The 288,358-nt window shown below is 43.2% G+C and overlaps 3 protein-coding genes across 20 annotated transcripts in view; 2 read left to right on the plus strand and 1 right to left on the minus strand.

Moving 5' to 3' along the window:
* Positions 1-70,280, plus strand: part of ADAMTSL3 (ADAMTS like 3) — a 379,251-nt gene extending 308,971 nt beyond the window's left edge. For 4 of the 12 annotated variants that reach the window (XM_045163808.1, XM_045163813.1, XM_025271731.3 and 1 more), the window contains 8 exons: positions 3,543-3,670; positions 6,268-6,396; positions 24,424-24,606; positions 35,626-35,809; positions 38,240-38,444; positions 47,766-47,866; positions 67,062-67,276; positions 68,271-70,280. In XM_045163808.1, the coding sequence (XP_045019743.1) occupies positions 3,543-3,670; positions 6,268-6,396; positions 24,424-24,606; positions 35,626-35,809; positions 38,240-38,444; positions 47,766-47,866; positions 67,062-67,276; positions 68,271-68,377 (1,252 nt within the window). In that variant the 3' untranslated portion in view covers positions 68,378-70,280. Of the gene's footprint in view, positions 1-3,542; positions 3,671-6,267; positions 6,397-24,423; positions 24,607-26,782; positions 27,102-35,625; positions 35,810-38,239; positions 38,445-47,765; positions 47,867-67,061; positions 67,294-68,270 lie in introns of those variants that run through there. The other 8 variants (XM_045163816.1, XM_045163810.1, XM_045163811.1 and 5 more) reach the window with 8 other exon arrangements.
* A 39,611-nt stretch (positions 70,281-109,891) lies between these two features.
* On the minus strand, positions 109,892-127,075 carry SAXO2 (stabilizer of axonemal microtubules 2). Of its 4 annotated transcripts, XM_044933172.1 has the most exons (6): positions 126,937-127,011; positions 126,166-126,232; positions 125,464-125,599; positions 124,290-124,469; positions 117,951-118,153; positions 109,892-110,890 (listed from the first exon to the last, which is right to left on the minus strand). In XM_044933172.1, exons 3-6 carry the CDS (start codon positions 125,523-125,525, stop codon positions 109,947-109,949), a joined length of 1,389 nt encoding a protein of 462 aa, XP_044789107.1. In that variant the 5' UTR covers positions 125,526-125,599; positions 126,166-126,232; positions 126,937-127,011; the 3' UTR covers positions 109,892-109,946. The 4 variants fall into 4 exon arrangements, with proteins under 4 accessions (XP_044789107.1, XP_044789104.1, XP_044789108.1 ...); XM_044933169.1 differs by lacking the exon at positions 126,166-126,232 and having other exon boundaries at positions 126,937-127,075; XM_044933173.1 differs by lacking the exon at positions 125,464-125,599 and having other exon boundaries at positions 126,937-127,074.
* EFL1 (elongation factor like GTPase 1) lies at positions 127,059-240,401 on the plus strand. Of its 4 annotated transcripts, none has more exons than XM_025271517.3 (20): positions 127,059-127,183; positions 128,009-128,118; positions 129,910-129,977; positions 131,559-131,643; positions 136,583-136,716; positions 138,584-138,721; positions 140,312-140,526; positions 147,458-147,581; positions 150,065-150,141; positions 150,862-150,998; positions 152,476-152,598; positions 156,107-156,206; positions 161,817-161,968; positions 162,219-162,385; positions 165,560-165,698; positions 211,485-211,616; positions 213,710-213,857; positions 220,424-221,409; positions 233,359-233,543; positions 240,077-240,401. In XM_025271517.3, exons 2-20 carry the CDS (start codon positions 128,028-128,030, stop codon positions 240,263-240,265), a joined length of 3,390 nt encoding a protein of 1,129 aa, XP_025127302.3. In that variant the 5' UTR covers positions 127,059-127,183; positions 128,009-128,027; the 3' UTR covers positions 240,266-240,401. The 4 variants fall into 4 exon arrangements, with proteins under 4 accessions (XP_025127302.3, XP_025127305.3, XP_025127303.3 ...); XM_025271520.3 differs by having other exon boundaries at positions 127,125-127,240; XM_025271518.3 differs by lacking the exon at positions 127,059-127,183 and adding an exon at positions 127,412-127,880.
* The last annotated feature ends 47,957 nt before the right edge of the window (positions 240,402-288,358 follow it).

The following is a 288,358-nucleotide window of genomic DNA, read 5'->3' on the forward strand; positions in this document are numbered from 1 at the left end:
ATGCAGAAATGGAATGATGTTTGCAAGCGCCCCACTCCAATAGGAGGCAACAGTGTAGGCGTGGAGTGCATTTAGACACCAGCTGAGTAAGAGATCACAGCTAGGAAGCAAAGGCTGTGGGTGGATTCCCTAGGGGTGACGTCTGTGAAGAGATCAACTTCATTATCACTTCAAGTAAAGAATAAGATTTTGTGGTGGAGGTCAAGATCAGATTCCTTAAAGAACTCTACCTTTTGATTCTCCAGCCCAGGGACTAGTCCAGCCTGGATCCTGGGTGACATCACCTGTCAGAAAGGTTCATGTGTGCTCAGCTATTTCTCAGTGACTTTTTGCTGTACTGTAAAACTGAGGCCCTAAAACAAAAGAATCCTTTGAGAATTGCTAAATCATACAAACATACATATGAAATAATTTAAGAAAAGATTTTCGTGTATAAACATTTGTCACGTAGAGTTGTCAGTTTTACTTTTTTTCTTAATCAACTGTTCCTTAACAGGGATTTGACAGTGAGAGTCTGGCCCTGGTCATAGCTACCTCTGTCTTATTCCTGTTTTTGTTCTGGGCAATTCAGCTGTTTTGGTTTCTTCCCACCTTTGTATACTTCATTTGTGGGTTGCATGGGAACTTGCATTCTCTAGTACATTCATTCTCTACCATTATTCTGTTCTACTCTAGTCATTCATACACTGAGTCATTAAATGTTTTTGAAAACTTGCTATATAAAAGGTACTGTGCTAGGCATTGAAAATGCACAGCTGTGAATAAGATCTGGTCCCTGCTTTTGAAAAGATCACAATCTCATGAGAATAAAAAGATATTTCATCAAATAAATATATGAACCAAACCAGAAGGAGCCCAGAGGGGGAAGAAGATAAATCTAGGAGTATTGGGGAAAGCTTTACAAGGGAAATTACATTTGCTCCAGGACTCAGTGGGTAAGTCAGAGTTGCCAGAAGTGGGGAAGGGCATTCCAAATAGAGTGAACAACATATGCAAAAGCTCAGGGTGATGAAAGACCATGGAATGTTCTGGAAACTGTTAGAGGTTCTTTATGGCTACAGCAGAGGGTAAGCAAGCAATGTAAAGTGACAGGAAATGAAGTGGCCCAGTTCAGTTCATGAAGAAACATAGAGTATTTAGCAGTTGATCAAAACAGTCAGTCATGCTTAAAATCTTGCATGTTAGACTTCAGCATTAGGCAAACCAAGAACTTCCAGATGTCCAAGCTGGGTTTAGAAAAGGAAGAGGAACTAGAGATAAAACTGCCAAGATTCGCTGGATTATAGAGAAAACAAGGGAATTTCAGAAAAATATCTATCTCTGTATCATTGACTATGATAAAGCCTTTGACTGTGTAGATCATGACAAACTGTGGAAAGCTCTTAGAGAAATGAGAACACCAGACCATCTTCCCTGTCTCCTGAGAAACCTGTGTGAGGGTCAAGAAGCAACAGTTAAAACCCTGTATGGAACTGATTGGTTCAAGATCAAGAAAGGGGTACGACAGCGATGTCTGCTGTCACCCTGTTTGTTTAACCTATACACCGATCACATCATGAGAAATGCTGGGCTGGATGAGTTACAAGCTGGAAGGTGGGAGAAACATCAACAATCCCAGATATGAGGATGATACCACTCTAATGGCAGAAAGTGAAGAGGAACTAAAGAGCCTCTTGATGAGGGTGAAGGAGCAGAATGAAAGAGCCAGCTTTAGACTAGATAGTAAAAAAACTAAGATCATGGCTTCTGGCCCCATTACTGCATGGCAAATAGAAAGGAAAAGGTGGAAGTAGTGGCAGATTTCCTCTTCTCGGGCTCCAAAATCACTGCGGACAGTGACTGCAGTGAAATCAGAAGACGATTGCTTTTTGGCAGGAAAGTGATGACAAAACTAGACAGTGTGCTGAAAAGCAAAGACATTATTACTCTGCTGACAAAGGTCTGTATAGTCAAGGCTTTGGTCTTCCCTGTGGTCATGTACGGTTGTGAAAGCTGGACTGTAAAGAAGGCAGAAGTAAAGAAAGCAGAACACCAAAGAATTGATGCCTTTGAACTATGGTGCTGGAGAAGACTTCTGAAAGTCCCTTGAATAGCAAAGAGATCAATCAGCCAATCTTAAGGGATAACAACCTGAATATTCACTGGAAAGACTGATGCTGGAAAAGATGGAGGGCAGAAAGAGAAGAGGGCATTAGAGGATGAGATGGCTGGACGGGATCACCGATGCAATGAACATGAACTTGGGCAATCTCTGGGAGATGGTGAGGGACAGGGAGGCCTGGCGTGCTGCAGTCCGTGGGGTTGTGAAGAGTTGGACACGACTGGGCACTGAACAGTAACAACAACAGAACAGTCCATATTGCTAAGACCTGTAAAGTGGGAAGAAGGCAGGTAAAAAAATAGTATATGGACTGCTGATCCAGATAATCTATTAGCAACTTCAAATCAATAAGAAAAAATTAAAGTGAAACAAGTATTCTTTCCCATCCCTTCAATCAGTATGTCACCTGTGAGGATACTCTTGACCAGCTCTGATTTTCTAAGTGGTATTTACATGCAGGTGTTTGTGAATATAAATAATTGGGAAACCATAAGGGGTTCACACAGTGTAGCCCTGATTCTTAACAGCATGCTCAAAACCCAATATAATGCAGCAGTAGCTTTGTTACTTCCACTGAACTTTTCATACCATGAGAAAATAACCATTGCCAGGGAGCAGTAACTAAAGGTCCACTCACTTCCAGCGTGAAAATCTGAACTGAAAAATTCACATCTGTAGTCTGTTAGAAAGGCTCAGGGCAGAAAATGAGGGCTTAACCTCCAGCAAACTAACACTTACTAGTTTGTCTTTTTTTAAATGTGGTAAATTAAGCATTGAGTCCATCCAGAAGAGTCTGTTCTCATGTAGAGTGAGATAGGAAGTCTGGATCTCTGAGCATAGTCCAGCTCTACCATCTCAATGAGTTTCAACCAAGAAGAGTGACTTGTCCACACTCTAGTCTATATGTTGCTGTTTAGTCACTAAGTTGTGTTTGACTCTTTGCAACCCCATAGACTGTAGCCTGCCACGTTCCTCTGTCTATGGGGTTTCCCAGGCAAGAATACTGGAGTGGGTTGCCATTCCCTCCTTCAGCTCCAGTCTACATAGTGGTCTGCTTATAAGCAGGAAGCTCGACAAGATTATCTTCTGGATCCTTGCCAGCCTAAAGTCAATGATGCACGATACTGGATGCTTGGGCTGGTGCACTGGGACAACCCAGGGGGATGGTGTGGGGAGGGAGGAGGGAGGAGGGTTCAGGATGGGGAACACATGTATACCTGTGGCGGATTTATTTTGATATTTGGGAAAACTAATACAATTATGTAAAATATAAAAATAAAATAAAATTTAAAAAATAAATAAATAAATAAAAATCCTCCCTTAAAAAAAAAATAAATAAAAGAAAAAAAAAAGTCAATGTCTTCATTCTCTGTGGGTCGCTGTGGTTCTCAAGTAGTTCAGTGTGCCACATGAACACATCCTCTTTCTAACTGTTCTACAGAGTCATTTTGGATGGAATGGGGAAAATGCAGATACGGAAACCTACAAAGAAAGACCAAGGAATATATGGATGTGCTGTAGCTAATCATCTCGGTTCAGATGTGGAGAGTTCTTCTGTGTTGTATGCAGGTAATGCCCATTATGCAGCCTGGAGTGCCTGGGTGTGGTCTGGTTTTTTAACATTAAACTCTGGAGCAGCAGTTTCCATGCTTCGCACAGCAGAATCACCGGGGAAGGGGATGTTAAAACAGAGATCTCCAGACCCCGTCCCCAGGGGTTCTGACACAGCAGGCTTGGCGTGGAGTCTGAGTATGTGCACTTTTTTTGGCCTTGAGGCAAGAGGAATCTTAGTTCCCCAATCTGGGATCAAACCCATGACCCCTGCACTGGAAGCGAGAAGTCTTAACCACTGGAAGACCGGGGAAGCCCCAGAATGTGCCTTTTTGACATGTTCCCCGGTTATGCCGACACTGCTGGCCTAAGGACCACGCTTTGAAAACAGCTGCTCTAGAGTTCACTTTCTAAGAACTGGAAATTAACAAGATGGGGTTTAATTGGTGGTGTTAATAGTGCTGACTTTTCGTTTTTAAAATGCCACCATCCAACAAAAGAGATAATTATCTTTTAAAGGTTGATGTATACCTCCCAATGGCACTCCTCTGCTCAATCCTTAAAAACACTTTCAGGAAATCGTCATTGTAAATTAGTGTAAATTGTCCCAGGAGGTAGACAAACTCATTTTAATATTAAAGTGTGCTTTTTGATGAAGGAACATTTTTAGCTGGCAAAGTTGTAAGCAATGCTTCCTTGTGGCAGGCTCATGTTCTGGGATCAAAAATCAAATAAGAAAGTTACCCTCCAACTCTCTGCTCTGTGTTTCTGGTATCTGTGGCTCAAATAATTAAGATAATATGAGGAGAAAGACAATTATCTGGGATTGGAACCCAGCATTTAGACAGCCAAGCATTGATGTAGGCAGTCCATCACATCTATAACCTGAGGAGGTGGGACCAATTGATTTTCAACGCTCCTTGGATCTGCATGGCTTGGTGCCCCATCCCTCTCCTGGCTGCATTCCCAAGGTAGGGCCTTCACACCTTGATTTCCGGCACCTTGATCCTCCTGGATGATTCTCCTCTGCGAGCATCTGCTCCTTTCCAGAAAACCTCAGTTTTGAGGTTCTGGATTGTTGGGAGGAACAGAAGGCTCTCTTGCAGCTCACAAGTTTCCTCGTAAGTCCATCCCAGGATAGCCCAGATTCGTGGGAGAGCTGGTACAAGGTCCATAAGGGCCAGAGGACACAAGACAACGATAGTCCTTTCTCAGCCCAAGAGCCCCTGTATTTTTAACTCCCAGCCTACCGTTTCAGTGCCCCAGGCGCTCCAGGAACAAATGGAACATTTGGTCACCTGAACATGATCATTCCCAAATTGTCTTCTGCAGAAGACATGGTTACCAAACAGCTAAATGTTGTTAGTCTTTCACTTGCTATGCATTAGTGATAAAAAAAAAAAAAAAAAAAGTAAAGAAGTATGTGAGAACTTCCCTGGTGGCCCATCGGTTAAGAATCTGCCTTCCCATGCAGAGGATGTGGGTTGAATCCCTGGTTGGGGAACCAAGATCTCACATGCTTCTGGAAACTAAGCCCACGCACTGCAACCACTGAGCCTGTGTGCCACAATCAGAGAAGCCTGTGTGCTGCAGTGCAGACCCAGCACAGCCCCCTCAACCAAAAGACATATGACATGGCCTCTCCCTCCAAGCGCTTACATGCTAAGGTGGAAGAGGGAAACCAGCCACGGCAGTAGCTCTATGGTAGAGGAATGTGGCCTTCCCTGACCCCCACATGCTCCCGAGAGGCCCCTGGGTAACCAGCGCATTTCTGTACCTCATCACCCATTACCCTGTAATTGGTAGACCCCTACATACTCTTGAGAGACCCATGGGCAACTAGCACCTTTCTCTACCTCATCACCCATTACCCTGTAATGGTAGTGGTGTCTCCCACCAGTCTCTGAATTGATTGAGGGCAGGAATGTTTGTGTTCCAACTTGGTATTTCCATTGTCCAGCCCAGGCACAGAGTATATTTCCTGAATGACTTCATAAATGAATCTGGTAAAAGTACATGGTTCTTAAAATCCAGGAAAGTAAAAGTCTGTGAATGAGTTACTGATTCTTTATGACCTTGTTTTTATTATTTTTTTTCCATGCAAGTTTGGTGCAGGTTTCATTCACATTTTCCTACCAGAAAGAGAGTCAGATGGTCCCAGGACCTGGTGTGTTTTGGTCCTGCCTTTACTCATCCAAGGATGCATCATAGAGATGTCACTCCTGCCCTGCCATGCCTTTCTCCGAATGAATTTCTGACTTCCTTCTTTTTCAAATTATCAAAGAGGATTTTATCCTCTAATTTATCACCTAATTTTATCCTTTAATTTATCCCCAGTTTTGGTTATAAAGCCAAAATATCCTCACAGTCTGTACATGGTGGTTGCAGTGCCTCTTTGTAGATATCTCTTTGTAGATATCTCAGCTGTGCATCCGTCCATTGAGCACCTCCAGCCTGCGAGTGTGCAAGTCCCCGTGGGGCACCACGGGGGATGCGGACCGAGCCAGGAGTCTGCACCTGCTCTCCAGGAGCTTGGCAGAGCTTACCAAATGCAGTGCAGTCACTCAGAGCAAAAGCCTGAATCTAACAGAGTTTCCTGCTCCCTTTGAATTAAGAGGCCCCTGTCATCTTGTCTGTTGGAAGAAACATCACCAGACCAGAGCGTGGCCATCTCTCCATCGTGATTGGCGGTTTCATGGAGGCACCCCTGCAAGCAAATGTGACCATACAGTGTCCTGTAAAAGGTGAGTGTGGCCATTTATAGTGGAAGGGCACAGGCCAGCCCAGGGTGGCCAGGAGGCACCAGCTAGCATTTTGGTAGCTCAGACAGTCCTGTGGGCTTAAAAATCTGATTTTTTAGTACCCTGACAGAAGATCTGTCTCACAAGAGCGAACGTACACCAGCTCATAAGGCTCGTGTGTAAGATAGAGTACAGTTTACTCATTCTCAGTGAGGGCTAGGAGGATATGAACACGAGTTCCCTGTAGCCGGCATGTTCATACCGGCCAGACCACAGCTCTCCGTCCCTGTGGCACGTCTGCACAAAAGGCCAACTTCTAGCAGGTGATTGCCTAGAGAGTACAGAGTCAGAGCGAGGAGCTGTGTGGGAAATCATTAGCTGTGTCCTCCAGCTTGACCAAGGCTGTGCTGGAGAAGGCCAAGTCAGCAAGGGGGACTGTCGGGGTCCTCTGGCCTAGTCTGTCTCTCCTGGACTGTCCTTGGCTGAGCGTCACCATTCTATGCCTCGGTGGCTCTTTCTGCTCTGTTTGCAACAGCCGATAAACCTTCGTTCTAACTGATTCATCTTGTCTTTAAGAGAAACTACATTTTCATCCGATTTCATCTTAATCTAGGGCCATTCTATCTCTTTAAACCACAGATTCTTAAGACTTAACCTGAGCCTGTGCATCCCCAAACTGAGATCAATATCATAAACTCCTCAAAATGAAGATCTGCTGTTTTAAGGTGACCTTGCATATGCCTATTATCGACTGTGCATTGATTAAATTCTCTGTGCTAAGTCGCTTCAGTCGTGTCCGACTCCGTGCAACCCCATAGATGGCAGCCCACCAGGCTCCCCTGTCCCTGGGATTCTCCAGGCAAGAACACTGGAGTGGGTTGCCATTTCCTTCTCCAGTGCATGAAAGTGAAAAGTGAAAGTAAAGTTGTTCAGTCGTGTCGGACTCCTACCGACCCCATGGACTGCAGGCTACCAGGCTCCTCCGCCCACGGGATTTTCCAGGCAAGAGTACTGGAGTGGGGTGCCATCGCCTTCTCTGAAATTCTCTGTAGAGAACTATATTTGCCTGGTTTCCACATTCTTTTAGGATACCTGTAGTTGCAGCCACTTAAGATGAATCTCGCCAAGGCCAGAGAGCCCAGGGTAACCTGAGGAGCCCTTACTGCTGGTCTGGGTACCACAGAAAAGGTGCATGTGATGGCAGGATTCTAGAGCACAGCCTTGCAGCTCTGAGGCTCTGCCTCCCTGTGATGGTCACTTACCTGTCATGTTTCTGGAACTGCACCTCCGGCTTCACCAACAGTGGAAATTTGCTCACCCCCAAGGTATTAATTTTCACCTTTGTAAGTCCCTGCAGTGTTTGAAGTCCCTACCCGGACTTTTGAAAAATCCCTCCAGCTTCCAAACTGACTCCACCCACAAATATGTGAGTTTTCTGGCAAAACACACCCACCATTATAGAAGGGCCAGCATTCTCTGGCTGCAGCAAGGAGAAAAGCAGAATGGAACTGTGCAGTTTGCCAAGCCACAAATGTCTAGAATTTCTATGGCCCTACACCTGCAGAGGATTCTGCAAAATAAATCTGACTTCTATTAAGAGAAACCTCAACTTTTAACATTATTTCTAAACTTCTTATTTCCCCATAATAGTTCACAATTAGGCTTGGGGGTGGGGAGGGGGCAGGGGTTGGTGGGGGATGAACCTTTGGAAGGAGTGGGATGTGTTATTTGCAGTCACAGGTCAGGGACTGGATTCAGCGGAAACTCTTCAGGAGGGAAGCCTGCAGCTAACACCATTAAACTTGTCGTGGTTTACTCTCAGGCCAGGCCCAGCAGTGTGTGGGCCGACTCTGACCACTCCAGACTTCTGCAGCCTCTTGGACCCTGTACAGTTCACACTCCCTCAGGCCTCTTCTGCCTCCCCCCTCTCACCTCCCCCTCCCCCGCCCCCGCCCCACTTTCAGCTCTTCCTAGGAATGGGCCCATTTGGTCTCTCTTTACCTGGCAGCCACCCCTACAGACTAGACCCCAGGAACTCATCAGGAGTCCTTTCCTTTTCAAAATAAACACCTCATTTTGAGTTGTGTGCCATTTTAAATAAGCCTGAAGTGAACTTACTGTGTTTTCTTATGGACAGAAGCCATAACTAACGTAGTTGTTCATGGAGATTCATATTTTTAGATATAGATGGTGACCCTAGTGTATGACGACAGGTGAGTCACCTTCTGTCCTACTCGCCTCTCTAAAATGGGAAATAGACTGTATTGGTGGAAAAAGGGACCTTGGCTATTATCTAATTCAGTCTCTGATTTGATAGATGAGGGATCATAACATTGACAAACTTGAATACTGCTTTCTGAAATTACATTTTCTTTCATGTTGCAAATTGTGATTATTCCTGTCAATCTGTGGTATGTATACATTTTTATTTTTCAGTTGCCCTTAAAATGTTTATACTAATTAGAGTCAGTTTATCTATTCATAAGGAGAAGGCAATGGCACCCCACTCCAGTACTCTTGCCTGGAGAATCCCATGGATGGAGGAGCCTGGAAGGCTGCAGTCCATGGGGTCGCTGAGGGTCGGACACAACTGAGCGACTTCACTTTCACTTTTCATTTTCATGAATTGGAGAAGGAAATGGCAACCCACTCCAGTGTTATTGCCTGGAGAATCCCAGGGACGGGGGAGCCTGGTGGGCTGCCGTCTATGGGGTCACACAGAGTCGGACATGACTGAAGTGACTTAGCAGTAGCAGCATCTATTCATAACTTTTAGACAGACTTATTGGTTCTTTCTTATAGCTTATGTTTTATTTAACCCATGTGGTATAGATATCAATAGTGATTCTCCCTAGTCACACTTGCATGATTTTCTAATAAATGATAGTAAATAATAGGACCTGAGAATCTGTATTTCTAAGGTTAAAAGCTGTAAGTTGCAAGTGTTATTTGTCTTATTTTTATTTTTTAAATTGATTTTTTATTGGGGGTAGTTGCTTTACAATGTTATGTTAGTTTCTACTGACAGCAAAGTGAATCAGTATACATATGTATATTTTCCCCTCTTTTTTTGAATTTCCTTCCCATTTAGGTCACCACAGAGCACTAAGTGGGATTCCCTGAGCTATATAGTAGGTTTTCATTAGTTAGCTATGTCATATAGAGTGAAATAAGTCAGAAAGAGAAAAACAAGTGTTATATATTATTGCATATAAGTGGAATCTAGAAAAAATGGTATAGATTATCTTATTTGCAAAACAGAAATAGAGGCACAGACATAGAGAACAAATGTATGGACACAAAGTGGGGAAGGGGAGGTGGGATGAATTGGGAGATTGTGATTGTTTTATTCTTTAAAAAAAGAAAAAGTTTCCTGTAAAAATGAGGGAAGTGGGAGTTTAAACTACACCCTCTCTGCCACCTTCTGGTAAGAAAGGGAAGCTCATCTGAGGACAATGCCCAGTAAATATCAATAGCTACATATTTTTTCATCTGTTAATGCTTAGTAAGAACATCATTTATCCTGTAATTTTCTGTGATGTCTGTGTTGGATTCCTTGTTATTCTTATCCCTTAAACTCATTAGCAGTGCGGCTGATCTGAGCCTCTGCTCTAAACTATTCTTGTGTGTTGGGCTCCTCTTCAGTCTCTAAGAAACTCTATTGGTCCACAGATTTGGAATGGGGTTAAGCTAGGAAGATGCTTTGGAAAACAGTTTGGCAGTTTCCACAAAAGTTAAGCATATGACCCAACACTTCCACTCCTAAGTATCTACCCAAGACAAATGAAAACACATGTTCACACAAAAACTCATACCCAAATGCTCATAGCAACTTTCTTTTTAATAGTCAAACAGTCAAAGCAACTTAAGTATCCATCAACTAATGAATAGGTAAACAAAATGTAATATATCCATACAATGAGATTTTATTTGGTCATAAAAAGGAATGAAATATTGACACGTGGTAAGACATGGATGAATCTTTAAAAATCAGGGTTAAGTGAAAGAAGCCAGACATGAAAGATCACGTATTATATGATTACATTTCCATGAAGTGTCTAGAGTGGGCAAGTCCATAGAGACAGATTGGAGGCTGCCAGTGGCCAAAAGGAGAGGAAAATGCAGGAGTGTGGAGAGTAATGACTAATAGGCACGGGTGTCTCTTTGGGGGTGGTGAAAATGTTCTGAAATGATGTAGGACTGGTGGTTTCACAACTTTATGAATATACTAAGAAAACACTGAATTGTAGACTTTGAGAGGGTGAATTTTATAGTGTTTCAATTATATCTTATTAAAATCATAATCATAATACAATATAATAGCATGTTAAGTTTTAAAACCCATGGCACAATCATATGTTTTATTTGTGAGCATATGAGAATATGGCAAAAATATACAAACTTTCATGGAAAGGACATGTATGTACCAATGTTAGGATTGTTGGTACTGCTAGAAGAGAAAAGAAGGAAAAAAGTTTGGGAACAGAACTTTAGCTGTAATGCTTTGTTGTTTAAAGAAAAACTAGCAAAATATGGCAAACTGCCTTCTGAAAAATATAAACTTTAGCGTGGTATAGATTTAAGCCCTACATCCTTGTTGTTTTTCAGCTCCCTACTGATAGGAGGGGTTGTGGGAGATAAGTGGGTTCAGTTCAGTTCAGCCGCTCAGTCGTGTCCGACCCTTTGTGACCCCATGAACCGCAGCCCGCCAGGCCTCCCTGTCCATCACCAACTCCTGGAGTCCACCCAGACCCTTGTCCATTGAGTCGATGATGCCATCCAACCATCTCATCCTCTGTCATCCCCTTCTCCTCCTTCCCTCAACCTTTCCCAGCATCAGGATCTTTTCAAATGATAAGTGGGTAGAAGGTACAAAATTGAGTGCACACAGCATGTGTACAGCAGATGGTAGAGGCAGCGTTCTAACCAGGTAGCATCGGGGCGGGGTACTCCATGAGTTGAGCAGAGAGAAGGAAAGCCTTTCATATATAAGAGATGGAGATCCATTTCAGAAGAAATAGATTATATAGTTTTAAAGGTACTCTCTTAATTGGGGTTTTTTTTAGAGTTAGAATGCTGTGAAATATACCTAGAGTTTTGTTGATATGTAACTGAATTATTAGCTTTCTTTACTGGCTTTAATAATGCCAGGGGAGGATTTTGAGAACAGTTTTTGCTGTGCAGCGAGATGATATGCTTGAATTCCTGAGCACAGCCTCATCTCTCTGACAATTATTTTCCCCCATCAAGTGTTGGTTTATACTGTATGGTGTGGAACTCAATGGCGGTGATTTAACATCTTTAGGTCACAAATCCCTTGGCTGCCCCCCTGCTCCCCACCCCGCAACAAACACACAAAAGACTCTCTTTCCAGAAAAATACACTTACCCACAACATTTTGCATATAACTTTCAGAATACATAGCCCTTAACCTAACCCTAACTTGAGTCCCTAACATGTGTCAGCTTGAACAGGGTGTGAGATGGATATCATGGCTATCTTTGTATTGCTAATGAGTAAACATGCTCAGATGCGTGAGCTGAGATTTAGTCCCAAGTCTGTGTGACTCTTGAGGAACTGGAGGGAAGACAAGGCTCTGGGCTTGAGGCAGCAGAATGGAGATCCAGGTGGTCTAACCAGAGAGGAGAGTGTCAAGGCTGAGGTCTGACGCGGGCCTGAGGAGGCGCTGCAGCTTGGGGACAAGGTGTCAGTGCCTCAGGCATGGGCAAAACCAGAGTCCAACCTCACTGGAAGACCGTCTGGTGTGGGAGGGCTAGGTTCCAGGCAGAGTCCACCAAGAGGCTGGCCTTCAGGGTGCCAGCCAGCACCAGGCCAGAGGTCTGACCAGGTCTGCCCCACCCCGTCCCCAGGAGGACGGAGGTCCCCCCTTGTCTGCAGTAGGAGGAAAGGAACATGGCAAGCCAGTCTGGTAATGACTCCCCACTGCCTCACCTAAGGCTGATACACTTGGGTTATTGGTCTATTGGATGAAAAAGCTCACTTTAAACCAATTATCTATTCTTTGACGATCTGCTAAAGCTCTATCCTGAATGCTCCTTGAAACATGATTTTCTTCTCATCTTTGATCTATCTCAGTTCCCCATTTGGAGGAAACATGAGTCTCTATATGATCAAGAAGTAGAAAGAAATGCTGGAGGACTGCTTGGTGGTCCAGTGGCTAAGACCCTGTGCTCCCAATGCAGGGAGGCCAGGTTCAAGCACTGGTCAGGGAACCAGATCTCACAGGCCACAACTAAGAGTTCCCATGTGACTAAAGATCCCGTGTGCTACAGCAGAGACCCAGTGCAGCCAAATAAATTAAAAAAAAGAAATGCTGGAATACGGTATTAAGAGCTAGATGTGCAGAATGAAAAACAGAAAGGGCTGTTCAAGCACCTGGCAAATTTCATCCTTACTGCAAAAGAGCTGTGTGCTTGGGCTTCTGTATCTGCAGAGTCCTGCCATCTCTTAAAATCCCATGGACGGAGGAGCCTGGTAGGCTGCAGTCCATGGGGTTGCGAAGAGTCAGACACGACTGAGCGACTTCATTTTCACTTTTCACTTTCATGCATTGGAGAAGGAAATGGCAACCCACTCCAGTATTCTTGCGGGGAGAATCCCAGGGACGGGGGAGCCCCGTGGGCTGCCGTCTATGGGGTCACACAGAGTCGGACACGACTGAAGCGACTTAGCAGCAGCAGCAGCAGCCATCTCTTAAAGCATTCAGACTGCAGCTCTTGTGGACCAGTCCTGTCATCAGCAATGCTGCTTTCATCCCCAGATATCTACACCTGCTCTTGTCTTCAGTCCCACCAATATGTGTCTGTCCTGAAAACTTCAGACATCCAGCCCCATGGTAACCTTCAGCCCTTTACATGGTGAAAACAGCCGACCCACAGGCCTTTGAGCTTGTCATTTCACATTGTACCTGTTTATTCTCTTCCCTGCAAATAACTACCTACCTCTCTTCTATGTACCATCAGCAGACCAGTGGATAAACCAACTTTCTCCCCCAACATAACAGTCTAACTAAAAGACTGCCACATTTTTTCAGTTTTGTGAATTGGACTTTCTTCAGTTCAGTTCAGTCACTCAGTCATGTCCAACTCTTTGCGACCCCATGAATCACAGCACACCAGGCCTCCCTGTCCATCACCAACTCCCGGAGTTCACTCAGACTCACGTCCATCGAGTTGGTGATGCCATCCAGCCATCTCATCCTCTGTCGTCCCCTTCTCCTCCTGCCCCCAGTTCCTCCCAGCATCAGACTCTTTTCCAATGAGTCAACTCTTCACATGAGGTGGCCAAAGTACTGGAGTTTCAGCTTTAGCATCATTCCTTCCAGAGAAATCCCAGGGCTGATCTCCTTCAGAATGGACTGGTTGGATCTCAATTTAGGAGCCCCTTTAATTTTTGTTATTTTTAATTCTTTTATTTCCCCTAGTTCTGTATTTGATAATTCAACACCCATGTGCTTATTTTCATGACTGGCAAGTAATATACAAAAGTCATTTTATTATCATGAATAATGCCAGTTTGAGGCTTCCCTGATGGTTCAGACAATAAAAAATCTTCGTGCAATGCAGGGGACCTGGGTTTGATCCCTGGGTCTGGAAGATCCCCTGGAGGAGGCAATGGCTACCCACTCCAGTATTCTTTCCTGGAGAATCCCATGGACAGAGGAGCCTGATGGGCTACAGTCCGTGGGGTCACAAAAAAAGTCAGATGTGACTGAGCAACTGACACATACAGTGTCAGTTCAGGCCTGGACGTCACCTCCCACCCCATCCCCCTCTGCTCTGAGAGAGTTTGATTCAATTTCTCTGCCATATGGCCTGAGAATGGGGTTTTTTAAGGCTCCCAAGACGATTCTGATATGCAGCCAAGGTTAAGAACCAGTGCTTTAGCCAGTAAGTGGGGCCAAAGAGTCTTCTGGAACTTACCTCAAATGTTCTCAAAATGAGAGCCTCTCCCCCAGGGAACAGTGGGGAACAAGGAGTGAACTGGAGGCTGGGGTTAAAGGGCAGGGTGGGATCCATGCTCTGGGCTTGTTCTGGAGGTGGAATCAGGCATGTCAACACGTTCACAGTTCCGCCAAGGAGAACTCAGCTTCAGGGTCAGAGAGGGTCATGAAGAGCAGCCTTAAGACAGAGCTTTAAGAATTAGTAGAAATTTTCCAAGTGATAAGAGGGAGGGAAGACACACAGAAAATCTTAGCATTACACACAGTTACACAAGAACAGTGAGGTTCTCCAGGCTGGAGAAGGAGCTGCTGTGAGCAGCAGTACCTGCATGTTGAAGGGCTTTTGTCTTTTCTCCTCCAAGAAGAGTCAAAGCTATGGAGCTGGGGAAACTGAATCTTACTCCCCATCACTCCTAAGGAGAAGGGAACCACTTCACAGAGGAAGTGGAGCAGCTCAGAGATACAAGAGAAAAGTTGATGCCTTGAGGGAGGAGGAAAGGGAACCTTGGGGAGTCAACCGAGCCTTGAGGTTTCACCCCGGGAGCTCCATTGACACCACCCACATGAGGTTCTGTGGGATTTGGTGGGGGCAGGAGGAAGATCAACTTGTAGGTCATGGAGCATGACTGCCAAACAAGCCGTACAATTAATGTAGGGACATAATCAAAGCTTTTTGTTTATGTCCCTTTTAAGGGACATATCAAAGCTACTTGTTCATTTACGTCCCAGTGTTATACTGATGGATTACCAAAATTGGAGTATACCAGGAAGGACCTCCAATGTCCCAAGATTGTCCCTGTTTGAGCTGTTGAGGGATTCCCTGTGTCAGGGTCAGTGGTTTTCACCACTGGTTAACTCCAGTGTGTTACCACTATGCTTGATTTGCACCAGCTTTGACTTTGACTCTTATTCTTCAGGGAACACTGGAGAGTTTTTGGTTTTGAGATAATAGTATAACTCTCACAGGCCCTTTCCAGACTATAAATGGGACCCTGGCAGACACTGTCCAGCAGTGAACTGAGATATGTCTGTCATGAACTATGAGATATGACATAGTACTCACAAGATGGGACTGTCGGAACTAAAGAGAACTGCTTGGTCCCATGCAGAGTGGGCATTCAGGGCTGTTGAGAGGTCAAGGATGAGCACACTAGGAAGAGGGCTTGCTGGCACCCTTCCTCTGTGGCAGAAAAAGCTCATATGTAATGTTTACTTATTTGGCTGCATTGGCTTTCAGTTGCAGCACCCGGGATCTTTCCTTGCGGCGCCTGGATTGTCTGGTTGTGGCACCCGGGCTTCAGAGCAAGTGGGCTCAGTAGTTGTGGTGCTCAGACTTTGTTGCCTCGAGGCTTGTGGGATCTTAGTTCCCCATCCATGGACCAAACCCAAGTCCCCTGCATTGCAAGGTGGATTCTTAACCACTGGACCACCAGGGAAGTCCCAAGAATCACCTTTTCAAAACCTTTGAGGATATGACAGAAAGCAGCACAATGTTGTAAAGCAATTATCTTCCAAAAATTTTTTTAAAAAAGAAAAAAAGCATCAAACTGGGGTGAAAAAATAAACACAATTTAAAAAAGAAACCTTTGAGGAAGGACTCTTGATGATGAAACTGGAGGTTGATCTGATGACCCAGGTTGTCTCTAAGGTCCTCAGATCAAATTACTTGGGAACCTGATTACACCAGTCTGTTGACATCATTTCACTAGCAAAGAGGAAGTACTTCCTCTATTTGAGATAATTCTTTGAATAGTAAAAGCCATAGCCTTGTATGTGGAGGAAGTTCTGGATATGGCTTCCCAGGTGGCTCAGTGGTAAAGAATCCACCTGCCAATGCAGGAGACACAGGAGACACAGGTTTGATCCCTGGGTCAGAAAGATCCCCTGGAGGAGGGTATGGCAACCCACTCCAGTATTCCTGCCTGGAGAATCCCATGGACAGAGGAGCCTGGTGGGCTGCAGCCTATGGGGTCACAAAGAGTCGGACATGATGGAGTGCACGCACACACTCTGGATATGGCATCATCGATGGATGGTCCTTTATAACCAAAAACCATAGTTTTACTGTATTTACTGCCAAAAGAACAAAAGGGTCTACAACTAACTCAGAAGAAGAAAATGCTTTGCAGAATGTCCTACACTGTGGAGACCCTGCAGTGAAGAAGGGTGTCTACCCTTTGTGCTAGTAGCTTTGAGATATTCTCTTTGACAGTGAAACTGTGGACTCTTGTTTATTTGTCTTCTTTATTAGTAATGACTCCCTTTGTGCCTTGCCTACACTGTATTCGATTCACCTCTAATCTTATAAACCAGCAGCATGATTTCTAGACATCCCCTGGAGGTGAGTAATGGTAGCCTAAACTTTCAATTTTCATATGTGGTAAAAAAAATACAGAATATTTTCTGAGTGTTGAGTAGCTGGAGGAAACAAACCAGTGAACAAAACATACAAGTATAATGTATGTGATCCATTGACAGAAAAATCTAGCATTTTAGAGCAGTCTGAAGAGGCCAAAGGATTTTATAGTGTAGAATATTTCATGGGCCTTTCAAGGATGAAGGAAATGTGTTTTTAAACAGTGACTATTTTAAAGGCACCCCAGAGGTGCAGACGTTTTACAACACGTGTTTCATAGCCCCTCCAGATCTGAACTTTTTTCTCCCATAACATTTGCCTTCCAAAAATGATTTCAGCATTGTGGAAAGAGAACATTGAATATTTCAGAGCTGTAAGTCTTGAGGGAAATAGCTTGTCTTTGAGGTTAGATAAATAAGTTTAAACTATTTCTGATATTTTATAGCTTTTTCAACAGAGCAAACATTTGTAGGTTTGAAAAACCATAAAGAATTCTGCCCAAGTTTCTCCCAGCCTCTGCAGTTCCTGGAAAACATCCCCATGTGTGGTGGTGATGTTCTAGGTATTGAGATGCTCCTTCCCTCAGTGCTAGAAACCTTTGTCTCCCCTTCGACATCTACAAACTTGCCAACTCTGGCTTTATTTTCTGAAATCCCTTATCTGTAGAACATCACAATCTGTGTAAACTCAGTGTCCTATACCCCTTGCCATGCTGAGTTTTAGGTTTAAAGTGGAATTATCTCTACGTGTAGACACGGGGAGAGAGGAAGCAGAGGGTTAATGGAGAGAGTAGCATGGAAACATATACAGTACCATTTGTAAAACAGAGAGCCAGTGGGAATTTGCTGTGTGACTCAGGGAACTCAAACCAGGGCTCTGTGACAACCTAGAGGGGAGGGATGGAGGTTCAAAAGGGAGGAGACATAGGTATACGTATGGCTGATTCATGTTGATGTATGGCAGAAACCAAGATAATGTTGTAAAGTGATTATCCTTCAATTAACAACAAATAAAATGGAATTATCTATGATCCCTATAATTTGCAAGGTTTGGAGATTCCAAAGCCTTCTGGAACTGACTTCCGATCATTCTTGGGGAGCTTGCACTGCCCTGAACCCTCTGCTTCTCACTCACTCTGACACAGACCTGTTGTGGTCTCTCTTTTGCCCTCCGTCAGCCAAGAATGCACAACTCACTTCCTTGACAAGTTTCTGTTCATAGTAAGACATCCATGAATACCAAGCATTTGGCAAATATTTCAAGAAAAGCCAAAGATTCAGGGGTCATGGCAAAGGCAAGTTACCTCTCAGCCCCGCTCCTCCCTGTTCTTGCTCACCCACAGCCTTCCTGTCCTCACCCCTAACCTCCTGGGATTGCCGTGGGAACTTGAAGTTCTCTCCCTCTTACACAGCCCCTGCCTACACACGCATGCAGCTAAACCTTCCAAGGTGTTGTAAAGGAAAAGCATCACCCTCTTTAGAAGACAGCCAGAGTTATATACTCAGAGAAGAACAATTTCTTTTTTTTTTCTTAGAGTGTAGTTGCTTTACAATGTTGTGTTAGTTTCTGCTGTAGACCAAAATGAATCAGCCGAATATGCACATATATCCCCTCCCTCTTGGACTGCCCTTCTTACATCTAAAGGGAGTCTCTTGTAGACAGCTTGTGGATGGCTCTTCATTTTTCATCCATTCAACCACTCCGTGTCTCTGTGTTGGCTTCTGTACAGTAGCTGAAGCAACCACATGTCCCAGTTTTGAAGGAGCAGCCTCATGCAGACGAATTTGTCATTCAGCTCAGCTCCCAATTGTCTGTCTAACATTTGTGCTTGTCAAACAGCCTACAGTATTAAAAAAAAAAAAAAAAAAAAAAAAAAACACTTTTAATTTTGTATTGGAGTATAGCCAATTAACAATGTTGTGATAGTTTTGGATTAACAGTGAAGGGACTTAGCCGTGCATATACGTGTGTCTTTTCTCCCCCAAACTCCCCTCCCCTCCTCAGCCTGCTGTATCTTTAACACCTTTTCATAACTAAGAACGTGCCAAGACCTGTCTGTGTCCTACAGGGAGATTCTCATCACCTAGATTCAGGCAGACTGGAAGCGAGACCCTCAGGATCAGGTTTTCGCTACATACCCAGACATACACAGTCCTGTGGGACTGGAAATGTGGTCTCTGATGGCCACCAGGGTCAGAAGATTTGGAGGTGTCCCCTGAGTGGCAGCTGCAGAAGTTAGGGCTCCAAATGAGCATGTCAGCTGCTTTTCTGAGTGATGCTGGTGAGATGGAGTGAGGCGGAGGGCAAGTGCCAAGAGGCCACTACAGCTGACAGCCTACCTTCCCTAAAAGCAGCTACACAGCCACTAAATGTGAGCCAGGCCTGAAGCCAGCCCTCGGACCAAAGCTCCAGGACAAGCAAAGAGACGTCCTCAGAAAGGCTGGGGGTGTGTTTCAGTGCACTGCCTGGGCAGTGCTCGGGAGGTGGTAGCCTACCAAGAACCATCTCTGTGATTGGCACAGTCCCATGGGACCCAGGAATGCAATCCCTCACCCCCTACACCTCCCTATCCTCCCACTGCTTCATCCCACCCCTGTCCCTGCTCCCCTGCCCCCTGGCCACCAGAGCCACCAGATCAAGGTGCATCCCCTGGGTGGCAGCTACAAAAACCACGGTACAAGATACAAATGAAGACAAAAACAGACTCACGGACTAAGAGAACCTTTGGTTACCAAAGGGGTATGGTGGAGGGGGATAGACTGGGAGTTGGGGATCAACATATATACAGTGCTATGTTTAAGATAGATAACCAACAAGGACCTCCTGTACAGCACAGGGAACTCTGCTCAGTATTCTGTAACAACCTAAATGGGAAAAGAATTTGAAAAAGAATAGATACATGTATATGTATAACTGAATCACTTTGCTGTACACCGGAAACTAACACAACATTGTTAATCAACTGTACTCCAGTATAATATATATATATATATATATATACATACATACATACATACATATACACACACACACACACACCAGGGTACCAACAGTAACGTCTTCCCTGGTGGCTCAGTCGGTAAAGAGTCTGCCTGCAATATGGGAGACCCAGGTTCAATCCCTGGATCAGGAAGATCCCCTAGAGAAGAAAATGGCAACCCACTCCAGTATTCTTGCCTGGAGAATTCCGTGGACAGAAGAACCTGGTGAGCTACAGTCCATGGGGTCACAAAGAGTCGGACATGACTGAGTGACATATACTTTCACCCACAGTAAAGCTTGCTTCAAGGGAGCACCAGCACCACAGAGCATGGCAGAGGGTAAGCTTGAAGACAGCTCCCAGCCTTAGTAGTCTTTGGAAGGGATCACTGTCAGTCCCCAGATGCAGGTTTTGTCAGAAACCTGTCCCATAGACATAGTCAGGATGCTTAGCTAATAGGCTTCCTTCAAGGAAAAAGGGGCACCTGGGTCTCTGGCCTCTCGCTGTGCCCTGGGGGAGTTTAAGAACTGTTTCTCCACTCTTCAGAATCCTGTGGGACCCACAAATATAAGCCCCATTAGCCACCAGAGCCACGTGATGTGGAGGTGTCCCCTGACCACGGTCACAGAAATCAGGGTGCCAGATACAAGTATAAGCTCTCTTCCAGGTGACTCCATTTATTACAGGTTCCCCTGTCCTCCAGAGTCAGGTGATCCAGAGGTGTCCTCTAGATGGCACCCACAAAGTCAGGGCCAACTTGAGTATAAGCTTTCTCCTGGGAGATTCTGGAGCTCCGGAGCACGGCAAAGGGAGAGTATGACGGTGTCACCCGCCGGGCCTTGTCCCTGGAGTGTTCCAGCAGGCTCCTGCAAGTGTGTGTTAAATTAGATGCCTGCTCCTCAGGCCTCAACATGTTTACAGCAACTTATCATATTATCTATTCCTGCCTTCAAAATAGATTCATCTATACCATTTTTCTAGATTCCACATATATATGTTAATATATGATATTTGATATTTATTTTTCTTTTTCTGACTTACTTTACTCTGTATGACAGACTCTAGATTCATCCACTACACATGACCCAATTTCATTCCTTTTTATGACTGACATATAAACATGGGGTAGGGAGAATGGAAAAGTGGGATAAACTGGGAGATTAGGATTGACATACATACACTACCATGCGTAAAATAGACAGCTAGTGGGAAATTGCTGTATAACACAGGGAGCTCAGCTCAGTGCTCCATGATGACCTAGAGGAATGGGATGAGGGGTGGGATGGGGGTGCGGGTTGGGAGGGAGGGGATGTATGTATACATGAAGCTGATTCACTTTGCTATACAGCAGAAACTAACACAACATTGTAAAGCAGTGTACCCCAATTAAAAAATAATAATAAAATTCAGTTATTTTAAAAGAAAAAGTTTATCAAATTCTCTATGCAGGTCTGCTCTTCCTCTTGTTTTCCCTGTTTCAGTTAATGGTACCACCCGCTATCTGCATGTCCTCCTTAAATCCTTTTTCTCCTTCACTCCCCTGTATCAAATCAGTCACCAAGTCCTATTGGTTTTTCTTCTTGAGCATTTACCAAGTTGATCTATTCTCTCTAGTCCCCCTACTCCCACCCTTTTGTGTCTCACCTCAGTTGGTTCCGTGACCACCTAACTGGTCCTGCTGACCCTTGCCTGACTCTTCCCCATTTGCATCACATCCAGGGCAATGTTTCTAAAGCACCAATCTGATATTTTACCACTGCTTCAAATAATTAAGCCATTTTCTATTTCCTTTAGGATAAATTCCACCAAACTCCTTACTATGGATAATATTAATAAATTTTCATTTTATAGGCACCTGCTTACCTATTTAGTCATCTCTCCTTACTCCCACTCCATGTACTTTAAACTTCAGCCATAAAAAAACTCAATTTATGATTCTCCCAATGCATTATATTTTCCTTCATGTCTATGCCTTTTTGTACACCATTCCCTCTATGTAAAACAATTTTCCCCCAATTCCCACCCCCTTGTCCTCATGTATTAGCTTAGCTATTCCTGCATGTTAAAATCTTAGCCCTCTCTCCAGTCTGCATTAAATACAGTTTTTATGTGCCAGTGGCATCCAGTGTTTATCAGAAGCCCTTATGTCATGTTATTGCAATCATCTGTTCCCCCACAAAGCCCCCTTCTAAAATTAAGTCTCATGAGGAAGCCTAGTGCACATCATGTCCTTAGTTCCAGCGTAGAGTCTCACACAGAGCAGGATTTTGTAAACATTTTTGAGTGAATGAAATAATGGTAATGATTTATTTCATTTCAAAGTATAAGATATATAGTCAAAGCTGTACTCAAAAGAAAATAGGTTTAAATATTTTAAGTTTTTTAAAAGCCAATTCTCTGGTGGCTCAGTCAGTAAAGGATCCACCTGCAATGCAGGAGACCTGGGTTCCATTCCTGGGTTGGGAAGATCCCCTGGAGAAGGGAATGGCAACCCACTCTAGTATTCTTGCCTGGAGAATTCCATAGACAGAGGAGCCTGGTGGGCTACAGACCATGGGGTCGCAAAGAATCAGACAGACACAACTTAGTGACTAACACTTTCCCTTTTTCACAAATACTAACTCCAAGTTTTAGAAATTTCCATGTGAGTTAGAGTTACAAGGAAATTTCTTTGATTTGACAACTATCAGAAAACAAAAGCAAACCACCTGCTTAAGGATAAAACAGTAATGTTCCCTTTAGAGTTGGAAGCGAGAGAAATGTGCCTGCTCTAACTTATTATTAAGCATTGTTCTAGAGACTTTAGTTAATACAATGCAATAGTTAATAGAAAAATACATAGGGCTTCCCTGGTGGCTTAGATGGTAAAGAATCTGCCTGCAACGCAGGAGACATGGGTTCGATCCCTGGGTCTAGAAGATCCCCTGGAGAAGGGAATGGCTACCCACTCCAGTATTCTTGCCTAGAGAATTCTGTGGACAGAGGAGCGTGGCAGGCTACAGTCTATGAGGTTGCAAAGAATCAGACATGACTGAGCGAGTAACACTTTCACTTTCATAGATATAAATATAGGAAAAAATGATAAAATTGTCATTACATAGAGGTGATATGATTGTTTACTATTAAAAAAGAAGAAAATTACTTGAAAAGTATTCAAAATAATACACTTTAGTAAGATGATTAGATACCAGATAAATATGCCAGTGTTTATTGCTTTCCTAATTGTGAACAATAGACAACTATAAAATATATTTTAAAAGAGCCTGCTTACTATGAAAGTAAAAAATATAAGATGCCTAATAATCTATCAAGAAATATACAGGACGTACCTGCACTCTGGTTAAGAAGTAAGTTCTGGAGGAAAGTGCATGGGTGTGAATTTCAGATCCAGGGTGTGCTAGCTGGTGTCCTTAGGGAATTTTAACCTCTCCTTGTGTTTATATTTGAAAAGAAACAACAACAAAAGATAAGTACACCTGTGATTAGCACTTCTCTGGAAATTTAGGTTCTGGGCTGGTTTTGCCTTGACCAGCTTCCTTAGCTGTAAGACAAAGCTAACAATGGCTGCTTCCCCAGAGTTGGAAAAAGACTGTGAGAATCTAAGGGTTCATGAAGCATGTGTTTTGCCTTTTGTGAGATGCATAGCAGATTTCATAATTAGAGCAGTGACATCTCTTTTTTGTCAAAAAGCCTTGCGGTGTCTGCCAGTCTCTCTAGGCAGAGCACTGCAGGAAGATGAGACATCCTCAAAACCAATAACCTTGCTGGATCTCAGACATCATCCAAGGTCACTCCAGCTCTTAAGAATCAAATGAGGGACTTCCCAGGTGGTCCAGTGGTTAGGACTCTGTGCTTCCAATGCAGGGGGCCTGGGCTCAATCCCTGGTCAGAGAACTAAGATCCCACATGCCTCACAGTGTGACCAAAAAATAAATAAATAAATAAAAAGACACCAATTTAGAAAAATGCAAATGGACTTATTTTTTAAAAAGGTACCTAATGCGATTCCTCTGAGCTTCACACCCCACAGCCCAGCAAACTGCTGAGACTTCGAGACTTCTCAAGATGTGAGGGAAGAAATTCTTTCAATCCCTCATCTTCCTCTCTGTGTCCCGAGATGTCACGTACAGTCTGTTCACCCCACACTGATCCAAATGTAAAACGCAACCCTTCTTTGTGTTCCCTGATATTATCCTCTTTCACAAAAGTGGGGATGAGCAAAATCTATTTCCTAAAGGTTTTGTATTCTTCCTGAAGGAGGAATGTCACATTGCATGTGCATAGTGGGCCACTTAACGATCCATATTTGATATTTTTGTTTCCGAAAGCCTTCTTTGCGACAACCCACTGCTAGGAATTTCTGTTTCTCTGCCTCCACATTGATCTGGCTTCATCAGCTCCTCTTTTCCAACCAGTCTTGTATTACCTTTACTCAACTTCAGACTACTCTTCCTTTCCAATGCAGAGCAAGCCCACCCTCTTTGGCTCCTATTCTTTGACTCATAGATGTAAACTACCCCCATCTTCAGCTGACCAAAGCCCTTTGCTTCAGCAGCATCCCTCACCTGCCATAGAGGAGTGGTAGAAATAGAAAGAGCCATTTTTCCTATTACATGTGATGAAACCCATTTGCTGGCTTGTGGTCAGAATGCTAAATAGTATTTGTCATATGATTCTGTGGCTCTGTTCTTAAAGGAATTTGCCTTTGTCATATCTGTTTTTATTCCAAAGGTGTCCCTCAGCCTAATGTAACTTGGGTGAAGAAAGGAGGATCTCTGAGTGACAATATTTCCTTGCTTTTCAATGGATCCCTGTTGTTGCAGAACCTTTCCCTTGAAAATGAAGGAACCTATGTCTGCACAGCCACCAATGCTCTTGGAAAGGCAATGGCAACATCCGTCCTCCACTTGCTGGGTAAGCACCAAGTCCTTGTTGTCTTCAAGTGCTTCCTATAATATGTGCGAAGGAGGACCCGGTTTTGTGGATTCTGGAGTCAAGGAGTAAACAAGTGGACGTTATATGGTTTTAACTATTGCTGTCACTGTCCACTTACAGACAGGCGCTAAATCTAATACTCTGTCTTACCTGTTCTTCTCTCAGAAGGCTGTGACTGCCTTGCTGCTGCTTCTCTGCCTAAGAACCTACAATGAGATATAAACTTTCTGCCCAGAATCAAGATCCTTCATACACTGCCTCTATGTGCGTGCTTGTGTGCCAAGTTGCTTCAGTCCTGTCTGACTCTTTGTGACCCCGTGGACTGTAGCCCACCAGGCTCCTCTGACTGTAGGATTCTCCAGGCAAGCATACTGAAATAGGTTGTCATGTCCTCCTCCAGGGGGATCTTCCCAACCCAGGGATCAAACCCACATCTCGTTCATCCCCTGCACTGGCAGGCAGGTGCTTTACCGGTAGCACCACCTGGGAAGAACATTCTGGCTCTACATCTCCTTAATTTATAACCCTAGCCTCTGTTCTAAGCTAGCACTAAACTCTGTTCTAGGCAACACACTCTCCTGCACTGTGATCCAACACCACACACGCACACCATGCAGCTTACTCGGGAAATCTGGCTTCCATTCATACTGCTCTCCCAGGAAGAAGTGGCCTTCACTGCCTTAGTCATGTTGCCCCAGTACCTCCCATTGATAGCTTACGGTGAAGAGTGCCGGATTCATGATCTCCCAAGGAGAGAATTTTGCTTCGGGACCAAAGACACAGTTTCAGTCACTCAGAACTTAATATGGCCAAAGTTTTATTACAGTGAAAAAGGGACAGAGAAGGCTTCTGACATAGACATCAGAAGGGGGCGGAGAGTGCCCCCACTCACCAGTTCAGGTGTGGCTTTATATACTTTTTCAATTGGTTACTAGCAATAGATTAAAAGAATATCTCAAGGTTTTAAAGGTCTTTCTAGACCCACTCCCACAACATATATCTTAAAATAACAGGAATAGTCAGAAGGTTTTTCTTAAGAAGGAGAAACATGTCCTCAAGCAAGATACATTGTTGTTATATAATCGTTAGTTCAGTTTAGTCACTCAGTCGCTCTGACTCTTTGCAACCCCATGAACCGCAGCATGCCAGGCCTCCCTGTCCATCACCAACTCCCGGAGTCCACCCAAACCCATATCCATCAAGTTGATGATGCCATCCAACCATCTCATCCTCTGTCGTTCCCTTCTCCTCCTGCCTTCAATCATTCCCAGCATCAGGGTCTTTTCCAATGAGTCAGCTCTTCACATCAGGTGGCCAAAGTATTGGAGTTTCAGCTTCAACATCAGTCCTTCCAATAAACACCCAGGACTGATCTCCTTTAGGATGGACTGGTTGGATCTCCTTGCAGTCCAAGGGAGTCTCAAGAGTCTTCTCCAACACCACAGTTCAAAAGCATCAATTCTTTGGCGCTCAATTTCTTTATAGTCCGACTCTCACATCCATACATGGAAAAACCATAGCCTTGACTAGACGGACCTTTGTTGGCAAAGTAATGTTAGCTCTGGGCTTAAAGAAAGTTAGTCTTAGGGGAAAAAGATTGTTGCTGTAGCAACTCAGAGCTTAAAAAGTTTTAAGTGACTAAGACAAGGAACATAGAAAAAAAGTTTGTCCCTTTCTCTTCTTGAGGGTCCTGGTCTTCTTATTGACCTACCTAAGAATTAGCTCTTTCACCATCCTTTAAGCCACCTGAATTCTCATCTCCTATGTGAATCCTTCTCTGATTGTTTTGGACCTCTCCTTTCTCACCGCTTGGTCCCTGACTGAGTCCTGACACACATTAGTCTCCAGTTGTTTCCTCCACTAAATTGTGGGTTCCTTCATGCTAGAGACCATGTCTAATGTTTCTTTTGTGCCCTAAGAATATAATATAGTATGAGGCACCCAGCAGGTGCTCAATAATTACTAATCAGTGGAGTCAGTATTATAGTTTGGGAAAGGTCATTGCAGTGAGCCCCTGGAACAGGATGGCATTTGGATGCTTCTGCTGCTGTCTTTAGGGATAATATCTGGAGCTCAGCAAACTCTTGACACCAGAATGAGCTTCAAGTTGCGATGGTTTGAAGACTCAATAAATAATGCTCCTCTTTCCCCCCAGAGTTTGGAAGCGATTGAGAGTTAATCACAGAAGTCAGCTAGACCAACATGAGATATCATTCATTACTCCCCCTTTGTATCTCCAGCACCTCAGACAGGTGTAAGTATTAAATAAGTGTTTCATAAATGGAAAATAGTGGATCAATGGCAGAACTGGTATGAGATTATAGAATCCACTGCTGAACTAAGGGGATGATGGAAAGAGCTTTCTCCATGGCTTTTCTTGTTGGCAGTTAGAGGAACCCAGAGACATAAATGGGTTTCCCTGATGGTTCAGCAGTAAAAAATCCACCTGCATTCGGGAGACCCAGGTTCAATCCGTGGATCGGAAAGATCCCCTGGAGGAGGAAATGGCAACCCGCTCCAGTGTTGTTGCCTGGGAATCCCGTGGACAGAGCAGTCTGGCGGGCTACCGTCCATAAGGTTGCAAAGAGTTGGACACAGCCGAGCACACATGCAGGCACAGAGACACAAATAGATGGGGAGTCGAAATAGTCACGCGTGAAGCACTTTCGTGTTCATTACCTCTTTTGATGTTTACAATAGCACAGTGTTGGGGGCAGTAATCTTTTATCCAGTTATATAAATGAGGAAACCTGAGACTCATAAAAATGTGTGCTAGAGCCCAAATATATAGTTGTCTCTTTCAGTGTTCCTCATATCACCCTCCTGGACTCTCAATGCTGGCCAGAAAGACCCTGGTATGCCTCTTGTTGTTGTTCAGTCTCTTAAGTCATGTCTGACTCATGTGACCCCATGGACTGCAGCATGCTAGGTCCAAAGACCTCTGTGGTCCTCTAGGATCTTAATATGGAAGATTTTCAACAGATAGGGTAGGCTTAGCCTGTCTAATGCTAGTGCCTTCCCTCAGGTCCCTGAGAAGTCAGTCCCAGCCTTAGCCCTTTCTTCCCCCCTCCACTCAGGGGTCTGCATGGTGTCTCAGTTCTGCCCCACACATCTCTTCTCTTCACACGTCTCTGCAGTCAGGCAGCGCTTGACGCTAGTCACGTGACTGAGGAATCAAGAATGACGTCACACAATATACAGCATTCCCCCACCGTCATCTGCTCTTACACTTACGCTGCACAACCATCCTAAAAGCGTGCACCTGTCACCATGTGATGTCCCCTATAAAGCATCACCCCTTATCCTGTTCCCAGAGCTGTATGGAGGGGAGGAGCCTGTCAGCCCCAGCTGCTTCCTCCAGTCCTTTCTGGAATTCCAGTGAATGTATTTTTTCATACCTTGTTAGTTAGGCTGTAAACCCTGAATACATGTAGAGATGCTATGTGTTAGTGTAGCTAAGAACCTGTTAAACTTGTCCCGTCCATATGCAAGCTTAAAAAAAAAAAATCCACCCCTGAGGAAGCCCAGGGAGCTCATATCCCAAATGTGCATCTTTATTTGTGGTAACACAGGTATTGGTTTTCGAGTTGCAAAATGATTGCTAACTTGGTAAATGTTTATAGAGGCAATATTTGCTAAGGATTGTTGAATCAATTCTTTCATTGGTCTTCTTTCACAAGTATGTTTTCCCACACATATTAACTTTGTTATGTATCAGTGCTTAGTCACAAGAACCTAATTGAAGTATATCTTGCAAAACTCTTTAAGAGGCCAAGAGATAGGGGCAGAGTTAAGAAAATCAAAATGTTTATGAGAATGAGGTTTAACTCTGTGCCTGAGGACTTGCAAAGCATGAAGATAATGGGACCCTTTATTCTCAAAATAGTGACATATTACCTACAGCAACAGATTCGTTCTAAAGGAGATCGGTCCTGGATGTTCTTTGGAAGGAATGATGCTAAAGCTGAAACTCCAGTACTTTGGCCACCTCATGCGAAGAGTTGACTCATTGGAATAGACTCTGATGCTGGGAGGGATTGGGGGCAGGAAGAGCAGGGGACAACAGAGGATGAGATGGCTGGATGCCATCAGTGACTCGATGGACATGAGTCTAAGTGAACTCCGGGAGTTGATGATGGACAGGGAGGCCTGGTGTGCTGCGATTCATGGGGTCGCAAAGAGTCAGACACGACTGAGCAACTGAACTGAACAGATTCTTTATTGAGAATAAAGATCATTGGTACTTAGGATAAAAAAGAAAATCAGAAATGCCTGAATCACAGGGAACCCGTACTGCTTATCTCAGCTCCTTGTAGCTTAAAATGAGTGAATTGCAGAAGGACATACAGAAGTTTCTGTCTGACCTCATGTTTTATTTTGTCTACTCTATAGGAACAGTAAAGGCTACATCATTTCAATCTTTTAAATCTTTAGCTAGTGTCTTTCATTTTCAGGTTATGTCATGTAGACTGTAACTCTGCAAATAGAGATTCTAGAGATGTGGATGCAGGGAGAGCATAGAAGGAGAAGATCATGTTGAGTTGCCATTCAACAAGCCAGCTCATGTTATTTATGAGATCATTAGGGGTATTTACATGATACTGTTTTCTCTTCTTTTAGACACAATGCTACCATCCTTATAAGCACCTTCGTCCATTCATTCAACATTCATCTTAGTCTCTTTGCACTACCATAACAACGCAGCACAGACCAGCATGGAGGGGGTGGCTTATAAACAACAGGCATTTATTTCTTGCCGTTCTGGAGGCAGGGACATCCAAGATCAAGGTAGGGCCAGATCCAATGTCTGATGAGGGCCATCTTCCTGGTTCACAGACGGTCATCTTTTTGCTGTGTCCTCTTATGGCCAAAGGGATAAAGGGGCTCCCTGGGGCTTCTTTCATTAGGGCACTAATCTCATTCATGAGGGCTCCGCCTATGGGACCTAATTACTTCCCAATGCTCCCATCTCCTGGATGTTAGGATGTGATACATAAATTTTAGAGAGATGCAAACATTCAGACACAAACATAGCCATGTTCAACAAATATTTGCCCAGTGCTTGCTTGCTTTTGCCAGAGCTGGGAATACGTAGATGACCTAGCCCTTGAGAAGCCCATAGTCTAGAGAAGGAGATGCTCATGTGAACAGATATTTGAAGCAGAGTGACAAACGCTGTAATGGTTGTTTGTTGTTCAGCCGCTAAGTCATGTCTGACACTTTGCGACCCCGTGGACTGCAGCATGCCACACTTCCCTGTCCTTCACTATCTCCTGGAGTTTGCTCAAATTCATGTCCATTGAGTCGGTGATGCTATCTAACCATCTCATCCCTCATCCTCTGCCACCTCCTTTGCCTTTTGCCTTCAATCTTTCCCAGCATCAGGCTCTTATCCAGTGAGTCAGCTCCAAAGGACACAGTAGCTCTGAGGAGGGGTCCCTAATGCTCTCTGGAGAAGCCAACCAGGTTTTCACATAAGTCAGGATGTTGCTCTGGGAGGAGGAAGAAGAATGTTCCAGGCAGAGAAATCAGGATGTGCAAAGGCAGAGAGAAGCTCCATGTGGAATGGAACATGAAAATCAAATGAATGCCTTCAAATCAGTTAATTAGAAGATTGGATACTCATGAGGCTGAAATTGCTGGTAATGGTGACATCTTTGGAATATTTAAAACTTTGATTTATTGAAACTACCTACATTGTTCTACCACCTCCTGCACACACACACATGCACCACACACACACACACCACATACACACACACACACGTGTACATTGTGGGATATGCCAAGCCTTCAGTGGCTAGCATTTCAAAGAAATTCATTGGTCACCTTAACAAATACTGGCTGAGCAGCTGAGTATATAATGTGTCTAGTCTCAAGGATTTGGCATTCCAGTCAGAGAGATGGATAATAAACCAGTAAACAAATAAGTGTACAGGATATTTCTCTGTGGAAAGTGCTATGAAGAAAAGGAAATAGGGTGGTGAGCCCAGTGGTGATTGTGCATCACTACTTTAGCCTTCTGAGGAGGTGATACATGAGTCCAGACCTAAAGGATAGGGTGGAGCCATCCATCCCAAGAGGTGAGGAAAGAGCATTTCTGGCAGCAGGAACAGTAAGTGCGAGGACTCTAAAGTGAGCACAGGCTGTGTGTGGTCAAGGAACAGAAAGAAGATTCGTGTGGTGAGGGTTCGGTGGGGTAGAAGGAGAAGGTGTGTGAGATGAAGCTGGAGAGCTTCTGAGGACCAAATCGTTCAAGCCTTTGAAGGTCAAGGTAAAGACTGGAGTTTTATTCCCAAAATATGAGAAGCCACTGAGGAGTTCTATATGGGAGGAAATAATGATCTACTTTTTTCATTCATTTGTGTCAAAAATCATTCATCATAAAATGAAAAAAAAATCAAATTGAACCTCATCAAAAATGTGCTAATCAAAGGCACTATTAAGAATATGAACACATAAGCCTTAGACTGGGAGAAAGATTGGCTGTCCTGTGTCTGATTAAGAACTTATGTCCAGAATATGTGAGGAACTATTACAGTTTAACAGTAAACTCTCCCCTCCCTGAGAAAAACAATGGCAAAAGACCTGAAGTTCACAAAAAAATGACTGACAGATGGAATCAGGAAAATGAAAATTGAAAGCACGATGAGATGCAGCATCACACCTACCAGAAGAGTGAAAACCAACTGATGACGTAAACTTTTTGGCATCAAAAGAAATTCCCAATGCACTGCAGACAGATGGATAAAATGGGACAACCACCTTGGAAAGCTATGTGGCAGTTTCTAATAAACTTAAGCACATACCGACCCTTGACCCAACAATTCCATTCACAGGTATTTACCCAAGAAAAATGAAAACATGTTCACAAAAAAAGAAAAACATACAAGCATGTTCTTTGCAGTCTTTACTTCATAATGACCATTAATAGAAGAATAGATAAACTATGGTATATTCATACAATGGAGTAGTATTCAGCAAAAAAAAAAGAATGAGTTACTGATATATACAACAATATGGGTGAATCTAAAAACATTATGTTACGCAAAAGAAGCCAGACAGAAGAGTACATATTGTATGAAGTCCAAGAACAGATACTACTGATGTATGTTGAAAGAAATAAAGTAGTTGCCTGGGAGGAGGGGCAGTGCAGTTCAGTTCATTGCTCAGTTGTGTCCAACTCTTTGTGACCCCATGGACCGCACCATGCCAGGCTTACATGTCCATCACTAACTCCCAGAGTTTACTCAAACTCATGTCCATCGAGTCAGTGATGCCATCAAACCATCTCATCCTCAGTTGTCCTCTTCTCCTCCCACCATCAATCATTCCCAGCATCAGGGTCTTTTCCAGTGAATCAGTTCTTCGCATCAGGGAGCCAAAGTATTGGAGTTTCAGCTTCAACATCAGTCCTTCCAATGAACACCCAGGACTGATCTCCTTTAGGATGGACTGGTTGGATCTCCTTGCAGTCCAAGGGACTCTCAAGAGTCTTCTCCAAAACCACAGTTTAAAAGCATCAATTCTTTAGCACTCAGCTTTCTTGTCCAATTTTCACGTCCGTACATGACTACTGGAAAAACCATAGTGTTGACTTAGACGGACCTTTGTTGGCAAAGTAATGTCTCTCCTTTTGAATATGCTGTCTAGGTTGGTCATAGCTTTTCTTCCAAGGAGAAAGCATCTTTTAATTTCATGACTACAGTCACCATCTGCAGTGATTTTGAAGCGCCCCAAAATAAAGTCTCTCACTGTTTCCATTGTTTCACCATCTATTTGCCATGAAGTGATGGGACTGGATGCCATGATCTTAGTTTTCTAAATGTTGAGTTTTAAGCCAACTTTTTCACTCTCCTCTTTCACTTTCATCAAGAGGCTCTTTAGTTGTTCTTCGTTTTCTGCCATAAGGGTGGTGTCATCTGCATATCTGAGGTTATTGATATTTCTCCCAACAATCTTAATTCCAGCTTGTGCTTCATCCAGCCCAGCATTTCGCATGATGTGCTCTGCATATAAGTTAAATAAGCAGGGTGACGTTATACAGCCTTGATGTACTCCTTTCCCAATTTGGAACCAGTCTGTTGTTCCATGTCCAGTTCTGTTGCTTCTTGACCTGCATACAGATTTCTCAGGAGGCAGGTAAGGTCGTCTGGTATACCCATGTCTTGAGGAATTTTCCACAGTTTATTGTGATCCACACAGCCAAAGGCTTTGGTGTAGTCAATAGGCAGAAGTAGATGGTTTTCTGGAACACTGTTGATTTTTTGATGGTCCAGTTGATGTTGGCAATTTGATCTCTGCTTCCTCTGCCTTTTCTAAATCCAGCTTAAACATCTGGAAGTTCATGGTTCACGTACTGTTGAAGCATGGCTTGGAGAATTTTGAGCCTTACTTTGCTAGCAAGTGAGATGAGTACAATTGTGCAGTAGTTGGAACAATCTTTGGGATTGCCTTTCTTTGGAATTGGAATGAAAACTGACCTTTTCCAGTCCTGTGGCCATTGCTGAGTTTTCCAAATTTCCTTGCATATTGAGTGCAGCACTTTCACAGCATCATTTTTTAGGATTTGAAATAACTCAACTGGAATTCCATCACCTCCACTAGCTTTGTTCATAGTGATGCTTCCTAAGGCCCACTTGACTTCACATTCCAGGATGTCTGGCTCTAGGTGAGTGATCACATCATTATGGTAATCTGGGTCATGATGATCTTTTTTGTACAGTTCTTCTGTGTATTCTTGCCACCTCTTCTTAATATCTTCTGCTTCTGTTAGGCCCATACCATTTCTGTCCTTTAATATGCCCATCTTTGCATGAAATGTTCCCTTGGTATCTCTTAATTTTCTTGAAGAGATCTCTAGTCTTTTCCACTCTATTATTTTCCTCTATTTCTTTGCATTGGTCACTGAAGAAGGCTTTCTTCTCTCTCCTTGCTATTCTTTAGAACTCTGCACTCAGATGCATATATCTTCCCTTTTCTCCTTTGCCTTTAGCTTCTCTTCTTTTCTCAGCTATTTGTAAGGCCTCCTCAGACAACCATTTTGCATTTTTGCATTTCTTTTTCTTGGGGATGGTCTTGCTCACTGCCTCTTGTACAATGTCACAGACCTCAGTCCATAGTTCTTTAGGCACTCTGTCTATCAGATCTAATCCCTTGAATCTATTTGTCATTTCCACTGTATAATCATAAGGGATTTGATTTAGGTCATACCATTCAGGTATGGTCTTCCATTCAGAAAGTAAATGTTTTCCCTGCCTTCTTCAATTTAAGTCTGAATTTGTCAATAATAAGTTCAAGATCTGAGCCACAGTCAGCTCCCATTCTTGTTTTTGCTGGCTGTATAGAGCTTCTCTATCTTTGGCTGCAAAGAATGTAATCACTCTGATTTCGGTATTGACCATCTGGTAATGTCCATGTGTAGAGTCTTCTCTTGTGTTGTTGGAAGACTGTGTTTGCTATGACCAATGTGTTCTCTTGGCAAAACTCCATTAGCCTTTAACCTGCTTCATAGATGAGAGGACGCTTTGTGAGTGATTAAATGTATATACCTTGCTCTGGATCATGGTTACCTAAGTACATACAATTGTAAAAACTCATAGAACTGCATGTTTGACATATGAGCATTTTTTCTTATATGAATTATACCTCAATAAAAAGAGGTGTACTTTTTTAAAGAAATGCACATATGTCTTGCCTTGAACTGTCTTGCCTTTATGAAATATGACATAGAGTTAGGTATGGCATCAGACATACTGGGTTCCAGTCCAGCTACAGGACCTTGGAAAAGTCACATAGCTTCTTTCCATTTCTACCTCTGCAAGTAAAAATAATCTAAATCAAAAGATGGTTGTAAGAATTAAATGGAAAAGTGATGTTAAAGTGTTTAACTCAGTACCTATCACCTGGAAACTTCTCAATAAACTTAGCTATTTCTAAAAATGTTTTAAATAAGCTGTAGGGTGCCTAAAAATGTGTACTGTTCTGCTTTGCAAATGATATACAAGTTAGGACAAAATTCCAAAATCAAAAGGAAACACTGGAAAACAGTTAAGCTAAAGGCATAGGTGTACTCAGTGGAGCACCCTGTGGACACAGCTGGTAGCTATTACTTACTTGTGATTATTACAAGAAAATCTGGTACTTTCTGTTATCATACACAAATCTGTTATCGTCATGTCCTACTTCATGTTTTTATCCAGTGTCAAAAGGGAAAGGAAAGGCTGCTTGGAACGAGGACTGAAAGGAAAACAAACCATGATTATTGGAAGTGGTCAGCTTCAGCTTTTTTAAAGGAAACTCCCATTTTTCACCTTTCCAGAGGGCTCTATGGCAAATTATTTATTCAGCTTCAGGTCTCATCTGAAGTTTAGATTAAGAATTAGTAGAGAAGTAAGAATGGAATTGAAATGTATCTTGAACCTGTCTGCTTAATCCCTGCTCCCTGCTAAATCATCTTTCAATTCTCTCAGTCTGATCCACTTTTGAGAAAGAGAATCCATTAGGGCATCCCCCAGAGAGATCCTCCTCTCTTGTCCTCTTGGCTCTGCTTGGAGAGTCTTGAGAAGCCGGCCCACTGCACAGTTTCTCCTCCTTCTCTGGGACTTTTCTGGCAGATCTAGCTGACCTGAGACAACCCCTTTCCCAGGCTGTATGTCTTGCTTGAACTGTCAAGGGGCCTTTGTGAAATGTGAGGTAGTATTTTGAAAGAGTTAGATTTGGCATCAGACACACCGGGTTCCAGTCCAGCTGCAGGACCAAGGGCTCCATCCTGGCTGGAATAACCCCCCGCAGTTATGACAACAAGCTAGTCAAGGGAAAATGAGATTTAAAGGACCCCTTTACCCCACCTGATGGCAGATTCTCTGTGTGCTGCTCAGAGAGCCCAACGGGCAGCTAATCAGAAAGCAGCTCATAGTTGTCTTTGGCCAGGTCGTCTCCAGCCCATCATCCCTTCTCCTCCAGTGGCCATCTGTGACATTCCTTTTCTTTCTGCAGAGACTTTCTGGGAGCTTGGCAACTGGACTCATTGTTCTGCCACATGCGGCCACTTGGGAGCCCAGGTTCAGAGACCCCAGTGCCTGATGGCCAACGGGCAGGAAGTGAGCGAGGCCTTCTGTGACCAGCTCCGCAAGCCACGAGCTGCGTTCCAGCCCTGTAACATCCGGGACTGCCCCCCAAGGTGTGTGCAGTCACTCTTCTCTCCTTGCTACCAGTGTTTGACTTGTTTGAAAACGCATAGTAATTGGGACTGAATAACTCACCCACTAAGATTTGTTTTATGTGGACTATACTAGGTGCTCAGCTAAGTAGTCTATGTGGATCACTTCACAGTCACCTATCAAGTCAATATCGTTCATTTTCTTTTCTAAAAATGTATTTTATTTTTTTGTTATGCTACACCACATAACCAACCAGGGATTGAACCCGAGTCCCCTGCACCAGAAGTTCAGAGTCTTAGCCGCTGGACCTCCAGGGATATCTCCAGTGTTGTTTATTCTCTATTATATAGTTGGAAAAACTCCCCTAGGCCACACAGTTATGAGGGCCAAATTCAAATTGGGTTAGTCTTCAGAGCTTCTGTGTTAATTGCCACTCTCACCTGCTCCCTGCAGTCACAATGTACCTTAAGAGCACAGGGAAGCTGACTTCATGGGTTCACCTCAGAGATATGGCAGTAGGCCAGATCACAAGAGAGACGTGAAAAGCACCATTCCTTAGACTCTACCCTCATGGGTGGTATTGTTATTCAGTTGCCTGTCGTATCTGACTCTTTTTGACCCCATAGACTGCAGCACGCCAGGCCTCCCTGCCCCTCACCATCTCTCGGAGTTTGCCCAAGTTCATGTTCATTGCATTGGTGATGCCGTCTAGCCATCTCATCCTCTGATGCCCTCTTCTCCTTCTGCCCTACATCTTTCCCAGCATCAGGGACTTTTCCAATGAGTCATCTGTTCTCTTCAGGTGACCAAAATGTTGGAGCTTCAGCTTCAGCATTAGTCCCTCCAGCGAATATTCAGGTTGATCTCCCTTAAGAGTGATTGGTTTGATATCCTCGCTGTCCAAAGGACTTTCAGGAGTCTTCTCCAGCACCACAGTTCAAAGGCATCATCACTTCTTTGGTGTTCTGCCTTCTTTGTGGTCCAGCTCTCACAGCTGTACATGCCCACTGGGAAGACCACAGTCTTGACTATATGGACCTTTGTTGGCAGAGTAATAATGTCTCTGCTTTTCAACATACTGTCTAGGTTTCTCATCACTTTCCTGGCAAGAAGCAATCGTCTTCTGATTTCATGGCTACAGTCACCATCCACAATGATTTTGGAGCCCAAGAAGAAGAAATCTGTCACTACTTCCACCGTTTCCCCTTCTATTTGCCATGCAGTAATGCAGCTGGATGACATGATCTTAGGGGGTTTTTTTGCTATGTAGTCTTAAGCTGGCTCTTTCACTCTGCTCCTTCACCCTCATCAAGAAGCTCTTTCGTTCCTCTTCACTTTCTGCCATTAGAGTGGTATCATCTGCATCCCCAGGGGTAAGGCCATTAATAACCTTTCGATATCATAGATGACACAAGTCAATAGTTTTAAAAGTATCCAAAATCAAACTCATAATCTCCACCAAATCTGATCTGCCCCTAGTTCGTGTTCCAGATCACAATGACTACATCCAAAGCTACCCACCCCGCTTTCCTCTCACTTCCATCCATTCCTGTCAGTTTCCCACTGTTCCCAATGTCTTTGTCATTCCTCACAAGGGCCACGTCAGGAGCCTGCTGAGTTTTGTCTCCTCTCTAGAGTGCCTTGTCCACTCTGTAAGCAGAAACATCTTTTATTTATTTTTTATTGGAGTATTGTTGCTTTATGATGTGTTTCTACCGTACAGCAAAGTTGATCAGTCACATGTATACATACATCCCCTCTTTTTTGGATTTCCTTCCCATTTAGGTCACCACAGAACGCTAAGTAGAGTTCCCTGTGTGATACAGTAGGTTTTCATTAGTTATCTGTTTTATACAGAGTAGTGTATATATGTCAATCCCAGTCTCCCAGTTCATCTTCCCAGATGGCGCTAGTGGTAAAGAATCTGCCTGCCAATGCAGGAGCTGCAGGAAACAGGTTCAATCCCTGGGTTGGGAAGATCCTCTGGGGGAGGAGACAGCAACCTCTCCAGTATTCTTGCTTGAAAATCCCATGGACAGAGGAGCCTGGTGCTACAGCCCATGGGGTCGCAAGAATCAGACAAGTCTGAGTGACCAAACAGGTGCTACCTCCTTTTTTCTTCCCTTTGGTTTCCATGAGTTGAAAATCACGTTTCCAAAATTTCCACCTAATTTTGCCCTAGCTCTGCTCTCTGAGGCCACACAGCTGATGGCTCTTACATCCCTGAGGACTACTTTATCCTGCCCCGATGCTATTGTCTCTACCTGGTGATTCTGTTGCTTCTTAGTGAAAGGATATCTGAGAGTACGGCTGGGAGTTATTGTGCTGCTGCCCACTCCCAGAGACATGTGTCAGCCCTGAAACAGTCATACTGCTAGGATGGGCTTTCTCTTTGGAAGACAGTCCCCATAGGGTCTGACCTACTAAGCTCCTGTAGTTTTTGTTCTTAGGTGGCTCACAGGCGCATGGTCAGAGTGCTCTGTGTCTTGTGGTGAAGGATTCCGCAGTCGGCAAGTGACATGTAAGCGCACAAGAGCCAACGGAACGGTGCAGGCATTGCCACCGAGAGTGTGCATCCCCAGAGACAGGCCTCTGGGGAGAAGACCCTGTTCCAGTCACCCCTGTGTTCAAGGGCTCGTTGAACAAGGGAACCAGGTAATGCTGACAAATCTAGTGTTTAAAAATCATCCAGTCCCTGTGGTCAAACCCACACATCCAAAAAGGGGCTTCCCCTGGCAGTCCAGTGTTAGGACTTTGCCTTCCAATGCAAGGGATGTGGGTTCCATCCCTGGTCGGGGAACTAAGATCCCACATGCCATGAGGCCAAAACATAAAACAAGCAATACTGTAACAAAACCCCACCCATCAGGGCCCTTCCCCACAGGGGAGAGGAGAGCACAGACTCCTGCAGGACATTCAGGAAACTCATCTGCACAGGGAGCTGACCACACCACACACCAGCTGGTTCTATTCTATCCTAGACCTCCCGGTCAATATTAACACAGGCTGCAGAGATCAAAAGTTCCCCTCAGCCCTTCAGAAAATGTTCAGTATTGTCAGTGCGGGAGAATAATACACTCTTTCTGCATTTCTGCTCTGCAGTGCAGCAGTTGTTGCTCTTGAGAATGATTGTGCTAATTCTTAGGTCGTTAACTCCAAGTCCTACATGACTACACACTTCTCTAACTGGAGAGGATGCAAAACAGAGGGAGATACATCTTTCTGGAGAAATAAAGTTAATTAAAACTATGAAGAACCAAGGAGTTGGCAAAAACTATCCCCTCCACCACTAACATGGAAGGGGAGAGTGTGGGGGAAGGGGGACATGCCCCGGGGGACAGTCCAGTCTGTGAAGTTTCACGCAGTGGCGGAGGAAGGGCAGCTGGGTCAGGGTGGCGCCTCTTCTGGTCCCCCAGGCCATTCCAGGCCATCCTCTAAGCTGGCCAGGGCTCCTGATGGCCATGGAGGTGCTGGATTTGAATCCCAAAGTCCATTTGACTGGGTCTCAGGGAGCCCGGAAGGGCTGCTTTTGTCTTGGTCAGTCATCCATGGGTTGTTCTGGGCCTACTTTACTTGTGGGGGTATTGCTGGGCAGTCCACAACAGCAATGTTATATTATAAACCTCCATATTCTCCCAGCCACGCCCCTCTTTTTCTTGCTGAGGCCAGAGGGAGTGGCTGTGGAGTGGGACTGCCCAGCTTGGTAGGAGTGTCCTGTGGTGTTGGCCACACTCAGGGGGTAGTGGGTTCCCTCTGGGGCTTTGCTGCTAATGTCACAGGTACCATGGGTGTCTTGGGTGCCACTGGTGTCTCGGGTGCCGCTGGTGTTGCAGGTGCCACTGGTGTCTCGGGTACGACAGGTGCTGCTGGTGTCCCAGGTGCCACTCTTGTCCCAGGTGCTGCTGGTGTCCCAGGTGCCACTCTTGTCCTGGGTGCTGTTGGTGTCTTGGGTGCTGCTTTTGTCCTGAGTGCCGCTGGTGTCCTGGGTGCCGCTGGTGTCTCGGGTGTCACAGGTGCCACTGATGTCATGGGTGCCACTGGTGTCTTGGGTGCCGCTCTTGTGATGGGTGCCGCTCTTGCCGTGGGTGTCATGAGTGCCGCTGGTGTCTCGGGTGCCGCTGGTGTCTCGGGTGCCGCTGGTGTCACGGGTGTCGCTGGTGTCACGGGTGCCGCTGGTGTCACGGGTACTGCTGGTGTCTCAGGTGTCACTCTTGTCACGGGTATCACTGATATCTGGGATGCTGCTGGTGTCTCGGGTGTCACAGGTGCCACTGATGTCTCGGGTGCTGCTCTTGCCATGGGTGCTGCTCTTGCCGTGGGTGTCACGGGTGCCGCTGGTGTCTCGGGTGCCGCTGGTGTCTCGGGTGCCGCTGGTGTCACGGGTGTCGCTGGTGTCTCGGGTGCCGCTGGTGTCACGGGTGCCGCTGGTGTCTCGGGTGCCGCTGGTGTCACGGGTGTCGCTGGTGTCTCGGGTGTCGCTGGTGTCACGGGTGCCGCTGGTGTCTCGGGTGCCGCTGGTGTCACGGGTGTCGCTGGTGTCTCGGGTGCCGCTGGTGTCACGGGTGCCGCTGGTGTCTCGGGTGTCGCTGGTGTCACGGGTGCCGCTGGTGTCTCGGGTGCCGCTGGTGTCACGGGTGTCGCTGGTGTCTCGGGTGCCGCTGGTGTCACGGGTGCCGCTGGTGTCTCGGGTGCCGCTGGTGTCACGGGTGTCGCTGGTGTCACGGGTGCCGCTGGTGTCACGGGTGCCGCTGGTGTCACGGGTGTCGCTGGTGTCACGGGTGCCGCTGGTGTCACGGGTGTCGCTGGTGTCACGGGTGCCGCTGGTGTCACGGGTGTCGCTGGTGTCACGGGTGCCGCTGGTGTCTCGGGTGCCGCTGGTGTCTCGGGTGTCGCTGGTGTCTCGGGTGCCGCTGGTGTCTCGGGTGTCTCGGGTGTCACTGATATCTGGGATGCTGCTGGTGTCTCGGGTGTCACGGGTGCCACTGATGTCTCGGGTGCTGCTCTTGCCGTGGGTGCTGCTCTTGCCGTGGGTGTCACGGGTGCTGCTGGTGTCTCGGGTATCATGGCTGCCACTGGTGTCACAGGTACCACTGGTGTCTCGGATTCTGCTGATGTCTCAAATATTGCTGGTGTGTTGGGTGCCACCTGTGCTGCAGATATTGCTGGTGCTCCGGGTGTCAGGCGTGCGGTGGGTGTGGTGGGTGTCGGGGGTGCCATGGATGAAGGGAGTGGCTCCATGGTCACACCAGGAAGATGGGGTAGGTGGGGGAGTGGTAGGGTCAGTGATCTCATCTGAATCGTGGGTTGTCTCTGGTATCCAAATGGTCTCCCTCACGAATAGCCAGGCTGGTATGATGGTAGAAATCTGAGGGCTTTGAGGCTAGGTTTTTGGATGGTGAAGTCCTTCATGGCAAGGGAGGACTTCACAAGGATGGACTGGGGCCCCACCCTGGGTGTATTCAAGCTCAGGCTTTCTGAGCTCTGGCTTTCTAAGGAGCCCAGAAGCTTCTGCACTGTCACCTCCGAGTCCTCTTCACAGAGTGGCTGGAGTGGCTCCTTATCCACTTGACCCATGGATGATGCCAAAGACGGGTAAAGTAGCTCTGGTTGTCGGGTCGAGGGTCAGCATGCTTGCTATTAATGTTCTTATTTTATTGGCGAAGGCAATGGCAACCTACTCCAGTACTCTTGCCTGGAAAATCTCATGGACAGAGGAGCCTGGTAGGCTGCAGTCCATGGGGTCACGAACAGTCAGACACGACTGAGCAACTTCACTTTCACGCATTGGAGAAGGAAATGGCAACCCACTCCAGTGTTCTTGCCTGGAGAATCCCAGGGATGGAAGAGCCTGGTGGGCTGCCATCTATGGGGTCGCACAGTTGGACTTCACTGAAGCGACTTAGCAGCAGCAGCAGCAGCAGGAGGCTAGAAGTTCAAAATCAAGGTGTTCTTAGGGTTGGTTTTAGTTACTGGCTTGTAGACAACCACCTTCTGACACTATTGTTCTTGTGTCCCTAAGTCATGTCTGACTCTTTTGCAACCCCATGGACAGGACTGTAGCCAGGCAGGCTCCTCTGTCTCTGTCCTCACATAACCTCTTCTCTCAGCACACATGGAAAAGAGAGTTCTGAGTGTCTCTTCTACTTCTTACAAGGCCACTTCCTATCAGACTAAGGCCCCACCGTTTGGCCTCATTTAACCTCTAACCTCCTTAGGACCCTATCTCTAAATATGGTCACATTGGTGGTTAGGACCTCACTGTATAAATTTTGAGGGATACAGTTTGGTCCATAACATTCTGCATTTTCCCCCAAATTTAGGTCCTTCTCATGTGCACAATACACTCACCCCATCTCAACATCCCGAGAATTCTTTTTTAAAAATTAATTTATTTTTTAATTGAAGGATTATTGCTCTCAGAATTTTGTTATTTTCTGTCAAACCTCAACATGAATCAGCCATAGGTATACATATGTCCCCTCCATCTTAAACCTCTGTCCCATCTCCCTCTCCATCCCAACCCTCTAGATTGATACAGAGCCCCTGTTTGCGTTCCCAGAGACATACACTAAATTCCCATTGGCCATCTATTTTACATACGGTAATATAAGTTTCCATGTTACTCTCTCCATACATCTCAGCCTCTCCTCCCCTTTCACCATGTCCATAAGTCTGTTCTCTATGTTTGTTTCTCCATTGCTGTGCTGCAAATAAATTCTTCAGTACCATTTTCCTAGATTCTGTATATATGCTTAAGAATATGATATTTATCTTTCTCTTTCTGACTTACTTCATTCTGTATAATAGGCTCTAGGTTTATCCACCTCATTAGGGCGGATGCAAATGTGTTCCTTTTAGGGCTGAGTAGCTATATTTTTCCAGTAGTCATGTATGGATGTGAGATTTGGACTGTGAAGAAAGCTGAGCGCTGAAGAATTGATGCTTTTGACTGTGGTGTTGGAGAAGACTCTTGAGAGTCCCTTGGACTGCAAGGAGATCCAACCAGTTCATACTAAAGGAGATCAGTCCTGGGTGTTCTTTGGAAGGAATGATGCTAAAGCTGAAACTCCAGTACCTTGGCCACCTCATGTGAAGAGTTGACTCATTGGAAAAGACTCTGATGCTGGGAAGGATTGGGGGAAGGAGGAGAACAGAGGGGACAGAGGGACAGAGGGAACAGAGGGACAACAGAGGATGAGATGGCAGGATGGCATCACCGACTCAATGGACGTGAGTTTGAGTGAACTCCGGGAGTTGGTGATGGACAGGGAGGCCTGGCGTGCTGCGATTCATGGGGTCCCAAAGAGTCGGACACGACTGAGCAACTGAACTGAACTGAACTGAATATTCCATTGTGTATATGTACCACAACTTCTTTAGCCATTCTACTGTTGATGGACATCTAGGTTGCTTCCGTGTTCTAGCTATTGTAAATAGCACTGCAGTGAACATTGGGGAACATGTGTCTTTTTCAGTTTTGGTTTCCTCAGGGTATATGCCTAGAAGTGGGATTGCTGGGTCATATGGTGGTTTTATTCCTAGTTTGTAAGGAACTTCCATACCATCTTCCATAGTGGCCGTATCAATTTACATTCCCACCAACAGTGCAAGAGGATTCCCTTTTCTCCATACCCTCTTCAGCATTTGTTGTTTGCATACTTTTTGATAATGGCCATTCTGACCAGTGTGAGGTGATAGTCTCACCAGTTTTGATTTGCATTTCTCTAATAATAATCAATATTGAGCCTCTTTTCACATGTTTGTTAGCCATCTGTATGTCTTCTTTAGAGAAATGTCTTGTGTAGGTCTTTTGCCCCACTTTTTGATTTGGTTGTTTTTCTGGTAGTGAGTTGTACGAGCTGCTTGTATATTTTGGAAATTAATCGTCTGTCAGTTGTTTCATCTGCTATTATTTTCTCCCATTCTGAGGGTTGTCTTTTTACCTTGCTTATAGTTTCCTTTGCTGTGCAAAACCTTTTAAGTTTAATCAGATCCCACTTGTTTATTTTTGTTTTTATTTCCATTACTCTAGGAGGTGGGTCATAAAGGTTGTTGCTTTGATTTATGTCATCGAGTGTTCTGCCTATGCTTTCCTCTAAGAGTTTTATAGTTTCTGACCTTACATTTAGGTCTTGAATCCATTTTGAGTTTATCTTTGTATATGGTGTTAGGAAATGTTCTAATTTGGTTCTTTTACATCAACATCCTCAGAATTCTTAAACCATTCAAACAATTCCAAGTTCAAAACCTCAGTAAAATATCACTTCGTCAGGCACGGATGAGAAGTGACACATAAAATTAATCCTTGCCTAACCCATAAAGAAAAATACAATATATTGTTGAAACACATACCAGAAAATTTGGATAAGTAAAGGTACTCTGAGTGCTATAAAGGAGCCCATTCCCTTAAATGAACCAGAACACCTACTTCCAATTCAAATTACTGTAGAATTCTTTTCTTGGAACCTCATACGATTTTGACATTCATATGGGAGAGTGAGTGAGGACAAGAGATTTTTAGAAAAACAAATCTATAGGAGGATAGAGACTTTCCTAACCTGATGTCGGAGTGTCCTGCAAGACTGCTCTAAGTAAAACAGTGCCGCATCAGTGCAGAACACACTGAAGTTGTGCAGTGTGAGAAAAGTGCAGAAGCAGACCCATTCAAAATGAGTTTAACCCAAAAGCAGTTAGTCATAGAGGGAAGAAGAGTTTTTAAAAAATTAACACCACAAAACTACAGAAAGTGTTTTTAAGGACATTAAAGAATGTGTTCATTGCTTTGTTGTGTCCGACACTTTGTGACCCCATAGACTGTAGCCCGCTAGGCTCCTATACCCATGGCATCCTCCAAGCATGAATACTGGAGTGGGTAGCTATTCTCTTCAGGGAATCTTCCTGACCTGAGCATCGAACCCAGGTCTTCTGCATTGTAGGTAGATTCTTTACCGTCTGAGCTACCAGGGAAGCCTAAGGACTGTTAAAGAAGACCTAAATAAATGAAAAGGCATTGTATATTTATGGATCAAAAAACATAATATTATTCACGTGACAGTAAATTGATCTACAGATTCAACATAATCTCCATCAAAATCCCAGCTTCTTTGCAGAAATTGGCAAGCTGATCCTAAAATTTATATGGAAATATAAATGACCCAAGATAGCCAAAGCAATCTAGAGAAAGAACAAAGTTAGAGGGCTCAGACATGTCAATTTCAAAACTTATTACAAGACAATAATAAGACACTGCAGTACTAACATGGGCTTCCTTGGTGGCTCAGCACTAAAGGACCCACCTGCTAATGCAGGAGACACAGGTTTGATCCCTGCATCAAATAGTCACTCCAGTGTTCTTGCCTGGGAAATCTCATGGACAGAGGCGTCTGGCAGGCTGCAGTCCACACTGTCCATGGGATCGCAGAGTTGGATGTGACTTACTGACTGGACAGTAACATGGTGCTAACCTAGCATAGACACATAGATTGATGAAATTGAATTGAAAGTCTAGAGACAAATCCATATATCTATGTCAGGTGATTTTCTACAAGAGTGACAATACCAATTCAATGAGGGAAGAACAATTGCTTCCTCATTGGTGAAGGACAACTGAATATGCAAATGCAAAAGAATGAACTTGGACTTCTAGCATATAAGGTATTCAGATCAGATCAGATCAGATCAGTCCTTCAGTCGTGTCCGACTCTTTGCGACCCCATGAATCGCAGCACGCCAGGCCTCCCTGTCCATCACCAACTCCCGGAGTTCACTCAGACTCACGTCCATTGAGTCAGTGATGCCATCCAGCCATCTCATCCTCTGTCGTCCCCTTCTCCTCCTGCCCCCAATCCCTCCCAGCATCAGAGTCTTTTCAAATGAGTCAACTCTTCACATGAGGTGGCCAAAGTACTGGAGTTTCAGCTTTAGCATCATTCCTTCCAAAGAAATCCCAGGGCTGATCTCCTTCAGAATGGACTGGTTGGATCTCCTTGCAGTCCAAGGGACTCTCAGGAGTCTTCTCCAAAACCACAGTTCAAAAGCATCAATTCTTCAGCACGCAGCCTTCTTCACAGTCCAACTCTCACATCCATACATGACCACAGGAAAAACCATAGCTTTGACTAGACGAACTTTTGTTGGCAAAGTAATGTCTCTGCTTTTGAATATGCTATCTAGGTTATTCATAACTTTCCTTCTAAGGAGTAAGTGTCTTTTAATTTCATGGCTGCAGTCACCATCTGTAGTGATTTTGGAGCCCAAAGAAATAAAGTCTGACACTGTTTCCACTGTTTCCCCATCTATTTCCCATGAAGTGGTGTTACAAAGCATTAACTCAAAATTTATCAGAGACCTAAATTTAAGAGCTAGAGCAATAGAGCCCTTGAAAGTAACTCTGTAGCCATACATCTTCATCCTTGGATTAGGAGATAGTTTCTTAGATATGACATGAAAAACAACAAAAATAGATGAATGGGACTACATGAAAACTTAAAGTTTTGTTGCTACAAGGGATGTGACCAAGAAAGTGGACAGCCCACAGAATGGGAAAAAATATTTAAAAAGCATATACATGGAAAGGAACTTGTTTCTAGGCCTGTTTGTAAGTCCAACAAAGTTAGCCTAGGTACCCAACAAACACAATTGGCTATAGAGTTTTGCACTGTAATAGGTTTATGATACTTTTCACACAAATAATGCGTAAAAAGCAAACACAAAATAAAACATTCTTCATCTTACATTACAGGACCTTGAAAAACTACAGTAGTACAGTTACGATAGCTGACATCCAGGGGCACACTTGCATCTTTGAAAGTTCTCAACTTGAAGGTTCATATGTAGGGGACTTACTGCAAACTGTATACACTGAACAGTGACTTCTAGGCTATGTGAATTGTACCTCAATAATGTGGTTGGGAAATTATAAAACACAATTGTGTAAGAGAGAAAGTGGTCAACTAATTAAAGAGGAATAAATAAAATGAGAGCCCAAACCCACCACATACAACAGAATAAATTCTGCCTGGATTAAAATGCTTTAGTGTAGTCATTAAACTGGAATAGAACTACCAGGATGGGAAAGACCTTTTCAAGCATAAAAGAAATGACAAGAAAAAATTGATATGTGTTATTAGTACAGAAAAGCTTAAGAGCTGAATGTTAATATTTTTCCTGTAATTCAGCTCATCCCTACACACAAGCCTCCATTTTTGCTCTAAGCAGGAAAACCCAAACTTGGCTGTAGCTTATGCTTTTACGCACAGTGATTTCTGAACCTTAACCTGCTCAATTAGGGATTGGCCCTGTGCTTTTCACTCCTTCTCCCCAGGGGTGGTCTCAGTTTCTGAGGAGGAAAAGAGGATGAAAGGAAAGTTAGGAAGCTGTCTGGCTCTGAAGGAGGGCAATCTGATCCTTACAGCTGGGCTTCCCTCCTCCCTACCTTCTCTGAATATTCGCTGGAAGGACCGATGCTGAAGCTGAAGCTCCAATACATTGGCCACTAATGGAAAGAACTGATTCATTGGAAAAGACACTGATACTGGAAAACACTGAGGGCAGGAGGAGAAGAAGGGGGCAACAGAGGATGAGATGGTTGGATGGCATCACCAACTCAATGGACAAGAGTTTGAGCAAACTCTGGGACATGGTGAAGTACAGGGAAGTCTGGCCTGCTGCAGTTCATGGGGTCACAAAGAATCGGAAACAATTCAGCAACTGAACAGCAACTTTCCTTCAGCCAGCTCACCCCTGTAGCTGGTCTCTGGCAATGCCGCCACAGCACGCATGAGCTCACAAGGTTGTTTTAATTTTTTAATATCAGTCTTTATTTATTTTTGCCATGCTTCACCGCATGCGGGATCTTAGTTCCCCACCCAGGGATTGAACCCGAGCCCCCTGCATTGGGAGCACAGAGTCTTAATCAGTAAACCGACAGGGAAGTTTACACAAGATTGTTTATACTGCATTGTGCTTTCGTTTCAGTGTCCTGGACGTTGCCTGGGTCGCATTGTGAGGATGCAGCAGCATCACATAATTTGTCAGCACCCCAACAGTTCTGAGTCTGGCTGTGATGACGCAAAGAGGTACTGGCCCCACCCTAGGGCAGCACACAACCTCTCCCACCTCAGATAAGCACTATGATGTCTGGGAATGGCTCATCCCTCCCGTACACCACCTCTCATAATGCACAGTTCATACTCAATTATGATTTTTTATGGCACCATCCTCAGTGGTATATGTTATGCTGTTGCTGTCCCATCACTGAGGCGTGTCTGACTCTTTGCAACTCCATGGACTGCAGCATGCAGTCTGTAGGGAAACCCTGTCCTTCAGCATCTCCCAGAGTTTGCTCAAATTCATGTCCATTGAGTCGGTGATTGTTTCTAACCATCTCATCACCTTGATTTCCTTTAGGATTGATTGGTTTGATCTCCTTGTTATCCAAGGGACTCGAAAGAGTCTTCTCTTGAAAGTATCGCAATTAGAAAGCATCAGTTCTTTGGTGCTCAGCCTGCTTTATGGTCCAGTTCTCACATCTGTACATGACTACTGGAAAAACCATAGCTTTGACTGTACAGACTTTTGTTGGCAAGGTGATGTTTCCACTTCTTAATATGCTGTCTAGGTTTGTCATAGCTTTTCTTCAAAGGAGCAAGCATCTTTTAATTTCATGGCTGCAGTCATCATCCACAGTGGTCTGGAAGCCTGGGAAAAGAAAATCTGTCACTGCTTCCACTTTTTCCCCTTCTTTTGGCATGAAGAGACTGGACGCCATGATCTTATTAGGCTTTTGAATGTTGAGTTTCAAGCCAGCTTTTTCACTCTGCTCTCTCATCCTTATCAGGAGGCTCTTCAGTCTCTCTTCACTTTCTGCCATTAGAGTGGAGTGGTATCATCTGCATATCTGAGGTTGTTGATATGTCTCCCAGCAATGTTGATTCCCATTTGTACTTCATCCGGCCCGGCATTTTGGATGATGGACTCTATGTAAAAGTTAAAGAAGCAGGGTGACAATATACATCCTTGACATCCTCCTTTCCCAATTTGGAACCAGTCCGTTGTTCCATGTCCTGTTCTGTTACTGCTTGACTTGCATACAGGCTTCTCAGGAGACAGGTAAGGTGGTCTGGTATTCCCTTCTCTTTTTGGAATTTCCCACAGGTTGTTGTGATCCACATGATCCACACAATCAAAGGCTTTAGCATAGTCGATGAAGCAAAGAAGTAGAAGTGTTAGTCACTCGGTCATGTGCAACTCTTTGCAACCCCATGGCCTGTAGCTTGCCAGGCTCCTCTGCCTGTGGGGTTTTCCAGGCAAGAATACTGGAGTGGATTGCCATTCCCTTCTCCAGGAAATCTTCCTGACCCAGGGATCGAATCCGGGTCTCTTGTTTTGCAGGAAGATTCTTTACTGTCTGAGCTACCAGGGAAGCAAAAGTAGAAGTTTTTCTGGAATTCCCTTGGTTTCTGTATGTTCCAGCAAATGTTGGCAATTTGATCTCTGGTCCTCTGCCTTTTTGAAACCCAGCCTGAACATCTGGAAGTTCTCAGTTCACAGACTGCTAAAGACTAGCTGAAGGATTTTGAGCATAACCTTCCTACCATGTGAAATGAACACAATCGTACAGTAGTTTAAACATTCTTTGGCATTGCCCTTCTTTGGGATTGGGTTGAAAACTGACCTTTTCCAGTCCCATGGCCACGCTGAGTTTTCAAAATTCATCAGTTCCCTTTAATTTACAGATTAAATCTGGATCCTAGTGTTTTCAATTATTCTAAATTTATTCCTCTGTTTAGAAGCTGTTTGATTAGGACATTGGGACAGTGGGTTGGCAGAGAATAAAGTAAACTTTTATCTTGTTGAGGGGCTTACACAAGAATGCTTCTGTCTTGTATAAAAGTCTGAACTGGCAGATGGTTTAGAGGGTAGAAGAGCTCCACTCCCTGAGATCACTCTGAGACATAGATGCCTTCCATCTGGCGGCTCCACCACCCTAGAGGAACGTGCTGCAGCCAGAGGAAGTGAGGAAGAGCCAAGAGGGCCACCAGTGGAATCTGGAGTTCTGCCACCCTCCTCTTGGTGTAACTTTGAACTTTCTGAGCTCTTGATCTTCAGATTGGGGTATTACTGTCTGTGTCAAATTATGGTTGGGAAGTTGTTTTTTAATTGAAGTGTAGTTGATTGACACAAGTGTGTGTTAATTTCTGCTCTACAGCCAAGTGATTTAGTTATACATATTTACACATTCTTTTTTAATATTCTTCTCCATTATAGTTTATCGTAGGATATTGAATGTAGTTCTGTGCTACACATTAGGAATTTGTTTATCCATCCTGTATATAGAAGCTTACGTCTGCTAACATCAGCCTCCCACTCAGTCCCTCCCCAACCCCCCTTCCTTGGCAACCAACAGTCTGTTCTGTCAGTGATTGTGTTTCTGTTTCATAGGTAGGTTCATTTGTGTCATTGCTTAGATCCCACTCATAAGTGATATCACATGGTATTTGTCTTTCTTTTCTGATTTCACTGAGTATGATAATGTCTAGTTGCATCCATGTTTTCCATCCTTTTTGTGGCTGAGTAGTATTCCAAATATATGTCTACTACATTCATCCATTCCTCTGTTGATGGACACAGGTTGTTTCCATATCTGGCTGTGTGAATAGTGATGCTATGAACATCGCGGTGCTTGTATCCTTTTTATTTTTAGTTTGTCCATTATATACCCTGGAGTGGGATTGCTGGATCATATGGTAACTCTTGTCAGTTTTCTGAGGAACCTCTGTACTGTTTTCCACAGTGGCTGCACCAACGTACATTCCCACTAGCAGGGTAGAGGGTTCCCTTTTCCCCACACTCTCTCTAGCATTTATTTGAAGACTCTTTAATGATGATCATTCTGACTGGTGTGAGATAGTTCCTCACTGTAATTTTGATTTGCATTTCTCTAGTAATTAGGGATGTTGAGTACCTTTTCCTGTGTTTATCGGCCATCTGTATTTCTTTTTTGGAGAAATGTCTATTTAGGTCTTCTGCCTATTTTTGGATAGGTTTTTTTATGTTGTTGTTGAGTTGTATGAATTCTTTGTACATCTTGGAAATTAAGCCCTTACTGGTTGCATTGTTTGCAAATATTTTCTCCCATTCTGTAGATTGTCTTGTATTTGGGAGGTTTTGATTAATTGGTTTAGTGTAAAGCACTTAGCAGCCTGAGTCATAGCAAATGCCCACTCTGCGGCTCTTCCTTCCTCCACATCGTGAGTTGCTGGGGAAAATGAGATGACCCTGACCATTGGCTCAGTTTCCATTTTGAGCCTTCACTAAGTTTTGTTGATGTAGTATCAGCTGCATTTCCTATTCCCAACACAATTCCAGCCAGAACCATCCTCCTAGAATGGAAAATGTTCAGAACAGACACCCTGATTCTCAACAGAAAACCTAGTTTCCAATTTTGTTCAGAAGATAGAGCCCACACACTGATTGATATGTATCATCCCAGATGTTTTACTATGCACGCTCAAAGATATATTTATATTACAAACACACGAGGTTTGTGCTTTCTTTATAATAAACAAGACATATTTTGTATGAAACTTGTTTTTTTTTCCTACTGATCAATATGTTATTGACTTTTCCCCCATCTAAGTACATAATGGTCACTTCATTCTTTTGAATTGTTGTATTTACTATTACCTCATTCTTGTCCATTGCTGATGGGCATTTAATTGTTTCCATTTTTTGCTATTGCAAACAAATGCTACAGTAAACATCCTGGAATATATATCTTTATGCATAAAGGGTAATATCTTACAGGATAGATTTTAGATATGGACTTAAATCGACAGACATGCTCGTCTGGATACTGCTAAATTACCATCAAACTGTCTCTACCAACAATATGAGAGTCCCCCTTTTTACCAACTTTATATAGATTTCCAATGTTTTAAAAATTTTGCCAATCTGATGGATGAAAATTTATATCTTAATGTAATTTGTACTTTTCTGTTTTGTATGACTTTTGGCTCTTTGTGTTTTTTCTCTAACCGATCCACTTCTTTCCTTCTTTACCACCAATCTGTTTGGCCAAGCCATCCTACTAATCTCCCTCCATCCACCCATGATCCTTCTAACCCAGGCTCCATACTGCAGCCACAGTAATCGATTCCAAAATGCAAATCTGATCTTACCATCACCACACCCATCTCCCTGCTAGATTAACAACACTTTAGAGGCTTCACTTGCTCTTAGGACAAAGGTTGACCAAAATTGACTATGTGGCCTATAAAATGTTGCACAGTCGAGTCCCACCTCCCTACACAGCCTCATCCAGGACCTCACTCTGTCTCACTCTTCATGTTCCAGTCACACTGTCCTTCTTTCAGTTCCTTGAGTATGCCATTCACTTTCCAACTACTTTTTGGCAGCCAAAACAGGAAGCAAAAAAATATTCATGATAATAGAGAGGACAACAAGGCATGGAAAGATCTACCAAGAGGGTATCCGGTTAAGTAGGGTTTTGGAGAAAGAGATATGCAAAAGAACTTAAAGGGGAGACATTTTTAAAAGAAATAATAGAAGAAAAATTCCTTGACCTGAGAAGGAAAAAAAAAGAGTCAAATTGCCTTTTATTTTCTCTATTGTTTCTGCTTTATCCAAGGTTGGCAATTCAGCTTTAATCCTAGTGCTTTTCTTTCATGCTGTTACTTTTCCCCAAATATCTGGTGGTTTATGGAAGCAAGACTAGGTTAGTTTAGAGAGCTTCTGTGGGTGGATTTCTTTTGAAGTTTACTGGCCTCACTGTCCCCCACAGACCTCTTCTGCTGAGTGGGTGGGCTCGCTGAAGGTAGGTGAGGCATTAAATCTCACTTTACAATGCAGTGGGTAGGCGGGAGACACCCACTTGCCATAGTAGGGCCTCAGTAAATATTAGAGGGTGTTTAATCTGGTAGGCTGCAGTCCATGGGGTCCTTAAGAGTCAGACATGACTGAGTGACTTCACTTTCACTTTTCATTTTCATGTATTGGAGAGGGAAATGGCAACCCACTCCAGTGTTCTTGCCTGGAAAATCCCAGGGACAGGGGAGCCTGGTGGGCTGCCATCTATGGGGTCACACAGAGTCGGACACGACTGAAGTGACTTAGCAGCAGCAGCAATAGGGAGTAATTATTTGTGGCCATGGGTAGAGAATCAGTGGTGAGCAGGGTGTCTACTAGCCTCTTTTATTGACCCTGGGAAGAGTTTGGGAGGTGTGGCTTCCATTGTGGAAAGAGTTTTAAAGGGAGTGAGAATTATCAGCGTAAAACTAGCTCACATATAGGAAGACAACACGGGGATCTGAGGAAATGCTTGAGGACTGAGAGAGTTTGCTCCCCAGAGCAGTAATTCCTAACCTCAGCCACAAGTCAGAATTCCCTGGGAAGTTTCTTTAAAATAAAGATTCTTGGGCTCTCAATTGGGACTTAATGAATTAGAATCTTTGGAAGGGAATGGAAGCTGGCAATCTACATCTCTTTTGTCTTTTTTTTTTTTTTAATTCTTTCTGAATCTACATCTTTTTTAAGCTGCCCACATACTTCTGATAATAAGGCAGATTTGAAATCTGTTGCCCTACAGAATCAGTAAGTTCCATCTGGCTAATGATGAAAGGGGTTATTTGAGGCAGGAGCAGAGCTGGACTGAAGAGGAATGAGAAATTGAGAAAGACTAGAAACAGGGTTACTTTGTGATTTCTGCTGCCATTTCTACTTTCATGTTTTACATAGAAAAACATATGAGCTCCACTTGTGTGCTCATTGTTGGTACACAGACTATGAGCCCCCAGCTCGGGCATCACCATCTGCAGTCCCATCCCTGGCCATGAGGAAGTGAGGCTCTCTGTTGGAGCAATCTTGCATTCTTTTACTGAGTTCTCAAGTGACCAGGCTCTTGGGTTTCAGCATCTTCACTGGTGTCCAGCTCCATGTTCCTGTATTATCTTGTATATTTAGGAAGATGAATAGTTTCTTCTGACTTCCCACTGACCCTATCTTCTATTGAAGCAGAAAAAGTAGCTGTATTAAGGTCCTGTGGGCTGGAAACAACAAAAGTCAACTTGGAATGATTTATACAAAGATAATGGGAGAGTTCTTAAGATAGGACAGCCATTCTTAGATACAACAATTTGGTATCTTTTAAAATGTATTCTCTGAATATTCGTCGAATGTTGGTTCAACTCTTTTTAGTAGAAACTTTGGTCTATCTCTGTCCTGTTGTCTAAAGGAACCCAACTTTTGGCCCCATAAGTTTCATACCCACTGGGGAAAACAAAAACCCTCCAGTTAACAGGAAACCCTTATCCCTCTTCCTCTTATAAATCTTATAATCAGTTTGATGTGACAATATTGCTTAAGGAAACCCTTTGATGGAGTCTTCCCCCTGCCTGCTAATCAAAGTATTGCTTCCAACTATGTGTAATACTCTTGCAATTTAGCAGGCACACACACTCTGTTTGAGAAGTTCAGGTTATCAGAATTTTCTCCATCTTATCACATTTCCAGTGGTGTTTCTCACTCCTTATAGATTATGTGCTTGGATAAGCAGGCTTTTATAGGAACAAAAACATTCCAGTCCAAAGGGATGATTCTGTGAAACCTCAGGAGGGACTGTTACTATGAAATGAATAGTCATTAGGGTTGTTTCTCTTCTCATCTCTGCAGAATGTTATTTTTTCTACTTCCCTGGCCCTCATGGCAGAGTACGGCCACTGCTACTCCAGCCTTCATGTTTATATGTCTTGTTCCAGCAACTTCCAAATTCCTGGGAGAAAGACAGTGGCAACTAGCTCAGGTTAGGGCCCTCTTCCAGTCATCTTTGGGGATGGGGAGATAGTCTTATGTGATACAAATACATTAGTTCCAGGAGCTCTGCCCTAGAGAACAACAGATACCCCAAAATGGGTCCTCTGAGGTGGCTCACTCTCTAGGGTAAATATCTTTTCAGTAATCAGAGGACATTCGGCAGGCACATGAAAAGATGCTGAACATCACTAATCATCAGAGAAATGTATATCAAACCCACAATGAGACATCACCTCACACCTGTCAGAAGGTCTATTGTCAAAAAGACACCAAATAATAATTGTTGGTGAGGATGAGAAAAAAGGACCCCTTGTACACTATTAGTGGGGTTGTAAATTAGTACAGCCACTATGGAAAACAATATGGAGATTCCTTAAAAACAACTGCCAGATGATCCAGCAATTCCCATGCTGAGTATAAACCTGAAGAAAATGAAAACACTAATTCAAAAAGATGATGTATCACACAGGGAACTCTGCTCAGTGTTATGTGGCAGCCTGGATTGGAGAGGAGTTTGGGGTGAATGGATATATGTGTATGTATGGCTGAGTCCCTTTGCTGTTCACCAGAAACCATCACAACATTGTTAATTGGCTATACTCCAATAAAAAATTCAAAATTTAAAGAAAAAATATATGCACCCCAATTTTCATAGCAGCATTATTTGTAATAGCCAGGATGTGGAAACAACCTAGGTAGCTATCAACAAATGAATGAATAAAGAGAAGTTGTGGTGTGTGTTTGTGTGTGTATATGAATGGTATACAATGAAATGGTATTCTATGATAAAAAAAGAAATTGTGCCATTTGCAACATCTTGGATAGACCTGGAGTGTGCATATGCTTAGTAAAGCAAGTCAGACAGAGAAAGAGAGATACCATATAATATCACTTATATGTGGAATCTAAGAAATGAAACACATGAATGTCTAAAACAGAAACAGTCTCATAGACACAGAAACAAGCTGCTGCTGCTGCTAAGTCGCGTCAGTCGTGTCCGACTCTGTGCAACCCCATAGACAGCAGCCCATCAGGCTCCCCCGTCCCTGGGATTCTCCAGGCAAGAATACTGGAGTGGGTTGCCATTTACTTGCTAGTGGTTACCAAACAGGGAAAGGGGTGAAGGAAGGGCAAGATAGGAGTAGGAGGTTTAAGAGGTGTCAGCTACTAGGTATAAAATAAACAAGATATGAGGGTGTGATATACAGCACAGGGTACATGCTGTGCTGTGCTGTGCTTAGTCACTCAGTTGTGTCCAACTCTGCAACCCTATGGACTGTAGCCCACCAGACTCCTCTGTCTATGGGATTCTCCAGGCAAGAATACTGAAGTGAGTTGCAATTCCCTTCTCCAGGGGATCTTCCCAATCCAGGGCTCAAACCCAGGTCTCCTGCTTTGCAGGCAGATTCTTTACTATATGAATCACTAGGGAAGCCCTTGTTGTACATTTGAAACTGACATAATATTGCAAATCACTGATACTTCATTTTAAAAAATTAAGTACCTACTATGTAGGGTAGTTGTGAAGAATAAATGAGTCAGTCTGTGGGAAAGTATTTGGAAAGTTCTCTGGCGCATGGTTATACACATAAATATACACAAACAGTGGACCCTTTCTGACAACAACAAAGGCAGAGGTCCATTAACTTTCTGATCTGCTTTAAAGGGCAAGGCAACTAGAGGCAGATCCTTCTTCCCAAAAGGTCTCACTACCAAAGTGGAATCACATATGTCTTCTTCTGGAGAGCAGACCCATAGCTTTGGTAAGTGTTCCCTCGGGTCCATGGTGCCCACAGAGCGAGCGCTGCTGTTGGCACAAGAGGAGTAGGTGGCCTGCCAGACTGTGACGTTCCCCGAGGGCAGCAAGAAGCCACTGGCCCAGCTAAGAAGTGGGCTGGTCCAGCGTCCGAGTGATGGTGTGTCCTCAGTGGAAGCGCAGGCACTTCCCATAATGGGCACGAGGGCTCACCTACAGGTTCATACTCATACCGGAATATATTTCAAGTGCTTATACAGACAGAACTTAGTTTGTTAACAAATGTATCACTGTCCTCTTCCTCACCTGAACCGACTGCTCCAACTCCTCAGGAGAGTGGGTTTTTTTTCCCCCCAAAGTCTTTTTTTTTAATTTATATTTTTATTGAAGGATAATTGCTTTACAAAATTTTGTTATTTTCTGTCAAATGTCAACATGAATCAGCCATAAGTATACATATATCCCCTCCCTTTTGAACCTCCCTCCCATCTCCTGCCTTATCTCATCCCTCTAGGTTGATACAGAGCCCCTGTTTGAGTTTCCTGGGCCGTAAGGCAAATTCCTCTTGGCTATCTATTTTACGTATGGTAATGTAAGTTTCCATGTTACTCTCTCCATACGTCTCACCCTCTCCTCCCCTTTCCCCATGTCCATAAGTCTGTTCTCTATGTCTGTTTCTCCATTGCTGCCCTGTAAATAAGTTCTTCAGTACCATTTTTCTAGATTCCGTATATATGCATTAGAATACGATATTTATCTTTCTCTTTCTGACTTACTTCACTCTGTATAATAGGTTCTAGATTCATCCACCTCAACAGAACTGACTCAAATGCATTCCTTTTATGGCTAAGTAATATTCCATTGTGTATATACACCACAACTTCTTTCTCCATTCTTCTGTTGATGGACATCTAGGTTGCTTCCGTGTTCTAGCTATTGTAAATAGTGCTGCAATGAACAATGGGATACATGTGTCTTTTTCGATTTTGGTTTCCTCAGGGTATATGCCAAGAAGTGGGATTGCTGGGTCATATGGTAGTTTTATTCCTAGTTTTTTAAGGAATCTCCATGTTGTCTTCCATAGTGGCTGTATCAATTTACATTCCCACCAACAGTGCAAGAAGGTTCCCTTTTCTCCACACCCTCTTCAGCATTTATTGTTTGCAGACTTTTTGATAGTGGCCATTCTGACTGATGAGAAGTGATGCCTCATTGTAGCTTTGCTTTGCATTTCTCTAATAATGAGGGACGTTGAGCATCTTTTCATGTGTTTGTTAGCCATATGTATGTCTTCTTTAGAGACATGTCTTGTTTAGGTCTTTTTCCCACTTTTTGATTGGATTGTTTGTTTTTCTGGCATTGAGTGTATGAGCTGCTTGTATATTTTGGAAATTAATCCTTTGTCAGTTGTTTCATTTGCTATTATTTTCTCCCATTCTGAGGGATGTCTTTTCACCTTGCTTATAGTTTCCTTTGCTGTGCAAAAGCTTTTAAGTTTAATCAGGTTCCACTTGTTTACTTTTGTTTTTATTTCTGTTACTCTAGGAGGTGGGTCATAGAGGATGTTGCTTTTATTTATGTCATTGAGTGTTCTGCCTAAGTTTCCCTCTAACAGTTTTATAGTTTCTGGCCTTACATTTAGGTCTTTAATCCATTTTGAGTTTATCTTGTGTATGGTGTTAAGAATTGTTCTGATTTCATTATTTTATGTGTAGCTGTCCAGTTTTCCCAGCACCATTTATTGAAGAGGCTGTCTTTGCCCCATTGTATATTCTTGCCTCCTTTGTCAAAAATAAGGTACCCATAGGTGCATGGGTTTATTTCTGGGCTTTCTATCTTGTTCCATTGGTCTATAATTCTGTTTTTGTGCCAGTACCATACTGTCTTGATGACTGTAGCTTTGTAGTATAATCTGAAGTCAGAAAGGTTGATTCCTCCAGCTCCATTCTTCTTTCTCAAGACTGCTTTGGCTATTTAGGGTCTTTTGTGTTTCTATATGAACTGTGAAATTTTTTGTTCTAGTTCTGTGAAAATTGTCATTGGTAATTTCATAGGGATCACACTGAATCTGTGGTAGTATAGTCATTTTCACAATATTGATCCTTCCTACCCAGGAACATGGAATATCTCTCCATCTATTTATGTCATCTTTGATTTCTTTCATTGGTGTCTTATAATTTTCTGTGTACAGTTCTTTTGTCTCCTTAGGTAAGTTTATTCCTAGATATTTTATTGTTTTTGTTGCAATGGTGAATGGGATTGATTCCTTAATTTCTCTTTCTGATTATTCATTGTTAGTATATAGAAATGCAAGTGATTTCTGTGTATTGATTTTGTATCCTGCAACTTTGCTAAATTCACTGATTAGCTCTAGTAATTTTCTGGGTCTTCTATGTACAGTGTCATGTCATCTGCAAACATTGAGAGCTTTACTTCTTCTTTTCTAATCTAGATTTGTTTTATTTCTTTTTCTTCTCTGATTTCTGTAGCTAGGACTTCCAGAACTATGTTGAATAATAGTGGTAAAAGTGGACATCTTTGTCTTGCTCCTAATGTTAGGGGGAATGCTTTCAGTTTTTCACCATTGAGAATAATGTTTGCTGTAGGCTTATCATATATGGCCTTTACTATGTTGAGGTAGGTTCCTTCTATGCCCATTTTTTGAAGAGTTTTAGTCATAAATCGGTGCTGAATTTTGTCAAAGGCTTTTTTCTGCATCTATTGAGATGATATGGTTTTTATCTTTCAATTTGTAATATGGTGTATCACATTGATTGATCTGCTTATATTGAAGAATCCTTCCATTACTGGAATAAAACTAACTTGATCATGGTGTGTGAGCTTTTTGATGTATTGCTGAATTCTGTTTGCTAAAATTTTGTTGAGGATTTTTGCATCTATGATCATCAGTGATATTGGCCTGTAGTTTTCTTTTTTTCTGTTGTCTTTGTCTGGGTTTGGTATAGGGTGATGGGGGCCTCATAGAAAGAGTTTGGAAGTATTCTTTCCTCTGCAATTTTTTGAAAGAGTTTTAGAAGGTTAGGCATTATCTCTTCTCTAATCCAACAACACATTAAAAAGATCATACACCATGACCAGGTGGGCTTTATCCCAGGGATGCAAGGATTCTTCAATATCCACAAATCAATCAATGTAATACACCACATTAACAAATTGAAAAATAAAAGCCATATGATTATCTCAATAGATGCAGAGAAAGCCTTTGACAAAATTCAGCATCCATTTATGATAAAAACTCTCCAGAAAGCAGGAATAGAAGGAACATACCTCAACATAATAAACGCTATACATGAAAACCCACAGCAAACATTATCCTCAATGGTGAAAAATTGAAAGCATTTCCCTTAAAGTCAAGAACAAGACAAGGGTGCCCAGTTTCACCACTACTATTCAACATAGTTTTGGAAGTTTTGGCCACAGCAGTCAGAACAGAAAAAGAAATAAAAGGAATTCAAGTTGGAAAAGAAGAAGTAAAACTCTCACTGTTTGCAGATGACATGATCCTCTACATAGAAAACCCTGAAGACTCCACCAGAAAATTACTAGAGCTAATCAAAGAATATAGTAAAGTTGCAGGACATAAAATCAACACACGGAAATCCCTTGCATTCCTATACACTAATAATGAGAAAATAGAGAAATTAAGGAAACAATTCCATTCACCATTGCAATGAAAAGAATAAAATACTTAGGAATATATCTACCTAAAGAAACTAAAGACCTATATACAGAAAACTATAAAACTCTGGTGAAAGAAATCAAAGAGGACACTAATAGATGGAGAAATGTACCATGTTCATGGATCAGAAGAATTAATATAGTGAAAATGAGTATACTACCCAAAGCAATATATAGATTCAATGCAATCCCTATCAAGCTACCAACGGTATTTTTCACAGAACTAGAACAAATAATTTCACAATTTGTATGGAAATACAAAAACCCTCGAATAGCCAAAGCAATCTTGAAAAAGAAGAATGGAACGGGAGGAATCAACCTGCCTGACTTCAGGCTCTACTACAAAGTCACAGTCATCAAGACAGTATGGTACTGGCACAAAGACAGAAATATAGATCAATGGAACAAAATAGAAAGCCCAGAAATAAATCCACACACCTATGGACACCTTATCTTTGACAAAGGAGGCAAGAATATACAATAGAGAAAAGACAATCTCTTTAACAAGTGGTGCTGGGAAAACTGGTCAACCACTTGTAAAAGAATGAAACTAGAACACTTTCTAACACCATACACAAAAATAAACTCAAAATGGATTAAAGATCTCAACGTAAGACCAGAAACTATAAAACTCCTAGAGGAGAACATAGGCAAAACACTCTCCAACATAAATTACAGCAGGATCCTCTATGACCCACCTCTCAGAATATTGGAAATAAAAGCAAAAATAAACAAATAGGACCTAATTAAAATTAAAAGCTTCTGCACAACAAAGGAAACTATAAGCAAGGTGAAAAGACAGCCTTCAGAATGGGAGAAAATAATAGCAAATGAAGCAAATGACAAACAACTAATCTCAAAAATATACAAGCAACTCCTGCAGCTCAATTCCAGAAAAATAAATGACCCAATCAAAAAATGGGCCAAAGAACTAAATAGACATTTCTCCAAAGAAGACATACAGATGGCTAACAAACACACGAAAAGATGCTCAATATCACTCATTATCAGAGAAATGCAAATCAAAACCACAATGAGATACCATTTCACATCAGTCAGAATGGCTGCAATCCAAAAGTCTACAAGCAATAAATGCTGGAGAGGGTGTGGAGAAAAGGGAACCCTCTTACACTGTTGGTGGGAATGCAAACTAGTACAGCCACTATGGAGAACAGTGTGGAGATTCCTTAAAAAACTGCCATATGACCCAGCAATCCCACTGCTGGGCATACACACCAAGGAAACCAGAATTGAAAGAGACACATGTACCCCAATGTTCATAGCAGCACTGTTTATAATAGCCAGGACATGGAAGCCACCTAGATGTCCATCAGCAGATGAATGGATAAGAAAGCACTGGTACATATACACAATGGAGTATTACTCAGTCATTAAAAAGAATACATTTGAATCAGTTCTAATGAGATGGATGAAACTGGAGCCTATTATACAGAGTGTAGTAAGCCAGAAAGAAAAACACCAATACAGTATACTAACGCATATATATGGAATTTAGAAAGATGGTAAGGATAACCCTGTATGCAAGACAGCAAAAGAGACACAGATGTATAGAACAGTCTTTTGGACTCTGGGATAGGGAGGGGGTGGGATGGTTTGGGAGAATGACATTGAAACATGTATAATATATATGAAACGAATCGCCAGCCCAAGTTTGATGCATGATACTGGCTGCTTGGGGCTGGTGCACAGGGACGACCCAGAGGGATGGTACGGGGAGGGAGGAGGGAGGGGGGTTCGGGATGAGGAACGTGTGTATACCTGTGGCGGATTCATGTTGATGTATGGCAAAACCAATACAATATTGTAAAGTAATTAACCTCCAATTAAAATAAATATTAAAAAAATAAAAAAGAACTCCAAGGGGAAAAAAAAATGTTTGACAGAATTCTCCTGTGAATCTATCTGGTCCTGGACTTTTGTTTTTTGGGAGGTTTTTGATCATATCTTCAATTTCAGTGCTTGTAATTGGGTTGTTCATAATTTTTGTTTCTTCCTGGTTTAGTCTTAGAAGATTGAACTTTTCTAAGAATCTGTCCATTTCTTCCAGGTTATCTATTTTATTGCCATATAGTTGTTCATAATAGTCTCTTATAATCCTTTGTATTTTTGCATTGTCTGTTGTAACCTCTCCTTTTTCATTTCTAGTTTTGTTGATTTGATTCTCCTCTCTTTTTTTCTTGATGAATCTGGGTAAAGGCTTGTCAATTTTATCTTCTCAAAGAACCATCTTTTAGTTTTATTAATCTTTACTATTGTTTATTTCTTTTTCATTTATTTCTGCTCAGATTTTTATGGTTTCTTTCCTTCTACTAATTTTGGGGGGTTTTTTGTTCTTTTTATGGTTGTTTTAGGTGTAAATTTAGGTTGTCTATTTGATGTTTCTCTTGTTTCTTGAGGTAGGATTTTATTGCTATAAACTTCCCTCTTAGAACTACTTTTGCTGTATCTCATAGGTTTTGAGTTGTCATGTTTTCATTGTCATTTGTTTCTAGAAATTTTTTGCTTTCCCTTTTGATTTCTTCAGTAACCTGTTGGGTTTTTAGAAATGTGTTGTTTAATCTCCATGTGTTTGTGTTTCTTACAAAATGTTTTCTTGTAATTGATATCTAGTCTCATAGTGTTGTGGTTGGAGAAGATGCTTGATACAATTTCAGTTTTCTTAAATTTACTGAGGTTTGATTTGTGACCCAAAATGTGTCTATCCTGGAGAATATTCCATGTGCGCTTGAGAGGAAGGTATATCCTTCTGCAAAATGTTGAGAGGAAAAGAAAGAAAGAATAGATATGCAAAGTTAAATAGAGGTAGATATAGAAGATTTATATACATTAAAGATTAACTGCAAGGGGCAAAGAACAGTAGGAAAAGCAAAGGAATAAGTGTAGAAAAATAATAATAGATTAAAAAAAATTAAAATTAAAAAAAGAGAAAAGAAGCAAAAGAAAAAAAAAGGAAAGCTCCACAGAACTGCAAAAGCCCAACATAGAGGCAGAGGTTTATAACAACTATAAAAAATGTGACTGAGAAAAAGAAAAAAAAAACCCTCGAAAGCTTAATTAGATTTCATAGTGCCAATAAAATCGACAACTGCAACAGAGGGGGGGGGGGGAATGAAAAGAGAAAAAATCCAAAAGAATTGACAGAACAAGTCAAAACATGAGTTTTTCTTGAGTCCCTGCTGTCAGAGTCCTTTCCCGCACTGGGAGTCACAGTCCGCCTCACCTCCCTAGGATGCCTTCCAACATTGTGCCGATCTCTGGACCTGCTGTGAGGGCAGCTCAGATTCTAATCTGGTTCTTCTCCTATGTGTTCTTGCCTCCAGTGTCCACAGCTGTCAGAACTAGTGCGTTTTCTTTTGTGGGAGCTCTCAGTGATCTTTTATATATTCCATAGACACAGAATCTGCCTAGTTGATTGTGTGGATTTAATCTGCAGCTTGTACAACTGGTGGGAAGGTTTTGGGTCTTCTTCCTTAGCCACACTGCCCCTGGGTTTCAATGGTAGTTTTATTGCCACCTCTGCATGTCGGTCGTCCACTGGGGCTTGCTCCTGAGGTTGCCCTGAAGGACTTGGGTCTGCTCCAGTGAGGGCCAGGTGTGGAGGTGGTGTGGCTGCTTGGGTTGCAGGGGTTCTGACAGCACCAGGTACTCAGGGGAGTTGGCAGCTAGGGCAGCAGGAAATATAGTGCTCTAGAAGGGTATTGCAACCAGTATTGGCCAGTACGCTCTAGATTCTTGCCTGGAGAACCCCACCTCCCTGACAGAGTAGCCTGGCAGGCCACAGTTCACAGGGTCACAAAGAGTTGGACATGACCAAAGCGATCCTGTGTGCATAGACACAAGAGTTTTTCTGCCTGTGGCAGCTCTGCCCCAGTGAGAGTTGAGCGTGAAGGTGGTGCAGCAACTTGGCTTGTGGGGACCCTGGTGGTGCCAGGTGTGCAGGGACACGGACTGCCTCTGCCACAGAAGATATGGCCCTATCAGAATCTTTTTTCAAGCCTCTTGTAGCTGGCGATCAGAAGGGCTTTTTGGCCAGTCTTTCTCTGTTGCTCTGCTTGTTCAGGCACTTAGACGGCTCCCTTGCCTGGGGTGCTTCTCTGTTGATCAACGGGTCAGGCACATAGAGGAACCCCCCTAGCTGGGGTCCTACTGTGTAGATTGGCACACCAGACACTTAAAGGGGCACCCTGGCTGGGGTCCTACACTGTTGTTCAGTGTGTCAGGCATTTGACAGGCCAGTCTCTCCATTATTCAGCTGCTGATGCTGGCATGTGGGGGGAGAGAGGCTATGGTGATGGGGTTCCATCCTCTACGCGTGACTCAGCAGTATCGCCTTGCTTCCATGGCTGCCTGGCTTTCTTCCACAGCCATTTCCCACCACAATCTCCTCCCTCACTTCCCCTCACTCCATGTCTCCACAGCCAACAGCAGCCCTCACCCTGGGATTGCTCCACAATCCCTAAACTCCAGCTTCCAGCCACTGTGTCTTCTAGGGAACCTGCATCCCTGTCTGGGGTATGTATGGCTGTGGCAAGGACTGTCTAATTCTCATTCCATTTAGGCTGCCACAGATTAGCTCTTTCACTCACAACCTTAAATGTTTCTCCTCTGACTCAGACAGTTGCCCCGATGTGGGGCTGGGACCCCTGCCCCCTGCTTCACTTCCCCTACCTGCTAAGGGCAGGTAAGGGCAGGTCCAGTCTTACTAACTGTAAGGTCCGAAGTTAGAGTAGGTGAGGTTCAGAAAAAGAACAAGACTGGCACTCTACAGGAACAGAATACCTTTAATGAGGCGAGAAGGGGCAGCAGTCAGATTATGGAGCTGCTGCCACTCCAGTACTCTTGCCTGGAAAATCCCATGGACAGAGGAGTCTGGTAGGCTGCAGTCCATGAGGTCGCTAAGAGTCGGACAAGACTGAGCGACTTCACTTTCGCTTTTCACTTTCATGCCTTGGAGAAGGAAATGCAACCCACTTCAGTGTTCTTGCCTGGAGAATCCCAGAGACAGAGGAGCCTGGTAGGAGGCCGTCTATGGGGTCACACAGAGTCGGACACGACTGAAGTGACTTAGCAGCGGCAGCAGCAGCAGCAGCTTAGAACTTGTGGAGAAGGAAATGGCAACCCACTCCAGTATTCTTGCCTAGAGAATCCCAGGGACAGAGGAGCCTGGTGGGCTGCCATCTGTGGGGTCGCACAGAATCGGACACGACTGAAGCGACTTAGCATGCATGCATGCACTTATCTAAGAAAAGAGTAAGCATATATAGGCATGTATGTAGAAAGCTACTGTCTTAAGGGGGCCTGTTCTTCTCCAAGGTTGCTGGGAGTAGTTATCTCTTAAACAGCTGAGGCAAGGAGTTCTGGAGATCAGCCAGAGGCTGGGCCAGCTTGGAGCTGGGTGTAATCAACCTAATGTCTATTTTTCATTTGGGTGAGAGAGTTCTTTGTTTTGCCTAGAATGGTGGGGAGGACGTGGAGGGGAGTTTTAACTCCAGGCTACCTTGAGCCATGCAACTTTCCTTCACTAACACTCCAGTTTTTTTCCCCTAGTTTCTTCATCTTACTGAGTTTTGCTTGGTTCTAAAATTTGTATGCAGGTCAGGAAGCAACAGTTAGAACTGGACATGAAACAACAGATTGGTTCCAAATAGGAAAAGGAGTACGTCAAGGCTGTATATTGTCACCCTGTTTATTTAACTTATATGCAGAGTACATCATGAGAAACACTGGGCTGGAAGAAGCACAAGCTGGAATCAAGATTGCCAGGAGAAATATCAATAACCTCAGATACACAGATGACACCACCCTTATGGCAGAAAGTGAAGAGGAACTAAAAAGCCTCTTGATGAAGGTGAAAGAGGAGAGTGAAAAAGTTGGCTTAAAACTCAACATTCAGAAAACAAAGATCATGGCATCTGGTCCCATCACTTCATGGGAAATAGATGGGGAAACAGTGTAAACAGTGTCAGACTTCATTTTGGGGGGCTCCAAAATCACTTCAGATGGTGACTGCAGCCATGAAATTAAAAGACGCTTACTCCTCAGAAGAAAAGTTATGAATAACCTAGATAGCATATTGAAAAGCAGAGACATTACTTTGCCAACAAAGGTCCGTCTAGTCAAGGCTATGGTTTTTCCTGTGGTCATGTATGGATGTGAGAGTTGAACAGTGAAGAAGGCTGAGTGCCGAAGAATTGATGCTTTTGAACTGTGGTGTTGGGAATACTCTTGAGAGTCCCTTGGACTGCAAGGAGATCCAACCAGTCCATTCTGAAGGAGATCAGCCCTGGGATTTCTTTGGAAGGAATGATGCTAAAGCTGAAACTCCAGTACTTTGGCCACCTCATGCGAAGAGTTGACTCATTGGAAAAGACTCTGATGCTGGGAGGGATTGGGAGCAGGAGGAGAAGGGGATGACAGAGGATGAGATGGCTGGATGGCACCACTGACTCGATGGACATGAGTCTGAGTGAACTCCAGGAGTTGGTGATGGACTGGAAGGCCTGGCGTGCTGCGATTCATGGGGTCACAAAGAGTCGGACACGCCTGAGCGACTGAACTGAACTCAACTGATATATTCTTTTCCTCTTGTCAGGTACTCCTGTCCACTCTCAGCTGGTGTTCTGAAGGCACTTTTGTGTCTGAAGGTGTATTCCTGATGTATCCATGGAGATGTACTCCATGCCCACCTATTCCTCTGCCATCTTGTTCTCTCTGGAGAGTGGCCTTTTGGGGCGCAGGCCTTGAGTGGGTGTTGGAGGCTCACGGAAACATGTGCTTTGCTTGCGTTCATTAAGGTCCGGATTCCTCCACCTCTTTGCTTAGCCCGCCAGGAACAGTGCCAATCAGCGAATAAGGTCCTAACTGTCAGACCTTTCATACATTGAAAAGATGGTACAGTGAAAGAGTTGATCCCAGGCTTCTCCCATTTTCCATTGTTTTGTTTGTTTGTTTGTTTTTCATCACAGACCCATCGTTCGGAAGAACTGCTTGCTGGGAGCTTGTGATGCGTGTTGGCGTGCAGGCCCTTGGAAGCCCTGCACCACAGCCTGTGGCCGAGGCTTCCAGTCTCGGAAAGTTGACTGTGTCCACCCAGGGAGCTGCAAGCCGGTGATTAAGACACGCTGTGCACCGGGGAAGAAACCCGCTTCCTGGCAGCACTGCCTGGGGCCTTCCTGTGACAGTACGTACCCCTCACAGGTATCACAGCCGCCCCCAAACCTTGTCCTAACCTGACCTCAGGGAGCCAGCCTTGTCAGGGTGCCGTCCACAGGGCCATTCTGAATGGGTGTGGGATCTTGGGATGTTGGGGGAGTAGCTGCTTTGATGTGGGTGTGGCTCGGTGTTCTTTAGAGAAAAACCAGTTGAGGGAGTAGGGTGGCCAGTAGCTTTCTAGCAGACACCGATCACCTCTCCACAGAATCCCTCCTGCCTGAAGACTCAGCCCCTCTGCCAGGGCTTCCCTGGATGGGGTTGGGCAGGCATGCCAGTGTCCTGAAGTTCTATGTGAAATGGAATCATGTACGTATTTTTCTAGAAAGCAGGTCCATAGCTTTGGTAAGTCTTTCCCAGAGTCCATGATGCCCCCAAAGCTAGTGAGAGGAGCAGGTGGCCTGAGGGATCTGAAGTCTCCACAGGGCAGCGAGAAGCCACCTGACCCAGCTAAAAAGTGGGTCCAGGGCACTTTTTTAAAAAAAATGTTATTTATTTATCTATTATTTTTGGCTTTGGCTGCACTGGGTCTTCGTTGCTGCACAGGCTTTTTCTCTGTAGCTGTGGCGAGCAGGACCTACTCTCCAGTTGCGGTGCACAGATTTCTCATTGAAATATCTTCTCTTGTTGCAGAGCATGGGCTCTAGGGTGTGGGGGCTCAGTGGTTGCGGCTCCCAGTCACTAGAGCATAGGCCCATGTGGTTCACAGGCTTAGTTACCCCATGGCATGTGGGATCTTCCCGGATCAGGGATTGAACCCCATATCTCCTGCATTGTCAGGCAGATTCTTATCCACTGAGCCACCAGGGAAGCCCTCAGGGCACTTCTGACTCTAGTGCAGAGCAATGACCCTAACCCAAGCCTAGTTACTTTGCTTCACTCTGATCTCGGTTTCTACTTTTCATAAAACTCTAGGTCTCTAATGAGCTCCATGTTAAATGGATATGTATATATATATTTTTCAGGAGACTGCACAGACACAACTCACTACTGTACGTTTGTAAAGCATCTTCATTTGTGTTCGCTAGACCGCTACAAACGAAGGTGCTGTCAGTCGTGTCAAGAAGGATAAAACTTTGTGGGGGTCATTATGCTGCTGTGAAGGTAAAACAAAAATGTAAAAACTCTTTTTTCCCCCATGTAGCTTGATCCAAAACATGTGTAATACTTCTCTAAAAGTCTCTCGATTCTACGATCAAACCAAAGTCGATGGAAAATCACCACTGTTAACATTGGATGCTGTCATGTCCCCATGACTGGTTTTTAATTCCAACTCTTTTAAGTGATATATTCCGGGACTAACATAAAATCCCGTAAGTAGCAGGCACGCCTTTGCACTTGGGACCTCGGGAGACCCCCAAGGTCACCAGTGCGCTGTCACTGGCTGCCTCTTCCTGTTGTTTGTAGACGAGCACAGAGTGGGACATCCTGAAGACTTGGCAAACACAGCAGCTGATGGCTTCTCTCAGTTCTAGAGTTGCAGCAGGTTGATAAGGCATCTACGTTTTAGAAGCTCTGGCCACTAGTCGTTAAGATGTTGGCTCTGATGGCGTTTCTATGGATTGTAATGTGTCATCTATGAGAGAGTCACTCTGGACAGGCTTGTAACCCTGACTGACCCAGAGATCCTGGGGGGAATGGCACCTTGTCCTCGCTCTTAAGAGAACCTGTGGAAGGAAACACAGAGTAAACGTGGCTGCCGTTTCACAACTGTGGAAGGAAATGTGTGAGCGAATGAGGGATCTTAGAATTCAAAGGAGAGGGCAAGTCCACCTTGTCTACTGATTTTGAAGTATATTCAAAGCATCCTTTTAAGAGCTGTGAATGAGACTTTTCTAAGCACTATTCTCTTGCACACAAACAGAAAATCAAAGTCTTATAAGACCTAATTTATGCAGAAAGTAATATTCCTAAGGATTTTTATTTTGGAAAAACTGTAAGAAAGTAATGTAACTATGAAACATGATAGCTGACCAGAGTCATTTATAGTAAATAACTGTTTTAGTTTGAACTGATTTTTCAGTGAATCCAAAGTGAATTAGGGTTGAGCTGTAATGTACAGTTAGGATGAGGGGTTAGAGTTGGGGTTTGGTGAGTAAGTTTAGGATTGGTTTTAGTTTCAGGGTTGGGTTAGTTGAGAATGGAAGTTAAGTTGGGGTTGAGGCTGGAGTTGACTTTATGGATTAGGGTTAGGTCAGAGTTGGTTTGGGTTTGGGTTTGGGGTCAGTGATGGTGTCGGGGTGAAGATGAAGTTTGGAGTGAATGTTATACGTTCTAAAGCTGGGGCTCTTTCCTTCCATCTTACCAGTTACGGCATGAGTTGGCACCCAGCCCCAAATAAGCGGTCAGACGTCTTTCTTTGGGGTCACAGCTGCCTGCGGCCCGTGGCAGCAGAGTCTGCTGAGGCAGGTGTGCTGGCCCTAGTCCCTGGTCACACGTAAGTGAACAGTGGGCTCTGGCTTTGGCTGTGTCTAGACAAGAGTGCTGAGTCCCTCGTATCCCGAGCACCGCAGCTCTTGTTGTCACTGCAGCCTCACCGACACCAGGATGAGCGCTACTGTACTGGAGGGTGTGGCGGTGGGGAGTGGGTACAGGGAGGTGACGAGGACACGCCAGCCCCTGAGCTGTTCATCACCAATCACACTTGATTGCTGGAGGTTTTGAGTTAAAAGAGAGAGCATTTGTACAATACTCTTTGTATATATTTTTATATGACTTATAGGTGCAATATTTTATTTTGTACAGTATGTAATAAAGATATGGGACATATATTTTTCTTAGTAACAAAATTTCCTATTAAATTTCTTCATCTTTGTAGTTAAAGTGACTATTTTTCATGTGCTGGTGTACCATTTGTCTTTGATATCATTCAAATGACATTGCTGTGTACTGTATTTTACTACTGTTTCTATCACATAAGAGTTCTGTCATGATTCTGACTAGTAATTCAAAAATAAATGTACCTTGATTATTCAGTGGCATGGCCTGGGGTAATGTCACCTTGGCGGCATTTCTGTGGGTCCAGGTGGGCTGGACCCTGGTGGGCTCAGTGCTCTGGGCTGAACTTGGGAGTGTGGGTTACAGGACTCAGAAAAGAACACACAGAGATCCACTCTCACTCCCTTGTCCTGGACGCTTACTTCCTGTGAATCACAGCTGAGAGAATGTCAAGGAGGGAAAGAAGCTCCAAGTGTGCAGCCTGGAGCAGGAATGGAGGTGGGTGGTAGGTGGGAAAGCAGCAGCACAGAAGAACTAACACCCGTTTGGTTTTGGTGAGTAACCGCTCCCGATACCTTCCAGCTCTTATACAGTTGATGGGTTTGAACTGCTTGGGTCCCCTTACACACAGATTTCTATGACTGGTAAATACTACACTATCCAGGGCCAGATAAAAAAAACTCAAGGATGTGGAACGGTGAACACAGAGGAACTGAGCGTACCAGAGGGTCAACTACAGGTTATACATGGATTTTCCGTGGCAGGGAAGGCTGGTGCCTCAACCCCCCACCACCTAACCCCAAGCCATTGTTTAAGGCTCAACTGTATAGCGCTTCAAGATTAGCAGTGAGTCTTTCTACAGGAAATTCATGTTGTGGGAATTGAAATTCCCACTGGAGTTTCCAAGGTCACATGAGATAAGCAATGGAGCACGGCAGGTGTTTCAACAGTGTACTGATACTTCCTTTTCTTTTTTTTTTTCCTTCATTCCTTCCCTCCTTCCATCCCTTCTTCCTCCTACTTTCCATCCTTCCATATATATACATATAGATATAGGTATTGTGCACACATATCTCCTGTATCTATGAATTCACACTGAATTAAGTCTTGGATACCAGTCCAGCACCATAAGGATCATGATTATAGTAAAGGTATAGTATGATTATACCTTTTTCTCTCTCTCTCTTTTTTTTTTTTTTTTTTTGCCAATTTCTTTCTCTGACAGGGAGGGAGCCTGGCTCTCATTATCAGCAGTGTATTTTCTTGGTGACTCTAGTATACACATCAAGTAGCCTCAGAACTGATGATGCATACACCCTGCGAAAGGAAAAAATATGACCAGTGTGGGTACAGCATTCTTCCTGTCTGTTTCCTTAGTGCATTCAGTCAGAACCCTCTTCCAGGGTGACTCAGGTCACCCTCTTTCTTCTTGGCCCCTTCAGTGTGGTTATGGCATTCATCTGTTGTACAGTTATACTCTTTTGTCACAGTTTACATGCCTTCTTGGTTCTCCCCACCTCCTGGGTGATGGTTATCACTTGACATGCAGTCAAGTTGGCTCTGTGGTTTACAGTTCTCATGTGTGTGTGTGTGCGTGCATGTGTGTGTGCATGTGCACTCTTTAGTGTCTGACTCTTTACAGACCCAATGGATAGTAGCCCACCAAGCTCCTCTGTCCATGGAATTCTCCAGGCAAGAATACTGGAGTGGGTAGCCATTTCCTTCTCCAGGATCTTCCCAACCCAGGGATTGAAACTTAATCTCATAAATCTCCTGCCTTGGCAGGTGGATTCTTGAGCACTGGCACCACCTGGGCAGCCCCTATAGTTCTTATAGTTTTAACAAATACACACAGTGGTTTGTCAGCCACCACCACGTTTTCTCACTTGACAGCTCCATTACCCCCCAGATTCCTTTATCTTCCTCTTTGGTAATCAGTAATTTCTCCATCCCAACCAACCCCCTGGCAATTACTGATATATTTTCTGTCCCTACAATTTTACCTTTTCCAGAATTTCATGCAAGTGTGATCATACATTATGTGGCCTTTGAGGCCCAGCTTCTTTCACTGACCAAAACACCTTTAAGATTCATGCATAATATTGGGCAAATCAACAGTTTGTTCCTTGAATTGAGTCCATTTGAGTATACTAGAGATGTGTGTCATTTTTCCACATGACAGATGGGAAAAATGACATACATCTCTTGTATGCTCAAACAGACGCAGCTTGAGACTCAATTGTACAAATGTTATACAATTATATGAGTAAAGTTTATAAATGTGTAAACTTTTGTGTAAAACAAGCTTTCATTCTTCTTTGATAAACACCTGGGAGTGGATTTGCTGGCTTATATGATACGTGCATGTTTAGAAGAAACTGTCAGACTGTTTTCCACCAGTGACATACAGATGTTCCAGCTGCTCACATCCTCATCAGTACTGGAAACTGTCATGTGTCTGTATTGTATATGCATTGGCTTCCCCAGATGGCACCAGTGGTAAAGAAGCTGCCTGCCAATGTCGGGAGACATAAGAGATGCAGTTTCATTCCCTGGGTTGGGAAGATCCCCTGGAGGAGGGCATGGCAACCCACTCCAGTATTCTTGCCTGGAAAATCCCATGGGCAGAGGAGCCTGGCAGGCCATAGTCCATGGGGTCACAAAGACTTGGACATGACTGAGTGACTAAGAATGCATGCAGTCCAATGATTACAACTTTGCGGTGCGAGTTTGATCCCTGGTCAGGGAACTAAGATCCCACATGCCATGAGGCCAAAACACCAAAACATGAAACAAATATTGTAACAAATCAAACCCCACCCATCAGGTCCCTTCCACACAGGAGACAGGAGAGAGCCCAACTCCTGCAGGACATTCAGGAAACTTATCTGCACAGGGACCTGACCACACTGAACACTGGCTAGTTCAGGGCACTTACTATTCTATCCTAAGCTTCCAGGTCATGATTACAAGGACCAAAAGTTCTTCTTGGCCCTTCTGTAAATGTGAAGTATTGTCAGTGCAAGAGGATAATACCCCTTTTTTGCACTTCTGCCCTGCAGTGCAGCAATTCTTGCTCTTCAGAATGATCATGCTAATTCTTCAGTCATTAACTTCAACTGCTACATGGTACACACTTCTCTAACTGGAGAGGATGCAAGACAGGATGCAAAACAGAGGGCGATACATCTTTCTGGAGAAATAAAATTAATTAAAACTATGAAGAACCAGAGTCAGCAAAAACTATCCCCTCCACCACTAACATGGAAGGGGAGAGTGTGGGGGGAGGGGGACATGTCCCGGGGGACAGTCCAGTCTGTGAAGTTTCACCCAGTGGCGGAGGAGGGGCAGCTGAGTCAGGGTGGCACCTCTTCTGGTCCCCAGGCCGCTCCAGACCATCCTCTCAGCTGGTCAGGGCTCCTGAAGGCCTTGGAGGTGCTGGATTTGAATCCCATAGTCCACTTGACTGGGTCCCAGGGGGCTTGGCAGGGCTCTTTTTGTCTTGGTCAGTCATCATGGGTTGTTTCTGGGCCTACTTTACTTGTGCGGGTTTTGCTGGGCAGCCCACAACAACGTTGTCTTATAAACCTCCATATTCTCCCAGCCACGCCCCCTCTTTTTCTTGCTGAGGCCAGAGGGAGTGGCTGGGGAGTGGGACTGCCCAGCTTGGTAGGAGCATCCAGCGGTGTTGGCCACACTCGGGGTAGTGGGTTCCCTCTGGGGCTTTGCTGCTGGTGTCACAGGTGTTGCTGGTATCGTGGGTGTCACTGGTGTTGGGGGTGCTGCAGGTGCCATGACGCCCATGGGTGCCTTGGGTGCGGTGGGTGTCAGGGGTGCCATGACTGTCGCTGGTGCCTCAGATGCCATAGATGCTTCTGTTGGAGAGTGAGGCCCCAGAGTCACACGAGGAAGATGGGATGGGTAGGGGAGTGGTAGGATTGGTGATCTCGTCTTTTGAATTGTCAGTTGTATCCAGCATCCCAATGGTCTCCTCTGGAAATAGCCAGGCTGGTATGAAGGTGGACACCTCAGGGCTTGGAGGCTGGAGTTTTGGGTGCTGGAGTTCTCCATAGCAAGGTAGGGGTTCACAAGGATGGTACAGGACCCCACCCTGCGTCTATTCAAGCTCAGGCTTTCTGAGCTCTGGCTCTTGGCCCACCTCGAGCCCAGAGATATCCACACCGACACCAACAAGTCCTCTTCACAGAGTAGCTGGAGTGGCTCCTCCTGGCCTATCTTGACCCATGGATGCTGCCAAAGATGAGGTCAACTAGCTCTGTTTGTCGGATTGAGAGTCAGCATGCTTGCTATTAATGTTCTTATTTCATATGATAGGTAGTCGGGCACATGATAATGCCCTGTGAGCACACTCTGCCTCAGCTCCCGGAAATTTCGTCCTTGGAACAGATGGGACCTGGTCACCATGACATACAGGATGACACCAAGGCTCCACACATCTATCTACAGCTACAGATTCAATATCAGACTTGAGAATAAAGATCCTTGGTACTTAGGATAAAAAAGAAAATCAGAAGTGCATGAATCACAGGGAACTAGTACTGCTGATCTCTGCTCCTTGTAGCTTAAAATGAATGAATTGCAGAAGGACACACAGAAGTTGCTACTGACCTCATGTTTTATTATGTCTACTCTAAATGGCAAGCCACTCCAGTGTTCTTGCCTGGAGAATCCCAGGGACAGGGGAGCCTGGTGGGCTACCGTTTATGGGGTCACACAGAGTCAGACACAACTAAAGTGACTTAGCAGCAGCAGCAGCAGCATAGGAACAGTAAAGGCTACATCATTTCAATCTTTTAAATCTTTAGCTAGTGTCTTTGATTTTCAGGTTATGTCATGTAGAATGTAACTCTGCAAATAGAGATTCTAGAGATGTGGATGCAGGGAGAGCATAGAAGGAGAAAATCGTGTTGGGTCACCATTCAACAAGCCAGCTCATGTTATTTATGAGATCATTATCTAGGGGTATTTACGTGATACCATTTTCTCTTCTTTTAGACACAATGCTACCATCCTTACAAGCACCTTCGTCCATTCATTCAACATTCATCTTAGTCTGTTTGCACTACCATAACAATGTAGCACAGACCAGCATGGAGGGGGTGGCTTATAAACAACAGGCATTTATTTCTTGCCTTTCTGGAGGCAGGGACATCCAAGATCAAGGTAGGGCCAGATCCGATGTCTGATGAGGGCCAGCTTCCTGGTTCACAGACAGTCATCTTTTTGCTGTGTCTTCTTATGGCCAAAGGGATAAAGGGGCTCCCTGGGGCTTCTTTCATTAGGGCACTAATCTCATTCATGAGGGCTCCGCCTATGGGACCTAATTACTTCCCAGTGCCCCCACCTCCTGGATGTTAGGATGTGACACATAAATTTTAGAGAGATGCAAACATTCAGACACAAACATAGCCATGTTCAATCTTCCCAGTGCTTGCTTGCTTTTGCCAGAGCTGGGAATACGTAGATGACCTAGCCCTTGAGAAGCCCATAGTCTAGAGAAGGAGATGCTCATGTGAACAGATATTTGAAGCAGAGTGACAAACGCTGTAATGGTTGTTTGTTGTTCAGCCGCTAAGTCATGTCTGACACTTTGCGACCCCATGGACTGCAGCATGCCACACTTCCCTGTCCTTCACTATCTCCTGGAGTTTGCTCAAATTCATGTCCATTGAGTCGGTGATGCTATCTAACCATCTCATCCCTCATCCTCTGCCACCTCCTTTGCCTTTTGCCTTCAATCTTTCCCAGCATCAGGCTCTTTTCCAGTGAGTCAGCTCCAAAGGACACAGTAGCTCTGAGGAGGGGTCCCTAATGCTCTCTGGAGAAGCCAACCAGGTTTTCACATAAGTCAGGATGTTGCTCTGGGAGGAGGAAGAAGAATGTTCCAGGCAGAGAAATCAGGATGTGCAAAGGCAGAGAGAAGTTCCATGTGGAATGGAACATGAAAATCAAATGAATGCCTTCAAATCAGTTAATTAAAAGATTGGATACTCATGAGGCTGAAATTGCTGGTAAAGGTGACATCTTTGGAATATTTAAAACTTTGATTTATTGAAACTACCTACATTGTTCTACCACCTCCTGCAAACACACACATGCACCACATACACACATGCACCACACACACACACACACGTGTACATTGTGGAATATGCCAAGCCTTCAGTGGCTAGCATTTCAAAGAAATTCATTGGTCACCTTAACAAATACTGGCTGAGCACCTGAGTATATAATGTGTCTAGTCTTGAGGATTTGGCATTCCAATCAGAGAGATGGATAATAAACCAGTAAACAAATAAATGTATAGGATATTTCTCTGTGGAAAGTGCTATGAAGAAAAGGAAATAGGGTGGTGAGCCCAGTGGTGATTGCACATCACTACTTTAGCCTTCTGAGGAGGTGATACGTGAGTCCAGACCTAAAGGATGAGGTGGAGCCATCCATCCCAAGAGGTAAGGAAAGAGCATTTCTGGCAGAGGGTACAGTAAGTGCGAGGACTCTAAAGTGAGCACAGGCTGTGTGTGGTCAAGGAACAGAAGATTCGTGTGGTGAGGGTTCAATGGGGTAGAAGGAGAAGGTGTGTGATATGAAGCTGGAGAGCTTCTGAGGACCAAATCGTTGAAGCCTTTGAAGGTCAAGGTAAAGACTGGACTTTTATTCCCAAAATATGAGAAGCCATTGAGGAGTTCTATATGGGAGGAAATAATTATCTATGTTTTCAATTCATTTGTGTCAAAAATCATTCATCATAAAATGAAAAAAAATAAAATTGGACCTCATCAAAAATGTGCTAATCAAAGGCACTATTAAGAATATGAACACATAAGCCTTAGACTGGGAGAAAGATTGGCTGTCCTGTGTCTGATTAAGAACTTATGTCCAGAATATGTGAGGAACTATTACAGTTTAACAGTGAACTCTCCCCTCCCTGAGAAAAACAATGGCAAAAGACCTGAAGTTCACAAAAAAACGACTGACAGATGGAATCAGGAAAATGAAAATTGAAAGCACGATGAGATGCAGCATCACACCTACCAGAAGAGTGAAAACCAACTGACGACGTAAACTTTTTGGCATCAAAAGAAATTCCCAATGCACTGCAGACAGATGGATAAAATGGGACAACCACCTTGGAAAGCTATGTGGCAGTTTCTAATAAACTTAAGCACATACCGACCCTTGACCCAACAATTCCATCCACAGGTATTTACCCAAGAAAAATGAAAACATGTTCACACACACATACACACACACACACAAATACAAGCATGTTCTTCTTAGTCTTTACTCCATAATGACCATCAATAGGAGAATGGATAAACAAACCATGGTATATTCATACAATGGAGTAGGATTCAGCAATAAAAAATGAGTTACTGATATACATAACAATATGGGTGAATCTCAAAAACATTATATTAGAGATCAGGGGGGCAGTCCTAAGATGGCGGAGGAATATGACATGGAGACCACTTTCTCCCCCACAAATTCATGGTAAGAACATTTGAACGCTAAGCAAATTCCACAAAACAACTTCTGAATGCTGGCAGAGGACATCAGGCACCCAGAAAGGCAGCCCATTTTCTTCGAAAGGAGGTAGGACAAAATATAAAAGATAAAAAGAGAGACAAAAGAAGTACGGATGAAGATCCCCCCAGAAAGGGAGTCTTTAAAAAGAAGTTTCCAAAGACCAGGAAACACTCTCACTGGCGGGTCTGTGGCAAGCCTTGGAATCTCAGAGGGCAACATAACGGGGAGGAAAAATAAATAAATAAATAAATAATTAAAACCCACAGATTACATGCTTAACGGCAACTCCCAGCAGCCCAGACGCTCGCATCTGCCACTAGCAGGGCTGGACAGGGAGGCGCATGCTGCATTGCTTAGGGTAAGGACTGGGCCTGAATGCTCTGAGGGCAATCTGAGGGAACTAACTTGAGATAGCAACCCACACTGTAGGATAGCTATCCTGCGAAAAGCCCTAACCTAAGATGCTGCCAGGCCCGCTCACAGAACAAAGGACTGAGCAGACCTAGCTGGCTGCAGATCGGCCCATCCCCTGCCGGAGACAGGCAGGCGAGGGCAACCAGAGCCGGAAGGGGGCAATCGCAGCCCCAGAGAGGCATCCTCTACCAAACTGCAAGCAGGCTTCATTGCTAACCAAGACTTCTAGGGATTCTGGATGGTCGACGTCTGCTGGGAGGGTCACAGCCAGAGATCAGCTCCCCAGAAGACAGACACGGCACACCTGAGAAGGTGTGCCTGTTGTACACCCAGAAAACCAAGTGGCAGGTACGGGGGAGGCGATAAGTCACAGCCACCACCTGGGGGCGACCACGCTCGCCAAGCACCTGGTCACCTGAGCTGCTCGGACCTGGGAAGGGCACAAAACGCAGGCCCAACCAAGTCTGTGCCTCTGTGGAGTACCTGAGAACCTGAACCTGAGCGGTTTAGACCTGGGAAGTGCATGCAACCCAGGGCCCGCCTCAGACAGTTCCCGGCAGAGCAACCTAGAGCCTGAGCAGTGTAGACAGGGAAAGCACACACGCCATGAATGGGGGCAAACCCAGTGTGGCCAAGTTACTGCGAGTACTCCCCACACACGCCAGTGATATTTGTTTGCAGTGTTCCTCCCTCCCCACAGCATGACTGAACAAGTGAGCCTAAAAAAGTGACCACCACTGCCCTCTTGTGGTAGGGCAGAAATTAGACACTGAAGGGACCAGCAAACAAGAAGCTAAAATAAACAGAGGGAACTGCTTTGGAAGTGACAGCTGCAATAGATTAAAACCCTGTAGTTAGCACCGACTACACAGGAAGGGACCTGTAGATCTTGAGAAGTATAAGCTGGATCAAGGAAATATCTGAAAATGAACTGACCCCACACTGTCTGCAACGGCTCCAGAGAAAGTCCTATATATATATTTTTACTATTATCATTTTTTAAATTTTTAAAAAAGTTTTTAAATTTTAAGTCCTCTATTACTCCTTTAATTTTCGTTTTTATAACCTACTATTGCCTTGCAAAAAAAGACCCTATTTTTAAAGCAAACTTCATATATATATATTTTATAATTTTTGTGACTTTGTTTTGTTTTTTTAATATTGTATTTTTGAGAATCTAACCTCTACTCTAGATTTTTAATCTTTGCTTTTTGGTATTATCAATTTTGTACCATTAAGAATGCAATCTTCAGTACCCATTTTTACTTGGGAGCGAGATTACTGGCTTGATTGCTCTCTCCCTCTTTTGACTCTCCTTTTTCTCCACCAGGCCTCCTCTATCTCCTCCCTCCCCCTTCTCTTCTCTACCCAACTCTGTGAATCTCTTTGTGTGTTCTGGGCTGTGGAGAACACTAGGGAATTGATTACTGGCTGGATCTGTCTCTCTCCTTTTGATGCCCCCTTTTATCCTCCTGGCCACCTCTGTCTCCTTCCTCCCTCTTCTCTTCTCTGTGTAACTCTTTGAACATCTCTGAGGGATCCAGATTGTGGAGAGCACATATGGAATTGATTACTGTCTAGCTTGCTCTCTCCCCTTGAGCCCCCTCTTCTTCCCCTGGCCAACTCTATCTCCCTCCTCCTTATTCTCTTCTCCATCTAACTTGGTGAACCTCTCTGGGTGTCCCTCACTGTGGAGAAACTTTTAATCATTAACCTAGATATTTTATCATCAGTGCTGTATAGATGAAGAAGTCTTGAAGCTACTGTAAGAATAAGACTGAAAACCAGAGGCAGGAGGGTTAAGTCCAAATCCTGAGAACACCAGAGAACTCCTGACTCCAGGGAACATTAATTGATAGGAGCTCATCAAAAGCCTCCATACCTACACTGAAACCAAGCACTACCGAAGGGCCAACAAGTTACAGAGCAAGACATACCACACAAATTATCCAGCAACACAGGAACATAGCCCTGAGCTTCAATATACAGGCTGCCCAAAGTCACAACAAACCCACTGACATCTCAAAACTCACTACTGGACACTTCATTGCCCTCCAGAGAGAAGAAATCCAGCTCCACCCACCAGAACACCGACACAAGCTTCCCTAATCAGGAAACCTTGACAAGCCACACGTCCAACCCCACCCACAGCAAGGAACCTCCACAATAAAGAGGAACCACAAACTGCCAGAATACGGAAAGGCCACCCCAAACACAGCAATATAAACAATATGAAAAGGCAGAGAAATACTCAGCAGGTAAAGGAACAGGATAAATGCCCACCGAACCAAACAAAAGAGGAAGAGATAGGGAATCTACCTGATAAAGAATTCTGAATAATGATAGTGAAAATGATCCAAAATCTTGAAAACAAAATGGAGTTACAGATAAATAGCCTGGAGACAAGGATTGAGAGGATGCAAAAAATGTTTAACAAGGACCTAGAAGAAATAAAAAAGAGTCAATATATAATGAATAATGCAATAAATGAGATAAAAAACACTCTGGAGGGAACCAACAGTAGAACAACAGAGGCAGAAGATAGGATAAGTGAGGTATAAGAGAGAATGGTAGAAATAAATGAAGCAGAGAGGAAAAAAGAAAAAAGAATTAAAAGAAATGAGGACAACCTCAGAGACCTCTGGGACAATGTTAAACGCCCCAACATTCGGATGACAGGAGTCCCAGAAGAAGAAGACAAAAAGAAAGACCATGAGAAAATACTTGAGATAATAGTTGAAAACTTCCCTAAAATGGGGAAGGAAATAGCCACCCAAGTCCAAGAAACCCAGAGAGTCCCAAACAGGATAAACCCAAGGTGAAACACCTCAAGAAACATATTAATCAAATTAACAAAGGTCAAACACAAACAACAAATATTGAAAGCAGCAAGGGAAAAGCAACAAATAACACATAAGGGGATTCCCATAAGGATAACAGCTGATCTTTCAATAGAAACCCTTCAGGCCAGAAGGGAATGGCAGGACATACTTAAAATGATGAAAGAGAAAAACCTACAGCCCAGATTACTGTACCCAGCAAGGATCTCATTCAAACATGAAGGAGAAGTCAGAAGCTTTACAGACAAGCAAAAGCTGAGAGAACTCAGCACCACCAAACCAGCTGTCCATCAAATGCGAAAGGATCTTCTCTAGACAGGAAACACTGAAAGGGTGTATAAACTTGAACCCAAAACAACAAAATAACTGGCAACAGGATCATACTTATCAATAATTACCTTAAATGTAAATTGGTTGAATACCCCAACCAAAAGACAAAGACTGGCTGAATGGATACAAAAACAAGATCCCTATGTATGTTGTCTACAAGAGACCCACCTCGAAACAAGGGACACATACAGACTGAAAGTGAAGGGCTGGAAAAAGATTTTCCATGCAAATAGAGACCAAAAGAAAGCAGGAGTAGCAATACTCATATCAGATAAAATAGATTTTAAAATAAAGGCTGTGAAAAGAGACAAAGAAGGACATTACATAATGATCAAAGGATCAATCCAAGAAGAAGATATAACAATTATAAATATATATGCACCCAACATAGGAGCACCGCACTATGTAAGACAAATGCTAACAAGTATGAAAGGGGAAATTAACAATAACACAATAATAGTGGGAGAATTTAATACCCCACTCACACCTATGGATAGATCAACTAAACAGAAAATTAACAGGGAAACACAAACTTTAAATGATACAATAGATCAGTTAGACCTAGTTGATATCTATAGGACATTTCACCCTAAAACAATTAATTTCACCTTTTTCTCAAGTGCACATGGAACCTTCTCAAGGATAAATCACATCCTGGGCCATAAATCTAACCTTAATAAATTCAAAAAAATTGAAGTAATTCCAAGCATCTTTTCTGACCACAATGCAGTAAGATTAGATGTCAATTACAGGAGCAAAACTATTAAAAATTCCAACATATGGAGGCTGAACAACACGCTGCTGAATAACCAACAAATCACAGAAGAAATAAAAAAAAAATCAAAATATGCATAGAAATGAATTAAAATGAAAGCACAACAACCCAAAACCTATGGGACACTGTAAAAGCAGTACTAAGGGGAAGATTCATAGCAATACAGGCTTACCTCAAGAAACAAGAAAAAAGTCAAATAAATAACCTAACTCTACACCTAAAGCAACTAGAAAAGGAAGAAATGAAGAACCCCAGGGTTAGTAGAAGGAAAGAACTCTTAAAAATTAGGGCAGAAATAAATGCAAAAGAAACAAAAGAGACCATAGCAAAAATCAACAAAGCCAAAAGCTAGTTCTTTGAGAAGATAAATAAAATTGACAAACCATTAGCCAGACTCATTAAGAAACAAAGGGAGAAGGGTCAAATCAACAAAATTGGAAATGAAAATGGAGAGATCACAACAGACAAACAAATACAAAGGATCATAAGAGACTACTATCAGCAACTATATGCCAATAAAATGGACAACTTGGAAGAAATGGACAAATTCTTAGAAAAGTACAACTTTCCAAAACTAAACCAGGAAGAAATAGAAAATCTTAACAGACCCATCACAAACATGGAAATTCAGAAATCTTCCAGCAAACAAAAGCCCAGGTCCAGATGGCTTCACAGCTGAATTCTACCAAAAATTTAGAGAAGAGCTAACACCTATCCTACTCAAACTCTTTCAGAAAATCGCAGAAGAAAGTAAACTTCCAAACTCATTCTATGAGGCCACCATCACCCTAATACCAAAACCAGACAAAGATGCCACAAAAAAAGAAAACTACAGGCCAATATCACTGATGAACATAGATGCAAAAATCCTTAACAAAATTCTAGCAAACAGAATCCAACAACATACTAAAAATATCATACATCATGACCAAGTGGGCTTTATCCCAGGGATGCAAGGATTCTTCAATATCTGCAAATCAATCAATATAATACACCACATTAACAAATTGAAAGATAAAAGCCATATGATTATCTCAATAAATTCAGAGAAAGCCTTTGACAAAACTCAACATCCATTTATGATAAAAACCCTCCAGAAAGCAGGAATAGAAGGAACATACCTCAACATAATAAAAGCTATATACGACAAACCCACAGCAAACATTAGCCTCAATGGTGAAAAATTGAAAGCATTTCCCCTAAAGTCAAGAACAAGACAAGAGTGCCCACTCTCACCACTACTACTCAACATAGTTTTGGAAGTTTTGCCCACAGCAATCAGAGAAGAAAAAGAAATAAAAGGAATCCAGATTGGAAAAGAAGAAGTAAAACTCTCACTGTTTGCAGATGACATGATCCTCTACACAGAAAACCCTAAAGACTCCACCAGAAAATTACTAAAGCTAATCAATGAATATAGTAAAGTTGCAGGATATAAAATCAACACACAGAAATCCCTTGCATTCCTATACACTCAGTTCAGTTCAGTTCAGTCGCTCAATCGTGTCTGACTCCGCACTAACAATGAGAAAACAGAGAAATTAAGGAAACAATTCCATTCACCGTTGCAACGGAAAGAATAAAATACTTAGGAATATATTTACCTAAAGAAACAAAAGACCTATATATAGAAAACTATAAAACACTGGTGAAAGAAATCAAAGAGGACACAAATAGATGGAGAAATATACCATGTTCATGGATTGGAAGAATCAATATAGTGAAAATGAGTATACTACCCAAAGCAATTTATAGATTCAATGCAATCCCTATCAAGCTACCAATGGTATTTTTCACAGAACTAGAACAAATAATTTCACAATTAGTATGGAAATACAAAAAGCCTCAAATAGCCAAAGCAATCTTGAGAAAGCAGAATGGAACTGGAGGAATCAACCTGCCTGACTTCAGGCTCTACCACAAAGCCACAGTCATGAAGACAGTACAGTGCTGGCACAAAGACAGAAATATCGATCAATGGAATCAAAATAGAAAGCCCAGAGATAAATCCACGCACCTATGGGCTCCTTATCTTTGACAAAGGAAGCAAGAATATACAATAGAGAAAAGACAATCTCTTTAACAAGTGGTGCTGGGAAAACTGGTCAACTGCTTGTAAAAGAATGAAACTAGAACACTTTCTAACACCATACACAAAAATAAACCCAAAATTGATTAAAGATCTAAACATAAGACCAGAAACTATAAAACTCCTAGAGGAGAACATAGGCAAAACACTCTCCGACATAAATCACAGCAGGATCTTCTATGACCCACCTCCCAGAATATTGGATATAAAAGCAAAAATAAACAAATGGGACCTAATTAAACTTAAAAGCTTTTACACAACAAAGGAAACTATAAGCAAGGTGAAAAGACAGCCTTCAGAATGGGAGAAAATAATAGCAAACAAAGCAACTGACAATTAATCTCAAAAATATATAAGCAACTCCTGCAGCTCAATTCCAGAAAAATAAACGACAGAATAAAAAAATGAGCCCAAAAAACTAACCAGACATTTCTCCAAAGAAGACATACAGATGGCTAACAAACACACGAAAAGATGCTCAACATCACTCATTATCAGAGAAATGCAAATCAAAACCACAATGAGGTATCATTTCACGCCAGTCAGAATGGCTACTATCCAAAAGTCTACAAGCAATAAATTCTGGAGAGGGTGTGGAGAAAAGGGAACCCTCTTACACCGTTGGTGGGAATGCAGACTAGTACAGCCACTATGGAGAACAGTGTGGAGATTCCTTAAAAAACTGGAAATAGAACTGCCATATGACCCAGCAATCCCACTGCTGGGCATACACACCGAGGAAACCAGAATTGAAAGAGACACGTGTACCCCAATGTTCATTGCAGCGCTGTTTATAATAGCCAGGACATGGAAGCCACCTAGATGTCCATCAGCAGATGAATGGATAAGAAAGCACTGGTACATATACACAATGGAGTATTACTCAGCCATTAAAAAGAATACATTTGAATCAGTTCTAATGAGGTGGATGAAACTGGAGCCTATTATACAGAGTGAAGTAAGCCAGAAAGAAAAACACCAATACAGTATACTAACGTGTATATATGGAATTTATTAACGATAACCCTATATGCCAGACAGCAGAAGAGACACAGATGTATAGAACAGTCTTTTGGACTTTGTGGGAGAGGGCGAGGGTGGGATGATTTGGGAGAATGGCATTGAAACATGTATATTATCATATGTGAAACGAATCACCAGTCCAGGTTCGATGCATGAGACAGGGTGCTCAGGGCTGGTGCACTGGGATGACCCAGAGGGATGGGATGGGGAGGGAGGTAGGAGGGGGGTTCAGGATGGGGAACACATGTACACCCGTGGCGGATTCATGTCAGTGAATGGGAAAACCACTATAATATTGTAAAGTAATTATCCTCCAATTAAAATAAATAAATTCATAATAAAAAATAATAATTTTAAAACCTAGATCAGAAAAAAACCAAACAAACATTTTATTAAGCAAAAGAAGGCAGACAGAAAAGAGTACATATTGTATGAAGTCCAAGAACAGATACTACTGATGTATGTTGACAGAAATAAAGTAGTTGCCTGGGAGGAAGGGCAGTGCAGTTCAGTTCAGTCGCTCAGTTGTGTCCGAATCTTTGTGCCCCCATGGACCACAGCACGCCAGGCTTCCCTGTCCATCACTAACTCCCGGAGTTTACTCAAACTCATGTCCATCAAGTCAGTGATGCCATCCAACCATCTCATCCTCTGTCGTCCCCTTCTTCTCCCGCCTTCAATCTTTCCCAGCATCAGGGTCTTTTCAGATGAGTCAGTTCTTCGCATCAGGTGGCCAAAGTATTGGAGTTTCAGCTTCAGCATCAGTCCTTCCAATGAATATTCAAGACTGATTTCCTTTAGGATTGACTGGTTGGATCTCCTTGCAGTCTAACTTTCAAGAGTGTTCTCCAACACCACAGTTCAAAAGCATCAGTTCTTTGGTATTCGGCTTTCTTTATGGTCCAACTGTCACATTTGTACATGACTACTGGAAAAACCATAGCCTTGACTTAGATGGACCTTTGTTGGCAAAGTAATGTCTCTCCTTTTGAATATGCTGTCTAGGTTGGTCATAGCTTTTCTTCCAAGGAGAAAGCATCTTTTAATTTCATGACTACAGTCACCATCTGCAGTGATTTTGAAGGCCAAAAAAATAAAGTCTCTCACTGTTTCTATTGTTTCACCATCTATTTGCCATGAAGGGATGGGACCAGATGCCACGATCTTAGTTTTCTGAATGTTGAGTTTTAAGCCAACTTTTTCACTCTCCTCTTTCACTTTCATCAAGAGGCTCTTTAGTTGTTCTTCGTTTTCTGCCATAAGGGTGGTGTCATTTGCATATCTGAGGTTATGGATATTTCTCCCAACAATCTTGATTCCAGCCTGTGCTTCATCCAGTCCAGCATTTCACATGATGTGCTCTGCATATAAGTTAAATAAGCAGGGTGACAATATACAGCCTTGATGTACTCCTTTTCCTATTTGGAGCCAGTCTGTTGTTCCATGTATGGTTCTAACTGTCGCTTCTTGACCTTCATACAGATTTCTCATGAGGCAGGTCAGGTGGTCTGGTATTCCCATCTCTTGAAGAATTTTCCAGAGTTTGTTGTGATCCACACAGCCGAAGGCTTTGGTGTAGTCAATAGGCAGAAGTAGATGGTTCTTTGGAACTCTCTTGCTTTTTTGATGATCCAATGGATATTGTCAATTTGATCTCTGCTTCCTCTGCCTTTTCTAAATCCAGCTTGAACATCTGGAAGTTCACGGTTCACATACTGTTGAAACATGGCTTGGAGAATTTTGAGCACTACTTTGCTAGCAAGTGAGATGAGTACAATTGTGCAGTAGTCAGAACAATCTTTGGCATTGCCTTTCTTTGGGATTGGAATGAAAACTGACCTTTTCCAATCCTGTGACCACTGCTGAGTTTTCCAACTGTGCTAGCATATTGAGTGCAGCACTTTCACAGCATCATCTTCCAGGATTTGAAATAACTCAACTGGAATTCCATCACCTCCACCAGCTTTGTTCATAGTGATGCTTCCTAAGACCCACTTGACTTCACATTCCAGGATGTCTGGCTCGAGGTGTGTCACATCATTGTGGTAATCTGGGTCATGATAAACTTTTGTGTATAGTTCTTCTGTATATTCTTGCCACCTCTTCTTAATATCTTCTGCTTCTGTTAGGTCCATACCATTTCTGTCCTTTATTGTGCCCATCTTTGCATGAAATATTCCCTTGGTATCTCCAATTTTCTTAAAGAGATCTCTAGTCTTTCACACTCTATTATTTTCCTCTATTTCTTTGCATTGGTCACTGAGGAAGGCTTTCTTCTCTCTCCTTGCTATCCTTTGGAACTCTGCACTCAGATGGGTATATCTTTCCTTTTCTCCTTTGACTTTAGCTTCTCTTCTTTTCTCAGCTATTTATAAGGCCTCCTCAGACAATCATTTTGTGTTTTTGAATTTCTTTTTCTTGGGGATGGTCTTGCTCACTGCCTCCATAGTTCTTCCAGCACTCTATCAGATCTAATCCCTTGAATCTATTTGTCACTCCACTGTATAATCATAAGGGACTTGATATAGGTCATACCTGAATGGTCTTCCATTCAGATATGGTCTGCTATTCAGAAGGGATTGGTTTTCCCTGCCTTCTTCAATTTAAGTCTTGATTTGGCCATAAGGAGTTCATGATCTGAGCCACAGTCAGCTCTCATTCTTGTTTTTTCTGACTGTATGGGGCTTCTCCAACTTTGACTGCAAAGAAGGTAATTACTCTGATTTTGGTATTGACTATCTGGTGATGTCCATGTGTAGAGTCTTCTCCTGTGTTGTTGGAAGAGGGTGTTTGCTATGACCAGTGTGTTCTCTTGGCAAAACTCTGTTATCCTTTAACCTGCTTTCATAGATGAGAGGAAGCTTTGTGACTGATTAAATGTATATACTTTGCTCTGGATCATGGTTACCTAAGTACATACAATTGTGAAAACTCATAGAACTGCTTGTTTGACCCATCAGCATTTTTTCTTATATGAATTATACCTCAATAAAAAGAAGTGTATTTTTTTTAAAGAAATGCATGTATGTCCTGCCTTGAACTGTCTTGTGTTTATTAAATCTGACATAGAGTTAGCTATGGCGTCAGACACACTGGGTTCCAATCCAGCTGCAGGACCTTGGAGAAGTCACATAGCTTCTTTCCATTTCTACCTCTGCAAGCAAAAATAATCTAAATCACAAGATGGCTATGAGAATTAAATGGAAAATTGTTGTTAAAGTGTTTAACTCAGTACCTATCACCTGCAAAAGTCTTAATAAACTTAACTATTTCTAAAAAATGTTTTATATAAACTGTGGGCAGGAATCCTTAGAAGAAATGGAGTTGCCAGCATGGTCAACAAAAGAGTCCAAAATGCAGTACTTGGATGCAATCTCAAAAACGACAGAATGATCTCTGTTCATTTAGAAGGCAAACCATTCAATATCATGGTATTCCAAGCCTATGTCCCAACCAGTAACGCTGAAGAAGCTGAAGTTGAACAGTTATGTGAAGACCTACAAGACCTTTTAGAACTGACACCCAAAAAAAGATGTCCTTTTCATTATAGGGGACCGGAATGCAAAAGTAGGAAATCAAGAAACACCTGGGGTAACAGGCAAATTTGGCCTTGGAATACGGTATGAAGCAGGGCAAAGGCTAATAGAGTTTTGCCAAGAGAATGCACTGGTCATAGCAAACATCCTCTTCCAACAACACAAGAGAAGACTCTACACATGGGCATCACCAGATGGTCAACACCGAAATCAGATTGATTATATTCTTTGCAGCCAAAGATGGAGAAGCTCTATACAGTCAGAAAAAACAAGCCTGGGAGCTGACTGTGGCTCAGATCATGAACTGCTTATTGCCAAATTCAGGCTGAAATTGAAGAAAGTAGGGAAAACCACTAGACCATTCAGGTATGATCTAAATCAAATTCCTTATGATTATACAGTGGAAGTGAGAAATAGTTTTAAGGGACTAGATCTGATAGACACAGTGCCTGATGAAGTATGGACGGAGGTTCATGACATTGTACAGGAGACAGGGATCAAGACCATCCCCATGGAAAAGAAATGCAAAAAAGCAAAATGCCTTACAAATAGCTGTGAAAAGAAGAGAAGCAAAAAGCAAAGGAGAAAAGGAAAGATATAAGCATCTGAATGCAGAGTTCCAAAGAACATCAAGGAGAGATAAGAAAGCCTTCCTCAGTGATCAGTGCAAAAAAATAGATGAAAACAACAGAATGGGAAAGACTAGAGATCTCTTCAAGAAAATTAGAGATACCAAGGGAACATTTCATGCAAAGATGGGCACAATAAAGGACTGAAATGGTATGGACCTAACAGAAGCAGAAGATATTAAGAAGAGGTGGCAAGAATACACAGAAGAACTGTACAAAAAAGATCTTCACGACCAAGATAATCACAATGCTATGATCACTCACCTAGAGCCAGACATCCTGGAATGTGAAGTCAAGTGGGCCTTAGAAAGCATCACTACAAACAAAGCTAGTGGAGGTGATGGAATTCCAGTTGAGCTATTTCAAGTCCTGGAAGATGATGCTGTGAAAGTGCTGCACTCAATATGCCAGCAAATTTGGAAAACTCAGCAGTGGCCACAGGACTGAAAAAGGTCAGTTTTCATTCCAATCCCAAAGAAAGGCAAAGAATGCTCAAACTACCACACAATTGTATTCATCTCACATGCTAGTAAAGTAATGCTCAAAATTCTCCAAGCCAGGCTTCAGCAATACGTGAACCATGAACTTCCAGATGTTCAAGCTGGTTTTAGAAAAGGCAGAGGAACCAGAGATCAAATTGCCAACATCCGCTGGATCATGGATAAAGCAAGAGAGTTCCAGAAAAACATCTATTTCTGCTTTATTGACTATACCAAAGCCTTTGACTGTGTGGATCACAATAAACTGTGGAAAATTCTTCAAGAGATGGGAATCCCAGACCACCTGACCTGCCTCTTGAGAAACCTATATGCAGGTCAGGAAACAACAGTTAGAAGTGGACATGGAACAACACACTGGTTCCAAATAGGAAAAGGAGTACGTCAAGGTTGTATATTGTCACCCTGATTATTTAACTTCTATGCAGAGTACATCATGAGAAACTCTGGGCTGGATGAAGCACAAGCTGGAATCAAGATTGCCAACCAGGAGAAATATCAATAATCTCAGATATGCAGTTGACACCACCCTTATGGCAGAAAGTGAAGAGGAACTCAAAAGCCTCTTGATGAAAGTGAAAGAGGAGAGTGAAAAAGTTGGCTTAAAGCTCAACATTCGGAAAACTAAGATCATGGCATCTGGTTCCATCACTTCATGGCAAATAGATGGGGAAACAGTAGAAACAGTGTCAGACTTTATTTTGGGGGGCTCCAAAATGACTGCAGATGCTGATTGCAGCCATGAAATTAAAAGACCCTTACTCCTTGGAAGGAAAGTTATGACAAACCTAGATAGCATATTCAAAAGCAGAGACATTAGTTTGCCAACAAAGGTCCATCTAGTCAAAGCTATGGTTTTTCCAGTAGTCACATATACATGTGCGAGTTCGACTACAAAGAAAGCTGAGTGCCGAAGAATTGATACTTTTGAACTGTGGTGTTGGAGAAGACTCTTGAGAGTCCCTTGGACTGCAAGGAGATCCAACCAGTCCATTCTAAAGATCAGTCCTGGATGTTCTTTGGAAGGACTGATAATAAAGCTGAAACCCCAATACTTTGGCCACCTCATGTGAAGAGTTGACTCATTGGAAAAGACTCTGATGCTGGGAGGGATTAAGGGCAGGAGGAGAAGGGGACAACAGAGGATGAGATGGCTGGATGGCATCACTGACTCGATGGATGTGAGTTTGAGTGAACTCCAGGAGTTGGTGATGGACAGGGAGGCCTGGCGTGCTGCAATTCATGGGGTCACAGACAGTCGGACACGACTGAGCATCTGAACTGAACTGAACTGTAGGACAGCTAAAAATGTGTATTGTTCTGCTTTGGAAATTATATGCAACTTAGGACAAAATTTCAACATCAAAAGGAAGCACCAGAAAACAGTTAAGCTAAAGGCATAGGTGTTCTCAGTGGAGCAGTCTGTGGACACAGCTGGTAGCTATTTCTTACTTGTGATTATTACAAGAAAATCTGGTACTTTCTGTGATCATACACAAATCTGTCGTCATTATGTCCTACTTCATCTTTTTATCCCGTGTCAAAAGGGAAAGGAAAGGCTACTTGGAACGAGGACTAAAAGGAAAACAAACCATGATTATTGGAAGTGGTCAGCTTCAGCTTTTTTAAAGGAAACACCCATTTTCACCTTTCCAGAGGGCTCTATGGCAAATTATTTATTCAGCTTCAGGACTCATCTGAAGTTTAGATTAAGAATTAGTAGAGAAGTAAGAATGGAATTGAAATGTATATTAAACCTGTCTGCTTAATCCCTGCTGCTGCTAAGTCGCTTCAGTTGTGTCCAACTCTGTGCGACCCCATAGATGGCAGCCCACCAGGCCCCACGGTCCCTGGGATTCTCCAGGCAAGAACACTGGATTGGGTTGCCATTTCCTTCTCCAATGCATGAAAGTGAAAAGTGAAAGTGAAGTCGCTCAGTCGTGTCCGACTCTTAGCGACCCCATGGACTGCAGCCTACCAGGCTCCTCCATCCATGGGATTTTCCAGGCAAGAGTACTGGAGTGGGGTGCCATTGCCTTCTCCCAGCTCCCCGCTAAATCATCTTTCATCTGTCTCAGTCTGATCCACTTTTGAGAAAGAGAATCCATTAGGGTATCCCCCGGAGAGACCCTCCTCTCTTGTCCTCTTGGCTCTGCTTGGAGAGTCTTGAGAAGCCGGCCCCCTGCACAGTTTCTCCTCCTTCTCTGGGACTTTTCTGGCAGATCTAGCTGGCCTGAGACAACCCCTTTCCCAGGCTGTATGTCTTGCCTTGAACTGTCAAGAGGCCTTTGTGAAATGTGAGGTAGTATTTTGAAAGAGTTAGATTTGGCATCAGACACACCAGGTTCCAGTCCAGCTGCAGGACCAAGGGCTCCATCCTGGCTGGAATAACCCCCCGCAATTATGACAATGAGCTAGTCAAGGGAAAATGAGATTTAAAGGACCCCTTTACCCCACCTGATGGCAGATTCTCTGTGTGCCGCTCAGAGAGCCCGACAGGCAGCTAACCAGAAAGCAGCTCATAGTTGTCTTTGGCCAGGTCGTCTCCAGCCCATCATCCCTTCTCCTCCAGTGGCCATCTGTGACATTCCTTTTCTTTCTGCAGAGACTTTCTGGGAGCTTGGCAACTGGACTCATTGTTCTGCCACATGCGGCCACTTGGGAGCCCAAGTTCAGAGACCCCGGTGCCTGATGGCCAACGGGCAGGAAGTGAGCAAGGCCTTCTGTGACCAGCTCCGCAAGCCACGGGCTGCGTTTCAGTCCTGTAACATCCGGGACTGCCCCCCAAGGTGTGTGCAGTCACTCTTCTCTCCTTGCTACCAGTGTTTGACTTGTTTGAAAATGCATAGTAATTGGGACTGAATAACTCACCCATTAAGATTTGTTTTATGTGGACTATACTAGGTGCTCAGCTAAGTAGTTTATGTGGATCACTTCACAGTCCCCTATCAAGTCAATATCATTCATTTTCTTTTCTAAAAAATTTATTTTCTTTCTTTCTTTATTTTTTGGTTATGCTACACCACATAACCAACCAGGGATTGAACAAAGTCCCCTGCACCAGAAGCTCAGAGTCTTAATTGCTGGACCTCCAGGGATGTCTCCAGTGTTGTTCATACTCTATTATAGAGTTGGAAAAACTCCCTTAGGGCACACAGTTATGAGGGCCAAATTCAAATTGGATTAGTCTTCAGAGCTTCTGTGTTAATTGCCACTCTCACCTGCTCCCTGCATCACAGTGGACCTTAAGAGCACAGGGAAGCTGCCTTCATGGGTTCACCTCAGAGATATGGCAGTAGGCCAGATCACAAGAGAGACGTGAAAAGCACCATTCCTTAGACTCTACCCCCACAGGTGGTGTTGTTATTCAGTTGCCTGTCGTGTCTGACTCTTTGTGACCCCATAGACTGCAGCATGCCAGGCCTCCCTGCCCCTCACCATCTCTCAGAGTTTGCCCAAGTTCATGTTCATTGCATTGGTGATGCCATCTAGCCATCTCATCCTCTAATGCCCTCTTCCCCTTCTGCCCTACATCTTTCCCAGCATCAGGGACTTTTCCAATGAGTCATCTGTTCTCTTCAGGTGACCAAAATGCTGGAGCTTCAGCTTCAGCATTAGTCCCTCCAGTGAATATTCAGGTTGATCTCTCTTAAGAGTGATTGGTTTGATATCCTCGCTGTCCAGAGGACTTTCAGGAGTCTTCTCCAGCACCACAGTTCAAAGGCATCATCACTTCTTTGGTGTTCTGCCTTCTTTGTGGTCCGGCTCTAACAGCTGTACATGCCCACTGGGAAGACCACAATCTTAACTATATGGACCTTTGTTGGCAGAGTAATAATGTCTCTGCTTTTCAACACACTGTCTAGGTTTCTCATCACTTTCCTGGCAAGAAACAATTGTCTTCTGATTTCATGGCTACAGTCACCATCCACAGTGATTTTGGAGCCCAAGAAGAGGAAATCTGTCACTACTTCCACCGTTTCCCCTTCTATTTGCCATGCAGTAATGCAGCTGGATGCCATGATCTTAGTTTTTTTTTTTGCTATGTAGTCTTAAGCTGGCTCTTTCACTCTGCTCCTTCACCCTCATCAAGAGGCTCTTTAGTTCCTCTTCACTTTCTGCCATTAGAGTGGTATCATCTGCATCCCCAGGGGTAAGGCCATTAATAACCTTTCGATATCATAGATGACACAAGTCAATAGTTTTAAAAGTATCCAAAATCAAACTCATAATCTCCACCAAATCTGATCTGCCCCTAGTTTGTGTTCCAGATCACAATGACTACATCCAAAGCTACGCACCCCCCTTTCCTCTCACTTCCATCCGTTCCTGTCAGTTTCCCACTGTTCCCAATGTTTTTGTCATTCCTCACAAGGGCCACGTCAGGAGCCTGCTGAGTTTTGTCTCCTCTCTAGAGTGCCTTGTCCACTCTATAAGCAGAAACATCTTTTACTTATTTTTTATTGGAGGATAGTTGCTTTACGATGTGTTTCTACCATACAGCAAAGTTAATCAGTCAAATGTATACATACATCCCCTCCTTTTTGGATTTCCTTCCCATTTAGGTCACACAGAACTATAAGTAGGGATCTCTGTGCGATACAGCAGGTTTTCATTAGTTATCTCTTTTAACAAGTTCAGTTCAGTTCAGTCACTCAGTCCTGTCCGACTCTTTGCGACCCCTTGAATTGCAGCACGCCAGGCCTCCCTGTCCATCACCAACTCCTAGAGTTGACTCAGACTCACGTCCATCGAGTCGGTGATACCATCCAGCCATCTCATCCTCTGTCATCCCCTTTGCCTCCTGCCCCCAATCCCTCCCAGCATCAGAGTCTTTTCCAGTGAGTCAACTCTTCGCATGAGGTGGCCAAAGTACTGGAGTTTCAGCTTTAGCATCATTCCTTCCAAAGAAATCCCAGGGCTGATCTCCTTCAGAATGGACTGGTTGGATCTCCTTGCAGTCCAAGGGACTCTCAGGAGTCTTCTCCAACACCACAGTTCAAAAGCATCAATTCTTCGGTGCTCAGCCTTCTTCACAGTCCAACTCTCACATCCATACATGACCACTGGAAAAACCATAGCCTTGACTAGACGGACTTTTGTTGGCAAGGTAATGTCTCTGCTTTTCAATATGCTATCTAGGTTGGTCATAACTTTTCTTCCAAGGAATAAGCGTCTTTTAATTTCATGGCTGCAGTCACCATCTGCAGTAATTTTGGAGCCCAGAAAAATAAAGTCTGACACTGTTTCCACTGTTTCCCCATCTATTTCCCATGAAGTGATGGGACCGGTTGCCATGATCTTCGTTTTCTGAATGTTGAGCTTTAAGCCAACTTTTTCACTCTCCTCTTTCACTTTCATCAAGAGGCTTTTGAGTTCCTCTTCACTTTCTGCCATAAGGGTGGTGTCATCTGCATATCTGAGGTTATTGATGTTTCTCCCGGCAATCTTGATTCCAGCTTGTGCTTCATCCAGCCCAGAGTTTCTCATGATGTACTCTGCATAGAAGTTAAATAAGCAGGGTGACAATATACAGCCTTGACATACTCCTTTTCCTATTTGGAACCAGTCTGTTGTTCCATGTCCATATGGTGGTTTTATTCCTAGTTTTTTAAGGAACTTCCATACCGTCTTCCATAGTGGCTGTATCAATTTACATTCCCACCAACAGTGCAAGAGGATTCTCTTTCTCCACACCCTCTTCAGCATTTGTTGTTTGCATACTTTTTGATAATGGCCATTCTGACCAGTATGAGGTGATATCTCACCAGTTTTGATTTGCATTTCTCTAATAATAATCAATATTGGGCCTCTTTTCACATGTTTGTTAGCCAACTGTATGTCTTCTTTAGAGAAATGTCTTGTGTAGGTCTTTTGCCCCACTTTTTGATTCAGTTGTTTGTTTTTCTGGTAGTGAGTTGTATGAGCTGCTTGTATATTTTGGAAATTAATCATTTTTCAGTCGTTTCATCTGCTATTATTTTCTCCCATTCTGAGGGTTGTCTTTTTACCTTGCTTATAGTTTCCTTTGCTGTGCAAAACCTTTTAAGTTTAATCAGATCCCACTTGTTTATTTTTGTTTTTATTTCCATTACTCTAGGAGGTGGGTCATAGAGGTTGTTGCTTTGATTTATGTCATCGAGTGTTCTGCCTATGCTTTCCTCTAAGAATTTTATAGTCTCTGACCTTACATTTAGGTCTTGAATCCATTTTGAGTTTATCTTTGTATATGGTGTTAGGAAATGTTCTAATTTGGTTCTTTTACATCAACATCCTTAGTATTCTTAAACCATTCAAACATCAATCCCAAGTCCAAACCTCATTAAAATGTCACTTCATCAGGTACAGATGAGAAGTGACACATAAAATTAATCCTCATCGAATGCATAAAGAAAAATACAACATATTGTTGAAACACATACCAGAAAATTTGGATAAGTAAAGGTACTCTGAGTGCTATAAAGGAGCCCATTCCCTTAAATGAACCAGAACACGTACTTCCAATTCAAATTACTGTAGAATTCTTTTCTTGGAACCTCATACGATTTTGACATTCATATGGGAGAGTGAGTGAAGACAAGAGATTTTTAGAAAAACAAATCGATAGGAGGATAGAGACTTTCCTAACCTGATGTCGGAGTGTCCTGCAAGACTGCTCTAAGTAAAACAGTGCCGCATCAGTGCAGAACACACTGAAGTCGTGCAGTGTGAGAAAAGTGCAGAAACGGACCCATTCAAAATGAGTTTAACCCAAAAGCAGTTAGTCATAGAGGGAAGAAGAGTTTTTAAAAAATGAACACTACAAAACTACAGTAACTTTTTTTAAGGACATTAAAGAATGTGTTCATTGCTTTGTTGTGTCCGACACCTTGTGACCCCATAGACTGTAGCCCACTAGGCTCCTGTACCCATGGCATCCTCCAGGCATGAATACTGGAGTGGGTAGCTATTCTCTTCTCCAGGGAATCTTCCCGACCTGAGCATCGAACCCAGGTCTTCTGCATTGCAGGTAGATTCTTTACTATCTGAGTCACCAGGGAAGTCCAAGGACTGTTAAAGAAGATCTAAATAAAGGCATTTATTTATGGAAAAGGCATTGTATATTTATGGATCATAAAACTTAGTATTATTCACGTGACAGTAAATTGGTCTACACATTCAACACAGTCCCCATAAAAACCCCAGCTTCTTTGCAGAAATTGGCAAGCTGATCCTATGGAAATATAGGACCCAGGATATGGAAATATAAAGGACCCAGGATAGCCAAAGCAATCTAGAGAAAGAACAAAGTTAGAGGGCTCAGACATGTCAATTCCAAAACTTACTACAAGACAATCAAGACAGTGCAGTACTAAACTGGGCTTCCTTGGTAGCTCAGCAGTAAAGAACCCACCTGCTAATACAGGAGATGCGGGTTTGATCCCTGGATCTATTCATTCCAGTATTCTTGCCTGGGAAATCTCATGGACAGAGGCGTCTGGCAGGCTGCAGTCCACACTGTCCATGGGATCGCAGAGTTGGATGTGACTGACTGAATGGCAACATGGTGCTAACCTAGCATAGATGATGAAATTGAATTGAAAGTCTAGAGACAAATCCATATATCTATGTCAGGTGATTTTCTACAAGAGTGACAATACCAATTCAATGAGGGAAGAACAATTGCTTCCTCATTGGTGAAGAACAACTAAATATGCAAATGCAAAAGAATGAACTTGGATTTCTAGCATATATGGTATACAAAGCATTAACTCAAAATTTATCAGAGACCTAAATTTAAGAGCTAGAGCAATAAAGCCCTTGGAAGGAACTCTGTAGCCATACATCTTCATGCTTTGGATTAGGAGATGGTTTCTTAGATATGACACGAAAAACAAGCTACAACAACAACAAAAATAGATGAATGGGACTACATGAAAATTTAAAGCTTTGTTGCTACAAGGGATGGACCAAGAAAGTGAACAGCCCACAGAATGGGAGAAAATATTTAAAAAGCATATACATGAAAGAGAAATTGTTTCTAGGCCTGTTTGTAAGTCCAACAAAGTTAGCCTAGGTACCCAACAAACACAATTGGCTATAGAGTTCTGCACTGTAATAGGTTTATGATACTTTTCACACAAATAATGCATAAAAAGCAAACACAAAATAAAACATTCTTCATCTTACATTACAGGACCTTGAAAAACTACAGTAGTACAGTTACGATAGCTGACATCCAGGGGCACACTTGCATCTTTGAAAGTTCTCAACTTGAAGGTTCATATGTAGGGGACTTACTGCAAACTGTATACACTGAACAGTGACTTCTAGGCTATGTGAATTGTACCTCAATAATGTGGTTGGGAAATTATAAAACACAATTGTATAAGAGAGAAAGTGGTCAACTAATTAAAGAGGAATAAATAAAATGAGAGCCCAAACCCACCACATACAACAGAATAAATTCTGCCTGGATTAAAATGCTTTAGTGTAGTCATTAAACTGGAATAGAACTACCAGGATGGGAAAGACCTTTTCAAGCATAAAAGAAATGAGAAGAAAAAATTGATACAGGTTACTAGTACAGAAAAAATTAAGAGCTGAATGTTAATTTTTTTTTCCTATAATTCAGCTCACCCCTACACACAAGCCTCCATTTTTGCTCTAAGCAGGAAAACCCAAACTTGGCTGTAGCTTATGCTTTTACGCACAGTGATTTCTGAACCTTAACCTGCTCAATTAGGGACTGGCCCTGTGCTTCTCACTCCTTCTCCCCAGGGGTGGTCTCAGTTTCTGAGGAGGAAAAGAGGATGAAAGGAAAGTTAGGAAGCTGTCTGGCTCTGAAGGAGGGCAGTCTGATCCTTACAGCTGGGCTTCCCTCCTCCCTACCTTCTCTGAATATTCGCTGGAAGGACCGATGCTGAAGCTGAAGCTCCAATACTTTGGCCACTAATGGAAAGAGCTGATTCATTGGAAAAGACAGTGATACTGGAAAACACTGAGAGCAGGAGGAGAAGGGGGCAACAGAGGATGAGATGATTGGATGGCATCACCAACTCAATGGACAAGAGTTTGAGCAAACTCTGGGACATGGTGAAGTACAGGGAAGTCTGGCCTGCTGCTGTTTATGGGGTCACAAAGAATCGGAAACAATTGAGCAACTGAACAGCAACTTTCCTTCAGCCAGCTCACCCCTGTAGCTGGTCTCTGGCAATGCTGCCACAGCATGTGGTATTGGTACCCCCAGCACGCATGTGCTCACAAGGTTGTTTTCTTTTAATTTTTTAAGATCAGTCTTTATTTATTTTCGCCATGCTTCACCGCATGCGGGATCTTAGTTCCCCACCCAGGGATTGAACCCAAGCCCCCTGCATTGGGAGCACAGAGTCTTAATCAGTAGACCGACAGGGAAGTTTACACAAGGTTGTTTATACTGCATTGTGCTTTCGTTTCAGTGTCCTGGACGTTGCCTGGGTCGCATTGTGAGGATGCAGCAGCATCACATAATTTGTCAGCACCCCAAAAGTTCTGAGTCCGGCTGTGATGACACAAAGAGGTACTGGCCCCACCCTAGGGCAGCACACAACCTCTCCCACCTCAGATAAGCACTATGATGTCTGGGAATGGCTCATCCCTCCCATACACCACCTCTCATAATGCACAGGTCCTACTCAATTATGATTTTTTATGGCACCATCCTCAGTGGTATATGTTATGCTGTTGCTGTTCCATCACTGAGGCGTGTCTGACTCTTTGCAACCCCATGGACTGCAGCATGCAGTCTGTAGGGAAACCCTGTCCCTTCAGCATCTCCCAGGGTTTGCTCAAATTCATGTCCATTGAGTCGGTGATTCTTTCTAACCATCTCAACACCTTGATTTCCTTTAGGATTGATTGGTTTGATCTTCTTGCTATCCAAAGGACTCGAAAGAGTCTTCTCTTGAAAGTATCACAATTAGAAAGCATCAGTTCTTCGGTGCTCAGCCTGCTTTATGGTCCAGTTCTCACATCTGTACATGACTACTGGAAAAAACATAGCTTTGACTGTACCGACATTTGTTGGCAAGGTGATGTTTCCACTTCTTAATATGCTGTCTAGGTTTGTCATAGCTTTCCTTCAAAGGAGCAAGCATCTTTTAATTTCATGGCTGCAGTCATCATCCACAGTGGTTTGGAAGCCTGGGAAAAGAAAATCTGTCACTGCTTCCACTTTTCCCCCTTCTTTTGGCATGAAAAGACTGGACGCCATGATCTTATTAGGCTTTTGAATGTTGAGTTTCAAGCCAGCTTTTTCACTCTGCTCTCTCATCCTTATCAGGAGGCTCTTCAGTCTCTCTTCACTTTCTGCCATTAGAGTGGAGTGGTATCATCTGCATATCTGAGGTTGTTGATATGTCTCCCAGCAATGTTGATTCCCATTTGTACTTCATCCGGCCCGGCATTTTGGATGATGGACTCTATGTAAAAGTTAAAGAAGCAGGGTGACAATATACATCCTTGACATCCTCCTTTCCCAATTTGGAACCAGTCCGTTGTTCCATGTCCTGTTCTGTTACTTCTTGACTTGCATACAGGCTTCTCAGGAGACAGGTAAGGTGGTCTGGTATTCCCTTCTCTTTTTGGAATTTCCCACAGGTTGTTGTGATCCACATGATCCACACAATCAAAGGCTTTAGCATAGTCGATGAAGCAAAGAAGTAGAAGTGTTAGTCACTCGGTCATGTGCAACTCTTTCCAACCCCATGGCCTGTAGCTTGCCAGGCTCCTCTGCCTGTGGGGTTTTCCAAACAAGAATACTGGAGTGGGTTGCCATTCCCTTCTCAAGAGGATCTTCCTGACCCAGGGATAGAAGCTGGGTCTCTTGCATTGCAGGCAGATTCTTTACCGTCTGAGCTACCAGGGAAGTAAAAGTAGAAGTTTTTCTGGAATTCCCTTGGCTTCTCTATGATCCAGCGAATGTTGTCATTTCGATCTCTGGTTCCTCTGCCTCTTCGAAACCCAGCCTGTACATCTGGAAGTTCTCAATTCACAGACTGCTAAAGACTAGCTTCAAGGATTTTGAGCATAACCTTCCTAGCATGTGAAATGAGCACAATTGTACAATAGTTTAAACATTCTTTGGCATTGCCTTTCTTTGGGATTGGAATGAAAACTGACCTTTTCCAGTCCCGTGGCCACTGCTGAGTTTTCCAAATTCGTCAGTTCTCTTTAATTTACAGATTAAATTTGGATCCTAGTGTTTTCAATTATTCTAAATTTATTCCTCTGTTTAGAAACTGTTTGATTAGGACTTTGGGACAGTGGGTTGGCAGAGAATAAAGTAAACTTTTATCTTGTTGAGGGGCTTACACAAGAAGAATGCTTCTGTCTGGTATAAAAGTCTGAACTGGTAGATGGCTTAGAGGGTAGAAGAGCTCCACTCCCTGAGACACAGATACAGAGACACAGAGACACAGACACAGACACAGAGACACAGATGCCTTCCGTCTGGCGGCTCCACCACCCTAGAGGAACGTGCTTCAGCCAGAGAAAGTGAGGAGAGAGCCGAGAGGGCCACCAATGGAATCTGGAGTTCTGCCACCCTCTTCTTGGTGTAACTTTGAACTTTCTGAGCTCCTGATCTTCAGATTGGGGTCTTACTGTTCATGTCAAATTATGGTTGGGGAGTTGTTTTTTAATTGAAGTGTAGTTGATTGACACAAGTGTGTTAATTTCTGCTCTACAGCCAAGTGATTTAGTTATACATATTTACATCTTCTTTTTTAATATTCTTCTCCATTATAGTTTATCATAGGATCCTGAATATAGTTCTCTGTGCTACATATTAGGAACTTGTTTATCCATCCTATATTATAAAAGCTTACGTGTGCTAACACCAGCCTCCCACTCAGTCCCTCCCCCAACCCCCCTCCCTTGGCAACCACCAGTCTGTTCTGTCAGTGATTCTGTTTCTGTTTCATGCTGCTGCTGCTGCTAAGTCACTTCAGTCGTGTTCGACTCTGTGCGACCCCATAGATGGCAGCCCACCAGGCTCCCCCGTCCCTGGGATTCTCCAGGCAAGAACACTGGAGTGGGTTGCCATTGCCTTCTCCAATACATGAAAGTGAAAAGTGAAAGTGAAGTCGCTCAGTTGTGTCCGACTCTTAGCGACCCCATGGACTGCAGCCCACCAGGCTCCTCCATCCATGGGATTTTCCAGGCAAGAGTACTGGAGTGGGGTGCCATTGCCTTCTCCATTCTGTTTCATAGGTAGGTTCATTTGTGTCATTACTTAGATTCCACTCATAAATGATATCACATGGTATTTGTCTTTCTTTTTCTGACATTTCACTTAGTATGATAATATCTAGCTGCATCCACATTGCTGCAGATGGCATTATTCCATCCTTTTTTGTCTGAGTAGTATTCCATTGTATATATGTACTACATCTTCATCCATTCCTCTGTCAATGGACACTTAGATCGATTCCATGTCTGGCTGTGTGAATAGTGATGCTATGAACATTGGGGTGCTTGTGTCCTTTTTATTTTTAGTTTGTCCAGTATATACCCCGGAGTGGGATTGCTGGATCATATGATAACTCTTCTCAGCTTTCTGAGGAACCTCCATACTGTTTTCCACAGTGGTAACATACATTCACACTAGCAGGGTAGAGGGTTCCCTTTTCCCCACACCCTTGCTAGCATTTATTTGAAGACTCTTTAATGATGATCATTCTGACTGGTGTGAGGTAGTTCCTCACTGTAATTTTGATTTGCATTTCTCTAGTAATTAGGGATGTTGAGTACCTTTTCTTGTGTTTATCGGCCATCTGTATTTCTTTTTTGGAGAAATGTATATTTAGGTCTTCTGCCTATTTTTGGATAGGTTTTTTTATGTTGTTGTTGAGTTGTATGAATTCTTTGTACATCTTGGAAATTAAGCCCTTATTGGTTGCATCATTTGCAAATATTTTCTCCCATTCTGTAGATTGTCTTGTGTCTGCGAGGTTTTGATTAACTGGTTTAGTGTGAAGCACTTAGCAGCCTGAGTCATAGCAGATGCTCACTCTGTGGCTCTTCCTTCCTCCTCCACATCCTGAGTTGCTGGGGAAAATGAGATGACCCTGACCATTGGCTCAGTTTCCATTTTGAGCCTTCACTAAGTTTTGTCAATGTAGTATCAGCTGCATTTCCTATTCCCAACACAATTCCAGCCAGAACCATCCTCCTAGAATGGAAAACGTTCAGAACAGACACCCTGATTCTCAACAGAAAACCTAGTTTCCAATTTTGTTCAGAAGATAGAGCCCACACACTGATTGATATGTATCATCCCAGATGTTTTACTCTGCACGCTCAAAGATATATTACAAACACACAAGGTTTGTGCTTTCTTTATAATAAACAAGACATGTTTTGTATGAAACTTGTTTTTTTTCCTACTGATCAATATATTATTGACTTTTCCCCCATCTGAATACATAATGGTCACTTCATTCTTTTGAATTGTATTTACTATTACCTCATTCTTGTCCATTGCTGATGGACATTTAATTGTTTCTGTTTTTTGCTATCACAAACAAATGCTGCAGTAAACATCCTGGAACATATATCTTTATGCCTAAAGGGTAATACTCTTATAGGATAGATTTTAGATGGACTTAAATTGACAGACGGAGAAGGCAATGGTACCCCACTCCAGTACTCTTGCCTGGAGAATCCCATGGATGGAGGAGCCTGGTAGGCTGCAGTCCATGGGGTCGCTAAGAGTCGGACTCGACTGAGCGACTTCTCTTTCCCTTTTCACTTTCATGCATTGGAGAAGGAAATGGCAACCCACTCCAGTGTTCTTGCCTGGAGAATCCCAGGGACGGGGGAGCCTGGTAGGCTGCCGTCTATGGGGTTGCACAGAGTCGGACATGACTGAAGTGACTTAGCAGCAGCAGCAGCAAATTGACAGACATGCCTATCTGGATACTGCTAAATTACCATCAAAATGTCTCTACCAACAGTATATGAGAGTTCCCCTTTTTACCAACTTTATATAGGTTTTCAGTGTTTTAAAAATTTTGCCAATCTGATGGATGAAAATTTATATCTTAATGTAATTTGTACTTTTCTGTTTGGTATGTCTTTTGGCTCTTTGTGTTTTTTCTCTAACCCATCTTTCCTTCTTTACTGCCAACCCACTCGACCTTCCTCTTTACCCTCCTCCCTCCATTCCTTCCTCCCTCCTTCTTTCCTTCCTTCATATATATATATATGTATAAATGGGCTGAAATCCAACACTGTCATTATTTTGTTGCTAAAATCATTTTATCTTTGGCCATTGGGAGAGTTAAAAGGTTGACTGCATATAAACTAGTGCATGAAGGCATACACACACACACATGCACATGCATGAGTGTGCACACACATACACACAAGTGCATACATGCACACACAACTATTTTCCTTCCATATGTATGAATTTACACTGAAATCCTGGATGCCAATCCAGCACCATAAAGGTCATGATTATAGTAAAAGCATAATATGATTATACCTTTTTCTTTTTTTGGCAACTTCTTTCTCTGAGAGGGACAAGCCTGGGGTGCATTATCAGCAATGTATTTTTCTGGTTTGACTTTCATATACACATCAAGTAGTCTCAGAATTGATGATGCATACTCCCTGTGAAAAGAAAAAATATGACCAATGAGAATGTAGAGTGGTTACATCATTCTTTCTGTCTGTTGCCTTAGAGCTCCCAAGCAGAACCCTCTTCCAGTGTAACTCAGGTCACCCCCTTTTTTCCCGCCCCCTTCAGTGTGGTTATAGCATTCATCTGGTGTACAGTTATTCTCCTTTGTCACAGTCTACGTGCCTTCTTGGGTTCTCCCCACCTCCTGGGTGATGGTTTTTATCATTTGATATGCAGTCAAGTTGACTCCGTGGTTTTCAGTTCTCGTGTGTGTGTGTGTGTGTGTGTGTGTGTGCATGTGCACTCTGTTGTGTCTGACTCTTCGCAGACTCCATGCAGAGTAGCCTTCAGGCCCCTCTGTCCATGGAATTCTCCAGGCAAGAATACTGGAGTGGGTAGCCATTTCCTTCTCCAGGATCTTCCCAACCCAGAGATTGAAACATTTGCTCATATCTCCTGCACTGGCAGGAGGATTCTTTGCCACTGGCACCACCTGGTAAGCCCCTACAGTTCTCCTAGTTTTAACAAATACAGACAGTTGTTTGTCAACCACCACATTTTCTCACATAACAGCTCCTTTATGCCCTGAATTCCTTTATCTTGCTTCTTGGTAATCACTAAATTCTCCATCCCCTACCTCCTGGCAATTACTGATTTATTTCATGTCCCTACAGTTTTTCATTTTCCAGAATTTTATGCAAGTGTGATCATTCATTATGTGGCCTTTGAGGCCCAGCTTCTTTCCCTGACCAAAACACCTTTGAGGTTCATGCATAATATTGGGCAAATCAACAGTTTGTTCCTTGAATTGAGTCTGTTTGAGTATACTAGAGATATGTGTCATTTTTCCAGTTAAAAGACATCAGGATTGTTTCCAGTGTGGAATGAGGATGTGTCAAATTGTATAAACATTCATGTACAGACTTTTGTGTAAAACTTAGGTTTTCATTCTTTGATAAATACCTAGAAGTGGATTTCTGGCTCATATGATAGGTGCATGTTTAGAAGAAACTGTCAAACTGTTTTCCAAAATTTATGTTCCCACTAACGACATACAGGTGTCAGCTGCTCAAATCCTCGTCGGTACTGAAGATTGTCATGTTTGTGTCTGTATGTGTATATGTGTGGGCTTTCCCAGATGGTGCCAGTGGTAAGGAACCTGCCTGCCAAAGTAGAAGACATAAGAGATGCAGGTTCATTCCCTGGGTCAGGAAAATTACCAGAGGCGGGCATGATAACCCACTCCAGTATTCTTGCCTGGAGAATCCCATGGGCAGAGGAGCCTGGCAGGCCACAGTCCATGGGGTGGCAAAGAGTCAGACATGACTGAGCGACTGAGCATCCATGCATGTGTGTATGTGTATTTTGTAGCCATTCTAATAGATGCATAGTGGTGTCTGATCGGGCTTCCCTGGTGGCTCAGATGGTAAAGAATCCACCTGCAGTGTGGGACACCTGGGTAATAGGTGTCTCATAGTTTTACTCTGAATCTCCCTATTGACTAATGATGTCCATTTGTCAGGTTTGTGTGTCTGTGTGTATTGTAGCTATTCTAATAGGAATATAGTGGTATGTCATTGTAGTTTTAATTTGCATTTCCCTGTTGGCTAATGATGTTGCGTATGTTTTCATATACTTCTCTGTCATCTTTTATGGATTGAACTTTGTCCGTTCCTCCTCCCCCCCCAAAAAAATTTCTAACTCCTAGAATGTGACCTTATTTGGAATTAGGGTCTTTGCAAATGATCAAGGAGCAATGAGACCATTCGGGTGTGTAACATTAAGGTGGGTAAAAGACCTGAGTCTGTGAACATCAATATGACTGGTATTTTTTGGGGGGTGGGGAATGTGGACCATTATTTAAAATCTTTATTGAATCTGTAACAATATTGCTCGTTTTATGTTCTGGTTTTTCAGCCATGAGGCATGTGAGATCTTAGTTCCCTGACCAGGCATGGAACCTACGCCCCTGCACTGTAAGACAAAATCTTAACCACTGGACCACCACGGAGGTCCCATGACTGGTAGTCTTATAAAAATGGGGAATTTGGACCCAGGTGCCTGCACATAGGGAGAAGATGAAGGCAGAGATTGCTAAGCCAAGAAACAATGAAGGTTGCCAGCAAAGCTCCAGAAGCAGGGGGAAGAAGAGAACAGATTCTCCCTTGCAGCCCTCAGGAGGAACCCGCTCTAACCAACACCTTGCCCTTGGACTTGTAGCCTCCAGAACAGTGAGAAAGTAAAATGGTTATGCCACCTGCTTTGTGAATCTTTGTTACAGCAACTTTAGCAACTAATACACCATCTGTGTATAATCTTTAGTGAAGTAGCTGTTTAGATCTTTTATCCATTTTCCCTCTTAGAGTTTTAAAAGCTCTTTATATATTCTGGATACACAGCCTTTGAAGTCTGTATTGTAGATGAAGAAACAGGGCTTAGACAGGGAAGGCGCCATTTACCAGGTCACATGCATTAGTCTGTGGAAGAAACTAGCGTCTTCACCCCTCTTCTGGCTCCCATCTTCCAAGGCTTGCTGACTGTCAGCATCTCCTGGCCATGTTTCCTTGCTAACCACTGTAACTCCCTAATGGATTCAAGTAAAGAAGTCTTGTTGGGGATGCTGGAGGTGATGGAGACACAGACCTGGCTACCCTAGAGAGCAGCTGGCAACCTGTGTGCGCTGTTGAAGGGGATGGGGATGGTGGCATTGGTGAAAATCCTAAGTCTGTGACACAAGATGAAAATCTGCATGTCCGTGTAAAACAGCGCTGAGTGGAGAGAGAAGACTTGGTGAAAGTTTCTTGTTGTTGTATTGGACACTGTGACCTTCGAAAAGTATATTATCAGCACTCTTTTTAAACAGCTTTTTTTGAAGTTTGCTAATTTAGGATTACCAGGTTCATCTTCCCTTTCTTTGATGAATGTTCAGAGGTCTCCTCTTCACCTCACATTACCAGGCTACTCTCACACAGAGACTCTCAGGGAGGGCCTTGTGTGTGTCAGCCACTCAGTCGTGTCTGACTCTTTACAACCCTGTGGACTGTAGCCCACCTGGCTCTGTCCATGGGATTCTCCAGGCAAGAATCCTGGAGTGGGTTGCCGTTTCCTCCTCCAGGGGATCTTCCGGACCCAGGGATCGAACCTGCATCTCTTGTGTCTCCTGCATTGGCAGGATTCTTTACCAGCTGAACCACCAGGGAAGCCCCAGAGAGGGCCTTGGGTAGTTTTGTACAAAAGTCTATATAAATCAGATGTTTTACGGGGCTGGGGAATGGGGATCCCCAGCCTCTGACTGCTGAACACCCCTCTCCATTCTTCCTGCCACCTAGTTTTTGGTTTTTTTCTTTAATCATTTTATTGTTTTAGAACAGTTTTAGGTTCACAACAAAACTGAGTGGAAAGAACAGAGAGTTACCCTGTGCCTCCTGCCCCCGCACTTGCACAGCCTCCTGACCTTGAGTGGCCTGTGCCGAGGGTGTGGGTGTCACAATGGGAGGCTCGACCTTGACACAGCATAATCACCCAAAGTCCATGGTGCACGTTAGTGTTCACTCTTGGCGTTGTTGTCCCTCCAGGTCTTATGAATGACAGAGCCTTTCTTTCTAATTCTGTGGTCTTATTTTCCACAACAAGGATATGCAGGGAGACAGGGTAGAGACGGGATGGGGTGGGGGTGAAATTTCCTACTGCTTTTTGTCTCCAAATGTTCCCCATTCTTCATCAGATTCATCCAAGTTTGGCTTAGTGGAAACTCATTCTAAATCGGGCAGATGGTTAAATAATATGACTAGTTTCCAGTGCTTTTAAAATGTGTGACTGTGTGTGTGTGAATTATGTATACCTTAACCTAGAAAATACTTTCTTAACAAGGTCTCTTCCAGAGAAAATTGGTTGCAGAAATGATTTCATGAAAATTCATTTAGTGATACTTTATTACTAGATACATATAATTCAACATAATTTCCCCTAATAAATACAAAAGTAAATAAAAACAAATTACTGCCACATAATGAAAAATACTTTAACCAAATGTTGATAGACTTATTCTCAGTTATGGATATATATTTTGAAACAATTCTAAAACTACAAGACTAAACTTTTAAGATAAAATAAATCATATTACCCCCAAAAACACCCAATAAGAATTTATTCATGGGACTCCCCTGCCAATCCAGTGGTTGGAACACCACGCTTCTGATGCAGGAGGCACGGGTTCGATCCCTGGTCTGGGAACTAAGATCCCACGTGCGGTATGGCGTGGCTGGGGTTGGGGGAGAGAGTTGCATTCATTAGGGAATGTTCAGCATTTACATACACAGTCTGTTCTGTCTACTTCACTTGGTGCCACCATTCCTTCCCTCCCTCCCTTCTTGGAATCGCTCTTCACACTGGAGGAGGAGGAGGACATAACTGTGCTCATACTGAGCCTGGTTCTTCTTCTGCACTGTGATTCTGGGAGTGGCAATTAGGTGCATAATTGCCTGCGGTTACCCTGAACATTTTCTTCAGAGCTGCTGGTCATTCTCTAAACTTCTGCAAATGCTTTTTCCTTTTTGGAAATAGTGTCATTCAAACCACATTATTCCCCTACCCACACTCTCCATTCTCTGTAACAACTTCTAGGGTGCTTGTGAAGCTTTAGAGGGCAAGACTCCTCTCAGAACTCATACTCCTCATCAGCTAGAAACAGGCTAGGTTATTCTATAGTCCTTGCTACAGGCCAGAAAGGGAGTATTGAGTAGGGAATTCTCCTAATATGAAAATGGAGGAACAGGTACAAAAAGAGATTAGGTGACTTATGAACAACCCCTGATTCTTGGTTTGCACTCTTACTTTGTGGATTTCAAGGCATCACAGGACCTGATGCTCAGAGCAAAGTTTCTGTGAGATAGGCAGAGCAGACATTCTTTTACAAATGAAGACACTGAGACTCAAAGACAAGAGTCACTTGCCTAGGGTAACACAAATAGAAATTAACATCATTGGAACTGTGAACTCAGGTGCTTCGATTTCCAACCCACGCAGCCTTAGATTTCCACCCTAGGGTGCCTCTTACTAACTTGAACCCTGTGAGGAGCAGTGCAGCATCTTAACAGCCACCAATGAAAACCTGACTCAGGGAACACCTCATAGATGCTTGAAGTCTAAAGAGAAAAATACTGTTGTCTTGAAAGAAGAATCCACGTGTCATTTTCCGTGGTGCTCTAGAAAAGTCCTAAGGCACTTGATGAATGATAACACCTATGTGAATAACCATATACTTGACATAAGTATAAACACAAGTATAAATTATAATAGATTGAAACAAGTTACCAAACAGTATGTTGGGATTAAAAATAGTTCTGGTGGGAATGTACATAATTTAAGTCTCAGAAACGCATACTAAAGAACAATTTTGGTTAAAATATTAATTGGAAATGGATTTAAAAATCCTGATTTCCTCTGACAGATTTTCTAAATTTCTTGTTTAAAAATTTAAAAAATGGTTAGTTTTCACTTAAAAAAATTTTTTTTCCTACTATAGAATATTGATTTTGTCCTTGAGAACCCAACATGATGTGAGTCCGCTTCCTTTTAAACATGATTTGAGAATTAGAAGGCCTTCACCGCGGGAGCGATCTTGCGGAAGAATTTATGACCTTGAGAATTTGTAGTTTCAAACAGGTAGCCAGGAGGGGAAGGGTAGCTAGCCGGGCAGGTCTCCAGTTTCTTGGGCATATACTCCAGAGAGTACGTGGTGATGTCGTCAAACGGAAGCGACCTCTTCAAGGGAGCGTCCGCAGGTTTGCAGCTCTCGGTGGGAATTAGTTCATGGGGCACGTAGTGAGACCTGAAAGTGCTCAGGCCATCGAATTTTCCAGATGGGCTGGGGATCTGCGGCTCCTGCTTAATGAGTCCCTGACGGCAGCTTTCCCATGCTGGGAAATCTTGCTTCGTGGTGCTCTTTCCTTGGAAAGGAAAGTTACGATTTCTCCTACGAGAAGCAGGCCTGATGGGAAGCACACGCGTGGCCTGATGCGGGACATAGTCGAGGTGGCTGGTGCTCAGCAGCTGCATGGTGCCTGCGGGAGGGACATACTCTGGCGCTTTCTGTACTTGCGGTGCTGGGAGTGCCCACGCTTGAAAGCTGTCCCGGAACTCGGTGCTTCCTTCAAATGGAGCGTCCTGGGCCACTCTGGTATGTGCAGGTCTGCAGATCTTTGCCGTTTGACCAACGAGACCCTGAAAGTCGCATCGGTGAGTTGTGAGGTCCTCCAAGGGTTGGTCGGGTGGCTTGTAGCTGTCTTTTGGCCTTGCCAACTTGAATTCTGGTCGATGAGGCACATAATCAAGGCGATGACTTGTGTTACCGCTAAAGGGGGTGGTAGAGCGTTCGACTGCTGGACTGGGTTTACAGCTTTGTCTAGGCTTTATCTCCCGAGGGACATAGTCATCCTGAAATGTTGTTGAATTTCCAAATCTCACAGTAGGGGGATAGTAAGTTTGTTGTGGCTTGTAGAGTTCACTTTTCTGAATATCCCAAGCTCTATAATCATCTTAAAAATTTAAAAGAGAGAGAAAGCATTTTTAAATACTGCAGACCACCACCACCTTCTAAAAATTGTGACTGACTTCTCTCATTGCCGTCCTTGCATTTCCTTTAGGTATCTCAACACCAATTAAGTAGGCAGTTCCACTGATTTCCCCTCAGATTTATTCCTTTTTTCCTTCACTTCTACTTTGCTCTTCCTATCTCCCCACTTTAATACACACAACTTTCCACTTTCAGATTCTTCTGATATAATATGGGAATGGAACATCTGAGCCTGACTGTTGATTGTTTTTGAAAACCGATAAGGTTGTGTTTTGAGTGAAGACAGAATTTAGGAGATTAGGGTTGTGTTCCCAGGAACTGGTTGGGTTTTTTGTTATAACATGCTGAAGTGAAGCATAAAAGCTAGGGATTAACATAAAACCAAGGGCCCTGCTGTGTGGGCAAGAGTGATGTGGATATTACGCCTTACTTTGGGGGGGACTCCTCAAAGTAGAGAAAACTTCAGCTCCACTGTACCCCCTGAAAGCCTACAGGACTCCCTGAGCAAATATTCAGGGTCCAGGGTAACTTGTACTATCCCAGGAGGAGTACTGGCTTCAATTTCCCTCCTTGGGAAATGGGCTTCATCTGGAGGTGAGGGGACCAGACTGAATGCTCTCTAAAGTGTAAGAGACTAAGTATGGAATTTAGAAATGAACATCAGGGCTGAACCTGGGATTTCATGTTAAATACCTTAATTCTTCTTCTTGCAGCTCACCTAGACCATGGATGGAAAACTGAAGTGCTTATATTTCAACTGAGGTTTATTTAGGCTTTCTGTTTCTAGATGAGAAAGGGAGAAAGCTGAGAAATACTATGGAATTGACTTCACCCCAAAATATGTATCTCTAAATACCAAAAATTAATTTATAAGAGATGGAAGATATACATGATAAAGAATTAGAGTCTAGGCTAAAGGCCATGCAGTGTTTATTGGAAAGGCAAAAGTTCAAATGCTTCTTCTGTGGATACTTCTTTTGAAGAGAAAAACTTCTCAGTCATGGGCATTTCTGCCAAAATAGCCACGTTTTTTACCAAATAATGATTATTCCCACCACCTTCAAGCTACTGATATTTGAATGAGAATGAATAACCTAAGAGCAGGCAATCTTTTGGATAGCAGAGACCTGGTAAGAAAAGATGATCTGGGTCATGCACATTCTTGGTCTTGTGAACTTACATTTGAAAACAAATTCAGATACATGTGGGAGAAGAATGTGAAAGGTGCCATGGAGCAGAATTGGAGAGCTATGGTGGGCTGAAGACTTTGCAACAGACTCATAAGGAAACAGTGACATGATACATAGGCAGAGAAGGTGAGACCTTGAGGGCGATCAGAGAAGATGTGTCCAGGGGAGTGAGGATGCTGTGAGAAAAGCCAGCTAGCTCATGGCGGTGGTGGGCTGGGGAAGGGGTAGTTCTCCTCTAAGCTTCCTCTGCACGCGATAGCTTTCCAATTCCACGTCACATGAAGCTTTACCACAAACTCTCTTTTTCTTGAGTCACCATGAAGGAATCTCTGTTGTTTGTTACAAGTATAAAATTATAGCACTATTTTTCAGTAACTAAAAGGAAACCAGAGGATGTTAATGGAAGGTCTATGGTTCAATATAAACATACAGGGAGACCCTTTGTTGCCAAAATGTCTACAAAAAAGATGTTAATTTCATGAGAGAAACTAAACAGAAGAGAATATTCTCCCTTACCAAAAAAGTTTGGTTTTCAAAAAGGAAGCAAAAATTCAGAGAGATGAGGTTTGATAGCAATGTATTAATTCCAGAGATCTGCAGAAAATTGGTTTGCCTCTTTTAAATATCCCTATGTTCATATGCCTGGAAATTTATTATTTTCCTATAATATTTATTAATAACATTCTAGCAATACCTTTAAAACATCATGGTCTTTATTAATGTCATTGGTTCTTAGTATCTTATGACACTTATGGAAAAAAATCAAACATAATGCCGCCTACATTTAACAATGCATCTGGTCATTTGGCAACTACAGTACTGCACTTGTGAGATAAGGGCCATTCAGTTTAGATGGGAGTTCACTTTCTTCTAAACAGCTTTAAGCCCATGAGGTGCTTGCATGTGTTTGCTCATCATGAACATCCAGATGCAGAGCCCCAACTCCATCCTTACACAGTGAGCTGTTCTGGGTCCCTCTTTGAGGACAAAAGTCCTCAGCGGCACATGCAGTTTCTTTCTCTTGGTAGTTGGGGCTCTGTTCTCTGTGTTGTCTTATGGCACCAAGAATGTGGGACCAGTTTTCATAAAGTCAAGGGGCTCCATCCTTTCTTTCTCAATCCACACATCATCAAACTTGTCTCACAGTTTTAATCCTACCTGTAAGTTGATGACTCCCAAACTTGAATCTCTACTCCAGACTTCCCTTGAAATCCAAACCAACATACCTATCTTCCTCCTAGACAATCTCTATTCAAATGTCCAAGAGGTAAATTGAAACTTAGTTTGCCCCAACTGAGTTCACCATCTTGCTCAGACTCATTTTCCCTAAATAACACAACAATAAAACACTATTTTGAATTTGGCATCTCATGTAAAGATTTCACCCAGTTAATTTTCTCTCCCTCACTCCTTTCTCTCTGTTTCAAGTCATTTTCAAATCCTGTTTATTTTACTATCTAAATTATAAGTTTTTCCATCTGAGGCAATCATGCAATGAGTAGCAACCTGATGAAATCATCAAAAATAAGAATAAGGAAATAGAAGAAAAAATATTGTAAAATAAGGTTCTATAGGGTTTACAGCAATCAACTTTGTTATCTTTTAACAGAATCAGCATTTCATTTCATCAATTTTCTCTACTGTTTTTCTCTTTACAGACTCATTGATTGCTGCTCTTCATGCTTCTCTCGAATCATTTTCCTTCAACCTGAAGAACTTCCTTTAATTACTTTTGTAGTATGTATCTGCTACTAACAGATGTTCTCCTTTTTTTTTCTTCCCTAAAAACCTCTTTATTTTACATTATTTTGAAGGATATTTTCACTACATATAAAGTTCTAGGGTTCACTGGGTTTTAAATTCTCAATTTCTTTTTCCTTTTAACATTAAAGATGTCATTCATTGTCTTCAGGCTTCTATAGTTTCTGGTGACGTTAAGTACATTTCTAACTTTTCTTTTGTAGATAATGTGTAGTTTTGCTCTTACTACTTCTAAGAAGTTATCTTTACTTGGTTTTCAGAAGTTTGATGACAGTTGCCAGACATGGCTTTGTGTTTATTTTGCGGTTTGATAAGCTGCTTGAATCTGTGGCCTGAATTCCTTCACCAATTTTGGAAATTCTTTGACCATTATCTCTTCCCTTTCTGATTCTTCATAAGTCTTATAAGGTTTTATTATTTGCTGGAAGTTATGCATAAGAAAATCATAGAAACTAAAATCAGTGTTACTTTCAATAGAAGACAGCTTGCTCTTCCCTCTGTTGAGCAGATAGGATGTGGGGCAGACCACCTTGATCCAATCAGGAACTGAGCGAGACTGGTGTTCAGTGACATCTTTTTTTTTTTTTTTTTTAATTTTATTTTATTTTTAAACTTTACATAACTGTATTAGTTTTGCCAAATATCAAAATGAATCCGCCACAGGTATACAGTGACATCTTTAATTAGACAAAGTCTTCCTCTAATTACAAATTTCTTCGGACAAGACCTGTGATGTGTTTGTAGCTTTGCCTTCATTCTAGTGGGGCTCTGTCTTCCAAGCACCTGTTCCCAAGAGAGACTGTGGGACATTTCTGTGAGCTCTTTCCAGCCCAGTCTTCTAGCCCACCATGCCCCCTCAACATTTAGCAAACACCCTACAAGGGAAACCAGCCCCGCATCTGGGGTACTTATAGATTCTAATCTGTCATACCTGCCTATGTGTGAGGTTCTCCACTGATTTCCCTTCCTTCTAGAAGAGTCCCCTGCTTATGCCACCCCAATCTTCAGCCTCGCCTAGACTTGACAGATGCTTCCAGAGGAGTGAACAATTGGCCACCTCAGCTCATCTAGGAAGGGCTACTCCATCTCTGTAAATTTAATTCTTTGCTTCTATTTAAAAAAAGATTTAAAAAAAATTTATGTATGTTTTTAGCCGTTTCAGTGGAGGTTATGGCTTTCTGCCATCTACTATATCCTATCTGGTAGCAGAACTCAAAAAATTTTAGTGGCTACTAGAAAAATGTTAACCTCCTCAGTCTGACAACCAAAACATCACAATCATAACCTATGTTTTTGGAATTAGACACCAAGCACTCAGATCCTGAAATTCTCTGGTCCACACCATGTTCACTGAATACCCTTTTATTTTTCTGGCTTTATGACTTTTTGCTCATCTCACCCTAGTTTTTAGGATGTCCCTCCTCTTTCTATACATTAATACTTACTAGTCTCTGATGCATTCTCAGACTAGCCTGCAGTGATATCTTGTTCAGTCTAAATTTTTAAAGCACTAATTTTTTCATAAATTTTCTAGTGAATCATTCCCCCCTCCTTGTGATATTTCATTTACTTCTTGTATGACTATTTAATTTTTCATGCTATATTGCTCTTTTTTTCCTCAACTGTAAAGTTTCTAAATGTCAACAACCCTGCTTCATTCAGATCTCTATTCCTTGTAGTGCCTGGCACACAGAAGAGTAATCCCTAAAAAGTATTTATCAAATCAAATACTGACCTATTTTCTTTATGTACACTTTAGTCTGAATAAGTTTCTAAACCAAGGCTGCTGGGGGCAGATAGATTTCTGTCTAAGAGTCACCAGTTCCATAGAGCCACATCTCCAGAATCTAGATGATGCCCTTCTCACCATCTTGTAGTTTTTGTTTTTAATCATATCCCATTTCCATCTGCCCTCTATTCTCTAACTGTTAGGTTATAGTGAGAGGCTCTTCCCATTGTGATTCCTCTTCAGCTACAGATGTGTCCTTATGGAGGCTCTACAGAGCCTGTAGTGCGGTCATCACACAGGATGGTGACATGTCCCCTTGGCCCATAGGTTTTCTTGTCTCATGCTCTCAACCCGGAAATGCAAGGATAACTTTTCCTCACTAGGAAAGATCAGGAGGGAGGAGGCCAGAAGGAACCCAGGAATCCTCAACATTGGATTATGGGAATAGAAGTACATGAATCTATAGGAAGCCCAGGTAATGAGACGCCAGAACTAGTATTGGATGTTTGAATGTGTGTGCGTGTGCATATGTTACATATAAATAGTCAAGGCATCAAGGATTATCAATATTATTGAATTTTAAGTGAACTTTATGGAGAAAAAAAGAATAAAATCTTACTATGGTTGTTTAAAAGACCCAGTACAAACATTTCACCAGTTTTATGTCAAATTATTACGTAATACATTATCTCCTATGCATACCAATTCATATATATCTTAGCAATTACTATATGCTGTATTAGATTATGAAAATATATTTATTCACTGTATGTGAAAATCTTTGTGAAAGTTGCTCAGTCATGTCCGACTCTTTGCTACCCTATAGTCCATGGAATTCTCTAGGCCAGAATACTGGAGTGAGTAGCCTTTCTCTTCTCCAGGGGATCTTTCCAAAACAGGTCTCCCACATTGCAGGTGGGTTCTTTACCAGCTGAAGGACAAGGGAAACCCAAGAATACCAGAGTGGGTAGCCTATCCCTTCTCCAGCAGATCTTCCTGACCCAGGAATTGAACTGGGGTCTCCTGCATTGCAGGCGGATTCTTTACCAACTGAACTATCAGGGAAGCCCTGATATGTTCACTGTATGTGTTGTCTTAAAAATTTGTTCTTTGTATGGTGTCTTATATGCTCACAGCTTAAAAAAAAAAAACAAAGAACATTGTTTGTGATGTCCCTACTGAGCTGACATAGATCATAATATACTAATTCTATATACTTTGGAATGTTGTTTGGTCATTCAGTCTTAAAAAGAGTGACTCTTTTGTGACCCATGGACTGTAGCCCACCAGGCTCCTCTGTCCATGGGATGTCCCAGGCAAGAATACTGGAGTGGGTTGTCATTTCCTTTTCCAGGGAACATACACTTTACATATCCATTAAACTGCTAAGAGTGGTGTTTAAAGAATAAGTGTGTATTCAGTTATTATCTATTTAAAATATAAATCATTACTGTTATTGTGGATGGCATCACTTTTATAAAAAGGTTTATTAGGACATAGCCATTCAGTTATATCACATATGAGTGAAAAGACTGTAAGCCTAAATATGCAATTACATTATTAACAAAAAATATAGAAATAGTATGAACTAACCAGATAGCCTATTTTTGGAAAATAAAGAACTGCTCAAAGCAACAGTGTTCTAAGACCAGATTGATTTTTGGAAAGAAACTGGTCACACATCTTCCAGCCCCTTTCTCCCTGCAGTTGGTTGCCAGCAGGCAGAAGGTATTCCATGCTGGAAGACCTAGAGCAGCAGGTGGCCTGTGGGGATCCAACATTGTCTCACTGGGTGAACATGCCTGTTTTATTCTGAAGTTCAGTATCAGGGACCATCTGCTAACAGAGGTAAGTGTCATCCTCTATCCCAGCCTTTATCAGTATAAAAGGCAATATTTTGGTTCTCTCCCTGCTAACTCTTTTGGTTGGTTCAGAACTTGAATGGTGAAGAGGGTTGCTATTTATCTGACTTTCTCAAAGGCTGCAGTATGCTCCGTAGTTCCATACTGGGAGGAAAGGAGAAGTGCCAACTCAAAATGGCATAATGTGACAAATAGGACATAGTGCTTGTTCAGTAGTATCCTTTGTTTTCATGGTTTGAGATAAAGGAAACTAAATGGCTGAATTTAGACAGGAACCCAGGTCTCTTAATTCTCAACCAAGCAAATGGTGTTTTTTCCTCTCTATACAATATTATTTTGACAAAAGAGAAAGAAGTTTTCTCCTAAGCCTTAGAGATTTAAGTTTGGCAATCTGCCAGAATTGCGATTTGATGTTGGATGTCAAAGCTGAAGGTTAAGTTTTTGGTTTTTGGCGTTTTAATTTTGGAAATGGCAAGTTACCTTTATAGGTTGGGACAGTGTCCAGCTTTCCTTTTTTAACTTGTTGTCTCTCCAGAGGCCGAATTATCACCACAGGCTGCACTTTGTAAGAATTAAAATCCCGTTTGTAGGTGGTGCCAAGATCAATCACCCCCTGTTTTGGTTTATATTCTTCTGGTGCATGGCGAGGCTGTTTGTCTATTTCATAAGGACGATAATCTGACCTGAAATATATAAGTTTGAAACATAGCCTCACAGGTTCTTTTGTTTTTAACTCTTTCAATTTAGTATTAAAGTTTTCAATACTTTCACTAGAAAAGTCTAGAAGATATTAAAATGGTGATGGTTGGTAGACTCCTTGAAAGAGATTATTGAATTCCTTGATGTCCTGCCCAGTGACTAAATATCTTAAGAAAAATAAATATTAAAAAAAAATTTCCAGTTTTCCAAACATCTTTACAATGGATCATTGGTTAACTGGATCTTACAGAAATAAAATAAAATCTTCCAAGAATTGAATTTTTGGCCGTATCTGGAAGGAAATCACAGGTTAAAGGTTTAAATGAATCTGAAAAAAATTTAACTATATCCCCTGGGTCCACTTTGTCAAAACCCTTATTCATCCTATTAAAGACTCTAATGAACTGTTTGGGTGTGCTGTCTTTTTGTTGAGTCATGCTGTCTTCCCACTCATCATTAAATAATCAGTTAAAGGAGTCAAGTACATCTGACTCTGGCCTTTAGACATCAGTCATATTCATAGCATGGATGTAAGTCTTACTTAACTTCTGACCCCCCAGCAGCTCTTGCCAGGGATGGGGGTCCTAGGGTACCCTGGCCACCCTGGGCATTTGATAAACATTATGTTATTGCAGACACTGAGGCTGTCTGTTGAATTGGAGAAGACCACAGACTTAGAATGTTAAGACCAACTGGGCCCAAATCCTGGCTCTGTCATTTGCTACATGTATTATATTGGATAACTTCACCTGTCTGTTCCAGTTTCCTTATATATAAAACAGAACCATAATGTCATCTGCCTCATACAGGGTTGTTTTAAGGACTGATACATACATGCATGTACAGCATACACATGACTGTTTTGTACACATAAAGAATGATTATTTTGATTACTACTACTATTACTAAAAGTCTTCCAAATTGCTTTCTTTTCTTTGGCATTGACTTCCTATTGACATTTCTATTGGCATTTCTTTTCTATTGGCTGTGGTCACTTATTTTATGATTTATTCAAACCATTTTTTTTACTAATCAGTATTTTCTGTATGCGGTCATAACCTCCTAAAAACAAAACTCACTGAATCCCTTCTCTGTTCACAATGTAACTTCTTAGACTTGTTAACTCACCCCTGTCAATCCACTTCAACCCACCTCCTTGACCCACTTCAACCTGGTTTTTCAGCACAGCCCTCTCTAGTACAGTTTCAAGGTCCACAGTGACTTCCATATGGTGAAATGCATCAGACAGTCTTAGTCCTCATCTTACCAGAGCTCTCCAGTAGTAACTTTCATTATTGACCATTCTTTCTATTTCTCGAAATCTCTTTCTCCCTATCTTCCTCACTATTTCTTCCCAGTCTCCTATGTCGGTTCACCCTCCTAGACTCAGGCATGAAGTGCTAGAGCTCCTCAGCACTTGGGTCTGCACACTCTCCTCTGCTCGTCGCATGTTCCCTCCTGAGCATAGCTCCTCCACCCCCACAGCTGCCATCACTAACTAGATGGAAATGCCTCTCAAACTTACATCTCTGCTTAGACCACTTCTCTTAGCTCCAGACCAGTTTTTACAAGGCCTCTCAGATAGTCAACGGCATCTCAAAATGTACTATACCCCTAATCAAAATATTTCTCCCCAACAAATCTGTCTCCTTTTGCTTGATCCTTATCTTAGTGAATGGCACCACCACTTCTTCAGCTGCACAGTCAGGAACCTAGACTGACCCTTCATGCCTCATGGGACTGAATCCGTTGTCGTGTATGTCTCCTGCAATGGCAGGCAGGTTCCTTTATCACTGGTGCCACCTGGGAAGCCCCTTCATGCCTCACCTCCCTCTTAAATTTAGTTTATCACCACCTCCTATCAGCTTTTTCTCCTAAATCTCTCTTAAATCTAACTGATTTTTTCTGTCTCATCTACCACCCTGATATTCTAAGCTTTTGTAATAGCTCATCTACACCAGTTCAGTAGCTTCCTAAACTCACTCACTAGTTCTCTCTCCAATCTTTTCATACCCCCTGCAACACACACACACATACACACACAGCCCTCCAAAAGAAACCCTCAGTGGCTTCTTACTGCTCTAAGGCTATAGGAGAAACAGCATGGCCCCTTCCAGTAGCTCCAATTCACCTTGTGCTTCCTCTGCCCCTGCTGGCCTTCTCTGTCCTGCTTCATGCTGCTCTCTGCCTGGAAGGCACTTTCTTACATTCTTAATCCAGTTAAGTGCTTCACAGCCTTCAGATTTTAGATCATTCTTCTCATTTCCCTGATACAGTCAAGCCTCCTATTCTGGCTTTCAAGTTACCTGGTGCCTACCCTTCCTAGATTTGATCACCGTTGCACTTTTATACTCATTCTGAGTGATGTTTTTGACTGCCACCTCCACTAGACTGCAGTGTCTGTAAGCACGGAGATCAGGACTGTTTCTGCTCATCACGTATCCCAGGCACCAGGCATAGCACCTGACACTTAACAAAGGCTTGAGAAATACTATTTAGAAGATGAACAACAGTAGACATCACATACCTCTGCTTCTCAAGATATCTGAGTTGTTCTTCGCCCTTCCCAAATACCAGCTAGAGAGGAACAGGCTAAAATGCAATCAGGAAGTGGAAGAATCAGGGAGAGGACAGAGGAAGCTTAGAAGTCTTAATTTCTCTAGTTAGATTAGTTATATGTTAGAAAGTGTACCTCCAAACCCAAAGCAACTTTCTGTGGAGACGTAGTGAAGGGTAAATGCACTCTTACTCATCTGATATACCCTAAAACACTGGACATGTCTGCACTCAGACTTTGAGGGCCGCCTTCCTGCCACCTCTGGCAGTCACTGATGGTGCTACAACTGTAATCCTCCAAAGGACCAAAAGTCCCGAACAAGTCCAGACGTCTGCTCTGTACAGTTTCTTCCTACAGTACAGAGAAGTACAGAACAGAATGACACATTAGTTTTTAAGTGTGCAGATGAATCAGCTGCTATCTGCTGCCTAGTCAACACTGTCAACATGAGGGAGTCAAGCAAGAGTTCCAAATCCCTTGAATGAGGTCCTTGGAAATACTTCTGTTCTTAGTTGCTAAGTTGTGCCCAACTTTTATGTGACCCATGGACTGCGGCCTGTCAGGCTCCTCTGTCCATGGGATTTCCCAGGCAAGAATACTGGATTGGGTTGCCATTTCCTTCTCCAGGGCATCTTCCCAACCCAGGGATCGAACCCGAGTCTCCTGCAGGCAGATTCTTTACCATCTGAGCCACAATACTGCTAATTCCCTCGTCAAAATACAAAGAAAAGATCTAGTGTTTTACTAAGTGGAAAGATGATTTAAGAAATGGAAGGTTTCGTTTTGTTGGTATATTTGAATCTGTATTTAGTTTTATTTTATTTTTACTATTAAGGCTACTTGAACAAGGCAATGGAGAAAACCCAGAATTGAAAAGCAATTGACTTTTTAAAAGAAACATGTGGCAGGTTAAACTTTCTTCATTTTTTAGAGTTGGTTACATGCAAAATCTTTATTCAACAAATATGAATATTGTTAACTTTATTTCAAATCTCCATTATGAATCACTAAGGCATCAAGGAAGAAAGGAGTAGAGGTGGAGAAAAAAGGAGTAGCTTTTCCCCTTGGCTCTATCTCAGCCAGCTGCTTAGTTCCTTCATCTCACTGACTACGATCTGGGATTGTCTTGTTTCTCTGATTTTTGTTTGGGGGCCGTTTATAGTCACAAGACTATAAACAGTGGTGGGGAAGCCCTTCTTTCCATTCCACATCAGACCCAGTGGATAGTCCAGGACCTGCCCACTGCATTGAGACTGTAGCAACAGAATCACCAGTGATGCTGGTTAAAAATGCATATTCCTGGAATCCACTCCATTAGCTACTGACTGTTTTAGGTGGTGGTCTGGAACCTATAACTATAACCTTTCTTGATGATTCCAAATCACACAAAAGTCTGAGGACTATGGAAGATCTTCACATTTCTGGAAGAGCCACACACCTACAGAGGGAACCACAAGAGTTGCCTGAAATGTTAAAAGGCATAAGTATTGGACTAAAAGTTTGAAGGTCTCCACCTTTGCTATGTAAGTAAAATGATCTTTCTTTGAAATGAAAATGGATAATACTAAAAGTTAACATTGTTTGAGAGCATTTTAAAAACCCTAAATTATAGAAATCTGATGTACGAGTTCTTTGAAAGCAAGAACCTATGTTTATTGATATTTTTTAATGCCTTAGATTGTGCCTTGAATATAGTGTGCACATCAACAGAATAAAGAAAAGAACTGAATTGACAGAGATACAAAGAGATCAAAAGTGCAGAGCCAAGTGAAAAGTTGAGGCTTAAAAGAACTTTTCTGTCTTTCACACACTGAATAAATATTGAGCACCTACTATGAGCTAGTAGGCATGTAATAGGTTTCTGGAAATAGAATGCTGAGAGAAGAAGACACACAGTTCCTGCTTTCACTGAGACTAATCTAATGATAAATAACAGGCAGATACTTTCAGAACTTATATAGGGGACTTTTACCTCACCAAAAACTGGGTGTCAGAGAAAGCTTTTCAGAGTAATGATTGAGTTGAGATCCATATGTTGAACCAACATAAACTAGGATAAGATGCAGGAAGAATTTCAGGCAGGTAAAATAGTATCTTGGAAGGCTATGTGACAAGGGAAATTTAGTACATTAGAAATGAAAAATGTCCTATGGGATATAACCAGAAGAGTGCAAAGGGCATTACAGTGAAAATAAATCAGAGAAGAAAGTGGGGACTAAGCAATGAAGGGATTTGATCATATATTAAATATAATGGGAAAATACAAGAGCAGTTTTAGCAGGGAGGTGATAGGATTGGATCTGCATTTTAAAAAGGTCATCTTGCTCAACATCACTAATTATTGGAGAAACTCAAATCAAAACTACAATGAGGTACCACTTCACATTAGTCAGAATGGTCATCATTTAAAAGTCTGTAAATAACAAATGCTGGAGAGGATGTGGAGAAAAGGGAACTCTCCTCTACTGTTAGTAGGAATGTAAGCTGGTACAGCCACTATGGAAAATAGTGTGGAGGTTCCTCAAAAAACTAAAAATAGAACTACAATATTATTCAGCAGTCCCACTCCCAGGCATATATCCAACAAAACTTTAATTCAAAAAGATACACGCACCATCCCTATGTTCACAGAAGCACTATTCACAATAGCCAAGACATGGAAACAAATGTCCAGTGACAGATGAATGGATAAAGGTGATGTGGTACATGTATACAATGGAATGCTACTCAGCCATCAAAATGAATGAAATAATGTCATTTGCAGCAACATGAGTGCAACTAAAGATTATCATAAGTAAGTGAAGTAAGTCAGAAAGAAAAAGACAAGTACCATATAACTTGTATGTGGAATCTAAAATATGGCAAAAATGAACCTATCTATAAAACAAAAACAGACTCACAGACAGAGTACAGACTGGTGGTTGCCAAGGGCGTGGGGGAGGGAAAAACTGGGAGTTTCGGATTAGCAGGTTGTAACCTATCACATTAATCTATTGGATGGATAAACAACAAGGTCCTACTGTATAGCACAGGGAGTATATTCAATATCCTGTGATGGAAAAGAATGTTAAAAAAGCAATGTCTGTAAGTGTATAACCAAGTCACTTTGCTGTAAAGCAGAGATTGGGACAACACTGTAAATCAACTATACTTCAGTGAAAAATAAAATTAAAAAAAGAAAGAGGTCATCTTGGTCACCTAAAGTTAGAAAACAGATCAGAGATGCAAAAGCTGGAGTAGATACAAACATAAACCTTAGGAAGTTATTGCATTCTGGTCACATTGGAAAGCAGACAAACACAGAGATTTTAGGAGGTTAAAAAAGAAATCAACAGAACCTTTTATGTTTCCCTTCTGCATTCTCATTTTTGTCATTCTAGCTTAGTTGTCATCTTTCTGTTTTTCTCAAGTTGTGACTCAACCAGTTTCTTGCTTTTTAGATTGGTTCAACTTAAATCAACTAAATAGTTTAAAGAGTTCAACTAAATAGTTTAAAGAAAACTTTATTAAAACCAGGAGAGTGGTGAAAAAATAAGTAAAGCAAATTGTTTCTTGATATTTACTTAAATGTTGTTATTCCTTCCATCTTGCCACGATATGCTCGAAATTCTTCCTTGGGCTTCAGACTCTGAGGTGGAAGAACACTGCCGTATGAAGGATATTTTTCCAAATATTCAGTTGTGGCACAAGACTCGCCAGAATTTTCATAAATCCTTGTGGTTCCATGTGGGCAATGATGTCGCCTATGCAAACATAAAAAACTCATAACAGTTTAACTCACATGAGCAATTGTATGTGCACACTGCAGAGGTAAATATGATAGATGGCAGTTTTGACTGATAAAGTGAAAGAAATAGACATTTGGAAATTTTTAGTTACATAGTATGAAAAAAAAAAAAGATTAAAATAGCAAGATGAAAAAGTAACAGACCAGGTCAAAACTTCCCAAAGGGGCCCAACAATCTTGATCCTGATAGACAGAGACAGCGTATTAAACCATCAATGAGTTTGTTCTCTTAGAAGAGCAGGGATCTTTGCCCCACTCTATCACAGTAGCATATTCAAAAGCAGAGACATTACTTTGCCAACAAAGGTTCGTCTAGTCAAGGCTATGGTTTTTCCTGTGGTCATGTATGGATGTGAGAGTTGGACTGTGAAGAAGGCTGAGTGCCGAAGAATTGATGCTTTTGAACTGTGGTGTTGGAGAAGACTCTTGAGAGTCCCTTGGACTGCAAGGAGATCCAACTAGTCCATTCTGAAGGAGATCAGCCCTGGGATTTCTTTGGAAGGAATGATGCTAAAACTGAAACTCCAGTACTTTGGCCAACTCATGAGAAGAGTGGACTCATTGGAAAAGACTCTGATGCTGGGAGGGATTGAGGGTGGGAAGAGAAGTGGACGACAGAGGATGAGATGGCTGGATGGCATCACTGACTAGATGGACGTGAGTGAGTGAACTCCGGGAGTTGGTGATGGACAGGGAGGCCTGGCGTGCTGCAATTCATGGGGTTGCAAAGAATCGGACACGACTGAGCGACTGATCTGATCTGATCTGATCTGATCACAGTTGCAGGTGGTGGCCAGATCTCAAGAACTGGTTAAGTGAGCCTTTCAATAGTGGCTCCCAGCTTTGCCAAGATTCTTATACCTCAAACATACAACTGAAAACAGGGGTGGCACCACTGCTGAGGGGATTCTTAGAACTTCAGCAAAAGACATGTCAGTGGGAAGCATTACCAATGTTTAAAGCTCAGAGAAGATTCCTCTTGCTTTGGCAATGCCTCAGTTCTCTGGATCATTTAACTGCCTGAAGAAAAGGGAGCCTCCAACATCATGAAGACTGAAAATTCCTGACAGCTGGATGGGAAAGGAACTTGGATTGGATAGAAATGAAAGATTAGAAATAATAATTAATTTTCATGCACTTCAGTGTTTTCAAATATGAATCAAATCCTCAAATGTTGATTTATCTTTTAATCCACATTGGATTATTAATTATAAACATTTACCATGAAACTAAGGGGAAAACTGCTTTCATCAACATTCTAAGTGTCTTTCCTTTGGAGGAGATTACAATACCACGGGGCTGACATATTCATAATATTCATTGAGCAAACAGTGATCTAATCCCTGGGTCAACAGGGAAGTTGAGGAGGAGAAGACTATTTCTTAGGTGATGGGAGGTTGTCAGGTAGGACTCACTGACCAATTCTAGGTTTCAGGAAATTAGATTACAAAGGAGAGCAGGCTGGATGGGCTTGGGAAAGACAATATCGGTCAGGCAGGGGTGGGGAAAAAAAGCAAGGGATAAAAGAAAGCGTAACATGGGTCGAAAACTCATCGACTTGCACTCCGTTCTATCTTCTGTTTCCTTTCATTAATTTTTAAAATAGTGTGGGGCATACACTCTCCCAGTCGAATCAGATCTCCCCCACTTACCAGCTTGACCTCCGCTGCTGCACAGGCATATAAATCCCCACGCTGGATGGCACTGGAGTTTGCGCCCCTGGATAGGAGCCCATGGAGAAGGCAATGGCACCTTACTCCGGTACTCTTGCCTGGAAAATCCCATGGACGGAGGAGCCTGGTAGGCTCCAGTCCATGGGGTCGCTAACAGTCGGGGACGACTGAGCGACTTCACTTTCACTTTTCACTTTCATGCATTGGAGAAGGAAATGGTAACCCACTCCGGTATTCTTGCCTGGAGAATCCCAGGGACAGAGGAGCCTAGTGTGCTGCCGTCTATGGGATCGCACAGAGTCGGACAAGACTGAAGCGACTTAGCAGCAGCATAGGAGCCCACAAATGCGTGCGTGCGTGCAAAGTCGTTTCAATCGTGTTTGCGACCCTGTGGACTGTAGCCCGCCAGGCTCCTGTGTCCATGGGATTCTCCAGGCAAGAATACTGGAGTAGGTTGCTGTGCCCTCCTCCAGGAGATCTTCACAAACTAGGGATGGAACCTTGTCTCCTGGGTCTCCTGCGTTGGCAGGCGGGTTCTTTATCAAGTGCCAGGAGCCCACAAAGCAAAACTGCTTAACCCGAGATAGCTGGCGGGGTGCGCGGCCAGCATTCGGGGACCCGGGAATAAGTGGGGACGTCGCTGCGCCCGGGTACCCGCACTTCCGCGGGGCGGCCACTTGAGGGCTTCGTCCCCGCAGCGGCCCTAGCTCACTTCCGAGCCCGGCCGCCGCCACGCCGGCCGTTCCTTACCCGCAAGTACAAATCTGACACAGACACCAGGTCCTCATGCTCCCGGCTCCTCAGCTCCTCCAAACTCGCAGCTTCCGCTGTTCCACCGCGCCCTCCGTAGTCAAGGCAACCGCGGGAGCCCAGGAGACGGACGCGGCGCCGGCTTCCGGCGGCGACACAGACGCGCGCTGGTCAAAGGTCGTGCGTCGCTAGCCCCGCCCCCGGCGCGCAGGCCTTCGGGAGATACCTAGTTGTGGGTGCCTGCGAGGTGCGTGGTGTGGTCTGCGTCGGGGTCCGAGGGGGACTGGTTGGGCGGCGGGAGCCGGTGAGTGCGGGCCCGCAGGGCGCTAGGCTTCCTCCTCTGGCCTCCTCTGGCAGCTCCAGGTGGTGGGGGAGCCCGGGGCGCCGCGGCGGCGGAGCGAGGCCGGGGGCGAACCCGGGCTGGGAGCGGCTGCCGTTCGAGCTTAAGTGTCCTCTCGCGCCCGACTGCTTTTCAGTGTGGACCCGGAGTCCTCAAAGAAGAAGGGAGTGATGAAGAAGGGAAGGTGGAGATGAGGGTTTATTTTTTCTTTTCCCCAATGTGGGAAGGAATGAAAGACATTCATTGCACCTGCTCAGCAAATAAGCACGTGACCCAAAACTTTATTCGGGCTCCATAGCAGTCATCAAGCTGAATGTTTCCCCTCCAGTTAAAGCAAGCGGAGTGATAGGAGGAGGGACTTGGAAAAAGATCGAGGAGCGGAAGGAAAGATAATCAGCATCTTCTTTCCTGCTTAAGACCCTTGCGATACGTCATCACTGACCTGGAGAAATTCACCCCAGTACAGAGTCCAGGGCAGAGTTCCTGGTGTCACTGGGCACCCAGCCCTAAGGAGCTCTGATTCATCGCAGATCCGGAACGATGAGTAAAATCCACAGTCGTAGTACAGTAGTTGCTGAAGTGCTCAAATTGGACTTAGGTCTGGGTGTGTATCTGCCTTTAATAAGGGTTTTTACTTGAAGGAACTTGAGAAATCTTGTCAGTTCCCAGTATTAAAAGCCCTTTTTTGTTGTCCCGATCTTTAGTCATTTGTAATACGTCTTTAATTTTTAGTCACAGAAAATAAGTGACCATGGTGCTCAATAGTTTGGATAAGATGATTCAACTCCAGAAGAACACTGCTAACATTCGGAATATCTGCGTTTTGGCTCACGTAGACCATGGTAAGAGCCCTTTCTAAAGAGCTTGTTTTCAGTAATTAAGGGGGTGTGTCTCCACACGTGTCATTGGAGTGATGCTAAGTTGAAAGTCTTATTTCTTTTACGAGTTTGATGTGGTAGAACACAGCCAACTAGGGATTGGTGTTCTTCTAGATAGTTGGTTTTTAAATGAGAAGTTGAGTTTTTGTTAAACTATCAAGTATTTTTGAAATGGCTTTCTAATATAACAAGTCTGTAGTCTTAACATAATATTCTCAGAACCTGTGTTCTAAGTTCAGGGTTCTTTGCCCTCTATGTCAGATGGTAGAAATTTATGAACAGGGCACCCTCTCAGCTGTAGAGGTGATTTGGGGGTTGAGCAACACAAGGTGAGACATGCAAAAAGTAGATGATAAGGATTGAGAGAGCTGGAGAGTCAGGAAGCTAGGAATGCGTTAAGAAAAGGCTTTATAGCATAATTAGTATTAGAGATGAACCCTGAAGGGTGATTCAAGATGGCAGATGGGGACACTCATTTCAAGTGGGAATAGTATCAGAAGGGGAGAAAGAAATGTATGTGACCAGAGGCTGGGACACAAGAGGGCAAGGTGGGCTGATCCATGGTGCTTAGCTCCCGACAGACATTGCTTTCATGCCACAGCATCGCCTCCTGCTAAGCCTGCTCTTGATTTCAAACTACTTTTTGTTCACCCAGTCACAGCAAAGTGATAAGAGGTGGGAGTGTGAAATAAAACCTATATCAGATCAGATCAGTCGCTCAGTCGTGTCCAACTCTGCAACCCCATGAATCGCAGCACGCCAGGCCTCCCTGTCCATCACCAACTCCCGGAGTTCACTGAGACTCACATCCATCGAGTCAGTGATGCCATCCAGCCATCTCATCCTCGGTCATCCCCTTCTCCTCCTGCCCCCAATCCCTCCCAGCATCAGACTCTTTTCCAACGAGTCAGCTCTTCACATGAGGTGGCCAAAGTACTGGAGTTTCAGCTTTAGCATCATTCCTTCCAAAGAAATCCCAGGGCTGATCTCCTTCAGAATGGACTAGTTGGATCTCCTTGCAGTCCAAGGGACTCTCAAGAGTCTTCTCCAACACCACAGTTCAAAAGCATCAATTCTTCGGCACTCAGCTTTCTTCACAGTCCAACTCTCACATCCATACATGACCACAGGAAAAACCATAGCCTTGACTAGACGAACCTATATACCATCCTGAAAGTGAGGGAGGAGGAGATAAAAGTGAAGAGATAGGCTATGCTGTGTCTTGAAGACCCCTTCCTGCCAGCGAGGCACTAGGACAAGGGTTGTTGTTTAGTTGCTCAGTCGTATCTGACTTTGCAACCCCTGGACTATAGCCCGCCAGGCTCCTCTGTTCTTGGGATTCTCCAGGCAGTAATACTGAAGTGGATTGCCATTTCCTTCTCCAGAGGATCTTCCCCACCCCCCAGGGATTGAACTCACATCTCTTGCATTGGCAGGCAGAGTCTTTACCACTGAACCACCAGGGAAGCCCCTGTGTAAAGTATGCCTCAATTAAAAAAAAAGTTATTGGACAGCTTTTAAAGTTGGAGATACAGTTTATAGCACTGTGGAGTGCTAGAATCTTTGCCCTTCCAGACAGTGCACTGTTCAAAAGTCTAGTTAAAATGCTCATTGTGTTTTCTTTAACTTACTGTAGGTAAATAGGAAATACTTTGTAAAGCAATTCTTATGGTTAAACGTTAAATATGTAGATGCACTCTACCTGCCTTCCCCTTTAAGAAAAGTCTATTTAAATTAATATTGTTACTTTAACAGGAAAAACTACTCTGGCTGACTGTCTTATATCTAGCAATGGAATCATCTCCAGCCGCCTGGCAGGCAAGGTATGTTATTATATTTGATATATACGTACATTTCAGTAAGTATTAGCAAATCTACAATGCGATGAAGCATTTGTTGTGTTCATAAAGACCTCAAAAGTATAGAGCATAGTTCATGCATCTAAGAGACTGGCAGTCCATTTAGCAAGATAAAATAGATTGTTGAGAAAAAATTATTTCTGTGTTGCTTTTATTTTAGTTTATATTAATATTTTATAAGTGTAAGAATGAGTTTTTGCAGTAAGTCAGATGATCACCTGGCATGATTGTGGAAGATTTCACAGGTGGAATACATGCTTCACAGCAGGAAATAATGTGGATAAAATGGATAAAGGCTAATTTGTGGGTTTTGAGTGGAACATTTGCCTAGCAATTACTGAGAAAGGAAAAGGTGCTGGTACAAAAAAATGTATCAGATTATGACGATCTTGAAGTACCTAAGTACTAGTACTAACCTGAGTACCAAAAGAAGGCTTCTGAAGTATGAGGGTCGTGAGGAAAATCATGTTTTAGGAAATAAAAGAGATCTTTGTTTCTAGCTGTGAATTGAAAGGACTTGGAATGATTTATTTGTAGTAGAAAAATAGATATCCCTTCCTTCAGTGAATTTAAGATATAGTCAGCAGGATTTATCCAGTGATTGGTAATACAGAGAAGAGGAGATGGAGAAGCAAAATTGAATTTGAAAAGTAGACCTGAGATACTAAAGGAAGAATGGGGCCTTTGAGGCAGATCAGGTCCCCAGGAAATTGGCCCAAGACATTGTCTAGAGGAGGCTTAAAAAACTGGGTGGAATAAAGTAATAAAGTGCTTTTATTTTTCCTATTTGAGAAGTTAGAACAAGTACAATAACTCTACTGTAAGTAGATGAAATAATAAAGCATAAATTAATGAAGTAGAAAAGATCAAAGCCAAATTTGTTCTTCAAAAGATTCATACAACTAACAAATACGATACAGTAATGATGGACATGTCATTATACATTTAAAGAGTGAATCCTAATGTAAACTATAGACCTTAATTGATAGTAACGTACTGATATTGGTTCATTGATGGTAACAAGTACCACACTGCACACAATGTAAGACGTAAATAACAGGGAGGGAACTGTGTGTAGACGTACTTAGGAACCTCTTTACTTTCCAGTTATTCTAGAAACTTAAAATTGCTCTAAAAAGAAAGTCTATTAATTTAAAAAGAACTACTAGCAATGTAGACATTGTGTGATTATCTTGCATTACAACTGATAAATATCTAAAAACTGATCAAGGAAAAAGGAAAGGAGAAAGAAATACATGATACTAGGCAAGAAAAGAAGGCAATAGCAACCCACTCCAGTGCTCTTGCCTGGAGAATCCCAGGGACGGGGGAGCCTGGTGGGCTGCCGTCTATGGGGTCGCACAGAGTCGGACGCGACTGAAGCGACTTAGCAGCAGCAGGCAAGAAAAGTGCTGCAGAGATTTAAAGGGTAATAATAGTGGGACCTAATGAACAACTTCACAGCAGTAATAAGCCTAAAAATTTAAATATTTAAAACAAAAGTCCACATCAGTCCGTTTTAACGTTAAGGTTGCGTTTTTACAGTTGAGGTACATGGACAGCAGAGAAGATGAACAGGTCCGAGGGATCACTATGAAGTCCAGTGCCATCTCACTGCATTATGCGGAAGGTAAGTCGGTCTGCATTTACAGGACAGTGGTTTTGTATCTTTTGTGTCTTCCTTTCTCTTTCCAAATCAGTTTCACCCCTCAGGTTGTTTTGCTTTACCTTCCACAAACTTCATTCTGGCCTTTCCAGATGATCAATTTTCAGATCAGAGTCAGGCTGTCCAGACTTGGGTACAGATGGGGACCTCCGACTGGCTTGAGGGCAGAAGCACTGGCAGTTCACACCTGCCCCCGTCTACCCAGGTGCTTGTGGAGTTATCTTCTCTGGGAAGGTCTGGAGTCATAGGACCTTGCTGGCTCAATCTTATCGCCCCGTTTCCTCACTGGGTCCTCGTTCTGTCCTCTGGCCTGCCTGTTAGATCTAGAGTCTTATTTACTTGGCTCTGCATTGCCATGGTCACTGTAGCTTTTATCCACTGATCAGAATGACACTCTGACAGTAATACTTTTAGGGATTTGTCGGACAGACATAGTCATACGAGCATGTGAGATGTATGTTCATTGATATTCACCCTAATGTCTGTATCAATGAAAAGAATGCCTTAGTGTCTGTCTTTGGAAAATAGTTAAGTAGAGTGATACATCCATGCTGTGAAGTGCTCTGCAGCTGTTCCAACAACTGTGTGATTATATAGAAAAGATAAAGTTGGAGACCAAAAGCAAGTTGCAGAATAAATACTTAAAAGACACAAATGTGTTTTGATGATAAGGATATATTAAGTATGTAGATGAAGGTGCCTGGAAGGCTGTAGACCAAAACCTTAACCATAATTATCAGGGACTGGATTATGTGAAAACTCACAGTTTTCAAGATATTTATTTTGTACCGTTCGGAAATTTTACACAACATGTGAGTTTTGATCAGTAGAAGACAGTAGTAAAGATGTATTTCATTTCCCTAATGGACACAGTGTCATGTCCCTGACACTAACACCAAGGGCTGTGCTGTGTGGGGTGTGGCTCTTCTCTTTGAGGTCAGTCTTTAAAACGGTTTTGAACTAAACCAGTTTTGAAGCTCTTAGGTACATGAATTCTCAATGTATTTAAAGTAATGCCTTAATTTTTAAAAAACTACCTCTCACATTTTAAAGAGTATGTCCTAATTCTGTGATTCAGCAAATGGCTCAGTGGTCAGTTTTTTTCCTCTCTCTCCTTATTTTTATGAACTTGAAGAGTTTAGAGGTTCATGGACTGTTCTTTAAATAGTCTCAAAAGGCCTATTGTCGTTTCTACTCTGTAGCCATTCTTTATACCTGTGAACAAATAATTGCTATCACAGAACTTCTAAAATGAAGTTTTCATTCTGATTTATCTTTAAAAAAATTTTTTTAAAATTTACAAGTTTTATATGTGTTGTAGAAAATTTACAGTAAAACATAAGATTGAAATAATAATTGCCCTAGTTTTACCCCCAGTTATTTTATGTTCTTGCATTTAATCCTGTCATCAGTGTGCATGTGTATGTGTGTGCTTGCAAGCTGTGAGGTAGGTATCTAACTTAAACCCCCCACCCCCGCAAAGAGTTAACTACTTATTGCAACAGCAGTCTCATTTGATTATTAAGTACTGTGTCATTAGTCCTTGGTGTGGTGCTGGTGTCAGCACCTCTACATGAATGAGGCAGTCAGGTGGGACTGCTGTGAGCCAGAGAATAGACTCGGTCCACCCATGAAACACCCCCTCCACCTGGGTGGGGGCTGGTGCTTTTTACCTCCAACTGACAGATGCCCTGTGTTTTTCTGTTTTGTTTTGTTTGTTTGTTTTTTCAAGAAAAGGCATCAAGATTTTTGGTAAACTCATCCAGTTTAAAAAAAAACTGGCAATTATTAAGAAATGGTAAAGTACAGTATAGAGCAAATTGTAGTGGGCTTTTCACTGTACTTCAGGCATATGTGCTAGCTGACAGCCTGGTTCAGGGGGACACTCAGTATTTACCCAAGAGGCAGCCATACTGTAGCTTATAAGTGCTCCAAATGTGGAGACCAAGGCTGTGGAGGCGTCTGCAGACAGATCCACTTGTAAGTTCACCCCCCTGTAAGCACCTCCAGGAAGTGAAAGTGTTAGTCACTAAGTCGTGTCTGACTCCTTGTGACCCCATGGACTGAGGCTTGCCAGCCCCCTCTGTTCATGGGAATTCTGCAGGCAAGAATACTGGAGTGGGTTGCCATTTCTTCCTCTAGGGGATCTTCCCGACCTGGGGATCAAACCTGGGTCTCCCACACTATAGGCAGATTCTTTACCATCTGAGCCACCAGGCGAACACCTCGGTAGGGGTCTGTGCTTATGGGCTAGTAGAGGGTTTCAGCATGTGACCCTCTGGTCTTAATCTCTAAGACTGGGCCCTGGGGACACTGACTCTTTCCATCCAGATGCACATGAGGCCAGCACGTATCAGTAGCTACTTGTCGCTTCCAGACACGTCAACATTCACTCGTGTTTCTGATCACTGTCCTTTTCCTTTGGGACCAGGCTTGGAGGATGGGTTTCCATTGTGCCTAGTTTGACTAAAGGTCAGATTTTTTTCCTCCAAAGATAATGAACGCTTTACCTTGTGAAGCATTCAGATGATGTAAGATCTAAGAAGATGTGTGCACCGTGGTTTGATTCTGAGCTGCATGTCTCATCTGCGTGATTTTGTTTAACCCTTATGGCGATCCTGGGAAATGGAGATTCTCCTCATTTTACATGTGTGCAAAACAGAGTTCAGAGAGATTAAGAGACCTTCCCAGAGACAGAGTAGTTAGCATGTGGCAGTAGTCCTGCATAATGAATGTGTGCTCAGTCGTGTCTGACTCTCTCTGACCCCATGGACTATAACCCTCCAGGCTCCTCTGTCCATGGGATTTTCCAGGAAAGAATAATGGAGTGGGTAGCCATTTCCTACTTCAGGAGTCCTGAGAACCAAGGAATCATTAATATATTTCCAGCCTGTTTATTTGGACCAGGAGTCTCTCAAAAGTCATTCAGTCCAGGCCACCACTGATTCCCCCTTCAGTGAAATTCTCTGCTGTCCACCAGGGGTTGCTCTGGCTCCTTAAGGGCGTCTTTTGTGGCATTACCCCCATCTCTGTTGTCTTTGGTCACTGCCCCAAATGGAGGTCACGTGGTCTGGCCTCTCAGTCATCTTGTCCCCATGTTTCTCACGCCTGCTCTCAACCCCTCACTATTCCCTTCCCGCCCACACCTTTCTCTGAAAACTTTCCAAGGTAAACCTGTGTCCCTCCATCCTCAGTGTCTTTTGTCAGTTTTCCCTCCTCCCCCTGCCTGGCTGTTTTCTAGTCACAGCTGTCTTGTCCTTCTTTTGAGTGAGTGCTGTTTATTCTGTCATACTCTGTCCTGGGTGAGAACATGAGATCACCCTTCTCCTTGTTCCCTGGTTCTGGTTCAGAGTTCAGTTCTTCCACCATTGCTTTAAAGCTCCATCTCCTTCGAGACTCTTACCATCTAGCCAGTTATTCTCCACCCCTTCTCACCACCTCAGCTTCTGGTCACAGTCCCTGGTCGCCATTCATTAGTGACTTTGGCACCTGGTTCATCATTTTCCTTTTTACCCATATCCACCAAGGTAGCTTTTCCTGTGTCTGAAAAATGACCTCTTCTAACAGCTTGAGCTTGGCTTCTCGACAGCAGTGATGTGTACGCCTCTGCTTCACCCACCCCTAGCATGGCTGCTTTCTGCATTTTAATATCACTCCTTACTGGTCCTCTGATATTTCCCATTTAAATGCTCCCTTCTGCACAGTCTTTACTTTTCCAGCTCTCTCACCGGTGTAGCAAGGGACCCACTTGACTTCAGGAAGCCCTTCAGTCTCCTGCGCCCCATCGGCATCCTTCATTTCATCTCTGCCTCCTCCTGTCCAGACTTGTCTTTTTCTGACAGTCTCGCTGAGGCCCTCAGTGTATCTGCTGTCTTGGCCTCCTGTCCTCCCAGTGAAACTCTAACCCTTGGTAGAGCTGACTCTACATATTTTCCTTGTACCCTTGAGCTGGGCTCTCGGCTGGTCGTTGGGCCGCTGGCAGACTTTGTGTGTCCTCTGTCAGACCTTGCTCATTCTCTCCCACTGGAGCTCTCTTAAACCCTCTTGTCTCTTCGAGTCCACCTCTCAGTCCCTCTCCCACAATCTCAGCAGACGTTTGTCCATTCTATTTTACAGAGAAAAGGAAAATTCTCAGCTATTTGCCACTACCCCTCAAAGTGTAATACGGCTGGCATCTTGCTTGCCTGCTGTCACTGTAAAAGGCTTGCGCTCTGGGCTTACCTCCTGTGTCCTGGTGCTGTCAGCTTTTCAGCATGCTCAAGCCTCTCATCTTCAATTGTGTGTATTTGTGTGTAAGACTTAGACAAAAGTGTACCGCTCTTACTCCTTCAGTGGCTCTGACAGCAGGCCCTGTGCTTTACGATAATGGCACATGTTAGCAGTGTGAAATTGGGTGAAACATAGTTGGTCCTTGATCTCTGACTTTCTGTCTAGGGTCATATGAACATAGAGAATTTCCAAGTAGATTGCAGAGGCTTAGGACATTTACATGGGTTCCAGGCAGTGAACATCAGTCTTTTCTCACTCCAGGGTTTCTTATTCTGATTCTGAGCCAGATGAACAGACAAGTGTTGTTTCCCCAGTTGCAAAGTCTAGAGGCACCTGTGACCTTTACAGGAAGTGACTAAGCTGGTAGATAGACCTGGGTATGTTTCTGACTTGTGACTGCTTTTGTGACCTTGGGTAAATCTCTTCCCTTTTGGGAGCTTTAGCATGAAAGCTAAAATGAAGTGAAGGGTTGGGCTATGAAAATGATGAATGGTTTAGAGAACCTCACAGCTTTTGTTTTATGTGACAGAGCATTTCTTCAGTCATTTCTTAGAAGCTCTCCTGCTCTCAATTGCCTGAGGAGGAGGGTTGCATACCTGCGCTGCTCAATATGTGTTTTCAAATCTCATTTCAGGCGATGAGGAGTACCTGATTAACCTAATAGACTCTCCAGGCCACGTGGATTTCTCCTCAGAAGTGTCCACGGCTGTTCGCATCTGTGACGGGTGCATCATCGTGGTGGACGCTGTGGAAGGGGTCTGCCCGCAGGTAGTGGATGGTCGCCTGGAAATGTTTAACTAGTTAGAGAAGGCAGGGGGAGAGGAGGCCCTGGCCATCAATGACGCTGTGGCACTTTAGACTCTCTGTGACACCAGAAAGCTAGTTTCCATTTCACATTCCATAGTGTTCCAGCCTGTGGTGGAGTTAAGTCACCCGGGTTCTGAAGGGATATTAGAGAGAATGACTTAAGGTCCTTTGACATGCCTGTGGTATTCTCTGGGAGAGGGACTCAGTGGACATGAGAGACGCATGCAGGGGGCTCTGGGGGCTTTCCTCCAGTGAAAGAGTCTCTCAGCCGTGAGGGGTTGTTGACAGTGAAATTCTGAGCTGCTTCTCCCCTACGTGGGTGAGTCTTTTCTGTTGGTTTCTCACTCTGCAGGCGCGCGCGCGCACGCACACACACACACACACACACACACACACACACACACACTCTCTCTCTCTCTCTCTCTCTCTCTCTCTCTCTCTCTCTCTCTCCCCCTCCCCCCCCTCCCCCTCTCCCCCTCTCTCCCTCTCTCCCTTCCTCCTCTCTCTTCCTCTTCCAGATTCTTAATCTGCACTTTCTTACCTTTCCCACCAAAGTTCAAATAGTTCTCCCTAAGGCCAGAGGGAACATACAGCTCTGGTCAGCATGAAACTCAGAGTGGCTTTCTAATCTCAGTTTTTAAAATAATTTTTCTGTGAAACCTTACGTTTTTTCTTTAAAAATGTTGTCACCTTTGTGTCCTGCTTCTTGTACCATCGTTTGTTTTAATGATTTTTAAAAAGAAGAGCAGAAAGCTTACGTTACAGGCGTACCTCGGAGATATTTCAGGTTTGGTCCTGAGCCACTGCAGTAAAGTGAATATTGCAGTAAAGCAGGTCACGTGACTTTTTGGTTCCCCAGTGAATATTCAGGTTATGTCTATACTGTACTGAAGTCTCTTAAGTATGCAATAGCGTCATGTCCAAAAAAAGGTACCTATCTTGATTAAAACAATACTCTATTGCTAAAAAATACTTAACCATTTCTGACCCTTCATTGAGTTGTAATAGTAACATCAAAGATCACTGATGGCAGATCACAACAACTATATTAATTATTAAAAATGTAAAGTACCGTGAGAATTACGGAAATCACAGAACAACAAGAAGTGAACAAATGCTATTGGAACGCCAGTAGACTTGCTTGATGCAGAGTTGCACAAACCTTCAGTTTGTTAAAAGAAAAAAAAGCAGCATCTATGATACACAGTAAAGCAGAGCACAATGAAATGAGGTTTTCTCATAGAAATGGAGAAAATCTGATCATTCCAGCAAGATGTACGTGTTCTGTAACTTCTCTGATTTCCTGTAAGCGCACAGGCCCTGCATCTAGAGAAGCAAAACCTTAGTCTATGTAGTGTGCTGAGTGTCCTGACAAGTTAAGTTAAATTAACAGACGTGACCTCAAAGCAGCTGAATAGTGGTTAATGCTAAGAAGTGGTTTCTGATCAGGAAAGTGTACACAGGGAGCGTCTGGGGACATACTCTGTTTTTCCACCTGTGTGTTATAGCATGAGTGGTTTTTTTTTTAATGATTATTCAACAAACTGTGTGTATTTTCGTATGTGTTTAATTTCACAAAACTCTTACTATCTTGTACACAATTTTTATTTATCCTTCTTAAATAAATTGTCAGTTCCGTAAAGGCAAGAACAGTTTCCTGCCTGCAGTTCTTTGCTTCTGTCTTATATATTTTTGACTGTGTCTGACTGGCATGGTCTGAGTTGTATGTGATAGAGGAGCACGAAAATAAGCTACTTACTAATCAGGATTTTCTAATGTGCTTTAATTTAAATCATGAGGTTTACATTTTCTTTTCTGTTTTAATCAGACACAGGCAGTTCTGCGGCAAGCCTGGCTCGAAAACATCCGTCCGGTTTTAGTGATCAATAAGATAGATCGCTTGATAGTGGAACTGAAATTCACCCCACAGGAGGCCTACTCTCACCTCAAGAATATATTAGAACAGGTATTTTATCCTTTATTTCAGTACTTTAAAAACTGTGGCTCAAAGGAGAGTTGTAAGGAAGTTGCTAGGTTGGGTTTAGGCTTTGCTGCGGAAAATCCCCCCGTGTGTTGGAGCCGTCACACCGCAGCACAGGCAGTAGAGCTAGCAGCGTCTCAGGAGTCGCCTCCATCTCCTGGGGGCATCCTGGGATAGAAAACGTGGACAGTAGGTCTTAATGTTTTTTTGTTTAAAGTCTTGTGGTTGGGTTTTTAAGTGAAGCCAGTATTAGGAAACTCTTTGGCTTTTTTTATTACCTGTATTTGGGTGAAATTTTACCAAAGCTTTCATTCATTGATTTATTCAGCAGACATTACCATAACTGTATGTTGAATAAATGAGTTCTTGAAGGTTTACTTCATGCTAAGGATTGTGACTGTAAAGACAGACAGGTCAAAGTCCCTATCTTCAAAGATCTCACAGTGGGTTAGGGGAGAAAAACATGTAAAAGATGTTTGGAGAACAATGAGACAAACCCTAAATATGATTTGAGAACATAAATGAGGCCTGCCTCACCCAGAATGGGTCAATAGGAAGGGGAGAGTAGGGAGAGTCTTATAATAGGAGTCTTGAGATGGAAGAAAGGTAATGTGTGCCAAGGGAGAATTATGGCAGAGGCCTTCAAGAGAGAAGAAATAAGATATACAGAGTCATATAAAGAAAAGAAAAAACATGGTACAAGTTTCATTCAAAAAATGTAAATTATTGGTTACAATTGAAGAACTAGATCAAGTACAGTAGTGATAAGAGGTGGGAGTAGAAAGGAATACAGCTTTGATTCTGGTGAACCTTGTATGACATGTGTGGAGGTTTGAAATGTCTTTTTCAAGACAGTGGGGCACCATTGATGAGGCCACGTTGAGAATGTTTGTTTGCTACAGGAAGGAAATGATAAAGGTAGAGCAGTGAGAAAGTCTGGGTCATTGGATCCAGTTCCCTGAAGAGACAGTCAGGCACAGAACAGGTGGATACTCCTGCCCTGCCGTGAAAGGAGGAGAACCAGCAGTGTTTGTGGAGATGGACTTACAAGTTGGATGATGGGGAGCCTGCAGGATCCTTCAACAGTAGATTTTGTTTTCTCTCTGAGGTAGGAAATAAGATTGGTCACCTAGGAGTGAGAATCTTTGGAGCTTAGAGGTCAGGAAGAGAGCCTGAAGAGAGGGGTGAACAGTTCAAACATCTGACATGAGAAACAGAGAGGGAGTTGACAAAAGTCATAAACTCAGACTGTGGGGCTTGGAAACCAGGAGTTCTAGTGACACCTGGCCCTCATACTGAAAAACAAATTGAAGATATGACAGATCAGTGTTTGCATTAAAAAAAGAAATAACCTTCCAAAAGCCTGACGATTTAGTCTTACTGGGTATTGAAATAAGTGGCTGATAACATGTAAGTTAGTGATTGCTGTAAACGTCAGTTCCATCCTCTTGGGCTTCATAGGAGTTCAGACTGTGACTTAGGAGTCTAGATTTAACGAGGGTTAGACAATGTGTCTCCTGTCATGGACATGCCATGCATCCGAATGACCTTCTGCTATTTTGCCATCTCTCCTAGATTAATGCACTCACAGGAACTCTTTTTACTTCTAAAGTGCTAGAAGAAAGAGCGGAGAGAGAGGCTGAATCCCAGGTGAACCCGAATTCTGAACAAGGAGAGCAGGTGTATGACTGGAGCACCGGCTTGGAGGACACAGATGACTCGCACCTGTACTTCTCACCTGACCAGGGGAATGTGGTGTTTACAAGTGCGATAGATGGGTGGGGCTTTGGGTAAGTTTTTGACTCTAATGAAATCTCTGTGGATTCTGTATACAACTGGTGCTTTAATTAAACTTTTTATCTTGAGGTGTCATAGATTCACGTACAGTCGTAAGAAAGAATACAGGAGCGTTCTCTTCTTTCCCCAGTGTCCCTCCAGAGGTACTGTCATGCAGAACTGTGGTGTAACATCGCAGCTGGGCTATTAACATGGATACAATCCATCGCCACAGAGCACCTTTGCGTTGCACTAACGTAGCAACACCTACTTCCGTCCCACTCTCAGCTGCTCCTTAACGACTAGCTGTCCTGCATTTCTATAACTTGTCACTTCAAGAATGTTATAGAAATGCACTTGAACCACATAGAATGTTTTCTAGATTGGATTTTTTTCAGCATCGTTTTCTGGAGACTTCTCTAAATTGTTGCGTGCATCACTGGTGGTTTCCTTTTCATTGTCGAGTCCTATTCCATGATATTGGTTGTACCACAGTTGGTTTAAATATTTACCCATTGAAGAACGTCTGGGTTTTTTCTCGTTTGGGGCTACTGTGAGTCAAGCTGCTATAAGCATTCATGTGTAGGTGTTTATGTGAACAGAAGTTTTCATTTCTCTGGGATGAATGCCTGGAAGTGCATTTGCTGAGTCCTGGGGTTGTTATATGTTTGATTTTTAAAGAAACTATCAAATTGTTCCAGAGTAGGTATACCATATTCCTACCAGCAGTGTGTGGTGATCCATTTCTCCACATCTTAACCCTCATTTGGTATCATCACTGTTTCTGTCTTTTCTTTTTTTAGCCATTCTGCTGGATATATACTGATGTGCTGTTATGGTTTTAATTTGCATTTTCCTAACAGCTTCTGGAGAAGGCAATGGCACCCCACTCCAGTGCTCTTGCCTGGAAAATCCCATGGGCGGCGGAGCCTGGTAGGCTGCAGTCCATGGGGTCACGAAGAGTCGGACAGACTGAGCGACTTCACTTTCCCTTTTCACTTTCATGCATTGGAGAAGGAAATGGCAACCCACTCCAGTGTTCTTGCCTGGAGAATCCCAGGGACGGGGGAGCCTGCTGGGCTGCCGTCTATGGGGTCGCACAGAGTCGGACACGACTGAAGTGACTTAGCAGCAGTGGCAGCAACAGCTTCTGAGGTTGAACCTTTTCATGAGCTGATCTGTCATCTATATATCCTCTTGGGTGAAATGTCTTTTCATGTTCTTTGCCCACTTTGTTTTTGTTCAGGTATAATCGACATATACCATTCTATTGATTTCAAGTATACAATGTAATCTATCTTTGTACATATTGTGTAAATATTTGTTTATATTTGTATATAGATGATCACTACAGTAAGTCTAATTTCCGTCACACTACATAGTTAGAAAATTTATGTGTGTGTGTGATGAGGATTTTTAGCTTTGACTCTTAACTTTCTGTTACACAATGCAATGTTACTAACTTTACTTGCCATGCTCTATACATTGCATCCTATGACTTATTTTATAACTGGAAGTTTGTACCTTTTGACCCCCTTCAACCATTTTGCCAACCCTCTACTCCTTGCCTCTAGCAACCACCAATCTGTTCTCTGTATCTGTAAGGTGCTTGTTTTTTTGGTTTTGTTTTTTAAAGCTTCTGCATGTGTAAGTGAGATCATGCAGTATTTGTTCTTGTCTTTCTCCATCTGACATATCTCCTAATGCTCTCGAGGTCTATCCATGACAAGTTTGAATTCTTTTTTATGGCTGAATACTATTCGTGTGTGTGTGTGCGTGTGCATGCACGTGCACACCACTTTATCCTTTCATCTGTGAATGGACACTTACGTGGTTTCCATACCTTGGCTATTGTCAGTAATGCTGCAGTGAAGATGATGTGATGATTCTTAAACATCACCCAGCCACTGAGTGGCAGAGCTGCTGTTAAGTTTAAAGACTGCCTGGCAGTGAAATTCATGCTTTCTCACCATGGTACTTCTGTGGGATCTTCACTGTGGAATATTGGGACCCTTGTTCCTCTCATTGCCCTTCTGGATATGTACATGCTCAGGCCAAGTAGTAGTGATAGCAGTGTTGAATGTGCTAGGTAATTGATTACAGTTCTAACCACAACCGTTGCTTACTCGTGGAATCAGAAAATTCAAAGGATTTTTTTACCTTGAGAAAAAATGTCTTTGACTTGGATAAACAGTTGTGGGATATAATGAAATTTACTTTAGTTGTGGGCTTAACCTTTCATACAGTTTGTGGGGATAATAGAACCAGGAATAAGGGACCAGGTGAAACCAACCTTGGTTATTTCTCATCTCCCTTTTTACAGGAACTTATTCTTCAACGTCATTTTGACTGAACACATTTGCCTGGGGCAGCACAATAAATTATAATACTGTAAATTTTTTGTGTTAGTTTGTAATAAATTATAGATTCCTTGGTTTACTATAAAGATCATATCAGACTTAAATACATTCAGATAATGGATTATAGTGAAAATGGAAGTTAACAAACCTGAACATTTGTAGTTTTCATATGTAGTTGATGACTTACCTTTATCAACTTTCTGGTCCTCAGTTTCTTCATTTGAAAAATAATAATGTAGGTCTAGGATAATGTCTAAGAGTTTCTTTGAGCTAAAAAGTTCAGTGATTCATTCAGTCATATAAGAGAGTCAGACCTATTGATTTCTTAATTGGTAAGCATTTTGTTAGTGAGCCACAAGGTGGGGGGCTTGTCCTTTTCTAGTACTTATTTTCATAATAATAATGCTAGTAAAGTAATGCTCAAAATTCTCCAAGCCAGGCTTCAGCAATATGTGAACCGTGAACTTCCTGATGTTCAAGCTGGTTTTAGAAAAGGCAGAGGAACCAGAGATCAAATTGCCAACATCCGCTGGATCATGGAAAAAGCAAGAGAATTCCAGAAAAACATCTATTTCTGCTTTATTGACTATGCCAAAGCCTTTGACTGTGTGGATCACAATAAACTGTGGAAAATTCCGAAAGAGATGGGAATACCAGACCACCTGATCTGCCTCTTGAGAAATTTGTATGCAGGTCAGGAAGCAACAGTTAGAACTGGACATGGAACAACAGACTGGTTCCAAATAGGAAAAGGAGTTCGTCAAGGCTGTATATTGTCACCCTGTTTATTTAACTTATATGCAGAGTACATCATGAGAAATGCTGGACTGGGAGAAACACAAGCTGGAATCAAGATTGCCGGGAGAAATATCAATAACCTCATATATGCAGATGACACCACCCTTATGGCAGAAAGTGAAGAGGAACTCAAAAGCCTCTTGATGAAAGTGAAAGTGGAGAGTGAAAAAGTTGGCTTAAAGCTCAACATTCAGAAAACGAAGATCATGGCATCCGGTCCTACCACTTCATGGGAAATAGATGGGGAAACAGTGGAAACAGTGTCAGACTTTATTTTTCTGGGCTCCAAAATCACTGCAGATGGTGACTGCAGCCATGAAATTAAAAGACGCTTACTCCTTGGAAGGAAAGTTATGACCAACCTAGATAGCATATTCAAAAGTTCGTCTAGTCAAGGCTATGGTTTTTCCAGTGGTCATGTATGGATGTGAGAGTTGGACTGTGAAGAAGGCTGAGCACTGAAGAATTGATGCTTTTGAACTGTGGTGTTGGATAAGACTCTTGAGAGTCCCTTGGACTGCAAGGAGATCCAACCAGTCCATTCTGAAGGAGATCAGCCCTGGGATTTCTTTGGAAGGACTGATGCTAAAGCTGAAACTCCAGTACTTTGGCCACCTCATGCGAAGAGTTGACTCATTGGAAAAGACTCTGATGCTGGGAGGGATTGGGGGCAGGAGGAGAAGGGGACGACAGAGGATGAGATGGCTGGGTGGCATCACTGACTCGATGGATGTGAGTCTGAGTGAACTCCGGGAGTTGGTGATGGACAGGGAGGCCTGGCGTGCTGCGATTCATGGGGTCGCAAAGAGTCGGACATGACTGAGCAACTGATCTGATCTGATCTGATGTGAATTTTAGTCTAAATCTCATGAACTAGGGGGAGTTGATCATGGAAGAAGGAATGGGGAGAGATTTGAATGAATGAAATCAGGGGAACTTCAGTATCCCTCATAACTTTGGATGTTTTTAACTTACTTTCAGTCAATAGATCAGTTCCCCTGTATTAGACAATGTCATCTTTGGAGATCTGCTAGTGCCTGTTCTCAGCTAGTTGACATGTTAACTTATGGGAAAACGGTGTTGGAAATGAAAGCACTGGAGACCCTTTCCTTCCAATTTTCCTCTCAGATGTCAGTGAATAGGGAATGCCACGTGTCACAAAACATGAGAAATGAGCACATTTCAGAATTTAGAAAATGTTTCTATGAACTCTCATGTAGTGGGACAGGATTAAGAAGCGTAACTAGTGGCTGTATGGCCTGAATTTGTCCTGTTAATAGTTGTTACTCCAGGAGAATATGCTCTGAAAAAGCAGCAACACAGTGGCTTGGGTAGGTGGCAACAACGATCTGTTAATAGTTTCTGGTTAAGCTAAACAGAGCTGAGGCCCAACCCTATTCAACAGGGACAGGAAAGAGAAGACGATGAAAAGCCCTTCCTAGTAGTTCTTCATGCCACAGCATCTTAGAATCCTGCAATTAATATTAGCCCATTGGGTACCTCAAACTCAAAAGCATATGTGGCCCAGTAATTTCATATGTGGCCACATCCTCATTCAGTAGGATTGGCCAAAGATTGATGAGTCCGTAAAGTCCTGGAAAACATGTTCTGCAGATCTTTTCTGAGAATCCTGTTTGAATTAAAATAGAACTCAAGAATGGAGAAGTCCTGCTAGAAGCTGTCATTGTAAATAATGACAGATAAAGGAATAAAAGCACCGAGCAATAGTGGAGAAAGGTTTGATGTTGATAAGCAACTTTTGTGGTAACCAGGGGATGAAAAAGAAGGTAAAGGATGAAGAACAAGATTTTCAAAGATTTATAAGTGTCTGTATGTGTAGGTATGTGTATAGAAATGACAGAGTAGAAAAGGGTGGAAGACAGTGACCTATAAGCAGATGGGCAAGTGTCTTACTTTAATTTATGATTCTTTAGCAGTATTAGTTTTTGCTAAAGTGTTTACCATTTTGTGAGTTAAAAATAGGACATATATCTGACATGTTGTAAAGGATAACAGAAAATACAAGTCTGGGAAGCACACAAATCAACATTAAAAAGAAAATCCTAGAAGCATGAATAGAATGTGCCTGATCAGAACAGTAAGTGACAGTAAATATTTGTACCCCTTGTTGAGGAGATACTGTTTTTTAAAAAGAAGGAAATTTCATTAGAAAAAAAAAAATTCATGAGTGAGCAAGCAACAACATACATAAATAAATTATATATAAATTATGTATTGTTATATACATGAGTTGTGCCCTCATATCTGACTCTTTGCTACCCCATGGACTATAGCCCACCAGGCTCCTCTGTCCAAGAGATTCTCCAGGCAAGAATAGTGGAGTGGGTTGCCATTCCCTTCTCCAGAGGATCTTCCCAACCCAAGGATCGAGTCTGTGTCTCCTGCATTGCAGGCGGATTCTTTACCATCTTAGCCACCAGGGAAGCCCCGTTATATACATGTTGTGTATACTTATATAAAAAGTTTTGTATGAAACAGTATAACATGTAAATGTATAAACTTATTTACATATAGCATAATAATATAGTTTATATTTTAATATCACTATAAACAAATAAATATAAAATATTTAAAAGTTGACATATAAAAGTTATAAATAATGTAATATAATAGAAACTAAACTTTGAGAAAAAATTTTTAAGACCTCTACTAAGTTAATATCTTTTGGATCAAATGGGAAATAAAGCTTTAAATAGTGAATTACATTGCATGGGAAGGACCCTTGAGGCCAGCTCTTTCAGAACGTTGATGGCTTATAACCATGTGATATGAATTTTGCTTCCTGATTGGGTATTTTTCTCTCCTGTGACTCAGTGAGAGGGGGCACTGGGTTTTTATCTTCAGTAGTTTCTCTAGTGTCTCTTTTTGCTTCTAAGTTGCTGCCTGATGCTCTTCATATTTCTGGTTCCAACCATAATTATCAACTTCCACTCCTCCAGCTTCTTACTGCTCCCACCAGGCTTTCGTTATCATAAGAGAATGTCAGCCAATTGGACTTGGTTGTAGTTAACCCCTGGATGCTTTGGAAAATACAGCAGGTGTCTTGTAAGTTGCTGGTACTTTGAGAGTTGGACTCAAAGCTTAGATTGTGTAGGAACATACTGTTCCCTGCAAAAAGTTTTTCTTTTGAGGGGGGGTCCTTTATCCAGACACTGCAGATGGTGTAATATACAGCATCCTTATTTGTCCGGTGACTGCTCACATTTGGCTGGGGTTTGCAGTAGAGCAGACCTGCTGCTATCTGGTTTCTCTAAGGGCTGGAGAGAGCTAGATAAGTGTATATGTATTTCCTGTTTAATCTCAGATGCTACAGAGCCTTTTTTGGCCGGTTCCGGCTGTAGGGTTTATTTGCTTCATGGGCAATAGGAACTTACAGTGAAGGGCTGAAACGGAGTTTATTGTTGGCACAGTTGCAGTGGACAGCTGGAGCCTGTTTCCTTGGCCAGTGTTCCTCTTGTTTTACGCTTGCAGAATTAAGAAAGGGATTGATAGCACGAATTCTCATTCATATGAATGTAGGGAAAGTTGGACAGGAACACCGGCGAGACTGCTTGGCTTTGAATCCCAGCTTTACTTTTTACCTGTGTGATATCTCGTGCTTCATTATGCTTTTCCATGAAAGGGGGGAGATAATTAGTACCTGAGTAAGAGAGTTGAAATGAATTCAGAGCACGTTGAACAGTACCTGGCACAGAAACACCCAAATGCTAGCTAGACTCATACTTATTTCTGTCATTAATAACGTGAACACTTGCTTTTCTTTCAGAATTGAGCACTTTGCCAAAATCTACAGTCAAAAAACTGGCATCAGAAAGGAAGTTCTTTTGAAAACATTGTGGGGAGATTATTATATAAATACTAAGGCTAAGAAGATTATGAAGGTGGATCAGGTAATGTGGTCTCTTGTCCCTATTGATCAGTGGTCACATTCTTGCCCTGTGAAAGCCTGCACTGTAACACACTTGTAATCTGCCTCAGTTTATGTGAGTCCGTTTATGGGAGATTTTCTACTGTATATATTTGGCTAAAGCTCATGTGTCTTATGGAGAAGCAATGGCACCCCACTCCAGTACTCTTGCCTGGAAAATCCTGTGGACGGAGGAGCCTGGTGGGCTGCAGTCCATGGGGTCCCTAGGAGTTGGACGCGACTGAGCGACTTCACTTTCACTTTCATGCATTGGAGAAGGAAATGCCAACCCACTCCAGTATTCTTGCCTGGAGAATCCCAGGGACGGAGGAGCCTGGTGGGCTGCCGTCGATGGGGTCGCATAGAGTCGGACATGACTGAAGCGACTTAGCAGCAGCAGCAGCAGCAGCATGTGTCTTATGTCCAAGTATTGCTTAAATAGAGTTCTTCATCAGGATCAGAGGACTGCGTGTTGTTGTTGTTGTTTTTCCTATTTAAGAGGAGCAGAAATCCCAGATCCTGGGCCAGTGAACTTGAAGACACATATTTTGCATCATGCATTTGTGTGTCCCCTTCCTAAAGAGACGTATCTTGTAGACGTCACTGTGTGGCCTGTATTCCTAGCCTCAGCCGAGGCCTCCTCATTGAACACTGGTCACCGTGCATTGCTGATGGGTGAGGCAGGTGCTCCTTGGAGCACTTCATTCTGTCGGTGGAGGTCTTGTAGGGCTGCTGAGTCACCTAGCCTCAAAGGAAGGATGCTTTCTTGAAGACTCTTTTTTTTTAATATAAAATTAAGGATTTTATAAATGTATTCTCATTGAAGAGCGTGTATATTCCTTTTAGAAGGTATTCGTTAGTATAAAGCTACAGGAAAGAAAAAAATACCAGAGGCCAACACTGCTAATGGTATGGTTTTCATTTCTTTCATTCTTTCTGTTTAGATAACATATATTCCTTGATTGAGATAATGCTGTTTATACAATGTAGCCGCTTTTCCTCTTGACATTCTATTGTGACTATCTTCCCTTGTCACTGAAAGTTCTTTATAAACAGTACAGTGTGTAGATTCCTTAAAAACTAGGAACAGATCTACCATATGACCTGGCAACCCCACTCCTGGGCATATACCTGAGAAAACCATAAATGAAAAAGACACAGACACCCCAGTGTTCACAGCAGCACTATTTCCAATAGCCCTGGCGTGGAAGCAGCCTGGAAGTCCATTAATAGAGGGATGGATAAAGATGTGGTACATTTATACAATGGAATATTTGTCATAAAAAAGAACAAATTTGAGTCCTAGTGAGGTTTGTGAACCTAGAGCCTGTTAATACAGAGTGAAGTAAGAAAGAGAAAAAATATAGTATATTAATGCATATATATGGAATCTAGAAAAATAGTATTGATGAACCTATTTGTAGGGAAGGAATGGAGACACAGATGTAGAGAATGGACTTTTGGACACAGGGACGGGGAGGGGGACGAATGGAGAAAGTAGCATTGACACAACATTGTAAAAATTAAAAAAAAAAAATAAGAGGAGCCAGTGGAGTGAAGTAGCAAAGAGCATAGTTGGAGATTCTCTTTGCATCTCAGCTCTACCACTTTCTAGTTCTGTGACACTTGTCTGTTTCTTTCCTCTGCAAATTGAAGATAGTAATATTTATCTCATGGAGTGATTATATGAAATATCCAAGAAAAGTCTTAAGAGTAATTCCTGTCATGTAATAAACACCCTCTTATATCATTATCACTCATGTAATCATTCTCCTAAGATTGAACATAGTTTTTATTTCTGTTTCTCAAATATTTTGATATTTTAAGTAAAGCTGTGATAGGCATCTTGATGCATACATTTTTAGGCCTTTACAATTTTTTTTTTAACCAGTCATTCAAAAGTAATGACTTAATTTCCCAGTACCTTGCCAGTAGCTCTTGAGAAAGAGGGTTTCAGTTTATATTCCATCTCTTGTACCTATGAGAATATCCATCTCAAAGTGCTCATGCTGTGATTTTTGTATAGTTTGGTAAGAGAAATAGTAGTTTTGTTTTTTTTAATGTCTTCCTTGAAGTTGAATAGCGTTCATATTTTAAGAACCTCCTTTAGAACGAAGTCCATGGACGTTTTAGAGTGGAGCTTTAGCTCTCAGCTTGGGTACCGTGTGTTCTTTTTGATGGCAATGGGAGGGCAGCTGCAGTGATGTATCCACCTCCCCCCCCGCACCCCGAGTGGTTTCGTGCATGGTGTCCACGGTTCGGAAAGAGAAGAGTTGTAACTGACTGTGGATTATTGGCTGTTTAAAGCATTCATATAGCTACTTTCCTCCATTTTGTTGTTGAATAAGTATTTTCTAGTAGAAATGAAGCATTGATAGTAAAGTACATCAAGAATGAATACGTTAGATATTGATGAAATATTCAGAAAATTTAAACCCATGCATCCTTTTTTTTTTTTTTAAACAGGCAAAAGGAAAGAAACCTTTATTTGTACAGTTGATCCTGGAAAATATATGGAGTTTGTATGATGCTGTCTTGAAAAAGTAAGGCTGTTATAAATTGTTTATCTCTGGGCAGTATAATTTGCAGTTTGACGAGTTACCCTTCTGAAAGCTAGGTAGACTGGGAAAGTGAAGAAAGCCTTTACAGAGGCTTTGATTACCAAGCTTGGAAACCGTTTAAAGGAGTATGTATAACCCAATTACAGGATGACGGGAGGGACAGAACAGAAATATTTTATAGAGTGCTGAGGCAAAGAGATAAAAGGATGGGAAGAATCATCAGACTTTGATTTTTACAAACTCAGTTTAAAGTAAAATAGTAAATGTAGTAGAAAAGCTGCTTGATATTGAGGATCACTCATGGAGTCACTTAGGGAAAAAACCTTGCCCGATACAAGTGGAAAAGAAAGTTTGCTTTAGTAAATTTCCAAGTTGTTCCAGTGGTGGAATAATGATTTTTGCTTTTAGTATTTATTTATAAAATCGTTTTACCAGTTGACATAGCATGTTTAAGACGATTGTGGAATGGTACTTCATGGGACATTTTCAAGAGAAGTTCATTTGAAAGTGGAAAGTAGAGGTTGAGCAGTTTACTCCTATGGCAGGAGCCCCCCTCCAGCATTTTTGTTTTTTTATAGTCAAGCAGTGTGCATCAGGAATAAATGTGTCCTGTGATGTTGTGTTTCTCTTCCTCACTACCCCTTTGTATCTTATGTAATCTTTCTCCTCGCCTCCCATCCACCCATCTCTTGTTTACTATAGGGACAAAGAAAAAACTGATAAAATCGTGACTTCTTTAGGATTAAAAATCGGAGCCCGAGAGGCACGGCATTCAGATCCTAAAGTTCAGATCAATGCTATCTGCAGTCAGTGGCTACCCATATCTCAAGCTGTTCTTTGTATCCTTTATATTAATAGTTGTTAATGAAATCATAGTTTTGACAAAACAAGAAAAAAGAGTGTGTTATTGGCCATCAGGAGGTCCTCTGAAAATAACGCATGCTAATTCAGAGTAAGTTTTTTTCTGGGGTTATTTAATATTTTACCATGAAACTGTATTAAATACTTTAGAAATGAATATATTAATATTAATTAAGATTAATACAAATCTGAATGTTCTTAAAAAACATTTTAAATTTTTGTTTCTTAATCCATAAAATCAAAACTCTTAGACTAAGATTTGCATAGAAGTAGATACTTCAGATGTTTGTGTTAGGATCACTGGTTTAACCCATATTTTCTTTACCTTGTTGATGCTGCTGCTGCTGCTAAGTCGCTTCAGTCGTGTCCAATTCTGTGCGACCCATAGACGGCAGCCCACCAGGCCCCAACGTCCCTGGGATTCTCCAGGCAAGAACACTGGAGTGGGTTGCCATTTCCTCCTCCAATGCATGAAAGTGAAAAGTGAAAGTGAAGTCGCCCAGTCGTGTCCGACTCTTAGCGACCCCATGGACTGCAGCCTACCAGGCTCCTCCATCCATGGGATTTTCTAGGCAAGAGTACTGGAGTGGGGTGCCATTGCCTTCTCCGTACTTCCTCTGAAATTCGTGATTCCAAAAGGACTTGATTTTAAGTGGCTTACCTTAACTAAACTCATTTTTTAGGTGAATTTAGACTATCTTCTTTGTTTTTTTTTTTTAAAGACTTGTTATATGGACCAATTTTAGTATCTTTATTGAATTTTTTACAGTGTTGCTTTTGTTCTGTTTTACGTTTTGGTTCTTTGGCTGAGAGGCATGTGGGATCTTAGCTCCCTGGCCAGGGATTGAACACACACCCCCTGCATTGGAAGGTGAAGTCTTAACCATTGGACCTCCAGGGAAGTCCCAACCAAAGTAATTTTATAGAGGAATTTAGACTATTAATACCTTCTTGTCATTGATCTGTGTGTACTTAGCAGTGCCCGTGGGGTGGGCTGAGGGTGCAGTGTCTGGGGAGTGGGCCAACAGTGGACCACAGGGCTGCAATAAACACAGACCCCTACGGTGACCTCGCTCTGTTGGAGGACCTGCTTGTATCGCAGCTAGCGGCTGATGGTGGTTTTATGCCAGTTGATAGAGACTGAAACTGTATGAAAGATTTTGAGGACTGGGTCACAGGCGGCCAAACTCCTAAGCTCTGTGGTCCCTCCTCGTTTGTTCCATAGGATGTCAGTGTTAGGGTATCTGCCATGAGCACCCTTTCTGGGCTCCAGAGTGTCCATGAACTCCCTGAGATTGTATTCACGTTTTGAGATATGACTTACCGAGTATTGCCTTACAGCCCAGGCATCGTGTACACGTATGTTGTTACTTCAGTATTTCGTGCACAGTCTGAGTCTCTACCAGGGTGAAGAGCACTTGCTCAGGCTTTTGAGTCCTTAACAGCAGACTTCAGCTATGGTGTGTCAGAAGCTTCCTAGTCCCCTCGACATTACAGCTGAGAGAGTGGAGAAACTGATGTGTGCAGGATCACAGACTTTTGATTCTCTCCCACCAGAAACCCAGGCTCTGAAAGCAGGTGAGGTAAAGGCGAACACGCCAGTCAATGTATTTTTGGTCATCCCAAGTCAAGACTACTCTCGTCCAATTTGCTCAATGCTAGCTTGCTAAATGGCCAAATGGCCAACTCTCCCGGTAAACAGTTTCACAAACATTTCTCCAGTTGCTCCTTGTTTTCTAACATTTCAGTTTCGCCAGAGCCATTTTGCTCTGCCAGTGGAGTGAGGAGACTGGAGACCTCTCCCTTTTGCCCAGATCACAGTTCATAATCTTATCGTCATGCTCTATGCCATCTCTCAGGTAGCCAGGGATGCATTCCTGCGGTGACTGTGTCTCCTGGGCCTGTGGAACAGTGACTCCAGGGTCTGTGTTCCCTCTAGAAGCCCCGCACATGCTCACTCCATGAGAGGGAGCCTCATTTGCTCCTGCCCTCATATGGCTCCATGAAATTCATCTGTGTGCACCACTCTGTCCTGCTCTTTTTCTCCCGTTCTGTTGGATTTGCAGCCTCTGCCCTCAGATCACTGCTGTTCTCAGACCCATGGTTGACTCTCCTTTTTAAATCTCTCAGCCAGTTCCCAGTCCTCCTGACTAGATCTGTCACTACCATTTGACACAGTTAATCCCTCCTTCCTCCTTGAGACCCCTTCTTCTTTGACTTCTGGGCTTCCACCTGTTTCTCCTTGTCTCCCTGTCTCCCCGGCTTTTTATCCCCCCACCCCCCACCCCGGTTTTTTTATTAAAACAGGAGAAAAATCAAACAGAAATTAATAACATGTACAAGGGAGAGACCTGGGAAAACAGAATAACTTGCTAAAATATCTGAAACCCTCACCTTAAATACTGTCAGTGGTTTAGAACTTCAAAGGGGAGAAAGGCATTTGCCATGGAAAATGAAAAAGTGAAAGTCTGGTTACAAAGAGTGTTCGCTGGACCACAGAGTGGGCTCTGATCGCTGGGCCCTGCCGATTTCCCCACCACACCAGCCCCTTCTCTTTGCACATATTTCTGGTGATAGTTGTATTCCAGGAACAGGCCCTTTATCTCAATTTGTTAGACAACTAAGGGGACAGAAAAAGAACAACTTCCAAAGTTCTCTGCTCCTTAAAAACAATCAGCCTAAATTAACCCTCCTTAAGAAACACCTTGTGGAGTGGCGAAGTTTGCTCTTCTGCAGTTCTGCCTTTAAACCTTCTTTGTGGAGTTTCGCAGTCTAGAAGCCAAGTTAGTAGATTGTGTCTCATTAAGCCAGTCTCTTAGTCCTGACAGTAGGTTTAACTGCTGCTGCTGCTAAGTCGCTTCAGTCGTGTCCAACTCTGTGCGACCCCATAGATGGCAGCCCACCAGGCTCCTCCGTCCCTGGGATTCTCCAGGCAAGAACACTGGAGTGGGTTGCCATTTCCTTCTCCAATGTATGAAAGTGAAAAGTGAAAGTGAAGTCGCTCAGTCGTGTCAGACTCTAGCGACCCGATAGACTGCAGCCTTCCAGGCTCCTCCATCCATGGGATTTTCTAGGCAAGAGTACTGGAGTGGGGTGCCATTGCCTTCTCCGGTAGGTTTAACTAGACATCTTTAAATCCATTTCTGCAAGCGGTAATGCAGGTGGGCTCTCAAAGTTAGGCTTCTAAGGTGCAAGCATTCCAGTATTTCTAAGAGGCATTTCTGTGAAGACAAAAAGGCTCATGGTTGGAACAAATTATAAACCAGCTTCTGAACCTAGGGAGCAACCAGTCCAGATTTCTAGATGTTAGAGTCAAGTATCATTTGCAATTTGAAATGTCTTTGACGATGTCCTCCAGTGTTCAGGTAAACTCCTGAGTGGCTTACAGTGGGCCAGAATATTGCCCCCAAATGGGCTCTTGTGTGGTGGTCTCTGTTAAATTTATCTCAAATTTCAGGACTTCAGGAAAGGAGCAACTTTGGTTCTCGGTATTTCCACATCAAAAGTGGGAGGAAAAAGTGGCAGTGTTAGTTTGGAAAGTTATAGCCTAATATTTGAGGAAATCAGGAGAATTCAAGATCCAGCCCAGATCTGGATTTACAGATAGTAAATCACAACCTCAAAGATGGTAACAGAACTAGAATCTAATATTCCCAAGTGTGTGTTATAGTTTCTGTTGAAACATAATTTTTTTCTCTCTAAAGTCACTCATTTCTACCCAGTATAGCCAAATTAAGACTCATTTGTTTGCAGAATAAGTTTAGTTTCATTAAACTTGGCCTGATTGTTTTTATAGGTTCAGCATGAATAGCAGTTCACCATGTAGGCTCCTTTAAATCTGTTTTGCTGGAACTCTACATAAGGAATCTCCAGATTGAACTTCTAATAGCCTCTTGAGGCTAAGAAACCAAGCCACATCTTTGCCATTGGAGCTGGCTGTTTAGTCTTGATCTTTTTCCTAATTCTTCTCCATCCCCTTGACTTTTTAACTGTGGGATGCCCCAGGCAAGGCTTGGTATTTGGATCTCATCTGTTTTCTACCTGCAGTCACTCTCCTGCTCATCTTGTCCAATCTCTAGGCTTCCCATGACAATGGCGTGCTCTTAATTTTCGCATTGGTTTCATGCCCCTATTTCCAGTCCATCTTTAAATCCTGTTTACTCTTCCTTTGATATGTATCCAGAATTAACTACTTTTCAACATTTCCATTTCTGCCTTCCTGGGGCAAGCAACCTTGCGTGATCTCTCACCTGGGTAGTATAGTAGCCTTCTAGCTAGTATCCCTGAGTCTGTTCTTGATTGCCTGCAGCCAGGGTGAGCCTGTTAAAATCGGAGTCAAGGTGTGTTGCTTTGTTCCTCAAAGCCTTTCAAAGTTTTCCCTGGCAAGACTTCTGATAGATACTTAATTCTTACTTCCTTCTTTTCTTATTTGAATTTTACTCTTGAATTCTTTATGTGCAAATTATTTTGATGTAGGGTGATTTTAAAAAATTACTCACCAGTGGTGGTTTTTTTTTTTTCCTTACCCAATATTTTTTTTAATGTAAGTTAAGAAAAATGTCCATATGCTGATTAGGAAATTATGTTAAAATTTATAGATTTAGGGAAAATCAATACCTTTATAGTATTGCATCTTAATCTTCATTTCTAAGTTTTTTTTTTGTTATCATGATATTTTTGTCTTTATTTTCTAACTTCTCTTAGGGGTTGGAAAAACTACTATTATGTATTTTATTAATAAGCTACCTTGTTGACTATTGCCCTTTGGTAAAATTCCTCAGTTCTATCCCTCTCCACTGGAAACGGTTATGAGGGCTTCTGGAGGGTAGTGAAGCCCATCTCCTACCTGGACTTCCTCCCGCTCTTCTTCACCCTGTCAGTTTTGCTTTTCTTTTCCCCTTTCTGGTTCTCTCGCTCTCACTCTACTATTTTTCTAGCAATCTTATTTTTTTCTAAATGGAATTTTTCTTATAGTTGTGAAAGATTATAGGTTGCTTATGTATTTAGATGATGCCGTGTTCTAAACTTCTTGTTTTCAGAAAAGCCTGGATTATTAAAGTAACATTTTTCTTTCCTGTCTGTTTAGCTTTTATGAAATGCGGAAGTGAAGATACCGCTCCAGTTATTATCTTTGTTTCCAAAATGTTTGCAGTTGATGCTAAGGCTTTGCCTCAGAATAAGCCAAGGTAAGGATCATAGGGAAGCCAGGTGGGGCCAGGGAGGTGGCGTGCAGGGAGGGTGTGCAGTGGGGAAGGTGCAGTTCTGTCCTCAGCCCGGAACTCATGTGGAGCAGCCCCTGTGGGAACGTAAATTTCACTGAGTACTTGATCTTTTTGTGATCCCTCTGGAGGAAACAGTTGTTGAAATCAGCTCTGGGACTGTTAATTCAAATTCATGTTTAAAAAAAAAAGTTGTTTTTTTTTTTTTGGCTGCATCAGGTCTTTTTTGCAGCATGCGGGCTTCTCTAGTTGCAGCAGACAGGCTTAGATGTACCATGGCCTGTGGGATCTTAGTTCCCCAACCAGGAGTCGAACCCGTATCCCCTGCACTGGAAGGTGAACTCTGAACCTCTGCACCAACAGAGAAGTCCCTGAATTCGAATAAATTTGAATAAGAGTAGTTAGAGTAGTGGTAGCCATGGTTAACAATTGTTGAACGTCAGACAAGTTCTCATCTCAGCCTGTCTGTCTGCTTCACTAGAGATTTTTGAATGTGTGAGTGCCTCGCCGATCTTTGTGTGTATTGTGTGTGTGTGTGGAGAGAGAGGGGTGGAGTTCAACCGTGGGAGACGGATCCTTTCTCAAGTTTCTGAAGTCTTGGAGAATCTCTTCTACATCGTATGAACTGGTACGGGTCCTCCTCCCCCACTAGTATAAGTGATTAGATCCCAGTCGTTCCTTGTGGGAATCATGGCATTAGCCTCCTAGCTGGCTCCGCTGTCCCAGTGTCTAACTTGGCCAGTCCACTTGCCATTCTCCCTTCAGGATCTTGGTGTCTGGAGTGAAAAGATTCACTCTACCCAGGAGTTTGAAGGCTCCTCTTCTTTACTATCCACATCTATTCTGGAACCTTTCTGTGTGGGAATATTTCAAATAACCTGAGAGAAAGAATATAAATCAATAGTATTTCTTAAGGGCCTGGTGCCTCAGGCAGCATCTCAAATCTTGCTCTTTTAGGTTCTAAATAATAATGGTAACAGCACTAATAATTGGCTCCAGTTTATCAAGCTTATAATATTTCTGCCTCACTGTTGATTATGCTGTCTAAATCTAACAGTAGTTCTGCAGTGCAAGTATTTACTGTTTCAGTCTAACCTGAGGAAGTTAAGAGGCCTTAAAAAGATGAAGTAGTAATGGATTTTCCAGTAGTCATGTATGGGTGTGAAAGTTGAACTATAAAGAAAGCTGAGCGCCAAAGAATTGATGCTTTTGAACTGTGGTGTTGGAGAAAACTCTTGAGAGTCCCTTGAACTGCCAGGAGATCCAGCCAGTCCATCCTAAAGGAAATCAGTCCTAAATATTCATTAGAAGGACTGATGCTGAAGCTGAAACTCCAGTATTTTGGTCACCTGATGCGAAAAGCTGACTCATTTGAAAAGACCCTGATGCTGATTGAAGATTAAAGGCAGGAGGAGAAGGGGATGACAGAGGATGAGATGGTTGGATGGCATCACCGACTTAATGGGCATGGGTTTGGGTACACTCCGGGAGTTGGTGATGGACAGGGAGTCCTGGGGTGCTGCAGTCCATGGGGTCACAGAGAGACAGACAGGACGGGGTGACTGAACTGAACTGAGTGTGCTCAAGGTCACATAGCTAGAAGGAGGCCAGAAGAGTATGTGAATTTGCATCTGTCCAGCTGGACAGCCTATGGGTGTCCACTTCACAGTGGGATCTGGCCTCCATCATCTGTGCAGCTTGTTAATCTCCACCGCTAGATCTCAACAACAGCCTTCCAGCCTGCCTGCCCTTTTTTAGATTCTGGGCCTTTGCTCTGACCATTCTCAACCACCATCTTCTCCAGTACTCCTATCAGAAATTCTTACTGAATGCTTAAGTGCCTGTTAAGTAAGATCCTGCTAGGAGGTTTTCAGGCAGTTCCTCTCCCCCCAAATCCCTAAGTCTGCTGCTTTGGGTTCCTTCTTAAGAACCAGTTTCTTATAGTAACAGGATGTGATGTTCAGACAGAAACTGCACTCCTTGCTCCCTTAGTTCCCGTCATCTCAGCTCCCTGGCGCTGTGGTTACTGGCAGCACCGGCTGCAGCCTGCTCCTCAGCCCTCTCTCTGTCTCTTCCCCAGCCCACCCCTGCAGCCAGCTCCACAGAGGCCAGGGCGCGGATCTTCAGCTTGGATCCTGAGGGTGGGTGGTTTAGTGTTGTCGCCTCTTTCCTTTCTTCTCCAGCCTCACCTCCCCAGTCTGCATTCTCACCTCTGGTCACCTTCACCTCTACTCTTGGTCACTGCTGTCCCCTCAGCACTGTCATCCACAGTTAGCTCCGCTTCAGCCTCAACAAGTCAGCACCCACAGACGTTCCTGGACTAGTAGAGCTCGGTTCTCTTGCAAGTGAATTCCTGTTTATTCTCAGTAAATACTAATTGACACAATGGGTTCTTCAAATAAAACCTTGCTGCCTTCTCTTCTGTCTGCTCTGTTTACCTGTGTCACCACTCCCAGCGCTCACAGCAGTGCCTGACCCATAGCAAGTGTCAGCTGGGTGGATGGATAGATAAGTTGATGGACAGCAAGACTCTACATTTGATGTTAACTTCATGAATGTAAATGTTGTTACGAGCTCTGACAAAATGAGGATTTAATATATGTGAACAGATACGCTTCTTTCTTAACCAAAGCTACAATAAAACCACATTTACTTAATGTGATGATTTTATCATTTCTAATTCCTTCTGAATGGGGGAGTATAGCCACAGATGATGAGCATGGAATTTGGAGTCAGATCTGGCTCTGAATTACGGCTCCTCTGTTTATTGTCCATGTGACTCTGGGTCGAGTTGTGTAATTCTCCTAAGGCTCCAGTTCTTATTTGTAAAACAGGAGTAAGAATACCTGTGTCATATAATTGTTTGGATAAGTATATTTCAATAATATGTGCAGAGTGATTAACACAATGTCTGTGCCATAGTTGTGAAAGTAGTTTATTTTCTTGGGCTCCAAAATCATTGCAGATGGTAACTGTGGCCATGAAATTAAGACACTCATTGGAAGAAAAGCTATGACCAACCTAGACAGCATATTAAAAGCAGAGATACTACTTTGCCAACAAAAGCATGTCTAGTTAAAGCTATGGTTTTTCCAGTAGTCATGTATGGATATGAGAGTTGGACCATAAAGAAATCTGAGCGCCGAAGAATTAATGCTTTTGAACTGTGGTGTTGGAGAAGATTCTTGAGAGTCCCTTGGATTGCAAGGAGATCAAACCAGTCCATCCTAAAGGAAATCAGTCCTGAATATTTATTGGAAGGACTGGTGTTGAAGCTGAAGCTCCAATCCTTTGGCCACCTGATGCGAAGGGCTAACTCATTGGAAAAGACCCTGATGCTGAGAAAGATTGAAGGCAGGAGGAGAAGGGGACGGCAGTGGATGAGATAGTTGAATGGCATCACTGACTCAATGGACATGAGTTTGAGCAAGCTCCAGGAGTTGGTGATGGACAGAGAAGCCTGGTGTGCTGCAGTCCTTGGGTCGAAAAGAGTCAGACAGGACTTACTGACTGAACTCAGCTGAACTGATAAGCCCATTGGAAGAGACCATTTCTCTTTGCGCTAACCAGTGCATCAGTTTTTGTTTTTTTTTAACCTCCCTGTTTATAGTGATAATAAGGTATTCCATGTTTATATATTCTTTTAAATTTGTAGTTGAAGGATAATTGCTTTACAGAATTTTGTGGTTTTCTGTCATGTATCAACAAGAATCAGCCATAGGTTAATTCATACTTTTCAGATACTCTTATAAAAAGTCTAGAAGCAAGATATGTTATGTAAGGGTTGATTGACAGGGCAGCTGGAGTGTGTAGCCTGAAGGAGAGAAGGGCGAGGGGAAGGGTGTGAGGGCAGATGATTGAAAGGCGAGGAGAGGGGAGTACGTTTGTTGGGTGTTGCTCCAGAAGACAGAACAAGAGCCTAGAAATTTCATCCTGTGTATGAAAGACCTTTAACACTGAGAGCTTCCAGTGGAGAGGAGCTTATGCCAGCAGATGTGACTTCCCGACAACCCTGAGCAAGCCATCCTCAAAGGTCGCTCCCTTTTCATTTTTGTATCTGATGGCACAGCCCTGCCTCCTACATTGGGGTGGGTCTGACTAGAAGGGGCCGAGTCCTAGAACCAAATTCATCCATTTCAAGGGGCAGGTGCTAAGGGAATAGAAGTGATGTCCAGTCCTGGAGGGAGGTCTTGTCGAGCAGGTGGGTGTCTGAAGAGGATAGCAGTGGACAGCTGGTGACTCACGTGTGGGGCAGCCCACGTAATGTAGGAAGGGGATTGGGGCACCTGACGTTAGGACCTCTAGGAGCACGTGGCATGTAGCACGCACGGGACCAGTGCACTCTCGGTACGGCCATCTGAGTGGCTTCCAGGAGAGAGAAGGGGAAGGGGAATGGCGGGATGGGAGATGAGGTCGTCAGCCAGAGATGGAGGCGTGAAGCAGGAGTCATAGTACCAAAGTTGGGGGGCGGTAGAGGAGGCGGGCACAACGTGTCAGGATCAAGCAAGGTGGCCCACCCCCTAGGTGAGCCCCCAGCAAACACTCACACATGTGCACTCACACCCTTTCTCTGGTGGAACTCGGGTCTGACACCGTGACTGATAATCACCGTTGGACCTTCTGTCAGGCCTGAATTGCCAGCATTCGGCCTGGCCCTTCCTCTTGGACCCTAGTTCCCCATGGAGGTGTATTTTCCTACTTTCATGGAGAAAAGCTCAGTTTCTTACTGAGGTCATCTGCTTCTCTCTCTGTTCGAGTATTCCGAGCTGTGGTATCTTACTGATTCCCTTTCTTTTGGGCCGTTGGCCCTACGGAGGAGGAGCATGGGTGCCTGAGAAAGGTTCCATGCTGTTGTGTGTGACTGTGGGGACACGGGCTCTTGCATGTCGTTTCATAAGCTCACAGGAGCTGGGGACCCAGCGTTCCCAGTGGAGGAGGGAATGACAACCCACTCCAGTATTCTTGGCTCGGAAATCCTTGGATAGAGGAGTCTGGCAGGCTACAGTCCATGGGGCCATAAAGAGTCCGACCGACTGAGTGACTAAGCAGCAGCAGCGGTGTTCCGAGAGAAAGCGTGATAGGCCTTCTCTTCTCTCACTGCAGTGAATGAGAGAACTCGGAGAAACTTTCCACCAGGAAGGGACTGAGGACCAACCACCGTCTTCTCCAGCCACATTGTTGTTCAAGTCACTAAGTCGTGTCCAACTCTTGGCAACCCTGTGGACTGCAGCACGCCAGGCTTCTCTGTCCTTCACTGTCTCCCAGAGTTTGCTCAAACTCATGTCCTTGACTCAGTGATGCCACCCAACCGTCTTATCCTCTGTTGTCCCCTTCTCTTCCAGCCCTCTATCTTTCCCAGCATCAGGGTCTTTTCCAACGAGTTGGCTGTTTGCATCAGGTGGCCAGAATACTGGAGCTTCAGCATCAGTCCTTCCAGTGAATATTCAGGGTTGATTTCCTTTAAGATTGACTGGTTTGATCTCCTTGCTGTCCATGTTAATACTAGCTGTTTCTTGGCTGGAACAGACTGAGATCTTTGCTGTGGCCAGGTGTTAACATGTCTGTGGTGTCCTGTAGACCTCTCACTCAGGAGGAGATTGCTGAGAGGCGAGAGCGTGCAAGACGAAGGCATGCGGAGAAGTTGGCAGCAGCACAGGGCCAGGCACCCATGGAGCCCACCCAAGATGCAGGCGGCCTTGAAGTGAGTCCACAGAGAGAAGAGCCAAAAGGTACAGCTTTTCTCAGTAGTTTCCCCATCCTCAGTGATACGGATGGGGTTTCTGCCAGACTTGGAACACTCATCCTTCTGCTCTTGAGCTTTTAGCTTTGAAGGTAGCTTTCATCAATATACTTCTATCCTTGGTGTTTCCTTGCTCAGTCTCAGCTAACAACAGTGTCTTCCTTGTCCCCTCTCTGTTTCTCAGCAGCTCCTGGATGCAGAGAGCATCTGGGCACTCATGGTCCTTCTGTTTCTGGCAGGTGATGAGCTGGGGGTGGAAAGTGAGACCCCCAAACCCGTGCCCCCGGAAGGAAGCCAGCAGGAGTCTTTTATCGCCTTCGCTCGAGTGTTCAGTGGAGTGGCGCGAAGAGGAAAGAGAATTTTTGTCCTTGGACCCAAATACAGTCCTCTTGAGTTTTTGCAGCAGGTAAGAACAGGAAGTAAACATTCGTATATTGTTTCATGGTTCTGCTTTCTTGTTAGATTAGTGATTACCTTATTGGTAGATGCGTTTGATCTCTAGGGAGGCGCATTTGGGTGGATCTGTATACTTCCACTTGTGTCACTTTGGTACCATTTGATAAACCTGTCTCAAGTAATAGCATTTAGGAAATTAGGCTAGTACAAGAATCAAGTTTTCAAACCTTATTTAGTTAATTTATAAGGCTTTTGTAGAAATTCAAGGCTAGAGGAAAGAACTGAGAAGAACAGATGTCCTGGTGGAGCCAGGACGATGCCAGGTGTTCAAGACATAAAGATCCAAAACCCAGGTGGCATGAGCCAAAGGCATGGGCGGTGAGCAGGTGATAGGCAGCGGTTTCTTGGCAGGCAGATCCCAGACATTGATCAGGAGGGTCTGACAGTTGGTGAGCAGCCAGCATCTAAGTATGTCTGGACCAAAGGGGAAAGAAATAAACCACAAGCTAGAGCTGTCTCAGAACATTTTTGGACATACAGAAGGTGCATATGTGGTAATCAAATGATAAAGGTCAGAGGATGAATGCCAGAGGTCCAGGGAGCCAGGCAGCATCAGCGAGAAGCTGTGAGTGGGGCCTTCCAAGATGATCGTGCTCCTCTGGGTGCAGGTAAGCCAGGGGCGCTGCTGTGCTTGGCTGTGATGAGAGGCAGAGGAGGTGGCAGAAGAAAGTCTGTGCCATCAACTTCTCCTGCCTCAAATGCTTATTCCATCAGTGTGAGCAGCAGGTGAATCCTTGGACAGGTCCTTGGACTTGTTGCCATGCCGAGTGGTGACTGAGCAGTTTGTGCTAGTCTGTGACATGTTCAGATTCGCAGGGAGGAGTATAGCAGTTGGTGTGTTTGGAGTTACTTTTTAGGGGAGGGTAAAAGTGTTGTAATAAGGGGTATAAAAATCTACTTGTGATCTTCTTACCATCTTGGTTACCATCTATCCATAAATGTATTAGATATAGTTCTCCATTTATTTAGGTCATTTAAAGTGTTATCATTTTCTCCATAAAAATCTTTAATCACTTTTGTTACTTATTCCTAACTCTCTCATATTTTGTTAGTATTCTGAAAGTTACTGTTTTAAATATATATGTATGTACTTTTTTTTCTACTGCTAATCTATAGACATACAGTTAGTTAACTTTTGTATGTTGGTCTGTGTATGACTCTCTTGCTAAATTGTCTTACTAATTATAATTTTTCTGTCAGTTCAGTCTCTCAGTCGTTTCCGACTCTTTGTGACCCCATGATTCGCAGCACGCCAGGCCTCCCTGTCCATCACCAACTCCCAGAGTTCACCCAGACTCATGTCCATCAAGTCAGTGATGCCATCCAGCCATCTCATCCTCTATTGTCCCCTTCGCCTCCTGCCCCCAATCCCTCCCAGCATCAGAGTCTTTTCCAATGAATCAACTCTTCGCATGAGGTGGCCAAAGTACTGGAGTTTCAGCTTTAGCATCATTCCTTCCAAAGAAATCCCAGGGCTGATCTCCTTCAGAATGGACTGGTTGGATCTCCTTACAGTCCAAGGGACTCTCAAGAGTCTTCTCCAACACCACAGTTCAAAAGTATCAATTCTTTAGCGCTCAGCTTTCTTCACAGTCCAACTTTCACATCCATACATGACCACAGGAAAAACCATAGCCTTGACTAGACGAACCTTTGTTGGCAAAGTAATGTCTCTGTTTTTCAATATGCTATCTAGGTTGGTCATAACTTTTCTTCCAAGGAGTAATTTTTCTGTAGTTTGTTTTAAATGAATGGTCCTACTGTCTGTGGATAATTCTGTTTCTTCCAATTTGATCCTTATATTTTAAATTTCTTCCAGCCTATCTCTAGAGCTCCCCTATAGAGTTGTCAGTGAGTCAGAAGACACGCATGTACATGTAGCCTGTGCCTCAGAGGCCATCATTTTCATGAAGTTTCCAAGTCTGCCCTAACACAGTAGCTTCTCTCTCCTCTTGAGATTTTATGCATTTACTTACCTGTGCTTCCTTTTTTGCCACTCACTCTATGTTTCCAGCAATAATTATCTTTTTGTATGTGATGTCCTGGACATTTTTTCCTCTTCACAGCACCAGCACAGTGCCTTGGGTACCAAAAATAAGTCGGTTCCTTCGTTGGCATGCCTTTGGGGCACTTGCACGTATATGGAAATCGTTGAATAATTCAAGACAATATCTTGAATAATTTGAGACAGAATCTCCATGAGAGTACATGTGATGTAGACAGAGTTCCATGTAGAGCGTCTCTGCTGTGAGAGTGTCGTGTGTCTTCTCGTCAGAGTCTCCGATGTTTCACAGCACGCTCTCTCCCACGTTAACAGCCCAGGCTAAAGTAGTGGCTATTTGGCCCTTACATGGCATTTTTATGACATCTAACTACTCCTCAAAGTTATTCATTTTCCTGTGTTACTCAGCACTAGCACCAGCCCTTGTCAAATGCTTAAAGGACATTATAAGATTGTAATTGACATGACAATATGATAATGTTAAAGCTATTTTAAGTGATAATAGTAACAATGAGTATTGAAATAATAGCACAGTGGTTCTGGTGTCCAGCGGTGTCTGACACAGTTCATATAAATACTGGCGAAGGGTATGAGGATTTTTGTGTGTTAATATCGTGCTACCAGGGCATCCCTGGTGGCTGAGATGGTAAAGCATCTGCCTGCGGTGCGGGAGACCTGGGTTCGATCCCTAGGTTGAGAAGACCCCTGGAGAAGGAAATGGCAACCCACTCCAGTACTCTTGCCTGGAAAATTCCATGAACTGAGGAGCCTGGTAGGCTACAGTCCTTGGGGTCGCAAAGAGTCGGACACGACTGAGCAACTTCACTTTCACTTTTACCAGGTCACAGCAGAATTTATATTAGCCATAAAGTTTATGATTATGTGTAATTCTTGACAGGCTTTATGTATATGAGAAGTCTCTCTAGTTCAGAATTTACTCATAAACTGAGACTTGTTTTTATATCACACCATTTCAGATCTGAATGTTTCGGGTTTACATGGAGCACTGTGACTGCACTGTATCTTACTTATGAATCAAAGTAACTTTGTAGGTATTAACCCAGACCTGTTTTCCTTTGACGTCTCCTAACTTAGCTTCTGTCTTTTTTCTTTTTTGCCCAGGTGCCATTAGGCTTCTCAGCTCCATTAGAGGACCTTCCCCCGGTCCCCCACATGGCGTGCTGCACGCTGGAAAACCTGTACCTCCTGATGGGAAGGGAACTGGAAGGCCTCGAGGAGGTGCCTCCAGGAAACGTGCTAGGTAGGGTGGTGCTGCGCGTCACACCTCTGCTCCGCTCCGAGACGTGGCCTGATGTGTCACCCGAACCACGTGAGGTCTCTGAGGGAATGACTTGGATCTCATTCTTGTTTTTGTTTATTTAGTCATTTTGGGTCATGTCCTTTGGTTTTAACTTAGTGCATTTCAGTAATTAGTGTGTACAGTAGTGCTGTGCTGTGCTTAGTCACTCAGTCATGTCCGACTCTTTGTGACCTCTTGGACTGGAGCCCACCACGCTCCTCTATCCATGGGGATTCTCTAGGCAAGAGTACTGGAGTGGGTTGCCATACCCTCCTCCAGGGGTTCCTCCCAACCCAGGGATCGAACCCAGGTCTCCCGCATTGCAGGAAGATTCTTTACTGTCTTAGCCAGCAGGGAAGCCCAAGAATACTGGACTATGCAGCCTGTCCCTTCTCCAGGGCATCTTCCCGACTCAGGAATTGAACTGGGGTCTCCTGCATTGCAGGCAGATTTTTTTACCAGCTGAGCTACCAGGGAAGCCCATGTACAGCAGTAACTTGCTGTAAATTATGGTAGGAAATAAAAAGCAACTGCTTAAGAAATCTGTGAATAAGCTGAGGTTCCATTCATTTGGGATGAGAAAGAATTTCTGCTCACAGTAAAGTCAGTTCAGATGAATAAGACACTTCTGGTTCTAAAGTACCAGAAACTATTCTGATACAAGGGTCTGTCTGCTTCCAGGCTTTTTTAATCCATTGAATGTTGTTTTATATTTTAAATCCATAAATACTGTTCCTCGTCTCCATAACGTTCATTACTTCTTTGCAGAGTTCACTTTTAAAGGTCTTCAGTGCAGCCTTGAAGACTCAGATGAAGGAATTTTCCTTGGATCATCATAGGCACTCTGAGTGTGAAATGGAATGCTGGGTCCCGTTCTGAACCCTTGGAGTCCTTGTCAGGTGTAGAGCTATTTATGGGGGGACTCCTTGGGCTCCAGCTCCTTTTTATGTTTTAGAGAAATGGTCTAGACTGCTGGTCTGGAGCTGCTGGATTTTGTCCACTTTAGTCCAAGAAATTTGCGTTTTGATGCTCCCTTGCAGAAATACGTAATTAAAAATTTTTTCAATAATTTTTTTGGGGCATGAATTTCTAGCCTCTCCTCAGTGTTACCCATTCTTTTCACCCTCTTTGGAAAATGCTGTTGAACCCTAACAATTTACATGACTTATGAGCTTCCATAACCAGCAAAACATTTTTTATCAGGAAGGACATGGGAAGATGAATAGAAAGCACTCTGTTTTTGTTTATAAACCTTCCTTGTGATTCCTGTATTCCTCACACTCAATTAATTTTGTTTCTTAAATGGAAGGTGAGGTGGAAGATCTCTAACACAACGTTCAAGTGAAGAGAGAAGTACTGAAGAAGAATTCAGAGTGTGGTTTCTGTCGTATCCCATCCAGTTAAGGGTCGTTGTTTGTGCTCTCTCCCCAGCAGAGGTCAGGAACATGACGTGCAGTCGTTCTGGTTGCCTTCTGTCTATTTCTAGATTGCCGTGTGCTGCTCAGCCCTGAGGCCAGCTGTGTTATGAGCAGGGAGACCATCTCTCTCTCATCGGCCTCCTAAGGCAGCCGTAACCCTGCTATCTGCAGGAGACCGGCCACAGATTAAAGCATTCTTCATCTTGGGGAAGAGAGAAATACCTCATTCTCTTTTACTGATCTTTTGAAGTTATTTGGAAGCAGTGGTAGGAGCTAGGGTGTTGGTAAAGGTGCCTGTTGGTTAAACATTTGTTTACCAAATTAAGTTGTTAAAAAAATAAGATGGACACACAACTTTGGGACAAAATGAATTAAACAGAAAAGTGAGATATATTTTGTAGAAGCATTAGGATTGTGTTTAACTGCCAGTGATCAAAAAACCAACTGCACAGTCTTCAGTTTCCCTCAGTGGGAAGATTAGGGTAGAGGATAGACAGCTGAGGACTGGTGCGGTGGCTGTCTTATGTCATCAGGGAGCAGGTTCCCTCTCTTCACCTGTTCACAGTCCTTAGCATGGGGCTTTGTCCCCATGGGACCAAGATGGCATCTGCATTGACATTCCTGGCTGGAAGAGGGCACACGGGCCAAAGGCCTTCTCACAGCACTGATGTTTCATTTATTTTTGTGGTCATTAGGTTATTTATTTTGGATGATTTGGTTGATGTTACTTTAAAACCCTTTGGCAGTGACCGCCCCATATATGGTCTATTAGACAGATATCTAAAATATCTCTTACTAAGAAGTGCTCATAAACAGAGGCTTTATACATCTCTTCTAAATATCAGTTGTCATGTGTGTTCTGATTATTCCATTATGCCAGCTTTCACCTCTCTCAGTAGGGAATTAGAAACTAAGATATGTTTGGGATGAAAAGGTCTGGTTTGCTCTGTGGAATGATGAGGACGTTCAGTGGTTTGGATATGGGAATTGTGGGCAGGTGTGAAGCAGAGCTGGTATTCAGCCAGCACACACTGGTGCCAGTCTTAATGTGTGGAAACACCACAATCTGAGGTTGGAATAAGCAGGCACTGCTCCCCAACCCCCACTGCCTGGCACCTTTTTTCCCCCTGGACTTCCCCATAATCCAGGGCTAAAGGGTTAAGTCTGGCACACCTGGGGTCCCTGTTGAGCAAGCACTGGTGTTTTTATTTGGGAAGAAATGCCCTGTTAACGACCAGTGTATTATATATCCTCTCTTCTTTGTGATTTTTGTCATGTGGTCACCCCTAGCTGCAGTGAAAGCCAAAGGTTGAGTCTCTTATAGTCTCTACAAGTAAGGCAGGGGATATGGGATGGTGAATGGTTTTTGAAGAGCCTGTCCACACTCTCAACCACATTTCCTCCACATTTGCCTGGTGTTGCCTGAAGCCCCTTCATTACAGTTCTGTTTCTTTACATTAGGGAAGAAGATAGTCTGCCAGAGTGATTATAAATGTAACATTGAAGGGATTGGAACCCAGCCAGCCACTTCAGCTTACCTTCTAAATTGAAGCATACCGAAATTGTTTTCTCTCTATTAACCTAGATCTGTTCGAGCCCTGTGCTTGACTGTAAAGCATGAGTATACCAAAATTCTGCTCCTAGTTCTGCCACTAACTAACATATGGCCTCAGGCCAATTGTATAACCTTTCTGGTCCCCAGCTTTCCAAAATAATTTGGACTAGAGTAATTTTTACTAACAATCTTATTGTAAAAATAGAACAGCTACTTTGATTGTTTTTTCTAAAACTGTTATGGACTTTCAGAGCTGCTTCTATTATGTTTATCATATATCCTAAGTTTTAAGGATAGAACATTAAACAGCATTGTATGGATGCATTTTATTACTGTAGCTATAAAATATAAACAAAATTTCATGGACATCATGTTTGTAAGATACATACAAACTAATGTAAAAATAAAATACAAACAAAATTCAAGTTTATAATTGCCATTATGGCAGTTGACATTGTCATATTATGGCAGGTTGACATTTCAGTGAGGATAGAGTGAGATAAAAATGCTTAGTACTTTTGTCATAAAAATTGTCCCTGGATTATGTCAATATACCACTGATTGAAAAAAAGTCCTAGGCTAGATCATCTCTAAGGTCCCCCCTAGCTTTAACTTTTCAGGCTTGTGTTTTTTAAAGAAAAACCTTATGTCAGTTATTAGGACATTTCTCTTCCTAGTATTCCTTAGAGGAACAGTAAATTTTTGATATAGTTACTAGGTTGGGTTGAGAACCCATTTCAGTGGCTCCATCGGAACATCTTGAACTAGTTACCAGTTTGTAAGGCAAATTTCACTTGTTCATTGATTTAAAAACTGGAGCATATGTAGCAGTAGCAGCAGTTTCATAAGCCAGGTGTTGAATACAACCTTTCGGAGTGAGGAGTAAGTTTAAGGCAGGACAGGAGTGTGTTAAGAGGTGAGAGAGAAATCAGCACAAGAGAAAGCTGATTGCCAGCAAGGGTGATAAATGCTGGGGTTTCGCTGTGGTTTCTAGAGTGAGCTGACTGAGACCAGGCATGCCAGCATCGTATGTTTACTGAAGAGTTTTCCTGTCATAGGGGATGAGCAGGGAGGGGAGGGGGAGAGTGGGATGGGGTGGGGTGTGGATGAAAAGAATAAACTGAATGGCTGAACGTGGTTGAATTAGTCTACACGTTCTACTTATCTGTTACTGCAAAACAAACCACCCAAAGCCCTAGCGCCTTAAAACAAAGGCAGTCTTAAATTTTTCATGAATCTGCGATTCAGGCAGGTTTGGTGGGACAGCTTGTTTCCATGCCACACGGTGTCGGTTGAAGTGCTCAAAGCCTGGGCGCTGGAATCCTGTGAAGGTGCTTTTCACTCCCGTGTCTGCTGACTGATGCTATCTGTTGGCTGGGACCGTGTGTGGATGTGGCACTAGGGCTGGAACGTGTGATCTTTGCACGTGGCTACTTGGCTTCCTTGCAGCACACTGATAGGGTTCTGCAGCTGAGCATCCCAGGAGGAAACTGCATCAGCCTCTGAGGCCTAGCCCGTAACTCCTTCAGTCTCATTTTTGCCACATTTTCTTCATTAAGTGGTCAGGAGTCACTAAGCCTAGCCCAGACTCCCAGGGAGGGAACTAGCTCCACCTTCAATGGGAGCTACATCAGAGAACTCGAGGACATGTTTTAAGATGACCACACCATGGATCAAAGGTGATTTCTTCTTTCTTTTTATATTGTAGCGGGCCTGTGGCTGGACACATACTACAAATTGAGACAGCAATGTTTATAGTGATCAGGCATGCCTGTTAACTTCATCTTTTTTATTCTTGTTAACTTAGAGAAAAAGATGCAGTTTTTATTTTAATAAGAAAATCATAGAGTGGTATGACTGATACCCATATGCTTTTCATCCAAAATGATACCGAGTCAGATTTATCAGCTGCAGATGAAAATTTTGTTGGGAAGGAAATGAAAACATTATATGGCATTCTTGAGCAAGTCAGTGTATAGAGTCAAAGTCTAAAGTAAAGTTCTTTTACTGGCACTTGAAAAATGCAGATTTCACATTTGTACTCAGCTATAACTCACTTGGAATACTTACACCGTCTGATAAGTGTGGTTAGATTTTATGGTCTGGAAATAGTCAATTGAAAGTTGAAAATCATTTAACTCCAACCTGATGTTTGAAAAGTTGGTAGAGATGGGACCGCAGAGACCTTACCAGGTTGAACACACAATAGTCTTTTGTTCAGTTCTCTGCTGAGAGTATCTCTAAAAATAAATGTTTGCTCCAGGCTCCTATTTAAATGTGAGGGGAAATTGAATTAGGATTCCAAATCTTTAGCTTTCTCTCATACACTTTTAGATCTCTTCCATATGGTTAACTCTTTAACATTTCAGGGGCATATTCCAAGAGGAAACATGATAGTTCTCTTTTTTCAACATAAAGAAAATAAGTATCAATTAGCCTTTTTCTGAAATAGTTTTAGTTTTGCCATGGTTGTTTGCTGGGTTGGTAGGAAGTCAGTGTGCATTGAATGGAGAGAGAGTATTTGTGTGTATCCTTACTCATGTGGGCTGACTGAAGAGTCAGAAACCTTTGAAGAATTTTACTAGCAGATTTGATTTGATTGTTTCAAGGGAAAGCTCAACATTTTGTGACTCTTAAGCCTTTGTAGTACTTTTGTAATACTTTAAATTCACTTACTAGTGGATTTCTTTTAAATATACTTATTATCAGCATTTCCACTTGGAAAGAATAACCAGGAGCCTTACTATTCATTTCTTAGTATTAATAGTTTCAACTGATTTTTAATAACTTTTGTTTTATAGATGATAATTTATTCTCCGATTTTGTAATAGTTGTCTTATTTCTTTTTATTTTTATATTGTCTGTAAAGGTATGATAAATAATAATAGTTATAGCTGCTCATCTGTCTTGTTCCTCCTGACTTGAATGGAAATATTCCTAGTATGTTAGTTACAGGTTTGCTGATGCCCAAAGATTTGTATTTTTTAATCATGCTAGGAAAGTTCTGAGATTTTTGAAAATCAGGAATAAATACTTAAATCTTACTGATGCATTCTCAGCATCTGAAGACAGGGTTATAGAGCTTTTCTCCTTGCTGTAATTGATGTCATGAATTATATTTAGTTATTTCCTGATTATTAAGATGTCCTTGTGTTTCTGGAAGAAAATAATACTTAAGCATTGCATATTTTCTTCGTACACTGTTATAGTCGATTTTCCAGTATTTCATCCAGACTTTTCTTGTATGATTAATAAAATTGCCATTATTTTCTTTGTGTCATGGTGATCCAAAATGGGAAAGTTCCATCTATTCTACCCTCTAGAACTATACTGTTCAGTTGTTAGCCGTTTGCCATATGCCATTAAAGATTAGAATCAGATAACATTAAAAAAACTTACTTCATCAGATGCACCAGTCACATTTCAAGAACTCAGTAACCACATGTTACTAATGGCTACCATTTTGGACAGTGTCATTCTGGAGAAATTTCTATAGAATGTGATAATCATTTTTAAAAGTTTTCAGCATAATGTGGGTCACAATAGAGATCTATTTGAGAAGTGCAGAGAAGCCAAGTAAGAATTCTTTCTTACATAGGGATAGCCACCAGTCTTTTTTAAAATCTCTACATGTGTATACTTAGGTTTTAAATTGTGATGAAAATGTAGTTACACAAAATTCACCTTCTTGATGATTTTTAAATATAAATTGGTAATTTGTTGTTGTTGTTGTGCTGCACAGAGTGAAGGATCTTAGTTTCCTCGTAAGGGATCGAATCTGTGCCGCTGCAGTGGAAATGCACATTCTTAACCACGGGACCACAAGGGAAATCCCTGTAGTATATTTTTAATACAAAAAAAATCATACTTTCTGTATAGTTTTATAGCCTGTTTATTTTTCTCTTTGAGATAATCTCTTCTCAGAACATTTATAGCTTTTTCCCTTTCGTTTCAGTGCATTTTCTGTAACTCTTAGAACAGTGTTGAAGAGTAGTGTAAGAGTAGTATCTTATTTCTTTTAAGGTAGAGGAATTCTTGTAAACATTTTAGTGTTTCCGTGAGATTGGATTTGGTTAGTCTATATGATGAAAATAAAGTATCTTCTTGTTTCTGCTTACTAGATTAATTTTTTAAATGTGGGTTGATGTTGAGATTTATCAAGCGGTGTTTTCCACATCATTCAGGTGATATTTCTCTCTTTTGATCCACTTATATTGTGAATTACTTTAACATGTTTTCTAATATCAAACCAGCTTTATATTCCTGGGATAAACTATTTGATGAGTATATTTCAATATGTTAATAGAACAGTGAATTCAGTTTTTTGGTAGTTTTTTCTGTAAAATGTTTGTAGTATTTGTAAGTTTGCCCAATCTATAGTTTTTTGAATATTTTATATTTGTATAGTTTAAATATCAGCTTTATACTAAGCTATATGCAGGAATAACAGATTAGGGGATATTTTCATTGTTTCTTGTTTTGCAGAACAGTTTTATCAACACAAGAATTTCTTGGCCCTTAAATTTGATTAAACCTCATGAAAGCAGCTTATACCTGCTTCGGCACAGATTCAGTCCCTCACCAGGAAACTAAGATCCTGCATTCTGTGCAGCACAGCAAAAAAAAAAAAATTACCAGTTTACATTTAAAAGAAATTTATACCTGGTTGGTTGTCAGGTTGTGATTTGATAATGTTATCAATTGTTACTGTCTCTTTTTTATTTAGAAGAGTTGGTTCATCTTTTTTTCCTTTTTTTTCCCCCAAGTGAAAGTATGCATAGCCTGAATCTTACTGATCACTTTGGCTGGATTTCTTTAGTTTTATATGCAGCATTTTTTATTATTACGTTTTTACATGTCCTCTAATTCAGCACTTGTCAACCCGTGTACTGCAGTTGCATTTAACAAGTGTGCCAAGCTGTTGCTCCTTTTAGCCTCGAGGCAGCTGAGCAGGTTATGGGATGGCTGGAGCCCTCTTGTCTGTTACCTCGGATAGAATTGTTACCATATGGTTTAGTAAAATGCTCATTTTCACATGTGTCTGTCGAATCCACGTTTTTACTCACTGGAGTAACTGGCTAAAACTGCATAACATCTTTTGAATAGGTTGATGAATACAACTTCATAACCTAAAAATTGACTTGTTAATTAGCCTGCTGCCACTCTAGACATTATATGAGAACAAATGGGTATGTGAAGGGTATCCGTCTCCAAATACTATATTTCTCTTTTACATGGCAGTTATAGAGACTAGCTTGTCAGAGGAAATAAAGGAACAGATAATTGAAATGATTTTTGCTGAAGTTTTTCAGTGAAGAAAGGCAAGCTGTGGGTTAATAGTCTGAAGGAGTGGTTGGGTGAAAGCCAAGGGGGAGAAAGAGAGAGTGTATGTGTGAGAGAGAGAGAGAGAGAGAGAGAGAGAGATAGTTCGATGATAGTTGTTTTTCAGAGTGAAAAAGAGGCCGTGAAAGGGGAAAGATGAAGGATGCAGTGACATGCTCCAGTGGTGAGTGGTATGTAGAGTATAACCTCTCCAACTCAACAGTGTGAAAGACCTGGTTGACTGTAAGAGGAAGGAAGACTTGGAAAATTTCAAAGCATATGGTAACTTATGGAGAAACCACAGTGAACTTTTGCTAGCTGTTAGATCATAGGATTGTACCCTCTCCGGTATTCTTGCCTGGAGAATCCCATGGACAGAGGAGTCTGGCAGGCTACAGTCCATGGGGTCGCAAAGAGTCAGACACGACTGAGTGAGTGACTGAGCAACCACAACATAGGATTATACCTTGACTAGATGGGACTGCTAGGTGGTTTGTGCAGAAGTGGAGATGGGATGTTTAGTGAGGATTGCTCAGACGCAGCAATAAAAGTTTGCCCTGAGTCTAGTACCCGTCAGGGAGGGACTGTAGACTATTCTTAGACATTTTGGAGCTGTCCCAGGTGTAAACCTGGAGGAAGTACCACTGAGACCTAGTTGGCAGGGACGGGGCGAGCTCACCTATCACTGAGCCACCTCGACAGACTCAGCTCATCAGCTTGTTGCGGTTTCCTCATTTCTATTTGATTTTGGCCCTACCTGCCAAGCCTGTTTCAGATACAGTAATTGAAAAAGTGAACAGTTGTATTTAGAACTTACACATAATAGTCAATGTACTGCAGGTCATAGTCCACTTCAGATGATACTGGAAACATACTTGTGAGCTGAATCTGCATAATCTTCATGCCAACCCTGGGGAGGCCAGGGAAGTCAGAGCCTGGAAGTTAGCTAAGCCCCTAAGATACGAACAAATCAAATGTGAGATATAGGAAGTAGGAAAGAGTAGGTGGTAATGGATGAAGCAAAGGTCAAGTTTAAAAAACTGACGGTGAGGCACTGGACCTCTTAGTGTTTTTAATGCCTGCCAGAATGGGGAAATAATTTGACTTCTGTAAATGGCTTATGCAGTTTAGGAAGATATCTGTGATGAGTCACACAGTAGTCTGGTTGACAAGGCCAAATTCAGTTTTGTCCAGCTGACAGCTGACTGTCAGATACACTCATATACTCCTGAATTGATACTCTCCATTGGAGTACCACTTGGCATATGTATCAAGAGTTTTAAAGATAATTACACCTTGGAAAATCATCATATCCTTTGACCCAAAAGTGCTACCTTTATGAATTGATTCAGAGGGAAATTATTAATATTGTGCACAAAGATTTGGCTATGAAGATATTATAGTCTTAGGAGAGAGGGTAAATGGTTCAATAGAATTTTTAAAAATTTTTCCAAAAAGGAAGTATTTGTAAAGACTCTTGAAATGGTTTGAAGTGATTTTGAGTGATAACAATCACTGTGAATTTTGAGTGGTGGCAGTAATTATAAAGGCTCAACATCTCTTGATTTTTTCAGAAAAAACAAACTGTGGTTGAGAGGAAGGTGTGATGTTTGAGGGAGAAATATGTTTCTAGTATGACCAAACTGTGGCAGATTCATTAGATGTGAATGTAATCAAGGAAATGCATATATTTTTCAATCATGATAGCTGTTCAAATGGTGAGATTCTTAAAATCTGGCAGTGTCCTATGTTGTAAGGATGAGGCTTGGAAACTTTTATAACCTTTTAATGTAATTTGTACATTGGTACAACCACTTTGAAGAACAGGTAACAGCAAGACACCTGTTTTATTTTTCTTTTTACCTTTTTTATACCTAAAACATCATCTAATTTGATTTTTTTTAAAGATCAGAAGAGATGACAGTGTTAATGTCTTTCTTTGATACCATTGGTGCAATTTTATAGAACTTATGCTATTGAGTGGAGAAATAGGAAGTATAGAAATAGGATCCTCTGGGTTAAAATTCCAGCTGAGCAACTTTTCAGCTTTGTAGCCTTGGGCAAGGTGCTTAACCACTCTGATCCTTCATTTCATCTTGCAGATGAAGATAATGGATAGCAGTAGGAGGATGCCCTTTATTTTGTTACAAAAAAATATCAAAAGGCAAAATGTTAATTAAGTAACATGGTTATTTACCATTGATTTCCATGGGAAACATTATCATTAGCTAATTGACTGCCAATAGTCACACATATTAAGAAAATAAATCATAAGTGAAGCATATAATTATGAAGATTAAAGAACACTTTTCTAATTTAGCATGTTGCTTATTTATTAATAAATGCAGCTCTTGATCTAATTGAAAAAATTCAGGCTTGCCACCATAAACATTCTGTTGTTCTTATGAAGGCTGTTTGAAAAAATCCTCCAAAAAAATGTGTGTAGAAAAGAAATCAGATGCTTTGGCTTCTGTGGTGGTTTAAGTCACTCATTCATGTCTGACTCTGCAACCCCATAAACTGTAGCCCGCCAGGCTCCTCTGTTCATGGGATTTTCCAGGGAAGAATACTAGAGTCGGTTGCCATTTCCTTCTCCAGGGGATCTTCCCAACCTAGGGATCGATCCCTGGCCTCCTGCATTGCAGGAAGATTCTTTACTGACTGAGCCACCAGGGAAGTTTTGGTTCCTACTGAAACTATTTCTCTGACTCTCCCTCTCATCCTTCATTATTCAGAGTTAACAGAGAATCAGAACTTTCAGTAACTTCCTCAAGAGAGAGCTTGAAGTAGAGATGGCAGAGGGAATTAGTTTCCCGGAGAAGCAAGGCAGAAAGGGTGAATCCTTGAAACTTCAGAATTGCCACCATTGATGTCAAGAACACCGTTGCGTTTGGGTCAGAGCCTGACTCCAGAAGTGGTGTTTTAGAGGAGGAGGAGTGGCTGAGGCAGAGGCGCTGGTTTGCAAGTTGGGGGAGGTAGAGAAGTTCTCCTGAGAAGCACGTGTGCCAGCTTGAACACAGAGTGAAGTGGTATCATCCCATATTCTTCCCTGAAAGGCCACGTTATGTGCCTCAACAAAGCCATGAGCTGTTTGGGGTAGATTCAGAGTTCACGTTTAATTTTTTTCTTTCCCCCACAAGAAGGAAGGTGTTTGTGTTTGTGTGTACACACTCAGTCATGTCCAACTCTTTTATGGGCCCATGGACTATAACCCGCCAGGCTCCTCTGTCCATGAGATTTCCTAGCAAGAATGCTGAACCAAATTGCCATTCGCTTCTCCAGGGTATCTTCCCGACCCAGAGATTGAACCCACATCTCCTGCATTGGCAGGTGGATTCTTTACCTCTGAGCCACTTGAGGAACCCTTTTCAAGAAGGTATTAACTATAAATTGGGTATATATTCTTCTGAAATGTTATTCTGAAAATAATAGTGATTACTAAATATAAAGCATTTCACAAAAAAGCAGAATAGTTTGTTTTCTTAAAAGGAAATATATTAATTTTCTTAAACTGTCATTTGTAAGGTACATCCTTAGCTGGATCTCTAGAATAGTATTAAGAGCAGTAGGGGCTGAAAGCAGCTATGTTCTGCCCTTGAATAAAATATATTGTGATCTTTTCAAAAGTACTTGTCCTTTTTCCAGTTCTATAGCATGGGAAGGAAAGTCAGTTCACCTTTTCCTAGGGAAGTAAGCCCTTTTCTCCATCACTGGTGGACACTTAGCTTATACTATCCTAATACCTCACACAAGCTCTAATTTGGGCATAAGGCACTGACTGCAGATACCTTACGGACTGGGCCTCATAAGTCTCTGCACTGCATTCAGTGAATATTGGTTGGATGACTCAATTGATCAGATAGGAAGACCACTGAGCTTAGTTGAAAGAACACATGAGCAGCCAGAGCTACTTAGTGTTGATCATTTATTTCTCCAGAGTTTAAAATGTTCTCAAATACAAAAGAAAGAGTGTGGAAAACTTTCCTTTAGAAGTGAACACATTTGCTTTTCATCATAAATACTCTGTGATTTCATAGATGAGAGCAGACTCCTTGCTTGGTCTGAGCGTTTCTCATTTAAAAGTGTATCAGGAGAGTGATGTTTTAATGTGATAAGGCGGTCTGGGGCCCCAGCGCCGGGTGTTATCACTGGAGATTCTTCCTTTGGCTCATGTAGACACTGAAACAAACTGCTTCTTCCTCCATTCCGTGTATCCCAGGTGTTCTGGGAGATTCACAGGGTAAATTCTGGGCTACAAGAGGCTTTTTGGTGTTGGAGAAGCAGAGATAGCTGAGTCTTTTTTGGTTTTCTGTGTGCCTTGGTCCAGGCAAGAGAAGAACATTGTCCTGGGCTTTGTAAAGGCCAGAATTGCCCCCCTCCCAGGAGCCATTTGAGGCCCCTTTCCAGCGCCCTAAGAGAGTTCCCTAGATAAGGCAGAACTCAGGCCCCATAGCTGAGAACTGGTTTGTCCCCACTTGCTGCATCATCTTCTCAGATGTGTGGTGTTTAGGGACCACACGTGGTACTTTTCCTCTCTTCTTTTTGTTTAATTCTCTTATCCTGTATCACATACTTTGGCAGTTGTACTCTTTCTTACGTTGTTCTTGGACTGTTTCATGTCACATAGCCCCTGTGCCCACCTAAGCTCTGGCATGGACCAGATTACCCACTGGCCAAATGCTCCAGCTTTTTTTTTTTCCCCCAGCAGCACAGCTGTTCTGCCCTCAGTTTCTCAAATAAACCTTACCCCCAAACCCAAGTTTCACTACCACTTCTGTCACTGTTAAATTTCTACAAATACTGTGCTTGTCTGATTCCAGGCTCTTGTTTTCTATCCTCAGTCTGTATTGTTTGGTTTTGATGGTTTTAGTAAATTCTTTCTTAATCTGGTTTTATCAATTTTTGTTTTAATACTTTTTTTTCCCTGGCTCTTTTTGAACATTTATTTTTCCATATGAACTTGAAATCATTTTATTTCATCCCAGCAAATTAAATATCTGTATTGAGACATTTGATTTATTTACAGAAGTAAATTGTGATCACCTGCTTTTACTGTAAAGCTCAGTAAATATTGAAAAAACTAGGCGAATTACTGTCCTAGGGGTAATTACTGTAGGTGTTTAGAATATGCAGTATAATGTGTATTTTCCCAAACTTCTGTCCATGCATAAGTTTTTTTCCTACATACATATGTCTTATAGTAAGAAATAATTTTATATGTGTGAATTGATACATTTGGGAAAAGATGACATCCTTAACATGTTAAGCCATTTCTAGTGATGGGGAGTTTAGGAACGGGCTGTGACTTAAACCCAGCTCTGTGTTGTTCTGGCCTCCTAACTTAATTATGATTGAATCATTTTAAACCGTTAAATTGTACCAGTACCAGTCTGTTTGAGGAGAAGTTCTTCCTATTTTCAAATAAGTGCCTCTGTTGTGGGCCCCGGGTCTGGCTGTCTCAAACTGAGTCCACTGGCCAGCATCCAGAATGGCTGATTCTGCCCCAGCCAGGGTCTTGCCTGGAATGAAGATGCCTGCCCAGGGCTTTCTTACTGTAGGTATTTATGAGGCCCAGAATCTCTTAGTTTCAACTGTGGAGAGACCAGTTGCTCCCTGAGTGGCATATATTAATTCTAGGATGCCTGGGTGACCTTTAATTTAGCTCCATTTTTCACACTTTTCTGGCATTTGGATGAAACCTTTTCCTGAGTTGACATAGCCTTTCCCAAATGTTTGCCTTTCGACATTTCACTTGAGATTTGGAAGTTTAGGGATTCAGGGAAGAGAGGATGGGCTATTAGTATCTCTGATAAGCCTTCTTTCTCAGGAACCCAAGTCTCTTAAAAGAAAAAAAAATAAGATGGAGTTGTTTTTTTAAAAAAAACATGTAGTGAACTGTCATTTGCTCTGAAAAGACAAATCTTTTTTTTCTTAATTTTATAGGCTTGTCATTCTCTCACATACGTGGATTTCATACACACTATATTTTGGTTCTATTAACATACTATCCAGTAGGTTAGATTTCTCATGCTGAGTGCTTACATTTAATCTTCCAAATTATTTCTAGGCCCTTCCCAGCTTTGATCCCAAACTAGCCAATAAGGTAGCCTCTTACATGAGAAAAGGCACTCAGTAATGCCAGCTGAGACCTCTGGCAAGTTGACCACTTTTGTGGGAACTTCCAGACCTGAAGGCACATCCATAAAATAACCTTGGGTCAGATGATCTCTTATGATAAGCCTTTCCTTCTCTCTTACTGGTTTTCCAGGAACTTCCAAATTGCCCCTAAATTGAGCTTTCCTACCTCTTTTAGTTGCTTTGCTGTTCTCAGTACCCTCTCTGCCCCCACTCCCACCCCCATCTGTGGATTTCTCTGGATGACATTCAGAAAACCAGAGTTCCAGAGGCCACTTGACAGATAGGAACTCCCTCCCTCTAAACATCTTCTCTAACTACCAGGAGCTTTCAAAAAGCAGTTCTCATCCTGATTGTATATACAAGGATTGTATATATAAGGCACATGGCTGTGCCTTAATCGAGGTGCAGAATGGTTTTCTTGGACTTGAACCAACTCAGCAGCGTTGCCAGTTTCACTGAAAGCGCAGGGGAACATCATCCTTTATACCAGCCTAGATTTCTGGGCAGGGGCAAAGTGGGCTAAGTCTGCTCTCTGAAGCCATCCTAGGATGGTGGAAGGCCATGTGATCAGCTATCTGGTTATTCCTCTTCCAGCAAGGGTGGCGCTTCACCTAGGTGACCACCAGGGGGCAGCCTTTCCCACGGATTTTCACCGTATCAGCGAACAGAGGAACAAAGACGGGTTTCTGTGTGTTGAGCGTTTGAGTGAGCCTGTGCACCACACCAGATCCCTCATGTAAAATCTGTAGCCTCTACGTCTGTATAAAGAGTATGAAGCAGTCAGGTGAAGGGCATCTGAGTGCTGAGTAGGTTCTGTGCTTTGCTGGACTGAGTTTGTCAGTACAAATAGGATTCTATGCAGGTGCTGTGAACTGCCCCCTCTTGCCCAGGTCAGAGTCTTATAGACATGAAGGCAGGCATTTTTTTTTTTATCATCAGAGGTTGAGATGTCTGAATCATTAAGATAAGGAAATTGAACTCAGTTTAGCTCCTTGTGTGAACCCGAAGATTGATTTCCAAGCAGTCATTTAAATTTATTTTGGCCCTTTCTTTCTCCTGCTGCTCCCCACTCTCTTCCAAATACTAAAGGGATTGTTTCGGTTGCATTTTTTTTTTTTCCCCTTCGGTCTCCTCTTCACCTTGGAAACTGAGTTATGACTCCTTGGGTTGTTTCTAGTTGAAAAAAACATTATTATGAAAATCTATGCCGGTCAGTGGGCAGTGAAGCAGCATATAAAATAGCACTAATATCCTGATCTCCCTTCTTCTACTGTGCAATTAGAAGCACATTGTCACCAGTTTTGCTTTATGTTTCCCAGATGACTGTTTGTTAATTTACAGCAGTTCAGCATGTAATTGCATTGATGATCATATTTCAAAGGGTTTGGGTCTATTGGTTCAAGTGCAGAATTGAAGTAAGAGTTATTATTCCTTCACTGCTGTATCTAAATCCATCTTATTTGACTCTGTGATGGCTGGAAGAAATCAGATATGCTTTGAAAATCAAAGGCAAAGCCCCTCTCCCTGGGGTGTGGGAGTAGGGTAATGAGTGGGACCTTTTCTTTTAGTTCTTTACAGAAGTGGCAGTGAGATTTCTTGTATAATGGTTGTTTTTCTTCAGTACCACAAGCCTTCAATTTTTCTAAAATGAGAATTGTGACATTTCGTTTTCTAAATAGTCTACTTAATCAATGTCATTAAGTTTGCATATCTTTTGTTAACTGCTACTCATAGAGATGTCACTTACAGAAATGTACTTGAAAGGTAATATATCAAACTGAATTTCACCAACATTGACTTAGCATTTATTGCATGCCAGGTGTCCAGTGACTCAGTTTCATATAAGTTTTCTCGCTTAAGTCTCACAGCAAACTCGAGTGGTAAATGTATTATCTTCTGTTTGCACATGAGAAGACCGAGAGTGCGGTGGCTTTTTTACACCATCCCAGCCGTCCTTTATAGGAGGCGGATGCTGTGTCCTAGACGGTAGGGTAGCTGAGATTGTTCAGAATACTTCTGTTACAGGGTCTCCTCACTTCCTGTGAGTGTTAAAACGAAAATATGCTGTAATGATTTTGGGCATTCGGCTCACAGTGTCCTTGAATTTCATGGTTCGTGTAGTCCGGTTCCTTCCTCCTGTAAAAAGGGAAACAGGGAGCTCGAGATTCAGGGCAAGATTGGGTCTTCAGTAAGCTTGTGAAGGGAGAGTTAAAACTAGAATTCAGGTCTCTCCTTTTATAAGGAGGAAGAAAACTGTTGGGAAGGAGAGGAGGAGAAATAGCTCGGCTCCTCTCAGAAGCGGGGAGAGAGAAGCTGAACAGTGAGACTGTGTCGGTTGCACCCAGTTTGGAAAAGAGAGACCACACAGGTGAAGCGGTGAGACCCCCCTTCCCCTCCTCAAGGAGAATCGTTTCCTCTTGTTCCTCCTCGCTGCTGCTGTCACACGCCTGGGAGCCTAGCCTTGCTCTGTGTCCGTGCCTCATGGACCCTTCCCTGTCTGCTTCCCCCCACCTCAACCCTGGGCTTTAGTTCTCACCACTCCTGAGTCCATCAGAACTTTAAAAATTGTTCTTTTCAGATACAGTTGACATTGAACAGTGTTTGTATTGCAGGGGTACAAAGCACATGGATTGGATACATTTGTATACTGCAGTATGATTGCCACCGTAGTGTTAGCTCACCCCCCATCATGTCACACAGTTACTGTCTTTTTTGTTGTTGTCGTTGTGTTAAGTTGCTTCAATCATGTCCGACTCTTTGTGACACTATGGACTGTACCCCACCAGGTTCCTCTGTCCATGGGATTCTCCAGGCAAGAATATGAGAGTGGGTTGCCATGCCCTTCTCCAGGGGGTCTTCCCGACCCAGGGATAGAACCTGCATCTTTTGTCTCCTGCATTCACAGGGGGGTTCTTTTTTGTGTATCTTTTTTGTGGTGGGAACAATTAAGATCTAGTCACTTGGTAACTTTGAAGTTTATTATGCAGTCCTGCTGTCTGTAATCACGGTGCTGTGGTTTAGATCCCAGGACTGACTACCTGCTGCTTGCAAGTTTGTACCTTTAAATACCACCTTCGCAGTTTCCCCTGCTTACCATTCTGTTCTCTGTTTCTCTGAGTTTGGCTTTTTTATATTCCATGTATTTGTGATATCATACCATGTTTGTCTTCCTCTGATTTATCTAACTGTAATACTCTTTAAGGTTCATTCTAAGGTTCATTCATATTACTGCAAAAGGCAAGATTTCCTCCTTCTCATGGCTGAATAATATGTGTGTGTGTGTGTGTATGTGCACGCGTGCGCATGCACGCAGCAACTTCTCTATCCATTCATCTGTTGACAGACACTTAGATTGTTTCCATATCTTGGCTGCTGTGAATAATGCTGCCATAAACATGGGAGTGCAGGCTTCTCTTCAGTAGCCTGTTTTCATTTCTTTTGGATGTATACCCAGAAGTGGGAATTGCTGGATCATACAGCTGGATCATACATACATACATACTATTTTTAACTTTCTGAGGAGCATCCATACTGTTTTTCATAGTGGCTACACCAGTTACATTCCCACCAACAGTGAATAGATCAGGATTTTTATCACCCTGTGTTTCAGCACCTGCTGTTTCTTCTCCTCACATGTTCCTTTTCCCTTTATTGCCTGATCAACTTGGAATCTAGACCTGGCTCACAGGCACCTTCCCTGAAGCCTCCCCAGCTGCTCCAGGCAGAGACATCTGGCTCCTCGCTTCCAGTTCCTTATACCTCTTTTAATATGTTAAACGTTAAAGCATTTCTTCCATTCCACCATTTGTGTTTTCAGATGGTGTTTCTGAGCGTCTGGGCCCAGGATCATCCTTCTTTGGGCATCTCTGGTGTTGAGCCCAGTCCTGCTGCACTGAGTGCACGTCACTGGGACACTTGTAAGTGAAAGTGAATAGACAGGTGGCTGTGTGCTCCCCTCCCAGTTGGACCTTCTGAGCACAGAGATGAAATAGAATTTTGAGCAGGAGGAAAAGAAAGTCTGTGGAAGTTCTAGGAGATAGTATTACAGTTATTCACCAGGATGTTGGCATTTTGGCTTTTAGATTACATATGGGAAAATTGAGGGACTACAGATCAGGAACGGGGAATGGAAGACCAGAGTACTGAGAACTTGAACTTCTAGCCCATGGCCACGTCATGTGCTCCTGGGCTGCTGCTTTGTTGTTCCTGATGGTCAGTGTGCCCACCAGGAATTACTTTCTCCCAAGGACCTGCATTAATTTAGAGGTGTAGATCTGGGAGCAGACATCTAGGCTAGGTGTCGTGACGTAAGTGTGGCCATCTGTCTTACATGTGCAGGTATATTAATCTGCTAGATGCGAGATACCTTAGGGCTGTTCATGCCTGAGATCTCATGGCTATAGGATCTCATTGTGAGTAATGTAACATCAGTCTTCTCAGGACTTTCAAAAGATCTTCATATTTTGAGTACCTTTGAGTGTTTTCTGGATTTGTTTGGCCCATAAAAGTCTTAATTTTCTACATAAATCTAATATATTCAAAGATCTTTCTCATAATAAATTTGGAAGGATTTCCCTTTATGAGGTTAGACAAGTTTATAACTGAACCCAGTATGTTAAACCTATGTTAAAATACAGAGTTGTCTTTAAAAAATAAAAAGCCTGAACAAGCAGAAGGTGTTAGCTTGCTGATATAGATGATTTGGATATACTGACTTTAAATAATATAAAAATATTTCCCAAACTCACAGTATTATGACCAAATTTAAATTTATTTTAAAATGTAACAAGTCTGGAGGTTTGTTCTTTGCAAAAATTATAGAAAGAATATTTTTTGTGTATTTGATTTTGTTTTCCATTTTTTTTTCAGTATGCCTCATTGGTTTTCAGATTCTGAAAGGAAGATGATCATTTGAACCAATTAACTCCATTTTCCTTTCTTAGTAAAGCAGCCGTTTTTGTAAGTAGCGAAACCTCACTGCCTGGCTTGCTCAGACAGACATCCTGGCTTATGCCTGTTGTCTTGGAGATGTTACTAATAGCACCCCCTTTCACTTTTGAAAATGCTAACTTGGGTAACGAATTCTATTGTCACTCTGGTTATGACTGATATGCTTTGTCCTTGATTGTTTTGTTTTATGCTTGATTTTAATGATTCTGTAGTGTGTATTTTATTACAGTTTCCTGTTTTTAGATCCTCTAATGTTTTAGAAGCCATTTCCTATTATATTTTTAATTCTGTTAATGGCTGGCCTCTATGTTTTTCAAAGCAGTCTTTGAACTTAAGAGTCAACACTGAAATGTTATGTGTCCCACCACATAAATAAGACTTAGGCTTAGACTGTAAACTCTTTCAGGATGGCCCCTGGTCCTTGAGTCTCTGACAGTACGCAGGAGTATGCTTTGAACTAAGTAAGTGCTCAAGAAATACTTGTGGAATGAGTCTTAGGATACCCTTTGGCCTGACAGAAGGAAGGATGAGTTTCAATCTTGTCTGGGAATAGCGTCCTTCAGGTAAAGGGCTGGGGCTGAGGATCCAGTCAGTCCCACAGTACCACTGCCCAACCTCAGTTGTTGAAGAGATCCCATTTGTCTTGTTTTATTTCCTGGAGACTCTCAAGGAAGTTCTCAGTAAACTTTTTAAAGTCCTTTCTGGAAGGTTACAGGGCTTCCCTCGTGGCTCAGGTGGTAAGAATCCACCTGTAATGCAGGAAACCCAGGTTCCATCCCTGGATCAGGAAAATCCCCTGGAGAAGGAAATGGTAACCCACTCCAGTATTCTTGCCTGGGAAATCCCAGCCTTGCGGGCTACAGTCCATAGGGTCGCAAAGAGCTGGACACCACTGAGCAACTGATACTTTCACTTTCCTCCTAGAAGGTTACACTCCTGCAAACTGTAAAGGCAGAGGAGTTTTTCAGGGTCGAGACAGAGAGCGGCTTGGTTCAGCCACTGTGGCCCCAGCAGTGTCGGCGACAGCACTGTGTGTAGGCTTAGGAGGTGACAGGGTCGGGGTGGGCATGCAGGAGCCAGGTTAGGTGGGAGAGACCAAGTGGGATGGGAGTTGGGGAGCTGTGCAGGTTCACAAAAGAGATTTTTGTGAGCATATCCCATTGGTCAAACCACATGTATTTCTAAGGAATAAGTTTGGCTTCTTGATTTGAAAGCTAGGTGTGTTTAGTAACAGTTAATCACATATGAGCCAGAAGAGGGAAGAATGCCCTTTTTTAGAATTTGAGTTGCAAAATATGCCTTGTACTTTATCATAATAGGCAGTTTACAACACTAGGAAAAAATTAGCCTTTTTAAAGGCTTTGCCAAATTTTACTCTAGCTAAGTGCCTGCCTCCAAATTTAGGAAGAATGTAGACAGCTTAACTGAGCTTACATGTAATAATGCTGTAGAGTTCGTGACTAAAAACTTGATATTTGGAAAGTATAGCAGTCTTGGAATTTATATTCAGGGTGTGAGGGTTGCTCATCTGCAAAGCTGGAAGTGATCTAACTGGGTATAAATAAGGAAGGCTCTGGGTAAATTGAGTGCAAATAGAGTTCTCTGAGTCCTAGGTTGGTAGGTAGCTGCTTAGCATATGACGGCTAATGCACAATAAATACGGGTGAATCTGTGTGTTTCCCTCTAGCAAGTGTATTTGATCATGAAGTTCACTATTCAGTTCTTAAGTTCCAATAATTTCACAAACCATAGCATAATCCTAGGGTATGTTTATTTAAAAATATATATACACACACACACACACGATTTGTTTTCTGTCTTCAGAATTACACCCTTTCTTTGTTGGCAAATTTAGCTGGTACGTTTTATTTTGATTTCATTCATTTGGGTTTCAAAAGTAATACATGTCTATAAAAAATCCAGGCAGACTAGAAATGTCAGAAATTAGTAGTTTCCTCTCTGCAGCCTCTTCTCTGATATAATTGTTGATAACAAACCAGCATGTGTCCTTCCGAAGGTTTTCTTTACACAGTGCGCAGGCACGCACGTGATTTTGCATCTTTCATCTGTCTTATAAATCGTTAGTGAACGTTTTATTAGTTAGTGCAGTTCAGCACTTGTGCGTTGGGCGCTCGCTCACAATGCTAAGAGGCACCGCACTATGAGTGCATAGTCTGCTTTGACACATTTCAAGTTCATTACCATTGTTAACCCCCTGACAGTTCACGTGGGGGCTTCCTCACTATGCTGTTGTGAAACCCTAATAAGGTAATGTTTATTAAAGCACTTGGTTAAACATGAAGCACTTTGTTTAGTCAGCACCACGATTGCTAATAATTATTTATGAATAATTCTAGAAGGACCAAATGGCACATCTGTTTATATTTGAATTATTTCACTAGGTCCTGTACATTCCCGCACCTGATCTTTCTCACCGTATTTGTTACTCTAAGATGCAGTGTGCCTAACTTTCTTTGCCTTTTCAGATGTTGTTAAAAAAAAAAAATCCCATTAGTTGAATCTTGAGCAGTCCTTTTCTTCCATGTTCTTGTCTGTATCTTGGCCATATATTTCTGGATGGATGAGAGTGGCACCGTAAATTTTATTCAGTTAGCATGCGTGTGTTAAAAGTCTGAGGTTTTTTAGGTTTTGTATCTCCTGTCCCCTGTCATCATGATTATTTTCTCACCAGCTACTTAGTTACAGCCAGAGACGTTAATTTGACCACGAGTATAAAGCTCTTTGTCAGAACAACCACACACAGTTCTTGAAAAGTTACTTTCAGATTTGATCGCAAAATTTCCAGACGTCCCCCAATAAAGTGAGCATGATGGTTTTGAGTGAAAAACTGTGGCACTGGACCAAAACCTCTCAGTTTGTTTCTAATCCTGGCGGGTGGAGTGTAATTTGATTAGAGTTGACCGGCCTGAAATGATCCCAGGGAGATGCAGAACTGGGTCTGGATTAGTCTCACTGTTTTCTGCCTTTGTTCCAAGATTTAAGGCAATCACTGAAATGAATGAGTTTGGGGTTTCATGTTCAAATCCGTTTTTAATACCACCACCTTACGTTTTTATAGCACTGTGTGCATTTCACAATGCTTTTATCTACAGTATTTGATCTGTCCAGTCAGCTTTCAGCTTCTATATTTCAAAGGCCAGTAATGGTAAGGTTGGAAGTAGTATCTATTAGAATAGTGACTTTGAAAACTTTGAAATTATTTCCAGGTGTTCCAGATAGGCTACATTTGAACAATGAAACTTTAAACTTTCTTTTCTGTAAAAGAAAACGTTATTGCTTGGAGTAATCTTAGAAATTAGCAGCTCAGTTCTTCTGTTGTTATTCCTCTTTTTTATAACAAATATATATAATTTACTGAGATATAGATAATAAGTAATATGCTTAGGGAAAGCTGTGGATGCAGCCAAGGAGAAAAGAGGGGCAAAGAAAACTGTCACTTTTCCTTAAGTACTTAAGGTGAAGGGAATACAGTTTTAATAATTTTCATGGTATATAATCCTTCTTTTTTTTTTAATCACATGAGCATGTAAACTAGGATGGGAAAAGTCATGGAAGATCAGAGCCTAAAATAATAGCTGTACAGAATATATTGTGAGAACTTCAGTGAGGTTTCAGTTTTGACGTAGAGTCAGTTTTTAAAATGTTCCGCAGACATTAAAGGTAATTTGTGCATGCACACACACACACATACATATACCTGTATACCCCTATTAAATCAGTATTATTGCTTATTCTACTCGGGACATGAGAATGACACTATTTGAGACAGAAGTAAACCCTCTTCCCTGATTCCACTTGCTGGCCCTTTGTTACACCATAGAGATGATCTCGTCACCAAGATGGCAAAAAAATTTCCAATAACTCTAAACTCTTCCCTCCTCATTTTGTGAAGACTCTAGATTAGAAGAAAACGTGTGCTGTCTATTACAGTCCATCACTCAGAAAACTAACATGGTCACTTCCTCTCTTGGAGTGAATGTAGAAGATGCTAATGGATATAGAGAAATAGAAGACAGTTCAAAAGAAAAAGACCAGTTTGACCGTCAGGAGTGGATAGGACTGTTTGACCGAGAAAAAACTTAGAAAAATGAACTATCCAAGTAAGATTAGTAAACTACTACATTGATAAAACCAGAGCCAGCAGTCACCAAAAATAAAGGATCTGAGACAAGGAAAAAATTACTAGAAATTAAAAACATGGCCGTAGAATTTTAAAACAAAGCAATGAGGAGCAGATTCAATACTAAAGAAACCTGAATCAGTGAATGAGAAGAAAGCTAAAAAAATTCTAGTAGAACCAAAAAGTAAAAAGGTTAAAATCCTCAGTGAAAAGATTGAAAACGTGGAAAATAAACACAATTCAGTGTAAATAGTGTATACTAATGTGAATATGTGTCTATGCGCGAAAGAAATAATACAAAGTTTTCTGTGGACATGAGTCCTTGTAGTGAAAAGACACCCTTAGTAATAGGCATGGTTGTGGGAAAAAGAAGACCCCTAGAAATATGTCAGACAAAAATCTGAATTTCAAGAATAAAGAAAATATTACAGAAAATCCAGGTAGCTTAAAGCAGAACACCCACTTAAAGAGAAGAAAATGAAGTTAGCATCAAGCTTCTCTTTCTGTCTCCAGAACTCTGAGAGGGAGGAAAATATGATTCATGACTTCTGGAACCTTCTGGCCTCGTCTGTTTCCCCCATTAGAATGTAAGGTAGACTAACTAGGTATACATGAAACATTGTGTTCTATGTAGAAATCAAATTTTACAATTAGATTCTAGGTCACAAGTAAATCTTAATGCTGTGTGTGTTAAGTCGCTTCAGTTATGTCAGACTCTTTGAGACCCCATGGACTGTAACTACCAGGCTCCTCTGTCCATGGGGATTCTCCAGGCAAGAATACTGGAGTGGGTTGCCATTCCCTTCTCCAGGGGATCTTCCCGAACCAGAAATCAAACCCTTGTCTCTTAAGTCTCCTGCTTTGGCGGGAAGGTTCTTTACCACTAGTGCCACCTGGGAAGCCCAAAATTTTAGTGAAGCCCTCCTAATAGAAACTGCACAGGCTGTTTTAAAATAAACTAAAACTTGAAATTAGTAGTAAAAAGTTACTCAAAAAAGTTCTCACCAACAGGAAACTTGGGGCTGGTGCACTGGGATGACCCAGAGGGATGGTATGGGGAGGGAGGTGAGAGGGGGCTTCAGGATGGGGAACACGTGTACACCCATGGCGGATGCATGTTGATGTATGGCAAAACCAATACAATACTGTAAAGTAAAAAAAAAAAATTTTTTTAATAAATAATAAATTCACAAAATAAATAACATACAATTTAAGTCACTTTTGGAACAAAGTAGAAATTAAACTTGCAACTATAGGATATAGGTAATCCCTTGATTTAAAACATTTGCATTTTGTCTTATCCAAATAGTCTTAGTGGAAGTGATACCCATTTCACAATATTTTTTCTCACTATTAAAAAAAATGAAACTTGAACTCCAAATACATGTCACAGCATTTGTTCCTTTGCTCACCTGCACATGCTCCTCTGTGGCAGAGCACTACAGTAGCTCCGGTCCTTATCATCCCCTCTAACTTCCTTTGAAAGGTGACGTATAATAGAGAACATGTATGATGTCACTGTTAAAAATAGGTCAAAAATAGCTTATGTAAGAAGGTGAAATAGAACATCCAAAGTAGTATGGTGATCTCTGTTTCAAGTTCAGGGAAATGACAACCAGCGTAGCTCTAGACATTAACTAAAGTCACTCGAGGCTATGGTTTCAGCGAGGCCGCGGGGGTGGTGCTGGGAAGACTACCTAAGCAAGCGCCTGCGTTACTGGCATTGGTGCGCCTCATCCTGAGGGGCCAGTTCAGGGGTAGACTTGCGAGTAAGAGCAGAGTGAGCCTTAGTCATCAAAGATTCAAGGACCCTGAGGGTTACAGACGGTTTCTACAGGAACTCATGCAAACTGGAAGCTCCGAAAAGTCATTTCTAGAAAGTTCAGGTCTAGAAAATCTAGGGTAAGCCCTGTAGGACACAGAAAAGGCAAACAGCTTACAAGAGCTAGTTGTTAAATTTGCAGGAGTTTTGCTAACTGATTGTTATATCCAAGCATCATTAAAAATTAAATTATATATTTTCAGTTCATTTCTTCTCTTTTTATTTGGGGGCTAAGCAATATAGTGAATTAAGCAAAGCAGTGGCACATAGAGAAAAGTTGATAGTCTTGCCCTTTCTCCTGATAAAACACCCCATTTTTGTATAGTATGTATTGCATATGCAAGCAAAAAAATGCATGCATATGTCACTGTTAAACCCATCTGGGTTGTTATGTTGGCTTACCTGTGGAGTAGAGGTGTAATTTTAATTTTTATCATTGAAAATAGGTGACCTAATGTTCTAATTCAGAGTGGTGGGAAAGGATGTGTACACACACACACACATACCCCATCACACACACACACACACACACACACACACACACACACACACACACTCACAGCCCATTACTGAGAACTCCATGTCTTCTCCATGTCTTCTGCTTGGCAGCCAGATAGATTCCTTACCACTCACTGAGCCACCTGAAAAACCCGTTCCTGTGGGTACCAGGAGTATGTACTGTTGAGAATCCCGGATGTCTCAGCTACGGGTCTTGGCGTAGTAATGTGGCAGTCAGTGCTTTCTGAGATGTCTATGATGGTGACTTCCCTGACAGTGTCAAAGACGAAACATTTCGATTAAAAGTAATGATGAGCACCGATTATAATGATAGCTGTTAAAAGAGTGTGTCGCTTTGCTGAGAACCTGTTCTAGCTGCCTCACATCTCTCTTCACCTCTGAGGTCCTGGAGTGCCCCCACCCCCACCCTCCCGGAAAGGTGAGGCCTTCAGTAATAATAAGTACCGTTCGGTCTTAGACTCCTAAGATAAGCTGACAGTGTTCTGGGCGACTTCCCACTGCTCTGCACTTTTTAGGGAATTCTGTTACTGTCGCCTTCAGAAGCACCCAGAGAAATGCAGCCAGCCAGCTACCAGCTGACCTGGCTCACAAACAGAGAACACAAGGGCCTGTTGTAAACCCAGCAATAATATTCAGAATGGCTAAAAATTCAGTGCTTCAGAGCTGCAGAATGCATTTTGCTGGCCCATCCTTTGAAGCTTTGTCATTCCATTTCTTTCAGCTCCTTCCATTAGGTTTGGGCCGGGTGGGTGCAGTTTGTTGCCAATCCTGTTCTCCCCGGCTGGCTCCTGCTGTGGTCAGTGGAGTCACACGCCCAGGCGAGCAGGCACAGCAGGGCCAGGACCGGGGCGAGGAGTAGTGGAAGGTGCCCTGAGTGCTTCTGTGACACCACGTCCGGAGCAGTCAGGTGTTCCCCGCCTCCCCTGCCAAAATGGGCTTCCCTGGTGGCTCAGCAGGGAAAGAATCTGCCTGCAATGCAGGAGACCCAGGTTCAGTCCCTGGGTTGGGAAGATTCCCCTGGAGAAGGGCATGGCAACCCACTCCAATATTCTTGCCTAGAGAATCCCATGGACAGAGGAGCCTGGCGGGCTACAGTCCATGGGGTCACACAGAGTCGGACACAGCTGAGTGACTAACACTTTTTTCACTTTTACTCCCCTCACCCCTACCTGCTGCAAAATAAAGAGATGAACTTACCAAAGCAGCAAGTGAGAGAGCTGCCTGCTTAAAAAAAAAAAAAGACTTCACTGCCATATTTATTTTTATCCCATGTGCTTGAAGAATTAGGCAGATATACCCTGGCATATGTAAAGCGCTGTAAGAGTTACTAAAGAAAACAAAGTTTAGCTCTTCAGGGCAAAATTATTATAAAATATGATTATCCACTTTTCTTTCTCCCACTTTGAAGAAATCGATCATTTAAATACTTAACATACAGCCAAAGGGCGTCTATAGTACAATTCCCTGGACAAGCCCTCACTTGGCTTTGCCATCTCCCTTACAAACCTGCGTCTCAGTGACTGTCAACACCGTTTCCCCTTTCCTGCCGGCTGACCCCTTTTACCTGCAGCCTCCTCGCTGTCTCCCCATCCCATGCCCTTGACAGATGGCGCCATGCCAGAGAGGCTCTGGCCCCGATGGAAGGGTGAGTGCCCAGGTTTTCCCCCCACTTGCTGGTCTGCTGCTGCCTCCACAGGCCGACTGCTCTGGTGACTGAGTCAGACTTCAGACCATATTTTGGCTCCTCATGCTTCATGACTATAGACCATATTTCGGCTCCTCGTGCTTCATGACTATAGAACGTGGTTCACAGACATCCTCTCTTGCCATTTCTGGCCGGACTCCGGTTTGTCCTTCACATACAGGTGACTGTCGCTGGCACCTTTTACTTTATGAACTGGTTCCCAGGCTTCATGAAGGAAACCTAAGACTGAACTCGCAGCTACCTCAGACTGTTAGCTTGTAGGAAACCTGTTGTCAACCACACACCGTAGACCTTTTTCACACAAATGTGACTGCCTGAAATTGCACCAGTGTGGACAGCTTATTTTTTGACCTAAATGTAGTACTTTGTTAAATTTATATATGGAGCACAGAGGGAATAGAAGGTTTCGAGGGGTGGCACAGTGGATAAGAATCTGCCTGCCAGCACAGGGGACACATGTTTGATCCTTGGTCCAGGAAGATCCCACATGCCACGGAGCATCCAAGCCTGTGCACCACCCCTACTGAGCCCGCGTGCCTAGAGCCTGTGGGCCGAAACTGCTGAAGACTAGGCGCCTAGAGCCTGTGCTCGGCAACAAGAGAAGCCACAACAGTGAGAAGTCTGTGAACCACAACTGGAGAGTAGACACACACTTGCTGAAACTAGAGAAAGCCTGTGCACAGCAACCAAGATCCAAGTGCAGCCAAAAATAAATTAAAAAAAAAATTTAAGCTTTCTGGAAACAGAAGTATTGCGGGAGATATGATAGCTAGCTTTCAAAAGTATTTGAAGGCTTGTTTTATTCCAAAGAGCACAACTGGAGGCAATGATGTATTAATAACAAGGAATACAATTTTAAAAAATTATTTATTTTTAGATCTTTGGCTGTGTCACTCAGCATCCTGGGATCTTAGTTCCCCGACCAAGGATGGAGCCTGTGCCCCCAGCAGTGCGAGTGCAGGGGCTCAGGTACTGGAGTCCTCAGGAATTGCACCTCGTCCACTCCACCCTGCTGCACGGTGCTCCTACCCCCTGCTGTAACCAGCTCTACTGGATAGAGTGATCTGTCGCCTCTTTGTCCCCACTGGTTCTTCCTCCTCCTCTCTTCTTCTTTACCAGATTCATCATTTTTACTTCTCCTTCACTGAAGGATAGGCAATCTGAATGAGATTTCAGGGATTTTGGAAAGGATCAGAAATATCATGGCTATTTATTGGTGCTGGAAAAATGCAATTCATCTTCTGTGCAATCCACTGATGAAGCATGGCATAGAGGAAAAGTCCTGTCCTGGGAGTCAGGAAAACTGGACTCTTTGGAACTGCCAGAAACTGATGTGAGATCAGTCTCTCCCCTCTATACCCTTCAGATTCCCCACCTCTGAAAGGAAGGAGCTCTAGGGTGTGCTCAGGTGTGCATGCTCAGACACTCAGTCATGTCTGACTCTTTGCGACCCCGTGGACTGTAGTCTGCCAGGTCCTCTGTCCATGGGATTCTCCCAGCAAAAATACTGGACTGGGTTGCCATTCCCTTCTCCAGGGGATCTTCCTGACCCAGGAATTGAACCTGCATCTCCTGCATTGGCAGGCAGGTTCTTAACCACTGTGCCACCTGGGAAGCCCAAAAACTTGCTGAAGTAGAAATTTGATGTTTCTGTCTTTAATTTAGGGACAGTGATGTTTTACAAGCAAGCTGTAAAAGTTGTGTGCAAACATTAGATACTTCTAGAGTAGATTTTACCCTCCATGAAGCAGTGACCTACTTGATACACTGTACTCAATCTGGGAAGCTGGCCGCTTTCCCATCTCCCTGAGGGCTTTCCCCACAGCCTGGGGTGTTCACTGACCGTACTGTCACTGCTCCCTTCTCTTCTGCTTCTGAGCCAAATACCGCAAGTCATTTTCTTCCTGTAGAATAGTAACTCAAATAGTTGAAGTACCAAGGATCAGCTTCAGCATGGGCTGCTTCGCCTTCCAGGATTCAGATGAGGGGCATATGAAGATATTAGTGGAAAGGGCCCTTGAAAATGACTGAGACCTCCTGGAAGGAAACTGCTCCTTAGGAACAAGAAACCAGACGTGACAGGATAGTCCAGTAGCTGAGGCGTGACACCTATCACCGGATTTGCCTTGCGGCGCCCATGACGGAGACCTTCGAAGGTAGGAGTAAAGCCCTGAAGAGTTGACTCCAAGACATTGGGTCACTAGCATTGTCTGCCCTCTAAAGGCGTATGGCATTCAAAGGAAACATTCCCCCTACATCAGAGACTCCTCAGAGTTTCTGCACCGGGAGAATACAGTGCCTGAGTATCTGTGGCAGGTGTGGGCTCACGAGCCCATGAGGACCAGCCCCTGGAATTCCCAGAGAAGGTGAAGATCCTGTGTGAACTGGTGGGGACCAGGGCACCAGTGGGATTTGGTTATTGGTCATCCAGCTCCACCTAGTCGGCACAGTCTGGGAAGTCTTGAGTCAGTGGTTCCCATTAGCCTGTTGTGAAAGCTGCTTTATAGATGCTGAGTTGGCATTTCTGCCTTTTTTGTCATGGCAGAATTCTTTCGTTTGCCACAGGTTTCACTGGAGACAGAGCTCGTTCATAAATTAGAAGGACACCTGTGGCTGTTTGAGAAAACAGAGCCAAGTGCCTTGGTAGAGTCAAGGAGGGCTGCCTGGTGTACCCTTATTGCGGGACTCCTATTTGGGGACCCATTAGAAATGATCATCTTACCTCACAGTATTGCTGGGATGTTTGCTAAAGAGACCAATATACACAAGGCCGCCATGGATCATATTATGGAAATAGTCAACTGGAAACAACTTTCACATTACTTTGCTGACCTACTTTTCATAGTACTTACTCTGTTTTTCTTAGAGCCCAAGGAACATTTCTGATGATGGGAGCTGAGATTATTTTACTCTAATGGTCCTTAGTTTTCAGCACTGGTAGCTGGTAAAAATGGAATGAGACACTTGGAAATTCTTGGGTATTGTGTTGAATGTTTTTTATATATAAATAAAGGCAGTCTTAGAGAATTATGTGGTGTTTGCTGGAGATTGATAACCGCCGCCCCCTACCCCCAGTGAAACTTGTACAGGTGTGAGAGCTGAACCGTAAAGAAGACCAGGCTCTGAAGAACTGATGCTTTCAAAGTGTGGTGCTGGAGAAGGCTCTTAAAATTCCCTTGGACATTAAGGAGATCAAACCAGTCAATCCTAAAGGAAATCAACCCTCAATGTTCACTGGAAGGACTGATGGGGATGCTGAAGCTCCAATACTCTGGCTGCCTGATACAAAGAGGCGAGTCATTTGGGAAAGACCCTGATGCTGGGAAAGATTGAGGACAGTAGGTGAAGGGGGCGACAGAGGATGAGATGGTTGGATGGCATCATCAGCTCAACAGACGTGAGTTTGAGCAAACTCTGAGAGATAGTGGAGTACAGGAAAGCCTAGTGTGCTGCAGTCCATGGGGTAGCAAAGAGTTGGACACAACTTAGAGTCTGAACAAGAACAAATGAAACAGACCAAAGCCCAAAGAATAGTTTTCTAAACCATTTATATTATCTTCCAGTGGATGTTTTAAAAGGACCAACCTCTGAGTGAAGAACCAGAGTGTGAACGACAAAGGGTAGCCAGTCTCCTCCTGGATGCACTTGCTTGAATAAAGAAGTGATTTGCTCAAGGGCAGACATGTTCAGAAGAATCTATGTAAGGACATTGAAGTGAATGATACCTTTCATTAGTCCTCGGATGATGTGCAGAGAAAGGACACAGTAAACAAGACAAACCATCCGCTCGCTCTTCCTGCCAGTTCTTTTTGAAACGCTCTAAAAAAGGTTTATCTTTATTAGCTGCAGCTAATGGCATCTCTGAAAGACTCAGAAGCACCTTAAATACCCATGTAATTTGTGTCAAATTACACCCTTAAGTAACTTTATTAATGCATAATAGCCATATAGAAAAGAATGCAAATCTTAAAGCACAGGTTGATGGGTTTTCATAAACTGAACATAGGCCAGCGTTGGTAGCATCCAGCCCCAGAAATAGAACACTGCCCGAGTGCAGAAGCCACATGCATTTCCAGTCACTGTTACCTGCACCCTCCGCCCCAAAGAGCAGCAACGGTCCTGGCTTCAACATAGGTTAATTTTACATGTTTTTAAGCTTTGTACAAGCTGAGTTATAGAGAATGCGTTTGGGTTGGGCTTTTTGTATTCATTCACTCTGAATGTGAGATTCATCCGTGTCATTGCACATGGTTGTAATCTGTTCATTCTAGTAGCTGTATTGTGTAATTGCCCCCATTTTTCTGCTCTTGTGTTGGCGGACATTGTAGTTTATTTCCGGTATTGGTCTGTTAGGAGTATTGTTGCTTTGAATATTCATGTGCATGTTTTTTGCTGAACATTTGTACACGTCTGTTGGAAGATAAGTTGCTGTGATAGGGCAGGTTTACGTTGAGGCCTGGTGAGTGTACAAATTTATGCTCCACCAGGAGCATCTGCAAGTTTCAGTTGCTCCATCTCTCTGCCAACACTTGTTTTTGTTCTTGTTTGAGCCACTTTGATGTCTATGGAGTAGTAGTTGGTTTCCCTGATAACCAGGGATGTTAAACTCCTTTTTATTTATTAACTATTGATTCTTGCTCATTTGTCAGTGAATTGTCATTAAGTCTTTACCTACATTTTTTTTTAAGATTGTCTGCCTTTTTGTAGTGATTTGTAGGCATTCTTTATATCTTCTGAGTAAAATCCTGCTTTAATTATTTTCACTTGTTTTTCTAACTGAGTCTACACTAATCCAGCTCTTACTAGATTCCTTTGTTCTTTATAGAGCATTTTGATTTCTTTATAATACCAGTAGGTTCATCCGTGTTGCTGATGGGATTCTTTTGGCTGAATAATATTCCATTGTGTGTATGTACCACATCTTCTTTATTCATTCCTCTGTTGATGGACATTTAGGTTGCTTCCACGTCTTGGCTATTGTAAATAGTGCTGCAGTGAACGTTGGAGTGCATGTGTATTTTTCAAATTATGATTTTCTCTGGGTATATGCCCAGGACTAGGATTGCTGGGTCATATGGTAGTTCTATTTTTAGTTTTTTAGGGAACCTCCATACTGTACCAGTTTACATACTCACCAGCAGTGTAGGAGGGTTCCCTTTTCCCCACACCCTCGCTAGCATTTATTGTTTGTAGACTTTTTGATGATAGCCATTCTGACTGGTGTTAAGTAATACCTCATTGTAGTTTTGATTTGCATTCTCTAATAGTGATGTTGAGGATCTTTTCATGTGCTTTTTGGCCATCTGTATGTCTTCTTTGAAGAAATGTCTAGATCTCCTGGACATTTTTTCATGGGGTTATTTGGGTTTTCTGATATTGAGCTGCATGAGCTGTTTGTATGTGTTGGAGATTAATCCCTCATCAGTTGCTTCATTTGCACGTCTTTTCTCCCATTCTGAAGGTTATCTTTTTGTTATGTTTATGGTTTCCTTTGCTGTGCAAAAGCTTTCAAGTTTAATTAGGTCCCTTTTATTTATTTTTGTTTTTATTTTCACTACTCTAGGAGGTGGATCAAAAAGATCTTGCTGCAATTTATGTCAAAGAGTGTTCTGCCTATGTTTTCCTCTAAGAGTTTTTTAGTGCCCGGCCTTACATTTAGGTCTTTAATCCAATTTCGAGTTTTTGTGTATGGTGTTGGAGAAGGAAATGGCAACCCACTCCCATATCCTTGCCTGGAGAATCCCATGGACAGAGGAGCCTGGCAGGCTACAGTTCATAGGGTCGCAAAGAGTCAGACACAACTAAAGTGACTTAACACATGGCATTAGGGAATATTCTAACTTTGTTCTTTTACGTGTAGTTGTCCCGTTTTCCTACCACTCCTTATAGAAGAGACTGTTGTTTCTCCATTGTGTATTCTTATCTCCTTTGTCATAGGTTAAGGACCATAGGTGCATGGTTTATCTCTGGGCTTTCTGTCTTGTTACATTGATCTATGTTATGTTTTTGTGCCAGTACCATCCTGTTTCTTTTAATTATTATTTTTATTATGTTTTTATTGGACTGTAGTTGTATTACAATGTTGTGTTTGTTAGTACCATACTGTTTTGATTACTGTAGCTTTGTTGTACTATTAACATTTTTTAAAATTCAATCAAAAATTCTTACTTCACTGATTTTTGACGTGATCAGGCCACAATAACAGAACCACGTTGAAAGCTGCTTCTTACAGAGAAGTAATGGATTCACTGGCAAAAGTATTGGCTTGGATTAAAATAACCTGTATTTGCTTAAAATTTTATTAGCATTCTAGCATTGTTATCTTTTCACCTTAGGAATTAATTTCTTCAGTGAGTTCTGATATCAAGTAAGTTGTACGTTTGCCATGCCACAGTAACTGTGCTGTGTCAAGACTTAGACACGGTGGCAGTGGTCACAAAATTCTCCAGTTCCAAGGTTCAGGGATTGGAATAAATTATCAGCAATAATGTGACTGAGTTTTAAAAATGTTTTAGGAGTGCTTATAATATTAAATGAGAAATCTATGGGATCTTGGTTGGCTTCATCTCTGCCTCCTCCGTGGTGCTCAGCACAGACCTATAAATGTAGAAATTTGTTGACATAAATCTTAACAAGCTCAGGAATTCTGTGACATATTCCTTTGCTAACTGTTTTGAGCCTTACTCGCAAATTAATAATGACATCAGGGCTCCTCTGGTGGCTCAGCAGTAAAGAACCCTCCTGCCAATGCAGGGGACGTGGGTTCAATCCCTGGGTTGGAAAGATCCTCTGGAGAAGGAAATAGCAACCCACTCCAGTATTCTTGCCTGGAGAATCCCAGGGACGGAGGAGCCTGGCGTGCTGCAGCCCAAGGGGTCACAAAAGAGTCTGACACAACTGAGCGACTAACAACAACAACGTAGGGTTCAGTAGGCCCCACTAAATTCCGTAATTCCTGAATTGACTTTGAGGAAAATGTTCACCACTGAAAAAGTGATCATTATAGATGGTAAAGGGCACAGAGGTGGCATTAGGTGACACAGGCTTACTTCTCATGCCAGGGCAGCCTGTGGGTGGACCTGGAGATTAGGGGCTTCCCGTGGAACTGAGAGTGAGCAGGGCCTTGAGTCTGAGGCTGCCGTATGCTCCGCTCTCAGGACCTTGATTAACCTCGAGAAACATTCCAGCTCCCTATCGGGTAGGAATCCAAGACTCCCTCCGCACACACCAGCCTCCAGGGAAGTCCAAGGCTGGCAGTCTAGAGGTGAGAGCAGTTTCGGTTTCTAGGGCCTAAATTGGCTAATGCAAATGTAATGTGTTTACGACATAATCCCAGGGCCTATGGCTGTGTGATAATTCAAACAATGCAAGTATTCAAGGTGCTGAAGCCTCAGAAAGGTTGTTTTCTTACTGTTTAAGAAAATTTTTTTTGTTGTTTTACGATCAAGTAACCTGCTCAGCTGGTAAAGAATCCACCTGCATTGCAGGAGACCTGGGTTTGATCCCTGGGTTGGGAAGATCCCCTGGAGATGGGAAAAGCTGCCCACTCCAGTATTCTGGCCTGGAGAAGTCCATGGACTGTATAGTCCATGGGGTCACAAAGTGTCAGACTTGACTGAGCAACTTTCACCCTGCAGTGATAAACGTTCCAGTCTGACTACACTAGACGACAGACCGAGTTAGATACATGCTTGTAGTCACCGTGCGTGTGATGGCCGTGGCTGCAGCATCGTGCTCACGTACCGTGCTGATGACTCCGTGCCAGAGTGGCTGCTGCAACAGTGCCTGGCTCATTTTCATGGTGAATAGAATAAAACTCCTGAAAAGGCAGCACGTGTTCATTTGTGCCAGAAGTACCTTGTTTTTTAAATGGATTTAAATTTAAACTCAGATCATTATAAACAGGCTTGTCTAGAATACTCAAAAGCCACGCAGCTTAGGAAAATTCTTTGTGTGGGATGTTTGCACATGCTCCAAGGCCCTCATCTTCGGCCCTGCCCACGAGTGCCGACAGTCGGCCCCAACCAGAAATGTCCCCGCCACTTACCAAATCACCCAGGGTTGTACCACTGTTTGTGGTGTGTTCCTGGTACACTAGGGAGCCTTCTGTTCACACTGATTTGGGAAATAAAGCAGAAATCAAACCAGTGAGTTGCACATCTACCGTATTTGGCGGAACATCACAAACTTGTTCTCTCACTTGATTCATACGATTGTAGCAATTTTTGTTCCCATTTCCAGTTCATAAGACCTATGATTTCTGCACATACTTGCCAGCATGTGGATTCTTCAGATTTATACCAGTTGTACGGGTGTCAAATAGTATCTCATGGTTTTCATTTACATTAACTTATTATTAATGAGATTAAGTTTTTTGGTATGTTTTTTGAGTGTTTTGAGCTTCCTTTTCTTCTGGTTTCTTTTCTTAAAGCTGTTTATATTCTTTGCCTACATTCCTGTTGGTTGCCTTCCTTTTCATGGATTTGTACTAGTTCTTTATATATTGTGCCTGCTGATCCTTTGTCTTGATTTGACATTGAAATCATCTATTTTATAACTTTTTACTTTGTTTATGGTATTTTTGTTTTGTAGATTTTATAATATAGTAAGACTTTGCAGTCTCATGATGTCATCCTGACTTGTGCTTTCAAGTCCACATGAGATTTATTGTTCTAGATGGTATATGGTATAGATACAGCTGTATTATTTTTTCCATTTCATTAACTTTTTCACTTTCACACATGTTTCTGGGCTCTTCATTCATTTCTGTTGATCTGTTATCAAATAGACCACCACTGGTACATTGTGTATACAGTCTTTTTTTTTAAGTTGTGTTGATTTCTCAAGAATGGAGTTATGAACTGACACTTGCTATTTTTCTTTAATTTGCTCTACAGTTAACAGAAATGGCTCACAGTTTGAAGTGGCCTCTATAGTTTCAGTGGTCATTCAGTTCTTCCTTTGTTTTCTTCCTTAGGTCGTTTCAGTTAGCATCTTTTGTATACTTGTGATGAAGTTGCCATTTCATCCAGAAGCATCTCTGTCTCCTGTTTTTAATTGGAAATATTTTTAGTTTAAAGCTAGAAGAAATCCAGTTACAGTTTCCCAGTTGTATAAAGTCATCTCTCTCTTTTTTTAAAATCCTGAAACAAATTTCTATTATTGTTTAAAATTGTACTAGACGTTTTATTTACCTTACATTCTAAATATCCTACGTTTCCTCCATTTTATTGAAATCTTTGAATTGGAATCACGTCTTTGAGGGAGCATCACTTAAAACCATATGTTACTATACAAAATATAAATTTAGGTCAGTGGGATGGGATTCAAAGCTTATAAATGGATATGATTATAAGCTTGTGCCTTTCAGGAAGTTGTTACAATCTTCATTACAGTTAACTAACTAATGGTATATATAAAAAATTAAATATGCTCTTCATACATACACCAGAAAACCCTAATTAACAAAACTGTTACTAAGACAGCTGCTGATACTACCATGACCATTATAGCCACTACCTCCATTTATGAGTGCTGACTCTGTGCCAGGGACTCTTATTCTTTTAACTTACTTGAGGCTCATGGTAACCCTACGAAAGTATCATGTGCCATAAGTATATATGGAAACTAAAACTAGAGAGGGATCAGGTCACTGGCATAAGGTTAGAGCTTTAATTAAATTCAAGTCCCTCTGATTCCAAATCGAACATAACAAGAATGCGTGTTGCCTAAGGAAACAAACTGATGACAGTTGCAAGATCTCAGAGGAACGGGCGTGACCGGTGCCGATGTCTCTTCATTCCTGCTTTCTGGTCCTCACTGCAGCTGTAGGTAATGACTGGATTCTCACCTGGGCCTCCGCTGTTGCCATTTCCCCCACTCAGCACTCAGAGTTATCTCAGATACTCCTGAGTGTCAGCTTCCCTGGGAAGTCTGTAACTTCTCAGTTTCTCTCCCCACATCAACACACCTTGTATTGTTCCTGTTGCGACACTTACTACATTACATTGTGATTGCTTGTTCATCTGCCTTTGTCCCCCTTCAGATTTTTTCCCCCCTATTTTTTGGCTGCACATGGCATGGAGATCTTAGTTCCCTGACCAGGGATCATGCCCCCTGCAGTGGAAGCTCAGAGTCTTAACCACTGGACCACCTGGGAAGTCCCCCAGGTTTACCTGTTCATTGAAGAAACTTTATGAAGTGCCCAGTTGTGCCCTGCCCTTAAACCTAAGTTATTAGAAAAGTAACTGAATATTGAATCAATTTCAGTTCTTTGAAAGCACAACTTTATAAGCTGTGGAGTTTAGACGCCAAATAGAAAAAGCTCAAAAAGATACTAAAAAGAAAAAATAGAAGCAAAATAAACGGGGAAATTGTAGTCTGAAGGAAAAAATGTGATGGGTTAAAGTGTTTATTACATAAAGAACTAGTAAAAATGGTAGGAAAAAATTATGAACCTCAAGAGTTGAGAAATGCTTTGACTAAGTAATCATCTGCTTAGTTTTCCAAGTTAGAAATCTGGATTGCATCCTCGTTTCTCCTTGTCCCTTCTTTCCAATTCCTAAGTAACCACCAAGACTTGACAGCTTACCCTCGCTTCTCTAGTTCATCTGCGGTCTTCCACATCCACACCCTTCAGAGTCAAGTCAAAACTCAGGTTGATATGCACATCTCTTGACAATCTGTCTCTGCTGTCGTTCAGCCTCCTGTTTCAGTGCCCCCCAACAGTGTTCTATGCACCAGGTATTCTGAAACCACTTTGGGTTCCCATTGCATCCCAGCTCTTTTGCATTAATATATGCTGGGTTCCTTCCCCATAGTCCTTTACGTATATTTCCGTTCTAATGGAAAATGTTGTTTTCAAATATTTTAATTATGTGCATCATCCTTTCTCCCAGGTTAGCATCAGTAGATTCTTTATCATGACATCACATGCCAAGAGACAACCAGAAGACTGTTTTATACTGACTGCCCTTTCATTCACCTTGAGATACACCATTCCGCACCATTCAGGTACTCTGTTGCCTCCAGGTCCAAGATGAAATTTCTTCCCCTGTTGAATCCTAGACCCTTCCAACCATGTTAATTCCCTTGGTGAGGGCCAGCTCTACCAAGTGATACTGTTTCACAGGAATGGTGGTTGGGGGCATAAATGAAAGTGGTCCTGATGCACAAATTGAAACTCCACAGTGGACCCTAATTATAGCTCCCTTAACCTGGTTCAGGACCCTGTCGCCAAGTTTCCACCTGTTCTCAAGTATAGACAAAGACAGCAAGCCTACACAGTGCTTTAAAAAAAAAAAAAAAAAAAGGCTTTGATTCTTAAGGTGTTACATTTTCCATTTATTGTAGTCTCTATGTTGAGAAAAAGGCCCCAGATCCTGATGACTTTCTTAAAAACTGTTATTAGCTGGTTATGAGCTCCATCTGTCCCTAGGAGAAGAAAAAAAAATCCTGACACAATGATGTCATTTTGCGAGAGTTTTCCCTTGGGCCTCCTATAACACCAAGAAGCTAAAGGGCAGTTGATTTAAGAAACGTGTTTAGCATAATGGACAGACTTGATAATCCTCTGAAAACGTTAGCAGTACTGGTCTGTGCTGGAGATGCTAGGCAAGCAGGCTTGGAAAAGGCCCATTTCTCATTTATTCTATCATAGCTGCCTGCCTGCTGCCTCCATGACAAGGGTTATAAAGCACATGGACCCCCTGATAGCCTTTGACTCACAGAGAGTAGAATCCGAGTTTGATGGGAAAGGTGCAGAATAAAGACATGAATGAGAGGCAGAGGATGTGAGCTTCCTTGGTGTTCAAAGACAGAAGGACCATAACAAAGGTTTTCTGGGTTCTCAACAACTACACTGCGAACCTGTACTTTAGAAAAGACATTTTTTGTGTGTGATAGTTGTCTAACCCTCTTGTGTCTTCTAAAGCAGTGTTTATTACTGTCACAGGCCTGAGGCTCTACAGACATCCATGGTACATACCTTGGATTTACTGTGAAGATTTAAAGGAATCCATTAACTTGGGCTTATTAAACAATTTAAGAGGAACAGGCTGGTGGTTTTGGGTGAAGTGATGTTAAAGTTGGCCTGAAATAAAACTTTGGAGATTAGGTGACCATATTCTGTCTAGAGCCCTAACATGTTTTACCACAAAGTTCTTTTTTTTTTTTTTTTTTTTTTCAATTCCAATAATATTTTTATACTGGCAATGAAAGAGCACTTTACACATCTAAACTTTGCTAAAGATAGTAATGCCGTCCTCGGTCCAGACAGCTCACAGTCTCATCCCCACGAAGCGGCGTTAGAACTCAGTAGTGACTTCACCATGTTCCTGCTGCCAGTGTGACCTCATTTTCGACTGATTCAACCTGTGCAGCAGGGGGTCGTTAAAGGAAAACAGTTGTCGACAAAAGGCCCACTGGTCTCTCCAACCCCACACAGTATTTTCAGTCTCACATCATAAAAGCTGTGTCCCTTTATGTTGCTTGTTTATGGAATACTTTTTAAACAATTTGTATACAGATATTAAAGGTTACTTTCCATTTACAGTTATTATAACATATTGACTCTACTCCCCCTGTGGTATACTACATCCTTATGCCTATTGTACATGCAGTAATTCTGTGCCGTGTCCTCCCCCTCCTCTGTATTGCCCCGTCCCTCCCCACTGGGAGCCACTAGTTTGTTCTCCATATCTGGGAGTCTGCTTCTTTGTTTGTTGTACTTTTTAGATTCCAAGAATAAGTGATATCATACAGTATTTGTCTTTCTCTGACTTATTTCAGTTAGCATAATGCCCTCCGAGTGCTTCCATGTTGCTGCAAATGGCAATATTTTCATTCTTTTTATGGCTTAGTAGTATTCCATTATATACATACAGTCTTTATCCATTCATAGCCAAGATATGCTTCCAGATCTTGGCTACTGTAAATAACACATTTACTTTTTATTTTTTTTATATCTTTTTGCGTATCATCATATGCGAATGATATGACCAATAAGGGGTTAATATCGAACATATATAAACAGCTAGTATAACTCAACATAAACATCAACGTGACTAAAAACATGGGCCAAAGAATTAAATAGATATTCCAAAGGGGAAACAGATGGCCGACAGACCCTTGAAAAGATGCTCAGCATCACTAATTATCAGAGAAGCGCAAATCAGAAGCATCATGAGACACCACCTCACACCTGTCAGAATGGCCATCATCAAAAACAACACAGATAACAAATGTTGGTGAGGATGTGGAGGAAAGGGAACCCTTCTACACTATTGGTGTGAATGGGAATTGGTACAGCCACTGGACAGCAGTGTAGTAGTTTCTCAAAAACTAAAAATGGAATCGTTCGTAACAGGAAACAGAGACAGCCTGGAAAAAATTTTGGTCTGACAGTGTTTGCAAAAATGCTGATTTTTGATTAAGAAGCATTTGAAGGGTATGGTATGCAGTCTCTTAAGGGCCGTGTGCCCAGCGGGAGAACTCGGTGTTGACTCGGGCGGCACCCCAGTCTGTGAGCTGGAGTTTATGAGTGCACGCTCAGTCGTGTCTGATTCTTTACGATCCCATGGACGGTAACCCGATTGGTTCCTCTGCCCATAGGCTTTCCCAGGCAGGAGTATTGGATTGGGTTACCACTTCCTCATCCAGGGGATCTTCCCAACCCAGGGATTGAACTGGTGTCTCTTGCATCTCCTGCATTGGCAAGCAGATTGTTTACCGCTGAGCTACCTGGGAGGCCCAAGCTAGAGTTCACTCTCCCAAAATAGCTAATATTCCTTGTTATATAGAGAAGAATTGGGACCAGCAAGGACTTGGATCCTTCATCTACAGTCAGACAAAAGTTACTGGCGTTTGTATGAAAACAAGCTAGAATTCTTGCTGTTTAGTAAATTCTGTTTGCTCCATATTCCTCAGCCTGTTTTGTTTTTTTTTTCCTTTTCTTTAAATCATATGCTTTTTTAGAAATATGCATGAAAAAAACTTTGCATCCTCTTTAATCCTTGAAACAAATTCATGCAGTGCTAATTTTACATATTTTTTTTCTGGCCTATCACTTCTCCTATTTCAAAAATTCTACAATAATTCCCTGAAGGGAACATGTCCTTCAGTCCTGATCTCAGTTGAAAAATGCTTGAGCAGGTGTACTGTATGTGAAGGAATCATTCCTCCTTAACTGATACAGTTGTGATTTAAACAAGTGAAGTGAAAATTCCATGATTTAAATAGGGGAAAAAAAAAAGGGCAGAGAATTATATGAAAATGTTATTGTTGTTCAGTCACTAAGTCATGTCCAACTCTTTGTGACCCCATGAACTACAGCATGTCAGGCATCCCAGAGTTTGCTCAAATTCATGTCCATTGAGTCAGTGATGCTATATGGAGAGTATAACAGTGTAAATTATGTGTGCCAATAGAGGAAGGACTAAAAAGGGAAATATATCAAATGAATATAGTGACAATATTAGAATGGTATTACATGGGGGTATGGTGGTTTGTTTTATTTTTTTCAATTTTTGTTTGTTTATTTATTTGGCTGCACTGGGTCTTAGTTGTGGCATGTACGATCTTTAGTTGCGTCATGCAAATTCTTAGTTGCAGCTTGTGGGATCTAGTTCCCTGACCAGGGATCGAACCCCAACTCCCTGCAATGAGAGCAAAGAGTATTAGGCACTGGACCGCCAGGGAAGTTCCCGGTGTTTTTTTTTTTTTTTGTATCTGAATTTGTATGCAGGTCAGGAAGCAACAGTTAGAACTGGACATGGAATAACTGATTGATTCCAAATAGGAAAAGGAGTTCGTCAAGGCTGTATATTGTCACCCTGTTTATTTAACTTCTATGCAGAGTACATCATGAGAAACGCTGGACTGGAAGAAACACAAACTGGAATCAAGATTGGCGGGAGAAATATCAATAACCTCAGATATGCAGATGACACCACCCTTATGGCAGAAAGTGAAGAGGAACTCAAAAGCCTCTTGATGAAAGTGAAAGTGGAGAGTGAAAAAGTTGGCTTAAAGCTCAACATTCAGAAAACGAAGATCATAGCATCCGGTCCCATCACTTCATGGGAAATAGATGGGGAAACAGTGGAAACAGTGTCAGATTTTATTTTTCTGGGCTCCAAAATCACTGCAGATGGTGACTGCAGCCATGAAATTAAAAGACGCTTACTCCTTGGAAGGAAAGTTATGACCAGCCTAGATAGCATATTCAAAAGCAGAGACATTACTTTGCCAACAAAGGTCCGTCTAGTCAAGGCTATGGTTTTTCCTGTGGTCATGTATGGATGTGAGAGTTGGACTGTGAAGAAGGCTGAGCGCCGAAGAATTGATGCTTTTGAACTGTGGTGTTGGAGAAGACTCTTGAGAGTCCCTTGGACTGCAAGGAGATCCAACCAGTCCATTCTGGAGGAGATCAGCCCTGGGATTTCTTTGGAAGGAATGATGCTAAAGCTGAAACTCCAGTACTTTGGCCACCTCATGTGAAGAGTTGACTCATTGGAAAAGACTCTGATGCTGGGAGGGATTGGGGGCAGGAGGAGAAGGGGACGACAGAGGAGGAGATGGCTGGATGGCATCGCTGACTCGATGGACGTGAGTCTCCGTGAACTCCAGGAGTTGGTGATGGACAGGGAGGCCTGGCATGCTGCGATTCATGGGGTCACAAAGAGTCGGACACAACTGAGCAACTGATCTGATCTGATCTGATCTGACATCATTTTTAAAACAGAAAGCTTGTTTTAAAATGTGTTTTGTATAAATATAAAGTTCTATACTTAATAATTATCTGACAGTGCAACAAGAAATTCTCCAAGTGATTTTTAAATCATTTTATTGTGATTCACCCACATAACTCCAATGACTGTCATTGGAGCATAATCTTTTCCTTAAAATCTTAATCTTGACTAGGAATATTGACTTTTTGTTTTTCTGTTTTTAGGGGAGTTGCAATCATGTTCACAAATCTGGGCATATCTAAGTAACAAGAACAGCAAAAATGTAAACCAGAAGGTTTTAAAGAGACAGTGTTCAGAATATAGTGACCATCTGCAGCCTGCTTCCCTGGTGACACAGAGGAGAGACCAGCATTTATCTTTTCCTTGAAACTATGTGCTATCTGAGCAGGAAGGAAGTGCCTGCTTGCCAGAGGTCAGAGCAGGATGGATGAGGTTTGAGGGGGATTATTTACTGTGAGGTTGTCCTCACCCCCTGTATTCATGGCAGATGTTGTCATTTCTAGTAGACTTGATGGAAACTTGGGCAGACCCAAGTCTGCCATGGTACGTAAGGGACGTTAACAGGAAGCCATGGCCAGGCATAGATGTCTCTGTGTGCTGGGCCAGGACGCACAGCAGTAAGAAGTGTAGACCTTGACCAAGGAAATGAACCGGCGGCACCTTGGAGACATAAGTCTGAAGAGGGTCCCCTGCACAGGAAAGTTCTAGCGGTCATGTCATGAGTTAAAGTCAAAGGACCTAATGAGGTTTAGTGTGAGACAGAAAGGGATTAAAAGGGCCTGACAGATGCCTCTGAAACCCAAAGGGTAGTTGGTAAAAGTGGAAGAAGCACGTTTTCTGTGGACCTTTGAGGAATGGAACTCAGAACAGTGTGTAGAGATGGGGGAGACATGTTCCAGCCCAGTGTGAAGAAGGTGTTCCTATAGCTGGAGTGACCCTGTAGTGTAGTGGGGAGAGTGATGCCTGGAGACTTTCAGGAGGGGCAGCTGGAGGGGGCTTTTCACCCTGTGTGATCAGACTCAGAGAGACCTCTGCCACCTTCTGGGCTTGTGTGTCAGAAAGCTCTGCTTCAGTTCCCTCCTCCACGATGGGTGGTCCATGGTGCGGCACCCAGCACCCTGTACCTTTACATCCATTTGTCAGCTGACAGCAGCAGAGTTGTTTCCTTTCCATGCTTGTCTCTAAGCTGGAAATGGAGAAGCAGAATGCTGCTTGAATATCCCTGCCCCTTTCACCTGTGTCACTTTCTCCTAAAACAGGTGGCCTCTCCTTCCATGCCCTCTTTAACGTTTACCTTATGGACAGGGAGGCCTGGCGTGCTGCGATTCATGGGGTCACAAAGAGTCAGACACGACTAAGCGACTGAACTGAACTGAACTGAAACCAAAAGCATAAAAGTGGCCCTTCTATGTGTTTCTTAAAGTGAAAGTGAAAGTTGTTCAGTCGTGTCTGACTCTTTGCTACCCTATGGATTATACAGTCCATGGAATTCTACAGGCAAGAATACTGGAGTGGGTAGCCTTTCCTTTCTCCAGGGGATTGTCCCAACCCAGGGATCGCACCCAGGTCTCCCGCGTTGCAGGTGGATTCTTTACCAGCTGAGCCAACAAAGGAAGCCCAAGAATACTGGAGTGGGTAGCCTATCCCTTCTCCAGCAGATCTTCTGCGTTGCAGGTGGATTCTCTACCAGCTGAGCTATCAGGGCAGCCCATGTGTTTCTTAATTTGTTCTAAAGTGTTGTCTGCTCTTACTCTGGATGTGAGGTTCAGTATGACCCCTTCATCTCACTTTTGGAGGCATTCGCTCTGTTCCTATCTGTTCAAAGACAAATATGTATCCTTTAGAGCAGGGGTCCCCAACCTTTTTGGCACCAGGGACCAGTGTCATGGAAGACAGTTTTTTCACAGACTGGGGGTGTGGGGATGATTTCAGGATGATTCAAGTACATTATGTTTATTGTGCACTTTATTTCTAGCCTGATGCCACCAGCCGATCTGACAGGAGATCCCAGTATGCAGCCCAGAGCGTGGAAACCCCTGCTCTAGAAGCTTATGCAACTCCCAGCTGGGAGCCTAAAGTGGATCAGGGCAGGAGAGGGATGAAGCGTGGGGTAGCTGATACTCTCGTCTGAAAGTCTCTAAAATTCTGTTTACCCACATGCAAGTCGATTTGGCAAAAGAGATTATTTCAGTAGAGATTCATCTTCATCAAATTAATGTATTTAAAAATTTTAGAGTTCCAATTTAAAAAGTAATTGATGTCTTCAGACATACATATCTGGACAGGATCACTGCTGTGGTCACATTTTAGCCTGATTTCTTACGTGTTTTTTATTTGTGACACATATACTGGGTTGACGTTATTTTTCTAACATAAATTCAGAATTTGTCTTCTTTTGTTGACTCCATGGGTCTTTTCCTCCCTGCAGGAATTGGAGGCCTTCAGGACTTCGTGCTGAAGTCAGCCACACTGTGTACCTCACCATCCTGCCCGCCGTTCATACCTCTCAACTTCGAAGCCACCCCTATTGTGAGGGTTGCTATTGAACCGAAACACCCAAGTAAGATGGCCTTGTTTTTAAAAGCATGTGATGTTCGTTATATTTTTTAAATGCATGTATTTAATGCTTGGTTTCTCCTGGTTTGTTTCAGTAGTAGACTGTGAATTTTCCTAGAGGTATATAACAGGGGTATATAACTTACAGAGCCATAATACCATACAGACCACCACCATTTCCAGGGGAATCTAACCTCTATCTTAGGAACCTGGCATCTTTAGGCACCTTTGCTATCCAGGGAGACTTTATCTTCTTCTTTATGGCAGAAACAGGGTCGTCTCTGCATCCCCCAGAACCCTGGCACAGGGTCGTGTCTCAGCAGGGCTCATGTTTTATGTGACTGGTTCTTTAGAATCTTATGCAAGACTGCTTGATTCAGAATTCACATCTGCTCCCCCGTGGGCGTGCTAGATCATCTGGCATTCCCTTTGTGTTTGGAAAGCACTCCCTGCCCCTTTCTGTCTGGCTGTGTGATACCCACACACACCAGGCCCTATAGGATTAATAACTAATACTTAGTCTTCGGTTCCTACCATGTGTCTGGCCAATCCTCACTGACTCTTGTACTTTACTTCCTGTGACTGTCACTCACCCCCGGTTCCCTGTGACTCTGCTGCCAGCGTTCAGGGGTAGCCAGTGGAGTGTCTTCCAGACTGCTCTAGGGGAACCAGAGAGCAAACGTGTGATTTGCTCACAAACACAGATTTCTGTTGGCGTGTGTAGTAGCTCACTGCCCCTGCATCTGTATATCCCCTCTCTCCTCAGAGCTGGGCCTTCAGAAAGCTTGTCTCTGCCCCAGGTTCTGAGACATATCCTAGCTACTGAGGATCCCGGAGACCCTTAACAGATAAGTATGGTACAGGGAAACCCAAATGAACTTTTTGGCCAGCCCAATCACTTGTGATTGTGGTTTATAATTGTCTTCGTTACCTAGGACTGCCTAACATGTTACTCCAAAATTTGGTGACTTGAGAGAACAGTAACTACTCCTTTATTATTTTTGGCGATTCTTCTGGTCAAGAGTTCTGGAAGGGTTCAGTTAGGGGGCCTTATGCAGTTGTAGTTGTGTGTAACCACAGGCCGCAGCCATCTGAAGGTGTACCTGGACTTGCAAGGTGGTTCACTCACAGGGTCTCACAAGTCGGTGCTCACTGGGGACCTGGGTTCCTCCACAGGGACCTCTCCTCACGGCTGCTTGGTGATCCTGGAGTGCGGTGTGGTGACTGGCTTTCACCAGGAGTCCAGGACACTAAAGCAGAAGCCTTCTGTGACCTGCCTTAGGAGTCACATTCCAGTCTGCAGTATTGTGTTGGTCCGGCGGGCCAGCCCGGTTCCCTGTGGGAGAGGACTGCGCTGGAGGGTGACTAGCAGAAGACGAGGGGGACCTGGGGCCATCTTAGAGTCTGCCTTCCACAATGAGGCTTCATTATTTTTTAAAACCTTACCATAGCACTTTGTAAGATAGCTGCACAGATCTGTTTCTAGGCTCCATTTATTGTAGCCCTTAATATTAGTGACTGTTATTACTGAAAAATGCACCTCACAAAGTTACACACAGTCCAGTGGAAGACATGCGTTATTGGCTTTACTAAGTCATGATATCAATTTTTACAGTGCCACTTACCAGTTACACAGATTTTGATGAAATGAAGATGGTGATTTTTTTTTCTGACCTCAGTTTTTCTCATACTAATTAGAATACTGATTTTATAGTTTTATAGGTACTGTATGGAAAGAGTTCTGTTACATTTCTACATATATATACATTTGTAATATATTTTGGTGATTTACAAGTAATAATGGTAATTTATATCTGCTGAGAGTTTGAAGAAGTGGTATGGATCAGCTTTGGGAGCCTTGATGATAAGTTTGTGACATGTGTCTCATGTTAGCTGTCTGTACAAATAAATTATTAGAAGATAGTTTTCTTCACATTGCTATATTATTTGGAAAAACAGAGTAAACCATTATTGTAAAAGTTCATCACATTATGCTTTTCCCTTCAGAATTTGTCATGAGTTTTCCCATGGATGCTGTCTTTAGATTATGTTAGTCCTTACCTTGTATTTAACCAGTATTTCATTTTGTTAATCTAGGTGAAATGCCTCAACTCGTCAAAGGAATGAAGCTGTTAAACCAAGCTGATCCTTGTGTCCAGATTTTAATTCAGGAAACAGGAGAGCACGTTTTAGTCACAGCAGGGGAAGTCCACCTTCAGCGCTGCCTGGATGACTTAAAAGAAAGGTTAGGTGATGACCGAGATGGAGCCCCCAAATCAATGGGATACTTTAGTGTTTGCTAAACCCCTTGAACTTATACTATTGTTTGTTGTTGGAGAAAAATTAAGTGCCCTCAACTTAAACATGAATTGTTATTGTGTTATTGGACCATAGATTTAATTTTACTAATAGTATTCACTGCTCTACTTGCATGATTTTGCATTTTTAGTGTAAGTCATAAAATATTTTCATAAATACGTATTTAAGCATATACACACACAGCATGTCAGGGCAACAAAACAAAATCATATTTTGTGAACTTAGGCTGTAGTTAGGATAGACTTCCTTATTGATGTCATCTCTGTGGTACAGACCTTCAGTAAATCTTCATATTTTTCTATCCTAGTGATATGTAAGTGTCATAAAATAGTCATAACTATTCCCAAATAACTTTTTGTGAGCTGTGTTTTTCCTCTTTATTCGAAAGGTAATATATGTTTATTATAGCAATTAGGAAAATAACAGAAGAATAAAAAGAATCATTCAGTTACCATGCAGAGATAATTATGACCATTACATTTGGGTTGATAAATCCCTAGTCTGTTCTATGCATACTCAAATATCTACAGATATCTATATATACAGCTCTGATTATTTGGTTCAAATAAACTGCTAACTGCTAACAACTGCTAACTCAGAAGGTAGCATATTATATTGCTGGCATATTTTTTAGGCTTATGATCCACATTATCCTTAAAGTCTGTACCAGTTTACACTGTAACTATCAAAATGTATTTGGAAGTGTTCCTTTTCCCAAACTTTTGGCAGCCCTGTATATCATAATTTTTTATATTTTCATCAGTCTGGAAGACAAATGTTTGTTCATTGTTAATATACACTTTCTGTGCTTAGTAATGATACTGAAACATTTTTTAATGTATTTATTGATCATTTGTTTTTCTTTGATGAATGGCCCTATAGTGGCCTTCTTTCCTTTTGTTTTTCAATTTTCTGGGACTTTAATAACCATCATCATTATAGTTAAATAATAATTATAAGTAATCAACATAATTACCTACTAAATATTACATACCAGTCACTGTTAAAGTCTGCATGGCTCATTTAATTCTTAAAGCAACCTAGTAAAATTGGTGGTGGTGGCACCAGTGGTGGTGGTAGTAGGTGCTGTTGTAGTTGTGCTTTACTACTACTACTAATACAGCAGAGTAAGGAGAGCTGCTCCTGCAGCACCACCTACTTGGGGTTTATATTCTGTATCTCTCTCTTTTTCTTTCTCTGTGTGTGTGTGTGTGTGTGTGAGAGAGATTTTATTTACATACTTAGTTTTGGCTGTGCTGGGTCTTCTTTTCTGTGCTCGGGCTTTCTCTGGTTGTGACAGTGGGGGCTCCTCTCTAGTTACGGCGCTCGGGTTTCTCATTGCCGTGGCTTCTCTTGTTGGAGGAGAGCACAGGCTGTAGGTTGCCTGGGCTCAGTAGTTGTGGCGGACGGGCTTAGTTGCCACAGGGGTTTAGTTCCCCAACCAGGGATCAAACCAGTGTCCCCTGCATTAGCAGGTAGATTCTTAACCACTGAACCACCAGGAAAGTCCCTCAGAGGGTTTATTTTATTTCATTTTTTAAATAATATTAAAATGTTATTTTTTGGAGTTTTTGAACTATTTTCTTTCTTTTTGCTACCAAATTAAAACCCAGTGTTAAGTAACCTTACATTTCTCAGGTCATTAACTTGCCTTTAAAAATAATACTTTTTGGTACTTAGAGTTCTACTTCAAGTCAGCAATTACTTGGTGTTATCTCCTGAGGTAGGAGATAGTTATTTCCCATAGCTTGGCAGATCCACTCTTGTTTCTATTCTGTCTATATGTAACACACAGTGGACAGATGTGTCAAGGATATTCATAGCTTGATGTATGGCAGAAATGAAACCAATATTGTAAAGCAGTTATCCTTCAATTAAAAATAAATAAATTTTTAAAAATATTCATAGCAATAAAAATTTTAATAGGCAAAAGCTGAAAAAAACTCGAAATGGATAAAAAATTATGGAATTTTATATAATAATCTCAAGCTAACTATGCAGACATGGATGAATCTCATAGCATAATGTTGAGCAGAAGAAGACAATTGAAAAAAATAAGTTTGATTCTGTTTACATGAAGTCCAAGAAGCAGGCCAAACGGAACGTATGTAGTATAGGGGTTACATGTTTAGGTGATAAAAAAATAATTTAAATGGATTACAGTGAAAATCAAGATAGTGGTTACATTTGTGGGGTTGGGAGAACACATGAGGGGGCCTTCTGAGGGTTAGTAATGTTTCTAACTTGAGTAGTGGTTTACGTGAGTGTTCACATTGTGACAAGTCATAGATCAGTGGAGTTAGTTTTGCCCTGTGTACTATTCGATATGACTGTTAAAGTTAGCAGTTATACTTAGAATAAGAACGTATAGAAAATTCTAAAGGTTGTTTTTTTTAAGACAGAACCTGCCTTCTAATATATAAGCCCTTTTGACTTTGACACACATGTTCAGGAATGCATTAGTACAGGTGTGGGAGACAAGGGGGCTACCTGTGGTCTTTTGGCCAGCAAAACTGTCAAGAGTTCTCACCATCCACCTCTCAAGGCAGTAATGCTCAGATATGGCAGGAAGCCATGGAAGATTACTAATGTAGTCTGAGCCTCTGGCACTTGTTTTGAAACATTCACATGCTCTGCACTGCCAGGGTTTAAAGAACCTTTAGCTCTGAGACACTTTGTAGGTATGACAACCATACATACACCAACCTTTCCATGATGTGGAGTGATTCTAATTAATCTTACAAGTGATGACTTACAAGTGGGAGAATTCTTGGAAACCTTAGAAATTAGAAGGACTAATGAGACTTTTAGCCCTTTGGACCTTATAATACAAGGGAAATGGGAGAGTGTCATAGATGGACTCACTTTCACAGTTTCAGTAGCTGTGCAATCTGTTTTCTTGAGTGTTCTCAGTATATGAACTTATTTTCTCTAAATAATGATAATTTTAAAAACATTTTCCTATTTCTAAAATTTCTGAGTGCTTTTGTTTTTAAAAAACCAGGAGTAGATATTAAATTTTACTGAATGCCATTTAGCATTTGTAAAGATGGTTGAATAGATTATTAGATACTTTTTTTTTTTTTTTTGAGTGGCGAGTTAAGTTTTATTTGGGACAATAGGAGGACTGCAGCCCGGGAGGCAGCATCTCAGATAGCTCTAAGAGACTTCTCCAAAGCAGCCTTGGGGGAAAGTCAATATATAAGGCTCTGGAGAAGGCGGAGTTCGATACCACAAAGCACTCATTTTACAAAAGGTTTTTTGTTAGTTATGAGGATCTGATGTCATCATGAAGGGATTTAGGGCTTCTGTACATATGAGGAGATGCAAGGATTGAGATCATAAAATCTGTTCCTAAAAACATCCAACTATCTAGAGACCTGTCCTACCAGATTCCCTGGAGCACAGAGTGCCTCCCTCCACCCTGAACTCCCTCAGGGGTTGTTGAAGGTCAACAGCTATAGCAGCAGGGTTCAATCTCCTGTAGAGGCAGATGGCAAATGCCTTTGTTGTTCATTCATTGGCAATGTTCTTGGTAAGTGCCAATTTTTAGTTGCCAGGATGATGCCTGATTTTTTTTTTTAAGTTTATTGGACCATTTTAAAAGTCTTTATTGAATTTGTTACAATGTTGCTTCTATTGTTTACATCTGGCCTTTTGGCCCATGAAGCTTGTGGGATCTTAGCTTCACAACAAGGGATCGAACCTGCACCCCTTCATTGGAAGGTGAAGTCTTAACCACTGAACCACCAGTGAAGTCCTGATGCCTGATTTTTAAAAGTCTAAATTATATCATTTCCGTTTGTTATTGTTCAGTCACTCACTTGTGTCCACCTCTGCGACCCCATGGACTGCAGCACTCCAGGCTTCTCTGTCATTTGCCATCCCCCAAAGCTTGCTCAAATTCATGTTCATTGAGTCAGTGATGCCATCCAACCATCTCGACCTCTGTTGTCCCCTTCTCCTCCTGCCTTCAGTCTTTCCCAGCATCAGGATCTTTTCCAGTGAGTTGGCTCTTTGCATCAGGTGGCCAAAGTATTGGAGCTTCAGCTTCAGTTCCAGTCCTTATGATGAATATTCAAAATTGATTTCCTTTAGGATTGACTGGTTGGATCTCCTTGTAGTCCAAGGGACTCTCCAGAGTCTTCTCCAGCACCACAGTTTAATACCGTTACCCACTTCCTAAATAAAGCTGCAGCTCTATTCCTCTCTCTCGGCTTATGTTACTGTCATTCACAATTTTACTTGCGCTCTGTTTTTATCCCCTCCAAATCAGTCTCAGTCACTATTCAGTTGAGTTCAGTTCAGTTGCTCAGTCATGTCCGACTCTTTGCAACCCCATGAATCGCAGCACGCCAGGCCTCCCTGTCCATCACCAACTCCCGGAGTTCACTCAGACTCACGTCCACTTTTAATGTGATATTTTTGCAGATGTCCTAATACAAATCAATTTGTATAACCTGTAATAAAAACTACTTAGTATTGTAGTGAATTACTTCTTTAGTATGCTGTTTAATTGGATTTTTCGGGATAGCATAATGGCTAAACACATTGATTCTGAGGTCAGACCTAGACTTGAAACCCAGCTTACTTGTTCTGTAACTTTGGAGAAATTATTTGATCTTTCTTACTTGGTTTTCTCCTCTACAAAATGAGTATAGTAATATACCTACTAAGTAACACATGTGAACCATGTACCACAGTGCCTCGTACATAATAAATGATTAGTGGGAAGAACACACACACACACACATATATATACACACATCTTTTTTTTTTTTTTTTTTTAAACTTTACATAATTGTATTAGTTTTGCCAAATATACACACATCTTTTTTCATTGTTATTCTATCTTAAATTTCACATCTCAGGCTAAAGGTTCTTTAAACCCTGGCAGTGCAGAGCATGTGAATATTTCAAAACAAGTGCCAGTTCTTAGGTAAGATTGAACTACAGTTTGTCTGTGTCTGCCACCTTCATCAAGTGTCAGAGTAATAATAAAGTGTCAGGTAGATATCCATCTTGCTGTATATTCTGCAACAATATATATAGCATTGGAATAAACTAATCCTTGAAATTAAACATACTCACTGGCAACAAAATCTTCCTTGAAAGGGAATATTTTTTCAGAACATTTTAATTTTCTTCCACATTTTATGATTCTCTTTGGGTTCTGTATTCTAAAACCACTTGTGATAACATGATTTTTAGAAAGCCATTTATTGAATTTTCAAATGTATCAAAAAGTATAAAATCAGATAAACCAAATACCTGCCCTATACCCGCAAAATGTAGAAAGCAAAAACAAACCTAGAATCAAAAGTAAGCATTTTACAACGTTTTACTTTCAGTATTTAATTTATTGAATCACATTTCCCAGGGAAAAAGCGTTATTCCAGAATCCAGAGATATCTCATAGTATATATGTGTACATATATATGCGCTTATGTATGTACATATATATGTACATTTATACATATATCCATCCACATTGCCAATGGTAGACCAGACCAAAGCCTTAGTATTACCTGGGAATGAGGTAGACAGAAAATAAGAGAAAAAGAAAGATTGCCTGGTTTTATCGTCATCAGACTCAAACCATGCCAGTTTCCAGAATCTGCCCTTGGTGAACTTATAACTCGTCTGAAAGAAAGTGCAGGGTGAAACTAAACTTGATGGCATGTGAGAAAAGCGGCTTTCCGAACCTGATGCCACACTGAGGGTCAAGACTTCTGTGGTCCAATACAGTGGCCAGATACTAAAGTTGAATAAGATTGAAAATTCAGTCCCTCCGTCACACTAGCCGCATTTCAGATATTCAGCAGCCACGTGTGGCTATTTAAATGTAATTAAAATGAAATAAAAATAAAACTTGATTTCCCTAGTTGTACTAGCTGCATTTCAAGGGCTCGGTAATCACAGTACAGGTATGGAACATTCCCATCATTGCAGAAGCTCTTTAGGAGAGGGCCGCTCTAAACAAGCTCCTTGATCTTTTTGGCCTCACCATGAGCCTCATCAAAGCCAAGTACACTGTCAGGATTTGAGAGGATATCCTGATGTTCTGTGAATTTTTTTTTTCCTCTCTGTTATTAAGTTTTCATCATTGAGCTTTCCTTATCCAGATTCTTCAACTGGCAAATATTATTTTAAAGAATTAATATGTCAATCTTATTAAAACATTTATTCTCCACTCAAAACAGTCTTATCTAAATACATGGTTTATTTGTTTTGAGAATGAATGAACAAAGCAGTGAGATTCTGGTATATGCAAGGAACTCCCTGAAGATTTCTTCCCACTAGAGGTAGTCTTTTCAATCTGAAATGAAAGCGGTTTTTGAATTCTGATAGATTGTAAATCACCAGTATTTCCTAGTGAAATAATTTTTATATATCTGCATTTTTGCAGAATATTCATTATGTAATATTGTTCCATGGGAGTTCTGATGCCATTTTGATGATAACCTTGTGTTATTCCTCTCAACTTTGTAGGTTTGCAAAGATTCAAATCAGTGTATCTGAACCTATCATTCCATTCAGAGAAACAATCACAAAACCCCCGAAAGTCGACATGGTCAATGAAGAAATCGGCAAACAACAGAAAGTTGCGGTCATCCACCAAACAAAGGAGGATCAGAGCAAAATCCCTGAAGGAATCCAGGTTGACTCCGATGGGCTCATCACCATGACGACTCCCAACAAACTTGCCACACTCAGCGTCCGAGCCCTGCCGCTCCCAGAGGAGGTCACTCAGATTCTAGAAGAAAGCAGTGACCTGATTCGTTCTATGGAGCAGTTAACGTCCTCTCTAAACGAGGGCAAAAATAATTCTCAGATGATCCATCAGAAGACCCAAGAGAAAATCTGGGAATTCAAAGGAAAGCTCAAGCACCACCTCACCGGGAGGAAGTGGAGGAACACAGTGGACCAAATCTGGTCATTTGGCCCAAGAAAATGTGGGCCCAACATACTAGTAAATAAAAGTGAGGATTTTCAGAATTCAGTGTGGACAGGCCTCGATGGCAAAGCTTCAAAAGAAGCCAGTCGGTACCGAGACCTGGGCAACAGCATTGTGAGCGGCTTCCAGCTAGCCACCCTCTCTGGCCCCATGTGCGAGGAGCCACTCATGGGTGTGTGTTTTGTCCTGGAAAAATGGGACCTGAGCAAGTTTGAAGAACAGACAGCAAGTAATAAACAGAATCAAGAACCGGGTGATCTGGCGAAGGAGGGACAGGGGGAAAGTGACACCCGCTCAGGTGGAGACGAACAGCGGGAGCTGCAAGACGATGGCTCTGAGCCCTTTGAGAAGAGGGCTTCCCAGAGAGGAGAGTCTCCACTCACTGACTGCTACGGGCCCTTCTCAGGACAGCTCATAGCCACCATGAAGGAAGCCTGTCGCTACGCACTGCAAGTGAAGCCACAGCGACTGATGGCAGCGATGTACACATGCGATATCATGGCCACCAGCGATGTTCTCGGTAAGGCGGGAGAGGGAGAGACAGATGCCCTGAGTAGTAGTGACCTCTTGTAGGTTAGAAAACCAAGCGCATTTAATATGTTTTCACAGAAGCTACATTGTTATCTGATTTATCAAGGAACTAAGATCTTAGCCACCTCCCATGGGCCATCCTGCATGCATTAGCGCACAGCCCCAAACTCAGGCTCTTAGTCCCTCGAGGTAGGCCACGATGGGGTGAGGCAAGAAGGACCCTGCAGAGAATATGAGACTCTGCGAGCCAAAGGAAAGGGTAGCTCGCAATTGAGGGGCCCAAGAGGGGCCAACAGCATCCTTGTCACAGCTACTGCGTTCTCAGTTTTATCAAGGTGTGGGGCTCCAGCCACGTAGGATTCCTGCATCTTTTATCAACAGGAGAGCCAAGCCATTGGACTAGGAAATGGCAACCCACTCCAGCTTTCTTACCTGGAAAATTCTGTGTACAGAGGAGCCTGGTGGGCTATAGTCCCTGGGGTCACAAAGAGTCAGACACAGCTGAGTAACTGAGCACATGGCACAAGATCTTAGAATAGGATTTCCCAGGTGGCTCAGTGATAAAGAATCCTCTTGTCAATGCAGGAGATGCAGGTTTGATCCCTGGCTTGGGAAGATGCTCTAGAGAAGGAAACAGCATCCCACTCCAGTAGTCTTCCCTGGAGAATCCCAGGGACAAAGGAGCCTAGCAGGCTACAGTCCGTGGATTCATAAAGAGTCAGACATGCCTAAGCGACTAAACAACAGCAAGATCTTGGAAAGCCAGAGGCCTTAAATGTAAAATAAAAATCTTAGGGGCAAGGAAGTGGAAGTTGAACAACTAAGGATATTTTATTCTGCAAAAGTAGAAAGACTCATTTCTGTAATGAAAGATCTGGTAAGTGAGGTTTAAACTGCTCATATACATTAGCATCCAAACCTGGGCAGTAGTTTTTCACAAGAGAATCGCCATATCAGTCTGGGTAAGCAAAGTTGTGACAACAATCAAAGAGTCAGACAACACTCTTGTGCCCCTAACACAAAGGGCGTCTGTGAATTCTGGGTCTCTTCTGAGGAGTCTTGAGGACTTTATCCACTGCTAACATTATACCAAATGCTGCTCCTGATTTTTCTCTTTGGGAGAAGAATGTTTAAGATCTCTTCAGAAGACGTTGAGCCTAGGACTCAGTAGCTATTTTGACTTTTGAAAGATTTTACTTCACTGAGATGTATTTTTTTCATCTCTGAAAAAGGAAGGTAATACAACTCATTGGAAGTTGTGGAGAGTAACATGAGAACACAGATATGGGCCCCAGAACCAGGCCTGGCACCCAGTAGTTCTCTTACCCCCTGAGATCATGGAGCTGCTTTGCAGTGAGGCGTGCAGATGGAGGATCCTGCACTGGTTGAGCGAGTGGACCAAACTGCTGGATTTTCTCTAGCTTTGAGGTCCTTTGAGTCAGTATGTGCTTACTCTGCATTCCTTTTACTTTGGTTCTTTTGCTAATTAATTGCTAAAAGCATAAATCTAAGTTGTTGGGGGTTTTCTCCCCCCCAAAAGAAATTTAGACTTGCATCACAGTAAAGTTCCTGTGAAAGGAATGAGCACGCATAGCAGCATTTCAAAAACGGTTGAGCTAAACAAAGGCAGAGATTTGGTCACCCTTGGATGGCTTAAAGTCGGTTCGTGCCAGGTGTCAGATCTCAGTATGGCCTGGAACATGCAGTGTTTCTCAGCCTACCTTGAGTATGGCATCCTGTTAATATCTCACGGTACCCATCGTTGAGTTCAGCAAACACTGGTCTAGACCATTCCCAGATTTTCTTCACATTTCCATTGTTATTGTTGTTCAGTAGATAAATCATGTCCAGCTTTTTGCGTCCCCATGGACTGCAGCACACCAGGCTCCTCTGTCCTTCGCTGTCTCCTGGAGTTTGCTTAAACTCCTGAGAATCCCAGGGACGGGGAGCCTGGTGGGCTGCCGTCTGTGGGGTCGCACAGAGTCAGCCACGACTGAAGCGACTTAGCAGCAGCAGAAGCAGCATGTCCATTGAGTCGGTGATGCTGTTTAACCATCTCATCTTCTGCTGCCCTCTTCTTTCACCTTCAGTCTTTCCCAGCATCAGGATCTTTTGCAAGGAGCTGACTCTTGACGTCAGGTGGCTGCAGTTTTGTAGCTTCAACATCTGTCTTTCCAGTTAATGTTCAGGGTTAATTTCCTTTGGGATTGACTGGTTTGATCTCCTTTCTGTCCAAGGGACTCTCAAGAGTCTTCTCCAGCACCACAGTTCAAAAGCATCAATTCTTTCGCACTCAGCCTTCTTTCAGATCCAACTCTCACATCCATACATGACTGCTGGAAAAACCATAGCTTTGACTATATGGACTTTGATTGGCAAAGTGATATCTCTGCTTTTTAATATGCTTTCTAGGTTTGTCATTGCTTTTCTTCCAAGGAGCAAGTGTCTTTTAATTTCATGGCTGCAGTCCTTGTCTGCAGTGGTTTTGGAACCCAAGAAAAGAAAATCTGTCACTATTTCCACTTTCTCCCCTTCTATTTGCCATGAAATGATGGGGCCAGATGCCATGATCCTATTTTGTTTTTTTTTTTAATGTTGAGTTTTAAGCCAGCTGAATCGTCTTAATTTAAAAGGTAAAGGTAGAATTAGAACCAGATAGTCTTGATTCCTTCAGATCCTTGAAGAAGACTTCAGAGGTATCCTCCTCTCTCTCCTACCCTGACAGGTACTCTGTTTGAATACTTCTGTGGATGAGTAGCTCACAGCCAGTTCTGAGATTAAAAAGTTTCTTTCTCATATTGAGCAAAAAGTCTTGTTTCCTGCCACTGTCTCGCCATTCATCCCACCATTGGTCCCTCTCACATGCATAGCACTTCATATGTTTGAGGGGAGCATTTATTTTCTAGTTTTACATCCAGGGGAAAACTCTCCATATCCTTCAGCTGGTTTTCAGGATATGAATTTTTTTTTTAATCCTTTCATCAATCCAGTTGCTGTCCTTTAGACATACTTTATTTGGTCAGCCTCCCTCTTAAATTAAGCAACCTAAGATACTGTCTCACTGGGACCAAACACAGACATGCTGTTACCCTCCACGGGTGGCACAGCGTTCCTTTAACACAGTCTCAGCAGTTGCATCTTGTCATTAACTTGTGAGGAGTTAGGATCAACTTCATTTCTTTTTTTAATAAGTTTTTTTGTTGTTGTTGTTCTTCCTATTTTGTTCCCCCAAAAGCTTCATTTAAATTTCAGTAACTGAAGTGATGTAGTCCCACTGCTGCTGCTGCTGCCGCCAAGTCGCTTCAGTCGTGTCCGACTCTGTGCAATCCCATAGATGGAAGCCAACCAGGCTCCCCCATCCCTGGGATTCTCCAGGCAAGAATACTGGAGTGGGTTGCCATTTCCTTCTCCAATGCATGAAAGTGAAAAGTGAAAGTAAAGTCGCTCAGTTGTGTCTGACTCTTATCGACCCCATGGACTGCAGCCTACCAGGCTCCGCCGTCCATGGGATTTTCCAGGCAAGAGTACTGGAGTGGGGTGCCATTGCCTTTTTCGGTAGTCCCACTAGAACCCTTGTATTTACATATGAGTAAACTGGGTCTATATAATTTTTTTTTCTTAGATTTTGTGTGTGTGTGTGTGTGTAAAATAGTAATGAACATTACAACAATAATGAAGGAAGCTTGGCAGTTTTAAGGCCAAGAAAATTCTCAACACCATAATCTCAACACATTGATTCGTTTTTTTTTTTAAGTGTCCTGGTGAGAAAGGACGGTCACTAGGCATTGAATCAGGGACTTCCCTGGCACTCCAGTGATTAGGACTCCACACTGCACTGCAGGGGGTGCAGGTTCAATCCCTGGTCAGGCAGCTAAGATCCTGCATGCCCCATGATGCAAAAAAAGAAGAGTAGTGCATCAGATGTTTTGATGAAGTTGAGGTCCTTTCTGTATATAGCATTCCCCTCATTACCAGCTTACTAGCCATGTTAGAAGAAGAAATAAGCTTAGATTGATAACAACTTTGTGTTAGAAAGTCCACGTCTTCATTTAACTCATGCTTGTATAAATATATACAAATCTTTATAATGTTTTCTTAAAATTTTGTAAGAAATTAGCATATGATTTTCTAGTCTGTAGTTTATGGAATCCAATGCCTTTATCCTTAAAAACTTGTTACTTAGTGTGTAGTTTGGCAGCTACCCTGCTATGCATAAGTTCTGAAAAGGGCAGATTTCTTTAAGACCACAGGATACATTTCTGGTCTTGGAGACTTGAACTTGTTTGAGAAGGTTCAAAAAGGTTTAAGAAGTTGCTTGTCAACTTCTCAGCTGTCTTGAGCTTCAGCATTTCCTCTATGAGGCTTGTTCTACTTGTTCTGGTTTCTTCTCCAGTCTCTTTGTTGGGGAAAATGGAGTTAACGTAGGTACGGAGAACCAGCCTCTGCTATCCCACTGTCCTCTGGTAACATTACACTAGCCTCTCCACATTGTAAGTGTGTCTCAGCCTTGTTTTGAAAGTCATGGAAAAGACCCTTTTGTTGCTTATAACTGTAATTTTGGTCAGCTCACCTTATTCTAGTTTTCACCATCTGGGACATACTGTGCCCCTCTCCCCAATTCTTAGTTGCTGTCTTCCTCTTCTTCTCCCATCTCCTGTGTCTGTCCTCTTAAAACAGGAGTCAGAGGCCCAGCAGGTACCTCCTGTGACCTGACAGCTTTATTTTGGGTGGGGAGGATTTTTCCTCCTTTTTTTCTCATTGGGATCATTCATGATTGATATTTTCATACACCCATTACTCCCAAAAAGGAGTTTCATCTTAGGGTTTGTTATCCTGAAAACTGTTTTGTCCTTTTTTTTCTTTTCCTTTGTGTGTTTGAAATGATCTTTCCTGAAGTCCAGCGTCCACGTAGGTCTGTGCCTGCCTGTCTCTCCGCTGCACTCCCACGGTAACGGGAAAACATGTCTCCTCCCCAGATTGCCATCTCTCCTTGCATTATCCATTTGGAGCAGCATTTGACCTTTCTGAGAAGACAGCTTTTTCAGCACAGCAAATGAAGCCAGGCTCAGCTGTTGGCATTTACCAGAAGTCCCCAGCTAACTGTTGAGTCCCTTTGTGGAGTTGGTGCTCTCTGCCCATGTGTTCATTTGTGTCAGGAGATCACCACCAGGCCCTTGCATGTGCCCCACAGTGCTTGGAGCATCTCTTGTCATCCTGCTCTTTGATCTTCACCTGGCACTTTCCACTTGGCCAACAGAGTCAGTTCTGACATTTTCTAGGAAGAGATGCTTATCTCAGCCCTCAGGGTTCTTTGCCGTCTTCTCCCTTAAAAGCAGAACACGTCTTTGCCTTGCCTTATCCAGGTACAAATCTCAACTGTGACCATGGAGAAGGGTTAGTACAGTTGACCCTTGAACAGCACGGGGGTTATGGGCACTGACTGACCATGCAGCGGAACATCCGTATGTTACTTTAGAGTTGGCCTTCCCTATGTGTGGATTCAGATGCGGGTTGTATAGTACTGTAGGATGTGCTTGGGCTTCCCAGGTGGCTCAGTGGTAAAGAATCTCCTGCCAAAGCAGGAGACGTAAGAGACACGGGTTCCATCCCTGGATTGGGAAGATCCTGGAAAAGGAAATGGCACCCACTCCAGTGTTCTTGCCTGGAGAATCCCATGGACAGAGGAGCCTGGCGGGCTACAGCCCATGGGGTCATAAAGAGTCAGACACAACTGAGCGGCTAAACAGCAACAGCGTAGTATGTACTTAGAAAAACCCGTGTATAAGTGGATGTATAAGTGGACCCACACAGTGCAGATCTGTGTTGTTCAAGGGTCCACTGTGCACAGTTTGTACCACTGTCCCTGGTTGGCCTTCGTGACACATTTCTCAGAGACCGACTGCCCTACCCACTGCCTTACAAAAAGCTGTGTTTAGATTTGATCTGGAATTTGCTTTTTTTTTTTTTTAATTGGTTTGAAGCCTTCTTAAACTAGAGAATTACCTCCTAAACCTGTTTTCTCTTGTTTGGGGGAATGCTTTGGTTGTGATAACTGGTTTTTATTATCGGAGGTCTGTCAGGGTAGTCAGCTCTTGTGTTCTCTTACGTTTTGCTTTTTCTTTCTAAATCACCACCTATGATTGGAGAAAGAAATGAGGAGATCTCTATATTCCTGAGACTTTTTGCTTCCCACCTGGATGGTCAGTGATCTTCCAGGAAGACTTCGGCCTGGAGACTAAATCCTCATCTCCCGCATTGCAGGCAGATTCTTTACCTCTGAGCCACCAGGGAAGCCTGCCAGTTGCTTTAACTCTCCAAGAATTGGCAAAAATTGACAAAAGGACAAGTTCAGGCCTTTTTATTTAGTAAGATGAGTTAGTCTCTTAAAACTTTTTTCTACACAAGATTGCTGAAATTAGAAATCCTTTTATAAATGTGTAAAATTGATTATGGTCAAAATGGGAAATATTACAGAAAAAATAATCATCTTAAAATTGTTTTGTCTGGGGAAATAATACCAAGAAAATGACCTTCTTTACTTGCAAAATCTACTTTCCTAGCAGTGTAGTTTTATTAGAATTTTTTTAACCCGTGAAAATTTTTTTAATGGGCTTGAATAGACATCAGAATTGGTTTGTGTTTTTAATTGATCATCATGTAACTAGTAAATTTTCTCTCTTCATATTTCTTCTTCCAACTGTTTACATCTGTCATTCATGCTTTCATTGTTTTTTATCTTTGGGTGAGAACTTCACATATAAAAGATGACTTTTCTGTTAGATACTATTAGTTTTAATCACATCTACAGTTATTGTAGTTCTGTCTTATTTTAGGGATAAATGCTTATACTGTTATAAATATATGTATTTTAATGTATCAGAAGCCTATTTAGTATCAAAAATTCATTGAGCTGTATATGCCAATGCTGTGTTAAGCATGGTTCCTGCTTTGAGAGATGAGTTAAGGTGACAAGAGCTTGATTTTGTAAAACAAAAAAAAAAGAATTAGTAAAATACAATTAGTAAAAATTAGTAAAATACAAATTAGTAAAATACAATTGAATTTAGTGAATAAGTACAAATTTTTGGCGAAATTTTATGAGACATTTGGATAGCAAAATTCAAAACCAGGTAAGTCTTTTGAAAGTGACTGAACTTTGAAATAAGCTTTGACGGATGGAGTAATTTTCTGTTTATCAACTAGATATTAAACTGTCTTTGTCCGCAGCACCAGAAGCTTCTATTGAACTTAAATGCCTTTCTAGTTGGTTTTCTAGGAACTGTTCTGCAGCATTAATGGGCTTCCTGGATGGTAAAGAATTTGCCTGTCAATGCAGGAGATGCAGGTTCTATTCCTGGTCTGGAAAGACACCCTGGAAACAGAAGTGGCAACCCACTCCAGTATTCTTCCCTGGAGAATCCCATGGACAGAGGAGCTTGGTGGGCTACAGTCCATGGGGTCATAAAGAGTTGGACGCAACGGAACGACTAACCACCAACAATAGCAAGTGCAGCCCTATATTTCTAATCCTGGCCACTGGTTGACTGAACCCAACAGTAAAACCTTGCGTTTACCCACACTGTGTCTTGTTAAATTGGGTTCTTAGATAGTGATCCTAATCCTGTCAAAATATGTATTACCTTTGCCAACTTCATGTCAACTTGGGATTTGATCCCGTGCCTTCTGGGTTTTTAAGTAGCTGAGTATCATAGTAAGGACAGAGCTGTGAGCAAAGCACTGATCCTTCTAAACTCAGGACATCCATCCTGGGTGGGAGTGAGGGTTAACATCCATTTCCTGTAGACTTGTGGCTGAATCCATCTATCTTATAGCCACCAGCCCACACTCCCCATTGTGTCCACAGCGCACTTTATCTCATGTTTGGTTGAAGACCATCTGCATCCTGTCAACCGCACTGGCTTGATTTAGCAGTCTGGGTGTTCTGTGACAAAAGGAAGAGAAGTTAGTGTAGTAGGAATAAGAAGTGCCCACCGATTTCTGTATGTGTGTGTGTGTGTGTGCGCGCGCGCGCGCGTGCTTAGTTGAAGTTAAACCACAAGTGTCACCAAGAGTAACAGAAACCGTAAGATGAAAGAAAAGTCTTCCTTCTTGGAAATCAACCCATCATTTTTCATTTTCTTGTACAATCTTTGTCCACAGTAGTACATTTTGCATAGCTGTTTTTATATTATGCTAGAGGCTGCTAGGTGTTTTGCTTTTTACATTTGTTATTTACTTTATAAACACACTTCCATTTGGCTACTTAGTAGTCATAATTTGCATTTTAACCTCTGCATAATATCCTGTCAATCTGATATGCTGTAGTTTACTTCCCATCATCTGCACATTGGAAATTCACATTGTTTCCTATTAGAGAAAACATTGCTATGAACCACTGCCTCCTTTGCTAATTCAGAAGAAAAGAAAAAAAAAAAAGTCAACTTTAATTGCCAAACTTTAGCTCTAAAGATTGTAGAATCTGCAGACTAATCTTACTGCCTAGCCTGGAAGAAGAAAATATGTATTGATACATAAGAATGTATAATGCCACAAAAGAACAGGTGAGGCCCAAATGGTGAAGAGATTATTTTGATCTTAGGATCTCACAGAGTGCTTCGTGGAACAAGTTGTTTTTGAATGGGCTTTAAACAATGGAAAGGATTTGACTGTAAAGTTGGGCTGAGTGTGCTCTGAGTTGGAGAAACTGAGCTCAGAGTGGAAAACCTCACACGTGCCCTGTGGGCGGTGCACGGTTTATCTTGGCTAAGCGTGTAGGGTCCGTGCACTAGGGTCTGGCCGTTTCAGGAGCTGGGGTGTTGGGTTCCTGCCAGGTCATAAAGGGCCTGGAGTACAGGCTGAGACATTTATAGTGTAGTCATTAAAACCAGAGCCCTGATCACAACCAGTCCAGGCCATTAACCTTTCTGTTGCTGGCGTCCATCCTGGAGAATGCCTCTCCCCTGCTGCCTGCTGCCTTGCATACAGTTGGGCGCACAGTGAGTTTCCTTAGAGTGAGTGAACCTACGACTCGGGGTGATGGAGCAGATGCCCAGTCAAGAGGGCATCAGAATATGCCCAGTCAGGGGCCACAGGCTCACGAATCCTCGTTGATGCGGCTGCATTTGAGTCCCAGCCGAGCAGCTGTAGAGAGGGTCCCTGAGTGCTCCCAAGCTGGACACACCCGTCATGAGCACCAAGTGTATCTGGAAGGTTTTTTTCTTTTTTGTGTGTGGCTGTTTCCCTTTGTTCAGTGATCCATCACTGTGTCCCAGTTTTTTAGTTTTAGCAGAATTAAGATGGAATGGGCCAAATTTACATGATCAATTACATTCAGTTTCAGTTACAATTATTGATCCCATGAAGGAAGGGGAGGAGCTTCTAACCTGCAGTGGGATGGACTCAGGCGGCTCATCCCACTGGCCCACCTCTTCATGGTGCATTTGCCCCAGTTCACTCATTCTTTCTCCCGCTCTACCCGCTTGTTTTGGCTATACTTCCATAAACCACCTTAAAACTCCCCTTAGAATGAGGTGGCAGAGTAAATAAAGATGATTAGTTCACCCACTGGCTAATTCCAATGAATTTTTTTCCCTCATATGAATTTCAGGTAAATCTTACACAGCCCAGAGGGGAATCTCTAATAAAGACACTAATTGTTCTGCTTTTTTCAAGAGCTTTTCACACTGTATCTAAAATATTGCTTTTAGTTCTAGATACTGTGTTCTAAAAGCTATGTAAATAAGTTGTATTAATAGTAGTTCAAACAGGAGAGTGGTCAGGATGCAAGAGGAAGGTCATGTCAGAGAAAGCCTGGAGGAGAGAAGGCTGATGCTGTCTTCTAGAGGCTTAAAGGCCCATGGGGTTGTGGGACAGGACCGGAGTGACTTAGCACACCCTCCACCATGGAGATGCCCTGAGGGCCAGTGTCTCAGTAAATGTGGGATCAGAGGTCAAGTGAGAGGCCTGGCTAAGAAATAGAGTCCCAGGCATCCCAGACATAAAGTTAATCATTTAAACCACACCAATGAGAAATGAAGGGGCTCTCTGAAGGGAAAGTTGGTTTGGAGAAGAGCTTGGAGCCTCAAAGAATACTCTTAGGAAGAAATCATACCCTTAAGAATTAGTAGAATGATGGTCAGAGGGCCACGGGTCAGAGGAAAGTAGCCCTAAGATTGTTGAGACGTGTCAGAGTGTTGATCAGTAGTTGCAGAAACTGCAGAGAAGTCACAGAGTGAGGATTGAGGAAAAGACACTTAGGTTGATGAAGAGGTATATGTGTTAGTTGCTTAGTCATGTCCAACTCTCTGCAACCTCACGGACTACAGCCTGCCAGGCTGCTCTGTCCAGTGGATTTCCCAGGAAAGAATACTGGAGTGGGTCGCCATTTCCTTCTCCAGGGGATCTTCCCAACCCAGGGGTCAAACACACGTCTTCCTGTGATGGCAGGGGGTTCTTTACCACTGTGCCACCTGGGGCAATATGAAAATGGCTGAAATTTGAAAAGAAGCAGTTTTAATAGAGCTCAGGGCAGCTGGGTTGAATCCAGCTGTTGAAGACAGAGCACATAGTGAAGAAGCCAGTGTCAGCTCCTTTGGGCACATGGGGAGGGCGGTGCCGGGGCTGGGGGACGGCGTTCCACAGGTTAGAAAAGAGGACAGGTGTCCCTGTCATCTCTGTGGGTGTTTTTAATTTGTTTTTCTGCTAAGCCTGGAGATGGGAAGGCCCATCAGAGTTTTTAAGCTTTTGTTTGTCTTTTTAAGCCTTGTGACACAATGGGTTTCCTGCCATTGGTTTTCCTTTCTCCTTCCTCATCACCACCAGCAGGGGGAAATCTGAGACAGAGAGAAAAGTTTGCCAGGTCAGACAGTTTTGCTCTGTGCACTCAGTTTCTAGTCTAAAAAGTAAACGGTAAGTCAGGGTGGGCGACCTCCACACCAGCTCCCTGCCCAGTTGTTGAGGAGGACAGAGTCAGGACTCCATGCGGTAGTCCCAGGAGACTGGTACTCTGCTTCACTTCAGTGTCAATTCTCCAGGATAACGTGTTTGTAGACTACTGTGTCCTTAGAAGCATTTTGTCTGAGTGGCTGCTGAAGGTATCCCCGCACTCCAGCAAGTTCCTCGCCACATGGACTGTAGTACTCAGTCATGTCTGCCTCTGTGACCCCATGGACTGTAGCCCACCAGGCTCCTCTGTCCATGGGATTCTCGAGGCAAGAATACTGGAGTAGGTTGCCATTTCCTCCTCCAGGGGAGCTTCCTGACCCAGGGATTGAACACAGGTCTCCTGCCATAGCAGGGGGGTTCTTCACCACTGAGCCATTGCAAAGCCCAGAAGCCAAAAATTCTTACCAGATGTTAAACATTCCAAACACACAGTTCTCGGGGAATAAAACCCATGTTCTTGTAACACTGAAATATCAGCTTAAATATGAGCGAGCATTTATATATGGCTTTAATTTTTAGTATAAAAATGTCATTGTGCCAGTTGCTTGCTTACTAGGCCCAAATAGCTTGTCATCATTGTAATTATCATCATCACATTAATAATGTCTTGTAATTGTGAAAATACTTTTAACATTTATAAAGCCCAGTCACACTAACTCATTGGAATTCATACTCAAAGACAGCCGCTAGTGACAGTGTACCCAGGGTCCTTTTAAAGGTCTCCCTCTTTCCATGCTGTGTGGAGGGGATTGTCTTGGGTAATGCACTTTGGGGTGATTTCACCTTTTGTTACTTGTTTCTAATTTTTCTGTGATTGTCCACGCTTATCCTTTTAAATAATGCTTGGATATTTCCCATGCCTTTGTAAGCCAGAATTACTGGGATCAAAGTTAATCATTAGTAGAGAGTTAAGAGGGTGTAGAAACAGTCGCATCTCGGTGCAGCTCAAGACATGTAACCGGTCAGTGAATTTAAAAGATGTGCGGCTTTGCAGGTCGGGTCTACGCAGTCCTGTCAAAGAGAGAAGGACGAGTGCTGCAGGAGGAGATGAAAGAGGGGACAGACATGTTCATCATCAAGGCCGTGCTGCCCGTGGCTGAGAGCTTCGGCTTTGCCGATGAGATCCGGAAGAGGACCAGTGGCCTGGCCAGCCCACAGCTGGTATTCAGCCACTGGGAGGTAAGAAGCCAAATCCGAGTTCCTTCCTTGTCATCTCAGGCTGTGCTTCCCCACAGGGGGCGCCCCCAGGAGCCAACCACTTCCCAGGCCGGTTGGTCTTACCTGGTCCTGCTTGGTCAAAGCAGATGGCATTTTTTCATCCAGACTGGAAGACCTGAGATTATATGTGCTTTGTAATACACACACACACGTACTCATTTTTTTTTCATTTGATGTAAAATTTAAGAACATGTAATCCTTTTTTTCCCTTCCAAAGATATATTGTAGGTAAGAAAACCACAGATATTTTGAAAATGGAACTTTAATGTTTCTTCTGGGGAAAAAGCACTTCTAACATTTAAAGGCAAACAGTTATGCTTCTTACAAGAGAGAACTTTGAATTATTCCATGTTTCACGTTCCTCAGTCTCCATTATGGAGACTCAGGGCTCCTGTGGGCTTCAGGTGTTGTAGCACAAAATGACTCATCAAAACACATACACTTGGAGAACAAACTTACGGTTACCGGGGGGGACGGGGTAGTCAGGGAGTTTGAGATGGACATGTATGCACTGCTGTATTTCAAATGGATAGCCAACAAGGACCTACTGTATTTCACCTAAATCTGTTGCTAGTCCAAAACACCCAGTTGTGTCTGCTTCTCCTTAAAAAAAGAAAGTTACATTTTTTGTGCTTGATAGAACTAAAGTTAATATTGTTCCAATTTAGGTTACATTTTTTGGTTGTTGGTACAAGCTACATTTTAACAGTGATTTCCTATGAAATTTTTCTTGCTTTTTTGTCTCGAAACTAAATGATGTTTCTATGGCTCTATTGGCTTATGTCTGAGTAGATACCATTGCTGGACTTCATTATGTAGAAAACAGTAGCACAAAACATGTAAGTTATTTGTTAATCCCCATGCTTATGGGTAGTAATTTCCCACTCATCTGGACTTCTAGCTTTTTGGTTTTGGTTTTTGGCACTCAACTTTTACATAAGAGCACAAACCAGTGAAAAATAGAAGGGATGGATTCATAAAGGCAGCTTCTGAAGAACTATGTCTATGAAGAAGTGAAAGTGTTAGTCAGTCGAGTCTGACTCTTTGCAACCCCATGGACTGAAGTCCACGAGGCTCCTGTCCGTGGGATTCTCCAGGCAAGCATACTGGAGCAGGATAAATATACTACTGACATTCCTAATGAAAAACAGCATTGTCTCACACACGTTCTAGCAACCAGATGTGTGATTATAGGACAGTGCAGCAAAGTGATACTTAGAACAGAAGACTTACTCCACTTCAAAGTAATGACCTTGAGAAATGCAACACTTTCTTCACTTGTGCTACCACTGCTGAAAACAGCCTTCAGAACTTAGAGCTCGTGCTTCTGAATGTCTTAAGAGATGACGAGTCCATCTCATTAAGAAGACCTAGATCAACCCTGGTGCAAAAAACTGGGTGACAGGATGTTTGGTCAGAGCAGAGTGTAGGTTGAATGATCAGTGGGATTCTCTGTAGATGCAGATGGAAGACACATATTCAGAGCTCTTGAAATGACATCATCATTGAACGAATTCTGTATTGGAATTCGCTTATTCTATTGTTTGTTTAAAATAGTTCATCACCTTATAGTCATTCTTATCCTTGAAAGTGATTCTATAATGCACATATTTTTTTTTTTAAATCTATGAAACTTCTCATCCTTTCCCAACTGGCAAATACATTGTGTATGAAACTGATAAGTCTGCTCTCTGGAAAGAATCCCAAAGCAGAGTGGCTCAGATAAAGCAGAAGGTTCTCTCTTGAGTCCAAGGCTGCCTCTCAGCACTCTGCGTCCACTGGTGGTCTGGAGGGGACGTTCCACCTCCTCCCATCACCCCTGCATTCCAGCCAGTAAGATCCAGGAACAGGCAGAGGGCGTGCTCCAACCCTTTAAGAGGATGCTGCCCAAGTCACTCCCCTTCATCCCACTGCCCAGAACTCATCCAGCATGTCAAGCAAGGCTCCACCTGACAAGGAGGCTAGCAGTGTGGTCTTACCCGGGTCATACTGAGTCTGACTCTACACAACACCATGGACTGTAGCCCACCAAGCTCCTCTGTCCATGAGATTCTCCAGGCAAGAATACTGGAGTGGGTTGCCATTTCCTCCTCCAGGGAATCTTCCCCACACAGGGATCGAACCCACATCTTTTGCGTCTCCTGCCTTGGCAGGTGGTTTCTTTGCCACTAGCACCAGGAGTCAGCACTGACCCATTACTTGTTTTGGTAAATAAAGTATAACCACACCCCTTAATTTGCATATCTTACATGGCTGCTTTCAAGTGGACTCTTGAGACCATGTGGCCCACAGTCTTTTTACCTACTGTCTTGGGCTTTGTAGAAAAGGTGTGACTATCTACCCCTCCCCCCAGAACCTCGGTCGTCTGTATGCCCACCCAAAATACCTATTACCAAAGAAAAAGAGGAGAATAGGTATTTAGGAACAGTTAATATAAAACAGCAAATTTTGACCAAATACGCAGTTTTTGTCGGTACGAAAATCATGATGGTTTCTTCAGTCTTCTTGCTCTCTCAAAATGTGAAAAAAGAGGTGGGGGGTTGAAAGTTAATCTTATATACTTAATAGTAGTTTTTAAAAAATACTAGTTTGGGGCTTAGTTATAGCTTGTTATTACAAATCGATCCTTCAGTAAACAACTGTAGGGGAAGTGTAGTCAAGAAAAGTTAGCTGCAGTTTTGTACCATCCCTCTGTCATCCCCACCTGCCATGGTCCCATTCCCCAAAGCTTCAAATCTTTGAAAGTCTTGAAAATCCATTACACTTAAATGTCACTGATCTGATATTTTCTGGCTGTCTCAGCGCACCCCCCCCAACCCCTCTCCACCGCCCCCCCCCCCCCCCCCCCCCCCCGCCATAGTTAGGTTCAGAAATAGCACAGTTGTCAAGATCTGGCTTCTCACTCCAAGGCACTGTTTTTCATTTGTATTCTACCACACCATATAATTTACAATCAAGAGCTTTTGAGAGAAAGTGCTTCAGAAAAATAGAGAAAATAAAATTACAGGCATTTTCCACGAGGAAACCTTTGAAGTCAGCAGTCTCATAATTTCTCTTTCTATGTTTTACCCTTCTGCAAAAAAAGGAAGAAAAGGAGCTAATAAGGGACACAGAAAGAAATATTACCAGTCAGTGCTGTTCTCCGTGTATGTCAGCATAACCTCGAGTCTCACTGTTTAATACTGAGATTCCCCCGGGGGTGCGCTAAAGGCCGTGCAGGGTAAGGAAGAAGTGATTGCAGTAAACTGAAGACATGTAATTTGGACATGGTATTTCCCACCTGCCAGCCATAATCATAGGGAGAATTGGGCAAAGTATTGAAATAGAGCTCCCAAAGCTTTTTTATTTTCTAGTTTTGTTGTTGTTGTTGTTTTTTAATGCTCAGGGCAACAACTAGCACTTGGGTGCCTTCCTTCCTGTGAGTTAGAAGACGAAGTGCTCTTTAGATTCTGAAGGTGCAAAAAATATCCTCCCCACAGGCACATGAATTCTGGGTGATCCTGTTAGAAGAAAGCACCTTTTCTTCAAAACTGATAGCAAGCTCTGCTCTCCTGCCTCAGAGATGCTTTTCTGTGAGCATCACCTGTACTGTCTTTGGGGTCACCTTGTCATTGCCCACAAAGAAAATTCATAATGACCCTAATGCAGTCAGATGGGGCTGAACCAGGCTAGCCTCTTCCTGACAAAGAGTACTCCATCTCCCCTCTCCTGACAGTTTGTTCGACATGTCAAGGCAAGAACCTAGATACAGGAGGGGTGCAGGTGAAGACAGCAGCTGCCCGTGCAGGACACAGGAAGTGCAGGCAACTGGGCCTGTGTCAGGCGAGTCCCTGGGCAGCAGGAGATGAACACAGACAGCGGCCCCAGAGTCTCGGGAAGCAAACTGAGCAAACTTCAGAAATATGTGCCGAGGGAAACGGACCCTTCTGAAGCTCCTGGGTCCTGCATTCTTGAAAAAAGGACTCTCTGGTCTTAAACTGGCCAGTCTGAGTCCGCTGTCTCCCAACCAGCCCCTCACTTACTGCTAGAAAAGACTGAGGGCAGGAAGAGAAGGGAGTGGCAGAGGATGAGATGGATGGCATCACCGACTCAATGGACATGAATTTGAGCAAACTCCAGGAGATAGTGAAGGACCGGGGAGCCTGGTGTGCCACAGTTCACGGGGTCGAAAAGAATTGGACACGACTTAGCAACTGAACAACAAAAATGTCTTCACTGCTAAGACCTGTATTCACCACTGAGACCTGCTAAGAACATGTGGCTTCTTTATATTCCACGATGCATTTATCATCCAACTAGTTAGAGGGAGACACTAATGACTGGCTTAGAACTAGTCTCCTACAAGTACAGTGTTTGTGGATGACCACCCAGGTACATGGTCCATTTCCTGACCTTCTTCCCCTTCCCCTCTCTGAGAAAGAGAGGGCCTTCTGTGGGGAGAAGGTGGGGACCTCAGCTCCAGCACGGTGCCCTCTAGAGCCTCAGTGGCCTTGTCCAGCAAGTGGCTTGCCTGGTCCGGTCCCATCTAGCTGCTAGAGCCAGTATGGCGGCACCAAACAGTCTCAGGAATCTTTCCAACAGCCACTGATCCCTGGAAGTCCACACCTGCAGCTGCCTTTGTCCTGCGCCCAGGCTGCTACCAGCCTCTTGGCCACTCCACGCCCTCTCACATGTGGGGGACTTCCAGATCAGCAGCATCACCCCTCGCACTGCTCTGCTACCTTGTCAGATGAGATTTGGAGTGGGCAGGACCCCAGCAACTTGCCGGTCCTAAAAGAAAGTCAACCTTGAGTATTCATTGGAAGGACTGATGCTAATGCTGAAGCTCCAGCATTCTGGCCACCTGATGTGAAGAGGCCACTCATTGGATGGCTTTTCTCTCGTGACCTACTAGTCACTTTCTAGCCACAATCCACTCATTGATGTGGAGAAAGATTGAAGGCAGGAGGAGAAGGGGGCAGTGGAGGATGAGATGGCTGGATGGCATCATCAACTAAATGGACATAAATTTGAGCAAACTCTGGGAGATAGTGGAGGACAGAGGAGCCTGGCGTGCTGCAGTCCATGGGGTCACAAAGAGTTGGACACGACTTAGTGACTGACTGAACAATAACAGCCGCCTGCCAGTCCTTTGCTAATGGCACCCTTGGAGATGTTGCTAATGCTCTGTGGACATATACCTTGAGGACACCTGAGTCCTCATGTCTAGTACTTCAGCCTAAGGGCACTGTTCTGTGCTTTTACACACTTACGAGACAGTGATGTGTGGTCTAGTTCTTTTTCACAACTGCCTACTGTTTTATGACTGCTGTTCCCCACCCCCATCTCCTTTATTTCTTGGGGAATTTTTACATGAACTCTCTAGAACTTTGTCTTCAGATTAGCTGTTATCTCTCTCTCTCACTGTTCATTCTCCTTTTGTTGAGTCTGGCACCTGTCTTTCATGGTGCTGGATTTCCTCTTGTCCTCCGAGAGTCACACTGGCAGGGTCACTTGCAGCGGGGCTTCTCTCCTCCTCTGCCCTCCTGAGGGCCGAGGCTCAGGTCAGTCCTTCCCCAGTGTAGACGGTGCAGGACCACACACTCTGCACGGGCTGAGCCTCATCTTCAGAAGGTGATGGCTTTTCTCTCGTGACCTACTAGTCACTTCTAGCCACAAGTTACTCCACCTCCCAAGAAGATGGAGGGGTTCTGGTCCCCACATGCCTGGGGTATGTGGCTTTGGGCCCGTCTATCCTCAGTGGGCAGTAAGAGTCTGGCCCTTATGACCACTCCTGTCTTGGCTCCCTATGGGAAGTGGATAGGGCTTGTACCTCCGTTTATCACTGTGGGCTCTCTTCTTTCCCTTCCTAGTCCACAGAAATTTCCTACTGTTGTATTGAAGAGTGACTATTATAAAATAAATTCTTCTTTCATTTCTGTGTCTTAAACCGAAGAGTATTGGGATTTGAGACCCCTTGAGACATACTACCTCTTTCTGCCCAGTTGGAAAATAAGAAAAAAAGAACAAGACATATGAAAGTCAGAATCTCACTGTCCTTACTAGTAAAGCCGATTTTGTAGAATGTGGTCAGCATGTTGGCAATACTGACCTCCTAATACTGCACTGAATTTTGGAGCAAAAACTCAGAATAGTCAAGAACAGACCCATGTGTTGATCTGTGCTGAGGACAAAGGCGAAATTAATGAAATAACACCTCTACCCAGGGGTATCATACTGTAGGGGAGAGTCTTTCCTATTATATTGTTCAAAAGTAATAGTTTTCTTACTTCCTTAGTGTTCTATAAAAAGGCTCTAAGAGTAAAGACTAATGTGTATATTACAGGTTTCATTGAATCTGCCTCCATTTGTTCATGGTTGTTTATTACCATTTCTAGCAAGCAAAATAAACCATTGCTTAGCGTTCGTTTCTTAAGCTAAGACTGTATGAATTAGCATTGGGAATAAAAGTATAGTTGTCTAATCTAGCACATTCTGTCACCTTCCTTTACAAGATCATCCCCAGCGACCCCTTCTGGGTACCAACCACCGAGGAGGAGTACCTGCACTTTGGGGAAAAGGCCGATTCCGAGAACCAAGCCCGGAAGTACATGAACGCAGTGCGGAAGCGGAAGGGTCTCTATGTGGAAGAGAAGATTGTGGAGCACGCAGAAAAGCAGAGAACACTCAGCAAGAATAAGTAACCACTCCTGCTGGCTGATCCTTCCCTTTGTAATAAATGAGGAAAGGTCACCCAGGCTTTGATACTGGGAAAATTTCTTTATGCTGCATTGTCTCTGTGCATTCACTTTCAATAAAGTTGATCCGTATAATATTTTACATAGAGCATTCCAGAATTTTTTTGTAATTGATTCTGCTACAAAGCAAGATGTTGTTATAAGCATTGCAGTGGACCCTTCTCCCTTTGTGTGTGCTTCAGTCGTGTCCTACTCTTTGCGACCCTGTGGACCGTAGCTTACCAGGCTCCTCTGTCCGTTGTATTCTCCAGGCAAGAATCCTGGAGTGGGTTGCCCTCCTTCTCCCTACCCTGTGTGTAACTGCCCCCAGCAGTAAAACTCAGGCTATGATGAGGGCAGTCTGATGAGTGCTGAGGGCAGGGTGTGCAGACCCTGCTGTGGGGGCTGCATCCTCAACACTGAGCAGCCCACCTCTGCCTGTTGTCAGCGTCACACTTCCAACTACATCCTCCACTTAAACATATTTTATATGTAGTCTTTGGTTAACAGCATTTAACATCCTTTGAAGAGACCACAAACTTGCAAGACGAGCTACCTTTAGATTAGTTAAACCAAGTCACTTTTACAGCTGATTCATCTTAAGGTTTATTTGTCCATCTAAACAATGTTTTGATGTAATGTTCAATTGTTGGCCTTTAAACCTTCTGTTTTCACATTCCTTCATATATTGCATCACTCATATTTAAACAAATGTTAATTAAATTAACAGACTGTTTCCAAATCAGGAAAGGAGTACGACAAGGCTAGATATTGTCACCCTGCTTATTTAACTTATATGCAGAGTACATCATGAGAAACGCTGGGCTGGATGAAGCACAAGCTGGAATCAAGATTGCCAGGAGAAATATCAATCACCTCAAATATGCAGATGACACCACCCTTATGGCAGAAAGTGAAGAAGAACTAAAGAGCCTCTTGATGGAAGTGAAAGAGGAGAGTGAAAAAGTTGGCTTAAAACTCAACATTCAGAGAACTAAGATCATGGCATCTGGTCCCATCACTTCATGACAAATAGATGGGGAAGCAATGGAAACTGACAAACTTTTTTGGGGGCTCCAAAATCACTACAGATGGTGACTGCAGCCATAAAATTAAAAGACACTTGCTCCTTGGAAGAAAAGTTGTGACCAACCTAGACAGCATATTAAAACCAGAGACATTACTTTGCCAACAAAGGTCCATCTAGTCAAAGCTATGGTTTTTCCAGTAGTCACGTATGGATGTGAGAGTTGGACTATAAAGAAAGCTGAGCACCGAAGAACTGATGCTTTTGAACTGTGGTGTTGGAGAAGACTCTTGAGAGTCCCTTGGATTGCAAGGAGATCCAACCAGTCCATCCTAAAGGAAATCAGTCCTGAATATTCATTGGAAAGGCTGATGCTGAAGCTGAAACTCCAATCCTTTGGCCACCTGATGCAAAGAACTGACTCATTGGAAAAGACCCTGATGCTGGGAAGGATTGAAGGCAGGAGAGGGGACAACAGAGGATGAGATGGATGGCATTACTGACTCGATGGACATGAGTTTGAGTAAACTCCGGGATTTGGTGATGGACAGGGAGTCCTGGCATGCTGCAGTCCATGGGGTTGCAAAGAGTCGGACATGACTGAGTGACTGAACTGAACTGAACTTTTTCTTTAAAAAAAAAAAAAGTAAATTTCTGTAATTCTCTTGGCTGTTTCCTCTTAGCCTTACTGAAGGGTATTATCTTTTATGATGAGATTATTGCCTTTATATAAATGTCTTCCCTAAATCTTCTCAGTTGCCTCATTCAGGGAAATCCCCATATAGGGACAAATGAATCCAGTCAAAAATAGATTTTGTAATTTTTGATGTTTCCCTAATACCTTTTATAGCCACTTAAAAGAAGGATTCTTTTTCAAAATGCATAAAATTATAAGACCAGACTCGAAATGCTTTTAATGGTTTTTTTGTTTGTTTGTTTAGGGTTTTTTGTTTTGTTTTGTTTTGTTTTAATACACTAGGTCACTCTTAACACTAGAGCCTTGGCAAATCTGGTCAAGTCTGATTGACCCTGCCTTTGGGGAAAGTGTAGCTAGATATTTCACTGTCTGTCCAAGTTGAACAGATACTGATAATCTGAATTGAGGAGAATTCCACCACATACTGGCTTATCTAAAAACTTGGATAACACGGGAAGAGCTAACACATCGATTTATAGCATTTGTGAATAACATCATTCAAACTGCCAGATGTACCATATAAAGTATTCTTAGACTCTCCACTTTATCAGCAAATGCTGCATTTAATAGAAAAAAGGCACAGCCCCAAGAGAGCTGGAGCGCTCACTGCGCTCTGCGGCCCTGCCAGATGGGCTGGTGTGGGGGGAGGCCGTCAGCTTGATAGATGGCTGCTCTGCCTCCTCCCTGTTTGGGGAGGCAGCAACGAGCAGGGAGGTGACCGCGGGCCACAGGCTGCAGCCAGTCCGTCACGTGCGTCATCTGCCGTGAAGGGGCTCCAGCCGGGGGTGCCCATCATGTATGACAGCTCAGTGAGGTGTGTGTCTACTTCGTGTCCCTGGGCCACGCTCAGACCCTCACCTGCACGTATGAAATGCAGTGAAAGTGAACCTAGAAGCTGTGATGCTCAGTCATGCACAACTCTTGTGATACCCCGTGGACTGTAGCCCGCCAGGCTCCTCTGTCCGTGGCATTTCCCAGGCAAGAATACTGGAGTGGGTGGCCATTTCCTCCACCAGGGGATCTCCCCATCCAGGAGTCGAACCTGTGTCTCCTGCATTTGCTGGTGAACTCTTTACCACTGGGCTGCCTGAGGAGCCTGAACCAAGTATTTAACCTGTCCCAAGGTGGGATGGGGGTGTTGCTATTCTTACATTGGGCTTAGTCTCTGGCAGTCATTTATAGACGGGGGGGCAATGAGGGTGCCACAAAACCAAGACCCTCACTCCTGGAGGATCCTTGGCATTGAGGTGCTGAGATCTCAGAGGACAGACCTACGGCACCATCAGTCTCTTGGCTTTTCTAAGACAGCCCCAGGGCACAGGTGGGCAAGGGCAGCGAGTCTGGGTGGGTGAGACTTTTCAGTGTGCTCAGTCGCTCCACTGTGTCTGTCTGACTTTTTGCAACCCCATGGACTATAGCCTGCAGGCTCCTCTGTCCATGGGATTTTCCAGGCAGGAACACTGGAGTGGGTTGCCATTTCCTTCTCCAGGGGATCTTCCTGACCCAGGCATCAAGCCCACATCTCCTGGGTTGGCAGGCGGATTCTTTACCACCCAGCACTACTTGGCTTGAGAAGAAATATCTATCTGTTATGACCCCAGGTGTATGGGGGTGTGTGTTGGGGTGCAAGGGGACAGAGGGAGAGAGATCCTCATTGGATCCTCACATGTGCTGTATGAGAAGAGGACCTGGAAGACGTCGCATGGCCCAGGTCCCATATCTCATGCAGCTGCACCTCCTGCTCTGAGTACATCACAAAAGAATTCCAGGGGCTGTGGCCTGATTAGTATCAGGGTCAGAGAACTCATCCACAGAAGCCTCATCTTCACTGTAACAGAGGACAAGAGGAAGGTCTTCATATTTATGATATTTTTATCCTGTGCCTCAAACTTAGGTAAACCTACCAGTGTCCAACATTCAAAAATCATTACCTATATTGCTCAGATTTATTGCCAGTGAGTTTAGAGAAATAATTGATTTCTTTCTCAGATCTTAGGTTAACCCATGCCCTTAAAACTGTATAAGAAATATTCCTTCCCTCGAGATGGTTGGATGACATCACTGACTCAATGGACATGAGTTTGAGCAAACTCTGGGAGATGGTGAAGGACAAGGAATCCTGGTGTGCGGCAGTCCACGTGGTCACAGAGTCAGACACGACTGAGCAACTGAACCTGTCTTACAACAGTTAAGGCCCAGAGCTCTCCAGCTGAACAGACAAATCCAAGAATAAGAAGGTGTGTCCTTGTGAAGCAATCCAAGTAATCCTTTTTAAGGCAAAAAGCACTTGAGACTTCCGAAACTAGGGGGGAAAATATAAAAATAATAAAAGCCAAGCATTTAGATCATATTCTAAAAACAGAGGATTATGAATGTCAACCTAAACACACAAACTGGACCATGGAAGTTGACGCTTTCCTTTGATCCTCTTCCACAGACAGAGCCTGTGGCACAGACAACATCTGTCAACTCAGGAATGACCCGTGGGGAGGCCTGTCTGCCCTGGAATTCACGAGAGAGTCACATGCCATGGACTCCAAGAAAGGAAGGGGGTAGGACATACAGAAGGGCTCCCTGCAAAGGCAGAAGTGAAGGGACCAAGACCCTCCCAACCTGGCCAATCCTGGCCCAGGGCTGGAGAGCCAGAGACTTGATCTTGAGTCACGAGGATGACTGAAGACAGTCCCTGTCCTTCACCATCTCCTGGAGTTTACTAATTGGTTATCCCATCCAACCATCTCATCCTCTATTGCTCACTTCCCCTCCTGCCCTCAATCTTTCCCAGCATCAGGGTCTTTTCCAGTGAGTCGGCTTTTTGCATCATGTGGCCAAAGGATTAGAGCTTCAGCATCAGTCCTCCCCATGAATATTCAGAGTTGATTGCCTTTAGGATTGATTGGTTTGATCTCCTTACAGTCCAAGGGACTCTCAAGAGTCTTCTCCAACACCACAAGTTGAAAGCATCAATTCTTCGGCACTCAGCCTTCTTTATGATCCAACTCTCATATCCATACATGACTAGTGGAAAAATCACAGCTTTGAGTAGATGGACCTTTGTCAGCAAAGTGATGTCTCTGCTTTTTAATATGCTGTCTAGGTTTGTCATAGCTTGTGGGACATGCAAAGTCTCGGCCCCCATCTAAGACTTTCTCTGTCAAACTGAGGTGAACTCAGTATGCTGTTTTAACAGGGCCTCCAAGTGATTCAGATGCATACTTAAGTTTGAAAGCAACTGCCATAGAGATTTTAATTACCAGTTATTTAAAATTATACTTTGAAGAGTTCCCTGGTGGTCCAGTTGTTCTGCACTCTCAATGCAGGGTGCCCCAGTTTGATCCCTGGTCAGGGAAGTAGATCCCACATGCCTCAACTAAAAATCCCCTGCGCTGCATCGAAAACCCAGCACAGATAAATAAATTAAAAAGTAATAATAAAATAAAGCTATACTTTGCACTTTGTGAAAATTTTCTTAACTGCTTTGTGATTTGCAAGCAAAAATGCACGCTATACCTCTTAGGTCTAATTTTAAGTAACATTTGCAAGGCTTCATTTGGATAATTAACTTTCTTCCACCCCATGGTAGATATGGAAACTCTTAAGTCTTTTCAAATGTGTACACTGTTATTTTAGGATTGGGAGGCTAAAGGTCAAAGGAGAGAACTAACCAAAAATAATTCCATTTGAAAAAGAGCATCCATATGGTGTTCATTCTGGACAGAACACTGATGGAGGAAGAAGTTATTTGCCTTTCAAACCTGGTAGGAACAAAGAAAGGGAGGAACAGGCTCAAAGATTTGGGGCACTTATAAAATGTACTCTTAAGGCGAGGAGAACGGATCAAACTGAAAGGTTGTTTGAACATCAGATTTAGATGTTTCTTTTTTTATGTGCCCTAATTCAAAAAAGAAAAAAAAAAGTGACCTTATGAGATGTCTAGTTATGAATGTTTACTCCCCTTCTTTTATCTTTCTTTTTAAGAGCGACTAGAAAAATCAGAGCTAGGGGAATTTTTCTGTCCAGCAAAGCACATGAGATCATTGAAAACGCACACTTTTAATTTTACAGCCTTTCCTTTCCAAATATATTTTCCTTTATTAAAACAACTGCATTTTGAGAATGTCAATGAGAGGTGAATTCATTTGGCTGTTGTCAGAGGCTTTGAAACATTTTAAAATTGCCACCACCACCACCACCACCACACCTTCAATCCTTCAGAATAAATAGAATTTAGCCTTTGAGATGGAATTTGATATAGAAAAAGCGGTGCTTCCTGGTCAAATATTTCTCCAAAGAAGGCAAAAATACCCTCAAATCTGAGATTTTGCCCGGGCTTCTCTCTTGTAGTGATAACTCCCTTCCCTGGAAAGGTTAATGTTTTAAAAAAAAAAAAAATTGTTTCTAACTGGAGGATATCTGCTTTACGATATTGTGTCGGTTTCTGCCATGCAGCAACATGAATCAGCCATACGTGTATGTGTGTCCCCTCCCACGTGAACCTCCCTCCCACCGCCACCCCCATCCCACCCTGCTAGATTGTCACGGAGCACCGGCTCTGAACTCCCTGCGTCACACAGCAAATTCCCACTGGCTGTCTATTTTACATATGTATGTATGTTTCAGTGCTGCTCTCAATTCGCCCACCCTGTTCTTCCCCTCTGTCTGTTCTCTATGTCTGCCTCTCCATTGCTGCCCAGCAAGTAGGTTCAGCAGTACCATCTTTCTAGATTCCATATATATGCGGTGCTGTGCTGTGCTTAGTCACTCAGTCATGTCCGACTCTTTGCAACCCCATGAACTGTGGCCCATATATGCGTTAATATATGACATTTGTTTTTCTCTTTCTGACTCACTTCACTTTGCATAATAGGCTCTAGGTTCATCCACCTTATTAGAACTGAGTCAAATGCCTTCCTTTTTATGGCTGAGTAACAGTCCATAGGGTTGCAAGAGTCAGACACGACTTAGTGGCTAAACCACCAACCACCACCAATATTCCATTGTGTATATGTACCACAACTTCCTTATCCATTCATCTTCCATGACCTGGCTATTGTAAATAGTGCTATGATGAACATTGCGGTGCATGTCGTCTTTTTCAATTATGGTTTAGGAAAGATTAATATTTCTTAAGTGATGTGCTGCCTTCATCCAGGCAGGATGGATTACTGTGCTGAGTGCCCTCTTCCTTTTGGTGGTGTTGTATCCGAAAGGCCTCAAAGAGGTGGGCCCTGGTGTCCTGGGGAGAAGACAGTGGCACCCCACTCCAGTACTCGTGCCTAGAAAATCCCATGGATGGAGGAGCCTGGTGGGCTGCAGTCCGTGGGGTCGTGAAGAGTCAGACACGACTGAGTGACTTCCCTTTCACTTTTCACTTTCATGCGTTGGAGAAGGAAATGGCAACCCACTCCAGTGTTCTTGCCTGGAGAATCCCAGGGATGGGGGAGCCTGGTGGGTTGCTGTCTATGGGATCACACAAAGTCGGACACGACTAAAGCGACTTAGCAGCAGCAGCAGCTGGTGTCCTGGGGTTTATGGAGTTTTGAGTGAATGGGCTCCTTGGCACCTTGTTCTCCATAGGACCAGACAGGTGCTCCCAAGCTGTAGCTTGGGATGCACTCAGATGGCTTGCACTAGCTCTGCTCAGGGCTTTCTTGGTGGCTCAGACAGTAAAGAATCCGCTTGCCAATGTGGGAGAGCCAGGTTCGATCCCTGCGTCGGGAAGCTCCCCTGGAGAAGGCAATGGTATCCCACTCCAGTATTCTTGACTGGAGAATTCCATGGACAGAGGAGCCTGGTGGGCTACAGTCCATAGGATCTCAAAGAGTCAGACACAACTGAAGCAACTTAGCACAAGGAAAGAAGACAGGAGCAACTCTGAATTCACCGAGGATCTGCATTTCAGATTTGTCCTCCTGAACCCACTGCAGCCTTTAAGTGAACACTGGAAAAGCTGCTTTGCTAAATCTCTGAGCCCCCAGAGAGATAAGACTGCACAATTTCCTTCCTCCTGGCCCAAAGGACAGCTGAGGAGAGAGCAAAGACACCTCTCCCACTAACGCCCGTGACACAGCTTAGTCTCAACACCCAGAAGGCTCGAGGGAGCACAGCTCTGTGTTCACAGCTCAAGGGCCCACCTCAGAGACACTCTCAGGGAACTTCAAGAAAAAACTAGGGGCCTCCTTTGTAAGAGCTACAGGTCATATAATGGCAGGTGGGTGAGAGCCAGAGGGGTGGGATTGCATCTGTTTTCCTGTGATGGTGGTCCAAAGAAGCTCCGCTTTGCTATTAATGGTATATTTTCCAAATCTTATGGGCTCTGGGAAAACTCGCACACACAGTGATCACTCATTCTTTTATTAAATGGAGTGAACTTTCATCACCCTCCCTCTGGGTCTTAGCATTATTTACATACAAAAATTAAGGTCTTAGAAAGCAGATGCCCTCGGGACTTCCCTGGTGGTCCAGTGGCTGAGACTCTGAGCTCCCAGTGCAAGGGGCCCAGGGTTCGATCCTTGGTCAGGGAGCTATATTCCACTGCCCCAACTAAAACAGATCCCAGATACTGCTATTAAAGATCCTGTGTGCTGAACCAACACCTGGTGCAGCTGACGAAAAAATACATAAAATTTAAAAAAAGAATGTAGACCTCATATTCCCAAACCCTGCCTCGCAACTGACTCAGGTACATGTTAGTTATTTCTCCATTGACAGATGTTGATCTAAAGTGCCTTGAACGTGGATAAATCCCCAAAGGTCACACAGCTAATAAGTGGTTGCAACAGAGCCTCAGACTCAGCCCTTCCAGTTCCTGGGCCTTGGCTCTCAACACAACCCCCCGGGGTGTTGGCACACAGTTCCCCGGATGGAAATGAAAGCCAGAAAATGCCAGAAAGCGCACAGCTAGCAAGGCGCAGTCTGGCAGACCAGGAAGAAGCTGCTGAGAAACATTCAACTTCATCTCTTTCGTAAGAAGCACATTGTTTCCAAGAAATTCACCCAGTCTACTGTTGAGTGGAAAGACTCAAGCTGTTCTGAAAGGCTTTCGATAACAGCTGTGGAATCTACACCCTGTGTTCTCGTGGTCGGCTCAGAGCGGCTGTGGAGGCACAAATGCCCACTTCTGACGTGCGAGCTTGGCTGGGCATGGGGCGAAGGGAACGGCGGTTAAAAGAGTTCACCTCTAGTAGACCCTTTGATGTGGGCTGTGGGTAGAGAGGGAGGAAAGAGAGAGATCAGGACACGGTCCACTGAGAATGAAAGACTGGAGGTGAGATTTGTCCAAAAAGCAACATTTACTGAGTCCCAAACACATGCCAAAGGCTGAGCCAGGCACTCTGGACGTATTGGTGGTCCTAGTTGATGGGGGTGGGGGGTGGGGTGGGGGTCACATTCCAGTTCTCTAGGGTAGGTGTCTTGGAAGGAAGGGATGTAAGCCAAAGCAGCCTGACCTCCTGGGGGACCAGAAAAAAGCTTCTATTGAGAAAGTGACCTTGGAACACATCTTGGCCATGAAATTAAGACCCTTGCTCCTTGGAAGGAAAGTTATTAAAAACAGAGATGTCACTTTGCTGACTAAGGTCCATGTAGTCAAAACTATGATTTTTCCAGTAGTCATGTGTGGGTGTGAGAGCTGGACCATAAAGAAGGCTGACTACCAAAGAATTGATGCTTTTGAATTGTGGTGTTGGAGAAGACTCTTGAGAGTCCCTTGGACAGCAAGATCAAACCAGTCCATCCTAAAGGAAATAAACCCTGAATATTCCTTGGAAGGACTGATGCTGAAGCTCCAGTCCTTTGGCCACCTGATGTGACGAGCCAACTCATTGCAACAGCCCCTGATGTTGGGAAAGATTGAGGGCAGGAGGAGATAAGGGCAACAGAGGATGAGATGGTTGGATGGCATCACTGATTCAGTGGACATGAGTTTGAGCAAACTCCAGGAGATGGTGAAGGATAGAGCAAGCTGGCGTGCTGCAGGCCATGGGGTCACAAAGAGTCAGACAGGACTGAGCGACTGAAGGACAGCAACAAGGCCAGGATGGGTGAGGAAATCGTGTTCCAGATCCAACAGTGTTCAAAGGCCCTGTGGCAGGGGGAATATTTGTAGGTCTGAGACTTTAGATGAAGCAGCATGGCCAGAGCAGAGAGAGCTTGGAGGGAAGTGATGCCAGACCCAAAAGTCCATTTGATGAATTTCATCTTTTCCCTAGGTGCAATCAAAATCTCGGAGGATTCTAGACGGGGTGACATGAGCTGACTTACATTTGGTTTTACAAGTGGTCACTCTGGCAGCTCTGTGGAAGTCAGATGGGAAGGACTGTGGTGCCTCGGGCAGAAGGTGACAGCGGTCTGACCTGGGCGGCAACTGTGATTATGAAGAGCAGGTCATATTTGAAACAGAGCAAGTCCCCTGATGGCCTTTGCTTCATCTGGTTTTGCTCTTTAGTGAAAGAGGAAGGAAGATCCTCCTGAGAAGTGCATCTGGAGATGATTCTGGTGTCCTGAGAGCAGCAGTGAGGATGGGGTCATGGAAGACGGAAGAGGAGCTGGTGGCAGACTGGCAGCTGCTCAGAGAGCTTGGTGACCGGAAGGGCTCGGTGACCTTTACAGCAGCGTCAGTCGGCAAATTGCCAGGCAGGTGAGGCAAGCAGAGGACATGGCTGAGCTGAGTGGGGCAGGCTCGAGGACTCAGATGAGGCGCCACAAGGACAGGTGAGTTTGGGCTCCTTGGAGATGGTCAGAGAAAGGACTGAAGCCCGAAGGGGCCTGAGAGACGGAGACCCAGAGGCCCAGACCTCTCAGTGAGGTGGGGAGGTGGGTTGGGTGCCAGAAGGGACCGGGCTAGGCAGGAGGACCAGCAGCGAAGGGTCGCCTGGATCCTGAGGATGCTGACCTCTGGAGGATCCTCAGCAGAAGTAACAGTAAGCAACCACACGCTCATGGGTGAGCCTAGCACCACAGTGGAAGGACGAGGGGAATGTGGTTGACGTGCCGACAGGTCAAGACCGTCAAGCCCCTGCAGAGGGAGACGGGATAAAATGGCCAGCGGAGTCGTACAGTCCAGCCTTTACATCAGAGTCCGTGGGGGGCGCCGGGGCTACACGTGGCCCCTTGGCCCCATCCCAGAGACTCATCCCCCACCAGGTGCTCACATGGTCCTCTGCCCTCCTCTCTCAGGGTCACCCAGCAGGGGCTGCCAGAGGATCCACGTCCCCCTGAACTCCTGTGTCTTTTCCCTGGCCCCCTCAAACCCCTCATCCTTTTATTCCTGCCCTTCTTCTCCTGAGTTGGCTGTCAGGCCTCGGCTGCATCCAGACCCTCCATCTACCCCCTTCTCACCAGCCCAGGCCAGATGACGAGGGGAGCGGGAGGGAGACAAGCTTCCTTCTGGACACATTAGAGCTCCCAGGTTTGCCAGGCACCATGCTCAGGAGTTTCCCTCATCACCGGAGTTCCCGTGTGGACCTGGTGTGCACAGTTCTGGAAATTTCCTGGCTTTTTAAACAAGTCTCTGTTTAGGACCTAAAGCAGGGATTTTCCACCGAGGATGGTTTAGGCCCCCAGAGGACATTGGGCAATGTCTGGAAGTACTCCTGGCCTCTTGTGGGTAGAGGCTGGGCCTCTGCTGAAAACCCTCCATCTCCCAGCACAGCACTTGCCTCAGAGAAGCATCTGCACCGATGGGGCAGGAGGGGACAGTGAGCCAGGAGTCTCTTCCATCCTTTTTTGTTTTTTTTTAAATTTTATTGGGGTGTAGATGCTTTTGGCTTCCCAGGTTGTGCTAGTGGTAAAGAACTTTCCTGCCAATGCAGGAGACCTGAGAGACTCGGGTTCAATCCCAGGGTAGGGAAGATCTTCTGGAGGAGAGCATGACAACCCACTCCAGTATTCTTGCCTGGAGAATCCCATGGACAGAGGAGCCTGGTGGGCTATAGTCCATGGGGCCGCAAAGAGTCAGACACGACTGAGTGACTGAGCACACACACATATCCCCTCATGTAGAGGCAAGGAATCCAAGGGTAGGGGGCAGGGCAAGCTGTACCCCCAAAGCCCCCAAAGGAACAAAGTGTAAGCTGGAGACCTAAGAGTCATCTGCAGGACACTTCAGATGCCTTATCCCAAGGCAATGTGAAAACCACAAAATTCCCATCAACATGGAAAAAAAAAAATCTCACTGGCACAGCCAAGTCCTGTGTCCACCCCCCAGCTCAACTCCCAGGCATTCTGGTGACACGCCCGTCTGCAGCCCCTCTGGCTGACCTCAGTCCGACTTCGCTGGGGCCGGGAGCCAGAGAAAGTGCCTTGTCTCTTAAGTGGGTGACTTTGCAAAGGTCGACCTCACCACCGCCCCACCTAGGATTTGCCTGGGGGCAGCACCTTCCTTCAGAAGAGGGTGGCAAGATTTCCCGGGAGGGTTTGGCAAGTTTGGAAAAAGAAAATACTTTCCATCTGGCTCATCTCTCTGCTCTTCTGACTTGCATGATGCTTCTCCTGGGGTTGGGGGGAGCACTATGGGTCTCTCCCCCCAGGGATCTGGGCTCTGTGGCGATTCCTCCCTGGACTTGCAAGGCTGTCCAGGAATGGATGAGAAGGAAGAAGGACCGAGGATGCTGGTGTGTAAATGGAAGACATCTGGTTCCACGCTGGTCAGCATATGGTCTGAATTAAGACAACTGAGATGGTTTTCAAAACATGCTGCTCTAGGCAAGAACTTCATTTGGCTCTAGAAAAACCAAGGGTAGAAGACATTTTGGAGCCCAGTGGGGGAAATCTGAACAAGGCCCGAGTGTGAGATGATAGTAAGAAACTCCTGATCATCCTATTATGGATCAACCCAATCCATATTTGGGTTATGCAGGGAAGTGTCCTTCTCTTTTAAAATTCATTTACTTATTTTTAAATGAAACAAAGGTGAATATTTTTAAAGATGAAAGGTACAATTCACAAAGAAGATAGACGTCATAAACCACTAGACCCCTAACAACAGACACAAAAATACATAAGTAAAGCAAAGATGAAAATTGAAGTCTTGACAGAAAATTGTCATGATAGCTGTAATTTGCTTTATTTTTCTAAATATCATTTTGTTCCTGTTGTCCTGTCATAAACTTGTCTAGGGAGCTGCACCTCACCGATCTTAGTTTCTCGACCAAGTTTCGAACCCATGCCCCCTGCAGCAGAAGAGCGGAGTCTTAAACACTGGACCGCCACGGAAGTGCCCGTAATTTACTTGAAAATATTTCTTCTCCGATGGATATTATACTGTCCTTCTCACTTTTCTCATCTGCTGAAAATTTCATAAGGAGAAGTAAATGCAAAACCGAAGTGAAAGTGTTAGTCTCAGTCGTGTCTGACTCTTTGTAACTCCATGGACTGTAGCCCGCCAGGCTCCTCTGTCCAGGGGGTCCTCCAGGCAAGAATACTGGAGTGGGTAGGCATTCCTTTCTCCAAAAGACCCTGCAAATTTACTTCTGACTGGGGGTGAAGGAAAAGCTAGCGTGATGTGGGAACAGGCCTGTTTCTCCCAAGAGGGCAGGATCTGCCCCGCTTCTGACCCGTCTCCCCCACCTTCTGTGCGGACATAGCTCCCGATGACCTCCGTCCCTTCTTCCAAAAGTGGAAATGGAGTTGTTGCCACATGTTCACTCGTTCCGCTGTGTGTCTAGTCATCCAAGCAAAGGTTGACGGAGGGTGTGTCATTTGCCAGTGTCTGTGTTGGGTGCTGGGCACACAGTGATGGGAGAAAATAAACATGGTCCCCGTTTGCAGGGAACTTACCATCTTGTGGGGGAGGTGGGTGTTAATCCAAGACAGAGGCAGAACTGGGGTGGATGAACCTAGAGACTGCCGTACAGAGTGAAGTAAGTCAGAATGAGAAAAAGCAGTATTGTATATTACTGCATATATATGCAATCTAGAAAAACGGTACCAATAAACCTATTTGCAGGGCAGGAATAGAAAGATGTAGAAAACAGACTTGTGGACACAGAGACAGGGGAAGGAGAGGGTGGGACAAATTGAGAGAGTAGCATTGAGACATATACATTACCATATATAAAATAGAGTGGGAAGCTGCTGTATAGCACAGGGAGCTCAGCCTGGTGCTCTGTGACGACCTAGGGAGGTGGGATGGGGGTTACGGGGCGGGGTGGGGGGAGGAGGTCCAAGAAGGAGGGGACAAACGTGTACTCATAGCTGATTCACTTTGTTGTACAGCAGAAACGAACACAACATTGTAAAGCAACTATGCTCCAATTAAAAATAAATTTTAAAAAAAGATAGAGGCAAACTTACAAGTCAATAAAATGACAAGTGTTGTCATAAAGGAAAGTATGGAGAAGAAGATGACTGAGCCAGGAGGCTGAGTTTGGAGGGAGGACAGTGGGGATGTGCAAAGGTCCCGAGGCCGGTGACAGCCTGCCAGCCCTGAACCCTGAGAACACTGGTGTGGCTGCTGTGAAGGCAGACACAGAGGCAGGGGTGCCCACCCTCCCCGTGGGCTACTTCTCCCTGGGTATGGACATTAACTCGAAGCCTGTGTTCTTATTACAGTTGAACTCTGGTTTTTCTCCCTGGCCAACTGTTCTCAGTACTGCACAGCCTTCTGAATCTCAGACACACCCTCCACCTGACCCCTGCTAAATTGTGGATTCTGTAGCCTTTATGGTTGGTCCCTCCCTCCATTTTTGGCTTTTCCCTCAGCTTAACATCCAGCCCCACCGCATCTTGTGAGCTGGGCTGCAGCAGGGAGCCCATGACGCACGTGTCTGCTCCACTGTGTCTCCTCCTCTGTCTTCCTTCTGTGGTGCAATGGAGAGGAGAGAGCAGGATTTCCAAGTCTTCCTCTTACACAATACCTCCTCCGTCCCCAGGTCCTGAAGCCTGTGACTGCTGGGCTGTCTTCTCTATGCTCCAGAAGAATCTCTATGACCTGAGTATACTGGGTTTGACATTAGACATGACCACAGATAAAATAAATATTGGTTGGACTTCCCTGGCGGTCCAGTGGTTAAGATTCTGTGCTCACAATGCAGGGGGCACCGGTTTGATCCCTGGTGAGGGGAACTAAGACCCACATGCTGCAGCCTAAATATAGTCCAGAAGAAACCCTCTCAGATAGGGGAGTAATAGTAATAAGAGATGCTATTCATCAAATGTGCTGATATAGTAAGGATATTATTGGGGGGATCTTAAACTTCTATATATGTTTATAATATAAATATAAATAATATATAATATAAATATATATTATATTATAAATATATTTTAAAATATAAAGCACATGGCTTTATAGGCACATATTTATAGTATACGTAATATAATTTGTATATTCATATTTATAAATAGATTAATATGCTTATATTTTATAAATATAATAGAAGTTTATAGAACTACTTCCTCTTTAACCTAAGAGTCATGCTGGGCTCACCTCACCTAGGTCTGCGCCTCTAGAGTTTTCAGTTTGGTGACACAGCTCATTCTCCCTAAATCTTCAGTCCCTAGTTACAGAGCCTGGGAGGGTCTCCAGCGCTTCTGCAGCCTCGTGTGTCTCCCTGCTCCTGAGGTCACCTGTGCAGACCCTGCCTGGTGGAGCCCGGCTCTCGGTTGCCCCCTGGTGGAGCCCTGTTGTACTGCCCTGCCTGCCCCTGGTTGATTTACCAGGCGGGATTCGCGGTCCAACCCTTTGACCCTGTAAGAAAAAAATGAGAGGGAGGGGAAAGCCCCACACAAGATGGGCCTTATCATATAAAATGAAGACACTCCGAGGTGTTTTCATCTGTCATCTGTTGAAGGGGTGAAAATAAAGAAAAAGGGAAAGTGAATATTTATTGATTGCCTGTTACATGCCAAGCCCTTACAAAACAGTGTGTTTTGTTTCAGGACGGACTTGTGAGGCAGGTAATGCTGCTGGAGCAGGGAAAGGAGACTTTAAGTGCGTGAGCAGCAGTGCTGGGATGCTCAGTCTGCTGCTGCCACTAAAATATGGGGGGAGGGGGTTGTTGTTGTTTATGTGGCTAAGTAGTGTCCGACTCTTTGCAACCCCATGGACTGAAGCCCACCCGGCTCCTCTAGTCCTAGAATTCTCCAGGATAGAATACTGGAGTGGGTAGCCATTCCCTTCTCCAGGGGATCTTGCTGAGCCAGGGATCAAACCCGTGTCTCTTGCACTGGCAGGTGAATTCTTTACCACCAAGCCACTAGGAAAACCCAAAATATAGATCAGGTAAAGAGATGACTGAAGGAAATAGAAAATTCCTGCTTTGTTTCCGGAAGAAATCAGGATGGGGATGTCAGAAAGCCCCTTGCAGTTCCCAGAGTTCACAGCAGGGGCACAGGGAGACAGCTGTCCTCCAGTTCAGAAAAGGATGGTACGTTCTAGCTAGGAACCTCCTGGCTCCACCTGCTCAATATCTGGACATCAACACAGGGCACCCCTAAGAGCAGCTATAGCCAGGTAAGTGAGCATCTGGCTTGGGAGCAAGCAGTCTTCTGGGAAGGATACAACTCGGAACATAGCTGTGCCCATCTGTCTGGGTCCTAGTGCCTGGGTTACCCCACCTAGGGCTTTAGGAGGACCATATCCTGCCCCTCGTCCAGCCCAGTCAGCTGACCAATGCCACACTCCACCCCTCCCCAATCCTTTGGGGGAAGCTGCTCCTAGGTGGGGCTGGGTCATATAGATAAGAGCACAGTGGCTCGCATATCTGAAGACACTTATCTTTCTCCTGCCCAAAGAGTGCAAAGCCGAGACCCAGGCAGCACATCCTTGCCCCTCATACAGAATGCTGTTCCAACAGCACAGTGAACCAGTCTTCTGATCACGGAAGAAACGCTGTGAATGTGGTTTTAATTTCTGATGGCTTCCGCTGTGTTGCTTTCCCAAAGTGTATACCCATCCATGGTGTCACCAGCTCTGTGGTTACACATTTTACTAGTGCCTGATCTGCAGTGGAACAGAATAATAGTTTTTTAAAAGTGTTAACTAATTTAGTAGGTGTAAATGGCACTCAGACAGTCACTGAATTGAATTTGTACAGTGATTACAATCTTGGCGTTTAGCTGTCTATTTTCTAGTGAGAATTGGATTTAATTAGGCAAATCTGGATTTAAATTCCAACTCTGCCTTTTTACCAGCTATGAGAACCAGGATAACTTACTTATCCTCTCAGTACTTCAGTTTCAACATCTGTGAAAAATGAAAATCACAATGTTTCAGAGCTCAAATGCCAGTTGTGAGGATTCAATGAGATAAAATACATAAAACACTTTGTATAGTTCCCAGCACATATTAAGTGCTCAATAAATGCTCACCAGTTGTGCTAGAACATAAGACCACTTCTTTCTTAAGCTCAAGTTGTTTTTTTTTTACGTATTTACAAGAAATTAATCCATTTGACTTTATTTTCTTGGGCTCCAAAATCACTGCGGACAGTGACAGCAGCCACGAAATTAAAAGACGCTTGCTCCTTGAAAGAAAAGCGATGGCAAGCCTAAATAGCATATTAAAAAGCAGAGACATCACTTAACTGACAAAGGTCCCTATAGTCAAAGTTATGTTTTTTCCAGTAGTCATGTATGGGTGTGAGAGTTGGACCATAAAGAAGGCTGAGCACTGAAGAACTGAGGCTTTTGAACTGTGGTATTGGAGGAGACTCTTGAGAGTCCCTTGGACTGCAAGGAGATCCAACCAGTCCATCCTAAAGGAGATCAGTCCTGAAAATTCATTGGAAGGACTGATGCTGAAGCTGAAGCCACCTGATGTGAAAAACTGACTGATTGGAAAAGATCCTGATGCTGGGAAAGATGGAGGGCAGGAGGAGAAGGGACAATAGAAGATGAGACGGTTGGATGGAATCACTGTCGATGGACATGAGTTTGAAGAAACTCCGGGAGATAGTGAGGGACAGGTGAACCTGATGGGCTGCAGTCCATGGAGTCACAAACAGTCAGACATGGCCTAGTGACTGAACAACAACAATAATCCGTTTGAACTCATGATCACTTCTAATGCAAATATACTTTGCAGATAATTTTCTCCCTTTAATTTTAGTTTGGTTATAATTCACTTTTAATAGACTAGTTTCTCTGTTGTTGATTCCATTCTTTTCTGTTTTCTTTGATGACTTGAAAACTGAGAAAACATTCCTCCACGAGCCTGATACATCGCTATTTTATATTCTTTGCTTTGAAAGATAAAGTGATGTAAGCGAGAAATTGGTGGACAGGGCTGGGAAATACGATAAGCTGGTTTTCCCAGCCACGTCATGGGGGCCTCAGCTGGCAGGTTTCTCTCTGGAGTTATGAACATTCTTAGAATATTCTGAGAAACTTCAAGTGACCAAATTCCATGAGATGTCTGAAAATTAATCCCTGGACATACTGACCAGCTAATGATGAAAGATTCACTCACCAAATATTTATTAATAACCCACTCCATTATGCAAAGTCCCAGGCTTGTCATGGGTCCTCGGGGGCAATTCTGATATGGATGCTATACTCTAGGATTTCACAGAAGGGAAAGAAGCCATGTGCTGGAGATTCTCTCTTTGCCACCCCACCCCCGGCCCAGGTCCACTCTCTAACCTTCTCTACCTGCTGTGGGCGCCCTGGAGGCTGACCTCTATGGGCTGGACCAACGCTTTCCCTTGTCTCTGTTTTCTTATTGGGTTCAGCCAGTGGGATTCCCTGGTGGCTCAGACAGTAAAGAATCTGCCTGCAATGTGGGAGACGGGGTTCAATCCCTGGTCGAGAAGATCCCCTGGATAAAGGAATGGCAACCCACTCCAGTATTCTTGCCTGGGAAATCCCATGGACAGAGGAACCTGGTGGGCTACGGTCCATAGGATCGAAAAGTCAGACTCAGCTGAGCTAGCTTTCAGCCAGTGGGTGGCACTAGCGGGACAGCAGAGGGCGCTGGAGAGAAAGGTGGGGCATTTATTCCCCAGATGCCATGCCTGCCAGGCTGCTCTCTAGCCATGTCTGTGCTCCTCTTCCCAAGCCCGGGGGTCCTCTCAGGTGACCCTCCCCCGACTCCAGGAACCATCCCCCCACCTTGTCCTTCACAGTGGTCATGGCTTCCGGCAATGGCCAGCCTTAGGGTGCCTCAGCATACTTGTTAGTTTCCCTTAAACCTGACAATGTCTATCTAAATAGTCCCTTTGACTAAATAAACTCTCTCCAGGGGACTTCCTGGTGGTCCAGTGGTTAAGACTTCGCCTTCTAATGCAAGTTCGATCCCTGGTGGCATTTGAGCTAGACTGTGAGGACAGAACTTGGGGAGGTCGAGGGACCCACCCAAGAAAGCATGAGCATTCTGGACAGAAGCAGAGGCTGGGGGCCAGGATAAGAGGCGAAGAGAAATTGGTGGAGGGTGGAGGTTCTCTGAGTGTGGGCCCAGCCCAGCTGCAGCAGCAGTCTCATCTAGAATAGATGCAAATCCTGCAGCCCACTATCCAGACCAACTGAATCAAAACCTCTAACCCCAGTAACCACAGTTTTAACAAGTCCTCCAGGAGATTCTGGTGCAGAATCACCAGGGTAAGGACTTTAGTCCAGAGACTGGAGAGAGATGAGGACACAAAAATGAAAAGACGAGTGTGTGCTGAATCACTTCAGTCGTGTCTTACTCTCTGCGACCCCATGAGACTGTAGCTGCCAGGCTCCTCAGTCTATGGGATTCTCCAGGCAAGAATACTGGAGTGGGTTGCCAAGTCCTCCTCCAGGGGATCCTTCCGACTCAGGGATCAAACGTGCCTCTCTTAGATCCTGTGCACTGGCAATCGGGTTCTTTACAACTAGCGCCACCCAGAAAGTCTGGAAAGATAAGTAAGTGAGCCCTAAGTGTGCAGGGCTTAAACAGTTGTCAGAGTTTGGACTGTGGGTGATGAGTGCTGTGAACAGTGTGTGTGTGTGTATGCATGTGTGCACTTGTGGCATGAACAAAGCTGCTTCTAGGGAGTGATTGAGTTCTGTATTATGTGTCTGAATTTTTGTGTGTGCAATAAATGTTTGACTTAAGCCTTCTTAGAAAATAAAATAAAATAAGCTTCTAAGAATGAGTGGATGGACTTCCCTGGTGGTCCAGTGGTTAAGAATCCTCCTTCCAATGCAGGGGGCAGGGGTTCCATCCCTGGTCAGGGAACTAAGATCCTCCACACCTCCGGGCAATTAAACCCTCATGCCACAACTACAGAGAAGCGGAAGCGCTGCGACAAAGATCCCATGTGCCAGAACTAAGACCTCAGGCAGCAAAATAATTTAAAATAAATAAATATTGAAAAACAAAAAAGAATGAGATTGGAGGTATAGAGGCTGTTAAGAAGATGGCTGATCACCAGGGAGAGGAAGCCTCAAACAGGGCTTTTCTACCTCAGTTTGATGGGCATTTGGGGCCAGGTCACTCAGTTGTGGGGCGTCTGTCCTGTGCATTGAAGGATGTCTAGCATCATCCACGTTTCTATCTCCACTAGAGGCCGTTAGATCATTCAGTTGTGCTGACCAGAAATGTCCCAGATATCGTCAAATGTCTCCTGGATGGTGAAGCTGCCCCAGTTAGGAACCGCTGGCCTAGGTGTAACAGTGGGACGGAACACGCTGTAGGGAACAGCAGTGGGGTAACACGCTGTAAAGTCAGCCACACCTGGCCGCTGGCTGGAGCACAAAGCCTGCCGTGGCGACAGCAGTCAAACCGAGAATCTAACTGAAAGCTGCTCATTAGAAATTAAATATTGATCTGTTTGGGCAAACTGCTTTCAGGAATTTCCCCCAGCAGTCAGTTTGTTCAGGTGACACTGTTCCTGAATACAGGCTCTTGGGGGAGCTCTAAAAACAGTGAGTGAGGACTTCCCTGGTGGTCCAGTGGCTAAGACTCCAAGCTGCCAATGCAGGCTGCACGGATTTGATTCCTGATCAGGGAACTAGATCCCACATGCCACAGCTGAAAGATCCTGCCTGCCACAACAAAGACCCTGAACAGCCATAGAAGTAAATATTTTAAGAAACAAACAAAAAGCGAGTCAGTGAGTGAACTGGACAAGGGCAGGCTGCTTCGGTGGGAAGTGATCACTTAAAACAGGCCCCACCTTCTGCCTGCTCTCTCCGCCTTTCTCACCATCTGGTTTCAACCACTTCCCCTAATATCTTTTCAGTGTAGTCCTAACAATCTCCATTTTATCTTAAATAACAATCACTAAACAGATGCCCCTTTTGGAAAATGAGCCCCCTGCTTCTCCCCTCCATCAGCATCACCTCCTTTGGAGGCTGTAGGGGCTGCAGGACCACAGCCTGTTGCTGAGACTTGCCTGACCACCAGGTCCCATGCTAGATGGGAAGAAGAGGGAAAAGTCATATACTATTGCTTTTGAGGAGTTCAGTGTTGCAGAAAAATCCACATCTTGAGGGCTACAAATTCTTTTTTTTAAATATAAATTTATTTATTTTAATTAGAGGTTAATTACTTTACAATATTGTATTGGGTTTGCCATACATCAACATGCATCCGCCACGAGTGTACACGTGTTCCCCATCCTGAACCCCCTCCCCCCTCCCTCCCCGTACAAATTCTTAAACTTGACCCCGACTCAGCATCACCTGGGCTTGCATGCTAAGTCACTTCCGTTGTGCAAGCCCATGAACTGTAGCCCGCCAGCCTCCTCTATCCATGGGATTCTCCAGTCAAGAATACTGGAGTGGGTTGCCATTTCCGCCCCCAGGGAATCTTCTCAACCCAGGGATCCAACCCACATCTCTTACGTCTCCTGCGTTTACCACTAGCGTCACCTAGGAAGCCTCACAATCTCCTGTAGGACTTGCTAAACACAGAGTTCTGGGACCCACAGTCAGAGTTGCTGAGTTAGTGGGTCAGGGGCCAGGGGATCTGTGTTTCTAATATGTCCCCCAGGGGCCATCCCCGCTCCCTGAGAACCTCCTGGCTTAGACTCATGAAGTTAAGAACAGCCACGTGACACCCTAAGCAAAGTTTAGGATCTGGCCCAGGACACCCAATCCAACTCTGCCCTTCATGTGCTGCAAAGTCTTGAGAGAGGTTTCAGGGTTCCCATTGATTAAATGATGGGTATAGCGACAGGCTGGTCTTCCCAGGTGGCTCAGTGGTAAAGAATCCGCCTGCCAATGCAGGAGACTCAGGTTTCAGTCTTCGGGTCGGAAAGATCCCCTGGAGAAGAAAATGGCAGCCCACTCCAGTATTCTTGCCTAGGAAATCCCATGGACAGAGGAGCCTGGCGGGCTACAGTCCATGGGGTTGTAAAGAGTCAGACATGACTTGGCGAGTAAACAACAGCAGCATCCTTTCATGCCAGACTCTCTGTGCTGACGCTTCTGACAAATTCTTGAGGTGGGGTATGAGTCACGCTCTAAAAATCTTAGGATTGAAGCTCCAGTCCACTACTGTTGCAGTCCAGTAAGACAGGAGACCTTCACTGATCTCATGGCCACAGGTGACATTCAGAAGAGCTAAAGGATGTGTCAGAGCTTCAGAGTGCAGAGTGAAGGAGCACTGGGAGCCCAGATCAAAAATGCCCCCCGTGGATGAGCTGTGATTTGATTTATCACAGAGTAAGGGTTGTTGTTTGATCTCCCTGACCCCAGCTCCTCCCACTCCAACACATATGTCTGAGAAAGGACATGGAAGAGAGTTAAGAGGTTTCAAGGAGGTAATTGCTGCTGATACTCCTGCAAAAGGGGCAGAGGAGGAAGTGGGGACCACCATCGGCTTCTGGGGGTTTATCTGAGGAGTGCTGACTGGGGCCACCTGGGCCGAGGGCCAGCTGTGGGCTCAGCGGTCCTCTCGGCCGAAGGCTTTTCTCCTGGCCCCTTAGGTGTGCCTGGGACTAGAGGAGAACTCTGTTATTTCCTTTCTTTGCCATCAAAATACAGGATTGTGGCCGGATAATTAGAAACTTTGTTGTTTTTCTTTTCCCTCCGCTGGACCACAGGATGGCCGTGCATCAGCCAGATTGCTCCCTTTCTGAGCGTGGGTTGCTCCCAAGTTCTGAAATGTTACATATTTGTCTTTGCCATGATACCATTTGCGGTGGTGAGAGTGCAGCTCTCTGTGAAGGTCTCACATGATTTTCTTGAAATTGCCATCGTGAGGCTGGAAAGAATTCCACCCTCCCTACCAACAACTGCATAGCCAGGGTCTGACAAGTAGTGAAGCCACTATAGGAAACCTGGCTTCTGAGGGGGACCAGCAACTAGGAGCTTCTACGGAGGCACTTAGCGCCTGGCAAGCAGGTCAGATGATAAGAGGCTAAGCGGATGGAGGTCCTTTTGAACACCCTCGGGCATTCCTTCTTTGAGAAGTTTGCATTCTTCGCTTTATATTTTGATTCCTGTGTGTAAATATCACAAAGGTGTGAGCTTCCAGGAAAAAGCAGTGCTATCAAATCTTTTATGATAAAATCATAGAATATTAAAGTTGAAAGACCCCTTTGAAACCATGTTGTTCCCAAACCATGATTCATAGAGTAGCAAAGAGAAGTTCAGAGCGTAGTGTACCTGACCTGCCCAGTATCGTGCAGCAGGTAATGAGAAGGACCAGACTGGGACCACGTTGCTGGTTCATGCTTTACCCATCATCTGCTGTGTCTGTGAGGAATGGGGAGAGAGGGAGTCGGGGAAAGGGAAGCAGGTTGCCTTAGATGAGCCCCTACTATGTACCAGGCACTGGGCTCAATGTTTTCCAAGTTCATTCGTCACTTAGGGGTTCCTAAGTATTCAAAAGCAGAGACATCACTTTGCCAACAAAGGTCTGTAGAGTCAAATCTGTGGTTTTTCCAGTAGTCATGTACAGATGTGAGAGTTGGACCATAAAGAAGGCTGAGCGCTAAAGAATTGATGCTTTCGAATTGTGGTGTTGGAGAAGACTCTTTAGAATTCCTCGGACAGCAAGGAGATCAAACCAGTCCATCCTAAAGTACATCAGTCCTGAATATTCATGGGAAGGACTGATGCTGAAGCTGGAGCTCCAATCATTTGGCCACCTGATGCGAACAGCCAACTCACTGGAAAAGAGTCTGATGCTGAAGGAGACGGAGGGAGAAGAGCAACAACAGCAAAGTGCTCCTGACTGAGGCTGAAACTCCAAGTCAGCAGCCTGCAGCTGTACACGCACCCAGGGACCTTAAATAGCTGTTGAAAGTCACCAAGGGACAGACAGGCATCCACACAGCACAGAAAAGTAAACCCATCCAAATGACAGCCCCTTAGAGTTGGAGAGTTTGCGGTAGACAGGTACACTCTGCTATATTTAAAAGGATAACCAACAGGGAACTGTACAGCACCGGGAACTCTGCTCAGTGTTATGCAGCAGCCTGGATGGGAGGCGAGTTTGGGGGAGAATGGATACAACCCCTTTGCTGTCCACCTGAAACTATCACTGTGTTGTTAATCCGCTATACTCCAGTATAAAATTAAAAGTTAAAAAAATACTTAAAGAAAAACAATGACAACCCCTTAACCACTCAAAGGGCTTCCCTGGTGGCTCAGATGGTGAATAATCTGCCTGCTAATGCAGGAGATCCCTGGGTCAGGAAGATCCCCTGGAGAAGGGAATGGCAACCCACTCTGATATTCTTGCCTGGGAAATCCCATGGACAGAGGAGCCTGGCAGGCTACAGTCTATGGGGTCACAAAGAGTAGGACACGACTCAAGGACTAACACTTCGACACTTTTTCTAACCACTCAGACTCCTTAACTTTGAGCCTGGAAAGGGTTGGTAAAGCAGATCAATGCAGGATGTTGCATAACAAGGACCCAGCCCCACCGAGAATGTCGCCGAAAGCCTCTCTTCTTGTCCTTTGCTGCTCCTTTTTGGACTCCGTCTGCTCTTCTCATCTCCTTTACACACTTCCTGGTGAATCAGAATCTCTTTGAATGCAGTCCTCAGTAGACTGGGTTACAATAACAAAGCAACCATTACAACCAACATTTACTGAGTGCCCAGTAGCAGGCGTTTTACACACAATAATTCATTTAATCTTCACCACGACCCTATTATTATCTCCTAGTTTACAGTTGAGAAAATTGAGACCCACTGTGACTGACCCACCCAGAGTCACCCAGCAGAGCCAGGACTCAACATCAGGTCAGCCTGACCCCAGAGCCTGTGCTCTTCACGACCAAGCTTCTAGGTCAGGTCATGTTCTTTCTTTTTTTTGGCTGTGTTGGGTCTCAGTTGTATGCGGGATCTTTCATTGCCCACCCCCACCAGGGATTAAACCCACATTCCCTGAATTGGAAGGAGGATTCTTAACCACTGGACCACTAGGGAAGTCCCTTGGCTGTGCTCTTTAACTGAAGACCTAACTCCACAAATTAATTACCAGTGGAACAATTGTTTACAACTACATTTACAAGTGTGTGAAACGATGACAACATAAGTGCGTGTTCAGTCGCTCAATTGTGTCCTACTCTTTGCCACCCCATGGACTGTAGCCCTCCAGGCTCCTCTGTCCATGGCATTCTGCAGGCAAGAATACTGGAATGGGTTGCCATTTCCTTCTCCAGGGGATCTTCCTGACCCAGGGATTGAACACAGGTCCCGTGCATTACAGGTATTCTTCAGTGTCTGAGCCACTAGGAAAGCCCAAAATTATTCATAATCTTTGTCAACTCCAATTCTAGGGATTTACTCTCAGGAAGTATCTTTGATATAGAAAAGAATTATTTATAAAAATATTCAGCATTGCATTGCTCATGGTAGGAGATATTTGGCAAAACATTAAAATTTAGCAAAATAATAGGAGTTGTAATAAGTAAATATGATATGACAGTGGAAAACGATGCATCTATTAGAATGATTCTGTATAAGAATATTTAAAGTATGCCAAACATTTGTAATCAACTGTTAAGTGAAAAAGCAGTTTATAAAACAGTGTCCTCCAGTGCAACCCAGTTTCCTTAATATCTGACCATCACTGGGTGAGAATGTTAACATCACTGACAACGAGGTAAGTCCATTTCATATGCACCATGATGAGACATGGTGAAGACTCATTACTTCTGGGGCATTTGTAACCAAACAAAGTGTATAACCTGAATGGGTTGTACATGAGGAAACATCAGGCCACCCCCAACTGAGGGGCTTCCTATAAATTAACTGGCCTGTATTTTAAAATATCAAGGTCATGAAAGGTGAAGACTGAGGGACCCTTATAGATTAAGGGAGACTAAAGAGACAAGAAAATTAAATGGATTGTGACATTCTGGGTTGGTTGCTGATCCAGGGGGCGGGGAACTACTATAAAGAAGATTATTAGGGGACTTCCTTGGTAGTCCAGTGGTTAGGAATCCACCTTCCAATGCAGAGAACTTGGGTTTGATCCCTGGTCCGGAAACTAATATCCCATGTGCCTCAGGGCACTAAGCCTGCATGCCACACTTTGAGAAAATCCCGTGCCACAGTGAAAAACCAATATAGCGAAAATAAAATAAACCTAAAAAGAAGATGATTAGGACAACTGATATCACTTGAATACAGACTGTGGATTACATAATAGCATTAATACTAAATTTCCTGATTTTGATACTGGCACTGTGGGTCTGAAAGAGCCTTATTCTTAGGAAATAGACACTAAAGTATTTAGGGATAAAGGGCTTGGTATCTCTAATTTCATCTCAAACGGTTCAGAAATTGTCTGTCTAAATTACATGAGTACATTGCTAAAAGTTATTATTTTTTAATAGTCACAATAACTTTTAATATATTTATGAAGATATTAGAATGTACTTAGCATATTATAAAAATAATTGAATATATCAATACACACACCCACACACACACACACACACACACATATATATATATATCTCCAGGGAGGAAGAGGAAAAAGGAAGAATAAAGGGAGAAAAATCAAGCCAATGAGGCAAAATGTGAACAATTGGTGAATCTGGGTGGAGAGTACAGGGGAACACTTTTGTACCTCTCTTGCAGCATTTCTGCAAGTTTGACATTACATCAAAATAAGAAGTTACAAAGAAACTGCATCAAAACTGTAATGTTATTCACAAAAAAGTGAATATTTTTCTTTCCTTATCTAACTGATTTTTATGTCCATCTTTCTCCAGACAAATGTTTTCTAAACTTGCCCGCATGAACATCTATACCTATATAACTGGTTTATCAAACAGTCTGAACTCAAGGGGGTATAGACATGGAACAGTCAAAAAAAAATCCCAACTTCAGCTGTGCAGTTCATTTTTTTTTAATGTCATCCCAGAAACATACAAACTTACTAGTCACATGTAAGTATTACAAAGTCTGGTCCACATAGGGAATGCACATGTGGACACAGAAGGGAAAGGGGAGGGGGGACAAACTGAGAGAATAGCACAGACATACACACACCACCATGTGTAAAATACAAAGCTCGTGGGAAGCTGCTGTGTAGCACAGGGAGCTCAGCTCAGGGCTCTGATGACCTAGAGGGGTGGGATGGAGTGCAGGAGAGGCTCAACAGGAAGGGGATATGTGTATACATACCGCTGATTCATTTTATTGTACAACAGAAACCAGCACAACATTGTGAAGCAATCATATTCCAATTAAGAAAATAAAAATAAGAATTCTGGTCCAGATGAAAATCTCTCACATCCAACCACAAGCTCATCCTCCTGTGTCCAGCATCAGAGGTGATGTTCTAAAGCTTATCCTTTGCCAGAACCCAAGGGCTTTCCAGGTGGCTCAGACGGTAAAGAACCCATTACAATACAGGAGAGCCGGGTTTGATCCCTGGGTCAGGAAGATCCCCTGGAGAAGGGAATGGCAACCCACTCCAGTATTCTTGCCTGCAGAATCCCATGGACAGAGGAGCCCAGTGGGCTACAGTCTGTGGGATCACAAAGAGTCAGACATGACTGAGCGACTAACACACTATCCCCTTCACTCTACCACCAGAGACGGATGCTCATCCCCCACCATCCCAACCCTTCAGTGCTCCCGACAACAGTAACAACCACAGCCAACCACAGCCACCACTTACTGAAAGCCTAACCCACGCCAGTTATTCTGTGCCAGGCAGCAAGCTGCGGCTGGTCGGGGAGATTTTAAATAGAGTCACTCTTGGCGCCTGCCTGCTGTCCCACCCTGCACTCCGCCAACACACACACACACACACACACACACACATGCACACGCACACACACACGGACAGTTTAGATCCTCAGTGATTTCTATTTCCAAATGCCAACCAGAAAGAAGAAAAACATGTTTTCTGGGGGTGTTAATTAGTGAATGGTGTGTTCGTCATTATCTACCAGAGATGATTGTCAGCAACGAAGCAAACACACACCCGGATGGAAGGATCGGCACTGACCTGTGCTCTTGTGATGCAATCAGGCCGCTGTGTTCTTTAAGCAAAGCTTCACTGGAAAAGGAACCAGGTGTGCAGGGTTAGCGCACCTACTAGGTGCAGGGCTCCGCGGTGTGAGCTGAGTTTGCAAGTACTGGGTGCCTGTCTTCCCTAGGAAGGGCCCCAGGCACACTTTCTTGGACGTATGAACCCAGCCATTCTGTCCACATGGACCTGGTCACCGTGGCAAGTCCTCCAACACTGAGAAAGTACTGCAGAGAGCCCAGTTGTCAACGGGCATCTCCCAGCCCATGGAGGTCCAGGAGATCCTGGCTGACACCTTGTTCCAGGTAGCCCCTCCCCAAAGGATGCAAGGAAGGCTCAATTCTCCCCAAGATGCCTGGGGTTCCCTGGGGGGCCTCCATCCCCACAGCCACCTCCATACCCAGTGTTGCACATCTGCTGAATTATCTGACGCTCTGTTCCCTGCACTTTCCTCTATATCTCCACCCAAGTGATGACCCACGGAAACTCTCCACCTTCTTTCTCTTCCAGGAAATCAACTGGGGATGTCCCAGGCCATTGCTTTTGGAGCACCTATGGATGAGCTGTGGGTCACCAAGGAAGTTCATGTGGTGGATTTGAGTGCAAGCAACTTAAAAGAGCACGCTTGACATTCCTGTTATAAAAGTCCTTCTGACCAGCCTACGGGAGGGCTTCTCACTGGCCCTTTCACCCTGCAGAGCCCTCGGCCTTCGGCCACTTTGCTGGTTCTTCTCCATCTCTTCTCTTCCTCCCTCTGCCTTTCATCCCCTTCCAGAGTCAGCTCCAGGCGGGTCTGCATTCATAGAGGTGCTTGGCAGAACAAAAGAGTCTTTGTGGGCCAGAGCACCCCTTCCTTAGAGGGCTATTGTGGTTATAAATAGCAAAGACATTTTCCTCCTTTACAGAATCAAGTTTCAAGAACCAGAAATTCCCCACCTTGGGTGTTCCTACTGCCTTGCAGGCACGTGGACAGCCCTGGACTCAGGTCCCTGATGCCAGTTCCTCCCCCGTCTCACCTTGGAGGTTTGTCCATCTCCCTGAAACTTTGGGGGGTATGAGGATACCCCACTTTCCCCTCTTCTGAGTCACCCTCACCTCCTCTGCTGACTATACCCTCTCTCAGTCAGCTCTTTATGGAGGCATGTACTAAAAATTATCTTCCCTCCTGTCCTCCTCCTCCTTCTTTACATTAATAGACTCTACTTTTTAAGCATAGAAGAGTTTTAGACTTATAGAAACATTGAGTAGATTGTACCGACTGTTCTCCTACACACCCCCCACCCCCCGACAAAGTGTCTCCTATTATAGTCACCTTACCTACCAGCATGGTACACTTGTGAGAATTGATGGAACGATAGTGGTCCATTATTATTTATTTTTATTGGATTATAATTGCTTTACAATGTTGTGTTAGTTTCTGCTGTACAACAAAGTGAATCAGATATATATATGTATGTGTGTATATATATATATATATATCTCCCCTCTTTTTTTTAATTTCCTTCCCATTTGGGCTTCCCTGGTAGCTCAGACAGTAAAGTGTCTGCCTGCAGTGTGGGAGACCCGGGTTCAATCCCTGGGTTGGGAAGATCCCCTGGAGAAGGAAATGGCAACCCACTCCAGTACTCTTGCCTGGAAAATCCCATGGACTGAGGAGCCTGGTGGGATACAGTCCACAGGGTCGCAAAGAGTCGGACACGACTGAGCGACTTCCCTTTCACTTCCTTTTACTAGGTCACCACAGAGCATCAGGTAGGGGTTCCCTGTGCTATGCAGTGGTTTCTCATCAGTCATCTATTTTACACATAGTATCAACAGTGTATACATGTCAATCCCAATTTCCCAACCCGTCCTACCCTGCTCTTCCCACTTGGTGTCCATATATTTGTTCTCTATGCCTGTATCTCTATATCTGCTTGCAAATGGGTTCTTATGTACAAGTTTCCTAGATTTCACATATATGCATTAAATATACAATATTTGTTCTCCTCTTTCTGACTTCCTTCACTCTGTATGACATTCTCTGGGTCCATCCACATCTCTACAAATGGCACAATTTTGTTCCTTTTCATGGCTGAATAATATTCTACTGTGTATGTCATCTTTATCCATTCTTCTGTCAATGAGCATTTAGGTTGCTTCCATGTCCTGGCTATCATAAATAGTGATGCCATGAACATTGGGGTGCATGCAGCTTTTTGAATTAATGGTTTTCTCTGGATATATGCCCAGTGGTCCCTTATTGTTAATTAAAGTCCACTGTCTGTTTGGATTCTCTTGGCTTTTCCCTGTGTCCTCTCTCTGTTCCAGAATCCCACTGAGGACAGCACATTACATTTAGTCTTTGCATCTCCTTAGGTTCCTCTTGGCTGACAATTTATGAAACTTTCCTTGTTTTTGGTGGCCTAGACAGTTTTCAGGAATTCTGGTCAGGTATTTTGTAGGATGTCCCTCTTTTGGAATAGATCTGATGAGTTACTCATGATTAGACTGGGGTTATGGGTTTTTGCAAGAAAGATAGTATGACACCAACATCAATAGTACGTACTCTCAACGTGAAATACGGCTGCCCACACTGGCCTTGATCACCTGGGAGACATGGTGTTTGTCGGTTTCTGCACCATGAAGCTACTCTATTTCTTTTTTTTTTTTTTTTTAAGTCTTTTTTGATATAGGTCATTTTTAAAGTCTTTATTGAATTTGTAACAATATTCCTTCTGTTTTATGTTTTGGTTTTTGGGCCCTGAGGCACGTGGGATCTTAGCTTCCCCAGAGATGGAACCAGCACCCCCTACATAGGAAGGTGAAATCCTAACCACTGGACCGCCAGGGAAGTCCCAAAGCTACTCTTTTTGCCCCTTCCCCCGCTTTTCCATCCTCTGGTCTTTTGAAGGAAGCCAGGACACATGGCCCACACATAAGGGATGGGGAGTTATGCCCAACTCCTGAAGGGTCAGCGTAAACAGGAATGATTTGGGATTCTTCTGCATGGGGCACTGGTCTCTTCTCTCTCCGTTATTCAATCTTTTATTTCTATCAGTATGAGGCAGGGGTATTTATTTTATGTTGTTGTGTAGTCACTCTGTGGTTTCCCGCTCTTTTGCTACCCCATGGACTATAGCTCACCCAGCTCCTCTGTCCATGGGGATTCTCCAGGCAAAAATACTGGAGTGGGTTGCCATGCCCTCCTCCAGGGGATCTTCCCCACCCAGGGATTGAAGTTACATCTCCTGCGTCTCCTGCATTGCAGACGGATTCTTTATCACTGTGCCACCAGGGAAGCCCATTTATTTTATACTTTGGTTTATAATCCAATGTCCCTTAATTGTGTTGCTCAGATCGGTCCAGCTTTGGCTATAGTGGGGGCTCTTTCATCCTCCCTGTGGTCCTTTGACAAACTCCCGTCCATACCTGTGCCTGAGTGTTCAATCACTTTTTACTTTCGGGCACTACAAGATGCTCTCTTCTTTTCTTGTCATCCCCACTCTTGGCTATTCTTGGTCTTGTTCTCAATTCTTTTTTCTCCTGAAATAAAATAAATGCTTCGACTGCCAGAGCACCAAACAAGCCCAGCCCTCTCCCGTGGGAGACCCAGGGACTACCCACATCTCTTCCTGGCTGAGCAGGCATGTTTTCAGTTAGTCACCTCAGCACACCTCTGCATCGGCACCATCCAGCTCATCTTAGAGTGAGTCAGGGACATGAAGGAATTGGGCCGGAACCATGCAGAGGACCTGAACCCGAGGCTTCTCTTACACAACACAGTGGCCTTGACGTGGAGGAAATGTTCCCTTAGCTTCTTCTTGGAGCAAGCACAGTCCTAGCACCTTTTTGAGGGGTACACGGACCTCCAAGTCTTCCCCACTTTTCCTTCCTTTGAAACATTCCTTGTGGACCCTTCAACACCATCCCTTTCAGGCCATGCCCATCCCTCATCTCTGCTTGGGGGTCTGGAAACACACCTCCATGCAGGGTAATGGAAATGGGTGACTGGATGACTATTTAATCAACAAATCATGCCTCTGTAAGCAGCTTGAAGATCCATTCCCTGGATTAACAGTTGTCTCTGGCTGCTTCCCTGGTGTCCAATAGCTAAGACTCTGTAATGCCAATGCAAAGGGGGTGGGTTCCATCCCTGGTCTGGGAACTAAGATCCCATGTGGCCAAATGAATAAAATGGCTAATAATAAACAATGCTTTAAAAAATTGTCTCCATCAGTAGGGGAGGGGCATGACCCACTGACTCTACTCCCCACAAGATGGCTTTTGGTGGATTTTCAATGACACTTAACACATGAAGGGAAAAAATAAGCATAAGCCGAAACCACTCTATTTTTATGAGAGGGTATGCATATTTATACATCAGTCTCATATTTAAATGTTCCAGTTTGGGCTATGGTTTTTCCGAAAAAGTACTATTTTTTTTCCTTTTTATAGAAACACAGTTCACTTTGAATTGTGGCAGATCTTTTGAAAAGAAAAGGCTACATTTGAACTTTAGAACTCAAAGAGTGGTCCGTAGCAACCACAGGAACAAGATTTCACGAAATCCTCAGGGGCCCTACCAGGAATGGGACAGAGGGGACGTCCGCTGGCTCGCTCACAGTTAAGTGCCATCGTCACTGGGGCCTGTGGTCCCAACCGCGAGCATGTGACGAGGGGCTCTGGATGAAGCAGCTGGGCTGAGTCAGACCTTCTGCTTGCCTTGGCACCCGCTCGGCGGAAGGCGGTTCCCAAGGAGATGCCTCCCCCGGCGCTCCCTGGGCCCGCCCTCGGCCGCCCTGGCCACGCCCCTGCCTGAGGCCCCGGCTCTCCGCACTGCTGCCAGGGCAGCCCCACTCCTGGGCCTGGCTCCACCAGGCCGGCTGCGAGAGGGGAGGACCGCGCAGGAAGGAAGGATCAAGAGGGGCTGGGAAGTGTGGACCGAGTCGCTGAGCCCAGTGGGTCCACGGAGGAGCCTGGCTGTGTCCACCAGGCGAGGGGTGTTGTCTGCTGTCTCTGGCCAAGTCAGGCTCACCAAGAGGGTGGGTTTTAAATTCCCCTTCGAATCCTAGCTGGGGGCCAGACTCTGGTCTGCATGAAGCTTTGGAGGGAGGATGAACTCAGCTTTTTTGATCCAGAGAAATTCATATTCCTTTGACCAGCTCCCTCTGTCGTAAGGGCAGGGTCTACTCTAGTCTCCTCATTTTTTTTTTTTTTTTAATGCAGATCTTTTTAAAAAGTCTTTAATTTGTTACAATATGGCTTCTGTTTTATGTGTTTTTTGGCCTTGAGGCATGTGGGATTTTAGCTCCCTGACCAGGGATCAAACCTTCTCCCCCTTCACTGGAAGGCAAAGTCTAACCACTACACCGCCAGGGACGTCCCATTAGACCCTTTATTAAGTCACGGTGACAATTTTGCAGCTCTAGCATCAGGTCCAGTGTGAAGTGTGTTACAAGTGTGCCTTATCTCAGTCTTGTCCTACAGCATCCCTGTGAGAAGATAGAATCCTTATCCTCAAGTTGCAAATGACTAAGAGGCTCAGAGATGTGAGCAGGTAGGAGAGTATGAAGTCAAACCCAACTCCAAAGTCCATGGACGGACCACTGGGTGAAACTCCCTGCCTGGATCTGACCCAAGTATCAAAAGACCTGGAACCTGATGTTTGTTTGTCCCTAATCGGCTGGGCACCTTGAGTAAGTCACTCTCCCATCTCCGATCCCAGGTTCATTATGAGTCAAATGGAGCTCATTCTAGGACTCACCTATCAAGGTGTTCTGAATAAAGGTGTTTCCTGTAGCAAGTGACAAAAAGTCTGCATATAAATTCCCCTCTCCCTCCACCCCTGCTGAGTTCTGAGGCATCTGCTTCATTCTCATGGCACCTTATGCTCACGTTGTTGTTCTTCAGTTGCTCGGTCGTGTGTGACTCTTTGCCACCGCATGAATTGCACCTGCCAGGCTCCTCTGTCCAGGAGATTGTCCAGGCAAGAATACTGGAGTGGGTTGTCATTCCTCCTCCAAGGAATCTTCCAGTCCCAGGGATCAAACGTGAGTCTCCTGCATTGGCAGGTGGATTCTGTATCACTGAGTCACCAGAGAAGCCCTTCTTTTGTCTTTAGACCTATGGGGCAGCAGAAGAGAGGAAATAGTCTCCCCAGAGCCCAAATCTGACTGAGGGTTCTCCGTGATGACCACGAAACCCCTCACTCGCAGAGACTCTTTGGACTCATCTTTCCCCTGCACAGAATGGGAGGCTGGGACAGAGTCGCTCAGTTCCAAACCAGGTCTTCCTCCAGGCTCCTGATACCCATCACTCACCAGTGGTTATTGGTTTATCCCTTTGGCAGCTTGTGTACTTGCCCCCTCATCTCTAGTGTCTTGATGAGTCTAAGTTCAGGCTGTACTTCCTAGGTTGTTGCCTGACTGCTGAGCGGCCCCGCTCTAAAGCTGTGCTCTACCTAGCCAGTCACACAGATCTTTGGCCCTTCCTTGCTTAAAAAAATGAGGCTTCCTAGGTGGCTAAATGGTAAAGAATCCGCCTGCCAATGCAGGAGACTTAGGAGACATGGGTTTGTTTCCTGGGTCAGGAAGATCCCTTGGAGGAAGAAATGGTAACCCACTCCAGTATTCTGGCTTGGAAAATCCCATGGACAGAGGAGTCTGGCAGTCTATAGTCCATGGAATCTCAAGAGTCTGACACAACTGAGCAACGAATACTTTCTCTATTCTGGGCTCTGGAGGAAATCCTCACCCCTGGCCAGGATAGAAATAGAAGAAACCAGCTTAAAAAAAAAAAAAAATCACTTTTTTCCCTTGGGGGCAGAAAACCACCAGAGCCCACCACATTGACTTTGTCTAAAAACAAGGGATCTGCTTAAAACAAAATAGAGAGAAAAGTGCGTCTCTCCTGTGTCTGGAGTTGGAGCTACATATTGCACAGACAGAGGGTTTTGCACCCCTCCTACAGGAATCCCTCTCTTAATAAAGCCGCAGCGCTCACAACCTGAGTACAACTGGGGTTAACCTAAGGGAGGGGAGGGGACAGACAGGACTGCAACGCCTTCTGTATCTACCTGTCATTTGTCTCAGGGAAATCGGTCCAGAAATTCTGTGGACATTTGCTATTGGAAAATAATTCTCCCATTTCCTACCACAGAGTTATATGCAATATAAATATAAATGCTGGTGGGTAGGAGCAGGCCCAAGCGACTTCATAGACAGAAATGCAATTCTTAGTGAATGAAAACATACAAACAAACTCAGCAAAATTCTCTACGGTCTAGAATCTTCTGGGATGGTGCAGTCCTAAATTACAGAGTCTCTTTCTTGAGATGAAACTGTATGCCTCAAGATGTAATTATTCTTTTAACCATTTTGGAAGGAAATTATCCTCCCTGAAGGTTGAGCTCCTTGAAGGCAGAGCTGTGTGTTAATCTCTGCATCACCCATGGTGCCCAGCTGTGAGAAATATCTTCCCAGCATCTCTTTTTCTTTCCTCCCTCTGTATTGTATCGAGCTATAGTAAAAATCTACATTTCCCATTCTCCTTGCACCTAGAGATGGCCAATGAAATACAAATAAAATTGGGTAAAGTTTCCATTAAAGCTGTTTTGAAAGAGGTTGATTCAGATGGAAAATATGCCTTTACTGCCATTTCCCTGTCCTCTTCCCTGCTGACTGGAATTTAGCTGTGATGACTGGAATTGCAGCAGTCATATTGTGATCATTAGGCAACTTTTAGACTGTAAACCAGAATGGTGAAAAAAAGGTAAAGCAGAAATGTAGAATGTTATTAATGAAATAGGATGCCACCATACAAGTCTTAGACTCCCTACTTCTGGGATTTCTGTTATGTAAAAGAAAAATACCCACTATAGCTTGTTTGGCTCCCTATAACTAGCAGCCAGAAACAATAGCTAACTAATATACTAGAAGAGGCCTTGGCATATAGTAAGGGGCTTGGTGAAAGACTGAATGAATGCATGGTATGGTCTTGTAATAAGTCCTCAAAGTCTTGATGCGTGCATGCTAAGTTGCTTCAGTTGTGTCTGACTCTTTGCAACCCTATGGACTGTAGCCCACCAGGCTCCTCTGTCCGTGGGATTTCCCAGGCAAGAATACTAAGTTGGTTGCCATTTCTTTCTCCAGGGTATCTTCCTGACCCAGAAATTGAACCTGCATCTCCTGCATTGGCATGCAGGTTCTTTACCACTGAGCCACCAGGGAAGCCCTTCCATGTGGATACATATTTATTTAACTCATTCCTTTTTATCAGCTCCATCATATTACATTGTATGATGTTTTGATAATTTGCCAAGTAATTCTTGGGCAAAAAACATTTTTTGGAATCTTTTCCAGTGTTCCACTATTGCCAAAAAAATTTAAAAAGTGCTGAACTGAACAACAGGCATTCCTGTAAGATAAAGTCCTAGAGTGGAGTTGCAGGGTCAGAAAGTATCTCATCTCTAATTGATCATCAGGTAGTGTCCAAATTCCCTCCTCAAAGTTTCTGGGCTCTTTTTCTAATAAATGAACTTAATGAATACCAAGCATGTGTGCCTAAGTCACATGTATGCCAAATGCCAATCTTCTCACCTCTGCTCATTATTAGCTGACAGCTTGACCTTTGTGGGGGCTTCCTAGGTTGTGCAAGTGGTAAAGAACTCACCTGCCAATGGGGGAGATGAAAGAGACATGGGTTCAATCCCTGGGTCAGGAAGATCCCCTGGAGAAGGAAATGGCAACCCACTCCAGTATTCTTGCCTGGAAAATCCCATGGGCAGAGGAACTTATTGACCTTTGTGATTAACACCCCAAGTCACCCCATACTTGTTGGCATCTCCAAACAGTGCAGGCCCACCACTATGGGTGGCATTCCACACTCTCTATTTCAATGTGATTTTGTGTGGAAAGCCCTTGCCATGCTATCTGCCCTCAAACTCCTCCAGAACAGTGGCCGAGACATCTCAATAGGTCCTCACTCTTCCACCTTTGCACTCCTTTACATCACTTTGTGCATGAGTGCTAAGTCACTTCAGTAGTATCTGACTCTCTGCAACCCCATGAACTATAGCCCGGCAAGCTCCTCTGTCCATGAGATTCTCCAGGCAAAAATACTGGAGTGAGTTGCCATTTCCCTCTCCAAGGGATCTTCCCCACTCAGGGATTGAACCTGTGTCTCTTATGTCTCCTGAGTTGGCAGGTGGGTCCTTTACCACCAAGCCACCAGGGAAGCCCCTGCATCACTTCACAATACCTGAAATTATTTGTTAGCATATCTTTGTCTTTTTTTATCCTAATGGATGGGGAATACTTAGAAGTCAGGGACTGAGTACTAGCTAATTATGCAAAGAATGTGCTCTTTGACAATCAAATGATGATTTCTGAGCATCTTTTGTTCCCATTGGTTGCTTTCTGATAACTTGCTCCCCCCACTCCCCCTGAGCCTGGTAGATGTTCAAGCAGTGCCGATTGCTGTGTTTGGTCATAGTCCGGAACTTTATGTACCTACTAGTGATAAAGCTGCCCTAAGGGATAAAATGGGGCAATGGAAATTGGCAAGCTAAGGAGGTAATAACTGGGACTTGCCAACAGGGAGTGATGAAGATTGAAACTTTGCGAGTGTGTGGGTTCTGTGGAGGGCACAGGAGGAAAGATCCCAGGGAATGGATGAAGAGAGAGAGAAGCAGCCCTAGACAAAAGGTGCACCTGAGAGACAGAGAGGTCAGAGGTCAAGGGGATAGACTTCCTGCATAGTTGTGTATGTGTGTGTGCGCGCGCGTGCGCTTAACTGCTCAGTCATGTCCAACTCTGCATCCCCATGGTAGCCAGTCAGACTTCTCTGTCCATGGGATTCTCCAGGCAAGACTACTAGAGTGGGTAACCATTCCCTTCTCCAGGGAATCTTCCAGATCCAGGGATTAATCTGGGTCTCCTGCTTTGCAGGTGGATTCTTTACCATCTGAGCCACCAGAGAAACCCTCCTGTATAGTTAGGGGGAACATAATCAGGGGAGACTTCCTGGAGGAAGGGGACTCCCAGGTGCAGGTTTGAGTCCTAGCTTTGCCACTTACAAACTTGTGACCTTGAGCTTGATAATTCATAAACATCTTTTTCATGTGTCAAGTGAGAATAATAAGACTGATCTGCTGGAGTTATCCTAAGGACTAAATGAAGTCATGCCTCTAGCATGGTTCCCCTAGCATCTCATTTCTCTGCTCAGTAACTCATTCAGAACAATGAACCACATAGGCAAAACGCCTATCGAATCTCTCCCCTATAAGGTGACCTTCAAGGGATCTGCGGAGATCCATCAGTACCACCAATACTTTTTCTCCAGACTCAATGCTCCTAGCCCATGACATCCTGATCATGCCGTTCTGAACCCCTTTCCTAAGAAAGCACTTGGAGGTGAATGCTGGTGTTCAGCATTGGGGGCACTCTTAGCCACCCCCCTCAGTCCATATCATTCATGAGCATTTACATTTTTATTTTTAATATCCCAATTATTGTGTTGCCTTATAATGAGCTTGTGGTTATCTGGAACTCTTAGGCATTTACTTTTACAAATTAATTTTTGCCACCAAATAAACTCTTTTGTTGCCAGAGTTTATCCTTATTTGTCGAGATCTACCTCATCACAATGTCAGCCTGACGGCATATTTTGAAACCTCATCCTTCTGTCCAGAGAAATGTCAGCCAATATGTTTTCTAGTAGCCAAAGGCAATGGTTGTGCATGCGTGTGTGTGTGTGTGTGTGTACACTCAGTCATGTCCAACTCTTTGGGACCCCATGGACTATAGCCCACAGGCTCCTCGGTCCATGGGATTCTCCAGACAAGAACACTGGCATGGGTTGCCATTTCCTCCTCCAGGGGATTTTCCCAACCCAGGGATCAAACTCATGTATCCTGTGTCTCCTGCATTGGCAGGTGGATTCTTGACCATTCAGCCACCTAGGAAGGCAATGCTTCTTCATCGTCTTTGCCACTTTCATCAGGACCTGTGCTCTAGACAATTCCCCAGCGTGTTGCCCCGAGTTCTGGACTGATGTGTGCTTCCCAGGGCCAAACAGAGTGGGACACTTACTTTCTTTTTTAATGATATATTCTTTTATTTATTTATTTATTTTTGCCATGCCCCTTGTGGCATGCAAAACTTCCCTGACCAGCAATAGAACTTGTGCCCCCAGCATCGGGAGTGAGGAGTCTTAACCACTGGAGTACCTGGGAAGTCCGAAACTTTCTTGATATAAAGGTTCCTTTCTATATGTCCAGCCTAAGATGGTGACAATCTGCTCTACGTGGCATTTGTTGTTCAGTAGCATTCTGAGATCCCTTTCATGTAAAAAATCTTACATTCATAGAAGCTGCTGCCTGGAAGATTGTGGGCAGTTTTGAATTTTTATTAAGAATCCAGTGATCGCCCCAGGGATTTCCCTGTCGCACACAGTAACCATTGCTTATTGTTTCCAAAAAGGGAATGAGGGAGTTTGGCAGTGTCTGAGCACAGCCCTAACTGGCTGAAGGGGGCTGTCATCCCCGTGGCCAGGCATCTCTCCCGAAGCAGTGGACCTTCAGAAGGTGACAGATGAGCAGAGCTTAAGATCAAGCCCCAGGGACAAACACACAGCACACTTGAAAATGCCCCAGCAAGCATTGCTCAACAAAGAGTGTTTTGGAATCTGCAGGGAATGCGTGCACTCCACGAGGGCTTTCTGGGCAGGCATTTGTGGTTATAGCGTACTGTTCACTGACAGTTTGCTTTTTGGCCTCTTCCCAGCCTTAAATAAATAAAGATGATTTATCATGTGAGACATGGGAGTTTCCCTTTATAAATCGAAAGTATAGAGTAATGGGAATATCATGGAAGGCTTGTTATCTGGGAAAGGAATGAAATCCCATCTAACATCGTGGCAGTTGGGTGTCTCCTTGCACTTTGACCTCTAAGAGGGTTTGAAGTAGGGAGTGGAAGGCACGCCCTTTTATTTCCTTTACAACCTCTTCTTCCTTCCATCAAAAGCAGGGAGCCGTTACGTATCTGGTAGTGACTCAACTAAGTCTCTTGGAGTGGGATGACCCTCCTCATAACTCCACTGGAGAGTCCCTGTAATCCCACGGGGTGTGTGTATGTGTGTATGCAATGCACATAAGAGTCTGGACCAGCGCCAAAAGCACTTTCTGCCATAATGGAAATTTTCTACAATCTGTGATGTCTGATACCATAGTCACCAGCCACATGTAGCTATTGAGCACTTGAGATGTGGCCAGTGTGGTGGAGAAACTGAGTTTTTATTGCATTTCATCATAATGAAGTTTAAGTAGCCACATGTGGCTATAGCATAGGTCTATACCCCAGAGCTGTAGGTTCAAGTCCACCTACTCACTCTCTGTCTAACTTATTTATTCAGCAGAAGTTCTCCTAGCATCTTCTACCTGCCACGTGCTAAGCTGAAGGCAGATAGTCTTACAGAGGTCATAAGCCACAGCGCCACACTACAGAGAACTTACTCTCTCATGGGGACAGAGAACAGGTGAAAAGACAATTCAGGTGCAGTGTGGAAAGTACAGGAACAGAGGTGTCTACAAAGTAGCATTCAGGAAGGCATGGGAAGTTCTGTGTCTGAAGGACATTTGGAAAATGTTTGCAAAAGAAATAGTGTTGAACAATGTGTTCAGATAATTGTTTCTAAAGTCCTGGACTTGGCACATGTTTTCAGAAGGAATTTAGAAGTTCCATCTCTAGCCCAGCCTCAATTTTACACCCTAACATGGTTTTTCAGCAACTCCTGGCAACAACACCCATGGAAACACATTTCTCTGTTTTGGTATCTCAACAAATCTGTTAATCAACCAGTGAATACCACTAGGAAATGTGCTTTCGACATATATCAACAGTCCCGCAAGTTCATGACAGTCATCTGGTCCAAAGACTTTTTAATCAGAGAAGCAATGCTCAGAAAGGAGAGCAATTTAGGTGAGAGCAAAGATGAGGTACTGCTGGGGGGGCTGGTGGAAAAGGTGGGGCTTCAAAACAGAAGATATTCCTTCTTGAAGACAACTTTTTGTCTATCATTCTTAATTTAGAAATTAATCCAAAGCATGAGAACCTATAAAAAACAAACATTTTGTTTCAGATTTTTTCTTTTATTTTTTAAACTTTTTATATTATATTGGGTTATAGCTAATTAACAATTTTGTGATAGTTTCAGGTGGAAACTATCCACCTGAAAGGAACTATCCATAGCAAAGGATAGTTAACAAAAAGGATAGTTTTGCTACCCATAGCAAAGGAACTCAGCCATACATATACCTGTATCCATTCTCCCCCAAACTCGCCTCTCATCCAGGCTGTCACATAACACTGAGCAGAGTTCCCTGTGCTGTACAATAGGGCCCTGTTGCTTATCCTTTTAAATATAGCAGTGTGTACATCCCAAACTTCCTAACTGTCCCATCCCCCAGGCAACTATAAGTTCATTCTCTAACTCTCTCTTTCTGAAAAAGCAAACATTTTTGGCTATCAGGGTTAAAGAACATTTAGTACAAAAATGAAACTTAGAATCATATTTGTGTACTGCCCAATGCTCTGATTCCTAAGGAAGGCTAATGTTTTCATCAAAACTGAATGTGAACTTAACCTAATGTCTATATCAGTTAAAGTGGAAGAAATCTTTTCTATCAATTCCCTGGCTTCCAGCTGGCGCCATTCCTCCTTTCCACCACCATCAGTGAAGGATCTCATGGGAAGTCAACTGCCTTTGTACTTCTGAGTAAGCTTCGATCACACACTCATCAGAACTCTGATTTTTTGTTACAATGTCTGACAGATGGAGGATGATTGCTTGAAGCAATACAAAGACTAGACAATGTAATTGCACATGAAAAATAAAAGGAGTGCAATATTGGAAAGAGAGACAAGGATGTCATCATTTTAAGGAGACATAATAACATACAGTACTAGATGCCAGGTAACTGTAGCTAAAGGAGCATTCTTGAACAATTCTTAAAAAGGAAACTGTCCTTTTGAATTTAATAAAATTATTTCATTACAAGGGATTAAAACAATTGAAATATTATGATCTTTTTTTTTATTATGAAATACTTCAGTTCAGTCGCTCAGTCATGGCTGACTCTTTGAGACCCCATGGACTCCAGCACTCCAAGCTTCCCTGTCCATCACCAACTCTCACGGAGCTTGCTCAAACTCGTGTCCATCGAATCAGTGATGCCATCAAACTGTCTCATCCTCTGTCATCCCCTTCTTCTCCTGCCTTCAATCTTTCCCAGAATCAGGGTCTTTTCCAATGAGTCAGATATTCCCATCAGGGGGCCAAAGTATTGGAGTTTCAGCTTCAGCATCAGTCCTTCCAATGAACTCTCAGGACTGATCTCCTTTAGGATGGACTGGCTGAGTCTCCTTGCAGTCCAAGGGACTCTCAAGACTCTTCTCCAACACCACAGTTCGAAAGCATCAATTCTTCGGTGCTCAGTTTTCTTTATAGTCCAACGCTCACATCCATACATGACCACCAGAAAAACCATAGCCTTGACTAGATGGACCTTTGTTGGCAAAGTAATGTCTCTGCTTTTGTGTAAAAAAGAGCAGGCGTCTTTTAATTTCATGGCTGCAGTCACCATTTGCAGTGATTTTGGAGTCCCCAAAATAAAATCTGTTACTGTTTCCATTGTTTCCCCATCTATTTGCCATGAAGTGATGGGACCAGATGCCATGATCTTAGTTTTCTGAATGTTGAGTTTTAAGCCAACTTTTTAACTCTCCTCTTTCACTTTCATCAAGAGACTCTTAGTTCTTTGCTTTCTGCCATAAGGGTGGTGTCATCTGCATATCTGAGGTTATTGCTATTTCTCCTGGCAATCTTGATTCCAGCTTGTGCTTCACCCAGCCCAGCATTTTGCATGATGTATTCTGCACATAAGTTAAATAAGCAGGGTGACAACATACAGCCTTGATGTACTCCTTTCCCGATCTGGAACCAGTCTGTTGTTCCATGTCCAGTTCTAACTGTTGCTTCTTGACCTGCATACAGATTTCTCAGGAGGAAGGTAGGTGGTCTGGTATTCCCATCTCTTGAAGAACCTCCACTGTTTGTGGTGATCTATACAGTCAAAGGCTTTGGGGGTAGTCAATAAAGCAGAAGTAGATGTTTTTCTGGAACTCTCTTGCTCTTTCGATGATCCAGCAGATGTTGACAATTTGATCTCTGGTTCCGCTGCCTTTTCTAAATCCAGCTTGAACATCTGGAAGTTCATGGTTCACGTACTGTTGAAGCCTGGCTTGGAGAATTTTGAGCTTTACTTTGCTAGCATGTGAAATGAGAGTGATTGTGCGGTAGTTTGAGCATTCTTTGGCATTGCCTTTCTTTGGGATTGGAATGAAAACTGACCTTTTTCAGCCCTGTGGCCACTGCTGAGTTTTCCAAATTTGCTGGCATATTGAGTGAAGCACTTTCACAGCATCATCTTTCAGGATTTGAAATAGCTCTACTGGAATTCCATCACCTCCACAAGTTGATGCTTTCTAAGGCCCACTTGACTTCTAATTCCAGGATGTCTGTCTCTAGGTGAGTGATCACACCATCATGGTTATCTGGGTCATGAAGATCTTTTTTGTACAGTTCTTCTGTGTATTCTTGCCACCTCTTCTTAATATCTTCTGCTTCTGTTAGGTCCATACAATAACTTAATATATATATACACATGAAGCAAGATATATATACATGTTAGTTGGTCAGTTGTATCCGACTCTTTACAACCCCATGGATTGTATCCTGCCTGGCTCCTCTGCCCATGGATTTCTCCAGGCAAAAATACTGGAGTGGGTTGCCATTTCCTACTCCAGGAGATCTTCCTGACCCAGGGATCAAACCCATATCTCCTGCATTGCAGGCAGATTCTTTACTGTCTGAGCCACCAGGGAATTACAAAGCAAAATAATTAAAGTGGTAGTTCACAGTACCTAGTTTAAGAAGTACATAATATCTAAAGAGAAAACAATATAAAAAATATTCTTGGAAGATATAAATTAAGATTTGAATAAATATACTATGTTTCATGTGGGAAGGCTAAATGCTATTGAAAGATGATTTTTCTCTATGAGGCATTTACAGACATTATAATCAGAATAAAAAAGTCAAGAGACTATTTAATGGAGATACAGAAAATAATTTCAAACTTTATTTTAAAAGACAGATGAAATAGTTACAATAAAATGATTTAAAATTCAATATTAAAATATGTGCAAGTTCAAATTAAATATAGATGAATGGAGCAGAGCAAAAGGTCCAGAAATATACTTGGCTAAATATAAAAATCTAATATTTAGCATTTTGGAACCAGAAAGCAATGAAAGATTATTTGATAAGTGCTGCTTGACATCTGGGGGCTTCCCAGGTGGTATTGCTGCTGCTGCTGCTAAGTCGCTTCAGTCATGCCCGACTCTGTGGGATCCCATAGAAGGCAGCCCACCAGGCTCCCCCATCCCTGGGATTCACCAGGCAAGAACACTGGAGTGGATAGCCATTTCCTTCTCCAATGCATGAAAGTGAAAAGTGAAAGTGAAGTCACTCAGTCATGTCCAACTCTTCACGACCCTGGACTGTAGCCTACCAGGCTCCTCTGTCCATGGGACTTTCCAGGCAAGAGTACTGGAGTGGGGTGCCATTGCCTTCTCCCCCAGGTGGTACTAGTGGTGAAAAATCCACCTGTCAATGTAAAAAACACAGGAGACGTGGGTTCCATCCCTAGGTGGGGAAGATCCCCTGGAGGAGGGCATGGCAACCCACTCCAGTATTCTTGCCTGGGAAATCCCATGGACAGAGGAGTCTGGCAGGCTACAGTCCGTGGGGTCACAAAGAGTCAGACCTGACTGAAGCGACTTAGCGCGCGCACACACACACACACACACACACACACATAAATGCACAGGATTTGTGCACCTGGAAAAGTATAGGAGGATAAGAACATGGAGTCAACGTGCCAAGTGCTGTAGGTGCTGAGAAACACACAAAGTGCTTTCAGGTGCTGAGTGTAGAGTGTTGTTGTTTTTTAACACAGATGTGTCCCTTCAGGTGTTCATCATTGTGGAGGGGACACAGGCTGGACAGGCAACTCAGTGCAATAAGACAGATGCTCTAGACAAAGTAAGCATAAGCGCTTTGGCAAACACCCAGGAGATCTCAACCCAGACTTGGGCGTCTGCAAAGCTTTCTTAGATGAAGAGAAAGCTAGTCTGGGACCTAAAGGTGATGGAATTATCTAGCAGAATGAGTCCTTTCAGCAGCAGGGTGAGACTGACTTCAGGATGCCTTTGTGACTTCAGAGGTGACTGGAGGAAACTGAGGCGATAGTTCTTTCAAGAATCTTACATGAACAGGCAGAGACATAGGGCCTGAGCTCAAGTCAGGTGTGGAGTGAAGCGAGGGAAATTCTTTATGAAGGAGAGAGTGGGACAGGCCGACATTCTAATGGGAAGCGAGCATATATGAGGAAGAACTTAAAGATACAGGAGATAGAACTTGAGTGGAGAGGGTGTGACCAGGCTCAGTCGTATCTGACTCTTTGCAACACCATGGATTCCGGCCGGCCAGGCTCCTCTGTCCGTGGAATTTCCCAGGCAAGAATACTGGAGTGGGTTGCATTTCCTTCTCCAAGGGATCTTCCTGACCTAGGGATCGAACCTACATCCCTTATGTCTCCTGTATTGAGCAGGCAGATTTGTAAAAAATCACGCCACCTGGGAAGCCCAGGTGAGGGGGATAAATGATAAAGCAAGATCTCCACAGAGGCAGAAAGGAAGGGATCCAGGGCAGAGGTAGGAGAAATATGTAGACGAGTTGGTTTTCTTTTTTTTTTTCAGGGGAGGTTGTTTAATGAGCTATGGGGACAGGGCATACACAGCTTTATACAAAAGAACCAGACTTTGATCCGTGGGAAAATACAGGAAAACAGAAAACTCAGACTTGCTGGGAGAGGGAACAGCGTTTCAGTTGGCTGTTGGAAGAGAAGGAATGTTCCCAGGGTCGAGGGAGCGCAGTGGGGCCTCAGGACTGGGGGCATGGGAGTCAGGGGTGCACCCTGGGATTTGAAGGGTGAACTGCAGGAGGCTGGGGGTGGACCCCAGGAACTGATGGGAGGAGGAGAGGGAGGACGGTTCTGGGAAATGGGTAACTGTGTGTGTGTGTTTTGTTGAGTCGAAATTCACACAGCATAAAAGTAACAATTTTATGGGCTTTCCTGGTGGCTTGCCAGTGGTAAAGAATCTGCCTGCAATGCAAAAGATGTGGGTTCAATCCCTGGGTCAGGAAGATCCCCTGGAGAAGGGAATGGCTACCCATTCCAGTATTCTTACCTGTAGAATCCCATGGACAGAGGAGCCTGGTGAGCTGAGAGTCCATGGGGTCTCATGGACATAACTGAGCGACTAAACAACAACCATTGTAAAGTGAACAGCTTGGTGGCAGTTAGTACATCCACCCGCTCTATCTGGTTCCAAAATATTTTCATCATCCCCAAAGGAAACTATATACCTGTCAAGTAGTTGCTTTTCATCCCCGCTTCCTCCCTGTCCCTGGTCACCACCAATCTGCTTTTGTCTCTGTGGATTTGCCTACCCTGGACATTTAATATAAACCACAGGGGGTGCAGTGGTTAAGACTTCATCTTCCAATGCAGGGGGTGTGGGTTTGATCCCTGGTCAGGGAACTAAGATCCCACATGCCTCTTGGCCAAAGAACCATAACATAGAACAGAAGCAATGCTGTAACAAATTCAATAAAGACTTTTAAACAATGGCTCACATTCAAAGGTGGACCGTGGAAAAGTTTGGATACCCAGGCCTCGTTTGTGATAGCTATACCTCTCTGATGGGTAAACTGCATTCCTCAAGAATTTTATATAAAACCTATGGAGATAAACTGGATCCAATTATCAGTGCATGCAAGGGGGAACCTACACTCTCCTTTTCCTGTGCTGTGCTCAGTCGGTTCAGTCGTATCCGACTTTTTGCGACCCCATGGATTGTAGCCCACCAGGCTCCTCTGTCCATGGGATTCTCCAGGCAAGGATACTGGAGTGGGTTGCCATGCCCTCCTCCAGGGGATCTTCCTGACCAAGGGATTGAACCTGGAGCTCTTACGTCACCTGCATTGACAGGTGAATTCTTTACCACTAGCTAGTGCCACCTGGGAAGCCCACTCCTATATACTCTTAAAATGCTTTTGTGAAGTGGACCACATTTCATGTTCCTGTGTGAGAGATCATATTTTGAAAATCAGAAAACAAAAGCATTATGTTGGAAAAGCCACAGTGAACAGGACTAACCTTCTAAATGGACCCAACTTCTGCTTCATGCTGTTTTTACTAACTGCTGTTGGAGCCAAAAGAGGCCAGATTATAGAGCCTGACTTCACTGAGTGAATCTGTTGCTGGAAGAGAAGGAGCGAACACTGACTTTTTGAAAGTAAACTGCACTTTAAAGCTCCAGGGGACTGTGCTGTTTAAAGGAACAATGGGGTGAGTGGAGCTCTAATGAGGGGACTCCAGCTTTGGGGTTTGGTGAACTAGTTCGCTCTGGGGTCCTTTTCCCCTGACTGTGAAGTGAGTAAACAGACCCCTTGTGATGGGGAGGTTCTTAACCAGGGCTGTTCCTCTGCATCACCTAGGGGGAGGTATAGCCCCATATACAGCCCCCTACCCCAGCCCACGGCCCCTAACCCCGTGAAGCTGGATGGAAGAGGGGAGGGCGTGGCTGCATGAGCTGACAAAGCTCCCTGGTAACTCAGCCACAAGTTTCCAGTCAGAAACCGCAGTGAACACATCTTATTGAAAAGCTTCAGTTTTGACTTTTGGCAAAATCCATTGCTTTTAAAATGGGCCATTTTTGAGGAAGCCAGCACATGACTAGCATCACAGGACACTTCCCCAACCCAAAGAAAGGAAAGCAAAAGATGAGAAGTGATGCTGGAACAATGGAGG

The sequence above is a fragment of the Bubalus bubalis genome, chromosome 20 (genome assembly GCF_019923935.1).
Source record: "Bubalus bubalis isolate 160015118507 breed Murrah chromosome 20, NDDB_SH_1, whole genome shotgun sequence".
NCBI classification, from domain to species: domain Eukaryota; kingdom Metazoa; phylum Chordata; class Mammalia; order Artiodactyla; family Bovidae; genus Bubalus; species Bubalus bubalis.

Coding starts and splice junctions, on each gene's coding strand:
- EFL1 (XM_025271517.3), top strand. CDS start 128,028: ATGGTGCTCAATAGTTTGGATAAGATGATTCAACTCCAGAAGAACACT. Junction 136,717..138,583: donor TGGAAGGGGTCTGCCCGCAG/GTAGTGGATGGT, acceptor TGTTTTAATCAG/ACACAGGCAGTTCTGCGGCA. Junction 156,207..161,816: donor TTGCCTCAGAATAAGCCAAG/GTAAGGATCATA, acceptor GGTGTCCTGTAG/ACCTCTCACTCAGGAGGAGA.
- SAXO2 (XM_044933169.1), bottom strand. CDS start 125,525: ATGATCCAGAGAACTGAGGCATTGCCAAAGCAAGAGGAATCTTCTCTG. Junction 124,470..125,463: donor TCTCTGAGCTTTAAACATTG/GTAATGCTTCCC, acceptor ATGTTTGCATAG/GCGACATCATTGCCCACATG. Junction 110,891..117,950: donor CACTGTCCCAACCTATAAAG/GTAACTTGCCAT, acceptor TAAATTTTTAAG/ATGATTATAGAGCTTGGGAT.